Source organism: Saccopteryx bilineata, chromosome 3 (genome assembly GCF_036850765.1).
Source record: "Saccopteryx bilineata isolate mSacBil1 chromosome 3, mSacBil1_pri_phased_curated, whole genome shotgun sequence".
Taxonomy (NCBI): domain Eukaryota; kingdom Metazoa; phylum Chordata; class Mammalia; order Chiroptera; family Emballonuridae; genus Saccopteryx; species Saccopteryx bilineata.
The window spans coordinates 311,805,183-312,079,739 of record NC_089492.1 but is presented as its reverse complement, the minus strand read 5'-3'; the positions used below and the strand labels follow the sequence as shown (position 1 = coordinate 312,079,739).

The window sequence follows — 274,557 nt, the reverse complement described above, 5'->3', positions numbered from 1 at the left end:
CTCCCTCTCTGCCTCTCTCTCTCCCTCTCCCACTTCTCTCCTGCTTCTCCTCCAGCAGCCACTGGCCCTATTTGTTCAAGCGTGGCCCCAGACACTGAAGTCAGCCTCAGGCACTAAAAATAGCTGGGTTGATTCTAGCATGGGCCCCAGACAGAGTTGCGAATGGATCCCAGGAAGGGTGCATGCAGGAGTCTGCCTCATTATCTCCCCTAAAAGAAACAAACAAACAAAAACTTCAATGCAGATCTCTCACACGAGTGGTGTAAGATTTAATAATAATGTGAATGAATTTTTCTTTAGAGAGAGACAGAGAAAGGGACAGACATGAAGGGAGAGAGATAAGAAGTACCAACTCATAGTTGTAGCACCTTAGTTGTTCATTGATTGCTTTCTCATATGTGCCTTGACAGGGGAGAGGCGGTGCCTTCAGCCTAGCCAGTGACCCCTTGCTCAAGCCAGCAACCTTGGGCTCAAGCCAGTGGCCATGGGTTTATGTCTATGATTCCACACTCAAACCAGCAACCCTGCACTCAAGCTGGTGAACCTGTGCTCAAGCCGGTAACCTCGGGGGGGATTTTGTTGTTATTGTTGTTTTTGTATTTTTCCAAAGTTAGAAGTGGGGAGGCAGTCAGACAGACTCCCGCATGTGCCCGACCATCATCCACCTGGCATGCCCACCAGGGGGCGATGCTTTGCCCCTCTGGGGCATTGCTCCGCAGCAAGCAGTGCCATTCTAGCCACTGAGGTGGAGGCCATTGAGCCATCCTCAGTGCCCGGGCCAACTTTGTTCCAATGGAGCCTTGGCTGAGGGAGGGGAAGACAGGGATAGAGAGAAAGGAGAAGGGGAAGGGTGGAAAAGCAGATGGGCACTTCTGTGTGACCTGGCCAGGAATCAAACCAGGAACTTCCACAGGCCTGGCCGGCACTCTACTGCTGAGCCAACCTGCCAGGGTTACCTCGGGGTTTTGAACCTGAGTCCTCTGCGTCCCAGGCTGACACTCTTATGCACTGTGCCATTGCCTGGTCAGGCCCCATTAATCCTTGAAAAGTCACTCTCCAGGTTTTACTAACTTGGGTACAGAGAGAGGTAATGAGGTTCACTGTGACCCAAACCCCCATCTGTGCAGGGGATTGGAACTCAGGTGTCTCTGACCTCAGCCTGTGCCCACAACCTCTAGGACACCACAGCTACCCCTCCACCTGGCTTCCCCCAAGCAGAGACATTTCCTTTAAGGAACTATCATTTATTCTGAGCACATCGTTGGGCCATGTGATGGTTGGTAGCAGGGATCCAGAGATGATCAAGATAGTCCCAACCCTATCCTCGGAGGAATCACAGTCCAGAGAGGGAGACAGACCTATTCCCAAACAATGATGATGCAGAGTATGGGGCAGGGCATCCCAGAAGGGGTGCTTGACCCAGCTTGGGGGTCAGGAAGGGCTTCCAGGAGGGGGAGGCACCACAGCTGGGATAGGAAGTGGTTGGACCAAGCCCAGGGAAAGAGAATTCCAGGCCTGATGAGGCAGTGGCACAGTGGATAAAGCATCAGACTGGGGCACAAAGGATCCAGGTTTGAAACCCTGAGGTCACTAGCTTGAGTGTGGGGTCGCTGGCTTGAGCATGGGATTGTAGACATGACCCCATGGTCTCTGGCTTGAGCCCAAAAGTCACTGGCTTGAAGCCCAAAGGTCACTGGCTCGAGCAAGGGGTTACTTGGTCTGCTGAAGGCCCACGGTCAAGGCACATATGAGAAAGCAGTCAATGAACAACTAAGGTATTGTAATGCTCAACAAAAAACTAATGATTGATGCTTCTCATCTCTCCGTTCCTGTCTGTCTGTCCTTGTCTATCCCTCTCTCTGACTCTCTCTCTGTCTCTGTAAAAAAAAATAAAAATAAAATAAAATAAATATTAAGAAGGAAAACACAGGTACAGGAGATGATGTATAGGACAGAGCATTGTCATCGGCGCAGGGAGTTGGGGGACAACAAATATATTCCAGCCTCTGTTTCAACTGCAATGACAATCTACAGAGAACAAACTGATGATCACCAAAGGGGATGAGAGTGAGGGGATATGTAGAAAAGAGGAAGAATAGCCTGACCAGGCGGTGGCGCAGTGGATAGAGCGTCGAACTGGGATGTGTAGGACCTAGGTTCGAGACCCCAAGGTCGCCAGCTTGAGCGTGGGCTCATCTGGCTTGAGCAAAAAGCTCACCACCTTGAACCCAAGGTCGCTGGCTCGAGCAAGGGGTTACTTGGTCTGCTGAAGGCCCGTAGTCAAGGCACATATGAGAAAGCAAGGAGTTACTCGATCTGCTGAAAGCCCACGGTCAAGGTACATATGAGAAAGCAATCAATGAACAACTAAGGTGTCACAACAAAAAACTGATGATTGATGCTTCTCATCTTTCTCCATTCCTGCCTGTCTGTCCATATCTATCCCTCTCTCTGTACCTGTTTAAAAAAAAAAAGTGGAAGAATATTAAGAAATACAAACTTTCAGTGACAGATAAGTCACAAGGATATAAAGCACAGTACAGGGAATAGAGTCAATATCATAACTATGTACAGTGACAGATGGTTACTAGACTTATGGTGGTGATCACTTCGTAAGGTATATAAACATTGAATCACTATGTTGTATACCTGAAACTAACATCATCTGGTAGGTCAACTATAATTAAAAATACACTCTAAAAAATTAATTGATGCCCAGTCTGGGCAGCTCAGTTGGTTAGAGCATAACTCCAATATGCCAAGGTTGCAGGTTTGATCCCTGGTCAGGGCACACACAAAGACTCAACCTATGAACACATAACTAAATAGAACAACAAGTCAATGTTTCTCTGTCTCTCTCTCTCCCCCTTCCTTTTTCTCTAAAATTGATAAATATGTAATTTTTAAAATAAAAAAGACATTGACTATCTGCAAGAATTTGTAGAAAATGCTAAAAGTGATCACTTTTGGGAAAGAAGGCCATGGCTTTGTGGTCCAGCATGAGCACTGCATCTCCCTGCTTAGCAGCTGAATGACCTCAAGCAAGTTACATAATCCTCTCACCTCAGTGTGCTTGGCTATGAAATGGGGATAATGGTAGCATCTGCCTTAGAGATCGTGGAAGGGTGACCAAGTTCATATATATAAAGTGTTTTGGTTGGTGTCTGGCAAACCACAGCCTCATGGTATTTTAAGCCATAGCTTTTTGAGATCAACATTGCATCAAAAGCACAAGTGAAAAAGACCCCTTCCATGCTTTCTTTTAGACACAGACTCACAGGCTGGTGCTTACCCTCAGGAGTGTTCAGGGCCCATGGGCCACTGGGCAAAGGGAGCCTAGGAAACTCCCAGGTTGGGAACCAGCAGCTGGGTTTCAGGTGCTATAGCAGCAGGTGGCCAGGCTGGCGGCAGGGAGCTTTTTGGCAGCCCTCCTGGAAATCAGGGGCCCCGTAGTATGGAGAAATGAATCAGGCAGTTGGGCAACATGGCGGCAGGCCAGGCTAGTTACTGCCCACCCACTCCAACCAAGCACAAAGGTGCCAGACAGGAGGCAAGATGGAAGGAGCCCAGAATCCCAGACCCTGAGAGAAGTGTGGGGTGGGTCTGGGCCAGGAGGGGAGGTTAGAGGGTTTAGTCCATGATTGGCTAGGAGCGTCCCACCCCCTGCCCTCTCTGGCTGGGAGAGGAGAGCATACCAACTGGTCTCAACCAGCTTTCTTCCCACTCAGTGAACCTCCTGCCCATATGCCCATATTCAGGTTTCATTACTGGGGGGGGGGGGGGCAGGCCTGGGACTCCAAGAAGGAAATGAAAGGGGTCAGGAGGAGGCTGGGCTGAACTGCTGGAAATCTGCTTCTCACAGAGCAGGGAGGCCCTTCCTGGCCTCAGTTGGCCACCTGTAGAGGTGGATTAAGGTCAGTTGAGGCCCCGGGCACAGAAGAAAATATTGGGCACCTAAGGGCCCAGTGAAGGACCCCCCTAAATTAGAAAAATGTGTAAAGTTGAGGTTTTGCAGGGCATTTCAGAAGTTGGGGCCCAGGGCACACACTCACAGTTAAATCCGCCTCTGGCCACCTGTGAAGTAAGTGTTGTTCCAAATGGTGTCCACCCTGAGAGGGACCACAGGTCTGACAGCAGGTGGGCTTCAGCCACCTCCCAGAAGACACAGCCACTCCTCCTCCCTCAGATAAGCATTCAGCAAATGTTTTCTGAGCACCTACTATGTGTCCAGCCCTGTGACTGAGGCAGGCCTAGCTCCTGTCCTTCTGGGCTCAGACGTTAGTGGGGGAGACAGTGAGCAGGGCTAGGATGGAGGAGCCCCGGGGGAAGCCCCAGTCTGGGAAGTGGAGTCAGGGAAGCTTCCTGGAGGAGGGGGGCATCTGAGCTGAATTTTGAAAGATAGCAGAGCTGGCCAGTGAAGGGAGGAGGGAAGGGGTACAGGCAGAGGTCACAGCAAGGACAAAGACCTGGAGGTGAAAATTTTAGGAAATTTAAGAAGCCAAGAAGAGTTCTATTTGGTGGCAGTGGAAACTGCTGAGAAATGAGGCTGGAGCAGTGGGCAGGAACCAGATCAGTTAATAAAAATAAAAAGGCTGAAACTAAAACCATTCATTTTATTCATTGTACATTATGGAGTTTATCACCTATGTCACTGTTTCTTAAACTTCTCAAATTTCATAGTTCCCTTTGGGTATTAAAATGCAGATTCCTAGACTCCAAAGGCTAATTTCAACAGGGAGGGAAGTGCCTGATCTGTGGTGGCACAGTGGATAAGGTGTCAACCTGGAATGGTGAGGTCGCCGGACCCCGGGTTTGCCCAGTCAAGGCATATACGAGAAACAACTGTTAGTGCTTCCCGTTCCTCCCTCCGTTCTGCCTTTCTCTCTCTACTCCCTCCTCTCTCTAAAATCAATAAATAAAATCTTTTTAAAAGATGGGGGAGGGAAGTAAAATCTTACCACATGCCTAGAAGATGAGGAGCATGAACAGATTGATGAACACCACTAGACTATCACACTTGCTGTTAATTCTATTCTTTGATTGGCATCCAGGGGTTCTTAGCATGGTCTATATATTTTAAATCTCAGGTGTCAGCCTATTCATAGGACATGAAATAAATCAGCAAATCTCAAGCATAAGTTTCAAAATTAAATATAGAGCAAATTATAAAAGTAATTATTGTTTTGTGAAATTTTAATTTCATATACTGAACACCTGTACAAACACACATGTGTTGCAAGTAAAATATACATTCGCTTGAGTATCAAGTGTGTCAAATTCAAAATTGTTTGAAAAATACTATGTGGTCTGCCGCATCCTAAAATCAGGCCTGACATCCCTCTCTTTCGCTCACACACTTTTCTCTTTACTCCACTGGTTTCAGATTTCAACTCAGGATCCCCTGAGTCCTCCAGACCCCCAGGCTGGGTCAGGTGTTCCTCCAGTTTCCTCCAGCCCCCTGAACTCTGCCCACTATGGGTGGACACTGTCTGAGGGAAGATAGGTCTGTCCCCTCCATTGAGCTAGGGGTAGGGGCAGTCACGACCACTGCCATGTCCCCAGCATCACCCTGCTCAGGCCAGGCACACAGTGGGGATGCTGGGAATGCAGGGTGACTCTTTTAGAAACAGGAAGGGAAAGAGGAGGCTGATCCCTGGCTTCACTGGGTGAAGAGGAAGCAGAGCATCCTGCGCTCTGGCGTGGCTGCAAAGAGGCAGCCTGGGGACTAGAGACTGGTCCGCCCTCCCGCCCAACCTTTCTAATGATTTATTTAAAAGCTGGCTTGTCTGGGCTGCTCCACCCCACCTCTCTCAGCTGTGGGCAGTCAGAGCCTGTGGCTTGCAGCCTAACAGTAACTCGGGTTTCTGGGCCTAGAGGCCCAGAGCAAGGAAGGTGTCAGGCGCTGCCCGCGCCAAGGGAGCTATTTCAGAGCAGCTGCTTCCAGGCCCTGCCCTAGGACCCCACAGGTGTCCTGGGGCTCAGGTGACCTGAATAGAAAGAAAGACACTTGATGCTTCCAGGGATAGGATAATGGTCAAGGGTGGGCTGGTGGGGGGCAGGCTTGGGCCACCTCTGAGCCTCATATCTTCACCTCTGAAACAATGAGAAAGGAGTATCCACTACAGAGATGGTAGGAGGATTAAACAAACAAACGGCAAAAATCCTTAGCATAGGTCTGAGCGATATCATAAGATCAGATTTTTTTTTTTTTTAAGTGAGAGGAGGAGAGATAGTGAGACAGACTCCTGCATGTGCCTGGACCGGGATCCACCCAGCAATCTCCATCTGTGGCTGATGGGAATCAACTGAGCTATCTTTAGTGCCCAGGGTTGACACTCAGACCCTGCGAGAGGGGAAGAGAGAGAAAAAGGGGAGAGGGAGAAAAAGAAAAGCAGATGGTCACTTCTCATGTGTGCCCTGACTGGAGATTGAACCCAGGATGTCTGCACACCTGGCTGACACTCTAGCCACAGAGCAAATCAGCCAGGGCTCATAAGAACAGAATATTGGACCTGCCCTGCGGTGGCGCAGGGCATAAAGTGTTGATCTAACACTGAACTTGCTGGTTCAAAACCCCAGGTTTACTCTAGTCTAGGCACATGTGAAAAGCAACTGTGAGTTGATATTTCCAGCTCTTACCCCCTGCCTCTCTCTCTTTCTCCCCCCTTTCTAAAATCTATAAATAAAAAGTTATGCCTGACCTGTGGTGGCGCAGTGGATAAAGCATCGACCTGGAAATGCTGAGGTCGCCAGTTCGAAACCCTGGGCTTGCCTGGTCAAGGCACATACGGGAGTTGATGCTTCCAGCTCCTCCCCCCTTCTCTCTCTCTGTCTCTCCCTCTCCTCTCTAAAATGAATAAATAAAAAAATTTTTAAAAAAAGTTATTTTTAAATCAGAATATTTGGGGAGGGCTTTGATTACTGTAATTAGTAGCTTTTCTCTCTAAAGAGGTGAACCAGCACTGGGGCATCACAGAACTGTCAGGAGCCAATTCTAAAGGTCAAAAACTGCACAGCCTGTTCATGTGACTGTGTGGGCATCATCTCTGAGGCGGCAGGCCTGGAGGACCGGAACATTGTGAGTCTGGGACATTACCACCTCACCTGCCCGGGGCTACAGGAGTCCTGAAGTACGGAGTCATTTCCCACACACTGGGTGCAGTCGGCGGGATCCCAGGCAGAAGGTCGAAGAGCCCCTGCCTGCTTTCAGGGAGGAGTGGGGTCAGGCAGTCAGGTTTGGAATGGCATTAGAATTTGCACTTCAGCCCAAGATGAGGAGCTGGCCGAGTGCTCATTAACAGGCTCTGGAAGAAGTCCTGCCAGAGCTGAGGGAGAGGGTCAGCGTTGGGAGGTGAAAGGTAGAGTGAAGGACGTTTCCCCTTTGAACTCAAGTAAACGGGTTCATGAAATAGAAGGGCACAGCAGAAACTAATGGGTCCAGTCCTCTCTGCTGGTAGAGACAAGGAAACTGAGTCCCAAAGTCCCATAGCAAATTATGGAAAGAGCCAGGGGAAAAACTGTGAGTGGTGCCAGCTCAGATGGTGGGTAGGGGTTAGGCGTCAGGCCCAGAGAGGCAAAGGCACGGAGCACCCAGAACACAAAGCCATGAGGCTCCTCAGCCTGACGGACATCAAGATGTATCCCACCTCATTTTTTGTTTCAAAGTACTGACTAAATCAATTTTGAAATGAAATTCACATAATACAACAGCCAACCGTTTCAGCATGACCAGGCGGTGGTGCAGTGGACAGAGCATTGGACTGGGACACAGAGGACTCAGGTTCGAAACTCCAAGGTTGCTGGCTTGAGTGGAGGCTCACCGGCTTGAGCACGGGGTTGCTGGCTTGAGCCCAAAGGTGGCTGGCTTGAAGCCCAAGGTCAATGGCTTGAGCAAGGGGTCACTCGCTCTGCTGGAGCAAACCCACACACAAGGCACATATGAGAAAGCAAAGCAATCCAATCACTGAACAGCTAAGAAGCTGCGACGAAGAATTGATGTTCTCATCACTCTCCCTTCCTGTCTCTCTGTCCCTATCTGTCCCTCTCTCTGTCTCTATCAAAAAACAAAGTCAACCATTTCAAAGCATACAATTCAGTGGCATTTAGTCCATTCACAATGTTGTGCAACCGTCACTTCTGCGTCAGTTCAAATAATTTTCATCATCCCAGAAGAAAACTCTGACCCGTTAAGCAGTGACCCTCCCCACTAGCTTCTCCCAGCCCCTGGCAACCACTCACCTGCTTTCTGTCTCTGTGGATTTGCCTGTTCTGGACATTTCATATAAATGATGGTCTGAATGTGTCCCCTCAAAATTCATACGCTGAAACCTATACTCCAAGGGGAAGATATTAGGCCATGCAGTCTTTGGGGGGTGATTAGATCACAAGGGTGGAGCCCTCACAAGTGGGATCTGTGCTGTTAGAAAAGAAGCTTCTGGCCCTGGCAGGTTGGCTCAGCGGTAGAGTGTCAGCTGGGCATGTGGAAGTCCCAGGTTCAGTTCCTGGCCCAGGGCACACAGTAGAAATGCCCATCTGCTTTTCCACCCTTCCCCTTCTCCTTTCTCTCTATCTCTCTCTTCCCCTCCCGCAGCCAAGGCTCCACTGGAGCAAAGTTGGACTGGGGACTGAGGATGGCTCCGTGGCCTCTACATCAGGCGCTAGAATGGCTCTGGTTGCAACGGAGCAATACCGCTGATGGGCAGAGCATCGCCCCCTGGTGGGCATGCTGGGTGGATCCCAGTCGGGTACATGTAGGAGTCTGTCTCTTTGCCTCCCTGCTTCTCACTTCAGAAAAATACAAAAAAAAAAAAAAAGAAAGAAAAGAAGCTCCTAAAAAACTTCCCTCACCCCTTTCACCATGTATAGTCTGCAATATAGAGGAAGACCCTTACCTGACCATGCTGGTACCCTGATCTCCAACTTCCAGACTCCAGAAATGTGGGCAATAAATTTCTGTTGGGTCTGTGAGGTTATTTTAATGTTTATTTTATTAATTTTAGAGAGAGGAAAAGAGAGAATGAGAAAGACAAGAACATCAATCTGTTCCTCTATGTACCCTGGGCAGGGATCGAACCAGCAACCTCTGTGCTTCCAGATGATGCTTTAACCAACTGAGCTATCTGGCCAGGGCCAGTCTATGATATTTTGTTAAAGCAGCCCAAATGGATTAAGACAAATAACTTTTTGCATGTGAATTCTTTCACTTAGCAATCCAGCCAATATTTTGATTTAATAGTAGTAACTAACAATTACTGGGCACTCAACTATATCCCAGGTGCTTCTCTGAGCACTGTACAGGTATTAACAGACTCGAGTCTCTCAATAACAGGGAGGGAGTCCTATGGGCACCCTCATTTCACATTCCTGTAAACAGAAGGACAGAGGCTGGCCTGACCCGTGCAAGGTTACACCGTGGAAAGTGGTAGAGCCAAGATGTTTTTCTTTCTCCTTCTTATTTTCATTTCATTTTATTACTATTTTTAGCATTTTCAGCCTTCTTATATTTTGCTATAGTAAAATATGCATGACATGACATTGACCATTTTGACCATATCAATATGTATAATTCAGTGGCATTGAGCACATGACTCTCTAGTTCCAAATCTTTTTCATCTCCCCAAAGAGCAGAGCCTGGATCTGAATCCTGATTTTTTTGTTTGTGTTTTCCCACCAGAGTTCAAGCAGCTGTTCCCACATTGTCTCTCAGTTAAAGAATGAAGCAGGTAGGCAAGCGCTTTCCTCTGAAGACCCCTCTCCTTGGACAGAGGCCTGCAGGATGCCGCGTATCTACAGAGTTGTTCCCTAAGCCCAGCCGGGACCTGGGTTCTAGCACCCATTCTGAAACACAGTGGGCTGTTCTGTGCCTGGAACCTCCGCTCCACCTCCAGCTCTTTTCCTCCGGTGACCATGAAGGGGACTTCTAACGGCAGGGGCTGGTGTTGAAGAGAGCAGACCGACAGACAGCCAGGCCTGGCTCCCCGCATCACGGCCAGCTGAGCTTGAAGCCAGCCACCTCGGTGACTTCTCACTCGGATGAGCCAATTGATTCCTGCTTTTTCCGAAGGCATTTACCGTGGGGATTTCAGCTGCTCGAGACAGAAAGGGGCTGAGGAGACGGAGCTGGAGTTCGCCTGGTGAAGGCACCAGAAAGTAAGCTCCCTCCTGGAGAGGAGAAAGGCAGGAGCCAACGGGCGTGAGTGGGAACACGGCCCATTTCAGGGGACAGACAGCAGACTATCAAGGTGGCTGTAACGTGGGACTTCCTGCTGGGGCCATAGTGCGGCCTTCTGGTTGCAAGACAAAGGGATGAGGCCCAATTCCAGAGGGCCCAAGGCTTGGACTGATCCAAAGGCTGCATCCCTCTGGGGCAGCAGGAGCCATGAAAGGGGCAGCAGGGTGACACAATAACGTCTGTGCCTTAAGAGGTGCCTCGGCACTCTGCCCTGTTTGCTGGGGGATGTGGAAATGGGCAAGGCCCCCATGGAAAAGCTTGAGGCATGAGGCAATAGGCGTGATGTTAGCACTCCTCCGCCCTTTGACATGGTATTTCTTGTTTGTGGGGTTTATTCACGAGGAGAAAATCACCAAAGCACTGTTTTTGTTAGAAAATACTGGAAACTAGCTAAGCGCCCATCAGGGAGAGACTGGTGTTAAAGAATAAAATTCAACACAGTGCATTTGAAGATCTGATTGGTTTTATTAAGTGACTCACAAATCAGGCAGCGTCCCATCTAGCAACAATCTAGAAGGGTGAAAGATCTTTTTTCTTTTTCTTTTTCTTTTTTTTTTTGTGACACAGACAGATAGAGAGAAAGACAGAGAGAGGGACAGATAGGGACAGACAGGAAGGGAGAAAGATGAGAAGCATCAATTCTTCGTTGCAGCTCCTTTTTTGTTCATTGATCACTTTTTCATATGTGCCTTGATGGGGGTGGGGATGGGGTGGGGTTACAGCAGAGCGAGTGACCTCTTGATCAAGCCAACGACCTTCAGGATCAAGCCAGTGACCATGTGGTCATGTCTATGATCCCATGCTCAAGCAAGCGACCTCACACTCAAGCTGGATCAGCCCACAGTCAAGCCAGTGACCTCGGGGTTTCGAACCTGAGTCCTCTGCATCCCAGTCCAAAGCTCTACCCACTTGCACCACCACCTGGTCAGGTAGGGTGGAAGGTCTTTACAGGAAGCAGGGTAGGGTAAGAGAACTATTAACTAAAGGGAAAAAGGGCTTCCTCTTTTTCCGGCTGGAACCATGGAGGGTGCAGAAGAGAAGAAGAATGCTAATGTCAGAGAAGAAGAATGCTAATGCCAGTGAGAAGAAGAAAAAGGTTCCTTCTGTGCCAGAAACCCTGAAGAAAAAAGCAAAGGAATTTCACAGAGCTGAAGATCAAGCGCCTGAGAAAGAAATTTGCCTGAAAGATGCTGCGAAAGGCCAGGAGGAAGCTCATCTATGAAAAAGCTAAGCACTATCACAAGGAGTGCAGGCAGATGTACAAAACTGAGGTTCAAATGGCTAGGATGGCGAGAAAGGCTGGCAACTTCTATGTACCTGCAGAACCCAAATTGGCATTTGTCATCAGGATCAGAGGTATCAACGGTGTGAGCCCAAAGGTCCGCAAGGTTCTGCAGCTGCTGCGCCTGCGCCAGATCTTCAACGGCACCTTCGTGAAGCTCAACAAGGCTTCCGTTAACATGCTGAGGATCGTGGAACCATATATTGCATGGGAGTACTCAAACTTGAAGTCAGTAAATGAACTGATCTACAAACGTGGTTATGGCAAAATCAACAAAAAACTAATTGCTCTGATGGATAACACATTGATTGCTCGATCTCTTGGTAAATATGATATCATCTGCATGGAGAATCTGATTCATGAGATCTATACTGTTGGAAAACGCTTCAAAGAAGCAAACAACTTCTTGTGGCCCTTCAAATTATCTTCTCCACATGGTGGAATGAAGAAAAAGTCCACCCACTTTGTAGAAGGTGGGGATGCTGGTAACAGGGAAGACCAGATCAACAGGTTTATCAGAAGGATGAACTAAGGTATCTACCATGGTTATTTTTGTAATCTGGTCATTTAATAAATGGCAAAGTAACAGCTTCGAAGTTGAAAAAAAAAAAAGAAAAGAAAAAGAATAAAAGGAATTATTTTTAGACCAGCATACCTTGGGAGGGCAGGGAATATTGAGTGTTTTTATTGTGCAAATTGCTTCTTTTTTCTGAGGGAGGGGGAATAGAGAGAGGGCCCACATTGACCAGAAAATTCCAGATTTGTTGATTAAGATCATGTGTCTGGCCTGACCTTTGGTGACACAGTGTATAAAGTGTTGACCTGGAATGGTGAGGTTGCCAGTTCAAAACTCCAGTCTTGCCTGAGTTAAGGCATGTATAAACAACTATGAGTTGATGCTTCCCACTTCTCCCCCCTTTTCTCTCTCTCTCGCTCTATCTCTCTCTCTCTCTTTCTCCTTTCTCTGAAAATTGATAAATAAAATCTAAAGGAAAAATAAGATTACATTTCTGAGAGAGGTTGAAACACAATTAGGTCAGGCATTAAATCTAGGTTTGATATCATGGGTTTTACCACAATTGACACCAGGCACTGTTTTGGGAATGTGGTCTTCTCTTTAACACCGGCAAATATTTTATGGTCCATCCCTGTAATGAAATACTGCACAACTTTACAAAAGAATAAGCTAAATCTCTGTGTATCACAGTGGTGTGCTGATAAAATATTTAACCAAGGGGAGGAAATGGCACTGATTGGTAGCATTTACCAATGTCTATGGCTGATTTTTTTTTTTTTTTTTTTTGTATTTTTCCAAAGCTAAAAACGGGGAGAGACAGTCAGACTCCCGCATGCGCCCGACCAGGATCCACCCGGCACGCCCACCAGGGGCAAAGCTCTGCCCACCAGGGGACGACGCTCTGCCCCTTCCGGGGGGGGGGGGGTCGCTCTGCCACGACCAGAGCCACTCTAGCGCCTGGGGCAGAGGCCACGGAGCCATCCCCAGCGCCTGGCCATCTTTGTTCCAGTGGAGCCTCGGCTGCGGGAGGGGAAGAGAGAGACAGAGAGGAAGGAGAGGGAGAGGGGTGGAGAAGCAGATGGGCGCTTCTCCTGTGTGCCCTGGCCAGGAATTGAACCCGGGACTTCCGCACGCCAGGCCGATGCTCTACCACTGAGCCAACCGGCCAGGGCCAATAAGTCTTTTCACTCTTACCCTGCAGATAATCACAATTTCTCTCTTCCTTGCCTCTTTCAGACCTTTGCTCCAATATCACCTTTTTGGGGCCTTCTCTGACCAATCTGGAAAAATATAGAAACCTATCTCCCCAACATTCCAGCTTTTTGCCTGCTTTATATTTGATCAGATGGCATTCCAGGTTGGCATTCCTGTGCAATCTGACCTACTATGTAATGTGGAAATATGCCTGTCATTTTATTTATCTTCTGTCTCCCCCACTAGAAGGTCAGCTTTGGGAGGCAGGGAGTTTAGTCTGTTTTGTTCTCTGCTGTAACCCCAGTGCCTAGAACAGTGCCTGGCACAGAGCAGGTGCTCAATAAGCATGTCCTGACTAAACTAAATACAAATACAGGCGAACCTCCTCTTATTGAGCTTCACCTTATCGCACTTCACAAATGTGTTTTGTTTTGGTTTTTGTTTTAAGATTTTCTTTATTAAAAAAAAAATATTTTAGGCCCTGGCCGGTTGGCTCAGCGGTAGAGCATCGGCCTAGCGTGCGGAGGACCCGGGTTCGATTCCTGGCCAGGGCACACAGGAGAAGCGCTCATTTGCTTCTCCACCCCTCCGCCGCGCTTTCCTCTCTGTCTCTCTCTTCCCCTCCCGCAGCCAAGGCTCCATTGGAGCAAAGATGGCCCGGGCGCTGGGGATGGCTCTGTGGCCTCTGCCTCAGGCGCTAGAGTGGCTCTGGTCGCAACATGGCGACCCCCAGGATGGGCAGAGCATCGCCCCCTGGTGGGCAGAGCGTCGCCCCTGGTGGGCATGCCGGGTGGATCCCGGTCCGGCGCATGCGGGAGTCTGTCTGACTGTCTCTCCCTGTTTCCAGCTTCAGAAAAATGAAAAAGAAAAAAAAAAAAAAAAAGATTTTAGGCTCTGGCCGCTTGGCTCAGTGGTAGAGCGTCAACCTGGCGTGCAGAAGTCCCGGGTTCAATTCCCAGCCAGGGCACACAGGAGAAGCGCCCATCTGCTTCTCCACCCCTCCCCCTCTCCTTCCTCTCTGTCTCTCTTTTCCCCTCCCGCAGCCGAGGCTCCATTGGAGCAAAGATGGCCCGGGCGCTGGGGATGGCTCTGTGGCCTCTGCCTCAGGCGCTAGAATGGCTCTGGATGCAACAGAGCGATGCCCGAGATGGGCAGAGCATCGCCCCCTGGTGGGCATGCGCCCCCCCCCCCCCCCCCCCCCCCCCCCCCCCGTCGGGCGCATGTGGGAATCTGTCTGACTGCCTCACCATTTCCAGCTTTGGAAAAATGCAAAAAAGAAAAAAAAAAGATTTTATTTATTGCTAATTTATTTTTAGAGAGAGGAGGAAAAGGAAGAAATGGCAAGCATCAACTCTAGTAGTTGCTTCTGTTTCTTTTTTTCTTTTCTTTTTAACAGAGACAGAGAGTCAGCGAGAGGGACGGATAGAGACAGACCAAAAGGGAGAGAGATGAGAAGCATCAATTCTTTGTTGCAGCTCCTTAGTTGTTCATTGATTGCATTCTCATATGTTCCTTGACTGGGGGAGGGGGAGCTACAGGAGAGTGAGTGACCCCTTTCTCAAGCCAGTGACCTTGGGCTCAAGCCAGCAACCATGGGGTCATGTCTATGATCCCATGTTCAAGTCAGCGACCCCACACTCAAGCTGGTGAACGCGTGCTCAAGATGGTGACCTTGGGGTTTCGAACTTAGGTTCTCCATGTCCCTGTCTGAAGCTCTATCCACTGTGCCACTGCCTAGTCAGGGTGCTTCTTGCATGTGCCATGATGGTACAAGCCCAGGGTTTTGAGCTGGCAACCTCAGCATTCCAAGTTGACACTTTATCCACTTCGCCCCCACAGGTCAGGCACAGCTGTTGTGTTTTTTACAAACTGAAGGCATAACCCCCTACCAACAAAAAGATTATGACTTGTTTCATTGAGGTGGTCTGAATCCAAACCTGCTACATCTCTGAGATATACCTGTATGCACTTAAGTTTAAAAATCAAGTGCAGAGCCTGACCTGTGGTGGCATAGTGGATAGAGCATCAACCCAGAATGCCAAGCTCGCACGTTTATAAACCCTGGGCTCACCTAGTCAAGGTACAATACATACAACAAACAATCAATCAATGAACAACAAAAGTGAAGCAACTATGAGTTGATACTTTTCACTCCTGTCCCTCTCTTTCCTCTCTCTGTAAAATCAATTAATAAAATCTTTAAAAAATCAAAAGAGAGAAAGAAAGAACAAAAGAAAGAAAGAAGAGAGAGAGAGAGAGAAAGGAAGAAAGGAAGGAAGGGAGGGAGGGAGGGAGGGAGAAAGAAAGAAAGAGTGCGGCATCTCCCTGGCTGGTAGTGGACAGAGCCTTGTCCAGGAACATTGAGGTTGCAGGTTGGATCCCAAAGGTTACCAGCTTGATCCCAAGGGCTCTGACTCAACCCCAAGGTCACTGGTTGGATCCCCGGTCAGGGCACATATGAGCAGCAATCAATGGGTGCACAAATATGTGGAATGGCGAGTTGATGTTTCTCTCTCTCTCTCTCTCTCTCTCTCTCTCGTCCTCTTTTCAAATCAATAGGGGGAAAATAAAGTGCAGAAACATGTTAACTTGAATAGTATTTCACCATCTGTGCTTATATAGGACAGACCATCTCAGAGAAAACTCAATAAACTGGTGGCTCCAGTGCCTCCCCGGAGGGGAGAAGGGAGGTGGTCACTGTACCCTTCCCTGTACCTCTGGAAATCTGTGCTGTGTGCCCTTAATTACCTATTAACATTTTTGAAGTGTTCTATAAAAAGTATCACCTCCAGCTGCTGTGGGGAGCCAGGACACAGGAGGGTGAGCCCAGGCTGTAAGGACGCCTGGGCAGTGACCCGGGAGCGGACCGGACAGGGCTGCCAAACTGTCACAGCCTGTTCCAGAAGGTCCTGCCGTGGAATGTTCTGCATGAAACCCTTAAATGGCTCTGGGAGGCGAGGCCAGTCCCACAGGCCCTGCCTCTGTAAGCCAGCCAGATGCATCTCCCAGAAAGGCACACTGGCCACCTCTGCCCTACATAAAAGGATTCCAATAAAACCATGCCACCTCCAACTGTCCGGTAGATCAAAGCTCTCAGTCCTTTGTCCCATATCTTGTAAAAGTCCAGCAAACTCACATGCTGCCCCCACCCCCCTTCCTCCTTCTCCCTCCTCCTCCTCTCTCCCCCCTTCTTCTTTTCCCTCCTCCTTCTCTTCCCCCTCCGGCTAGTCCTTCCAGTCATGCACTCACTCCCCACCTCCCACACACACACACATGTATGCACACATGCCACACACACACACACACACACAGGGTCTCTGAAACATTGGCCTCTCTCTCTCTTGCTCTCTCTCTCTCTCTCTGCTCCACACCTATGCACATGCTGTTCCCTCTGCCTGGAACTGCTTTCCCCTACCTCTTCAGCAGAATGTGGTTCATCTCAGGGATCTGCGCTTTTTTCATTCGTGTAACAAAAATTTGCCAGGCATCAACTCTGTCAGGCAGCCTGCTGGGAATGAGGAAGCCGGGCTAAGGGGAGGCCACATCCTAGATGGGAAGGCAGGAAATAAAAAAGTCAACAAAAACTAGAAACAAGGAATTTTATTTTTTTAAAGGACTTTATTTATTCATTTTAGAGAAGAGAGAGAGAAGAAGGTAGAGGAGCCAAAAGCATCAACTCCCATATGTGCCTTGACCAGGCAAGCCCAGAGTTTTGAACCAGTGACCTCAGTGTTCCAGGTTGACGCTTTTTCTACTGTGCCACCACAGGCCAGGTGAAACAAGGGAATTTCAAAAAAGAGTTAAATGTTGCCAGAAGAATTGATCTGCAATCTGAGGAAAAGGAGCACACCTGGTAAGGAACTGAGAAGAGAGAACCAGGTGGAGGGAATAGCGAGTACAATGGCTCAGAGGTTGGAGGATGAGCTCAGGGAATTCAGGAATCAGAAAGAAGGCCAGTGCTGCTGATTTGAGGGATTGAAGAAAAGCCATTAGCCAAAATGGTTGGTTTCCATGGGTGGCACAGACTTTGTGAGGAACTTGACCTCTCTTCCTCCAGGAAGCCCTCCTTAACTTCATTGGGGTTCCATCCAAACACTGTTCAATTTAGGTTGTCACTGACCTGCCTCTGCCACTGCCATGTGAGGGTCTGTCACCACTGTGTCCCAAGGACTGTCCAGCACATATCTGGGCACCGAGTGGGTACTCAGTAAATCCTCTGGCCATCTCAGGAAGGTTTATTTTTTCTATCGCCTTGTCTCCCAGCCTACACCTTTTCCTGGCCCAACCCCAGCATTCATGAGCTCCCAACCGGCCACTCACACTGGCTTTGTCCAGGTGCTTTTATCTCGCCTTCAAAGGCCAATCTGGGGAGGAGCCTCCGCTCCAGGTGCCTCTGATGGGCTGCAGGCCCAAGGTGAAGTCTCTGAAGTGGTCAGATCAAACACCTCTGGGACTCATCTTGGGCTGAGCCAGCATGGCGGAGGCTCCAAGGAGACACAGGTTCCTGCCATGAGTGCTCAGGGGTAGAGAATGGAGAGGAGATGGGCAGGGTATGAACCCAGCAAAGGTGCCCATACATTTGCCCATCATCAAAACAACACAACTTCTAATTTCTGACTTTATTTTTTTAATGTTTATTTTATTAATTTTAGAGAGAGAAAAGAAGAGAGCAGGAGAGAGACAGGAACATCTATTCCTGTACGTGCCCTGACCGGAGACTGAACGGGCAACCTCTGTGCTTGGGGACAACACTTTAACCAATCAAGCTACCAGCCAGGGCCATCTGCTGACTTATTTTGTGCCAGAGGCTGGGTTAATTGTTGACAATAATTTCATTTATTAATTTGAATTGGGGTGCAATATGGTTGGGGTACAAAATGCAGAAGATGCCAAAAGCTTCTGAGAAAAAAATAAGTATCCCTACTTCACAATTTCTTTTTCTTAGGTGAGAAGAGGGGAGATAGGCAGATTTTCACATGCGCCCCAACTGGGATTCACCCAGGATCCACCCAGCAACCCTGTCTTGGGCTGATGCTCAAGTACTGAGCTATTTTTAGCACCTGAGGCTAATGCACTGGGACCAACCAAGCTATCCTCAGCACCCGGGGCCACACTCAAACAAATCAAGCCACTGGCTGCATGAGGTGAAGATAGAGAGAAGGGGAAGAGGGAGGAAGAGAGAAGCAGATGGCTGCTTCTCCTATGTGCCCTGACCGGGAATCAACCCCGGGTGTCCATATGCCAGGCTGATGCTCTATCCACTGAGTCACCTGCCCAGGGCCCTATTTCACAATTTTAAGAGGTTGGGAAAAAGCACCCCTCTCATTGGGTGGGAGATTTTTTTTTTTTTACAGGGACAGAGAGAGAGTCAGAGACAGGAATAGACAGACAGGAATGGAGAGAGAAGAGAAGCATCAATTGTCATTTTTCTTTGCAACACCTTAATTATTCATTGATTGCTTTCTCATATGTGCCCTGACTGAGGGTCTTCAGCAGACGGAGTAACCCCTTGCTCTAGCCAAAGACCTTGGTTCCAAGCTGGTGAGCTTTTTGCTCAAGCCAGATGAGCCCGCGCTCAAGCTGGTGACCTTGGGGTCTTGAACCTGGGTCCTCCGCATCCCAGTTCGACATTCTATCCACTGCGCCACCACCGGTCAGGTGAGTGGGGGAATTTTTAAATAAGTTACATCTGCTGCTCACCCAGTTCCTCTTCTTGGAGGCAAATACAATTACCAGTTTCACGGAAATGTTTGTTCAAAAAATATATATAAAATATATAAATAGACTGACTAGGCGGTGGCGCAGTGGACAGAGAGTTAGACTAGGATGCGGAGGACCCAGGTTTGAGACCCTGAGATCACCAGCTTGAGTGCGGGCTCATCTGGTTTGAGCAAGGCTCACCAGCTTGAGCCCAAGATCGCTGGCTCGAGCAAGGAGTCACTCAGTCTACTGTAGCCCTCCTCCCCCACCCTCCCTCCGTCAAGGCACATATGAGAAAGCAATCAATGAACAACTAAGGTGCTGCAAAAAAGAATTAATGCTTCTTGTCTCTCTCCCTTTCTGTCTGTCCCTCTCTCGGTCTCTGTCACAAAATGAATTTAAAAAATTAAAATGCTTTTAAAGAATTAAAAAATAGGCCCTGGCCAGTTGGCTCAGTGGTGGAGTGGCTTGCGGAGGTCCCTGGTTCGATTCCCGGCCAGGGCACACAGGAGAGGCGCCTGTCTGCTTCTCCACCCCTCCCCCTCTCCTTCCTCTCTGTCTCTCTCTTTCCCTCCCGCAGCCGAGGCTCCATTGGAGTGAAAGATGGCCCAGGTGCTGGGGATGGTTCTGGTCTCTACGGAGCAACGCCCCAGATGGGTGGAGCGTCGCCTCCTGGTGGGCGTGCGGGGTAGATCCCGGTCGGGCACATGCAGCAGTCTGTCTGACTGTCTCCCCGTTTCCAGCTTCAGAGAAATACAAAAAAAAAAAAAAAAAAAAAAAAAAAAAGAATTAAAATATATATAAATATATAATTTATATATAAATATATATTAAATACATATATATATATAATTTTTTTTTGAGAGAGAAACAGGAACATTGAGCTGTTCCTGTATGTGCCCTGAACAAGGAATCAAACCAGCAACCTCTGTGCTCCTGAACGACGCTCCATCCAACCAAGCAACCCAACCAGGGTTTAATTTCGTTTTTATTTTCAGAGAGACAGAGAGGGAAAGGAGAGAGAAGGGAGAGGGAAGAGAAGCATTTATTTGTTGTTCTACTCAGTCATGCACTTATTGGCTGCTTCCCATGTGTGCCTGGACCTGGGTTCAAAGCTGCAACCTTGTTGTTTCAGGATGATGCTCTTTTTTTTTTTCTTTTTCTGAAGCTGGAAACAGGGAGAGACAGTCAGACAGACTCCCGCATGCGCCCCACCGGGATCCACCCGGCACGCCCACCATGGGGCGAAGCTCTGCCCACCAGGGGGCGATGCTCTGCCCATCCTGGGCATCGCCATGTTGCGACCAGAGCCACTCTAGCGCCTGAGGCAGAGGCCACAGAGCCATCCCCAGCGCCCGGGCCATCTTTGCTCCAATGGAGCCTTGGCTGCGGGAGGGGAAGAGAGAGAGAGAGGAAGGCGCGGTGGAGGGGTGGAGAAGCAAATGGGTGCTTCTCCTATGTGCCCTGGCCGGGAATCGAACCCAGGTCCTCCACACGCTAGGCCGACGCTCTACCGCTGAGCCAACCGGCCAGGGCCAGGATGATGCTCTTAACTGACTGAGCTAACCAGCCAGGGCCTGTTCAAAAAAATATTTATTGAGCACCTACTATGTACCAGGCACTGTTCTATAGACTGAGGATATAATGGTGAGCAACAGAGGCTGAAGTTCCAGCGAGCATTGAATTAATATTCCTTTTTTTTTTAAGATTTTTTTTTTTAGCAAGATAAAGAAAGACAGGGACAGAAAGACAGAAAGGGAGAGAGATGAGAAGCATCAACTCATACTTGCAGCACTTTAGTTGTTCATTGATTGATTTCTCATATGTGCCTTGACCAGGAGGCTCCAGCTGACCCAGTGACCCCTTGCTCTAGCCAATGACTTGGGTTTCAAGTCAGTGACTTTTCAGCTCAAGCCAGTGACCATGGAGTCATGTTTATGATCCCATGCTCAAGCCAGTGATTCCATGCTCAAGCCAGCAACCTCCGGGTTTCAAACCTGAGTCCTCAGCATCCCAAGTTAACACTACCAGTGGTAGTCAACCTGGTCCTTACTGCCCACTATTGGGCGTTCCAGCTTTCATGGTGGGCGGTAGCAGAGCAACCAAAGTATAAATAAAAAGATAGATTTAACTAGAGTAAGTTGTTTTATAAAGATTTATTCTGCCAAACTTAGCGAAAATCCGACATAAAGTACTTGGTAAGTAATTATTATTATATATTTTAACTTGCTGTAACTCTGATTTATAAATTTTATAAAATAAAGTTACTTCCTTACTTTATAAATCACCATTACTGTGGAACTGGTGGGCGGTTAGAAAATTTTACTACTAACAGAGATACAAAAGTGGGCGGTAGCCTGACCAGGCGGTGGCACAGTGGAGCGTAGGACTGGAATGGGGAAGACCCAGGTTTGAGACCCTGAGGTGGCCAGCTTGAGAGCTGGCTCATCTGCTTTGAGCAAGGCTCACCAGCTTGAGCCCAAGGTCACTGGCTCAAGCAGGGGGTCACTTGGTCTGCTTTAGCCCTCCCCCTCCATCAAGGCACATATGAGAAATCAATGAACAAATAAGGAGCCACAACGAAGAATTGATGTTTCTCATCTCTCTCCCTTCCTGTCTGTCTGTCCCTATCTGTCCTTCTCTGCCAAAAAAAGAAAAAGAAAATTCAAAAGTGGGCGGTAGATATAAAAAGGTTGACTAGCCTGACCTGTGGTGGCGCAGTGGATAAAGCGTTGACCTGGAAATGCTGAGGTCGCCGGTTCAAAACCCTGGACTTGCCTGGTCAAGGCACATATGGGAGTTGATGCTTCCAGCTCTTCTCCCCTTCTCTCTCTCTGTCTCTCCTCTCTCTCTCTTTCTCTCTGTCTCTCCTCTCTCTCTCTCTCTCTCTCTCCTCTCTAAAATGAATAATAAAAAAAAAGCACCTCTTACCTAAGTGCCGGGGTCCAGCCCCGGGGGGGAGTCCAGGGGTCCCACAGGAGGAGACGGCGTCGGCGAAATCGAGTGAGAGAGCCGAATTCTTTTCTTTCTCTTTATTCTCTGGTTAGCATTTACTGTCAGGCATCTCTGCTAAATGCTAGTATAGCTCCCTTTTTATACACACACACTGAGTTACAATTACATGGTGTTAATCATTGCTTCTGTTTCACTATGTTTACATGTTTCCGGATAACAGTTAATTTATATCTATAAATTACAAACCAGGTAGCAAATCATTCAAAGTACAAAATAACTTGAATAGTGATAACAACATCGGTAAAAGCTTTTAAAGTATTAGTACTAATAGTTAACTAACTTTACTGCTGTTGTGAGTTAAGGGGCAGAGAGAGATTAGCAGACGAAATCATTAAGGACTAACAATGGACCACCACTTGCTCAGGTAAATGGCTTTGAGTTTATGCAGTGTCCTACTTTTTCTCACAAGATTCTAAAAGGCTTGCCTATAAAGAAATTGACATAATATTAAGAGTAGCTTTCACCCAAAGATATACAGAGTGTACTTGCAAGATAGCCTAGTAGCAACAGAAGACATTAACTGTTATTACTTCTATGGATTCCCCTACATTTTTCTCATTATCAAAGAATTTTGGAAAGCATATAAATCTCATGAGAACATCTCATTGAGAAAGCCTAGCAATTGCCTTTAGTCAAAAGACAATTCTCTTAGTAAAACATTCTTTTCTTGCCGACTGCGCTCTCATCCTAGGCCACACAATGGGCCATTCTACTATACCTTACCTAAGATACTATTGTCTAGTCAAATATTACTTATTTATTATATTTAAACACTAGTTAAGTTCTGACTCTATTCTTCTCAGAGTGTACCACTATCTGCAGATCAAATAAGCAAGAAGAAAGGAATGTTTCTCTACTCTATCACATGAAAAGGCTAGGGAGGAAAAATGTTGAATTAAGTGAAGGCCGAAAGGTACTCTGTGCACAGCCACTGCCTCCTACCCATTCACAAGTCACAATCTATTCTTTCTAACATGATTAAGAAGAAATTCTCCTACAAACTTAACCCTTTAGGAGGGATATCATAGCCAGCCTCTTATGTCTATGAGCCCAGTTCAAGGGGCTTACAGGCTTTTCTGTGGAACTCACATCCTCTGTCTCATTTCTAAAGAAATTACTACGAATCTACAGGGAAAGCACAGTACTATTATCCCTGTGCCATAAATAATAGCACACCCCCAGAAAAGGGGGGATATAAGGCCAGATTAATTTAAAAAGTCAAAGGGGGAAGTATCGTTGTGTCTCTCCTTTGGGTGACTTTGTCAACCCGCAGCCATTGGTCTTCTCTGCTGTGACTTTGTCAATCAGCAGTTTTTGATCTTCTTCTGCTGTGACCTTGTCAGCCAGCAGTTGTGGGTCTTCTCCTGCTGTGACCTTGTCAGCCAGCAGTTGTGGGTCTTCTCCTGCTGTGACCTTGTCAGCCAGCAGTTGTGGATCGGCTCCTGACACCTAAGAGTGTGCCTTATAAAAAAATAAGGTTGACTATCCCTGCTCTATACATTCTGCCACCACCTGGTCAGGCCCATCCACAAACTCTGAAAGTGTGACCGTGACATTCCTCCCACTGAGTGTGTTTTGTGTGAGGCTTTGTTTCCTCCCCTTTAACCAGGGCAGAGCTTTGTGATTGTCTTGACCGGTAAAGTCAGGCCCTTTCCACTTGCCTTGAGGGCATTTGCTCTTGGAAACCAGCTGCCACACTGTGAGGAAGCTCAACTAATGCATACAGAGAGAGGTCCCATGAAGGTGCTCTAGTTGTCAGCTCTGCTGAGGTGCTAGTCAGCAACTGTCAGCACCAACTGCCAGACATGAGGAAAGATTGCTCCAGCTGACTCTATCTGCCAGGCCATCGAGTCACCCCTCACCTACAAGTCTTGCCAGCTGAGGCTCCAGACATCAGGGAGCAGAGATAAGCTGACCTGGCTGTGCCTTGTTCAAATTTTTGACCTACAGAATTTGTTAATATAATACAAGTGTTATTTAACACCACTAAGTTTTGGGGTTCTTACACAGCAACAGATAACTTGCACACCAAGTAATAGAGGAAAGTCAGGTAGATAGGTGGTAGAAGTTTGAGGAAGTTTCCTTTTGATGGGCTTTCTTTTTTCAAAGAGTAGGAAGCAATGTTCCCACTAGAGTGAAAAAAAGGGAGGAGGGGCCCTCGTCAGGTAGCTCAGTTGATTAGAGTATCATCCCGATATGCGGAGGTTGCAGGTTTGACCCCAGGTCAGGACACATATAGGAACAGATTGATGTCTGTCTCTCTCTCTCTTTTCCTTTTTCTCTAAAATCAATAAATAAGAGGCCCTGGCCGGTTGGCTTAGTGGTAGAGCATCGGCCTGGCGTACAGAAGTCCCGGGTTTGATTCCCGGCCAGGGCACACAGGAGATGCGCCCCTCTGCTTCTCCACCCCTCCCCCTCTCCTTCCTCTCTGTCTCTCTCTTCCCCTCCCACAGCCGAGGCTCCATTGGAGCGAAAATGGCCCGGGCGCTGGGGATGGCTCTGAGGCCTCTGCCCCAGGTGCTGGAGTGGCTCTGGTAGCGACCGAGCGACGCCCCAAGGGGCAGAGCATTGCCCCCTGGTGGGCAGAGCGTCGCCCCCTGGTGGGCGTGCCGGGTGGATCCCGGTCGGGCTCATGCGAGAGTCTGTCTGACTGTCTCTCCCTGTTTCCAGCTTAAAAGAAAAAAAAAGAAAAAAAAATCAATAAATAAGATTTTAAAAAGTTAAGAGGAAACAAAACAAAAACAAACAGAAGGGAAAGTCCTAGTATTCTTTTTCTAAGAATGGAATACATACACACAAATGAAATGCCTTAATGGAAAAAAGTGAAATGAAATTCTAACACATGCTACAACAGGAAGGAACCTTGAAAATGTTATGCTCACCTGATCTGTGGTGGTTCAGTGGATAAAGCACTGATCTGGAGTGCTGAAGTCGCCGGTTTGAAACTCTGGGCTTGCCTAGTCAAGGCACATGCAGGAAGCAACTACAATGAATTGATGCTTCCTGCTTCTCCTCCCACTCTCTCTCTCCAAATCAATAAATAAAATCTAAAAAGAAAATGTTATGCTCAGTGAAGTCAGCAAGACGTGAAAGGACAATTACCGTATGTTTTCACTTATGTAAGGTACCAAGAATAAGCAAATTCACAGAGATGGAAAGTGAAAAAGAGGTTCCCAGGGGTTGGGAGGAGTTCGGGTTTGATGGGATCAGAGTTTCTTTTTTTTTTTTTTTAATTGGTCTGGAGAGGAATTCAAGTGTTAATGTTTTTGTTTGTTTGTTTATTTACAGGGACAGAGAGAGGGACAGATAGGAACAGACAGACAGGAACGGAGAGAGATGAGAAGCATCATCAGTTTTTCGTTGTGACACTTTAGTTGTTCATTGATTGCTTTTTCATATGTGCCTTGACTGCAGGCCTTCAGCAGACTGAGGAACCCCTTGCTGGAGCCAGTGACCTTGGGTCCAAGCTGGCGAGCTTTGCTCAAGCCAGATGAGCTTGCGCTCAAGCTGGCGCGACCTCAGGGTCTCGAACCTGGGTCCTTACGCATCCTAGTCCGACGCTCCATCCACTGCGCCACCGCCTGGTCAGGCCAAGGGATCGGAGTTTCTTTTGCAGATAAAAAAAAGTCCTGGGATGATTGTGGCGATGGCTGCAAAACATTGTTAAGGTGCTTAATGCTACTAAGTTGTATGTTAAAAATGGTCCTGGCCAGTTGGCTCAGTGGTAGAGCTTGGGTCCCGTGTGAATGTTCTCAGTCAGGACACAAAGGAGAGGTGACCATCTGTTTCTCCACACCTCCTCCTCACTCTTCTCACTCTCTCTTTCTTCCCCTCCCAGAAACATGGCTAGATTGGTTTGAGTGCATCAGCCCTGGATGCTGAGGATGGCTCCGTGGAGCCTCTGGTGCTAAAAATAGCTTGGTTGTGAGCATGATCCCAGATAGGCAGAGCATCAGCACCAGACAGGGGATCCTGGTCAGGGCACATGTGAGAATCTGTCTCTCTATCTCCTCTCCTCTCACTAGAAAAAGAAGAAAAATGATGGTTAAAAATGATAATTTTATGTTATACATCATTTAGCACAATTTAAAGTAAAATAGGGGCCTGACCTGTGGTGGCACAGTGGATAAAGTGTCGACCTAGAACACTGAGGTCAGTGGTTCAAAACCCTGGGTTTGCTTGGTCAAGGCACATATGGGAGTTGATGCTTCCTGCTCCTCCCCACTTCTCCCTCTCTTTCTCACCCTTCTCTCTAAAATGAATAAAGTCTTTTTTAAAAATTTAAAATAAAATAGGGGTGCTGAAAGAGTGAAAAGGCTAGGGCTCTAGGCCCTGGCCAGTTGGCTCTGTGGTAGAGAGTTGGCCCAGTGTGTGGATGTCCCAAGTTCAATTCCTGGTCAGGGCATACAGGAGAAGTGCCCATCTGCTTCTCTACCCCCCCCCCCAATTTTCTCTCTATGTATCTCTCTCTTCTCCTCCCCTCCTGCAGCCAAGGCTCTATCAGAGTGAGTTGGACCTGGGCGCTGAGGATGGCTCCATGGCCTGTGCCTCAGGCACAAAAAATGGCTCCTGTTGCAACAAAGCAATGGCCCAGTTGGGCAGAGCATCACCCCTAGTGGGCTTGCTGGGTAGATCCTGGTTGGGGTGCATATGGGAGTCTGTCTCTCTGCCTCCCCTCCTCTCACTAAAATTAAAAAAAAAACAAAAAAAAGGCTAGGGCGCTAAAAGCAAATCACCAGAAAACATTAGCGCTCCTTTGTGGTTCATGGTCCTAAAGTTAAAGTGAGACCCGACAATGTGGTTTTGCTCCTGCCACTCAGCGGAGCAGCCCACCCTAGGCAGGTAGTTGAGGGTCTGTCCTTGGAGACAGATGAGTGAAAGGGATCAGGAAGTTTGGGGTGGGGGCAAGGAAAGGATTGCAGTGGTCTGCAAGAGTTCTAAACTGCGTGAAGGTGGAGGGGGCATAAGAGGGTGGGGCCAAGGGAAAGCAGTTGGATTATGGAATGGAGGGATTCCCCGATGAGGTTGAAGAAGTTTTGGAATGGAGGCACCAGACAGAGTAAGCTGGAAAGGTTCAAATGGTAGTGCTGGCGTGAGATGCTCAGAGTTGAGATTATGGAGGGAACTAGTGTGGTTGCTGGCTGTGACAAGGTGTCTTCTCTGAGGACGAAAAGGGCTGAGGGAAAATGGGGGGCACGGTCTTTGCAGGAGAAGAAGTTAAGGCACTGAGGAGCCAGGGCAGTGAAAAAGTTGTCTCTATGCCTTTTGAAATGTCCAATAATCAGGGCAGGGAGAGTAACGAAAGCTGAGTGCGGGAGAACTGGAGGTCCTCCAGTATAGTGGGTGGTGCAGTGAGACTGATGAGTTTCAAAATTAAAAGGTTTAGATCATCCCCGAGCTGCTATTTTTATCCGGTATCACTCTAATTCCACCCAAAGGGCATCTGGCTGCTACAGATGTCCCCATCCTGAGGATGTAAGGTCGTCATGGCAACCACATCTCCATCACTTTGCGCAGGGGGTGGAACCTAGCATTCATTTCCATGGAAACAGGCCAGCCCACATCCTGGAGGAGGAGTGTCATCTTTAGAAAGACATTTACTGGGCTCTGGCCGGTTGGTTCAGTGGTAGAGCGTTGGCCTGGCATGCAGGAGTACCGGGTTCGATTCCCAGCCAGGGCACACAGGAGAAGCGCCCATCTGCTTCTCCACCCCTCCCCCTCTCCTTCCTCTCTGTCTCTCTCTTCCCCTCCCACAGCCAAGGCTCCGCTCGAGCAAAGTTTGCCCAGGCGCTGAGGATGGCTCTGATTGCGGCAGAGCTACGCCCCAAGATGGGCAGAGCATCGCCCCCTGGTGGGCATGCCAGGTGGATCCCAGTTGGGAGCGTGCGGGAGTCTGTCTGATTGCCTCCCCGTTTCCAACTTCAGAAAAGAAATAAAAAATAATAATAAAGACATTTACTGGCCTAGGATTCTTCTCTCATCAGCCTTACACCCTCCTCTAGGAAGCCTTCCAAGATTGTCCCAAATCTCTTTTCCCCGCCAACCCAATCTAGCTTCTACTCTGGATCCCTGATCTTAGGAGAGGAGAAGGAAGCCATAGGGGTAGTGTAAGAGTAGGGGGTGTTAGAGTGTTCATGGGAGAGATATAATATTATTTATTCACTCAATAAATATTTATTGAGGGCCCACTGAGTGTCAGGAGCTGAACTGGAGCCAGGGATTCAGTGGTAAGTAAATACAATCCCAGTCTTCTCAAAATGTACGTCCTATCAGTAGGAGAAAGACAGAAAAAAATAGACTAGCAAACACATATAGCTGTCCAATAGAGATAGAATGGCAGCAACATAGGACATTTAAAATTTTCTGATAGCCATATTAAAAAAAACAAATAGCACTGGCTTGTTAGCTCAGTCAACTAAGAGCATCATCGTAAAATGAAAAGTTTGTGGGTTTGATGGCAGTCAGGGCACACATGGGAAGCAACCAATGAATGCACGACTGAGTGGAACAACAAATGCTTCCCTTCCCCTCCTCTCTCTCTCCTTTCTTCTCTCTCTATTAAATACCTGATTTTTGATTACTTCTTTACACAATACAGGCCTGACTTTCAGAGACCACTTGTACCACTGCCTCCTGAAGCGAGACACAAACCTTCTATTTATTTATTTTATTTTTATTTTTTTCTTTCTTTTTTTTTTTTTTTTTTTCATTTTTCTGAAGCTGGAAACAGGGAGAGACAGTCAGACAGACTCCCGCATGCGCCCGACCGGGATCCACCCGGCACGCCCACCAGGGGGCGACGCTCTGCCCACCAGGGGGCAATGCTCTGCCCATCCTGGGCATCGTCATGTTACGACCAGAGCCACTCTAGCGCCTGAGGCAGAGGCCTCAGAGCCATCCCCAGCGCCCGGGGCCATCTTTGCTCCAATGGAGCCTTGGCTGCAGGAGGGGAAGAGAGAGACAGAGAGGAAAGCGCGGCGGAGGGGTGGAGAAGCAAATGGGCGCTTCTCCTGTGTGCCCTGGCCAGGAATCGAACCCGGGTCCTCCGCACGCTAGGCTGACGCTCTACCGCTGAGCCAACCGGCCAGGGCTTATTTTATTTTTATTTTTTTCTTAAGAGAGAAAGGGACAGATAAACAGGAACATAGAGAGATAAAAAGCATCAAATCTTTGTTGCAAAGAAAAAGAAGAATTAAAAATAAAGCCCTGGTCAGATAGCTTGGTTGGTTGGAGTATCATCCCAGAACACCGAAGTTGCCAGTTTGATTCCCCAGTCAGGGCACATACAGCAGCAGCTCGATGTTTGTATCTCTCTCTCACTTCTAAATAAATAAAAAATAGTAAAAACAAACAGGTAAAGTTGATTTTTTTTTTTTTTGTATTTTTCTGAAGCTGGAAACGGGGAGGCAGTCAGACTCCTGCATGTGCGCCCAACCGGGATCCACCCGGCATGCCCACCAGGGGGCGATACTCTGCCCATCTTGGGGCGTTGCTCTGCCGCAATCAGAGCCATTCTAGCGCCTGAGGCAGAGGCCACAGAGCCATCCTCAGCGCCTGGGCAAACTTTGCTCCAGCGGAGCCTTGGCTGCAGGAGGGGAAGTGAGAAACAGAGAGGAAGGAGAGGGGGAGGGGTGGAGAAGCAGATGGGCGCTTCTCCTGTGTGCCCTGGCTGGGAATCAAACCCAGGACTCCTGCACACCAGGCCAACGCTCTACCACTGAGCCAACCGGCCAGGGCTCAAAGTTGATTTTAATAACACATTTTCCCTAACTCAATTATGGTAGGCAGAATAATGGCCCCTGAAGATGTCCATGTCCTAATGCCCTGAATCTGTGAATGTATTTCCTACATGGCAAGAGGCACTGCCGACATGACTAAGAAGCATGAGATGGGGAGATTAGCCTGGATCATCTGGGGGCCACATTGTAATCAGCATCCTTATAAGGAAAGAAGAAGGCAAGAGAGTCAGAGAGGGGAAGATGTGATGTTGGGGGCGGAGGTTGGGGTGAAGCAATTAACACACTGGTGGGTGTTATAGTCTATAAACTGGACTGCATCCTAAATTCTTCTAGTTTCCTCAAATAGTTGGTTGCAACTCTCCAAACTAACGTTTCCAATTGTTTCCCAACTTGTCTGAGCGAAATCCGGACTTTTCTTGAAATGAAAAATTTCGAGCATCTTGAGTTAGCTAACACTGAGTGGCTCCTGAAGTTCTACTATCTTGTGGACATGACTGAACATCTGAACCAGCTCAAAGTGAAAATGCAAGGCGTTGGAAATACAGTCTTATCCCTTCAACAAGCAGTATTTGCATTTGAAAACAAGCTGGAACTCTTCATCGTGGACATTGGAACAGGTCATTTACTACACTTTGAAAAACTGGGAGAGTTTAAAGATGCATGTACAGCAAGTGACCCTGCTCAACATTTTGATCTCCAGCAGCTAGCAGGCTTCACATCTAATCTCCTGCAGTCATTCAAAGCATGCTTTGGAGAATTTCATGAGCGCATTCGTCTTTTTAAGTTCATCATCCATCCACACGAATGTGCAGTGGATAGCGCCGACCTGAGTTACATCCTTGATGTCTCTGTCAGAGATTTTGAGCTATAAGCTGCTGACCTGAAGGCCTCAGACATGTGAGTGAATAAGTTCAAGCCACTGAATGAAGATTTGGAAAGACTTGCACAACAGCAAGCAGAGTTGGCGAGCAAACACAAGTGGGGAGAAATGAAAAAACTTCAACCTGTGGACCACCTGATTGTCAAAACTTGGAACGTGCTTCCCATCACATACCACATACTGCAGCATGTGAGTATTGCTGTACTGACAATGTTTGGCTCTATGTATGCATGTGAGCAGTCTTTCTCACATCTAAAGAACGTTAAGACAACCTACGATCATGTTTAACGGATGGAAGTCTCAACGCCTGCATGAAGCTTAACCTCACCACATATCAACCAGACTACAAAGCCATCAGCAAAACTATGCAACACAAGAAGTCACATTAATGGTAAGAAGTACTTTATTCATCATTGGTTAGCAACAGCATAACAACGTTATTAAAAGGAATTCAGAGACTTATTGTATTTTAAAAGTTTTAGTCTTACATAAAATGCACACATTTACTTGTATTTAGTGTTAAATATATTGTATGGCTCTCACAGAATTACATTTTAAAATATGTGGTGTTCATGGCTCTCTCAGCCAAAAAGGTTCCTGACCCCTAAATTAGGGAGTGGGGGTGGAGAGGGCAGACTCACCTTGGTTCCTCTTCAGTGACATTCTTTTTTTTTTTTTTTTTTTGCATTTTTCTGAAGCTGGAAACAGGGAGAGACAGTCAGACAGACTCCCGCATGCGCCCCAGGATCCACCCGGCACGCCCACCATGGGGCGACGCTCTGCCCACCAGGGGGCGATGCTCTGCCCACCCTGGGCATCGCCATGTTGCGACCAGAGCCACTCTAGCACCTGGGGCAGAGGCCACAGAGCCATCCCCAGCGCCCGGGCCATCTTTGCTCCAATGGAGCCTTGGCTGCAGGAGGGGAAGAGAGAGACAGAGAGGAAGGTGCAGGGGAGGGGTGGAGAAGCAAATGGGCGCTTCTCCTGTGTGCCCTGGCCGGAATCGAACCCGGGTCCTCCGCACGCTAGGCCGACGCTCTACCGCTGAGCCAACCAGCCAGGGCTTCAGTGACATTCTTTAAAGATGAAACTGACTAGAGAATGACCCTGAACCCTCTATAGCATGGGTCGGGAAACTTTTTGGCTGAGAGAGCCATGAACGCCACATATTTTAAAATGTAATTCCATGAGAGCCATACAACAACCACTGTACGTTACACATTATCCAATAAAAATTTGGTGTTGTCCCAGAGGACAGCTGTGATTGGCTCCAGCCACCCGCAACCATGAACATGAGCAGTAGGAAATGAATGGATTGTAATACATGAGAATGTTTTATATTTTTAACGTTATTTTTTTAATTAAAGATTTGTCTGTGAGCCAGATGCAGCCATCAAAAGAGCCACATCTGGCTTGCGAGCCATAGGTTCCCAACCCCTGCTCTATAGGCTCATTTTGATGAATCAGCTTATTAAAAGACACACCTGGAAAGATGACGAATATTCTATTGAGATCCTCCCCTGATACTTTCTCCAAAAGTTCTGCCTTTTAAAAACAGAAAAAACACCTTAAGACACAGACCACTTTCCCTGGAGCACGCCTGCGCCTTTCCATCCCTTCTTGCCTTTGGCATGCATCTACTCTCCTGCTGCTGTAAGGGCCCCCACAAGACTTGCAACCAAGGAAGCAGTGGGTGGCAGCAGTATGTCCCACACTAACCCCCTGAACCTGTGTACAAGAGCCCTTTTTTTTCCTCTGTGACTGTTTCCTGAGTCCACGCAGCCCAGCTGGCTCACTTTTCTGCCTCTGTGACTTTCTTTCCAAAGCATCAAGGTGGAAAGCCAGTAGCCGCCATCGTGGCCATTCATATGCAGGTTCACATTAGATTCGGACAGACGGTCATGAACAATGGAGCCAAGAACTGGTGGGCCATCATCTTTAATCCTAGCTTGCGCCTGACCTGTGGTGGCGCAGTGGATAAAGCGTCGACCTGAAAATGCTGAGGTCACCGGTTCGAAACCCTAGGCTTGCCTGGTCAAGGCACATATGGGAGTTGATGCTTCCTGCTCCTCCCCCCTTCTCTCTCTCTTCTCTCTCTCTATCCTTTCTAAAATGAATAAATAAAATAAAATAAAAATTAATCCTAGCTTGCACCCAGTTTGCAAGTAAAAACACACACGAGGCTTCAAAACCCACTCATTCAGTGCTCACAAAGCTACTGACTTATCTGAGTTTCCTAGAATCAAAGGTTTCTAGCTCACCAGACTTATTCACCTCTGTTCCCCATCTCCTTCTCTCTGCACAGACTCTGCACAGACTGGCTTCTCCCTCAACACTCCACCATCTTGGCTGCTTCTCCTGGCCTCCTCCATGTGGCCTTTCTCTGCTCTCCTCTCTAATGCTAATCTCAGGAACCAAGAGAGAGCAAGCTCCCAGTCTGCCCCACTTTATAGTGTAGAAATCAAAACCTTTTTTTTTTTTTTTTTAAATTTTTTTTTTTTACTTTATTTATTCATTTTTAGAGAGGAGAGAGAGACAGAGAGGGAGAGAGAGACAGAGAGAGAGAAGGGGGGAGGAGCTGGAAGCATCAACTCCCATATGTGCCTTGACCAGGCAAGCCCAGGGTTTCGAACCGGCGACCTCAGCATTTCCAAGTCGACGCTTTATCCACTGCGCCACCACAGGCCAGGCAAACTATTTTTAATCCTTTTCTCCATTTTTTTTTTATTTTTTATTCATTTTAGAGAGGAGAGGGAGAGACAGAGAGAGAGAAGGGGGGGAAGAGCTGGAAGCATCAACTCCCATATGTGTCTTGACCAGGCAAGCCCAGGGTTTCGAACCGGCGACCTCAGCAAAACCTTTAATCCAATATACAAACAAGGAAGTCTCTGATACAAAGTCATTTATCTGAGGCATAATGGGATTCCTAATGAGAGTGCACCACCCCACATCAAAAAGGATGGGAAAGGCTTAGTCCTAAAACCAAGCCCTAGGCTACAAGGATCCTGCCTGCCAATAGCCCGCCCTCAACACACATTAATATAATCACACCCATCCCAAGCAAGAAGGGCAACCAATACCATCACCTGGGCAATGGGCTTCCACGCGGGCAGCGCCATCTTTAACAAAGTAAGCATAATATATTTTATCTGCCCAACACAAGGCATCCTCACCTAGGCTCCTCTCTCTCGGGTTTCCCAAGGGCCAAGGCAGCTCTGTCCAGGCTCACTCCTCTTGCTGTGATCTGCCCTCTTCTACCTTTAAGCCCTTCCTTTGTTTCACTGTCCCCAGGACTCACGTTATGAAATCTTTCTTGCATGAAATCAAGAACCCACACATTCCAGAATGTGTAAGGACAGACCTGCTTTGGTCTTGGTCCCTGACATAACTGTCAAGTGGGGCTCTTTAATTAAGATGAAAAAAAATAGCCAGAAAAAAAATTTAAAGTACACATATTTGGCTGCATTAAGACTAAAAACATCCCCTGCCTGACCTGTGGTGGTATACTGAATAAAGTGCCAACCTGGGCTTGCCAGTCAAGGCACATGCTACAAGCAACCAATGAACAGCTAGAGTGAAGCAACTACTTCTCATCCTCCCCACCCCATAAAATCAATAAATAAAATCTTAAGAAAGAAAGAAAGAAGCCCCAGGCTTGCCCGGTCAAGGCACATATGAAAAGCAACTATGATTTGATGCTTCCTGCTCCTTCTCTCCTGCCTTTCTCTCTCTCTCTCACCTCTCTCTAAAAATAAATAAATAATAGCCCTGGCCAGTTAGCTCAGTCTGTTAAGAGTGTCATCTCAAAACCCACAAGGTTGTGGGTTTAATCCCCAGTCAGGGCACATACAGGAAGTAACCAAAAAATGCACGACTGAATGGAAGAACAAATGCTTCCCTTCCCCCTCTCCTCACTCTCCCTTCCTCTTTCTGTCTCTCTAAAAATCAATAAAAGTTAAGGCCTGACAGCAGAGCTCTGGAGCACTGCTCGGGAGTATGGAAGTTACCAGTTTGATTCCCCAGTCAAGGTACATATAGGAGCAGCTCGATGTTTCTGTCTGTCTGTCTCTCTCCAAAAATAAATAAATAAATAAATAAATAAATAAATAAATAAATAAATAAAAACATTCCCAATAAATTTAATTACAAACAAAAACTAAAAACATTTGTGTGGCAAAAAATAAAGATAAAAAAGAAAAGAAATTTAAAAAATAAACAACTTCTAGGCAAATGACAAATGAGAAGAAAATACTTGTGATGCCAATGATCCATAAAGGTTTAGCATATATAATAAGCTTTGGCAAGTCAATAAGACAAACATCCTAACAGAAACATAAAAAGGGCATTTAAAGAGATATTTTTCAGAGCAATAAAAAGAGACTCACAGTAGATGATGCTTCCCACTCCTTCCCCACCCCTTCTCTCTCTCTTTCTCTCCCCTCTCTCTGGAATCAATCAATAAAACCTTCAAAAAGAAAAAAAGAAAAGAAGAAAGATACTCAGCCTCCACAGGAGGCAGGGCTAAGCATATTCAAATAACCCGGAGGTTCCCTTTATACCCACAGAATGGCACAAATTACCGAGGGGCCCTCCCCTGCTGCTGGGTGGGCTCTGTGGATAAAGGCCACATCCATTACAAAGGCAATGAGAATGGTTACAGGCTTTTTGGAAGGGAATCTGGCAGCACCTACTACAATCAAAAATGGATTTTACCTTTGACTCAGCAACCCACTGCCGGAAATGCAGCCTATAGAAATTAAATGTCCAGAACGAGGTAAAGGCATAATGGAAGAAGCTTGCTACAAAACGAGAGGACCAAAAAGCTGGGAATCAAAGGTGGAAACTGGTAAAGCCAGTAGCCAGGGCCACCATCATAGCTGCCCGGCCCATGCAGGTTCACATTGGATTCAGACACTAGGTAAAGAAACAACGGAGCCCAAAACTGGTGAGCCATCATCTTTAATCCTAGCTTGCACCCGGCTTGCAAGTAAAAACACACACTGGGCTCCAAAACCCACTCATTCAGTGCTCACAAAGCTACTGACTTATCCGAGTTTCCTAGAATCAAAGGTTTCTAGCTCACCAGCCTTATTCACCTCTGTTCCCCATCTCCTTCTCTCTGCACAAACTCTGTACTAACTGGCTTCTCCTTCAGCATTCCACCATCTTGGCTGCTTCTTCTCTCCTCCACGTGGCCTTTTTCTGCTCTCTTCTCTAATGCTAATCTCAGGAACTGAGAGAGAGCAAGCTCCCGGTCTGCCCCACTCTATAGTGTAGAAATCAAAACCTTTAATCCAATATACAAATAGGGAAGTCTCTGATACAAAGTCACTTATCTGAGGCATAATGGGATTCCTAATGAGAATGCACCACCCCACATCATGCAACAGTCAAGGGTGTGGGGAAAAGCTTAGTCTTTTTTTTTTTTTTTTTCAGAGAGAGAGAGAGAGAGAGAGAGAGGGATAGACCAGGAATGGAGAGAGATGAGAAGCATCAATCATCAGTTCTTCATTGTGCGTTGCAACACCTTAGTTGTTCATTGATTGCTTTCTCATATGTGCCTTGACCACGGGCCTTCAGCAGACCGAGTAATCCCTTGCTGGAGCCAGCAACCTTGGGTTCAAGCTGGTGGGCTTTTGGCTCAAACCAGATGAGCCCCCGCTCAATCTGGTGACCTTGGGGTTTCGAACCTGGGTCCTCTGCATCCCAGTCCAATGCTTTATCCACTGCGCCACCGCCTGGTCAGGCAAAAAGCTTAGTCTTAAAACTAAGCTTTACGCTATAATGACCTGGCCTGCTTACAGCCTGTCCCCCACACACAATGCAAACTCTAAGCAAGCAAACATATATATCAATTTACAAACTTATTTGACCAACAAAAACCTATCTTTGGGTTGAATAATTTAAGTAATATTCATGTATGTTATGTGTACAGCCCTTTTTCAACCAAGAATGAACATTTTACATGGTTCAAACTCTGATTATATGAACTGGAGGAAGACCCTGCCCTCGGGTTTTTGTTGTTAAGGAGAGAGAGAAAACAGGAGAAGAGAGAGATAAAATGAAGGGGGAAGGCCTGCAAACTCTCCCAGCACAGGGAAGGGCAAGCCCAGACCTGCCCAGACCTCCCCAGACCACCAAGGGTCCCCAGCTCCTTAGAGAGAGTGAACTGGAGGCTGGTGCCAGGACTCACTCTCTCACCTTTGCCTCCAGGTACAAAACAACTGTGTTCAGTAAATTGAAGAGTCTCATTTAAACGTCCTTTAGCCCTGTCCAGATAGCTCAGTTGGTTAGAGCATTGTCCCGATATGCAAAGGTTTGGGGTTTGATCCCTGGTGAAGGCATATTCAGGAACAGATTGATGTTTCTGTCTCTCTCCCTTCCACTCTTTCTAAAATCAACAAATATATTTTAAAAAATACACTTTCTTTACATGAAAAAAGAAAGTGTTTTTAAGTGAGAGAGAGAGAAAGCCAGAGAGGGACAGATAGGACAGACAGGAAGGGAGAGAGATGAGAAGCATCAACTTTGGTTGTGGCACCTTAGTTGTTCATTGATTGCTTTCTCATATGTGCCTGACCTGGAGGCTCCAGGCAAGCCAGTGGCCCCTTGCTAAAGCCAGCGACCTTTAGGCTCAATCCAAGGACCATGGGGTCATGTCTATAATACCACACTCAAGCTGGCAACCTCAGGGTTTCAAACCTAGGTCCTCAGCATCCCAGACTGAAGCTGTATCTACTCTGCCACCACCTGTTCAAGAAATTTTTAAAATTTCCCTTCTAGGTCCCCTTGTTTTGATCCCCAGTTCATTCTTTCATTCTCTCATTCATTCATTCAACCACTATTTCCCCAGCACCTACTGTGGGCTAGACCCCTTCCAGGCACTGGGGAGGCAGCAGTGAGCAACCAAACTCCTGCCTTAGAGAGCAGTAGATGGTGACCGGCAGTGATGAAATAAACCAGTAAAATAAATATAGAGTAAGTTACATGGGCCTAAGTGCTGGGCGGCAGGAAGGGGAGGAGATAAAGGAGGGGGCAGTAAGGGGGGTGAGGGAGGTACAGTGTTAAAGGACAGAGCAGGGGCCAGACTGATGGTGGTGCAGTGGATAGAGTGTCGATCTGGGACGCAGAGAACCCAGGTTTGAAACCCTGAGGTTGCAGGCTTGAGTGTGGGTTTGATAACTTCAGCACAGGGTCACCGGCTTGAGTATCAGTACGACCCCATGCTTGCTGGCTTGAGTCCAAGGTTGCTGGCTTAAGCAAGGGGTCACAGGCTTCGCTGGATCCCCCCCCCCCTCAAGGCACATATGAGAAAGCAATCAATGAACAATTAAGAAGCTGCAACGAAGAATTGATGCTTCTCATCTCTCTCCCTTCCTTCCTCTCTCTCTCTCTCTCTCTCTCTCTCTCTCTCTCTCTGTCTGTCTCAAGAATACAAACAAACAAATAAAGGCAGGACAGGGGGAAAAGTGTGCCCTTGAAAGACAACCTGAAGGAAGAGGTGCGAGGAAAAGATATGATGCAATCTAGAAGAAGAGAGAGAGAGGTCCCAGCCATGGGACAGCATGTACGAAGGTCTGAGGTAACAGCATGTCTGCTGTTGAAGAACAGCAAGGCAGCTATTATTCTTTCCTTTCTCTCTACACATGAGATCTGAGCCCATGTTCATCCCTGCTCAGATCTGTTCTGAGGTCTTTGACCCTAGGCCTGTCACCCTTGGATAGGAAGACCTTCCCCCCCACCCCCTTCACTTTCTTACCCCATTGTAGGGTGTCCCACAAATTCAGCTCAATTCTTTTAAGTCTTTATTTTTTATTTATTTATTTATTTCAGAGACAGAAAGTGAGTCAGAGCGAGGGATAGACAGGGACAGACAGACAGGAACGGAGAGAGATGAGAAGCATCAATCATTAGTTTTTCATTGCGTTTGCAACACCTTAGTTGTTCATTAATTGCTTTCTCATATGTGCCTTGACCGCGGGTCTTCAGCAGACCGAGTAACCCCTTGTTGGACCCAGCGACCTTGGGTTCAAGCTGGTAGACTTTTGCTCAAACCAGATGAGCCCACGCTCAAGCTGGCGACCTTGAGGTCTCGAACCTGGGTCCTCTGCATCCCAGTCCGACGCTCTATCCACTGCGCCACCGCCTGGTCAGGCAATTCAGCTCAATTCTGACATAATCTATGTGGAGATAGCCTCAGATTACATGGGTTAACAGTCCCCATAAGACTGTTCTCACTTCAAATACCTGTCACAAGTCCCAGGTTGTCACCTATGCTTCTGATAGACCAGCTATAAATTAGAGCTTCCCACACCTCTTCTTCAGTTTTTAGTATCCCAAAATAACATTATATTTTATTTTTAAAATTTTTCTGAAGTGAAAAGCAGGGAGGCAGAGAGACAGACTCTCGCATGCAGTTGACTGGGATCTACCCCGCATGCCCACTAGGGGGCGATGCTCTGCCCATCTGGGGCCCTTGCTCTGTTGCAACTGGAGCCATTTTTTGCACCTGAGATGAAGGCCATAGAGCCATCCTTAGCGCCTGGGTGAACTTTGCTTCAATGGAGCCTTGGCTGCGGGAGGGGAAGAAAGAGACAGAGAAAAAGGAGAGGGGGAGGGGTGGAGAAGCAGATAGGCCCCTCTCCTGTGTGCCCTGACCGGAAATCAAACCTGGGACATCCACATGCTAGGCCGACACTCTACCGCTGAAACAACCAGCCAGGGCCACATGCTATTTTTAATTACAAAAATACTGACTGGTATTTTTGTACAGCAATATTTTTTGATAATGTAACATTTGAATTATTTATTCATTCATTCATTTATTTATTTATTTGAAGTGACAGGACTGGAGATAGAGAAACAGACTCCCTCATGCGCCCCGACCAGGACCTACCCAGCAACCCCCATCTGGGGCCGATGCTCTAATCCACTGAGCTATCCTCAATGGCCAGGGCCAAGCTGGAACTAATTAAGCCACTAGCTGTAGGAGGGGAAGAGGAGGTGTAGGGGAGAGTGAGGGAGAGAGAAGCAGATGGTCACTTCTCCTGTGTGACCTGATTGGAAATTGAACCCAAGACATCCATTCGCTGAGCCAACACTCTACCACTCAGACATCTGACCAGGGGACATTTGAATCATTTATGTCTTGAGTTGCACCCAATTGCAGGCTGTGTCATACTTTCATATGAATTTCATATGAAACCAAGCTTACTCATTAAGAAAACTTTCCGACCACATCTCTCACAGTGGAAAATTTTACAAGTATCTTTCTGGTGAACAGTTCTTTCTCACCCAGTGCCTGAACAGTGCTTCTTGTCTTTTTCTTTAATTAAACTTTATTTTGAGATAGTCGTAGATCCACATGCAGTTCTTTAAAATTTATTTATTGATTTTAGAGATGGAGCAGAGACAAGAGAGATCTGCTATTTCATGTATCCGCGCACTCATGGATTGATTCTTGTGTGTGTCCTGACCTGGGATCCAACCAACAAATTTGGCACTTCAGGACAACGCTCTAACTAACTGAGCTACTGGGCTATGGCTTACATGCAGTTTTAAGAAATAATACAGGCCCTGGCCTGTTGCTTCAGTGGTAAAGTATTGCCAGTATGAGGATGTCCCAGTCAGGGCACACAGGAGAAGTGACCATTTGCTTCTCCAACCTTCCCCCTTCTCTCTCTCTCTTTTTTTCTCTCTCTCTCTCCTTCCCTCCTGCAGCCATGACTTGATTTGTTTGAGAACACTGGCCCCTGGCACTGAGGATGGCTCCCTGGAGCCTCTGCCTCAGGCGCTAAAAATAGCTTGGTTGCAAGCATGATCCCAGAGGGGCAGATCATGGGCCCCAGATGGAGGTTGCTGGGTGGATCCCAGTTGGGGCACATGCGGGAGTCTGTCTCTCTAGTTCCCCTCCTCTCACTTAAAAAAGAAGAAAAAAGAAAAAAAAAAGAAATCATACAAAGAGATCTTGTTTGCCCTTGGCTCAGATTGCCCCAATGGGAACCTATTATAAAACAATAATACAGTCCATTCTCCTTATTCATAGCAGCTCTGTTCTCTAAAGTCCCCACAGCCCCTCAGTTCACAAATACTGAACTGCTGTTCCTGGGGAAAGTACAGGGTTAGGTTCCTGCAAGCTTCATCACATTTTCAGGAAACCACCCATATACAACTTTGTTTCATTTGTGTTTTTGCTTAAAGACACCTTGTATAAAAACATTGTTGACTGCTCCAGCTGAACACAGGCCAACAGCACTAGAACTCCTGCCTGAACAAAGCTCATCTAACTCATAAAAAAAACCTATGTATTTTCTCCATAAAGCACATCACTGTGTTCTTGTGCTTAGACTCACTGGACAGCATGTCAGCACTACGCCTGTGGGCCATTTTAAACAGCAGTCACCCAAAAAAACCCCACACGTACACACAAAAAATGTGAAAAATGTGGCACTAAATAGACCATGAAAAGGACACTTGTTGAAAGCATGAAAGCGGAATGGAGAAGGCAGAGCTCCACCTTGTTCGACCCCAGCTGGGAATGTGTGTGTTGGAAAACTCAGATTTTTTTTTTTGTGGCCAGTTTGTACATGGCTGGGAATGACCACTAAACTGCCCACAACTGACGAAAGTACTGTATTTATTTTGGGATTTTTATATATTTGCCTCACAAATACGGAGTCGCCAAATAATGAGGATCAACTGTCTAATGTCAAAACCAGCATATTGACATTGATACGGTCAAGACCATTTCCACCACCAGGGTCCTGCCTGTTGCCCTTTTATTACCGCCCATGCTCTCCCCACCCCCATCCCTTCTCTAACCCCTGGCGACCACGAATCTGTTCTCCATTTCTACGACTTTGTCATGTCGAGAATGTTATATATATAATGTTAATACTTTTTTTTATTTATTCATTTTAGAAAGGAGAGAGAGAGGAAGAGAGAGAAATGAAGGGAGGAGCAGGAAGCATCAACTCCCATATGTGCTTTGACCAGGCAAACCCAGGGTTTCGAACTGGTGACCTCAGCGTTTCCAGGTCGACGCTTTATCCACTGCACCACCACAGGTCAGGCATATAATGTTATATAAACAGAATCACATAGCATATAACTTTTTGGAATCCATTTAAAGTATACACCTCAATGGTTTTTGATATATTCAGAGTTGGGTTCCATCACCGTAATCAATATTAGAAGATTTTTATCACCCCAAAAAGAAACCCTGCACCCACAGACATCACTCTCTAATCTCTCCATCCCTCCCAGCCCCTAGGAAACACTAATCTGCTTTCTGTCTTTATAGATCTGTCTATTCTGGACATTTCATAAAAATGGAATCATACAACATGTGGTCTTTTGTGTCTGGCTTCTTTCACTCAGTGTGATGTTTCCTAGGTTCAGCCATGTTGTTGCATCAATCAGAACTTCCTTCCTTTTCAGGGTTGAGTAATGTTCCATTATACAGATGCTACATTTTGTTTATCCATTCTTCTGTCAATGGATTGAGCTTGACTCTTAAGTTCTGAAACAAAGCAGAGAAGATGAGGAAGATCAAATGCCACCTTCCTTTTTTTCATACTGAAACATTTGTTTATTACCTGACCAGTGGTGGATCAGTGGGTAGAGTGTCAACCTGGCATGCTGAGGTCCTGAGTTCGAAACCTGAGGTCATGGCTTGAGTGCGGACTCACCAGCTTGAGTGTGGGGTCTCTGGCTTGAGCGTGGGGTCATTGACATGAACCTATGGTCGCTGGCTTAAAGCCCAAAGTCGCTGACGCTGGCTTAAGCCCAAGGTCACTGGCTTAAGCAAAGGGTCACTGGCTCAGCTTGCCCCCTCCCCCAGTCAAGGCACATATGAGAAAGCAATCAATGAACAAGTAAATGGCTGAAACTACGAGCTGATGCTTCTCATCTCTCTCCCCTCCTTGCTCTGTCTCTGTCACCCTCTCTGTCCCCACTCTAAAAATATATTTGTATTAACAATGGCATTTTGGTATTTTTTTAAAAAATATGTACTGAAACACTGGTTTAGTCAACTTTGTTCGTAGTGCCACTGCCACGTGTTCCTGGTGTTTGTATTGGGTGAGCACTGGGAGTTTTATAGCTCAAAGAGGCAAGGATTTGAAATCTCAAGGACAAGCATTTATGAATTCTCATTAAGTGCAGGTGCTGTTTTAAATATGTGACTCCTTTGACCCTCCCAGTAGCCCTGTGAAGAGAAACTGCTCTTATTGCCCCCATTTGACAGATGAGAAAACTGAGACTCTCTCTGATGTTGTGTAGCCAGTAAGTGGAAAAACTGGACTTGAACCCAGGTTGTCTAGCTTCAGCAGCCTCCCTGTTGGTCACAACTCCAATGAATTTCACAAAATGAGTCAACCTCAAGGAGGTCACATATCACCTCAGAGGTCAATGAGTCTGTAATTTCATGATGCTAAGGCTTCCTAGATACCAAGGGACATATGGATGGATGATATAATATCTGAGATTTACTTCAAAATAAATGCAGGTGTGGACATTGGAGGGGGTATGAGGGCACAGGGTTATCCAATAACAAAAAACAATACAAACAACATGGTTAGTGCATCATCCTGATGTGCCAAGGTTGCGGGTTTGATTCCTGGCTGGGGCACAGACAAGAGTCAGATGGTGGGTTCATGGATGGGTGGAACAACAAAATTTATTTCTTTCTCACTCTCTATAAAAAAATCAATCAATAAATTAAAAATTAAAAAACAACAACAACCTGACCAAGCAGTGGTGAAGTGGATGGAACATTGGCCTGGGAAGCTGAGGTTCAAAACCCCAAAGTCACTAGCTTGAGCGCAGGCTCACCAGCTTGAGCGTGAGGTCACTGGTTTGAGTGTGGGATCGTAGACATGACCCCATGGTTGCTGGCTTGAGCCCAAAGGTCGCTGGCTTGAGCCCAAGGTTGCTGGCTTGAAGCCCAAGGTCACTGACTTGAGCAAGGGGTCATTTGCTCTGCGGGAACCCCCCAGTCAAGGCACATATGAGAAAGCAATTAATGAACAACTAAGTTGCCACAACAAAGAATTGATGCTTCTCAATTCTATCCCTTCCTGTCTGTCTGTCCCCCACTCTTTCTCACTAAAAACAAAAACAAACAAACAAACAAAACAAAGGAATTGAGGATACCCATTCTTCCAGCTCAGGCTTTCAACTAAAGGGAGAGGGTGCCCTGGCTACAGACAGACCTGTTTTCATCCTGGACCTGCCACTTCCCGGCTGTGTGGGCCCAGTTAAGTGATTTCACCTCTTTGGGCCGCAGATCCTTCAGCAGACAACCCTGACCTCCTCTCAGAGCCCACACATCCAGGGCTGAGTACAGAACTTGACCTGCAGCAAGAACTCAATGAATGAGAGCTGGATAGCCTTGGGCGGGTGACTTCATCTCTCTGTGCCTTGGTCTCATCTATAAAATGGGATAGTCATAATACCTACCTTTTAGGGGTATTGAAAGGACCCTTGCATAAGCCCTAAGGCAGTACTGTGTCTGGTAATGCCACCAGAAAAGGACTAGACCCTGAGCAGGTCCACCTCAGGCTGGCCAGTGGTGTGTGGGTTCTTTTTTTCTTTTTACAGGGACAGAGAGAGAGTCAGAGAGAGGGATAGATAGGAACAGACAGACAGGAACAGAGAGAGATGAGAAGCATCAATCATTAGTTTTTCATTGCAACACCTTAGTTGTTCATTGATTGCTTTCTCATATGTGCCTTGACTGTGGGCCTTCAGCAGACCAGGGAGTCCCTTGCTCAATCCAGTGATCTTGGGTCCGAGCTGGTGAGCTTTGAGCAAACCAGATGAGCCCACATTCAAGCTGGCAATCTCGGGGTCTCGAACCTGGGTCCTCCGCATCCCAGTCCGACGCTCTATCCCAGGGTTCGGGAACCTTTTTGGCTGAGAGAGCCATGAACGCCACATATTTCAAAATGTAATTCCGTGAGAACCATACAATATGTTTAACACTAAATACAAGTAAATGTGTGCATTTTATGTAAGACTAACACTTTTAAAATACAATAAGTCTCTGAATTCTTTTTAATAATGTTGTTATGCTGTTGCTAACCAATGATGAAAAAAGTACTTCTTACCATTAATGCGACTTCTGGTGCTGCATGGTTTTGCTGATGGCTTTGTAGTCTGGTTGATATGTGGTAAGGTTAAGCTTCATGCAGGCATTGAGACTTCCATCCATTAAACGTGATCGTAGGTTGGTCTTAACATTCTTTAAATGTGAGAAAGACTGCTCACATGCATACATAGAGCCAAAAATTGTCAGTACAGCAATACTCACAAGCTGCAGTGTGTGGTATGTGACGGGAAGCACGTTCCAAGTTTTGACAATCAGGTGGTCCACAGGTTGAAGTTTTTTCATTTCTCCCCACTTGTATTTGCTCGCCAACTCTGCTTGCTGTTGTGCAAGTCTTTCCAAATCTTCATTCAGTGGCTTGAACTTATTCACTCACATGTCTGAGGCCTTCAGGTCAGCAGCTTGTAGCTCAAAATCTCTGACAAAAACATTGGGGATGTAACTCAGGTCGATGCTGTCCACTGCACACTGTGTGGATGGGTAATGAACTTAAAAAGATGAGTGCGCTTACAAAATTCTCCAAAACACGCTTAGAATGACTGCAGGAGATTAGATGTGAAACCCGCTAGCTGCTGGAGATCAAGATGTTGAGCAGGGTTACTTACTGTGCATGCATCTTTAAACTCTCCCAGTTTTTCAAAGTGTAGTAAATGACCTGTTTCAATGTCTGCCATGAAGAGTTCCAGCTTGTTTTCAAATGCAAACACTGCTTGTTGAAGGGATAAGACTGTATTTCCAAAGCCTTTCATTTTCACTTTGAGCTGGTTCAGATGTTCAGTCATGTCCACGAGATAGTAGAACTTCAGGAGCCACTCAGTGTTAGCTAACTCAAGATGCTCGACATTTTTCATTTCAAGAAAAGTCCGGGCCCTAGCTGGTTGGCTCAGCGGTACAGCGTCGGCCTGGCGTGCAGAAGTCCCGGGTTTGATTCCCGGCCAGGGCACACAGGAGAAGCGCCCATCTGCTTCTCCACCCTCCCCCTCTCCTTCCTCTCTGTCTCTCTCTTCCCCTCCCGCAGCTGAGGCTCCATTGGAGCAAAAATGGCCCCGGGCGCTGGGGATGGCTCCTTGGCCTCTGCCCCAGGCGCTAGAGTGGCTCTGGTCGCAACAGAGCAACGCCCCGGAGGGGCAGAGCATCACCCCCTGGTGGGCAGAGCGTAGCCCCTGGTGGGCTTGCTGGGTGGATCCCGGTCGGGCGCATGCGGGTGTCTGTCTGACTGTCTCTCCCTGTTTCCAGCTTCAGAAAAATACAAAAAAAAAAAAAGAAAAAGAAAAGTCTGGATTTTGCTCAGACAAGCTGCGAAATAGCTGAGCACCTTCCCTCTTGACAACCAATGCACATTGTTGTGCAGAAGCAGACCAGGATAATTATTCCCAACTTCATCCAGCAGTGTTTTAAACTGGTGATCATTTAAAGCTCGGGCAACCCCTGGCCGGTTGGCTCAGCGGTAGAGCGTCGGCCTGGCGTGCGGGGGACCCGGGTTCCATTCCCGGCCAGGGCACACAGGAGAAGCGCCCATTTGCTTCTCCACCCCACCCCCTTCCTCTCTGTCTCTCTCTTCCCCTCCCGCAGCCAAGGCTCCATTGGAGCAAAGATGGCCCGGGCGCTGGGGATGGCTCCTTGGCCTCTGCCCCAGGCGCTAGAGTGGCTCTGATCACGGCAGAGTGACTCCCCGGAGGGGCAGAGCATCGCCCCCTGGTGGGCAGAGCTTCGCCCCTGGTGGGCGTGTCGGGTGGATCCCGGTCGGGTGCATGCGGGAGTCTGTCTGACTGTCTCTCCCCGTTTCCAGCTATAGAAAAATACAAAAAAAAAAAAAAAAAAAGTTTAAAGCTCGGGCAACAATGAAGTTGATCACCCGAATAACCAGCGACATCACCTCACCAAGCTGCTTGCCACACATCTGAGCACAAAGCGCCTCCTGATGTAGGATGCAGTGAAAACTTAGGATGGGTCTCTTTTCATGTTCACAAAGAAGCACTACGAATCCTCTGTTTTCCCACCGTGCACGGAGCACCATCAGTACACACCAAAATAAGTTTATCCATCGGTAGATTTTTTTCTTTAGTGAACTCAGTGAAAGACATAAATAAATCCTCCCCTCTTGTTGTCTCTTTCATAGGCAAAACAGCAAGACTTTCCTCACGTAGTGTGTCACCGACAGCATACTTACAATCACACTGAACTGGGATAAATGGCTTACGTATGTTGACTCATCCAAAGCGAAAGAAAAGAATGGTGCTGCATTTATGTCCTTCACTTGTGTTGCCTCAATTTGATTTGCCATCATGATGGTACGATCGTGAACAGTTCCTGCCGACAGAGGCATGTCTTTTTTGTTTTTTCAGAGTTCAGCTTTTTATTGAATGTTACAAAAGAAGTTTAGTCAAAAAGACCAAAGCCCATGTCATCATCAGATTCCTCAGATTCTTCTGTCTTTGCTTCCACTTTCTTTTCCTCAGCTGGGGCAGCAGTGGTGGAAGGGGCGGAACCTCCTGCTGGAGCAGCACTAGCTGCTGGGGCAGGTCCACCAGCTCCTACATTGCAGATGAGGCTCCCAATGTTGACATTGGCCAGAGCCTTTGCAAACAAGCCTGGCCAGAAAGGTTCAACATTTACACCAGCTGCTTTATTGAGGGCATTGATCTTGTCCTCCGTCACCGTCACCTCATCGTCGTGCAGGATGAGGGCCAAGTAGATGCAGGCTAACTCCGAGACAGAGGCCATGGTGTGGGCGAGTGCTGGGCCAGCACTGCCGGATCGGTGCTAGTCGCCAGAAGAAGTGAGGACCTCACCCCAACGCGGCCTTAGCTTCCTCGGAAGAACTGAGCACCTTAACGGCAGCTGGGGAAAGAGAGAAGCATGTCTTTTAGTCGTTTGATTATCTTGTCTTTATCTGAAAAGTCGTCAAAAAGTTCATTGGCAACATCAAGCATGGATGTTTTGGCATACTCCCCATCTGTGAATGGCTTTTTGTTTCTCACAATTGCTAAAGCACCAGCAAAGCTAGCCGAATTCCAGTCACCTTGTTGGGTCCAAACACGGAGTTGCTGCTGACTAGCTTGCACTCTGCACAGTAGCTCTTGACATGCTTTCTTCCTGCTGTCCTCCGCTGGATATTTCAATGCAAATGTAGTACGGCATGTGTCAAAGTGCTGCTTTATATTTGACCGTTTCATCAATGCAATTTTATCATTGCATATTAGACACACTGAAGAGCCTGCCTTCTCCACAAAGGTGAATTCCTCTGTCCATTCCTGCTGAAAAGTACGATACTCCTCATCTTTTTTTCTTTTAGCCATCTTCTTCGTCAAAATGGTTTCCACAATTAGCTAACTGACTACTTGATTAAAAGGAGGGAAGTTTACTTTCTGATCTCACAATGACCCGTGTATGTTACGCATTATCCAATAAAAATTTGGTGTTGTCCCGGAGGACAGCTGTGATTGGCTCCAGCCACCCACAACCATGAACATGAGCTGTAGGAAATGAAAGGATTGTAATACATGAGAATGTTTTATATTTTTAACGTTATTATTTTTTTATTAAAATTTGTCTGTGGGCCAGATATAGCCATCAAAAGAGCCACATCTGCCTTGTGAGCCATAGTTTCCTGACCCCTGCTCTATCCACTGTGCCACCACCTGGTCAGGGTGTGTGTGGGTTCTTGACTTGATACAGGAAAGATTTCACAACATGGGTCCAGGTGATTTTGAGAGGATGTTTATTAAAGCTGGGTACAGTAAAACAAGGAAGGGCTTAGGGTAGAAGAAGCAGTAGGAGAGAGCCTAGGCAGGTCTGCTTTGGCTCAGTGGAAGCATTATAGAAAAGAAGTGAGCCATGCTAGGCTGCGTGAACTCACTGGGAAGTAAAAGTCACAGTGACAGAAATGAGCTAAGATGGGGCTACTGTTAGTTCACTGGAAAGTTAGAGAAAAGGGAGCTTTGGGGCCTGACCAGGCGGTGGTGCAGTGGATAGAGCGTTGGACTGGGATGCGGAGGATCCAGGTTCGAGACCCCGAGGTCACCAGCTTAAGCGCAGGCTCATCTGGTTTGGGCAAAGCTCACTAGCTTGGACCCAAGGTCGCTGGTTCGAGCAAAGGGTTACTTGGTCTGCTGAAGGCCCACGGTCAAGGCACATATGAGAAAGCAATCAATGAACAACTAAGGTGTCACAACAAAAAACGATGACTGATGCTTCTCATCTCTCCCCATTCTTGTCTGTCTGTCCCTATCTATCCCTCTCTCTGTATCTCTAAAAAAAAAAAAAAAAGGGAGCTTTGGGGACAGGTTCAGAGGGGAAGCTTGGGATGAGCTGCCACTGCCTGTTGCTCCCCTGGGCCTTAGAGTTTAAGAAAAAAAAAGTAAAGATGCACCTGAGAGGGAAGAAAGGGCCTGTTGGGTCTTTGTCTTGAGGGTTCTCATCTGTTTCCTAAAGGTGGGAATTTTAGGGGATGTCTTAAGGGAGGATCTCAATAGTGTATTCAGCTTTTATGCTGATATACCTAAATGAGATTTATTCCCCTGTATTCATCCATCTATGCATGTGATTGGCACACATGGCACTAATTGGATTCCTGTTATCTATCTTCCTGAGTAGGGTGGTTTAAGCTATTTACCCTTTGATTGGGGAAGAGAAGTGTAAATCGTTTTACTCTTAAGTGAACTTGGTTAGGGAAGATGGAATTTTGTGATTGACTAGATGACTGTAAACTGCTGGGCAACTATCTGTTTCAGTTTCCTTATTCTAGCCCTGGACTGGTAGCTCAGCCAGTTAGAGCATCATCCTAATATACCAAGGTTACAGGTTCGATCCCCAGTCAGAGCACATACAAGAATCAACCAATGAATGCATAAATAAATGGAACAATAAATTGATGTTTCTCTCTCTCTCCTGTTCTCTCTTTTTCAAATAAAAAAAGAAAAACCCTCCAGTTTTCTTATTCCACTTGTCCTGGTTCACTAGCCTGTCTCAGGAAGGCCAAAGCAAAAAGGCCAGTGTGCATGGAACAGAGTGAGTGAGTCAGACAGGTGAGAGATGAGGGTAGAGAGGGGATAGGGCTGAGGAAGAAACTGAGGGGGGAAGTGACCATACTCACTACTGTAAAAAAAAACTCTGCTGCCAGGTTGGGAGCTTCGGTTGGAGCTTCTGTTGGGGGCAAGGGCAGAAGCAGGAGGAGGTAACTGAACTAGCTAGTTCAGGTGGAAGATGATGGTGTCTGGCCCAGGGTGGAAGCTCGGAGGTTGGGATTGCAATGCATTTTGAAGGCTAAACAAAGAGGATTTCCTGCTTCCTGGGATGGGAGTGTGAGAAGCAAAGAAGAGAAATGAGTTCCTTTTACAGTTTCAGCCTGAGTGCCTAGAAGGACAGTGGTTTTTATGCCACTCAAGGAAATAGGCTACTCAAAGCGCTTGGCACGTGGCCGCCCACAGGCAGTGCCTGCTGGGCCCTGTCAACTAAAGAGGGTGGTGTCAGCCAAGTGCAGGATTGCATCACTGGGAAGGAAAAGCAGGGCTGACCTGTCTGATCATGACAAGACTCTGGCTCGGAGCCAGCCTTGTCTTTCGCCTCACATTTTCCCTCTAGGCTAGACTGGCCTTCTAGGCTAGGCCGGCCTCTTCTTTCCCCAGGCCAGAAAGAAACAATCTCTCTCATCTCCACCTTGAATTCATTCTCAACCAGATTGATGAGGTTCCCACACCCTCCTGCCAGGCCTGTCTTCACTTGGGTTGCTGACTACTAACGGACTACATCTCCACTGTTTTGTATATGATGTGAGGTACAGGACCATGTTCCCATTCCATGTGCATAACTTGCCCCCATTCTCCATCTTCCAGCACTTCTGAAGCTGTTTCCCCCTCACTCTTTGGACCATTTTCTTATTCAGTTGTTTGTCTTTTTCTCACTGAATTGTAGGAGTTCTTTATATATTATGGCTAAGAATCACTGTTAATTACACGTGTTGCAAATATCTTCTCACAACCTGTGGCTCCTCTTCTCATTTTGTTTATGGTCTCTTTCGATGTTTTACTTACTATACAGTCTTTCCATTTTTTTGAAATTTATTTTGAGAATATATATATTTATTAAAGCTAGAGACAGCCTGACCAGGTGGTGGCACAGTGGATAGAGTATCAGACTGGGACGCAGAGAACCCAGGTTTGAAACTTCAAGGTCACCAGCTTGAGTGCGGGCTCACCCAGCATGAGTGTGGGCTCACCAGCTTTAGTGCTGGGTCACTGGCTTGAGCGTGGGACCATAACTGGCTTGAGTCCAAAGAGAGCAGCTGGCTTGAAGCCCAAGGTTGCTGGCTTAAGCCTAAGGTCACAGGCTTGAGCAAGGGGTCACTCGCTCTGCTGTAGCCCCCGGTCAAAGCACATATGAGAAAGCAATCAATGAACAACTAAGGTGTTGCAACAAAGAATTGATGCTCCTCATCTCCCTTCCTGTGACACACACACACACACACACACACACACACACACACACACACACACACAGCTGGGGACAGTGAAACAAGAAAGGTCCTAGGACAGAAGCAGCAACAGGAGAGAGCCCAGATGGGGCTTCTTTGGCTCACTGAGAAATAAAAATCACAGTAACCGAAGTGAGACAAGGTAGGATTGATCTTACTAACTGAAAATTGAGAGAAAAGGGGCCTTAAAGACAAATTCAGAGGGTTATCCTGGGAGGAGCTGTCACTCACTACTGGTCCCTGGTTGCAAGTCTCATGGGGACCCTTAGAGTTTGTTTTTTTTTTAATTTATTTTTTACAGAGACAGAGAGTGAGTCAGAGAGAGGGATAGACAGGGACAGACAGACAGGAACGGAGAGAGATGAGAAGCATCAATCATCAGTTTTTCATTACGCTTTGTGACACCTAGTTGTTCATTGATTGCTTTCTCATATGTGCCTTGACCACAGGCCTTCAGCAGACCGAGTAACCCCTTGCTGGAGCCAGCGACCTTGGGTTCAAGCTGGTGGGCTTTTGCTCAAACCAGATGAGCCCGCACTCAAGCTGGCAACCTCGGGATCTCGAACCTGGGTCCTCTGCATCCCAGTCCGACGCTCTATCCATTGAGCTACCGCCTGGTCAGGCGACCCTTAGAGTTTAGGAGAGAAAAGTGATGCATGCCTGAGAGGGAGGAAAGGTGTGGGTATGCTCCTGGAAGGGAGAGCACCTGCGTCTTTTCTTTCATGGATAGTACTTTTGTATCCTAAGAAATCTTTCTCTACAGTACCACCATAAAAAAGGATAAGTTTTAGCCTGACCAGGCGGTGGCGCAGTGGATAGAGCGTTGGACTGGGATGTGGAGGACCCAGGTTCGAGACCCTGAGGTCGCCAGCTTGAGCGCAGGCTCATCTGGTTTGAGCAAAGCTCACCAGCTTGAGCCCAAGGTCGCTGGCTCAAGCAAGGGGTTACGCAGTCTGCTGTAGCCCCATGGTCAAGGCATATATGAGAAATCAATCAATGAACAACTAAAGAACCACAACAAAGAATTGATGTTTTTCATCTCTCTCCCTTCCTGTCTGTCTGTCCCTCTCTCTGACTCTCCCTGTCTCTGCCACACACAAAAAAAAACAAATAAAAAAATTAGTGGAGAAAAGGAAAACATTAAAAAAAAAAAAGAATAGCCTGACCAGGTGGTGGCGCAGTGGATAGAGCATCGGACTGGGATGCGGAAGGACCCAGGTTCGAGACCCCAAGGTCGCCAGCTTGAGCGCGGGCTCATCTGGCTTGAGCAAAGAGCTCACCAGCTTGGACCCAAGGTCGCTGGCTCCAGCAGGGGGTTACTTGGTCTGCTGAAGGCCCACGGTCAAGGCACATGTGAGAAAGCAATCAATGAACAACTAAGAAGTCGCAACGCGCACAACGAGAAACTGATGATTGATGCTTCTCATCTCTCTCCGTTCCTGTCTGTCTGTCCCTGTCTATCTCTGCCTCTGTAAAAAAAAAAAAAAAAAAAAAAAAAAAGTTTAAAAAAAAAAAGAATAAGTTTTAGGCCCTGGCTGGCTGGCTCAGTGGTAGAGCATCAGCCCATAGTGTGGAAGTCCCAGGTTCAATTTCCAGTCAGGGCACACAGGAGAAGCATCCATGTGCTTCTCTACACTCCCCCCTACTTTTCTCTCACTCACCCTCTCTCTTCTCCTCCCCTCCTGCAGCCATGGCTCGATTAGAGCAAGTTGACCCTGGGCGCTGAGGATGGCTTCATGGCCTCTGCCTCAAGCACTAAAAAAAATGGCTCCAGTTGCAACGGAGCAAGGGCCCTAGATGGGCAGAGCATCACACCCTAGTGAGCATGACCAGTGGATCCCGGTCTGGGCGCATATGGGAGTCTGTCTCTGCCTCCCCTCCTCTCACTAAATAAATTAATAATAATAATAATAATTTTTTATTTTGTTGGGTTTTTTTTTTCATTTTTCTTTCTTTCTTTCTTTCTTTTTTTTTTTTTGCAAGAGAGAGACAGGAACAGACAGGAAGGGAGAGAGATGAGAAGCATCAATTTTTCCTTGCAGCATCTTAGTTGTTTATTGATTACTTTCTCATATGTGCCTTGACTGGGGGGCTACAGCAGAGTGAATGACCCCTTGCTCAAGCCAGCGACCTTGGGCTCAAGCCAGTGACCATGGGGTCATATCTATGATACCACGCTCAAGCCAGCAACCCTGCGCTCAAACCAGATGAGCCCACGCTCAAGCCAGCAACCTCGGGGTTTTGAACCTGGGTCCTCAGCATCCCAGGCCAATGCTCTATCCACTATGCCACCACCTGCCTGGTCAGGTGATTTTTACTTTTTCTATTGATTGAAAGAGAGAGAGAGGAAGAATGAGAGATGGGAGAAAGGTAGAGAGAGAGAAGCATCAACTCTTTATTAAACTTAGTTGTTTCAGTTAGTCGTGCACTCATTGATTGCTTCTTCTACAAGCACTGACTGGGGATCAAATCCACAACCTTGGCATATTGGGATGATGCTCTAACCAACTGAGCTTTGCAGCCAGGGCTGAGATAATTTTTTTTTTTTTTTTTTTTTTTACAGAGACAGAGAGAGAGAGAGTCAGAAAGAGGGATAGACAGGGACAGACAGACAGGAACGGAGAGATGAGAAGCATCAATCATTAGTTTTTCGTTGCGCATTGCAACACCTTAGTTGTTCATTGATTGCTTTCTCATATGTGCCTTGACTGCGGGCCTTCAGCAGACCGAGTAACCCCTTGCTGGAGTCAGCGACCTTGGGTCCAAGCTGGTGAGCTTTTTCCTCAAACCAGATGAGCCCAAGCTCAAACTGGTGACCTCGGGGTCTCAAACCTGGGTCTTCAGCATCCCAGGCTGATGCTCTATCCACTGCGCCACCATCTGGTCAGGCCAGGGTTTTGAATCAGTGACTACATCGTTCCAAGAACTTGTAAGAATTAAGATAAGAAATGTCAATGCTTAAAAAAATGCCTGGGAGATACTCAGTGCTATTAAGTGTTAGCCATGAATATTACTATTTTAGTAGCATGTGCTCGATGTCTAACTCTGTCACCCCTTCCAGTCTTGGGGGCCCTCTGTGAGCAGGAGCAGGTGTGAAGGTGCCTCAATCAGCACGAGGAGTGTTTGTTGACTGACTGACGAACTGATGTCAGAGAGTCCTGAGTGCCCACGGCTCCCAAGGAAGGCAGACACGAGGCCAGGTGGGGACCACAGGTTTATTGGGGGCTCCAAACACACACACTCACGGCATCATACGACAACAGCACGGTTACTCAAAACACGCAAGGTGGCCTCCCCCCGCAGCTGGGGCCCAGAGGCAGTGGGGTGCAGCCTCTTCCCTTGTGGCCCAGACCCAGCTGGGTGCCTTCCTCCTGGGCAGCTAAGGGGAGGGGGCTGCTGGTTGGGCTCCAGGCCTGGGACGGGGAAGCGAGCAGGCAAGGCCGGGGAGGCCAGGGAGGCTGGGGCGAGGGGCTGCCGCCCTCACTCCAGGGACTGCAGCATCAACAGCTGTTTCAGCACCTTCGTCTGGCTGGTCTCACGGATCTCGCCGGCCAGGAACATCTCGTCCACAACTGTATAGACCTGAGTAAGGGGAGGTAAAGCGGAGACCTGGTGTGAGGGGAGGGATCCGGGAAGCTGGTCCGAACCTGGGAGCTGGGGGTTCCGAGGTCCAAGAGCCAGGAAATGGGCAGCAGCAGAGGCACAGAGCGGGCACAGGGGTGATGCCCCCCCCCCCCCCGCCTGTGGCTCCCGCTGCCTCATCTGCACCCGGAGCCCACCTTGTAGAAGTTGAACACCAGGTCCAGTTCACAGACATTGTGGAAATATTCATTTAAGACCTGGGTGAGGAAGAGAGAGAGAGTGAGAGGCGGGCAGGGAGAGAGACAGAAACAGAGGTCATCAGACAGAGGTGGCTAAAAAAACAGAGAAAAGAGAAAGGAGAGGGCGGAGACAGAGACAGTGGGAGACAGAGAGAACAAGAACAAAGATCAGATGACAGAAAAAGATGGCAAAAAAAGATGGAGAGAGAGATGAAAAGAGAAATGCGTAGGCAGAGAAGGGCTGAGGTGAATGTAGATGGTAGCATCAGGACAGTCGTGGGCTGGAGCAGAAACAAAGAGAAGAAAAACAGTGAGGTGGGTAGAGAAAGACAGAGTTGGCCCGCTGTGGACGGGAGGTCAGGAGGGGTCTGCATGTACCCTGGAGACTAGAGAGGCTCCCAGTACTGGAGGCCACCCAGGGCTCAGTCCGCCCACCTGTCCACACACACCTCCACGAAGTTGTGGATGGCCTCCAGGTAGGCCAGGTTGTTGTCATTGACGTCCACGCAGATGCAGAAGTAGAGACCAGCATAGCGTCGGTAAATGATCTTAAAGTTCCGGAACTGCAGGGCAAAGAGGCTGTCAGTGACAGGAAGTGCCCAAGGCCCAATGCACTGGGCAGGGTGGAGCCAAAATTTTCATTTATTTATTTATTGTAAATGTTTATTTATTGATTTCAGAGAGAGGAAAGGAAGGAGAGAAAGAGACATCGATTTGTTGTTCTAGTTATTTATGCATTGATTGGTTGATTCTTTTTTTTTTTAAGACTTTATTCATTTTTAGAGAGGAGAGAAGGAGGAGAGGGAGAAAGAGAGAGAGAGAGAGAAGAGGGGAGGAGCAGGAAGCATCAACTCTCATATGTGCCTTGACCAGGTAATCCCAGGGTTTTGAACCGGCGACCTAAGCATTCTAGGTCGACGCTTTATTCACTGCGCCACCACAGGTCAGGCTGATTGGTTGATTCTGGTTTTTTTTTTTTTAATTTTTTTTAAAATTCATTTTAGAGAGGAGAGAGAAAGGGAGAGAGAGAGACAGAGAGGGAGAGAGAGAGAAGGTGAGGAGGAGCTGGGAGCATCAACTCCCATATGTGCCTTGACCAGGCAAGCCCAGGGTTTCGAACCGGCGACCTCAGCATTTCCAGGTCGACACTATCCACTGTGCCACCACAGGTCAAGCTGATTGGTTGATTCTTACATGAGGGATCAAACCTACAATCTTAGTATACAGGGATTATGCTCTAACCAATTGAGCTACCTGACCACGGCTGAGGCCAAACCATTTAATTCTTCATCCTTGTCATGGTCCCTGAGGCCCTGCTCTGCGTTGCCCTGTGCAGGAGGCACAGTGAGGACCGAAATGGGCTGGCCCTCCCTTCCTGGAGCTCACAGTCCAGTGGTGAGAGATCCTTAGACACCTCCAGAAAGGGTAGGGCTGAGTTGCAGGAGCCTAGAGTGGATAGCTAACTCAGCTTGGGGGTCCAGAGGGCTTCCTGGAGGAAGGGGCACTTGACCTAAGATCAGGAGGATAAGCAGGAATGGGCAGGAGTATTCAAGGCAGAGAGAACAGCCTATACAAAAGCCCAGAGTCAAGAGGAAACCTGGCATGTTACACAGCATCCATCCATCCCATCTTTCCGTGGCTCCCTATTTCCTCTGGGTAAAGTCCAATTTCTTAGCCTGGAACCCATTCATTCATTCCACAAACACGGCCTGAATTCTGACTGTGGGGCTGGCTCTGTGCTGGACAGCAGAGCCGTCACTTGTAACCAAGACAATCCCCGCCTTGTCCCCCTTTTTAAAAAATGTATTTATTTATTTGGAGAAAGAGAGAAAGAAACATCAATTTGTTGTCTACTTATTTATGCATTTATTTGGCTGATTCCTCTATGTGCCCTGACAGGGGATCGAACCCACAACCTTGGCATATTGGGTTGATGCTATAACCCAGTGGTCCCCAACCCCTGGGCCGTGGACCAGTACTGGTCCGTGGGCCATTTGGTACCGGTCCGCAGAGAAAGAAAAAATAACTTACATTATTTCTATTTTATTTATATTTAAATCTGAACAATGTTTTATTTTTTAAAAAATAACCAGATTCACCTGACCTGTGGTGGCGCAGTGGATAGAGCTTTGACCTGGAAGCGCTGAGGTTGCCGGTTCAAGGCCCTGGGCTTGCCTGGTCAGGGCACATATGGGAGTTGATGCTTTCTGCTCCTCCCCCCTTCTCTCTATCCCCCCTCTCTATAATGAATAAATAAAATCTTTAAAAGGCAAACACTTTAAAAAATAAATAAATAAATAACCAGATTCCCTCTGTTACATCCGTCTAAGACTCATTCTTGACACTTGTCTCGTAAGTTCGACAATTATATTTAAAAATACCACAGTTTTTATGCCGGTTGCATAATTTTATTTTGTGCATTTATCCATCCCACCCTAAAGGCCGGTCCGTGAAAATATTTTCTGACATTAAACTGGTCCATGGCCCAAAAAAGGTTGGGGACCACTGCTCTAACCAACTGAGCTATCCAGCCAGGGCCCCGCCTTGCCCTTTACTGAACTAAAATATAAATGTAAATACTGTGCTCACTTCATCAGTATATACTGTATACTGAAATCGGAACAATACAGAGAATATTAATACGGTCCCTGTGCCATGATGACCCGCAAATTCATGAAGCAGTTCATTTTTTTTAAAGGAAAAAAACAAAACAAAACAAAAAAGAATAAACATAAATATTACTACAGTAACAGACACATAACACAGGTGTAAATATGCATGGGCCAGCGCAGACTAATTTGATGTGAATGTAAGACAGAGAGACGGGCAAGTACAGACACAGACATGCACATGGGATTGCAAAGCACCGAGCCGCCGGCCAACACGGGAACGCCTGCTCCAGGTCTGAGGGTGTGGCGCCACCTGGCAGCAACTGCGAAGGCCAACATTAGTCCTTAATCGTTATTCCTTTTCCCCAGCTCATCCTCCCGTTCATTTCTAACATCATTACAGTGATGCCTGCACATAATCCATAATTAATAAAGCTGTAACAGAGCGCATACTCCACTTTTTTTTAACTGATACGCATGCGATCAAACGGTTGAGGACCGCTCCTCTGGGGAGTGGGTTCCCAGGTGGGAACACTTCATCTGCAGACATTACCTGGCGTGGCTTCAGAAGACTACGACACTGAGCAGCACTGTCCTTTTATTGAGATCCTCCATTCCTACTAACACCCTCTGCACTCCCTCCTAGGGTCTACTCTCTGAACTCCTTCAGCCATTGGGGCCCTGTCCCAGCCCTGACCACTCCAGGTGTCGCTGTCTAGGGACAGGCCTATCTCCCAGTGGGTAGTGAGCCCCAAAAGGGAAGGTTGGGGCTGTCATCACTGCATCCCCTGCACTACCCAGTACCACCCCGGACACTGAACAGGCACGTCAGTAGACAAAATAATGTCCCCATCCCCCCACCCTGAGGGATGTCTACATCCTAATCCCTTGAATCTGTGACCATGTGACTTCACATGGAAAAAAGGAGCTTTGCAGATGGGATGAAGTTGAGGATCTTGACTTGTAGAGATGACCCTGACTGTCTGAATGGGCCCAGTGTAATCACAAGGGTCCTACAAGCGAAAGGAAGGCAGGAGAGTGAGTCAAAGAGAGATTTCAAGATGCCACACTGCTGGCTTGGAAGGAAGAGAACGAAGCGCAAGCCGAGGAATGCAGGCACCTCTAGAAGCCGGACAAGGCACGGAAAAGCATCTTCCCTGAGCCTCCTTGGGCATGGCCCTGCTGACCCATTTCGGCACTTAACCTTAAGAACTGTCAGACAAATTTGCATCACTTGACGCCATTAAGTTTGTGGTATGGCAAGAATAGGGAACTAACACAGGTAAAGAGGAATGTACATTGAGAATAAACAAGCCTGACAGGCAGTGGTGCAGTGGATAGAGCGTCGGACTGGGATGCGGAGGACCCAGGTTCGAGACCCCAAGGTCACCAGCTTGAGCACGGGCTCATCTGGTTTGAGCAAAGCTCACCAGCTTGGACCCAAGATCACTGGCTCGAGCAAGGGGTTACTCGGTCTGCTGAAGGCCCACAGTGAAGGCACATATGAGAAAGCAATCAATGAACAACTAAGATGTCACAATGAAAAATTGATAATTGATGCTTCTCATCTCTCTCTGTTCCTGTCTGTCTGTCCCTGTCTATCCTTCTCTCTGACTCTCTGTCTCTGTAAAAAAAAAAAAAAAAAAAAAAGAATAGGCTTGACCTGTGGTGGTGCAGTGGATAAAGCGTTGACCTGGAAATGCTGAGGTTGCCGGTTCGAAACCCTGGGCTTGACATAGGGGAGTTGATGCTTCCAGCTCTTCCTCCCTTCTCTCTCTCTCTGTTTCTCTCTCCTCTCTCTCCCTCTCTGTATCTCTCTCTCCCTCTCTCTCTTTCCTCTCTAAAAATGAATAAATAAAAGAAATAAATAAATAAAAAAGAATAAACAAGAAGAAAGTTTGGATGGCTGGGTCTCTGGCTGGCTACTCATCCCTTTGTTCCCCCCCACAAGTATCCTCCTCCAGGAAGCCTGCGGGGACCTCCGTCTCCCCCTCCTGATACTCCCGTTTGTTTGGGGAGGAACCATTCTCTCCCATTCCCCACTGCATCCCTACCTCCAGGAAGCCCTCTTTGACCCCAGGCTGGGTCAGATGCCTTCCTCCTGCCAGGCTCCTCCATCCCAGCCCTGACCACTCTGGGCTGTCACTACCTGGGTACAGGTCTGTGTTCTTCCCTGAGCTATCTCAGTCCCCACTGTGAGCTGAGCACAGTGCTGGCCACAGAGAAGGCATATAAGGAATGGTTGGGAACTAAAAGCAGGAATGAACAAATGAATGAGTGGGTCTCCATTGGGAGGAGCCTGAGATCTGAGGGTCAGGCCCCTTGTGACATGCTGACCAGCCAGCCTCAATGGCTGTTCCTGCTTATTTGGGCCTCCCGGAGTGTGCCTCCTGTCTCTCAGATGTTCATTCTCAGCACGTGCGGTGGGACCCAGGATCCCACTGGCATCAGGACGCCCAAGAATGGGTACCCTGGACACCCCTTCTCCTTTCCCCTCATCCTCTCCTGGACATGCTCAGCTCCTACCCCAGGCTGCTCTTGGCAAGGCCAGCAGTGACCTCCCCTTGCTGCCTCCAGGGGCCAGTCCCTGTCTTCCTCTGGACACGCTTTCCCCACAGCTGCTGGGACACCCAGCTGTCCTGGCTTTCCTTGTCCTCTCCCACCTCCCCCCTTCTTTGCTCTCCTGTCTGTTCTCACTGCCCTGGTGAGTCCCACTGCTGTGATTACCCTCTGTGTGCAGAACCTTCCGCGACAGCCTATCCTGCCCAGCCCTCTCCCTGAACTCCGACTTGTCGCTCCCTCCTGGATGGCTCTGCTGAAATGAGACAGACACCTCACTCCTGATTCACTTCAACCTGCTCTTTCCGAAGCCTGTCCTGTCTAAAAAAATGACAGTGCCATCCTACAGGTGGCCCCGCTCTCTCTCACACTCCATAACTAATCCCCGGTCTTCCTGCTGGCTCCACCTCCAAGTATCTGCCCAGCCCCGGCTGCTTCCACAGCTCCAGTCAGCATCTGCCACCTGGACCGTGCCTGTCGCCTCCTGCAGTCTCCCTGTTTCTGCTCTTGGCCCCTAAGTCAGCCCATGTCCCTCTTTTGCTCAAAACCTCCCATGCTGCCTCTCATTCAGAGGAAGATCAGTCACCACAGCCAAGGAGGCCCAGTGCCATCTGCCCGTGTTATCTCTTTGTCCTCATCTCCTCCTCCCTCTTACTCCATCCTGACGGGCTGGCCTTCTGGCTATTGCAGGTTCCTGCCTAGGGCCTTTGCACGTGTCAGTTCCCTGGGGTTGGAATGTTGCTCTCTCAGATATCAAGTCTTTTCATTCCACAACTCCTTCAGGTCTTGGCTCAAATGCCACCTCTTCAGTGAGGATTTTCTGGTCAAGCATTTACAGCCAGATTCCCCAGTGCACACACCTAGCACTTCCACACAGCACTGCTTTCTGCCCTGGGGCACCCATCAGCACTGATATGCTATCCTTGCCATCAGCTCTCTGAGGGCAGGGACTCCGTCATGTCTGCTATGCTCGCTGCAGTATCCCCAGCACCTAGAACAGCACTTGGCACACGGCAGGATCTCAATAAATATTTGCTGAACTCTACAGGACAACCAGCCTGGTCTCCTGAACAGGCTAACACCATGGAAATTAAAGGTGGAGACTTCTTGATGAAGAGAGACCAATGGTGCCTGACCAGTGGTGGTGCAGTGGACAGAGCCTTGACCTGGGACACTGAGGTCCCAGGTTTGAAACTCCGAGATCACCGGCTTGAGCCCAAAGGTCGCTGAACAAGGGGTCACTGGCTCAGCTTGAGCCCACCCCCCCATCAAGGCACATATGAAAAGCAATCAATGAACAACTAAGGATCTGCAACTATGAGTTGATGCTTTCATCTCTCTCCCTCCCTGTCTCTTTTTGTGTCTCTTTCTCACAAAAAAAAGAAAAAGAAAAAAAAAAAAGAAGAGATCAAAGAGACACAGCAACCCAAGCAATGCAAGACCCCTGACTGACTGAAAAATCATCATGGACAGTTGGAAGGAAATTACATATTCATTGGGTAGTAGAGTAATAGTAAGGAGGTGTGATGAATTTCATCAGGTCTGATAACGATGCTGTCGCAAGTAATAAAAGCCCTTTATTTTCCAAGACACATCAGAAATATCATGATGACTGTAACTTAATTTCAAATGCTACTGCAAGGGCTGGTTTGTTATATTACTATTCTCTCTACTTCTGTGTCTTGAATCTTTTTTTATTTTTGTTTTATTTTATTTATTTATTTTTTACAGGGACAGAGAGAGAGTCAGAGAGAGGGATAGACAGGGACAGACAGACAGGAACAGAGAGATGAGAAGCATCAGTCATTAGTTTTTCGTTGTGCACTTTGACACCTTAGTTGTTCATTGATTGCTTTCTCATATGTGCCTTGACCACAGGCTTCAGCAGACCGAGTAACCCCTTGCTCGAGCCAGCGACCTTGGGCCCAAGCTGGTGAGCCCACACTCAAACCAGATGAGCCCATACTCAAGCTGGCGACCTCGGGGTCTCGAACCTGGGTCCTCCGCATCCCAGTCCAACGCTCTATCCACTGCGCCACCGCCTGGTCAGGTGAACCTTTTTTTTAAAACTGAATTTACTGGGATGACACTGGTTAATAAAATCACATAGGTTTCAGGTGTGCCATTCTATAATATGTCATCTGTCCACGGCACCGTGTTCAGTGCCCCAGGTTGTGTCCTTCCACCACCATTTGTCCCCCTTTACCCTTTTGTACCTCCCCTCCTCCCCCTTTGTTTGAACATTTTATAGTAAGTTTTTTAAAAGCACCAAAAAAATTCTATAGCCCGAAAAATTAAGGTGGAGCAAAAAGGTAAAATATGAATATACTGGGTAGTGGGCGCAAGAATCTCCAATCAATTTCTCCCTCATTGTACTAATCTATATATTTGAAATTTTTCACAGTGCACAGAACCCAAAAGAGGAAGGCAGCAAGCTAAAAGCGTGTGGTGTTAACGAATGACTGTGGGAAGGAAGGAGGGCCTGAAAGGAAGCTAGGCAGCGTGGGAGGCGTGCGGGTGGGGTCCATCACCTCCACAAAGTTGGTGTGTTTGGCATCTCGGACAGTGACCACGGCGTGCACCTCCTCGATCAACTTCTGTTTCTCATCATCATCAAACTGCATGTACCACTTGGCCAGGCGCGTCTTGCCCGCCCTGTTCTGGATGAGGATGAAGCGGATCTGGGGGCAGAAGGAGGAGGAAGTGAGAGAGGCTGGGAGGGAGGGCCCACGCTGCAGACACCCAACAGCCCCACTTGTCCCCACTAGGGAGGCAGGGGCCACACCTCCCTGCTGCCTGCCTTCCCAAGGCCCAGCCAGGTGGCCCTGGCCACATGCTGCCGTCCCAGGTCCCTCCAACACCCCTGTAGGTGGTTCCTCTTCCACAGAGCGGCCAACTCTGAACTCAGCCCCAGGGCCCTGAGCCCAAGGTTCCAGCACCTCTTGTCTGCCCGACCTTGGACAAAAGACCCACCTCCCCAAGCATCCATATCCCCATCAGCAAAACAAGTTTCTTTAGAAGATCCATCCTATCAGCCAGGTTAGATAAGTTTCTAAAAATAGTTCACATATACAGTTGTATAGTATATAGTTCAGTGGCTGGCACATAGCAGGTACTCAATAAATGTTTGAATTTCAGACTGGCCGGAATCCTGGAAATGCCAACTTCTTTTTTTCTTTATACTTACAAATTTTCTTTTTTTTAAGTGAGAGCAAGGGAGACAGAGACAGACTCCTACATGCACCCCCACAGGGCTCCACCAGCAAGCCCAGTACAGGGCATTGCTCTGCCCATCTGGGCCTGTTGCTCAGCAACTATTTTTAGCACCTGAGGCTGAGGCTCCACTGAGCCATCCTCAGCCCAGGGGCCAACTCGCTGGAACCAACAGAGCTATGGCTGCAAAAGGAAGAGAGAGGGAGAGAAAGAGAAGGGGGAGGAGGGGCAGTGGAAAAGCAGATGGTCGCTTCTCCTGTGTGCTCTGACCTGGAATCAAACCCGGGACATTCACGCACCAGGCTGATGCTTTACCACTGAGCCAACCAGCTAGGCCCTTACTTACTAATTTTTAAAAACTGAAATATATAGTTCACCCCAAATATATACAGTTCAACAACTTTTTTTTTTTTTCTGAAGCTGGAAACAGGGAGAGACAGTCAGACAGACTCCCACATGCGCCCGACCGGGATCCACCCAGCACGCCCACCAGGGGTGAGGCTCTGCCCACCAGGGGGCGATGCTCTGCCCCTCCGGGGCGTCGCTCTGTCGCGACCAGAGCCACTCTAGCGCCTGGGGCAGAGGCCAAGGAGCCATCCCCAGCGCCCGGGCCATCTTTGCTCCAATGGAGCCTTGGCTGCGGGAGGGGAAGAGACAGAGAGGAAGAAGGGGGTGGGTGGAGAAGCAAATGGGCACTTCTCCTATGTGCCCTGGCCAGGAATCTAACCCGGGTCCCCCGCACGCCAGGCCGACGCTCTACCGCTGAGCCAACCGGCCAGGGCCAAGTTCAACAACTTTTAGTATATTCATATAATTGTGCAGAAATCATCACTATCTAATTACAGAACATTTTCAACAGGCCAAAAGATGTCCCCCACCCATTGGCAGTCATACTCCCTCCCCCAACCCCTAGCAACCATTAATCTTTGTGTCTCCATTCATTTGCCTGTTTTGGACATTTCATATAAGTGGAATCACACAATGTGTGACTTGTATCTGGCTTCTTTCCCTCTGCATGATATTTTCAAAGTTCATCCATGTTGTAGCATAGATTAGCATTTCATTTCTTTTTATGGCTGAATAACATTCCACTCTATGGACAGACCTCATTTTGTTTATCCATTCAGCAGTGGATGAACATGTGGGGTTGTTTACATTGTTTTCGTGATTAATAATGCTGCTATGAACATTCACTCACAAGTTTTTCTATGGACCTGTTTTCATTTACTTTGAGTAGATACCTGGGAGTGGAATTGCTGGGTCACATGGTAACTCTGTATTTAACTTTTTCAGGAACTGCTAAGCCATTTTCCAAAGCATCTGCCACTTCTTAAGTGGCTTAACTGCTTGATGCCTCAGCTTATCCACCCTGAGAACAGGGCCACCATAAGGGTGTCAAGAGGAATAAACAATATATGAAAAGTACCCAGAACAGCACCTGGCTCAGCTGATGCACTCTGGGTCAGCTACGAATATCCTCAGTGGTGGCTAGAAAATTTGTTTTTATTGTGGGATCACTTAACCCTGTTAAGGTGGTGGTTCTCAGTCCTGGTTCCACGCCAGACTCACCTGGCAGACGTTAAAAAAATAGACAGGTCTAGACCCCTGAGAGTGTGATTTAATTCTATCCCAAGAACTGGAGTCACAGAACTCCATGTCAGCCATAGCTCTGCACCAGCCATGCGACACTGGCAGAGTCAGGTTGTGGGAGCACTTTTAAATTCGTTGCTAAGAGCTTCGGTTTTGAGGATGGACATTCAGGGAAGATTGGTCACAATGATCGGCATGCCTCCAAGTTTTGTTTCCTGCTCAGTGCCAAAATGTTCAATAACTAAAACAATTCCCAGATTCCCATGTAGAGGATGGAGAAGGATCATGTCAGAACTGATGAACAACTCACTTTCCCCCAGCACAGGCTTCTTCTTTCACTAACTTTATTATTTACTTATTTTTTAAGAGAGAAGCAGGGAGAGAGAGATAGAGAGACAGGAACATTGATCTGTTCCTGCATGTGCCCTGACCAGGGATCAAACCACCAACCTCTGAGCTTCAGGACGACGCTCCAACCAACCGAGCTATCTGGCCACGGCTATTTTCATTAACTTTAATGGCACTATTCAAAAAAGGGTAACAACAGAGATATCAAACTGCATCTGAAACTTTCAGAATGCTTACTCAGGACAGGTTTCTAAATGAGGGGCAGACAGAACACTGGACTGAAGTCTAGATTCTAGATTTGTCATTTTAGAAATATCGCCCTGGCCGGTTGGCTCAGCGGTAGAGTGTCGGCCTGGCGTGCGGGGGACCCGGGTTCAATTCCCGGCCAGGGCACATAGGAGAAGCGCCCATTTGCTTCTCCACCCCCACCCCCTCCTTCCTCTCTGTCTCTCTCTTCCCCTCCCGCAGCCAAGGCTCCATTGGAGCAAAGATGGCCCGGGCGCTGGGGATGGCTCCTTGGCCTCTGCCCCAGGCGCTAGATTGGCTCTGGTCGCGGCAGAGCGACGCCCGGAGGGGCAGAGCATCGCCCCCTGGTGGGCAGAGCATCGCCCCTGGTGGGCGTGCCGGGTGGATCCCGGTCGGGCGCATGCGGGAGTCTGTCTGACTGTCTCTCCCCACTTCCAGCTTCATAAAAATACAAAATAAATAAATAAATAAATAAGAAATTAATATCTTCATATCATTTTCAAAAAGCTGTGAGCACAGGTTTTGACTACTTAGTAAATTGTGTGTTGCATCCTAGGCCTAGGAGCCTGACACATTCAAACACCTGAGTTGTAAGACGATCATCTATTAAGATGATCATATGTAGTTTTTTCTTTCTCACTTAATAGTGCAAAGTATTACATTAATGATTTCGTTTTCCAAGATGGCAGTCACTTTATTGGTTGAATTCATTATACAATAATGCATGCTTGTAAAAAAAATGATAGTATGAAAGAACAGAGAAGAAAAAGAATGTCATCTGTTCCCCTTTCCCGTCCACTACAGAAATAATATAAGGTTAACATTTTGGTGTTTAGCCCTCCAAACTTTGGGCTCTATATAATTGTGTGTGCCTGTGTGCATGTGTGTATATTTAATAATGTGGGATTAAACAGTTTTCCTACTTAAAAAATTTTTGTTTTTATGATTCTGAAATGCTAGGTCAACTGTCATATGGCTAGTACAAAAACTAAATGAGTTACCTGGCCGGATAACTTGGTTAGTTAGAGCAGTGGTCCCCAACCTTTTTTGGGCCACGGACTGATTTAATGTCAGAAAATATTTTCACGGACCAGCCTTTAGGGTGGAATGGATAAATGTATCACGTGACCGAGACAAGTGTCAAGAGTGAGTCTTAGATGGATTTAACAGAGGGAATCTGGTCATTTTTTAAAAATAAAACATCGTTCAGGCTTAAATATAAATAAAATGGGAATAATGTAAGTTATTTATTCTTTCTCTACGGACTGGTACCAAATGGCCCACGAACCTATACCGGTCTGCGGCCCGGGGACCAATGGGTTAGAGCAGGGGTCCCCAAACTTTTTACACAGGGGGCCAGTTCACTGTCCCTCAGACCATTGGAGGGCCAGACTATAAAAAAAAACTATGAACAAATCCCTATACACACTGCACAGATCTTATTTTAAAGTAAAAAAAACCAAAATGGGAACAAATACAATATTTAAAATAAAGAACAAGTAAATTTAAATCAACCAACTGACCAGTATTCCAATGGGAACTATGCTCCTCTCACTGACCACCAATGAAAGAGGTGCCCCTTCCAAAAGTGCGGCGGGAGCCAGATAAATGGCCTCAGGGGGCCACATGTGGCCCGCGGGGACGTAGTTTGGGGACCCCTGGGTTAGAGCATCCTCCCGATATGCAAAGGTTGCCGGTCACAGCACATACAGAAACAGATCGATGTTTCTGTCTGTCTGTCTCTCTCCCTTCCTCTCTCTCTAAAATCAATAAGTAAAAAAATATTTTTAAGAAAACTACAGCCCTGGCCGAATAGCCCAGTTGGTTAGAGCATTGTCCTGATGCACAGAGGTTGCCAGTTCGATCCCTGGTCAGGACACATACAGAAACAGATTGATGTTTCTGTCTGTCTGTCTGTCTCTCTCCCTTCTTTCCTCTCTAAAATCAATCAATAAATAAAAAAAAAAAAACTTAACATGCCAAGAAAGCTTAGCAGAGTGTCTATTACATATTGAGCACTCAATAAATTCAGCTATCATTATAATTGAGAGGCATCTAGCCAAGTGGCTAAGAATACAATCTTTAGAGATGAATGAATCCTGGTACTGCTCATGGTGTGTCCACGGGCAAGTCACTTAACCTCTCTGGGCCTTAGTTTCCCTTTCTGTATAATGGACATAATAAAGAGTCCCTCATAAGACTGTTGCACAGATTAATAAACATAAGGGATATAGCAGTTACTGGCACATACTAAATGATATATAAGTATTAGTTCTTAGTAGTATTATAATTCATCATCATTTGACTGAGAAAACCATGGCCCAAGTTCACCCAGCTAGGAAGCCTGCCTTTGGGCCCAGTTCTATTTGAGGCCCGCAAGTTTTATAGATGAAGAAAAGTGACGCTTAGAGAAAGAAGCCTCAGCCGCAAGCAGAGCTGGGAGTCCGGTGACTTCGCCCTGAACCCCCTCACCCTGCCTTTGAGAGCCTCTACCCCTTTCAAGAGAGTCTACTCTCTTTCCTAAGCCTCACTCTCCACATATTCTACTCCCCTCCCCCAACCAATCAAGCTGGCTGAAAACAGGATATTACACCCTCCTTCCAAGAACTCCTTCTGCTGAGCCAGGGAAACCGACTTCCTAGCAGGGCAGGGGTCGTAGGCAGGAAGGAAGAGGGCATGGGTGGGGGTAGGGTGGACCCACACCAGGCAGGCTGTGGCTTGACACATAGAGCAGAGATATATGGGGTACTCAGGAAGGAGAGCTAGAAGCGAACCTACAGGGTTCAGGGAGAGCTGTTCTGACACCCACCCCCATTCATCCCTTTTCCCAGCTCCTTGGCCAAAGGATCCTTTCTTATGATCCAAAGCCCTATCCCGGGGACTGGGTGGCAAATCCAAAGCCCAGTTTTTGTTCCAAAAGACCCTTCTCTTAAGTCCTTACCTATTACGAGCTCTCCGCCCCCGCTCCAACTCACCTCCCACCTTGGAAAGACCTGTTACACTGCACACCATTCATTTCTAGCACCCATTCCCTACCTCCAAGCCTCTTCCCCGTTGCAACCCATTTTCTCCAACTCTAAAGGCCCGTTTCCTACAGTGGTCTACTTCCCGTCTCCACTTCCCAGTCTCCCATCAGCAGTCTCCTTCCGATTTCAACACCTCTCTCCCGCCAGCAATGCCAGCTTCCAGCCTCTAGAGACCCTTTCCCTTCTATCCCAGTGTCTCATTCTTCTCCCTCACTCCTGTCACACTCCGAGAGAGCCCTCCTCTTGGGATGTTCCATCTCCACCTCCAATTCCTTCTTCCTACCTCCTAGACCTGCCTCACCAATTGCCTCGTTTCAAAACCCCCAATCATCTCCAATGTATCTCACTCGCACAGCACCTTCCCCTTGGCACCTGATCTCCAACGCCCCTAGCCTCCAGACTCCCGATGCACCCCCGCGCCCTAAATCATCCCTCAGCTCCCCGCTTCCCGGCCTTTGATCGGCCCCAATCCCGAGTGCCCGCGTCCGGCCCAGACCATCACACCTCGGCTAGGGCGGGGGGGAGGAGGACTTGTCAGTACCCGACCGAGCCTCCGGTATCTGCACGTGGACCCACCCTCCTCCCGCCCCAACGTGAGAGCGCCCCCGTTACCATAGCGACCCCGTCCGGACCCCAGCTGCCCGGGTCCCACGGCTACTGGGCGGCTACGGCTCTGGAAGCAGTTGGGGGATCCAAGGCTAGAGCGGACTTCCGGCAGGAGAAACCGCTGGCCCCCTCGCGCACAGCTCGCTGGGAATTGTAGTCCCGAGAATTATTTTGCGCGTCTGGGTGACAAGCCAGGGAAAAAAGACGGTTCTTCTTCCCAGCAGGTTGCGCACCTATCCGTTTCCCACTGCATAGTTCAGTCTTCAAATGCGTGCTGGGAGTTGTGAGCGCGTGTCTCCTCGAAGTACTACAATTTCCGAAATGCTTGACAGCCGGCAAGGTGAGAGTTGCGTTTTGGGAAATGTAGTTCTAGTTGCCCATCCCCGTCTCCAAGAGGAAAGTGCATGCTGGGAATGGTAGTTTTCAATAAGAATCCTCGTTGAGGGAGATAGACATTAAACTGTCTTTTCGGGCTCACTCAGTGCTTTGTATAAAATACGGTGAGCGTTGCCCTGGCCCAGTGGCTCAGTGGATGGCCAGGGGTTCAGTGGATGAAGCGTCGTCTTGATGCGTGGAGATCGCACGTTTGATCCCTGGTCAGGGTACATACAGAAGCAACCAATGAATGCACAAGTAAGTGGAACAAGTTGATGCCTCTCTCTCTCTCTCTCTTTCTCTCTCTCTCTCAAATCAATAAATTTTTAAAAAATACTTTAAAAAAACCCATAAATCTGGGAGCTAGAACTCTGTGCAAATCCTGCTGTTGCATTTCCTAGCGGTGTGACTTTGGGCCGGTAACTTCACCTCTTAACTTTGATTGTAAAATAGGAGAGATCCAGGGGTCACCTCCATAGGATTGTTTTAAAGCTTTGATAAGTTTCCAAAGTACTTAGCACATCGCATGACACTTAGTAAGTGCTCAATAACAATTAGTTAACATCATGAATGTTCATCATTAACATACATTAGGTAATAGGGATTGTCTTACTTCCAATCCAGAGGTACACTATCTTCTTTAAACTACTCAAATAGGGCAAGGGCTTTAGCAACTCCTGCCTTTCCTTTGGCTTGCCATTTTCTGGAAGGCCTTTCCCCTTCATTCTAAGGCTAACTTCTTTTCCTTCTTTAAACTACCTCCACAGATCTGTTTAGACTCTAAAGAGGACCCTACATACAAAGTTCTCTCCAACCTCCAAAATTCTATAGGTAAACAATTAGTTTGGTTTTTTATAGCCTTCATTACAACTTTTAATGATTTTATTTGGTGTATGTTGTCTAGAAGATCTCCCATTAGAGGGTAAACTTTTTTTTAATGTTTACTTTATTGATTTTAGGGGAGGGGAGAGAGAGAGAGACAGGAACATCAATCTGCTCCAGTATTTGTCTGACTAGGGATCAAACAGGCAACTTCTGCACTTCCCGCAATGCTTTAACCAACTGAGCCATCTGGCCGGAACTAGATGGTAAGCTATTGAGAGTAGGGACGCTGTCTATTAACTTTATCCACATTACCTAGAATATGATGGCACATAGACAAAAAGGTATTACTATTGATACGGAGGGGAGATTTGTCCTAATAAAAACAAAGTATATCCTAGAACAATGTAAATTTAAAGTGTAATGTTGGCAGAAGGACCAATGCAAGGCTATTGAATAATCACAAGGGCAAGCAAAGGTCAGTGATCATTTCTACACTGCGCACTACTCAGTTCCCAACAGGGTTAGGGCCAGGATAAGATAAGCAAGATGCCCAGGGTGGAAAATTTTAAAAGACCCTCACACTTAGGTACTGATTCAGCCCTTGCATGAGCCTGAGAGTGAGCACTTTCTTGAAGTTCGTTCTCTGGGCACTTTGTTTGCTTCACCTTGGTGCCCTGATCTCCAGTGCTTAGCTCAGTGCCTGGCAAAGTCAGGTGTTCAAGAAATGTTGAATGAATGAATGAATGAATGAATGAACAAGAAAGAGGAAAATAGACGCTGTCATCACCCAGAGCATTCAAGGGAAATAGACTTAAATGATATTTATTGTGCAAATTAAAAAAATGACTTCAGCAAACAACAATTGACATTTTAAAAAAGATTTTACTTTAAAATCTTTACAAGGTGAGAGGAGTGAGAAGCATCAGTTCATAATTGCTTCATTTTAGCTGTTCATTGGTGGCTTCTTGTATGTGCCTTGATTGAACAAGCCGGGATTTCAAACTGCCGATCTCAGCATTCCAGGTTGATACATATTCACTGTGCCACCACAGACCAGGAACTATTGACATTTTTTATCTCATACAGTTTCTTTGGGTCAGGAATTAAGGAGCAGCTTTGCTGGGTGGTTCTAGCTTGGAGTCTTTCATGAAGTTGCTTGCTCAGCTGATTAATGCTGGCTATTTGTATTTTTTTAAATTTATTTTCAAAATTGTATTTATTTATTTATTTATTTATTTATTTATTTATTTATTTATTTATTATTTTTATTCAGTGAGGCAGAGAGACACTCCCGAATGCGCTCCAACCAAGATCTACCAGGTAAGCCCACTAGGGGGTGATGGTCTGCCCATCTGGGACCCTTGCTCCATTGCTCAGCAACAGAGCTCTTCTTAGTGCCTGAGGCACAGGCCATGGAGCCATCCTCAGTGCCCAGGGCCAACTTGCTCCAATCAAGCCATGGCTGCAGGAGGGGGAGAGAGAGAGAGAGAAGCAAGAGACGGAAGGGGTGGAGAAGCAGATGGGTGCTTCTCCTGTGTGCCCTGACTGGGAATCAACCCCAAGAATTGAATCCAGGACATCCACATGCTGGGCCAACACTCTACCACTGAGCCAACCATCCAGGGCTAAACTTTTATTTATTGATTTACAGAAAAAAGAGAGAGAGAGAGAGGGAAGAGGAATGGGAAGTATCAACTCATAGTTGCTTCACTTTAGCTATTCATTGATTGCTTGTTGTATGTGTCTTAACTAGGCAAGCCCAGGATTTCTAACTGGTGACCTCAGCATTCCAGGTCAATACTTTATCCATTGTGCCACCACAGGCCAGGTAATTTTTTTATTGATTGATTCGAGAGAGAAAGAGAAAGGGAGAGAAACTTCACCTTGTTATTCCACTTAATATGCATTCATTGGTTGATTCTTGTATGTTCTCTGACCCAGGATCAAACCTACAACCTTTGCCTATCAGGACAATGCTCTAACTGAGCTACCTGGCATGGGTTAATGCTGGCCATTTGAAAGCCTCAGTTTCTCACCAGGGACACTGCTCCATAAGGACATGTGAGTGTTCTCACATGGCAACTGTTTTCCCTCAGAGTGAATGATCCAAGAAAGAGCAAGGCAGAAGCTGCAATGTCTTTTATGACTTTGCCTCAGAAGTCACACCCTATCATTCCCGCAATATCTTATTGGCACACAGATCAGCTCCATCTAATGTAGGAGGGGACATGAACACCAGATATGAATCACTGTGGTTCACCTTGAAGGCTGGCTTCCAAAACTGTTTATAGCAAGGCCCTTGGCCTAGCTGAAGACTTGAGGATAGCCTCCCAGTGTGAGTGGCATTTAGCTGAAATCAGAGGAGCCTGACCAGACAGTGGCGCAGTGGATGGAGCGTCGGACTGGGATGCAGAGGACCCAGATTCGAGACCCCGAGGTCACCAGCTTGAGCACGGGCTCATCTGGTTTGAGCAAAAGCCTACCAGCTTGAACCCAAGGTTGCTGGGTCCTACAAGGGGTTACTCGGTCTGCTGAAGGCCCATGGTCAAGGCACATATGAGAAAGCAATCAATTAACAACTAAGGTGTTGCAATGCACAATGAAAAACTAATGATTGATGCTTCTCATCTCTCTCCGTTCCTGTCTGTCTGTCCCTGTCTATCCCTCTCTCTGACTCACTCTCTGTCTCTGTAAAAAATACATACATAAATAAATTTTAAAAAAATCAGAGGAAGAGTGGAAATTTACTAAGCAATGATGAGTGTGTGTTGGGGGACAGAGAGCCCACGTAGGGAAACAGACTTTATCTCTGTTTCAGCAGTCTCAAAGCCTGGGTGGTTTGGAGTCTAAGGCGACATTCCACAGACATAGACAGAAAGGATTGGTCCTAGTACTTTAGCATGGAACCTGGAAAGAGTTGCTCCTTTACAATGTCATTATAGCATGCCTGTCATTGGGAAAAATTAGAAAAGACAAGATATGCATCGATAGGGGAAAGTTCAGTTAGTCCACATGCAGTCACATAACAAAATATATGCAGTAGTTAAGAGCAAAGAAATTTCTGTGCATTGACCGAAACAATCCCTAAGACAGGTTGTTAGAGAAACAAAGGAGGTGCAGAGTGATAGCTACACATTGTATCATTTGATTTTTTCTTTTTGATTTATCACACCACTTTTTTATATAGAAAATGTTTATATCTACAAGTTGTAATATTAGCACAATGAACTTCAATATATTATTCCTCTTAGATTCCCTAATTATAGACATCCTATCATATTTTCTCTCCCTCTCTCATATAAATATATATATATATTTGAACCATTTAAAAAATATTTTACTTATTGATTTTAGAGAGAGGAGAGAGAGAGAGAGAAGGTGGGGAGGAGCAGGAAGCATCAACTCATAGTAGTTACTTCTCGTATGTGCCTTGACTAGGCAAACCCGAGGTTTCAAACCAGCAACCTCAGCAATCCAGGTTGACATTTTATCCACTGTGCCACCACAGACCAGGCTCCTTAAACTATTTTTTTTTCCTTAAACTATTTTTTTTTAAGATTTTTATTTATTTTTTATTCATTATAGAGAGGGGAGAGAGAGAGAGAGAGAGAGAGAGAGAGAGAGAAGGGGGGGAGGAGCTGGAAGCATCAACTTCCATATGTACCTTGACCAGGCAAGCCCAGGGTTTTGAACCGGCAACCTCAGCGTTTCCAGGTTGACGCTTTATCCACTGCGCCACCACAGGTCAGGCCTTCCTTAAACTATTTTTAAGTGAGCTGTAGATATTGTGTCACTTCATCCCAAAAGGCTTCATGTTTCAACATATTCCTCTTAAGGACAAGGACCTCCATAAACACAATACAATGATCACATTCAGGAAATGTAATACTTATACTGCACTATTATTGAACATAGGTCTATATTAAAATTTTCCTGATCATATAAGTTATATTCCTTACAGATTTTTTTTCTGTTCCAGAATCCAATCCAGGATCACAGGTTGCATTTAATTGTCATGTTCCTGTAGCCTCTTTAAATCTAGAACAGTCAGTCCCCTTACCTTGTCAGGATTTCATCTCTCTCCGTTCCTGTCTGTCTGTCCCTGTCTATCCCTCTCTCTGACTCACTCTCTGTCTCTGTAAAAAATACATACATAAATAAATTTTAAAAAATCAGAGGAAGAGTGGAAATTTACTAAGCAATGATGAGTGTGTGTTGGGGGACAGAGAGCCCACGTAGGGAAACAGACTTTATCTGATGTTGGCATTTTCTAAGAGCCCACATCAGTTATTTTGCAGACTATCCTTTGATTTGGGCTTGTCTGAAGTTTCCTCATGATTAGAGATGGGTTTGACATTTTTTGGCAGGAACATCACAGAAGTATCCCATCAGGGCATGTGATGTTGGTTTGTCTCATCCATGGTGATGTTAAATTTAATCATTTGCCTAACACCTACTACATTTTTATTTTATTTTATTTTAAATGAGAGAAGATAGACAGACTCCTGCATGTGCCCCAACTGGGATCTACCTGGTAACCCCTGTCTGGGGCCAATGCTCGAATTAACCGAGCTATCCTCAGTGCCTGAGGCTGATGCTCAGACCAACCGAGCTATTCTCAGTGCCCAGGGTCGACGTTTGAACCAATTGAGCTACTGGCTTCAAAAGGGTAATAGAGAGAGAGAAGAGGAAGAGGGAGGGGAAGAGAAGCAGATGGTCACTTCTCATGTGTGTCTTGACTGGGGATCAAACCCAGGACATCCACACGCCAGGCTGATGTTCTATTTACTAAGCCAACCGGCTAAGGATAGGCTGCCATATTTTTCTTTTCAAAAGTCATATGATTTATATTATACCAATAGTATAAGTAACAAAAGGAAAGAATAAACTTTATGGAAACTTAAAACTTTTATGCATTAAAGGACACCCAAGAAAGTGAAAAGACAATTAATTCATAGAATGGTGTACAATATTTGAAAAGGACATATCTGATAAGGGATTCATATCCAGAGTATATAAAGAACTACAACTCAACAACAACAACAAGCAACACAATTGAAAATGGGCAAAGAACTTGAATAGACCGTTCTCCAGAGAAGACCTACAAATGGCCATTAAGCACCTGAAAAGATGCTCAATATCACTAGTCTGTGGGGAATTGCTAATCAAAACCACAGTGAGACACCACTTTACAACCATTAGGATGGTGTCCCTGGCTAATGGCTCAGCCCAGTGCATAGACATCCTGGGTTCAATTCCCAGTCAGGGCACATAGGAGAAGCAAACATCTGCTTCTCCCCCTCCCTTCTCCCTCTTACCTCCCTCTTTCTCTCCCACAGCCAGTGGATTGATTGGTTTGAGCATGACCCAGATGCTGAGATAGCTCTGTTGGAGAGCATCAGCCCCAGGCACTAAAAATAGCTTGGTACTAGAGCATCAACCGCAGACAAGGGTCACCACGTGAATCTTGGTTGGGGTGCATGCAGGAGTCTGCCTCGCTATTTCCCCTCCTCTTACCTAAAACAAAACCAAACCAAACAAACAAAACCCCATTAAGATGGCTATTATCACACACACCAGAAAATAACAGGGGTTGGCAAGAATGTGGAAAAATTAGGACCCTCATACATTGCTGGTGGGAATGTAAAATATATAAAAATTTTAAATTTTATAAACTTTTTGTAAAATATAGAAATATGTAAAATGTTATAGAAACAGAAAGTACAATACAGGTTATCAGGGGTTGGAGCATGGGAGGGAGCCAGAAAGGGAGCTACCATTTAATGGATAGAGTTTCAGTTTGGTATAATTAAAAACTTCTGAAAATGGAAATGGATGGTGATAATGGTTGAACAACATTGTGAATGTACTCAATGTCATTGTACCCTAAAGTAGTTAAAATAGTAAATTTTATGTTATTTATATTTCAACACAGTAAAAAATGTTACACAATTTATGTTAAAAATTAACTTCACAACTCAGTAGTAGCTATCACCAGTACTGTGCTTACTATGTTCCAGACATCTTTTTTTTATTTTATTCAGTCCCAGGTAGAGGCTAGAACCTATTGAGCCTCTGGCTGAGGGAGGGGAAGAGAGAGAGACAAGGGGGAGTGGGAGGGGAAGAGAAGCAGATGGTCACTTCTCCTGTGTGAGCTGATCAGGAATTGAACATGGGATGTTGCTACACTGGGCCAATGCTCTACCCACTGAGCAAACCGGACAGGGCCCTGACACCTTTTTCTTTCTTTCTTCCTTTCTTTCTTTCTTTTCAATTTTTCTATTGATTTGAGAGAGAGAAGAAGGAGGAGAGAAAGTGAGAGAGAGGGGAAGGGAGAGAGAGAGAGAAAAACATCAAGTTGTTCCTCTTAGTTGTTCCATTTAGTTGTGCATTCATTGGTTGTTCTAGTACGTGCCCCGATCAGGAATCAAACCTACAACCTCAGTGTGCTGGGACGATGCTTTATCAACTGAGCAACGTGGCCAGGGACCAGACTTTTTTTTGTTGTTGTTGTTGTTTTTGTTGTTTCTTTTTTGTTTGGTTTTTTTTTTTGTATTTTTCTGAAGTTGGAAACGGGGAGAGACAGTCAGACAGACTCCCGCATGCGCCCGACCGGGATCCACCCAGCACTCCCACCAGGGGCGACGCTCTGCCCACCAGGGGGCGATGCTCTGCCCCTCTGGGGCGTCGCTCTGCCGCGACCAGAGCCACTCTAGCGCCTGGGGCAGAGGCCAAGGAGCCATCCCCAGCGCCCGGGCCATCTTTGCTCCAATGGAGCATTGGCTGTGGGAGGGGAAGAGAGAGACAGAGAGGAAGGAGGGGGGGTGGAGAAGCAAATGGGCGCTTCTCCTATGTGCCCTGGCCGGGAATCGAACCCGGGTCCCCCGCACGCCAGGCCGACGCTCTACTGCTGAGCCAACTGGCCAGGGCCCAGACGTTTTTTGAAGCAATTCATTTACTGAAACCTCAAAACAACTCTGTAAGGGAGTACTAATATTATCAACCCCACTTTAAAGATAAAGGAATTGAGGCACAGAGAAGTTGAGAAACTTGCCCAAGGTCACACCACTTGTAAATAAATGGTGGAGCTGAGATTCTAATCCAGGCATTCTGCCTCCAGATGCAATGTCTCTAGCTCAGGGGTTGGGAACCTATGGCTCGCGAGCCAGATGTGGCTCTTTTGATGGCTGCATCTGGCTCGCAGACAAATCTTTAGTAAAAATAATAATAACGTTAAAAATATAAAACATTCTCATGTATTACAATCCATTCATTTCCTTCTGCTCATGTTCATGGTTGCAGGTGGCTGGAGCCAATCACAGCTGTCCTCCGGGACAACACCAAATTTTTATTGGATAATGCATAAGGTACACGGGTCGTTGTATGGCTCTCACGGAATTACATTTTAAAATATGTGGCGTTCATGGCTCTCTCAGCCAAAAAGGTTCCCGATCCCTGCTCTAGCTACTATACTATGTTGCATTCATGTAAGTGTATAGAGAGATCTGAAAGAAAAATAACCCTGGAGAGTGGGATGGGTTTGAGTTGTCCAAGGAAGCTATCTTATGTGGAGTATTTTAAATTTTTGCAAGAAAAATACATTTATGTATTATTGTGTAATTTAAAAGTAATGAATATATAATGCAATAGAAAAATGGGCAATAGATTTTAATAGCACCACAAAAAAAATGCTGTTCAGATGGCTCAAATAATCATCTATATATGGAAAGATGCTCAACCTCATTAATCACTGGGGAAAGACAAATTAAGACCATAATGGGATATCACTGTGTAGCCATTAAAATGGCCTAAATTAAAAAGAGAGACAATATCAAGCATTTAGGAAAACATGGAGCAACTGAAATTCTCTGGGGAATGGAGCTTAACTATGGGGATGTACATTGGTATATTCCCTTTGGGAAAATGGTTAAAGAAAGTAAACATATCCCCACTCTGTGACCGGCAATTTTACTCTAGATACGTACTTATCAGAAATGAGTCCATGTATTTACCAAAAGACTTGTTCTATGTTGCTCATAGCAGCACTAACCATAATATCTAAAATGTAGAAACTACACAGATGATCACCAACAGTGAAATGAATAAATACATCTGGTTCATTGTCACAGTGGAATACTACACGGCACTGAGAATGAATGACCTACATCTACACAAAGAAATTTGGATGAATCTAACAAACAATGTTGATCAAAAGAGGCCACTTAATGTATATTTGCATTTATATAAAGTATAAAAACAGGTGGAACTAATGTACAGTCATAGAAATCAGGACAGTGGTTGTCCTTGTTTGGGGGAGAGGACTGGAAGGGGACACCGGGACGGGGGGGGGGCTTCTGAGACATTGGTCGTAGTGTTTCTTAATCTGGATACTCTAGGCACGTGTTCTCTTTGTGAATACTTATGTGAATACTCTATGTGAATACTTATGATGCTATATACTTGTGATTTGTGCACTTCTCGGTATGCATGTTTATTTCAATTTTTATTAAAGTTTATAGAAATTGAGGCTTGCCCTGTGGTGGCACAGTGGATAAAGCCGCGACCTGGAATGCTGAGGTCGCCGGTTCAAAACCCTGGGCTTGCCTGGTCAAGGCACATATGGGAGTTGATGCTTCCTGCTCCTCCATTCTCTCTCTCTCTCTCTCTCTAAAATGAATAAATAAAGTCTTTAAAAAAAGTTTATAGAAATTGAGATGTTCATCATCTATTCTTCCATTAGATATTTAGTGCTGCCCACTAGTGTCAAGCACTGGTCTTCAGGCGTTGGAATAATGCAGTGAGTCCAAGCATCCCCGCCTCCCGTTCCTTCGTCGTTATTGGCTGACCTTCTGGCCACTGGCAGAAGAGTTCACAGCTCTCTGACTTCTCCCGCTGCATCAGCGAGCTGCTGCTTCCTCTGTTCGGTTTGTAGGCGGCACTGTGAGCATGCCCACGCCTTGGTCAAGCACAGACTTGGTCCCCACCCTCTCTGATTCTTTCCTGATTATGAGAAATACGGAGAGAATACGCACCAGGACCTCTACCCTAAACTCTTTTTTGGATTTTTCTGCCTATACATTTCTCCCATGCTGGTCTGGACTCCTAGGCCCTGCCTCATACTTACTCTGGCTCTTGTGTTGGTGCAACACCCCTAATGCCAGTCTTGGGGGCCTCTAGGGCAGTGCTTAGGAAGTCCTGACAGCTGCCCAGGTAGGCAGTCACCACTTCTTTCTCCCAGTTAGTTGTTTACTCGGTTGTTTATTTATCCTGGAGTAGAGGATAGCGTTCTGCGGGAGAGGGTGGGGGGGAGGTTGCACCCAGGGAAGCCTGCTTCCTGTGGTTGGCTTGCTCAGCTGGCATCCGCCCTCTTCCCCCCGCCCCCTTTTTTTTTTTACAGAAACACAGAGAGAGTCAGAGAGAGGGATAGATAGGGACAGACAGATAGGAACGGAGAGAGATGAGAAGCATCAATCATTAGTTTTTCATTGCGACACCTTAGTTCATTGATTGCTTTCTCATATGTGCCTTGACCGGGGGGCTACAGCAGAGCAAGTGACCCCTTGCGCAGAGCAAGTGACCCCTTGCTCAAGCCAGCGACCTTGGGTCCAAGCTGGTGAGCTTTTGCTCAAACCAGATGAGCCCTCGCTCAAGCTGGCGACCTCGGGATCTCGAACCTGGGTCGTCCGCATCCCAGTCCGACGCTCAATCCACTGCGCCACTGCCTGGTCAGGAGCATCCGCCCTCTTGAGCAATGGAGAGAGTTGCAGAGCTAGAAGGCTTTTTGGTTCCGTTTGTTCATCCAGGGAAACCCTGCTTGAGCCCCTGCCTTGTCCCTGGACCTGTGCTGGAGGCATCAATGGTGACTGAGAGTCCAGCCCTGTCCCCACAGGGATCACAGTCTGGTGGGAGAGAAAGACCCATCACTAGACAGGGACAGCACAGGGTGGTCAGGGTTTGGATGGAGGACCCAGAGGGACTGTGTGTGGGAACCTAGATGGGGAGCTTGATCCAGCCTGGCAGATCTGGGAGGGCCTCTTGGAAGAGGGAACATCTAAACTAAAATCTCAGAGGGGTGTAGTTAATCATTGGACAAGGACTGTGCCTTTTTGGTTACCATACAGGCCTCCAGTACTTGCCATCATCCCCTTTGTTTAGCATTGGATTCTTTCATTTATTCATTAACAAATATATATTGTGGGCTATTTGCCAGACTAAGGAACTAGCCAGAGTCCCAGACTTCAAAGGGTTCATACATAAAATGGTGATACCAATACAGAACTTCAAATTCTGATGGAAAGCTATGAAGAATGAATATAGTCATCTGTCCAATTGTATGTTTGAATCTCAAATCTGCCACTTACTGTGTAACCTCTCTGTGCCATGGTTTTAGTAGAATAACTACAACTTACCCAAGAGGTGTTGTGGAGGATCAAATGAGTTAATAAATATTTTAAATGCTTTAGAATGTTGCCTAGCATAAACTCCCCATTTTTTTTTTTTGGTTCCTATCTATTTTACTGTGTTTTTTTCCTGAATTTTCTGTAATGAATCTGACTTTTTTTTTTTTCTTTTTACAGGGATAGAGAGTCAGAGAGAGGGATAAATAGGGACAGACAGACAGGAATGGAAAGAGATGAGAAGCATCAATGATCAGTTTTTTATTGCGACACTTTAGTTGTTCATTGATTGCTTTCTCATTTGTGCCTTGACTGTGTGCCTTCAGCAGACCAAGTAACACCTTGCTTGAGCCAGCGAGCTTGGGTCCAAGCTGGTGAGCTTTTGCTCAAGCCAGATGAGCCCGCGCTAAAGCCTGAGCACCTCGGGGTCTCGAACCTGGGTCCTCCGCATCCCAGTCCGATGCTCTATCCACTGCACTACTGCCCGGTCAGGCTGACTTTTCTTTTTTGAATGTTTATTTTTTAAATTGACTTTAGAAATTGACTTTAGAGAAAGGGAGACAGTGAGAGAGAGACTGGAACATCGATCTTTTTTTTTTTCTTTTTTCTGAAGTGAGAAGTGGGGAGGGAGAGAGACAGACTCAGACTCCCGCATGCACCCAACCGAGATTCACCTGGCATGCTCACTAGGGGGTGATGCTCTGCCCATCTGGGGTGTTGCTCTCTTGCAACCAGAGCCATTCTAGCACTTGAGGCGGAGCCCATGGAGCCATCCTCAGCACCTGGCCAACTTTGCTCTAATGGAGCCTTGGCTGTGGGAGGGGAAAAAAGAGAGAGGAAGGAGAGGGGGAAGGGTGGAAAAGCAGATAGGCATTTCTCCTGTGTGCCCTGGCCGGGAATCAAACCAGGGACTTCCACATACCCGTCTGATGCTCTACCGCTGAGCCAACCGGCCAGGGCCTTGATCTGTTCTTGTATGTGCCCTGACTGGGGATCAAATCTGTAATCTCTAACCAACTGAGCTATCTGGCCAGGGCAAAGTGTCCATTTTTTTTTTTTTTTTTTTTTTTAAGACACAAATACCTCTTTTTTTTTTAATCTTTTTTTTTTAAATTTTATTTATTCATTTTTAGAGAGGAGAGAGAAATGGAGAGAGAGAGACAGAGAGGGGGAGAGAGAGGAGAGAGAGACAGAGAGAGAGAAGGTGGGGAGGAGCTGGAAGCATCAACTCCCATATGTGCCTTGACCAGGCAAGCCCAGGGTTTCGAACCGGCAACCTCAGCATTTCCAGGTCAACACTTTATCCACTGCGCCACCACAGGTCAGGCAAAGTGTCCATTTTTATCAAAGAGTGACTGGCCAGGACAAACCTGAGAGGCCACCCTGAGGAAGTGACTTCAAGCTGAGACTTGAAGGATAAGGTAGAGTTGATGGGCTTCAAAGAGGAGAGGGTGGCTTCTAGGTCTAGTGAGTGAGCCCAGTCTTCTCTATTCTCTAGGTGCTGTCAGGTCATAAATTTCCCAAAGTTGGAAGGACCTGGAATACTGCAGTTATAAAGACATTAGTTAGAAGTAGGTAAATCCAGTGTTCCCTCCCTCTAGTCTTTCTGGTGTTCCCTCAAGTAGTATCAAAATTACTTACAAGTCAGGGTTTGCAGTGGCAGCATATAGAAAATCTAGCCCGCGCACTTGTTTGGCCCACAGTACTTAAAACAAACATTTTTTTAAATCACTAATATCTAAAAGTCAGATTTAATGCTAAAAAGTCATGGAAACAACCCTGATCAGTAATCAGAAAAGTTTTATTTAAAGGGATGTTTTAAAACTTGAGTGCATATAATTTTATCATTATAGAGAAGGGCATGATTTTCAGCACTCTACAAATATAACTCATTTCATTTTTTCTTTTTTTGTTGTTTTAGAGAGAAGAGAGAGAGAGAGAAGGGGGGATGAGCAGGAAGCATCATTTCCCATATGTGCCTTGACCAGGCAAGCCCAAGGTTTAGAACTGGCGACCTCAGCATTCCAGGTCGAAGCTTTATCCACTGTGCCACCACAGGTCAGGCACTCATTTCATTTTCCAAGCAATTCTGTGAGGAAGGCAAGATTCTTATTATTATTCCATTTTATAAATGAAGAGATGGAGGAAAGAAACGCAAAAAGCAGTAAGAAGCATAGCCTTGTCCTGACTAGGATAGTTCAATTGGTTAGAACATAGCCCCCATATGCCATGGTTGATCCCTGTCAGGGCACATACAAGAGTCAACCAATGAATGCATAAATAAGTGGATCAAATTGATGTTTTTTTTTTCTCTCTCTAAAATCAATCAATAATTTTATTTTTAAAGCACAGTCTTTATTCATGCACTCCATAAATACTGACTCCGCGCCCGGAACATTCATCTTTTACAACCCATACTTCCGGAGGGGTCCCAGAGGTACACCTCCTTAATACAGTTTCAGCAGGTAATTCCCCTTCACTATTTTCCCCCGAGTCACCCAAAATGACATCTGATTTGCAGTCATTTGTACAATGCTGACTTGGAGGGCAGTGCGCAGTCAGGACCGGGCCCTGGCTCCTCTCCCGGGTTTCTGGCGATCACTGAAACCTGAACAAGTAGTGGTTAACACTAGCGTTGTCTGCAGATTTCCTTCACCGCCAAGGGAAAGAGCACGCGCTCCCCAGCCCCGCCTCTTCTTCGGCAACGATGAATTGAGAGGCTCGGATTGGGCACAGGCAGGCCACGCCTCCACGTGTTCCCCAGTCAACTTCCTTGCTAGGTACGCTCCCTCCTCCTTAGTACCTCCCACAGCCCCACCTTACGTCTTTCCATATCCCCTCCTCGGTTATCCCGGGGGCTGCAGCTCGCACGGCAAACCCACCTCCCCTTGCCTCCCATTGGCTAGTCAGGTCCCGCGCGAGCGGAATCGTGCCCTTCCTCTCCGCCCCCGCAGAACGGGCCATGCCTCTCTGCTCCAGCTTTCTCCAAGATCCACCTCGAGGAGGGTGATCGACTGCTTCAGACGCGCGCACCTCCCGCCGGCCACGCCCTCAGCACGCCAGTAGCTGCGGCGGCTGGCAGCCCCGGCCGCGCACGCGCACTTGTCCACCCTCTGTGCCCAGTCGCGGGTCGCCTCGCGCTCTGTCTCGCGCCGCAGCCACTGCAGTAGCCGCGTTTTCTTGGGGTGCACGCGCACTGCGCTATCCGCGGCGGTTCCCAGCCCGAGGCCGCGACGGTGGCAGCGAGCCCTTCGGGAGCACACGCGCTCTCGCTTCTCACCCTACCCCGCGCTGACTGTCCCTTTGCGGCGCGCGACCGGGGCCGTTATCCTGCAACGGTCCCAGCGCCACGCACGCGCAGTAACGAAGGGCGCGCGCGAGGGAGCGGCGGCCGCAGAAAAGAGCCGCCGCCGTCGCCGCCGCCGCCGCCATTGCGAAGGAGGGAGGGCGCGAGGGAACGAGCGAGCGAGGCTGGTCCGCCCTCCCCTGGTTCCCGTCCCTCCCCCTTCCCCTCCCCGCCCCCCGGCCCCGAGGGACAGCCGCGGCGCGGCGGGAGGAGGAGGTGGAGGAGGCGGAGGAGGGAGCCCGCGAGGGAGGGTCCTCCCGGCCCCCCGCCGCCGCAGCCGCCGCCGCAGCCGCCGCCGCCTCCGCCTCAGCCGCCTCTAGACGAGGAGCAGTAGAACATGGCGCCGGGGCCGCCGTCGCCGCTGTTGGGATACCGGAGGCCGGGGCCGTGCTGAGGGCGCCCAGCTGGTGAGTGGGCCAGTTCGCGGGCTCTGGCGGTGAGGCCGGGCGCCGCCCCGCTGCGGGGTCCTGGGGGAGGCGGGGACCGCGGCACCGGGAGCCCGCGAACAATGGAGGAGCCAGAGGGGGAGGGGAGGGAGCGGCCCCCCAGTTCCCCGGGCCCGGCCGGCCCTGCAGCTTTGTGCTGCGACCCAGATTGCGGGGCCCGTCGGCCCTTCGGGCACACTCCTGACTGCCCCAGCCCTGCTGTCCCCGTGTCTGAGCCCCCACCCTCCGATTGGGGTCTCGGTATCTGCCTCGCCCCCCCACTTCAGCCACTCTGCTCGCAATTCTGCGCCCCCCTTTCGCATTCGCCCCTCCTGGACTCGGATGCTCACGGCACCCACTTTCTCAGTGACCCTTCTGCATCCCTTAATTCTGGCCTCCCACTTTGAGATTCGTGACCCTTCTGCCTCCTCTCCGATTCCGCTCTTGCCAGTCTTCGGATCTGCCCCCTTTTTTGACCTATCTACTCTTACTTCTCCTCTCCATCTATTGCATCCCCAGGAGCTGTCCCTCTATGACCTGCGGTTCCACCTCTTTGGAGATCCTTCTGGGATCCTCTTGCTCTGGCCGTGCAGACCCTAAGTCTTCTCCTTGGACTTAATTTCACCTCCTCCTTGGGCCCTACTGCCCGCGCACAGCACCTGCTGCACCCCAGGAATGCCCCTGGACTTTCAGATCCTTTCATACCTCGTTTCTCTGCCCCTTGCTCCCTCATGCTGTCTTCTTCCTTCTCAGATCTTGCTTCTCTTTGCCATTCAGACCCTTTCTTCTCTTCCAGACCTTTCTCCCTCCCGGTTCAGCCCCTTGCCCTATCTCATCTCTTTCTATGCCCCCTAACCTGCTTACTTTCCAACTCTGCCTTTTTGGAAGCAGCCTCCTCTCCGTCTCTGACCTTGCAGGTCTCATTATGCCATACACTTCTTTGCTGTCTCTCCGCAGCCCCAGTGCTGCCGAGTACGCAGTCTGCTCCAGCGTTCTTGAGGTTTTCTCTTCCCACTTCCTCATTGGCACTCTTGAGCTATTCCATTCATTTGCTCCCCCTTTCTTTGACCTGTCTTTCCTTCAGTTTCTTTGCTTCAGACTTTGCTCTCAGCCTCCTCTCTGCTCCAAGTCCTCTCATCTCCATTTTGGCTTTCCTTTAGTTTGCCCTTTACCTCATTAAACCCATCGATAACTTTTCTCTGACCCATCACCGCCTTCTCTCCCCTTCCGTTCCTGTTCATCTCACAGATCTGCCCCCAAATCCCTTTTGCACCTGCTTTCACTAGATCATTTCTGCCCCATCCTGTCTGTTGAACGTCTTCCTCCCAGCTCGGCCTCTTTTGGAGCTGTCCACTTGCTCACCTATTTTTTTGGACCCATTTCAACTTCTGCTGTTCCTGCTTGGAGTGGTCCTGTTTAATCCTGGTCTTCTTGTGACTGCCTCCCACCTCTGTTGCTTCTCAATTCTGAGATTACCACTTGACCTTTTCTCCCCCACCATTTTGATTCCACTCTCAACTTCCACTCTCTCCTTTCTTGTGTTTGTCCTCCCTGCTTGTCCTGTCTTGTATCTACTTTTTGAGTCCTCCTCCCAATTCTGGCCAGTACTAGAGATGTCTTCTCAACCATTCCTGTCATTCCCTGCCTCCTCACCTCCAAATCTCCCCTCTTGGAGCCTCCTATGTTCTTGGATGAATTCTTTTCTTACTTGTGAAACCCCCTCCCAATTCTGTGCTTCATGTACTCCTTTCCTTCCTTACCTTTCTTTTCCCTTGTTTCCTGCCAGTCTCTTTCTCTTCCCATTTAGTTTCTATCAGACTTGCTTTTCCCAGCTCCCCTCCCTTGACTCGTCCATTCCCCCACTGAGTGTCCCCCCTTCAGGCATGCTTTCCTGTAGTCCCCATCCTCAGCTTTGGAGGGGAAGGGGCTTGGGTTGGGTCTAGGGTTCTCTAGGCTCTGATTTAGTCTGCAGACTCCTTCGGCTCTGTGATCCTGGGGGTTTTATCCAAAGGGATCCTTTAAGATCTGGGTAAACAGGTGGGGGCTGGTTGATTGCTTACTGCTCTCTGGAGTCTAGGAGTGTCCTCCCTTCTCCCCACCCCCTTTTACCAAGGTTAATGGTAGGGGTAGATTTCTTCCCACTGCCCCGTTTTCTTTCCCTCTCTCACTTTGCTCCCTAGCCTTCAGTTCCCTGGGCTTTGCTGCTTTGTGTCCTTCAGAAAAGGAGAGTGCAGCTGCTCACAGGTCTTGCTTCTCTTTCTCCCTTTCCCTTCCCTCTTTGAGCTATTGTAAAGAGACAGTTGTACCCTCTTCCCCTTTACCTACAAGCCAGCACCACTTTGGAGAGCTTAGGAGTGTGCTTTTTTGTTGTTTTTTTCCAGTTAACAAGTCATATTTTTGTTTTACCCTTGGCTAGGTAAATGCCAGTTCTCAAGTTCTCCCCAATCTCACCAGGGGTTGTGGACACATTTGGTGTTTACTGCTCTGGGTCTGTAGAAGAGAAGAGTCTTGCCCTTCCTAATGGCCTTCTGGTTTTCAGTGTAACCTTTGGGAGGCTGGGCGAGAGTGGGCTTTTTTCTTTTTCACCTCTGACCCAGGAAGGCTCCAGCTTCCTGGTCTTCAAACTAGTGGAGGCCTGGGTTTGGAAAGCTCTTATGGTTGTTTGTTGAAGGACATAGTGCCAGGTGTCACTCAGGTTTCTGCCCTCGGTATTGCAGGACCTCCCACCCACAGGAGCTGAATGCCTGTGGGCAGATCCAGGCTGGATTGTGGGGGACAGGGCTCACTGATGTATAAGGGTTATATGGGTGGGCCCTGACATGCTCCAAGCCTTTTAAGTGACCTGATTTGATAAAGTGGTGCCAGGAACTGGCTGATTTGATTGGATTTTTTGTCTTATTACCTGGGAAATTTACCTTGGCTACCTTCCCTTCAGCTGTTTTCTTCAGTGGTATTGTGTTGGGGGTGAGGTAGGAAATTCATTCAGAGGAAGAGGTGGTTGTCACAGAAAAGTCATCCAACTAGTTTACTTTTTTAACTTAGGACAGGGGAACCTTTTGCATGTTCTAGGTTTATTTTATTTCTTAAATAAATCAAAAGGCTGTTTTTTTCCCCCTAGGAATTGGCCTAGGGCAATTATGTATTAAAGCATCCACCCAGCTGTGAAGGAGAATTTACTGGAAGGACTTTATTTCTTAACTGAGCTATGATCAAACTTTATTTACTTAAGCTCTTATTTAAAAATAGTTCTGTGTGAACACATTTGAAATAAAAAACATTCACTGTCATCTACAGAATTGGACTCATCACATGTTAGGGCATTTGTATATAAGGTGGTGAGCAGGGCTGGGTTATAGATCCATTTGGCTCTTTTAGATTCTAACTTCTTAGGACTTGAACTTTCCTGGACAAGCAGAGGCTGGTGATTTTAAATATGTATGGCATGTGTCTTCACCGTTATTGACTTAAAGAGTTTTGGTTCATTTTTACTGGTTTCTGTTCATCTCTGAATTTTGGCCTTGTGAGTCATGATTCATTCTCTGAATTTTAGAATTCATGTTCCTCATGTTGGCATGAATAGCTTAAAAAATTCTTAATGTGGAAGTGGCAGCTAATTAAGAATAAAAACAACTGTATGCAGTACTGCTTAAATTTGCATTCCAGTGTTTTCACATCACTGGCAGGATAGACGGTTTCTCTGCATGCCCCGAGCCCAAGTTTACATAATAGGAAGACAGGCGACAGAAGAACAAAGAGCTGATTTTTCTTCCTAACTGGTAACTGATGTTCCAAAGACTGTCAGATTTCTCTGCTGGTAGCAGAGGCTCTAACCCCAGTATCAACATTTGCTTTTGTGATGGAATTGGATGCTACAGAAATCTGAGGTGGTAGCCTTGGCCTTCTGGAACAGTTAATGTGCCAGTTGGGGGTGGGGCATGGAGCAGGAGATGGTGGTAGACGACTGTTTTCAACTTAGCGACATGTCTTCAAGGGCTCTTCCCCTGCCTGGAAAATCTTTGTAATTCTGCTTTGTTCAAGGTTCTGCTACTGCTGCTGCTGTTGTTTAAACCTTTCTTTCTGGCTATGTCCCCCCTCTCTTACACATCTCCCCTTTTATCTTTGGCAGTATTTTTCTTGTCATGATACATTTAGGACAGCAAGAAATTTAAAAGTCATTATTTTTTTCATGCTGGACACATGGAAAGAGTTGTCCACGTGCAGATCCATGGATGGACCTGCTGGTGTCTTTCAGCAAAGGACAGTTTGGGAGAAGTGAGGGTTGCACAGGTGACTAAACCACAGCTTCATAGATATTTGGTCAGTCTGTATGTGATGGGAAAACATATCAGGTCACTATAGTTAGAGACTGAAAAGGGGAGAGAGTGCCTGACCAGGCGGTGACACAGTGGATGGAGCGTCTGACTGGGATGCGGAAGACCCAGGTTCGAGTCCCTGAGGTCGCCAGCTTGACCACGGGCTCATCTGATGTGAGCAAAAAGCTCACCAGCTTGGACCCAAGGTTGCTGACTTGAGCAAGGGGTTTTGGGTCTACTGTAGCCCCATGGTCAAGGCACATAAGAGAAAGCAATCAATGAACAACTAAGGTGTCACAACGAAAAACTGATGATTAATGCTTCTCATCTCTCCATTCCTGTCTGTCTGTCCCTATCTATCCCTTTCTCTGACTCTTGCTCTGTCTCTGTAAAAAAAAAAAAAAAAAAGAAAGAAAGAATGGATTGGTGTTCCTGTCTCTTTCCCTTCCTCTCTGGTTAAAATCAATAAATAAAAATTAAAAAAGAAAAGGTGAGAGAGCTTTTCCCTCTCTAGTTTGCTCTGCTGGTTCTGAGAGGTGTTAGGCATTTTGCAGGGCCTTCCTGCGATTTGCTTATTGCCATTTGCTGCCTGGTGGTCTAAATAGTCTTAATTTACCTAGTCATTGGGACATTTTATGGATCATCTAGTCCAGTTGTTTAAATTACCTTTTCCACACTGTATAAAATAGATAAACTTGGAGATTCTCTGCTCAAAGGGGGAGGAAATTGACTAGCAGAAATCCTTTGGGGGCCCTGGCCGGTTGGCTCAGCGGTAGAGCGTTGGCCTGGCGTGCGGGGGACCCAGGTTCGATTCCCGGCCAGGGCACATAGGAGAAGCGCCCATTTGCTTCTCCACCCCCCCCCTTCCTCTCTGTCTCTCTCTTCCCCTCCCGCAGCGAGGCTCCATTGGAGCAAAGATGGCCCGGGCGCTGGGGATGGCTCCTTGACCTCTGCCCCAGGCGCTAGAGTGGCTCTGGTCGCTGCAGAACGACCCCCTGGATTGGCAGAGCATCGCCCCCTGGTGGGCAGAGCATCGCCCCTGGTGGGCGTGCCGGGTGGATCCCAGTCGGGTGCATGCGGGAATCTGTCTGACTGTCTCCCCGTTTCCAGCTTCAGAAAAATACAAAAAAAAAAAGAAATCCTTTGGGTTTGGCAACACAATTTTAAAAAGCAGTGCCTGAAAAAAAAATAAATAAATAAAAAGCAGTGCCTGGTCTGGCCTCATTTACAGGTGGGGAAATGGAAGGCTTGCAAAAGGAGCATGGTGTGACAGGCTTCCTGTCATAGATGAAAGAGGGCTGGGCCTGGCCTCTGGTGGCGCAGTGGATAAAGCATCAACCGGGAAGGCTGATGTCGTCGTTTTGAAACCTCGGGCTTACCTGGTCAAGGCACATGTGACAAGCAATCAATGAACAACTAAAGTGAAGCAACTATGAGTAGATATTTCTTGAGCTGTCCCCCCCCCCGTAAAATCAATAAAATAATAAAATCTTTAAATTAAAAAAAAATAAAGTGCTGGACATGCAGGTGGGAGACCTTCTGGTCTAGCCCTTAACCCAATTAGTTGGAACATTGGACAAATCACTTCACCTCTTCAGACTTCACATTTCCTCTTCTGAAATGTAGTATGCTATCCAGGTTGTAGATTCTTGCTGTCCTGGGTCACATACCAAGTTAGAGCTGGGCCTAGATTCCGGGTGCTACTACCTACTTTGCAAATTATATTCTGTAACTGAGAATCAGGTATGCTATGGGCTCTTTCCTGGGGGATGCAGTAAAATGAATTAGATTACCTTTGTTGTATACTCTTTCACATGTAAAATAAACATTGCATCTCTTTCAGCCACTTGCATGAACAGTAGTTTATAATTTAAGGGGCATAGGGTATCCAGATTGTATTAACTACATAACTGAAACCATAGAATATGGGATTTTTCAAGCTGAGTCATTGTTAACCTAGGCTCTCAAATAGTGATGGTCTGAATAGCACTTGAATTGCTTGATGTTAAAAATGCAAACAAATCATTCATGTTCATCTTCCTGAAAGTTTATTTCTATTTAAACTTTGATAAGTGTTTTATCAGTCTTTATCTATGAAGAATTCTTTTTTTCCCCTTATAATTGATTTGAGAGAGAGAGAGAGAGAGAGAGAGAGAGAAGCATTCATTTGTTGTTCCACTTAGTTGTGTGTTTGTTGGTTGCATCCCATATGTGCCCTGACCAGAGATCAAACCCGCAGCCTTGGTGTTCAGGATGACGCTCTAACTGACTGGGCTAACTGGCCAAGGTCTGTAAAGAATTCTTGAAAATAACTTTTGGCATATGTCAGTCTAATTTTCATTTATTTGCTTCTCTGATATTAAATGCTATTTAAGTTGATATATTAGCAGAGAACCAGGTACTTTCAACCATGAAGCATCATCACAAGAAAGTAATACTTATTTTAGTTGAAAACAGACTTGCCTATCTCATTCATCTCCCTTTATTGAAATGAACATTTTCATTTTATGAAATTTCCAACAGCCCTGGCCGGTTGGCTCAGTGGTAGAGCGTCGGCCTGGCGTGCAGAGGTCCCGGGTTTGATTCCCGGCCAGGGCACATAGGAGAAGCGCCCATTTGCTTCTCCACCCCTCCCCCTCTCCTTCCTCTCTGTCTCTCTTCCCCTCCCGCAGCCCAGCCGAGGCTCCATTGGAGCAAAGATGGTCCGGGCGCTGGGGATGGCTCCTTGGCCTTTGCCCCAGGCGCTGGAGTGGCTCTGGTCGCAACAGAGCAACGCCCCGGAGGGGCAGAGCATCGCCCCTGGTGGGTGTGCCGAGTGGATCCCTGTCGGGTGCATGCGGGAGTCTGTCTGACTGTCTCTCCCCGTTTCCAGCTTCAGAAAAAAAAAAGAAAAAAGAAATTTCCAACAGTTGTGACTTGCATTATGCAACTATAGGCATTTCATACCTTTTTTGCTCTCCTAGTGTCTTTGCATTTTTATTTGGAAAATGTCCTTTTGCTGATCACTACAATAATATTGGCACTTGGTAATAGAATGTTTTTTTTTACAGAGACAGAGAGAGAGAGAGTCAGAGGTATAGATAGGGACAGACAGACAGGAATGGAGAGAGATGAGAAGCATCAGTCATCAGTTTTTTGTTGCGACACCTTAGTTGTTCATTGATTGCTTTCTCATATGTGCCTTGACCTTGGGCCTTCAGCAGACCGAATAACCCCTTGCTCGAGCCAGTGACCTTGGGTCCAAGCTGGTGAGCTTTTGTTCAAACCAGATGAGCCTGCGCTCAAGCTGGTGACCTCAAGGTCTTGAACCTGGGTCCTCTGCATCCCAGTCCGATGCTCTATCCACTGCGCCACCGCCTAGTCAGGCGGTAATAGAATTTGAATTATTAAGAGGCAGTTTCCTGTGGTATAAGGAATGTTGAATTGATAGTGAAGAAACCAGTGTCCCAGCCCTGGCACTGCTGCTTACTGGCTGTGTGACTGGCCAAATCATTTTTACTTGTCTGGGCTGCAGTTTCTTCATTAAAAAAGTGAAGGGGCCTGACCAGGTGGTGGCGCAGTGGATAAGAGCGTTGGACTGGGATGCGGAAGACCCAGGTTCAAGACCCTGAGGTCGCCAGCTTGAGCGCGGGCTCATCTGGTTTGAGCAAAAGCTCACCAGCTTGGACCCAAGGTCGCTGGGTCCAGCAAGGGGTCACTCGGTCTGCTGAAGGCCCGCGGTCAAGGCACATATGAGAAAGCAATCAATTAACAACTAAGGTGTTGCAATGCACAACGAAAAAAAAAAAGCAAAAAACAAAACTAAAGATTGATGCTTCTCATCTCTCCGTTCCTGTCTATTCCTCTCTCTGACCCTCTCTCTGACCCTGTATCTGTAAAAAAAAAAAAAAAAAAAAAAAGTGAAGGGATTATACTAGTTGGTTCCCATTCTGCCTTATTTTATAGCTAACGATACTGGAATGTCTTCTCTTTCTAGATAGTAAACTCTTTGAGGAAGGAGACCCTCTCATATATCTTTTATTTCCCATCACAGCTAGCAAAATACCTTATATATAGTAGGCCCCAGTGTGTAACATCGATTGAATCCAAACTGGTGCCAAAGCCTTTTTTTTTTTCTTTTTTTGATTGGGGGAGATGTGTGCACCAACTTTAAAGTCATTTTTAGGCTTTAAGCTCTTAGAAGGCATGCCTTCCTGGTCAGTATTTAATCTTCATACATATATACTCATATACATCATAAGTGTCTTATCGGGGGTTATACAGCTAATAAGTGGTAGAGCTGTGTTATAAATCCATTTCTGTCTGATTTCAAAATTTGTGTTTATTTTATTAGGCTGCCTTGCTTCTCTGGGATATAAGAAGAAGCTATAATTCAAGCCCTCGAGGAATTTATAGTCAGTTATAAACAATTAACTATATAGATATATATGTATATAAAATATAGGGTAGAGTTAAGGAAGAAAATGTCGAATAGACCAATCTGTTTAATTTCTGGTTCCTTGGGAGGCAGTCCGATAGTCATATAGATTTTTATATTGAGACACTAAGCACACAGTAGGGTCTATATTTTGGAAAGAATCTACAGCCACAAGTACCAGCTTGTCTGTCTAGTCAGCATTTTGGAAAAATTGAACATTTTATTTCGGACCTGGATTCAAACCCAGGTATACAAAACTATATAAGGCAAACTTGTCTAATAGAAGATAGAAATGTTTGGTCACAGGATGAATCTTAAATCTGTATTTTCTTTTTTCTGTGTGACAGAGACAGAGAAATAGAGAGAGGCACAGATAGACAAGAAGGGAGAGAAATGAGAAGCATCAATTCTTCGTTATGGCCCCTTAGTTGTTCATTGATTGCTTTCTCATATGCGCCTCGGGGTTTTGAACCTGGGTCCTCCACGTCCCAGTCCGACGCTCATCCACTGCGCCATCACTTGGTTAGGCTGTATTTTCTTTGGCAAATAGAAAAGTATCTTAAGTAGTTCCAAATTGAGAGAGTTTCTTCTTTTGAGTAAACTCCAGGCAACTAGAATGTGTAGATAAAAATACACTTTGCCCTTTGACTTACTTGTGTGGAGCTCATTCTAATATATTTTTTAAAAAAGAAAACTGCAATTCAAGCCTGCTGAAGTGTAATAAAAATTTATAAAGATATTGTTGCATTGTACTCCTCCCTGTCTCCATTTAAAGAAAAGTCAAAACCTGGCTTCATCTATTACAGCCTGCACTACTGAGGACTAAGATAAAGGAAAATGATTACCCTTAATTGCCACAGGCAATTAAAAAGGATTCTTTGTTCAGCAACAAATTGATTATATATAAATGAAAGTCAGCACTGCATTAACACAAGATTATTAGGTTCTTGAAATCTGGGTCTTCAGCCAACGCGGTTTTCACTTCCAGGGAATTATTTCCCTGGGAATGGGGTACCAAAATTAATGGTGATAAAAGTAGCATCAAGGCCCTTAATTTTCAATAATGTGTATTAAGTGTGTAGGTGGGGGGCTGGTGGATGCTGCTTTTGTGATACCATTTTTAGTGGCCTGAAATCATTGAATACTTTTTTAATGTTGCCAGCCTATAGGAAATTTCTTCCTTTGATTGGTCAGTCAGTTGAGGAATGCAGATAAAACCTTTGATAAATGAGGAAAAGGGAAAGGACCCCTGACTACTTTGGGAGTGGGTCTCAGCTTTTGGCATATGCCCAGGATTGGTAAACAGTCACAAAGGCTTGAAAATGGCAGTGTTAGCTAAAGTAGTTGTGATTTTTTTCTTTCATTTACTTTGCTTTTAAATTAAAGGTACAACTTATGTGCAGAAAAGTACATAAATCTTAAGTGTATGTTTCTGAATTTTCTACATGTTGTTCAAATCCCTCTTTCATATGATGGAGCATAATTTTCTTTCCTACACAATTCTTAATAAGTTGGAAGTTATTGGTGAGTCTCTATTTAGAAGGCACAAATGGGAATGTGTAAAATGAAATTTATAACGTGTTCAAGGTAACATCTGATAACGAATGGGATAATAGCGATCAGGTACAAATTACCACAAGTGTTGAAAGCATTCTTTTGATAACAGATCTTCCCTGTGTTGTAATTCCAGATTTTTTTGGTCACTGCTGATTATATCATGATGGGTAAACTTTTTGGAAAGCAGTTTGGCAATATTTCAAGCACGGTACAATCCTTGATATATTTAAAGGAATATGTATGGACCAGGAAATAGAGATGAAGATGATTATTGTATACAAAGATGTTAACTATAGTGATGTGTATAAAAAACATAACCTAACTTTTAGCTTTAGGGGAACAATTTTCAACCTGTGTGCGGTAAGATTTTTAAAACATGTAATACCTATTTAGTCAGGGGCACTGACCTCTGTTCTCTTAGATTGACAAATTTAAAAAATGTCAACAGCCAACACTACAATTGCCATCTAGTGTGAATGAATACCTAGGCCTAGCTGGATAACTTGGTTGGTTAGAGCATTGTTCCGAAGTGCAGAAGTTGCTGGTTCGATCCCTGGTTAGAGCACATAAAGGAACAAATGGATGTTCCTGTTTCTATCTCTCCTTTCCTCTCTTGCTAAAATCAATCAATAAATTTTTTTAAAAAAATTATGCCTATATTTTTTGTCAGCTTGGCAAAAAATATATTTTTTGGTGTGCTGCAGAATTTTAGTAATTAATTTATGTGTGCCATAAGATGAAAAAGGTTGATTATAGCTGCCCTCAGGGGAATGGTTGCTTTATGGAAAACTATAACGTCGTTATTAAAATAGGATGTCTTAGCCTGACCTGTGGTGGCGCAGTGGATATAACATTGACCTGGGATGCTGAGGTCCCAGGTTCGAAACCCCGAGGTTGCCTGCTTGAGCGCAGGCTTACCAAACAACTAAAGTGCCGCAACTGCGAGCTGATTCTTCTCATCTCTCTCCCTTTCTTCCTGTCTTTCTGTCTGTGTGTGTCTCTCTTGCTAAGAAAAAAAGAAAAGAAAAAGGATGTTTTGGAGAATTCTTTTTATTATAAACATTAAAAAAAATTTTTTAAATTCATTTTAGAGGAGAAGGAAGAGAGAGAAAGAGAGAAGGGGGGAGGAGCAGGAAGCATCAGCTCCCATATGTGCCTTGACCAGGCAAGCCGAGGGTTTTGAACCAGCAACCTCAGAGTTCCAGATCGACGCTTTATCCACTGTGCCACCACAGGTCAGGTGAGAATTCTTGACATGGGAAGGGCATACAAAATAAAATTAAGTATGAGGAAAAAGTAGGATATAGAACTATGATCAGTAAGATTTCAGTTATTTAAAATATGGGAAAAAGTTGAAGAAATTTGCCAAAGTGCTGTTAGTATTGATCTCTGCTGTTTAATTTTGAGTGATTAAAATTTTTTTTCTCTAATTTTTCTACAATGATTCAGAGGAAACAAGGATAAAGTATTTTTTGCAGTGTGGTTGTATTATGTTTGGTTTTTCTTATAAATGTATGAAGGTAAATTAAGCTGAAAAGCAAGAAATTAGTGATAGCTCTGTGGGACTATACTTTGCAGTGCTTTAGTTGTTCATTGATTGTTTCTCATCTGTGCCTTGATGTGGGGGCGGGCTCCAGCTGAGCCAGTGATCCCTTGCTCAAGCCAGTGAACGTGGAGTCATGTCTATGTTCCCACGCTCAAGCAGGTGATCCCACGTTCAAGCTGGTGAGCCTGCATTCCTCAGGACCGCGCTCAAGCAGGCAACCTCAGAGTTTCCAACCTGGGACCTCAGCATCCCAGGTCAATGCTCTATCCACTGCGCCACCACTGGTCTGGCGGGACTTGTACCTTTGAAGGTGAGGCAGTTACCCTTTCTTGGAATAACAATTGAATTAATTACTAGTGATATTAACCAGTTAATAACAAAAATATGCTTACTTTGTACCAGGAGACTGCTGAGGCAGGTGGTATTTCATTTTCTTTCAGCGGAAGTGAGGCTTCCAGAGGGGACTTGCGCAAGGCCATGTAGCTAGTATGACCCTGAGGCAGTCTGGTTTAGAGCCTTTGCCCTGAGGTCCTCCTTATCTCTGTCACCTTCTCTGGTGTGCTTTACACTGTACAGAAGTGGGAAGAGCTGAAGTCTATTTCATGGCTGATAGTTTTAAGTTCCCTTTTAGGAGCTTCCCCCCTCTGCTGTATTTGTTTTAAGAGAAAGGAGCTATAAGTACAGTATATTACTTTTTCCTTTTCTTGGTCATAATCAGGAATGGCCATGAAACTAGTTATATCTTCCCTTTCATGAGCCAAAATTCTTTTTTTTTTTTAAGTTAAAGGAGGGGAGATAGTGAAACAGACTCCCACATGCACCCCAACTGGGATCCACCCAGCAATCCCCGCCTAGGGCCCATGCTTGAATCAACCAAGCTATTTTTAGCACCTGAGGCCTACTCTCGGACCAAGGAGCCATCCTCAGCACCTGGGCCTACACTCAAATCAATCAAACCACTGACTGCAGGAGGGGAAGAGGGAGAGAAAGGAGAGGAAGGGAAAGAGAAGCAGATGGTTGCTTCTCCTGTGTGCCCTGAGTGGGAATTGAACCCAAGACTTCCATCTGCCAGGCCAACGGTTGGGCCCCACAGAGCCAGCCAGCTAGGGCCCCAAAAATCTTTAAATAAATGAGATTTAAATACTTCTATTTAATATATTTAATTTTTTTTTTTTGGGTGGCAGAGACAGAGAGAGTCAGAGAGAGGGATAGATAGGGACAGACAGACAGACAGGAAGGGAGAGGGATGAGAAACATCAATTCTTTGTTGCGGTTCCTTAGTTGTTCATTGATTACTTTCTCATATGTGCCTTGACCGGGGGGCTACAGCAGACCAAGTGACCCCTTGCTTGAACCAGCAACCTTGGGTTCAAGCTGATGAGCCTTGCTCAAACCAGATGAGCCTGTGCTCAAGCTGGCGACCTCGGGGTCTCAAACCTGGGTTCTCCACATCCCAGTCTGACGCTCTATCCACTGTGCCACCGCCTGGTCAGGCTAATATATTTAATTTTATTTAAATATCCAAATAATTAAGGTTTATTAAGCAGAAAAGGGAACAAACTAGTTTTTTGTAGCCTCAGAGGATATTTTTTTCCTCCCTATTCAACCACTGTTGGGTGTCTGCACTGTTTAGCCTAGGGGTAGTCAACCTTTTTATACCTACTGCCCACTTTTGTATCTCTGTTAGTAGTAAAATTTTCTAACCGCCCACCAGTTCCACAGTAATGATGATTTATAAAGTAGGGAAGTAACTTTACTTTATAAAATTTATAAAGCAGGGTTACAGCAAGTTAAAGCATATCATAATAATTACTTACCAAGTACTTTAAGTCGGATTTTTGCTGTTTGGCAGAATAAATCTTTATAAAACAACTTACTATAGTTAAATCTATCTTTTTATTTATACTTTGGTTGCTCTACTACCGCCCACCATGAAAGCTGAAATGCCCACTAGTGGGCGGTAGGGACCAGGTTGACTACCACTGGTTTAGAGTAACAGTTTTACAAAACATGCCTCCTCCTCTGTCAGAGTGTTTATTCACCACTTATACAACAAAAGCAATTCTTCCCTTATAGGTAACACAAGGAACACCCTGTTTCTGTACCAGAAAGTAAAAAATTTAGAAGACTAGTGTAGCCTGATCTTTCCCCCCTGATCTTATCTTAAAGAATTAAGTGTGACTAACCATTTCTTTTTTGTGTGTGTATGAGACAGAGACAGAGAGAGGGTCAGATAGGGACAGATAGACAGGAAGGGAGAGAGATGAGAAACATCAATTCTTTGTTGCGGTTCCTTAGTTCATTGATTTCTCATATGTGCTTTGACTGGGGCGAGGGGCGGGGACTACAGCAGACTAAGTGACCCCTTGCTTGAGCCAGCAACCTTGGGCTCAAGTTGGTGAGCCTTACTCAAACCAGATGAACCTGCGGTCAAGCTGGCGATCTCGGGATTTCGAACCTGAGTCCTCCACATCCCAGTCTGACGCTCTATCCACTGTGCCACTGCCTGATCAGGTCCAATTTATGTTTTATTGAATAAGAAATAATTTGGAGATTTAAAATTTTATCTTGTTTTTATTGTTATAAGACACTTGTATACACATATACTTGTTACTGGTAATTTGTTTTTTCTCTTTTTAACAAGAGACAGACACAGGAAAGGAGAGAGATGAGAAGCATCAATTCGTAGTTGTGTCACTTTAGTTGTTCATTGATTGCTTCTAATACATGCAGTGACCAGGCAGCTCCAGCCAAGTCAGTGACCCCTTGCTCAAGCCAGCAACCATGGGATCATGTAGATCAGCTGTTCTCAACCTGTGGGTCGCGACCCCGGAGGGGGTCGAACGACCAAAACGCAGGGGTCACCTAAAGCCATTGGAAAATACATATTATGCAATACATTTTTAAATAAAATATGTATTTCCGATGGCTTTAGGCGACTCCTGTGTTTTGGTCATTTGACCCCCACCGGGGTCGCGACCCACAGGTTGAGAACCGCTAATGTAGATGACCCCATGCTCAAACTAGTGAGTCTGCACTCATGTCAATGACTTCAGGGTTTCATACTTGGGACCTCAGTGTCCCAGGTTGACATTATCCACTGTGTTATCCCCCGATCAGGTAATTTACTGGTAATTTCTTTCATGAGGAAGAGTATTGGTAGAGTTGATATTCAAGTGCAGTGTGAAGGGGTTTACATTCAGACATCAGGAAGAAATTGTGAAATAGCTTTGGAAGTTCCACGGGATATTTTTTGTTTTGTTCTCCTGTTTATTCTGTGAACCTGTCACATTTGTCCTAGAACATGTCGATGGGAGCACAATATTGGTTGAAATAAAGGTGAGTTTTTAGAGAAACAGGGAAAAAATTAAATCTCTGGAATCTTTTCAAGTCTTTAAATTCTTGGAATTCTCAGAACCCTTTCTGTTAGTATTCATTTTGCTTCTCATCATCTTTGTGACCTTGGACAAGTCCTTTATTGTAGTTTGAGTTCTTGTCTGTAAATAAGCCTAAATACCTACTCTGCCTGCCACAGGCTTTTTGTGTTGTAATTCCAGATTTTTTTGGAGAACTAAATGCCAAGAATGAATGTGGAAACTCTAAAGTTGGAAGGACTTTCAGTTTTCTGGGAGAATGAAAGAGAACAATTTGCTTGATTAAACTGTTTAGGTAAGCCAGCATGATAGAGTACCACAAAGGCTGGGGGTGGGGGGGGGGTGCACCGCTCTGAATCTGTAGAGCAGCACGTGCCATTAACCTGTTGTCTTGTAACTTGCCCCCAGGTAGCGGTCACTTTTAGGTCTGATCTGTAAGTGTCTCACACATGTAAATGTTATAGGGCATAGGTTATTGGGATCTGTTTGGTATTCATAGTGGTAGGACTGAGACCTCATTTACTATTTGTGTTATCATGTCACATGGCCACTGTTTGAGTGCTCAGTTGATAGAGATTGTTATTCCCAAATGGGAAGTTAAGTATTCACTGGGTGCCAGTTCAGTGAAATCCACTGTGCTACCTGCCACTGGGAGTTCTAGGAAGGTAGGATATTGTGCTTGATTGCAGAAGTCTCGTACCAGGTGGCCTTCTCCATTTTTTGCTCTCCTGTTTTTTTCTCTCCACAAGTGATTGGAGTCTCTAACTGTTGCCCTCTCCTGGTTGAAAGCCTTTGCTTTTCTGTTGTCTACGAGATTAAGTTCAAGTCTTTACTGTGGCTGTAGTAGAATCTTTTACAGCTTGGTTCATCCTACCTTCCCAGCCTCATACTTAACGAACTCTAGAAAACGCTCTGCTCTTTTTTCTGCCTGTTTTTTTTGTTTTTGTTTTTACCAATACCCTAATTTTTTAGGTGTTTATTTATTTTTTATTTTATTTTATTTTTTACAGAGACAGAGAGTCAGAGAGAGGGATAGACAGGGACAGACAGGAACAGAGAGATGAGAAGCATCAATCATTAGTTTTTCGTTGTACATTGCAACACCTTAATTGTTCATTGATTGCCTTCTCATACGTGCCTTGACCGCGGGCCTTCAGCAGACCGAGTGACCCCTTGCTCGAGCCAGCGACCTTTGCTCAAACCAGATGAGCCCTCGCTCAAGCTGGTGACCTCGGGGGTCTCGAACCTGGGTCTTCCGCATCCCAGTCCGACGCTCTCTCCACTGTGCCACCGCCCGGTCAGGCTCTGCCTCTGTTTTTGATGAAGCTGTGTCCTCTCAAGAGGGCCCTCACTAACCCTTTTCAGATTGGTCAGTTTCCTACTCTTCCTTCAACATCTCCTCAAGTGTCCACTGATGTGAGACCTTTCTTCCTGGATTCTCCTCAGCTCTGTTCCATTAGCACTTTGCTGGGGATGTTATGCTTAATGCTTGCTTTTGTGTAGCTGTATGGTTCTGTACCAGCGTCACAAAATACCATGCTATTCCTTTAACCCTGTGGCTCAGGCGTCCAGTTGCCTGCTTTGGTGTTTTACCAGAGATATTTTTTCTTCCAAAGATATTTTGTGCACATACAAACAAGCAAGTATAAATATGTATGGCCTCCCCACCACTTTACAAGAATAGTAGTGTACTATAATTACTATTCTGTGTCTTCCCTTTTTTTTTTTTTTTTTTTTTTTTTTTCTGAAGCCGGAAACGGGGAGAGACAGTCAGACAGACTCCTGCATACGCCCGACCGGGATCCACCCGGCACGCCCACCAGGGGTCACGCTCTGCCCACCAGAGGGCGATGCTCTGCCCCTCCGGGGGGTCGCTCTGCAGCGACCAGAGCCGAGTTCTAGCGCCTGGGGCAGAGGCCAAGGAGCCATCCCCAGCGCCCGGGCCATCTTTGCTCCAATGGAGCCTTGGCTGCGGGAGGGGAAGAGAGAGACAGAGAGGAAGGAGGGGGGGCGGGGTGGAGAAGCAAATGGGCGCTTCTCCTATGTGCCCTGGCCGGGAATCGAACCCGGGTCCCCCGCACACCAGGCCGACGCTCTACCGCTGAGCCAACCGGCCAGGGCCTGTGTCTTCCTTTTTTTCACGGAACGTTTTAGGAGATCATTCTATGTGAGCATAGCACAAAGGAAGCTTCCTCATTCTTTTTCGCAGCTTCATGGTATTTCATAGTACATACACACCATAATTAGCTAGCCTACTGGTGATGAGCATTTGATTTGTTTTCAGTTCTTTGCTTTTGTAATCAGTGCTGTGAGTATATATCATTTTATATATGTGAGATTATACCTGTAGGAGAAATTATTAGAAGTGGAATAGTTGTTTTTTATTTTTTGAAGCTAGGAATTTGTTGTTTGTTTTCCACTTTACCTAATAAACTGACTGACTTGTCATGGATGCCTTATTAATGCCTAAAAGAAGGATAGAATAATCTAATTGGGCAGACAAGGCAAATTTTGGAAAAAATTGAATACCAATTTCCTAAATCCTAATATCAGGGGTCCATAGCTAGATCTTGAAGTTTGCTGCAGTTCTGGTGGCTGTTGTCCCCCATGACTCTGGGTATTACAATACCCCATAGTACATGATTGGAAGGTTCTGCTAACTCTTTCAGCCTGGGACAATTTGGACTTTTCAAAACCCTTTTCCCAGTATGACAGTCAACACCAGGGGTCCCTAAACTTTTTACACAGGGGGCCAGTTCACTGTCCCTCAGACCGTTGAAGGGCCGCCACATACAGTACTCCTCTCACTGATCACCAATGAAAGAGGTGCCCCTTCCGGAAGTGTGGCGGGGCCGGATAAATGGCCTCAGGGGGCTGCATGCGGCCCGCAGGCCATAGTTTGGGGACGCCTGGTCAACACAATATTGCTGTACCCTGTGAGCTCACCCTGGGAAATCCTTTGACTCTTCATAAGTGAAACTGGGGCCTCAGATACACCACAGTAATTACCCGTGCCTCCCTAGTTTTTGCTATAGCCAGGCACTGTTCTGTGCACTATGCATGGATTACCTTGTACCTATTCTACAGTTGAGGAAACTGAGACAGCACATGTTAGGTAGCAGCATAGTCAGAGAAAAGATAGTAACTCCCTCTCACCCCCTCCTTAGGAAGTAGTACCAAATTGTTACATAGCTCTACCAGGCTGGTTTTGTGTGTATGCTGTCCTCTCCCTCCTCTCTCCCCTCCTCCCCCCTCTTCTCCCTCTCCTTTCCCCTTTTTTCCCCTCCTCTCCCTCCCCTCTCCCCTCTTCTCCTTCTGCTCTCTCTTCTCCTCTCTCCCCTCTCTCTCTCTCTCCCTCTCCCTCCCCAGTCTCCCTCCCCCTCTCCCTCCACTCTTTCCCCTCCTTTATGGGTTAATCACCAGTGATTTCACGAATTGACCTTGATTATTGGGAAATGTTCCTTCCACTAAAAGGTATCTGGATGAGCATAGTGCATTCTTTGGTTTGTCCCCTTGATCCCTAGTTTAGCTTACCTGTTAAAGATTTCTAGAATGATCTAGCAGTTAATTCTAGCTTCATTTTCCTCTCCTCCTTTTTAGTGAGTTACTTATTGATTTTAGAAGAGAGAGAGCGAGAGCGAGAGAGAAAGAGAGAGAGAGAGAGAAGGGGGGAGGAACAGGAAGCTTCAACTACTATATGTGACTTGACCAGGCAAGCCCAGGGTTTTGAACCGGCAACCTCAGCATTCCAGGTTGAGGCTTTGTCCACTGCGCCACCACAGGTCAGGTGAGTTACTTATTGGACTCTGTAGTCTTATTTGCTTATTTTAGGGTATTTTCATTTAAGTTTATCTCATCAAAATGCAGTCAAAAGTCTTTTGCCCAATCCATTTCTATAATGCCTCCTTGAAGTGTTTTGCTTTTGGTTTTGGGGGGCATAGTCCTGGAAGTGATAGAAATACATGATGCTGAAGGGAAGGGCCAGTGACATGTGTTGATTATCACAAGCAAACCTGGAATATTCCTGTTAATACCTATTTCAAATGCATGTCTTCCTGATCTTCACTCTTTATTTCCAAGCTCTAAATTGGCACATGGCTTCTTTTTAGGTCAGCCCAGTCTGCTAGAACTTGTGCACTGTCCTTTACATTAGTCACATGTTTCTACTTGAAATGCAGCTAGTGGGACTGAGACACTGAATTTTAAATTTTATTTAATTTTGATTAAACTTTAAATGACCTATTATAAAATGTTAGTGTAACTCTAGACTTTATGCACCACAAGAGAGTTTTTTTTTTCTTCCCTAGCTCTCCTAACTGTGACACAGGGCTATGCTCTTTTTGTGTTAGTTAAATGTTTCATAAATAGCTCTCAGTGACTAAAGTATATAAGGAAAGTTAAAATATTTCTTAAATTCTACTTTCCAAGGATAACCATTGTTAATAACTGTGTTTTAATGGTAGAAAAATTTCCTGTTTTAATTGACATTGCAGTGATTTCTGTGCAGGATTTATCCTTGATTCTAGAAATTGACCTCAATCAAGGTGATGGTAGGTTTGGCAATTTTAGAAAATAGAGGCTTAGAGTGCATGCAGGTCATAAATGTAACTTAAGTATGACTAATATTGGTCAGTTGCCTTTATAAAGATTGTTGTGACATAATAGAATTTCGTCTTAATGATTAGAGTCTTAGTGAAAATCTGGGAAAGAGGATGAATCATTCTTCTTCCCTCTTTCATATTCTAGATAGATTTGCCAGGTTTTTTTTTTCTTTTTTTTGAGGATGAGTTTTTTTTTTTAAATTTTTTTTTTATTCATTTTTAGAGAGGAGAGAGAGACAGAGAGGGAGAGAGAGGAGAGAGAGACAGAAAGAGAGAAGGGAGGGGAGCTAGAAGCATCAACTCCCATATGTGCCTTGACCAGGCAAGCCCAGGGTTTCGAACCGGCGACCTCAGCATTTCCAGGTCGACGCTTTATCCACTGCGCCACCACAGGTCAGGCCGAGGATGAGTTGAGTGTTTAGGATTTATTCCTTCTTGGGTTGGTTAGGGTATGTGAAGAAAGAATAAAGGGGATTTATTTCTTGCTGGCAAGACTGAAAAGAAGAAATGGGTCTGCTTAAATGTCTTTTTCTTGGTAGAAGCAGTACCATATAGGCCAAGTTCTTTCTGTAAATGGCATGTATGTACATGCACGTGTGTGGACACATGTCTTTGTTGTTTAAAGATGTTACTGAATTAATCTTTTGCTAAATTTCCTTGAATTGCTAATAGTTCTTCCTACACCAGATGATCTGTTTTGGTAACTTTCACTCTTTTCTGAAATGACATGTTTACCATTGAGTGGGCTGGTGCTGTTGTGAGATGGAGCGGCATCAATGAAGAAAGTGATGATAAATGATAAAACTATGGTACTCAGAAGTAAAGGAAGGAATTTTTAAAAGTTTTTGAATTAAGTGGAATGTCGGATCTTGGATTGGATCCTGGAATAGAAAAGAGAATGAACAGAAAAACCAACGAAATCCAAATAAAGTCTGTAGTTTAGTTTTTTGTACCAAAGATAATTTCTTTCTTTTGACAGTTGTACCATACTTACTTTAGCATTAGGAGAAACTTGGTGAAAGGACATATGGGGACTCTTGTAAGATCTGCAACTTTCCTGTCCATCTAAAGTTATTCCAAAATAAGTTAAAAAAAATAAGCCAAGAACAGCAAGAGCATTCAAGGGCTGTGACTTCACCAACTAGGGAGTGGTATACATCGATTTGGATTATATAAGGGCCCTACAGGAGCTCTGCCTGTTTCTGTCCTACTTCCCTCCTTAAACTCAGTGTTCCAGCTGTGTTGGATGACTAGAGCTCTCCCAGAGTTCCTTGCTTCTGGCCTTCACATATAGTTTCCTTTTTTATGGTATATTTTTCTGCCACCCCCTACGCCAAACCAAACAAAAGAACCCTTAAAAAGCCACCCTCCCCCCCCAAAAAAAGAAAACTTAGCTGCTCGGGCTGAATAGTTCAGTTGGTTAGAGCATTGTCCCAATAGGCAATGGTTATGGGTTCAGTCCTCTGTCAAGGCACATACAAGACTCAACCAATGAATGCATGTATGACTAGAATAACGGGTCATTGTTTCTCTTTTCCCCCATCTCGCCTTCTCCCCCTCTCATTCTCTCTCGCTTTTTTTAGGTGAGAGGGGATAGAGACTCCCCATGTGCCTCTATCAGGATCCACCCAGCAACCCCATCTAGGCTGATGCTCAAGTATCAAGCTATTTTTAGCACCTGAGGCTGTTGCGCTCTGATGGAGCTATCCTCAGCACCCGGGCCATGCTCAAACCAATTGAGCCACTGGTTATGGGAATAGGGAGAGAAGGAGTAAGAGGGAAAAAGTGAGCAGCAGGTGGTTGCTTCTCCTGTTTACCCTGACTGAAAATTGAACCCAGGATGTCCATACACTGGGCCATCACTCTGTCCACTGAGCTACTGGCCAGGACCTCTCTGTTTATTTAAAAAAAAAAATCAATGAGTGCTCGCTTCGGCAGCACATATACTAAAAAAAAAAGTCGATATACTAAAAAAGAAAAAATGGTTTTAAAACCATAACCTAATTCCTGCCTGACCTGTGGTGATGCAATGGATAGAGAGCAGTGGCAGTCAGCCTGGTCCCTACCGCTCACTAGTGGACATTCTAGCTTTCATGGTGGATGGTAGCAGAGCAACCAAAGTATAAATAAAAAGATAGATTTAACTATAATAAGTTGTTTTATAAAGATTTATTCTGCCAAACTTAGTGAAAATCCGACATAAAGTACTTGGTAAGTAATTATTATGATATGCTTTAACTTGCTGTAAGTCTGCTTTATAAATTTTATAAAGTAAAGTTACTTCTCTACTTTATAAATCACCATTACTGTGGAACCAACTGGTGGGCGGTTAGAAAATTTTACTACTAACAGAGATACAAAAGTGGGTGGTACGTATAAAAAGGTTGACTACCCCTGGGATAGAGCATCGACCTGGGACGCTGAGGTCCCAGATTTGAAACCCCAAAGTCTCCTCTCATCTGCCCTTGAGCCCAAGCTTGCCAGCTTGAGCACGGGGGTGCTGGCTTGAGCATGGAATCATAGACATGATCCCATGGTTGCTGGCTTGAACAAGGTGTCACTGGCTCGGCTGAAGCCCCTTTCCCCCATCAAAGCACATATGAGAAGCAATCACTGAACAACTAAGGTGCCTCAACTACAAGTTGATGCTTCTCATATCTCTCCCTTCCTGTCTCTCTCTCTAGCTAAAAAAACAAACCCAAACCCAAAAAACCTTAATTAATTTTTTAAATTCTTTAGGTCTGGCTTAGATTTTTTTTTTTCTCTTTGAAAGCCTTTTCTGACCCCCAGTGGTCAGACCCTTGCCTGAGTTTGCCCCAAATGTGGTAGTTATTACTCTGTGTTTAAATTTTTTTTTTTAATTTATTCATTGATTTTTAAAGAGAGAGGAGGAAAGAGAGAGACAGAAACATCAGTCTGTTCCTGTATGTGCCCTGTCTGGGGTTAGAACCCACAACCTTTGCGAATTGGGATGATGAATTGCTTGTATTCTGTTCTTTTTCTCCAACTACATCTTAAGCTTCTTGAAGGCAGGGTCTGTGCTTTCATCATTTTATCACTAAGTGTGTAACTCAGGAGTCTGGGCATCATTGATGTTCAGGAAATGTTTTTTAAATAGTTTCTCCAGAAGAAGCAAGACTCCTGCTTGTCCCCTCTCAGGCTCCACTGGCAGTCTGTCATGCCGTTAGGGATCGGTGGCTATAGTTTGCTATATACTAGTGAATGCGTTATAAATGGCAAAATCCCTGCTGTTGAGAAAGAAATCAGGACTACAGAGATGGGAAAACACATTTTTTTATAGGCTTATTCTTGTATTTCAAGCTCCCAGAAGTCCAATTTAGGGAAATACTTTAAAGTTTGCTAGTCATGTAGCATTATCTTTTTCTGTGCATGTGAGTTTATATCTCATTTTATCAGAAGAGATAAAGTGTAGGTTGTTTTCAGTCTGATCTTTAGTAAACCAGTCAACAATGATTAATTACCTAGAATGTGTACAACTCTAGGTAGAATACATAATACTATCAGTTATAGCCCTTGCTTTTGAATTTCTTACATTCTAGTTGGTGGAGATAGAACATTCTTATCCTACAGTTTGTTACTGTGGTTTAAAACATGAATCAGGTAGCAAGAGGATAGGTGTCTTTGTGGTGGGTAGTGAGACATTGCAAACACTAACATCACCTCCTGTATATTCAATTTCTGTTAAAGTTGGTATGATTTCTAAAAAACAAAATGGTTGGCAAATTTGGGTTTTCTCTAGTTAGTTGTGGATGGAAATGCAGTTTCTAAGTAAAGGTTATGAACTTGAGTGACCGTGGACTCTTTAAGTGCTTGGGATGGGGGAGTGTCCATGACTCTGTCAAGAGTATGAGCCGAATTGTGGTTCTGTTTATTTTTTGTGAAGAGAGGATCTGTAGCTTTCATTTAATTCTCAAAGGAATCCATGACCCAAAAAAGATTAGAACCACTGGTTTAGAGTAACACTGAGATCCGTAGCCTCGTTTCATCTCCCTTTAACTTCATTTTAGATTGGGGACTGTGCTTTGTTTTTCCCTGATACTTGTTAGGAGGAGTCAAGGTGAAGAGAAACCTACTGTTGAACATCTAAGGGAGGAGTGTGTGTTTTTGGGAGCTTGGTATTATGACTCCCAAGTCTTCGCCTAATGGCTCATTGTGTAGCAAAAAAAAAAAAAAAAAGTTTTTTGGTTTGATGTACATAATGTGAAATAATTTCCACAACAGGTTCAGCTAAAACCTATCTACTCATATAAATACCATAAAAAGAAAAGATAAAAGGAAAATAATGCTTCTCCTTGTGATGATAGCAAAATGTCTTTATATATGAAATCATGATTACTGCTTTCCGAGGTCCAAGTAGCTGAGCAGTAGTCATATAAAGATGAACATGACTAGGCCCTGGCCCTAACTAGGCTTTCAGTGATACACATGTAAGTGCTCTGAAGGGTTACGAGTAGTCTTACGGGAACAACTGTCATGTAGTGTCATGACTTCAGTCTTGGAGATGTATATGGGAGAAGAGGAACACAGGGGAAGATATCTAGACTTTGTTTTATTGAAATTTCATTGTTGATTTTTCTCATTACCTCACTGATACGTTGTAAACCTTTGCATGCAAGGGTGTAACATTCTAGGTGCTTAGGGCCATTTCCAAGCTGGAGAGGTCCAGCATGAAACATGACAGACAATGACTAAGGCCCAGTCCTTAATCATGGAACTTTTTAAAAGACTGTTGACACCATTTCCTCCCCTCTGGACAAGAGCACAGCCATGCATTGCTTAATAATAGGGATACATTCTGAAAAATGCATCATTAGGTGATTTCATCGTTGTGTGAACATTGTAGAGTGCACTTACACAAGCCCCTAGCCTACTACACATTTAGGCTGTAGATATGGTATGGCCAATTGCTTCTTGGCTATAAATCTGTAAGGCATGTTAACTGTACTAAATACTGTAGGCAGTTGTAACACAATGGTCAGTATTAGTGTATTTAAATGTAGAAAAGATATAGTAAAAATACAGTATGAAAGAGAAAAAATGATGCAGCTGTATAGGGCACTCACCATGAATGGAGCTTGCAAGGCTGGAATCTGCTCTGGGTGAGTCTGAGAGTGAGTGGCCTAGGACGTTGCTGCATGCTGCTGTAGACTTCATAAACACTGTACACTTGTGCTACTCTAAATCTATAAATGTATTTTTCTTCAATAATAAATTAAACTTAGCTTACTGTCACTTTTTTACTTTATAAACACTTGAACTTTTTAAAACAAACAAACACATACTTTTAACCAATGCCTGCATGGTGTCAGGATCCTCAACATCACTGTTTTCTTCCTCCACATCTTGTCCCTCTGGGAGGTCTTTATGGTCAATAAGATGTATGGAGCGGTCACCTCCTAGCCCAGTGGTCGGCAAACTCATTAGTGAACAGAGCCAAATATCAACAGTACAACAATTGAAATTTCTTTTGAGAGCCATATTTTTTAAATTAAACTATATAGGTAGGTACATTCCTTGTTGAGGTGGTGCCTGCATGTGGTATTTTGTGGAAGAGCCACACTCAAGGGGCCAAAGAGCCACATGTGACTCGCTAGCTGCAGTTTGCCGACCAGAGTCTAGGCTAACAATGCCTCTTTTTTTTTTTTTTTTAAGATTTTATTTGGCCCTGGTCAGTTGGCTTTTGGTTGTCCTGGGTTCGATTCCTGGTCAGGGCAAACAGGAGAAGTGCCCATCTGCTTCTCCACCTTTCCCCTTCTCCTTTCTCTTTCCTCCCTCCCTTCCTTTAACCATGGCTTGATTGGAGCGAGTTGGCCTTGGATGACAAGGCCTCTGCTTCAGGTGCTAAGAAATGGCTCCAGTTGCAACAGAGCAAGGACTTCAGATGGGCAGAGCATTGCCCCCTCGTGGGCTTGCCGGGTGGATCCTCGTCGGGGTGCATGTGGAATCTGTCTCTGCATCCCCTCCTCTCACTGAATTAGAAAAAAGAAAGATGTTATTAAAAAGAATTTTATTTATTGATATTTAGAGGTAGGAGGGAGAGAGAAGGTGGGAAGGAGTGGGAAGCATCAACTCATAGTAGTTGATTCTTATTATGCCTTGACCTGGCAAGCCTGGGGTTTCGAACTGATGACCTCAGTGTTCCAGGTTGATGCTTTATCCCCTGTGCTGCCACAGGCCAGGCAACAATGCTTTCTTCTGGAACACCTCCTGAAGGATCTTCCTGAGGCTCTTCTTGAAGTGTTACTCTTTTGAGAAATATGTCCACGGTGACCTGTTGTTTTGTTTTTTTCACCTTGTGTTTGCTTGGAAGCAAATACTCCACCAAGAACAATCCTCTCTATTAATGAAAATCTTTTGGGTTTGGGGTCCAGGTTTTCAAACTTTTTAGGGAGCTTCTGCTTAACCCTTCACTGTGAATTTTCTTCTGCAGTTTTCCTCTTGCCTCTTTAGCTGTGTGGTCCCATTTCAGCTTCAACAACTCATTAGGCAGTTCCTCAGCAAGCACCTCTAGGAGCTCCTCACTGTCATCCTCTTCCACACCCAGGTGAAAGTTGTTTGCCATCTTAACTGCAGCCTTGTTAATTTTTGCATCCTCTTCCTTGGCAAATCCTTTGAAGTCTTCAGTTACAATATCCCTGGTGGTAGGAATTTTTCAGCTTTGCTTTAATGTTACTGGACCACCATCATATATGTGGTTGCTCATGAAGCAAAATGTCATTAGGCAGTGCATGACTTTGTAGGGTTATTTTTGCCATTAGTCCCTAGGCAGTTACTTGTTGGATATACCCAAAGGGTTTGTAATTCTGGACTGAACCCTTGGACTAGACTATTGCCTTCCTAAGAAACAGCAATATCTTCTTGATTTCTCCTAGTAAGCAATGTGGACACAAGATCCCCTCTTCTGGAAGGCAGTATCAATGGACTTTGGAAGTCAAAAGTGCCAGAGTTCAAAACCCAGCTCTGCCATCTTCCAGCTGGGTAACTGTGAGTCAAGTCAGTTGACCCCTTTGAGTTTCAGTTTTCTCGTGTAAAATGGGGATGTAACTGGATATTACCTACTACACAGGCCTTTTGCATTATATTCTGCATATCAACTACTTTGCTGAGGGCCTTTTACATAGTATGGCCAATAAATAGAAGCTGTATTGTTACTTATGGCTGAGAATTATAAATCTCAGAGAAATTCTCTCATTTTATTTATTCAGTAAAGATAATTACTACTTATGTGAGTGGAGGAAGTGGGGACTCCTGGTTAGTATTAGAAACAGTTTTTAAGCTTTCGGAGGGTATTCTTCCATAACACTGGGGAACAAAATTTTTGTTGCATCCACAAAAACACTTGTTCTTACCTAAAATGTGCTGATCTCAAATCTGACATTAGTTTTTCTCTGTAAGCTACAGTTTCTTTTGCAATTCAAGATTTTAGGTTTTCATCTTATTGTAAAATTTTCAACATTTAGTTTAACATAATGAGGTAGAATGTCTTCTTGGGCATCATCTTTGTGAAAATATAATAATTTATATAATGCAGTAAATACACTAATACAGTAAAAGATATGATTGCATCAGAGTTTGTCTACAATTTCAAAGTAGAACATATTAAAACACTTATTTTAATCATAAAATTTGCGCAAAACTTATTTAAGATCTATTCAGACAAAAATTTGCGTTTGTAGCTCTTGTATTTGTGTACTTGTTGAGGACAATCTCATTTGATGCTCCAGCAGTAGTCTGCTCATCACTAACAGCTCCAAGATTTTCGGGAAACTTATCAAGGTGACTGTTTTGGAAGTGAATCTTAACGCTCATATTATATCCAATGTCGTGGAAAGCCAACAGCATCCTTTGAACCGGAGTTCATAGTTTTCTGCTTTTTTGTTGCCAAGGAAGTTCTTTGTAATTGCCACAAAAGACTGCCATGCTGCTTTCTCTTCCTTATTCATCTTCCTGGTAGATTCTTTGTCACATGGGAGGGTTTGAATTTGAGGTCCATCAAATACACCTGCTTTTATCTTCTCAAAAGACAAGGCAGGAAAAGCAGAAATAATATGTTGAAAGCATTCACTTTCTCTATTCAAAGCCTGAACAAACTGCTTCATTAAGCCAAGTTTGATGTGAAGTGGGGGAAAAATGTTCCTGTCTCGATTAACTACAGGTTCATTCACAATATTTTGCATCCCTACTTCCAGAGCTTCATGTTTTGGCCACTCCTTCTGTGTCCAGTGTTTCTCCCGAGCTCAGCTGTCCCACAGACGCAGAAAGCAAGGATACTTCATGAAACCTCTCTGTTGTCCTAGCAGGAAATTTACCATTTTAAGATCCACACAAATGATCCAGTTATGCTCCTCATATTTCAGAAAGTCTAGTACTTTTTTTTTTTTTTTTTTTTTTTACAGAGAGAGACAGAGAGAGAGGGATAGACAGGGATAGACAAACAGGAACGGAGAGAGATGAGAAGCATCAATCATTAGTTTTTCGTTGCGACACCTTAGTTGTTCATTGATTGCTCTCTCATATGTGCCTTGACCGCAGGCCTTCAGCAGACCGAGTAACCCCTTGCTGGAGCCAGCGACCTTGGGTTCAAGCTGGTGGGCTTTTGCTCAGACCAGATGAGCCTGCGCTCAAGCTGTCGACCTTGGGGTCTCGAACCTGGGTCCTCTGCATCCCAGTCCGACGCTCTATCCACTGCGCCACCACCTGGTCAGGCACATCTTTTTTTTTTTTTTTTTTTTTAACAGAGACAGAGAGGGAGTCAGAGAGAGGGACAGACAGACAGGAATGGAGAGAGATGAGAAGCATCAATCATTAGTTTTTTGTTGCGACACCTTAGTTGTTTATTGATTGCTTTCTCATATGTGCCTTGACTGGAGGCCTTCAGCAGACAGAGTAACTAACCCCTTGCTGGAGCCAGCGACCTTGGGTCTAAGCTGGTGAGCTTTTGCTCAAACCAGTAGAGCCCACACTCAAGCGGCGACCTTGGGGTCTCGAACCTGGGTCCTTCCGCATCCCAGTCCGACACTATCCACTGCGCCACCGCCTGGTCAGTCTTCTCATGCATCTTATCAGAATACACTTGATCACCATGTTCACTTTCTTCATCCTTAGAAGAAATAAAACCATTGAAAACTGGAACTGGGAGTGTCTCAGAGTGTGGGATAGGTCATATTGCTGAAGGAATATTAGGATATGCGATCATATGCCGTTTTTTTTTGCCGATGTCCTTTGTATGGATCAGACAGAAATAACAGTCACTGCTATAGTCCTTAGGTTCACGCCAAACCATGGGAATACCAAAAGGCATTCCTTTGCATTTTCCTTTTGTCCAGTCACGAAGCATTTCCTTACAATGATGACACACTATATGAGGAGCCCAATTCTTGTCTTGATCGCCAAGAAGAACTTGAAAATAGGCAATATATGCACGTGTCACAAATGATGAAATATTGCGCCTTTGACGTTGAAGTGTGTAACAGCCACATATATAACAGAAGGTGTCAGGACTATTCTTACATTTACGCCTACTCGAAGAAGCCATGATTCAATCTCAAAACAAAATAAGAGGGTGTTTTTATCAGATAATAATTTTTTACATTTAAAAACAACTACAATTATGTAAAAGTGATGTTTGTTAAACATTATGGTTATGCCTTGTGGTTATGTTTAATCCAAGAGTTGTTGCCTTTTAACTCCAATTTAAAAACCAATGCATTCCATTAACTGTAACACAAAGAAATTCAAATTGCATAAAAACTAGAGCATTCACCAAAAAACGGATTTTGGATTTGGAATCAGCGATGCAGAAATATATAGAGACAGTTCTAAAACCTTTTGCAACAGAAAATGAAAAAAAAAAATTGTTCCCCAGTGTCATTATTGCTAGGGCAAAAGTTTTTTGTTTGTTTGGTTTTTGTTGTTTTTTTACAGGGACAGAGAGAGAGTCAGAGAGAGGGATAGATAGGACAGACAGACAGGAACGGAGAGAGATGAGAAGCATCAATCATTAGTTTTTCGTTGTGACACCCTAGTTGTTCATTGATTGCTTTCTCATATGTGCCTTGACTGTGGACCTTCAGCAGACTGAGTAACTCTTTGCTCAATCCAGCGACCTTGGGTCCAAGCTGGTGAGCTTTTTGCTCAAGCCAGATGAGCCCGCACTCAAGCTGGCGACCTTGGGGTCTTGAACCTGGGTCCTTCGCATCCCAGTTCGATGCTCTATCCACTGCGCCACTGCCTGGTCAGTCTCACTTTTGCCTTCCTTAATTGTCATTGTTTTGTAAGTCCCTTGAGAGTACTGACTCCCATTCATCTTTATCCATCACAGGCACTGTCTCTTGTATGGAGTTAGGCACCATACAGGGGTGTGGAACTAAAGTGAAGAATGATGCACGAGCAGGAACTAAATGCCTACTTAGAGGAGGAAGAGGATATAGGTCAAAATTGAAAATATAAAAAATGATCAGATGTCAGTGTGAGTTCTGAGTTTTGGGAGAGAGTTTAGAAACCCTTTTTATAGCCTTAGTGACAGCCTGGGTTAGGGAAAGAGCCTGCCCTAAATTAGCAAGCTAGAATGTGGGGAACATGTAGCCAGCATTGTGGCCTTGGCCAGGTCCGGTCACTTCTGGACTGGGGTTATCTTCTCTGGAGAGTGGGTTGGACTTTTTAAACATGTACCAGGTACCATTCTTGGTCCTTAGAATACAGTAGGGAGCAACTACTTAAGACCCCTTGCTTCTGTTCCAGTGGAATGTGTTAGGTGGGATGTCAGTCTCTTCACTAGTCTCAAAATTCTGTGACCTGGAGAATAGGCACCAAGCTCTGCTTGGAATTGGAAGATGAAACGAGAAAGTACTTTAGAGATTATAAAGTGCTCTTATTTATTATGAGTACTGCCATCCCTGTTACCTTTGACCAATAACTTAAACAGATTTAAAATGTTTAGAATGTGTACCAAGGTCACTGCCAGCATTTTTACATTAGCTGGTCCCCAGTGAGGTTTTCACACTACATTGTAAGCTCATTAGCGTAGGAAGATTGGGTACAGCTTTTTATACTAGTAAGAGTGTGAAGTAATGATCCCAAGGATTTAATTCTTTTCATTGTAAGTGACTCCCTTAACAAGATTTGAGGTATAGTTTTGCACTATCTTTACTAACTAAAAATATATTTGAGGAGAGGACATTTACTTACAAGTATTTTTGAAGTGTTTCTACATTGGGGTTGTTTCTGCCTTTCTATTGAGTTCTTCCCTTTTTTTTCTTTAAGATTTTTAAAATTGATTTTACAGAGAGAGGAAAGGGGGCTGAGAGGAAGGAAGGAGAAGTAGTATCAAGTCATAGTTGCTTCAGTTGTTCATTGATACTTTGCCATATGTGCCTTGACCAGGCAAGCCCAGGGTCTCTAACCGAAGACCTCAGCATTCCAGGTCAACACTCTTATCTACTGAGCCACCACAAGCCAGGCACATTTTTCTTTTTTTGTTTTGTTTCTTTTTAATTCTTTTTTTTTTAAGCATTTTAATTTTTTTTATTTTGTGACAGAGAGAGGGCAGACAGGAAGGGAGAGAGATGAGAAGCCTCAACTCTTTGTTGCGGCACCTTAGTTGTTTGTTGATTGCTTTCTCATATGTGCCTTGACCCAGGGGTGGGGGGCTACAGCAGACTGAGTAACCCCTTGCTCGAGCCAGTGAAGCTGGTGAGCCTTGCTCAAACCAGATGAGCCTGCGCTCAAGCTGGTGACCGCAGGGTCTCGAACCTGGGTCCTCTGCATCCCAGTCTGACGCTCTGTCCACTGTGCCACAATCTAGTCAGGCACATTTTCTTTTTTTAATTTCATATTGACCCACTCTTAGATTCTTTTTTTTTTTAAAGACTTTATTCAATTTTCAGAGAGGAGAGAGAGGGAAAGAGGGAGAGAGAGAGAGAGAGAAGGGGGAGGAGCAGGAAGCATCCACTCCCATATGTGCCTTGACCAGGCAAGCCTGGGGTTTCGAACCGGCGACCTCAGTGTTCCAAATCTATGCTTTATCCCACTGTGCCACCACAGGCTAGGCCACTCTTAGATTCTTAAATACAATTTCATGTTGGTGAAGGCTGCATGTGTAGAAAAACTAAATTCTCTACTGACCATAAATTTAGGATGCAGTTATTCTCTTAAGTACTTCTATTTCGTGATTAGTCCCAGTATTTATTTATTTATTTATTTATTTATTTATTTATTTATTTTTTACAGAGAGAGAGTCAGAGAGAGGGATAGACAGGGACAGACAGACAGGAATGGAGAGATGAGAAGCATCAATCATTAGTTTTTTGTTGCACATTGCAACACCTTAATTGTTCATTGATTGCTTTCTCATATGTGCCTTGACCGCGGGCCTTCAGCAGACCAAGTAACCCCTTGCTTGAGCCAGCGAGCTTGGGCTCAAGCTGGTGAGCTTTTTGCTCAAACCAGATGAGCCCGTGCTCAAGCTGGCGACCTCGGGGTCTCGAACCTGGGTTTTCCGCATCCCAGTCTGATGCTCTATCCCCTGCGCCATCGCCCAGTCAGGCTAGTCCCAGTTTTTTAAGCACAACTTTTTTGCTTTTACAGTTGTCCTCAGTACCTTTAAAACAAAGAGCAAATGATGCAGTTAGGATGCAATCTAGTGCCTGTGGATTTTAAGGGAAATTATTATTTTTTTAGTTTTTATTTATTAATTTTAGAGAGAGGATAGAGAGTAAGGGAAGCATCAATTTATAGTTGCTTCTCTTCATGTTCTTTAACTGGGCAAGCCCCCACTGTCAAACCAGTGATCTCAGCATTCCAGGTTGATGCTTTGTTACTGCACCACCATAAGTCAGACGTAAGGAAAATTATTCTCCATACAACTCAGACGCTCACAAAGTTACGCTTCCTTTGAGATCTAGCAATGTTATAAAAAATGACCTGATAGGCCCTGGCCAGTTGGCTCAGTGGTAGAGCGTCGGCCTGGCATGCAGAGGTCCCGGGTTCGATTCCCGGCCAGGGCACACAGGAGAGGCGCCTGTGTGCTTCTCCACCCCTCCCCCTCTCCTTACTCTCTGTCTCTCTCTTCCCCTCCCGCAGCGAGGCTCCATTGGAGCAAAGATGGCCCGGGCACTGGGGATGGCTCCTTGGCCTCTGCCCCAGGCGCTAGAGTGGCTCTGGTCGCGGCAGAGCAACGCCCCGGGGGGGCAGAGCATCGCCCCCTGGTGGGCGTGCCAGGTGGATCCCAGTCGGGCACATGCGGGAGTCTGTCTGACTGTCTCTCCCCATTTCTGGCTTCAGAAAAATAAATTAAAAAAAAAAAAGACCTGATAAAGTGAGATTCTTACCTTGAGGTCAGAGTTTGAGTGTGAAGCAACGATGTGAAATTTCTAAGATAGCTTTAAGTTATGAATAAAATGTCACTTTGCCTGACCAGGTGGTGGCGCAGTGGACTGGGACATGGAGGACCCAGGTTCGAGACCTCAAGGTCGCCAGCTTGAGTGTGGGCTCACCTGGTTTGAACAAGGCTCATCCACTTGAGCGCAAGGTCGCTAGCTCAAGCAGGAGGTCACTCGGCCTGCTGTAGTCACCTGGTAAAGGCACATATGAGAAAACAATCAATGAACAACTAAGATGCCGCAGTGAAGAATTGATGCTTTTCATCTCTCTCCCTTTCTGTTTCTATCTGTCCCTCTCTCTGTCACCAAAAAAAAAAAAAAAAAAAAAAGTCACTTTAAGTGGAATGGGCATTGTTTACACTGTATCCTGGTGTTTTTCACTTTTAATGAAAGAAAGGACATGAGTCCTTACCCACTGTCTCCTGTGTCACATCTGACTGCTGTTCTGTAAGTTTGAGATTGAGATAAAAGAAAGGGATATTTACCTACCCACTGATCTTTAGTATAGGTGCTTTAATTCCTTTAAATTCAAGACTGATTTTCTTCCAATAGTATTTAATTTTATGATTGTTCTTATGAAGGCCCAGCCCCCTTGGGATTCATATGAACAGTGCTGTCTGATCAGTAAGAAAGAGATAATTTATCTGGAGCCCTGAAACAATATTTCCAGAATAGTAAAGTCACATAAGTATACTGCTCACAAAAATTAGGGGATCTTTCAAAAATGAATATGAAGTGATAAAATATCCCCTAATTTTTGTGAGCAGTGTATTTTTGTTGTTGATTTTTTTGAGATATACTTTTTGTGCAGTAGAAATTAATTTTTGCAATGTAATGAGAAAAACGGGTTAAATTTAAGGGCAGGCCCTGGCCAAGTAGCTCAGTTGGTGAGAGCATCAGCCTGATACAACTAGGTTGTGGGTTTGATCCCCAGTCAGGGCACATACAAGAATCAACCAATGAATGCATAAATAAGTGGAACAACAAATTGATGCCTCCCTCCTCTTTCCTTCTCTCTAAAATTAATCTTTTTAAAGTATTGTATTTAAAGGCAAAACTTACAGAATCTTTTCTCTTCCATGGTTTGAGAAATAAAGAAAGCTGCAAAATAGTTTTTTTGTCAGACAACTGAAGTTATATTCATTCTTAATTGCAAATTACTAAAGTTTAAAGACAACCATTTTTCATCAAGTCTCATTTTGAAAATGGTTGCTGGTTAAAACTATGACAGACACAGTTTCCTCTGTTTCTTGGGTTACATCAGTGTTCCCATTGAGGAGATAGCCTATTGAATCCTCTGACCCTGGGTGAGTTATCTGATCTCCATGTTTCAGTGTTCTTAACAGAGGAATGAGGAGAATACCTACCCTTTCCAGGTGGATTTAAGAAACTGTAAAGCAAGGTATGTAATAGTTTTTTGAGCAACATAAGGCATGCACACACACACACACATTATTGTGGGGTATATATTATCAGAGTTTTGCTTTTTGATAAGTAAGAGCCTGTCCTCCTCCACAGTGGCTTCTGTCTGCTCTAGAAGGCTCAGGCTGCACAGCTGTTTGTGTCATTCTGTGTTTGTAGCAGTGTAGTGTTGTGGTTAAGCCAGGTGCATAGGCTTCAGTGGCAGGCAGCGAAGGCACATGAAGCTGGGTGATCTAGAATGTGTCACTTGACTTCTCTGAGCCTTTCTCCTCTGTAAATGAGGATTATAATATTGCTTGTCTTCTTCAGTTATTTTGAAAAATGAAGTTAAATCACTGTGCCTGGCTTGTGAATATTTGTTATTCTATAAAAGATGACTAAAAAGGAAAGCAATTGGGGTGTGTGTGTGTGTGTGTGTGTGTGTGTGTGTGTGTGAAGCCAGTTCTAGGACATCCTCTATTCACTTTATTCCACTTACAATGAGAGGAATTCACATGGGTTTGAGACTCCTGCTTTGATTGATTGTCCTTATATTTTCCTGGCCCCAAGAAGGCTCTCAGTAAGTGTTAAATAAGTGATGAACCTGAAGCCCTTCATTGTGAAGCACTGGCTTAATTATCAGAGAAAGATGAGATTGTCTGTGTAATTGCTAGATTTTTGTGTATTCATTTGTTGAGAGTTGATTATCTATGAAATAATAAATCCCATTTTACCAGATGTTTTCATTTGCCAACTTTTGGAAGAAATTTACTATTGTGCCTAATACTAGGGTATGGTTTTGTATGGTAAGATTATTAGAAGTAATATTGGACCAGTTAAAAACATTCAGGTATTTATTTACCTATTAGGCATGTTGGCAAATGAAATATGAAAATGACCACAGCTGATGGCCTGCTTTCCTCAGTCAGCTTGGAAATCAGTGAGAGTCAAGCTTCTTTGTGCTCTCACTGGGGTTTCCATCTTCTCTAAGGTTTCCATTTCATGAAACAGTTTTTGTTAATGGAAACGAAAACTGGGTCAGCAGATGATGTGACAAAGGGGCCATAGGTGTAGTTTTAACAGTAGTTAACCTCTGGAGTTAGGAGTTTTTATTTAGCCTTTTAAAATGTATACCCTCCAACACTTCTTACCTTTATCGTGGTTTAATATAATACCAGATAATGAATGTAAGGGAAAATTTAAAGATGCCTAAGTGATCTCTGAGTAGGTTAGAATCAGTCTCACCTCCCCTTTTCAGTGGCTACTGAAAAGGACTGAAGGAGCTTTGGAATCCTTTGGTGAGTGATTTGGATGAGATTTGTTGTAAAGTTGCTTTTTTAGAACAAGAGTGACTATTTGCGTGGCTTTCACAACCAATTTCTCTGAATTCCAAAGTTTTGTAACAGTCGTAAGCCAGACACCAGGTACCTAAGCAGTACTTGCTTACTATGTAGGAGGTTCTGGGGACAGACACACTGAGAAAAGGCATATAGATTGATGGAGTCTCCCTACACCAAAGAAACTCAGAGATGTGAAACTTACTTAAAAAAAATGTACAGCCCTGGCCGGTTGGCTCAGCGGTAGAGCGTCGGCCTAGCGTGCGGAGGACCTGGGTTCGATTCCTGGCCAGGGCACACAGGAGAAGCGCCCGTTTGCTTCTCCACCCCTCCGCCGCGCTTTCCTCTCTGTCTCTCTCTTCCCCTCCCGCAGCCAAGGCTCCATTGGAGCAAAGATGGCCCGGGCGCTGGGGATGGCTCCTTGGCCTCTGCCCCAGGTGCTAGAGTGGCTCTGGTCGCAATATGGCGACGCCCAGGATGGGCAGAGCATCGCCCCCTGGTGGGCGTGCCGGGTGGATCCCGGTCGGGCGCATGCAGGAGTCTGTCTGACTGTCTCTCCCTGTTTCCAGCTTCAGAAAAATGAAAAAAAAAAAAAAAAGTACAGCTGGCCCTGGCCGGTTGGCTCAGTGGTAGAGTGTCGGCCTGGCGTGCAGAAGTCCCGGGTTCGATTCCCGGCCAGGGCACACAGGAGAAGCGCCCATCTGCTTCTCCACCCCTCCCCCTCTCCTTCCTCTCTGTCTCTCTCTTCCCCTCCCGCAGCCGAGGCTCCATTGGAGCAAAGATGGCCCGGGCGCTGGGGATGGCTCCTTGGCCTCTGCCCCAGGCACTAGAGTGGCTCTAGAGTGGCTCTGGTCGCGGCAGAGTGACGCCCCAGAGGGGCAGAGCATCGCCCCCTGGTGGGCAGAGCATCGCCCCCTGGTGGGCGTGCCAGGTGGATCCCAGTCGGGCGCATGCGGGAGTCTGTCTGACTGTCTCTCCCTGTTTCTAGCTTCAGAAAAATACAAAAAAATATATATATATATACAGCTAAACATATACCATAAATATATAGCTAAACTGTATAGCCAATCTAGAGCCATAGTTTTTAGAACTCAAAAATTATTTGGGCCTGGTCTGTGGTGTTGTAGTGGATAAAGCATCGACCTGGAACACTGAGGTCACCGGTTCAAAGCCCTGGGATTGCCCGGTCAAGGCACATACAACAAGCAGTCAATGAACAACTAAAGTGAAGCAGCTATGAGTTGATACTTCTTTTTTTCTTTTTTAATATTTTATTTTATTTTATTATTATTTTTTTCCTTTTCTTTTTTCTTTTTTCTGAAGCTGGAAACAGTGAGAGACAGTCAGACAGACTCCCGCATGCGCCCGACCGGGATCCACCCGGCACGCCCACCATGGGGCGACGCTCTGCCCACCAGGGGGCGATGCTCTGCCCATCCTGGGCATCGCCATGTTGCGACCAGAGCCACTCTAGCGCCTGAGGCAGAGGCCACAGAGCCATCCCCAGCGCCCAGGCCATCTTTGCTCCAATGGAGCTTTGGCTGCGGGAGGGGAAGAGAGAGACAGAGAGGAAAGCGCGGCGGAGGGGTGGAGAAGCAAATGGGCGCTTCTCCTGTGTGCCCTGGCCAGGAATCGAACCCGGGTCCTCCGCATGCTAGGCCGATGCTCTACCGCTGAGCCAACCGGCCAGGGCTTTATTCATTTTTAGAGAGGAGAGAGAGAAGGAGAGAGAGAGGAGAGAAGGGGGGAGGAGCTGGAAGCATCAACTCCCATATGTGCCTTGACCAGGCAAGCCCAGGGTTTCGAACCAGCGACCTCAGCATTTCCAGGTCGATGCTTTATCCACTGCGCCACCACAGGTCAGGCCAAGTTGATACTTCTTACTCCCTCTTCCCTCTTCTCTCTCTGTAAAATCAATAAATAAAATCTTTTAAAAAATTACTTGAGGCCCTGGCTGGTTGGCTCGGTGGTAGAGTGTCGGCCCTGCATGTGGGTGCCCTGGGTTCGATTTCCGGTCAGGGCACACAGGAGAAGAGACCATCAGCTTCTTTACCCCTCCCCCTTCTCTCTCTCTCCCTCCCTCTCTTTCTCCTCTCTCAGCCATGGCTTGAATGGCTTGATTGGCTCGAGCAAGTTGGCCTTGGGCGCTGAGGATGGCTCCATGACCTCTGCCTCAGGTGCTAAAAAATGGCTCCTGGCTCTGCTTGCATGGAGCAATGCCCCAGATGGGCAGAGCATCACCCCCTGGTAGGCATGCGTGAATCCAGGTCAGGCGCGTATGGGAGTCTGTCTCGCTGCCTCCCCTCCTCTCACTTAAAAAAAGTTACTTGGCCTGACCAGGCGGTGGCGCAGTGGATAGAGCATCGGACTGGGATGCAGAGGACCCAGGTTTAAGACCCCGAGATCACCAGCTTGAGCACGGGCTCATATGATTTGAGCAAAGCTCACCAGCTTTGACCCAAGGTCGCTGGCTTGAGCAATGGGTTACTTGGTCTGCTGAAGGCCCGCGGTCAAGGCACATATGAGAGAGCAATCAATGAACAACTAAGGTGTCACAACGAAAAACTGATAATTAATGTTTCTCATCTCTCTCCGTTCCTGTCTGTCTGTCCCTATCTGTCCCTCTCTCTGTCTCTGTAAAAAAAAAAAGAAAAGAAAAAAATTATTTGGGACTATGCCTAGGGAAACATTCTGTTTTAAGGAATATTTTTTTAAAATTGGTGATCTTAAGGAAAAAAATAGTTGATGGTTTTTTTTTTGTTTTTTGTTTTTTTACAGAGAGAGAGTCAGCGAGAGGGATAGATAGGGACAGACAGGAACGGAGAGAGATGAGAAGCATCAATCATTAGTTTTTCGTTGCGACACCTTTGTTGTTCATTGATTGCTTTCTCATATGTGCCTTGACCATGGGCTTTTAGTAGACTGAGTAACCCCTTGCTCGAGCCAGCGACCTTGGGTCCAAGCTGGTGAGCTTTGCTCAAACCAGATGAGTCCACACTCAAGCTGGGGACCTCGAGGTCTCGAACCTGGGTCCTCCGCATCCCAGTCCGATGCTCTATCCACTGAGCCACCGCCTGGTCAGGCTATTCTTCATTGTATTTCCGCATTGTTCATATTGTGTCAGTTAATGACTAATCAGGAAAGTAGAGGCCCTGGCTTGGTGGCTCAGTGGATAAAGTGTTGTCCTGGTGCACTGAGGTTACTGGTTTGAACCCTGGTCAGGACACATACGAGAAGGAATCAATGAGTATACAACTAAGTGGAACAATGAGTTGATGCTTTTCTCTCTCTCCCTCTCTCCCTCCCTTCCTCTTCTCTCTTTTTTTCTCTCCCTTTCTCCCTCCCTCCTTTTCTCTCTTTTATCTCTCTCCTTCCCCTCTTCCCCTTTTTCTTTCTCCCTTCCCTCTCTTTCTCTTTCTCAATTGAAAAATTAGGAAAGTAGAAACCACTCTAGATACTTCAAGCAGAAAGGTGCAAGACATTTGTTACAGAGGTGTTGGAAGGGCTGGAGGAGCAAAAGGAGGAATGTAGGGGGGGTGTGGAGGAGCAAGAGGGAAAAGGGAGTTGTTACTCAAGGGTCAGGAAGCTGCCTTTGGGCTAGAGCCCAAGAATCTGCACTCACAGACAGCTGTGGACTGGCTGCTGCTGGAGCATGCTGCCACTGGTCAGCAGGAACCCAGAAGCCAGCAATCCACTGCTGCTGCTGACAGACCAGAAGCAAGAAGAAAGTGTTGTTTCTCTTCCTGCCATCTAGTCTCCAGCCTTGGGCAAAACCTACCTGGAGGCCAGCTAGCAAAGGCAGGCTTTCAGTTCTGGTGATCCAGAGAAAATAGGAAGTACAAGTGTGGCCAGAGGCATGGCTCAGGGATGCTGAATTTGTCATAGTGGGGACAGACAAGGCATTATTTTAAACTGATGACATTCAGCTAGGTGGAAAAGATGTAGAATGGTGTTCTAGATAAGGGGTAGAGGCTGTGTGGATGTGGGGAGCAGTAATGCACAAGGCATGTGTAGGGGATGTTTACCTGGAGCATGGAGTTCTTGTTGAAGGAGAGTTGGAAATAAGGTTTGGAAGGTAGGTTGGAATCAAATTGGGGTGGAAGTTTTATAACAAAATCTTTTAAAATTAACACAGAGCACAGTACACAGTGATTTGGCCTGAGGGAGACCTGTGAGGGAACCCGTGATATTCCAGGCTTTAGAATGAAAAGGACACACTAAGGCTGTGGTAGTGGAGTTGGAGAGGAATACTCATCCAAGGCCAGCTTTTAGCTGATACAGTTGTCAGTGACTTGGCAAGCTACTGGAATAATTACATTGTGCTACATCAATTGAATGTATTGATTACTTTATGATCTTTGAAGGTTCTCTACTTTTGATGCTTTTGCCTCTGTGGACTGATGCCTTAGTGACTAAGACTCATCATGACATTGTCAGGATCTCTCTTGAAGGGGCACTACATTCACTTTTTTTTTGAGAGAGAGAGATAGGCAGGGAGAAAGAGAAAGACGAACATTGAGCTACTCCTGTATGTGCCCTGACCAGGAATCGAACCGGCAACCTCCGTGCTCTGAAATGACGCTCCAACCGAATGAGCTCTCTGGCCAGTGCGTAATTTTTATTGATTTTTAGAAAGACGGAGAGAGAAAGGGAGGGGGGGGGGAGGGGGAAGGGAAGCATTTGTTGTTCCACTCAGTCATGCATTTTTTGGTTGCTTCCTGTGTGTGCCCTGACTGGGGAGCAAACCCAGAACCTTGTTGTTTTGGGACATTTTTAACCGGCCAGGACCACTAAATTCACTTTGATCATAAACTGTATTAGTAAATCTGAAACCTGTGTAACCTCTGCAGGAGCCTTGATAACTCGAGGCAACATTTTTATCAGGGATGCCTTTTTAGCTTTTTCTTCAGACACAAATTCACTTATCCCATTTAGCAGGTAATTATTGAGCCAGGTACTGTGTTTGTTGTTGAGGTTGGATTAAATTAACAATTAAACAAGGAACACATTAAAGGACAAATATTACTTGGTTTAGAGCCTTTGTAGTTGTTCTTTACTCTGCCTAGAAGGCTCTCCTCCAAGATTCCCAGATTATTAACTCCTTCATCTCTTTTTTGTTTTTACACCTTGCCAAAATGTGAGCTCTCTAAAGGCAGGATCTTTGTATATTTTTTTCATGGCTGTACCCACAGTGCCTGGCACAATAGTAGGTAATTTACAAAAACTCAGTAATTTTTTATGGGATGAGAATAAATGAATGGAGGCATCCAGAGAACTGAAGGAAGGCCACAATGGCTAGAGTTTAGTGAGAAAAAGAATGATGGAGACGAGATTACCGAGGGAAGCGTAAGAATTTTGGCTTCTGGTAGAAGGGTAGAGGGAATCTCTCAGGGGTTGTAAACAGGAGGGGATTGACAAGATCAGATCTGGACTTGGAAACTCTAATTTGCTGCTCTATAAAGTATAGATTGCAGAGCAGTAGACTTGGAAAGGAACGCAGAGGCTGTTGGGGTCCAGGTGATCTAGCTTCCCTGGTGGCAGGTGTGCCCACTTTCTCAGCCATTAAATTTGAGTGTCCATTCCAAGGGCAGGGATTGATTGTTATCAGTCTAGTTATAATTGTGCTTAGGTTATCATTGGCCCCAAGAGACCTACCTGTCTCCTTGAAGAATATCATTGTTTAGTGCCCTGCTGACGGATGAAAGCTGTCAAGATAGCTTGGCTGTAAGATGCCATTTAACTAGTTTGTATCTGTGTGTGCCTCCCTGCCTCCTGCAAGATTTAATGATCTAGTTAGGGAGAAAATCCAGGCCTCATGGCTGCTGTCCAGATGTTCTACCACTAAAATGTTAATATTACCTTTCTCAGACTTCTTTTGAATCATTTGTTGGCACTGTAAGTGGCTTTTTAAAGTTTGATTTTGCCACTTTTGAGACTGTTTGTACTAGTACTTTTTGCTGTTGGAATTTGAGTTACTTGAAGGATTCTTCACTGGCCTTTGTTTTTTTAAATGGAATTGAGGTTGAGGAGCCTGTGATAGGGAAGAATGGTTCCGCCTCCTGACATGTTAGTTAGCAGAGTAGTTGAGGCAGCCTTAATAAAGGTCACTTTGAAAGAACATTAGTTGGGTACTTAGCATTCTTGGCATTCTTATGGAATGATACAGGTTTATGGCCTTTTTATTAAGTTCTTAAAATCGAATGGTCTTTAATTAGAAGCAAGCACACATAAAATTTTGTGACTCCAGACAACACTGGCCTTACTGTATTAGATTATAGAGTGAGGTTTGCGCCTGTAGGAATACAGGTTTTGAAGGGGGAATGGAGAAGGGTGTGAGAAGGCTGTGTCAGACACCTCTAGCTCTGTCCCTGCCGTCTGCTCCCTGCAGTCTTAGCAGTGTGGAATGTGGACATACAGCTTTTAAGCTCAGTTGCCTTTTGATTGCTCCTGACTAGGCTTTTAGCTCTCATTCAACTGGTTGAGCTGAGCTTTCTGTTAAATAGTCATTCTGGAAAATGGAGCTCAATAGCCCAAGTTTTTGAACTCATGTAATTATAAATTATAAGACTTGACAAGTGATGGTAGGTAAATTTTAATCACCATCTTTGAAATGGCCCACTCTTATGTTTTAAGTGAAACGATTGGAGGAATTTATAAATTGAAGGGCTGAAAAATTATTACAAACCTCTGCCCCCCAAAGACCAATAAATAAAATACAACAACAGCGAGAGAAACTCCACCTTTTTCTATTGTATATGGTTCTTCACTGGGCCAAAGAGGCTCAGGACAGTTTGTAATTATCTCTTCATCCTAGTGTAACCCAGAATGTCCTTACTGAAGAAGCCTGAAGGGATCATGTGTTAGATACCATTTTGATATGACCAAGTTACATGTATATGAGTTTATGTGCTGACACCTGTGCTCTTGAGAGTAGTCAGAGGGATTGTCCTGCTGGGGACAGCAAAATGAAGCCCTATAGGCTCCCTTACACATTGGGTTTTCTTAGCAGAAAGTCTAAATAATGGATAGATGCAGGAGCAGCTGAGTGGTCTAAGGTGCTGGGGAGGTATGTGCAGAAAAGTGATGGAGTGGAGTTGAATAACCTCTATTCATCACCAAATTTTTTCCCCTGTAGACCAGGGGTCCCCAAACTTTTTACACAGGGGGCCAGTTCACTGTCCCTCAGACCATTGGAGGGCCGGACTATAAAAAAAACTATGGCCCCTGGCCGGTTTGCTCAGTGGTAGAGCATTGGCCTGGTGTGCGGGGGACCCGGGTTCGATTCCTGGCCAGAGCACATAGGAGAGGCGCCCATTTGCTTCTCCACACCCCCCTCCTTCCTCTCTGTCTCCCCCCCCCCCCCCCCCCCCGCAGCCAAGGCTCCATTGGAGCAAAGATGGCCCGGGCGCTGGGAATGGCTCCTTGGCCTCTGCCCCAGGCGCTAGAGTGGCTCTGGTCGGGACAGAGCGACGCCCCAGAGGGGCAGAGCATCGCCCCCTGGTGGGCAGAGCGTCGCCCCTGGTGGGCGTGCTGGGTGAATCCCCGTCTGGTGCATGTGGGAGTCTGACTGTCTCTCCCCGTTTCCAGCTTCAAGAAAGATAAAAAAAAAAAAAAAAAGAACAAATCCCTATGCACACTGCACATATCTTATTTTAAAGTAAAAAAACAAAACAGGAACAAATACAATATTTAAAATAAAGAACAAGTAAATTTAAATCAACAACCTGACCAATATTTCAATGGGAACTATGCTCCTCTCACTGACCACCAGTGAAAGAGGTGCCCCTTCTGGAAGTGCGATGGGGGCCGGATAAATGGCCTCGGGGCCGCATGCAGCCCGCAGGCTGTAGTTTGGGGACCCCTGCTGTAGACTGTAGTAGTCACATTAGTCAAGTTAGAAAATTTTTCTTTTAAGATTGATTTATTCTTGCCTGACCAGGCGGTGGCACAGTGGATAGAGCGTCGGACTGGGATGCAGAGGACCCAGGTTCGAGACCCCAAGGTTGCCAACTTGAGCGTGGGCTCATCTGGTTTGAGCAAAAAAGTTCACCAGGTTGAGCCCAAGGTCGCTGCCTCGAGCAAGGGGTTACTTGGTCTGCTGTAGCCCTACGGTCAAGGCACATATGAGAAAGCAGTCAATGAACAACTAAGGTGTCGCAATGAAAAACTGATGATTGATGCTTCTCATCTCTCTCCATTCCTGTCTGTCTGTCCCTATCTATCCCTCTCTCTGACTCATTCTCTCTGTAAAAAAATAAAATAAATATATGTATTTATTTATATTTTTTTTAGTGAGAGAGACATGCAGACAAACAAGAAGAGACAGAGATGAGAAACAATCAACTTGTAGTTGCTGCACCTTAGTTGTTCATTGATTGCTTCTCATATGTGCCTTGACCAGTGAGGGCTCTAACTGAGCCAGTAACTCCTTGCTCAAGCCAACAACCCTGGGCTCAAGACAGAGACCTTGGGCTTCAAGCCAGTGACCTTTGGGCTCAAGCCAGTGACCATGGGGATGACCCACGCTCAAGCTGGCAACCCCACACAAGCTGGTGAGCCTGTGCTCAAGCCAGTTGAACCCTTGCTTAAGTTGGCAACCTGGGGGTTTTAAACCCGGATCTTCTGCATTCCAGGTTTATGCTCTACCACTGTGCCACCACCAGTCGGGCTCATTTAAGATGTCGATGCTGTAGGTATATCATTCTGCTGATAAGGTTTGATAATGTTGGTTTATTTTTCTATTTCATTCTTTCTAGTGTGAGTTAGAAATCAGTAGCTATTTCTTGTGGATTGATTTTAAGATTTTTTGAAAGAAAGTAGCTGTGATAAGTTCCCAGGGCCATGTGTGACCAGGCACTTAGTGCAGTGTGGGCATTCTGTGAATATGTAACAGAGAAAGGTATGTGCTATCCTAATGCGTATATATTTTTGATAATCTGAACTCAGGGACATGGATTTTTGCATGGCAGCCAAATTCAGGCAGCCAAGGTGATTTCCTCCAGTAGACAGGACAGCTATCATGAAAGAGTAAGCTTAGACCTGTTTTCCTTGGAAGTCTGAAGGCTGAAGTAGTGATAAGACATTGACTCTGATCTTCATGAAAATTACTGTCTAAGAACTCTCAAGGAATAGTGGTTGATAAGGAAGGAGGAACTGGTTTCTATTCTGGTCTGTTATCTAAGGGAAAATCATGAAGCTAGCATTTTATAGAAAATGCCATTTGTTCTAAATTCCTTGTATAATCACAAGTGTTTTCTTAGTTATTTTTTTTACTCCCCAGCAGCACATGTTACTTGTATAGATTGAAATTTATCTTGACGTCATGGGTGGTAGATAGGTATTATAGAGAACATATAGCAGAAGCTTGTGAAAGTGTACAGATTGTGGCTGTAATAAATGGTCCTGGTTGAATGCCACTCCTTTTTGTCCCCTTCCCAGTCATTTTGATTCTAGGATCTTGATAATCTTATCATCTCTTCCTGGATGGGGGAGGGGTGGGAGAGAGGCCTAGTTAAAGCACAGGTTTGACAGCAGCCTCTAACTTGGTTCCCTTCTCTTCAGCTTTACACGTGTTACCTGAAGGAGCTGGCAGCCAGCCCTCCCCAGCTCTGCCTCAAAGGGGCAGCAGATCAGTTCATTCTTTCTGTTGTTAATTCCAAGAAGAATCTTAGGAATTTTTTTCTAATTGGCTCATTTTCTTCAGATTTTGCTCCTTATTTATCTGCCCTTTCCCCTTGGCAGACTCCCTTGACAGTGAGACACAGGGTCATCGGTTTAAGTATGGGAAGGAAATTACAGCCTTGAGCATAGTCAGCAGGAATCTGGCTCTCAGGCGTTTCCTGTGAGCCACCGCTAAATTATAAAGATGGGGCTCTGACAAGGCTTTTCAAAGGGGCATCTTCCACCACCATGTCAGCGTTCCATCGTAAGCAGTTGTTTTTCATGGTGCTTATTATGATGAGATTTGAAGTGGCCTTTACATGGGAAACATTTGCCTAGTGGGGTGAGGATAAAAGAGCAGAGATGGGGTGGTGGTGTGCATGCGCGAATTACTTTCACAAGTCCCCTTTTCAGCCCAGACCTGACCACTGCCATTCTGCTTAGAATCCCGGGGAGTTCTCAGAGGATAAAGTCCAGACTCTCCTCACTGTGACAGGGCCCCCTCCCCCAGCCTCTCTTGCTGTGCGTGCCTTCTGCTCCCTGTTTCAGTTTCCTGACCAGGACAGCATGGGAGAGAGGGAGGACAGGACCAGGCAGACAAAGGGCTGGGGTGGTGTCAGGAGATTTGGGTTCTGGACTGGGCTCTGTCTTTCACTAGCTGAGAAATTTCCTTAATGAGAAGGAAAGAGTCTGGGGACAAACTAGAGACTTTTTTTTTTTTAATTTTTTTTAAATTCTATTTATTTATTTATTTATTTATTTATTTATTTATTTTCTGAAGCTGGGAAGGGGGAGAGACAGACAGACTCCCGCATGCGCCTGACTGGGATCCACCCGGCACGCCCACCAGGGGTGATGCTCTGCCCACCAGGGGGCGATGCTCTGCCCCTCCGGGGCGTCACTCCGCCGCGACCAGAGCCACTCTAGCGCCTGGGGCAGAGGCCAAGGAGCCATCCCCAGCGCCCGGGCCATCTTTGCTCCAATGGAGCCTTGGCTGCAGGAGGGGAAGAGAGAGACAGAGAGGAAGGGGGGGGGTGGAGAAGCAAATGGGCGCTTCTCCTATGTGCCCTGGCCGGGAATCGAACCCGGCCCCCCGCACGCCAGGCCGACGCTCTACCGCTGAGCCAACCGGCCAGGGCCAATAAATGCCTTATTCTTAAATCTTTTTGAGCCATGAAGTTTGAGCTTTTTAAAATTACAGATCTTTTTTTTTTTTTCTGAAGCTGGAAATGGGGAGAGACAGTCAGACAGACTCCCGCATGTGCCCGACCGGGATCCACCCGGCCCGCCCACCAGGGCCAAAGCTCTGCCCACCAGGGGGCGATGCTCTGCCCCTCCGGGGGGGTCGCTCTGCCGCGACCAGAGCCACTCTAGCGCCTGGGGCAGAGGCCAAGGAGCCATCCCCAGCGTCCGGGCCATCTTTGCTCCAATGGAGCCTCGGCTGCGGGAGGGGAAGAGAGAGACAGAGAGGAAGGAGGGGGTGGGGGTGGAGAAGCAAATGGGCGCTTCTTCTATGTGCCCTGGCCGGGAATCGAACCCGGGTCCCCCACACGCCAGGCCGACGCTCTACCGCTGAGCCAACCGGCCAGGGCCAAAACTACAGATCTTTAAAAAAAAAAAATAATAAATAAATTTTTTTTTATGTGGGATCCCAGCATGTAAAACTAATCAAATTGAATGGCTCTGCTTTTTGTTGTTTTTTGTTTTGTTTTTGTGTTTTTCTGAAGCTGGAAACGGGGAGGTAGTCAGACAGACTCCCGCATGCGCCCCACCGGGATCCACCTGGCACGCCCACCAGGGGGCAATGCTCTACCCATCTGGGCCGTCACTCTGCCTCAATCAGAGCCATTCTAGCACCTGAGGCAGAGGCCACAGAGCCATCCTCAGCGCCCGGGCAAACTTTGCTCCATTGGAGCCTTGGCTGCTGGATGGGAAGAGAGAGACAGAAAAGAAGGAGAGGGCAAGGGGTGGAGAAACAGATGGACGCTTCTCCTGTGTGCCCTGGCCGGGAATCGAACGCGGGACTCCTGCACGCCAGACCGACGTTCTATCACTGAGCCAACCAGCCAGGGCCTGAGTGGCTCTGTTTTAAGGCTGGAATATCTGATGCCTGAGTCCCAAAGAACTGTCAGTTACATCAGAGGTCCCCAAAGCACTGCTTTTCAGTGTTCCCCTCCCTTGTCCAGTGAGGAGTAGAGTCACCTGTCTGATAAGGCCCCAGGCAGGGACTAGAGTGGAAGGGGGAAGAGTGGATCACTTTGGTGATCAGTAGTGGTTGAGAGAGGGCCCTGTTCAGACTTCATCTCTGCCTGCTAGCTTTGTGAACTTGTGTGTCTGCATTTCTCTGAATTGTATCCTTTTTTTAAAAACTAGAGAAAAGTGTATAAAATATGTACATTATGAAAACTTATGAAGTGCATACCATACCCATATAACCAACCCAAGTCAAGAAATAGAAGAGATGGCCCTGGCTGGTTAGCTCAGTCAGTTAGGAATGTCGTCCTAAAACAAGGTTGTCGGTCTGATCCCTGGTCACAGCAAACATGGGAGGCAGCCAGAAAATGCATGACTGAAGGGAACAACCTATAACTCCTTTCCCCCTCTCCTCTCTCTCCCTCTCTCTCCTCTCTCTCCTTCTGTCTCTCTTTAAAAAAACAAAAAAAAAGTTAAACTGTAGCCAGATAGCTCTGGGGCATTGTGCCGGAGGGGGTGGTTGTTAGGGCACATATAGAAGCAGCTCAATGTTCCTCACTCTTTCTCTCCCTGCAGCTCTTTAAAAAAATTAAATAAAAAGTAAAATTTACAAAAATGAAGGGAAGCTCCACTTTTGTCCTTTTTCTATCATACTTCCTTTCCTAGCCTCACAGTAGGAACCTGAAATATGCTTTTAAAATATTGAGGTTATAAATATTTAATTAGGAAATTTTATTTTTCATAATAACTTTGTTAATAGTGCCTACATGTATCATCTTTTCATTCAGAAAATGTAGTTTGTGCCTGACTAGGCAGTGGTGCAGTGGATAGAGTGTCGGACTGGAAAGCGGAGAACCCAGGTTTGAAACCCCGAGGTTGCCAGCTTGAGTGCGGGTTCATCTGGTTTGAGCAAGGGGTCACTCGCTATGCTGTAGACCCCCCCCCCCCAGCAAGGCACAGTTGAGAAAGCAATCAATGAACAACAACTAAGGTGCTGCAACGAAGAACTGATGCTTCTCATCTCTCTCCCTTCCTGTCTGTCTGTTCCTCTCTGCCCCTCTCTCTGTCTCTGTCACACACAAAAAAATGTAGTTTGCTTTAAACATATTAACTCATATCTCCTCTAGAAGAAGGTGGCCATAAACAAACACTTCAATCTAGCAGATTTTCACATGTGATTAATTGAGCCTCGGGCCCAATTAAGTGCTGATTCTGGGCCCCTTTCATGTTCTGTCTTATAACTTCATTTTTTCAACTTACTCAGACCTCTGTTTTTTAAATTCATTCAAAACAAGACAAGTGTATAAGTAAATGTAGAGGCCAGGAAATGGAAAGGAGAACTTTGAATATTGATTTGGCTGCTGTGAGCCCTTAATTAGTTCTTTAATCTGTGGGTCCAAATTGTTCCCTACTAAAATTTGCTGGATTTAAAAGTTGGCTTTGGGCCCTGGCCGGTTGGCTCAGCAGTAGAGCGTCGGCCTGGTGTGTGGGGGACCCGGGTTCGATTCCTGGCCAGGGTACATAGGAGAAGTGCCCATTTGCTTCTCCACCCCCCCCCCTTCCTCTCTGTCTCTCTCTTCCCCTCCCGCAGCCAAGGTTCCATTGGAGCAAAGATGGCCCGGGCGCTGGGGATGGCTCCTTGGGCTCTGCCCCAGGCGCTAGAGTGGCTCTGATCGCGACAAAGCGATGTCCCGGAGGGGCAGAGCATTGCCCCTGGTGGGCGTTCCGGGTGGATCCCGGTCGGGTGTATATGGGAGTCTGTCTGACTGTCTCTCCCGGTTTCCAGCTTCAGAAAAATACAAAAAAAATAAAAATAAAAATTGGCTTTGCTCTGTTTCTGTATGACCATTTTTCTTAGAGTGTCAGTACATGTCCAGTCAGTAGAAGAAAACTATTTATTTAAATTTTATGCATGTGGCATAACTTTCATTACTTGTAGCTGCCTGTTTTAGAATTGGCAATCTAGAATAATGCAAATGAATAGTGAGGAATAATGAGAAATAATGGGCTGAGTCCTCATGTCATCTTAGAATGCCATCGGGGAATAGAATAGTAAGGCTTACTGTTGGACTTGAAAATAAGCTGACCTGTTTTTCCCAATTGACAGAAATGCCTGTTTCTTCAGCACTGCCCTCTGTTTGCAAAGCACTTTGGCTGGATGGTGCTTCCACTCTTGCATATTCAGAGAAATTTTTATGGAGAACATTTTTCAAAAAGAACTTTTTTCTACTGAGAAGCTTTAAAAAACTGAGTAGATCATAAGTGCTTAGAACTAAGAGCTTAAATAATTTTATTAACTTTCTTTACCATTTCAAAAATCAATATACTTTGGTTTGAATACCAGGAAACTGAACGGTAAGACCGACCTGGCTGTGTTTTTGTATCTTGGTGTGGTAAGACTCAGCTCACTGGATTAATGGTAGGCAGCCTATGATACCAAGGCTATTGGAGTGCCTTCAATTTTAAATTGGCCTTGGTTTTACATCCTACACCTATCCTTGGTGTAGGATATTTTTATAGCTTATCAGAAATCCTGTTTTCCGTACTATAGGTAACTCAGGGAAATTGTGCAGCGTCAGTGAGAAAGATTTCTCAGCCTTTGGTTTTGTCTTTGTTTCTAGTCGCTTTGATCAGATGCCTTGATTAGAACTCCAGGGCTACTTGGGAGAAAGCTGCTGAGGATAAAGTTCAAGGAAATGCTTTTGCTGAAAGCAGCCCCCTTCATTCATCAGGAGAATTTGATTTCATCCTGTGAATAACTTGGCTTAGAAATTTAGTTTTTTTGGAACTGGCTTATAGAGTTCTGCACACCTCAGAGCATGAGAACTGTGTCAGGGTGAAAAGTGGCCTGTTTGCTTTACTCTGTGTGGGCTGGCGAGGGGGGGTGACATTGTGGCAGAGTTCTGGTTTCCTACTCTGGAATTCAAAGGTGAATTCTGGGGGGAATGAATCCCAGGACATTTGCAAAATTTACAAATGGCATGCCTGAGACCCTTTCCTAGCTGCTCTTTTAAAAAAACTAACCATAGGCCAGGTTATTTTCAAACCAGACATCTGGGTGATCAGTCCTTGAAAATTGTTTTTTAGCCCTTGGTTTGCCTCCTTGAGCTCTTTGGAGAGTGCTGTCCACAGAGTTAGCAGAAAGTATAATGAGAGCCGAGTGCACACACAATACCCAGTGTCCAAGAATAGCCTATCTGTTGCATGACATTCCATGTTTTGGAACCAGATGGTTAAACACTTAAATCAGTCTTTCCAAAGATCCAGATGACCCATTTCAGAGATTTCCTGTACCCCGAGCCCTAGGGATAGAGTGAGATTCGGTGGCTCTGAGGAAATCCTCACTCCTACACTAACAAGGAGTAGGCGTGGTAGCTTAGACTGGTGGGAGCAACCACCAGGACTATTCTGGGCAAATATAATTTGCTCTTCACTTCCTTTATAAATCCATGGTTTTCTGCCCCCTTCCCTGTGTTATAAATTTGCATTAGACTGAAAGGTAGAAATGTAATTGCCATATTCAAATGGAACTTTCTTTCATATAAAATGACCCACGTCTTAGACTGTTGATTTGTTGGGTGAAGAGTTGAGATAGCAGTGTTACCACAGTAAATAATGTTGGTGGGATAAAAGATTATTTTCACATTAGATTTTCACAGGGGAAAGGACAGTCTGTTCATAGTCTGAGCTCCATCTGCCCTTCTCATTTTCTACCTCCCACGTATGAAAACTGTTTCAGTCAGTCTGTCCCAAAACATGTCAGGTGCTTTTCCATCTTGGTCACCGTTATTCTTGCCCTTTCATGTTTTTAGGCGTGGGCCATCTCTCCAAGCCCTGCCAGTCTTTTATGTACCAATTCAAATTTTACTTCGGCTCTGACACCTTTCCCAGCCACCCAGTCCTGAACCTCCTCCTTGCTCTGCATCCAGGAAATGGTCTATGCCATTTATTGTCTTGCAGTTTAGCTGTTTTGTTTTTTAAGTAAAAGTATTACATCTCAAGTAAATTATAAGATTCTCATCAGCAAGAACAGTGCACCGTTTTTTGTTTCATTACATCATCTTAACTATAAATCTCTATTTGATTTTAATGGACAGCTCGGTTCTCAATTCTAAAGATTAGAAGTAAGAGTAATGCAAAAATGCATACCCCTTTGAAATATCATGAAGGAAGGAGAGAGTATAGCTGCTTTGTTACTGGGCCATCAGTTCTGTTCAGTAGTAGAGGCTGTGTTGTGCTTGTTGAGTTTGATGTCATTTCATAAGATGCTTCTCATGTGGTGAAGAATAAAGGGTATTGCTTCGCATTCCAACATAAGTCACATAGAGGAAATGCAGACTGTGTCAGTCAGGTTCATCAAGATTATAGTTCCTCTTTACAGCTGAGTAGTATCCTAGTGTCATTTGTGCACATCGCTGACAGGTTTTATAAATTCATCTGGAGTTCACAGATGAATGAATTGGATGAATAAGGACCTTGGACTCCACTTCCAACTTTTCTTTAGTGTGTCTAACATTTTTAAAAGAAAAGCAGATGAAAACTGTAAGAAAATTGAGTGTTTATTGATGTGAAAAGGGAAACATTGAGACTTTATTTTTTTTACAGAGATAGAGAGTCAGAGAGAGGGATAGAAAGGGACAGACAGACAGGAATGGAGAGATGAGAAGCATCAATCATTAGTTTTTCGTTGTGCATTGCAACACCTTAGTTGTTCATTGATTGCTTTCTCATATGTTCCTTGACCGCGGGCCTTCAGCAGACCAAGTAACTCTTTGCTGGAGCCAGCGACCTTGGGTCCAAGCTGGTGAGCTTTTGTTCAAACCAGATAAGCCCGCTCTCAAGCTGGCGACTTCGGGGTCTCGAACCTGGGTCCTCGGCATCCCAGTCTGACGCTCTATCCACTGCGCCACCGCCTGGTCAGGCAAACATTGAGACTTTAGAGAATATTTTGTTTAAACTCAGCAGTTCAGTAGACCAGAATAGTATTCTCCTTTTACTTGCGCTGTTATAATCCATCCTTCCTGGCTCATTTGGAAAGGAGATTCCTCTAGAAGGTTCTCCTTTAGGAGTCTCTCTTACAGGGAAAATGTTTCTAGTTAGAGCCCTTCCTTTTGTTTTTCCTCTCTCTCCTGTAGCTCTGAATCTTATGTAGCTACTTAATGCAAAAATTTTAACCAGCTGCTGATGGCAATTCATAGCTTTGAAAACCCATTCAGAAATTTAAGGCTTTGAGAAGTATGAGGTATTGGGAGGTTTAGAAAGTGCTTTTCTTTCTGCTACAGTGCCTAGTTCCATTCCTTTCCCTTATTGGGAAAGCAAGTATTTTCTTCCTTTGATAGAGGCTTCCTATGAAATTAATTTCCTTATTATGTTATTAATGTTATATAATTATTATATTATTATATATTGTATAATTATAGTATCATTAGTTTGGTGGTGTTCTATATATGGTTATTTGGAAATAAATACATTATCAGAAGAATTTGTTGACTGCTCTTGTAGGGAGAGGTGGTAGTTTTGGTTATGGATACAGGTGGACCTGTGTCTTTATCACGGAGCTCTCCAGATCACAGAGCCCAGAAACATTTCCTCTTTTTTTTTTTGTATTTTTTTTTTTTTTTCTGAAGCTGGAAACAGGGATAGACAGTCAGACAGACTCCCGCATGGGCCCGACCGGGATCCACCTGGCACGCCCACCAGGGGGCGATGCTCTGCCCCTCCTGGGCGTCGCTCTGTTGTGACCAGAGCCACTTTAGCGCCTGGGGCAGAGGCCAAGGAGCCATCCCCAGTGCCTGGGCCATCTTTGCTCCAATGGAGCCTCGGCTGCGGGAGGGGAAGAGAGAGACAGAGAGGAAGGAGAGGGGGAGGGGTGGAGAAGCAGATGGGCGTTTCTCCTGTGTGCCCTGGCCGGGAATCGAACCCGGGACTTCTGCACGCCAGGCTGACACTCTACCACTGAGCCAACCGGCCAGGGCCGAAACATTTCCTCTTGTGGGGGAGCATGAGGTTGCAGGGTGGGTGGGTGAAATATACTGAGAGATGTTGACACTATGCACTGTAGCAGCCATAGTAATGCTGGGTCACAGTGGCATTTCTGTGTCCTGTGAAATGTGCACTATCTTGGGAATGTTACTGCTTCTTGCCCTGGGTATAGAGATGTTAAAGAGGAGAACACTCTCCCCCTGCCTTCCCAGTGAGGCGACATGTGAGGAGCTGGTGGCAGGTTCTAAAAATGCTCTCATATGTTTGCATTGTCTTTTTGTGACATATATTTGTGACAGAATTGAAAACACTCCTGAATTCTTTCCCTTTCTGCAGTAGTTGACTTATGGCATAAAACTAAGTGTTAGGTTCTGTGTTTCTGTTTTTCTTAATACAAGTAGCTCTGTAGAGCTCAAAGATGGAGTTACTGTTTTAAAAGATACTTCCCCCACCCCGCTGTAACCCTTCAGTTTTAAAAGGATTTGTATTGGCATATTATTAGAATAGACATTCAGCTTTTGCTGTTTGAGATGCTTATTAAGAACACAGGTTCCCATCAGATTTAAATTAAAGATGTTGCAAAGTCTCGGAAGTGCTTTTTGTTTTTTACTTTCTGTTTCTTTGTGGCCTTCAGATCATTAAATTTAGTGACTCAGCTAATTTTTTTTTTGCTCACCTCTTAGAAAAGTTGAATGTTTATGATCAAGCACTTAAGGTTATTTCCTTTAAACCAAGTGTTAGATGTTTTAAGGTTTAAAATAGTCTTTGTTTACAGTGTAATTCAGTCCAGTTGAGGAACTAGTAAAACTGCATTATCCTGACATCAAAGACAAACATATAAGAAAAGCATATTTATACCAGGAAACCTATTAGATTTCTAACGAGTGGAAAGTTATCAGGTGTCCAAAAATTAATCATTCCCCTGCCAGGGGAATGATTTTTGTGTTTTTTGTGTGTTTGTGTGTGTGTGTGAGAGAGAGAGAGAGAGAGAGAGAGAGAGGCAGGAAGGCAGAGAGATGAGCAGCGTCAATTCTTCCTTGGGACTCCTTAGTTATTCATTGATTGCTTTCTCATATGTGCCTTGACGGGGGGGGGGGGTGTGTGCCTCCAGCAGACCAAGTAACCCCTTGCTCGAGCCAGCGACCTTGGGTCCAAGCTGGTGAGCCCGTGCTCACACCCGATGAGCCTGTGCTCAAGCTGGCAACCTCGGGGTCTCGAACCCGGTTCCTCCGCGTCCCTGTCTGACGCTCTATCCACTGTGCCACCTCCTGGTCAGGCTGTTTTTAGCCTTTTTTTTTTTTTTTTTTCTACAGAGACAGAGAGTGAGTCAGAGAGAGGAATAGACAGGGACAGACAGACAGGAATGGAGAGAGATGAAAAGCATCAATCATTAGTTTTTCATTGCGCGTTTCAACACCTTAGTTGTTCATCGATTGCTTTCTCATATGTGCCTTGACCGCGGGCCTTCAGCAGACCGAGTAACCCCTTGCTGGAGCCAGCGACCTTGGGTCCAAGTTGGTGAGCTTTTGCTCAAACCAGATGAGCCCGCGCTTAAGCTGGCGACCTCTGGGTCTTGAACCTGGGTCCTCCGCATCCCAGTCTGACGCTTTATTCACTGCGCCACCGCCTGGTCAGGCTGTTTTTAGCTTTTTAAAGTCAGCATTCTGGGTATAAAATATGAGTGACTATACAATTTTGAGTGGAGAATGTTGCCTTTTCTTTAACTTCTTTCAAATAACTGAGACTTTGGCTTGAATGGACTAAATAGAGTACATGCCATTTTAAAAAAATGTAACTAAGCAGGAGTTGAATGGATAATAAATAAATATATTTTGGTTTATAGTCCAGTTAAAAATTGAGCTAATATTTTTATTTCTTGATGTTTAAATGCAGGTTGGGTTGTGTTTTCCTGAGATTTCTGTAAAGGGAGATTACTCAGCCCACTTTACAGAGAGTAAATGGACTGATGTGCCAGGTGTGGGCAGCAGTCACCCATGTCAAGTTGCGTTCCAAGATTGGTCAAGTGGGTGGCCTTGAGTCCTGCCAGACCCTGGTGCTGTCACTGCAGCACCCTTGACTTCCTGAAACTTCGCCCCCATTTCCGTCTGAGATTCTGTTGAACCTCAGTCTCCTTCTGGGTCGAAACAAAATAATGTATGTATAGTCCAGAGCAATGTGCAGAAGCACACTTAGATTTTGTTCAGAGCTTTACTTTTCAGGTATTTCAGAGGATGTGTGTAAACATGCTTCATTTAGATAATTCTTATTACAGTTTTACTTAGGTAAGCAATATGCTAGGTGGGTGGGGTGGGGAAGGTTTGTTTTGTCTCTCCCATGGATGTCTGCTTGCTCCTGTTGAAGTCAGGAACTTGGCTTGTTTAGGACCATTGTCACTAGATAGGTTATCCAGACGTGGTTGCTCACGGTCACTGAGATTTCTCTTTTGAAAATGGTCACACAATTTTTACATACCACATCTAGCCACATTTCATTTCCATAGAAGGTTTGCCTTTCTGGGTTATGAAAAGAAGATACAGTTAGGTTATTTAGGAAAGGTCTGTGAAGTTATCATAGGGGACAATTGTACTCCCCTATTCATTGCCCCCTTGTCTCAGTCAGAATAACATGTGGTGGTCTGGCTTCCTGTGATATTTCTTTCTTTCTTTTTTTTTTTTTTTTTCATTTTTCTGAAGCTGGAAACAGGGAGAGACAGACAGACTCCCACATGCGCCGACCGGGATTCACCCAGCATGCCCACCAGGGGCGACGCTCTGCCCATCCTGGGCGTCGCCATATTGCGACCAGAGCCACTCTAGCGCCTGAGGCAGAGGCCACAGAGCCATCCCCAGCGCCCGGGCCATCTCTGCTCCAATGGAGCCTTGGCTGCGGGAGGGGAAGAGAGAGACAGAGAGGAAAGCGCGGCGGAGAGGTGGAGAAGCAAATGGGCACTTCTCCTGTGTGCCCTGGCCGGGAATCGAACCCGGGTCCTCCGCACGCTAGGCCGACGCTCTACCGCTGAGCCAACTGGCCAGGGCTCCTGTGATATTTCTTATGAGGTAGGCCATAAAAACATATTAAGGTTGCGGAGATACTGGGTTCCTACTAGACATAAATGAGATTCAAAAGAAAATTTGCTCTGTTTGTTTATTTTAAATTCTCCTCTTTGGAAGATCTCAGGAGACTCTTCATTTAGTTGCAGGTTCAGCAGTTGCAAAGTATTTTGCACGTATTTGTGTGTCTGAAGTGGACAACAGTGCAGAGTAAATAGTGTAGCCGGAATACCTGTAAAGGCATCAAAAACTACATGTTTGACTTATTTTAGTTGGAAAACTGCTAAAGACTAAAAGACGTCATAACATTGCACTGCTTCATCTACCCAAATTTTAGGTCCTACAACAAGCCATTTTTTAGCCACAGTCTGTGCTTTCATAACCTTTGGAGAAAAATCCAAACTCTTGGCCCTGGCTGATTGGCTTAGTGGTAGAATGTTGGCCTGGTGTGGATGTCCCAGGTTCAATTCCTGGCTAGGGCACACAGTGCCCATCTGCTTACCCACCCCTCCCCCTCTCACTTCTCTCTCTTTCCCCTCTTCCTCTCCTGCAGCCATTGCTCGATTGGAGCGAGTTGGCCCTGGGTGCTGAAGATGGCTCCGTGGCCTCCACCTCAGGCGCTAAAAAATGGTTCCAGTTGCAATGGAGCAACACCCTAGATGGGCATAGTATCACCCCCTAGCGGGTTTGCTGGGTGGATCCGGTCAGGGTGCATGCAAGGAGTCTGTCTCTGCCTCCCCTCCTCTCACTAAAAAAAAAGAAAAAGAAAAAAAAAATCCAAACTCTTTAGAAGTGGCTTAAGCACTTGCAAATGCATCTCAACTCTGTCCTTCCCCCACACACTTTGTTTCAGCTGGCTCCTCCATTTTTTTTGTGGAGGGGGTGTCCTTCTACTTCAGGTCACCTGAGATGGAACTTCCTTCAGAAAGGCTTTCCTGAATCTAAAAGGCTGGGTGTAGGGACTCTTTAATATGCTCTAAGAGTCTTTCACTTATTCACTTTTTCAGAAAGTATTTGTCAAGCACAGGGTCATAGGCTGAGGATGCAGAAGTGAACAAGACGGGTGGGTCTTGTCCTCACAGAGCTTACGTTCTTGTCAGGGTAACCACCCCATATTCACACCCTTAAAAAAACCTTTTATTTAGAAAGAATTACAGACTTGTAGAAAGTTGCAAAAATTAAAATAGCACAAAGAAATATCATATATACTTTGCCCAAATTCACATATTGTGACTATTTTACCTCATCTGGGTTCTCACTCTCTCTATATGTACCTATTTTTTTTTTCTGGACCAGTCACATGCGTTATGGCCTTTCTCCCCTAAATATTTCGTGTATTTCCTAAGAGTGGGGCCATTCTCTCTCATGAACTTTATAAATTTACATTGATAAACTGCTTTTATCTAATATTCCATTATAGTCTAGTGTTGTTAATTGATCCAGTAATGTACTGTGTAGCATCCCCCGCCCCCACCTATGGTGGAGAATTTAGTCTAGGGTCAGGTAATTGCACTTAGTTATGATGTCTCTTTAGTCTCCCTTAATCTATCATGCTTATATAACTATTCTTTGTCAGTTATGACATTGATATATATTTTAAAATATAGAGTGCCCCCCCATTTTAAACAGAATCTTGTTCATTTTGTGTTTGTCTGATGATGTTTCCTTGTGATTAGGGTGAAGTAATGGATTCTAGGCCGTCATACTGCATAGTGATGTGTCCTCGTGGGGAAGCGCATGATGTCCTTCTAGTCCTCTTTAGTGATAATTTGCATTACCAAGTCAAAGTGCTGCCCAATTTCTCCACTATATAGTTAGTGGGGGTTTTTTATTCTGTCCCTTGCAAGTAATAAGTAGTATTTCAGAGGATACGTCCACATATTCTGCTCCTCGTCAGAATCTCCCCCTAGATTTAGCATCAAGTGATGATTCTTGTCTGATCTATTATTATGATCTAAAAGTTTCTATTTTTTGCAATGGGTTATAATTTGTTACTATACTTAACTATTTTTGTGCTCAGATAGTCCCAGATTTAACATGCTCCTGTATTCTTTTTATTATTATTTATTTATTAAGTGAGAGATGGGAGGCAGAGACAGACTCCCGCATGCACCTTGACCAGAATACACTCGCAAGCCCCCTAGAGGGCACTGCTCTGCCCATCTGGGGCTGCTTCTCTGTTGTTTGGCAAGTGAGCTATTTTAGCACCTGATGTGAAGCCATGGAACCATCCTCAGCGCCCAGGGCCAAATTGCTCAACCATTCAAGCCATGGCTGCGGGAGGGGAGGAGAGAGATAAAAAGGAGGGGTGGGGAAGCAGGTGGCCACTTCTTCTCTGTGCCATGACCAGGAATCAAACCTGGGACTTCCACATGGCATACTGACACTCTACCACTGAGTCAACTGGCCAGGGCCAGGCTCCTGTATTCTTGTGAGGTGATCTGTCATTTTTTTTGAGCTCTTCCTTTCTTGCACAGCAAGTTGTTCCAGGCTCATCTTGTACCACCCCTGCCCTATCCCAGAAATCAGCCGTTTTTCCAGGAAGCCCTCAAACCATTTTTTTATCACTTAGCAAACTGCTTGCTTATGTATATTGCTCTGTTAGATGACATTTTTCCTCTCTGAGGGTACGTTGATGTCAGTCTTATTCATTCGTACATCTTCACCCAGCATTAGGCCTGGCACATTCACTGTTTACTGTAAATACTTGTTGAATAAGAAAATCAATTTTTGCTATAGTTCAGTGCTTATAATTGAGTTCCAAAATGATGATGCTAATGGGTTTTCTTTCCCCCCTCCCTGCATTTAGGAAGAAATGTTGCTTATTTGGCGATGAGAAGTGGCAAAAACTGACTTCGTACTGGTATACAAACACTATGGGACCTGACACGTTTGCTGCATGGGCAGCCGGCCCCCACTGATAATGTTAGGAAACCACGGTCTACTGGAAGGCACTAATCTGATCTCGGAAGTGGCTGATTGTGGCAGGATGTTTCGACGATGATGATGGCAAGAAAGCAAGATGTCCGCATTCCCACCTACAACATCAGTGTGGTGGGATTGTCTGGGACCGAGAAGGAGAAGGGCCAGTGTGGCATTGGGAAGTCTTGTCTGTGTAATCGCTTTGTGCGCCCAAGTGCTGATGAATTTCACTTGGACCATACCTCTGTCCTCAGCACCAGTGACTTTGGTGGGCGAGTGGTCAATAATGATCACTTTCTATACTGGGGAGAAGTTAGCCGATCCCTGGAGGATTGCGTGGAATGTAAGATGCATATTGTGGAGCAGACTGAATTTATTGATGATCAGACTTTTCAGCCTCATAGAAGCACTGCCCTGCAGCCCTATATCAAGAGAGCTGCTGCAACCAAGCTTGCATCAGCTGAAAAACTCATGTACTTTTGCACTGACCAGCTGGGGCTGGAGCAGGACTTTGAGCAGAAGCAAATGCCAGATGGAAAGCTGCTAATTGATGGTTTTCTTCTTGGTATTGATGTTAGCAGAGGCATGAATAGGAACTTTGATGACCAGCTCAAGTTTGTCTCCAATCTCTACAATCAGCTTGCAAAAACAAAAAAGCCCATAGTGGTGGTCTTGACTAAGTGTGATGAGGGCGTTGAGCGGTACATTAGAGATGCACATACTTTTGCCTTAAGCAAAAAGAACCTCCAGGTTGTGGAGACCTCAGCAAGATCCAACGTAAATGTGGACTTGGCTTTCAGCACCTTAGTGCAACTCATTGATAAAAGTCGGGGAAAGACAAAAATCATTCCTTACTTTGAAGCTCTCAAGCAGCAGAGTCAGCAGATAGCTACAGCAAAAGACAAATACGAGTGGCTGGTAAGTCGCATTGTGAAAAACCACAATGAGAATTGGCTAAGTGTCAGCCGAAAAATGCAGGCCTCTCCTGAGTACCAGGACTATGTCTACCTGGAAGGGACTCAGAAAGCCAGAAAGCTGTTTCTTCAGCACATCCACCGCCTCAAGCATGAGCATATTGAACGCAGAAGGAAGCTGTACCTGGCAGCCCTGCCATTAGCTTTTGAAGCTCTTATACCCAATCTAGATGAAATAGACCACCTAAGCTGCATAAAAGCCAAAAAGCTCTTGGAGACCAAGCCAGAATTCTTGAAGTGGTTTGTTGTGCTTGAGGAGACCCCGTGGGATGCCACCAGCCACATTGACAACATGGAGAATGAGCGGATTCCCTTTGATTTAATGGATACGGTCCCTGCAGAACAGCTGTATGAGGCCCACTTAGAGAAACTACGAAATGAGAGGAAAAGAGCTGAGATGAGAAGGGCATTTAAAGAAAACTTGGAGACCTCGCCTTTTATAACTCCTGGAAAGCCTTGGGAAGAGGCCCGTAGTTTCATCATGAATGAAGATTTCTACCAGTGGCTGGAAGAATCTGTGTACATGGATATCTATGGCAAACACCAAAAGCAAATTATAGACCGAGCAAAGGAAGAGTTTCAAGAGCTGCTTGTGGAATATTCCGAATTGTTCTATGAACTGGAGCTGGATGCAAAGCCCAGCAAGGAGAAGATGGGGGTCATTCAGGATGTTCTAGGGGAGGAACAGCGGTTTAAAGCATTACAGAAGCTCCAAGCAGAGCGCGATGCCCTTATTCTGAAACACATTCATTTTGTGTACCACCCAACAAAGGAAACGTGTCCTAGCTGCCCAGCTTGTGTGGATGCTAAGATTGAGCACTTGATTAGTTCTCGGTTTATCCGGCCATCTGACCGGAATCAGAAAAATTCACTCTCTGACCCTAACATTGATAGAATCAACTTGGTTATCTTGGGCAAAGATGGTCTTGCCCGAGAGTTGGCCAATGAGATTCGAGCTCTTTGTACAAATGATGACAAATATGTGATAGATGGTAAAATGTATGAGCTTTCCCTGAGACCAATAGAAGGGAATGTCAGGCTTCCTGTGAACTCCTTCCAAACGCCAACATTTCAGCCCCATGGATGTCTCTGCCTTTACAATTCTAAGGAATCTCTGTCTTACGTGGTGGAGAGTATAGAGAAGAGTCGAGAGTCCACACTTGGCAGGCGAGATAATCATTTAGTCCATCTCCCCCTGACCTTAATTTTGGTTAACAAGAGAGGAGACACCAGTGGAGAGACCCTGCATAGCTTAATACAACAGGGTCAACAGATAGCTAGCAAACTTCAGTGTGTCTTTCTGGACCCTGCTTCTGCTGGCATTGGTTATGGACGCAACATTAACGAAAAGCAAATCAGTCAAGTTTTGAAAGGACTCCTGGACTCGAAGCGTAACTTAAACCTGGTCAGTTCTACTGCTAGCATCAAAGATCTGGCTGATGTGGACCTGCGAATTGTCATGTGTCTGATGTGTGGAGATCCTTTTAGTGCAGATGACATACTTTTTCCTGTCCTTCAGTCCCAATCCTGTAAATCTTCCCATTGTGGAAGCAACAACTCTGTTTTACTTGAATTACCAATCGGACTACACAAGAAGCGCATTGAACTGTCTATTCTTTCATACCATTCCTCCTTTAGCATTAGAAAAAGCCGGTTGGTTCATGGGTACATTGTTTTTTATTCAGCCAAACGTAAGGCCTCCTTGGCTATGTTACGTGCCTTTCTTTGTGAAGTGCAGGATATTATCCCCATTCAGCTGGTAGCACTCACTGATGGCGCTATAGATGTCCTGGACAATGACTTAAGTCGGGAACAGCTGACCGAGGGGGAGGAGATTGCTCAAGAAATTGATGGCAGGTTCACAAGCATTCCCTGTAGCCAACCCCAGCATAAACTTGAGTTGTTCCATCCGTTTTTTAAAGATGTGGTAGAGAAGAAGAACATAATCGAGGCTACTCATATGTATGATAACGTTGCCGAGGCCTGTAGCACCACAGAAGAGGTCTTTAACTCCCCCCGGGCGGGCTCTCCACTTTGCAACTCTAACCTGCAGGATTCAGAAGAGGACATTGAGCCCCCTTCTTACAGCCTATTTCGAGAAGACATGCCGTCCCTGTCCAAAGACCATTCTAAGCTCTCTATGGAACTGGAAGGAAACGACGGGCTATCTTTCATCATGAGCAACTTTGAGAGTAAACTGAACAACAAAGTACCTCCACCAGTCAAACCAAAGCCTCCTATCCATTTTGAAATTACAAAGGGGGATCTGTCTTACTTAGACCAAGGCCATAGGGATGGACAGAGGAAGTCTGTGTCTTCTAGCACCTGGCTGCCTCCAGATGGGTTCGATCCTTCTGATTACGCCGAACCCATGGATGCTGTGGTCAAGCCAAGGAATGAAGAAGAAAACATATACTCAGTGCCCCACGACAGTACTCAAGGCAAGATCATCACCATTCGGAATATCAACAAAGCCCAGTCTAATGGCAGTGGGAATGGTTCCGACAGTGAAATGGACACCAGCTCTCTAGAGCGAGGCCGCAAAGTATCTATGGTAAGCAAGCCAGTGCTCTACAGGACAAGATGCAGCCGGCTGGGGAGGTTTGCTAGTTACCGAACCAGCTTCAGCGTGGGGAGCGATGATGAGCTGGGGCCCATCCGGAAGAAAGAGGAGGACCAGGCATCCCAAGGTTATAAAGGGGACAATGCTGTTATTCCATATGAAACAGATGAAGACCCAAGAAGGAGGAATATTCTTCGCAGTCTAAGAAGAAACACTAAGGTAAGATGCCAGTTTAGAAATGAGTCATAGAGTCTCAGTGTAAGTTGATTGATGATGATGATGATTTTCAAGGACAACTTACTCTGGCAAAAATCTAGTATGTATGTTTTTACTCTTTGTTTGACTTAGCATAAAAAAGTAAGCAGTGTTTCTGATAGTTACTACTGGCGGCTCTCAGTAGTAAGGACCTTGGACAGACAACTGCAGTTGTCTTTGTTCAAAATGATAGCTTAAAACAAACAAAAAAAGATAGCTAATTAATTACAAAAATAAGCAGATAATTTTGAACTTCTCAGTGTCCATACAGGTAGCCAAGCCAGTGACGATATGCTTGCTCTTCCTTCACTTAAACATCAGAATCCAAAATTGTGTGCCTATCTCACTGCTAAGCAGACAGTTCTTTTGTACATCTCTTACTTGCTCCTCTTTCCCATAAGGCTGCTGGACTTTAGGTTAGGAACAATTGATTTTTATTGGCACATACAAATCAGTAAGGGATCTTCAAGTATATAAATGAAAAATAAGGACCCTACCACTGCGAGTTCTAAACCAATCCCATATTTGCAGCGTCAGAAGGGCAGGGTGGTGTCATTGTGTGTTCTGTTCTTTTCCCACTCTGAGCTGAATCTTAGTATCAGGCATTCTTTTCCTGTTTGATTTTCCCTCGGGTTGTTTTTCCACTTGGATTCCTTTATCTGTCTTCAGTATTTTGGTTTCCAAAGGTTAGTCTGGAGTGGACAGACCCCTTGAAAGCGCGAAGCCAGAAAGTATCCTGACCTGCTTTCCAGTATTTTTTTCTTAAAGCTCTCCTGTTGAGTGATACTGGGATCCAAACGTTTTGAACATTTTGTTTCCCCTTCCTCCTCCATTCCCAGTGTTGCCAGAACATCTTATCTAAATGCGGACAGTTTTCTAATTTGTGGGGGTGTTAGCACACCTGGGAGTTAGGAAGGTGGCATGATAGCATACTGTGAATTATAACTATTTTTCTGACTTCTATATTTTTAATACCTGTTGAAAATAATGTTTTTGAACATATTCACAAACAAACGATGCTTTAAAGAGCACACACTGGCTAGGTTCAGCAGAAAACAGCTGGCTCCAGTGAGCCTCTGAGACAGCTGTGTCCAGGCTGGTAATGAGCTCTTTTTACCTTAGAGCTTTCTTACTCTGGCTTGCTGGGTCAGCACACAAGAAGCGATCGACTTCCTGTCTATATTAGTTATGTGGACCACACCTCTTCAAGTCAAATAAAAATGATACCTCTGGCCCAAGAGCAATAGCGTGCCAGAAGTCAGTTTAGGAGTATCCTTCGGAAAGAGTAAAAGGTGACATTGTCTTTTCCTGTCTTGGAAAATGGTGCTTTGCAATGAGCGTACTGTTTTGTCATCTTAATGCAGAGATAAGCAAAGCCTTGATTCCCTTCCTGGATGAAGCAAACCTCCAATTAAAATTACTGCTATTGACACAGACTGACACTTGATTTACTGGAAAAGCAAGATACTATGGGCCAGGGGATGTCATGCCAACCCCTACACGGGAGGTCGGGGGGGGGGGGGATTGGCCTTTGATTTTTATTGGCATGACAAAGCAACAAGTATTTGAAGTGAAGGGGAGTGCATGTTGGTGATGGAAAACATAATTAGTGCCTCCTGCCACTGGGGAAACTGCACAGATCCTTCTTGCCCAGACCTACGTGCCCAGTTGAGGCAGCAAGATCTATGAAGACTGTGAAAATAGGTGGTCTCTCTGGGGGACTGTGGCAGACAGAACAGAAATCCCATATTGAAGGTGGTTAAGGTAGTGTAGTGTACCATTAGAAGCTCAGGCTCTGGAAGGGGGGTGGTAAATCCCAACTCTCACACTTCCTCGCTGGGACTTTGGGCACATGACTCACCTCTCCACATCCGTTCTGCAAAAGGGGAGAATGTAGTAGCACCTTATAGGGTTGTGGGGAATGGTATGAGATTATGCACAGAAAACACTGAGCATACTGCATGCTGGATAAGCATTAGTTTTGATATTTAACTAGACATTGAAGAATGAGTCACGTAAGGACTAAAAGGTGGGGGAAAACATGTTTTATTTAAAGAAAGGAGAAAACTGGTCTGGTCTAGCTGTGTGCTTGGGGGACCAACATTGTCCCTCCCTTTTGTGTAAGTTTTAACCCTCTGTGTTACTTTTAGCTGCTTTCTTAGCACTTACCCTAGCAACAACTCCAACAACAAAAAAAGCTATACTCTGGGTACCAAAGTGATGTGGAGAAAGAGAAATTGCTCAGCTTCTTGGCTCATTTGCTAGATTAGCTATTTACAGTAAAATTGTACTTGGAGTGAGGGACTCACTTTCATTTCTGCTAATGAAAGTGCAGGCTGTAGAGCTGACTGTCATTCTGGGTTCTTTTCCCAGCTGAACCATTTAGCAACCCACCCTCATAGTGGGAGCCTTCCGTACTCAACTGAATGAAATTGAAAATCTACGATTGCACTTCAGTGGGATTTATGAATAGATGCTTTGTCTGTAAAGAGTAGTTGTTGCACATGGTCTCTGTCTCCTAATGCCATGCGTTTGCAAAGAGGAGATCAGGACTGGCAGGGTCTTATTTAAAAGCCAAAAAATGGGCTGGTATGCCTTGCTCCACAAAATGTGCCTTTTGGGCAAGTTCAAGTTGCTGAATTTAGTGTGTTTGACTATGGATTAAAGAGAACTCATTATTGGTTATTTACTCTTCTATCTTATGTGCTCTTATTTTTGTGTGAAAAAAAAAGACAAAACAGAATGATAAAGAAAATCTTTCACTCACTGGAGCTACCACATGACAAGACAACCTATTGAAAAGCAAACCAATTCAATCATGCATTGTTTTTGGTCTATAAGGCACCAAGTAGCCAGTTTGACAGTGTGTGTCCCCCCAGTGAATTGGCTTGTTTCATTGGATTCAGTGAATTGGCTGGTTGTTGTGGCTTTGTGTGGACACAGCTCTCATTTTGTGAGGCTTAGAGCTGAGTTAAAGTTTCTAGTGTGAATAAAAACCAGCTGGGGAATTGAGCTGCTCCCTCCCCAGGGAGGGATGTTGCATTTTGACAGACAAGCTTAATGGTATGAAATATGATCTCTTTGTAACCTACTCAGGAAAGACTCAGTGTGTGCTTCCAAAAGGCCAGTCCTACTCAATAAGCTGTGAGGCCAAGTAAATACTGTGGTCCTTAAAATCGATGGGGGAACTGACTTGCTCTTGGATTTTCTGATTCCCGAATGAATTTTAACTTTTAAAAGCAATACTTTTGCTCCAAAGTTCATGCTCATTGATTCTTTTAGGAAGGAAGCAATTCAGTGCATAGGCGTTTAGTGAGTTCTTGTGTTCATCTAGTTTAAGTCACTGAGAGGATGGATGTTAAACATGTACTTAAGTGCATTTTGAATGTTGGCAGAAGGGAGATACGGGGCACTGTGGAATTGTGTAGCAAGGAGTTTTTTTTGTTGTTCTTATTTTGTTTTTTACAGAGACAGAGGGAGAGTCAGAGAGGGATAGATAGGGACAGACAGGCATGGAGAGAGATGAGAAGCATCAATCATCAAGTTTTTCGTTGCGACACCTTAGTTGTTCATTGATTGCTTTCCCATATGTGCCTTGACCGTGGGCCTTCAGTAGACCGAGTAACCCCTTGCTGGAGCCTGCGACCTTGGATCCAAGCTGGTGAGCTCTGCTCAAACCAGATGAGCCCGCGCTCAAGCTGGCGACCTCAGGTTCTTGAACCTGGGTCCTCCGCATCCCAGTTCGATGCTCTATCCACTGTGCCACTGCCTGGTCAGGTGTGTAGCAAGGAGTTTTAACCTCAACTAGGGTATCTGGGAAAGCTCCTCAGAGAAATGATATATAAAGCTGAGATCTGCAGTGTGAGGCTGGCAAATGCAGTGGAGGTGGAGGTTTCATGGGGAGAGCGAGGGAGATCCAGGCCAAATAGCGGGGCTATGTATATCATGTGAATGGTTTTGTCCTTTGTTATATTTATTGAATATCTCCCTACTGTGTGCCAGGTACAGTACCAGGCTTTTATTTTATTTATTTTTTTAACAGAGACAGAGAGAGAGTCAGAGAGAAGGATAAATAGGGACAGACAGACAGGAATGGAAAGAGATGAGAAGCATCAATCATCAGTTTTTCGTTGCGACACCTTAGTTATTCATTGATTGCTCTTCCATATGTGCCTTGACGGTGGGCCTTCAGCAGACCGAGAAACCCTTTGCTGGAGCCAGTGACCTTGGGTTCAAGCTGGTGGGCTTTTGCTCAAACCAGATGAGCCTGCACTCAAGCTGGGACCTCAGGGTCTCGAACCTGGGTCCTCCGCATCCCAGTCCGACGCTCTATCCACTGCGCCACCGCTTGGTCAGGCAGTACCAGGCATTTTCACATCATTTATGAAAATGATTTCTCTCATCAGTCTGAATGGAGTGATTTTTTTAAAGTCTGGCTTTTAAAGATGAGAAAACAGGCTCAGCGAGGTTAAACACTATGCCCAAGTTACTGTAGTCGTTAAGTGGTGGAGCTGAGATTTTTGAAGCCTGGTCTACTTCCGGTGATTTTAGAATCTAGTCTACAAGTAAGAGGCTTATATTCAGTAGCCAGGCACACATTTGGACCACTCATTCAGTCCAGTCAATTTTTTCCTTTCAGACAGAGGACTTTGATTATTTTCTGAAAAATTATTTATTCCTCCACACTAGCTTTGGAGTCTAGTTGAGTAAAGGACAAAAAGGCATGGAGACACTGAAATAGCAACTGGAACTTGGAGGAATTGTTTTGAACTGGTGTCATTCATTTCTCAGTTTATTTTAAGCCCAAAGCATTGCTGTAGTGTGTTTTGGTTACAAAAATAGGCTGTCTTTAACTATCTGCCTTAGTTTATTACAGTGCACCTGCTCTTAAAAATATATATTACAATAAACAACCCAAATCTATTTTCCTTCTTTCTTTTTTTTAATATTTTTATTTATTGATTTTTTAGAGAGAGAGGAGTGAGAGAGAGAGAGACAGAGAGAGAGAGAAGGGGAAGGAGCAGGAAGCATCAACTCCCATATGTGCCTTGACCCGGCAAGCCCAAGGTTTCGAACCGGCGACCTCAGTGTTCCAGGTCGACGCTTTATCCCACTGCGCCACCACAGGTCAGGCCCTGTTTTCAAAAAACAGGGAATTTCTCTAATCTTCACGGAGCCAACCTTGTTCTCCCAACATGTAGTGAAACTGAAATATCCTTGTAAGAACCCAGATTATCTCAGCTTAATTCAGGAATCACCTGCACTTCCATTGAGAAAGGCCTTCTAAACACATTTTTTCCAGCGCCAGAGGGGAGGCAAACAGATAAAGACTGACCTATAGCCCTGAGAAGTCCACATTCAGTGAGTATTGAGTCAGGAAAGATGTTTGTAAAACTTTCTTATAACTAGCGGCCCCCCTCCCCCGCTTAGCCCTTTCTTGCATTGGCCATTTAGATTGAAACAGCAACAGCGATTGACCCAGATTTGCTAGGCATTATGCCTTTATGGAGCAAAAGCTATGTATGGTCTTAGTTTATTTGGGGCCCCTGAGGGAATGACCTGCCTCCTTTCTTTCCCACTGTGCACGAGGATTAGGGATGCTAGGAAAGCTGAGACTTCATGCTACTTACTGTTCCCTTCCTAAGTAAAGATGCCCTGAGATGGTGAGCGGCTCGATCATCATACCAACAGCCAGATCGAAGGAGACAGGTCTAAGCATTTGTACTTTCATAATAGGCTTTGCCAGTAAGAACAAATCCACCCTCAGGTTTTCTCTTAAAACTTGGGCTTCGATTGTTTTTTTTTCAGAACCAGAAGGAGGTGCACTAGTTAACCAAAAATACATTCAGGGCTTGAGCAGGTAGCTTAATTGAAAAGGTCTTTTTGAAGCTCTATTGGACATGTGAGTGAATGAGTCACTGCCAATCAGAATTGAATATGGAATGCAGGAAAGTGCTTTGAGGAAGCTTTGTAGTTCCATATAGTTGGGGTTTTTTTTAGTGTTTTTTGTTTTGTTTTGTTTTTTGTGGCAGAGACAGAGAGAGGGACAGATAGGGACAGACAGACAGGAAAGGAGAGAGATGAGAAACATCAATTCTTCGTTGCGGCTCCTTAGTTGTTCCTTGATTGATTTCTCATATGTGCCTTGACCGGGGGGCTACAGCAGACCGAGTGACCCCTTGCTCAAGCCAGCGACCTTGGGCTCAAGCTGGTGAGCCTTGCTCAAACCACATGAGCCCACACTCAAGCTGGCGACCTCGGGGTCTTGAACCTGGGTCCTCCACATCCCAGTCCGACACTCTATCCACTGTGCCACCGCCTGGTCAGGCTGTAGTTCCATATAGTTGATAGAATCTGTCAGTTTTTCTATCATACCAGCTACAGTTAGATGAGGTTGTGCCACCACACAACTTGGCAAACCATGCGACCATACCTGTGACCTTCTAGGGCTTTGCTTATATCAGCTTCACTCCGGAGAGGAAGAGTTGTTCCCATTCAAAGGATACTTTCCCTGTTCCAGATTATATTCTTCAGCGTGGGCTTACCAGCTTGAGCATGGGGTTGCTGGCTTGAGTGTGGGATCAAAGACATGACCCCATGGTCACTGGCTTGAGCCCAAAGGTTGCTTGCTTGAAGCCCAAGGTTGCTGGCTTGAGCAAGGGGTCACAGACTTGGCTGGAGCCCCCAGTCAAGGCACATAAGAGAAAGCAATCAGTGAACAACTAACGTGTCACAACTGTGAGTTGATGTTTCTCACCTCTCCCTTCCTGTCTGTTCCGGTTCATCTGTCTCACTAAAAAGAGAAAGAATCTAACAGCCTGAATTGTTTTTTATTTCCTTTATTAGATATATTACCAACCATATAAAAGGCTTTGCTAGGTGGTGCAACTCTAGTGACTATATTTTGTGACCCTAAAGTCTGTATAAGTAATTTGACATGTGTGAGGGTATTCAGGGAGACCAAGAGATATTATGTGAAGTTGACAGTTTAGCATCATTACCTTAGTTGCGCCTGGTGTTCCCACAGAAGATAGGATATTCTTTATCCAGGAAGGGTGGCTGACCTCTCCATTAGCACCATAGGGGAGAGACTTCTTTGTGGCTCAGTTACTACTTACTCATCTGATATCTAGATCAGCTTTGTTTACCGTATATATATATGTGTTCTCTTACCAATTAGATTGTAAGTTCATTGAGGGTCAGAGATGACTTTGGTCCTAGTGTTAGCTCTACTGTTAGTTTGCTCTGTTACCCTGGCTATAATTAACTTAAAAAGAAAAATACCACCCTGACCTCTAGGAACTTAGTCTAGTAGGAAAATGGCCATGTGTGTACATAAGTGACTATTTCTGCTTAGTCTTTACAGAGTCATATGGGGAAGTGATTATCTGTGAAACAGTTCTATCCATATGAACAAGACTTTCTGAGCCTCAACTCTTCACATCCTAGTGAGAGCAGCATAGTGTTAGGAGAAGGAAAACACTTCTATATATACAGAGATGGTCTTCATCTAAACGAGAAAAAAAAATACCAAGAAATACTGGCCCTGTGCATTATTGGAATCTGGTTTTGTTTAGGAAATTTATTAAGTGCCTATACCATGTCAGCTGTAGAACCCAATCATTGTGTAGTTTGATAGAAGGGGTCCTTCTCCAGCCTGTTTACTTCTTTTTTTTTTTTTAATTTTTTTAAATTTATTTATTCATTTTAGAGAGGAGAGGGAGAGACAGAGAGAGGAGAGACAGAGAGAGAGAAGGGGGGGGGGGAGCTGGAAGCATCAACTCCCATATGTGCCTTGACCAGGCAAGCCCAGGGTTTCGAACCGGCGACCTCAGCATTTCCAGGTCGATGCTTTATCCACTGTGCCACCACAAGTCAGGCCTGTTTGTTACTTCTTGACAGGCGTTCTATTCTTTTCCTTGCCCCCGTGGACATGGAGCAGGTATGGAGTGGGTTTACCATCCTGCCGGCGGCCGGCAGAAGTCTTCCCATTCTGGCAAAGTGGGGACTTTCCCCTTAATGCTCTTTTCTCATTTCGGAAAAGCCAAGAGGCCTGAGGCCAATTCCAGTCCCTGTTTCCCTTTAGTACGCTGCCAGAGTAAACTAGTGCTTTATTAACTAGGGCTTCATTTATTTCCTTTGTCTCCTGGTTAGTATCGAGACTAAGAATCAGGCCCATATTCTTAATGAAACTGAGGTAAAGAACAATGGACTGTTACTCATTCAAAAAATATTTATCCAAAAATACAAGGTGAGGATGATTCAAGCTGACCCAGTCCTTTGTTGATATCGATGGCATTTTGTCACGGAGATGGTTCATGTAAGGGAAAGAACCGTGGGGCTTTGGCATCATTGACCCCTGGCTTCTGCATCCTGGCTCTGTCTGTGCTGGGTGTGAGTCTCTCTGGACCTCAGTTTTCTCATCTGTAGAATGAGGGTAATAACCCTTACCTTGAAGGCTGGTTGTGAGGTTTCAGTTTATTGTGCAGAGCACCTCGCACAGTGCCCTGCATATGACCACTCCTAATTAACCACTACTGTATTATTTTCTGGTTTTGTCAGTCAGACTCGAACTTGGAGACACAGATATATAGATTGTTCTCAGGGCTTGGTTCCTGCTGGCTAGATGTTTTTCCAACTTGGCCTTTTAAATGAGTGCCTCCAAAAGAAGATGGATGTTAGTTTAGCATGGTATTCCTGTCTCCTCTCCAAGGATCTGCTGCTGAGAGGACTCCAGTGACTCCTAATGAGTGACACATGTCTGACCGGGGACGGAGACATCTGGCAGGCCACTCAGAAGAATGGCATTTCCACCTGACATTTGCCCAGTAACTCCTCAGATGCCTGATGTTGTGCTTGTTATGTCAGCAGTCTGGCCCAACTCCTGGCATGCGCCACAAAGTCTGGTTTTCTTACTAGGAAGGTTTAGAATTAGTTGCGCAAGAATTCCTTATCTTATTTTGTGACCCTACAGAGCCTTCAGTTATTTCAAGGGGGTGTTTGACATTCTGTAAACCACAGTTTGTTTAAGTGAGAGTGAGAGGTGGAGAGGTGGGGGGAGACAAAAATCTATGTCACTCAGCAAGGGCGGTTGACACTATTGCTAAAAACTTGCTCTTCGTTTTTGTATTGTATTGTAAGTCAAAGTGCTGAGCCAGATCACCAACACTTCACAGTGAGAGAGCTAGAGCACTTACTTGTCTAATTTAAAAGTCTTCCATCTAATGGCAGGGTCTCCTTGGCAATGAGTATGGCAGGTAGGTTGCAGCCCTGGCTTTGAATTATCAATATTTGCAAAGCAGTCCCTTCCTTTTGAAACAGCTAAGGGGTTTTTTGTTTGTTTATTTCTTAAAATTCACTTTATACTGGCCAAAACTGCCTTATCTTGTCTTCCTCTTATCTCTCCCAACATGACCCTTTGAAATCATACAAAATAATCTGTTTTCTTTCCTTGAGATAGCCCTATAGCTGTTTGAAATAGCTGTCAGAGTGTCCCAGTCTTCCCTTCCTCCAAAACCCATGCTCAGAAACATTACTGACATATTTGCTCCAAACTTATTCAGTCCCTTTATTTTAAAGCACACATGAGGAAACTGTGCTCTGAACAAATGGGAAATTTCCCAGAACTACAAAAATACAACTGAAACTTTGGCCTTTGTTAAAATATAATAAAGAAGGGGGGTTAACCAAGTAGGATCAAGGTCAGTGGACCCAGGTGTTTCTCTAGGAATTCAATTCATTTTCAAGTTAACAAGGCCATTTTAGAAGAGCGTATTTACTTACAAATGTGCACAGCCTATAAACTTAAAAGTATTTAGGGGTCTCTGCATAAAATTCACAAGTTAGTTTCTAGGTCAGGGTCAATGATTCCTTTTCCTTATCCTGCCCATTCTCATTCCTTTTCTTACCCTTTATATGAGAACAGATCACTTCCTGTTTAGTCTGAGATTCTTTGAGGATTTCCTGTGCAAACAAGTGGCAAAAAAAAAAGAACAGCAGAGAATGAAATATCTACGAAAGAAGGAACAAACCTATTTTTGGGCCACTGCTTGACATTATCTGAAGTGACAATTTAAAGTTAAAGACAGTCTAGCCCTGTGATGGCGAACTTCTGACACGCGTGTCAGCACTGACACCTGTAGCCATTTTCTTTCTTTATTTATTTTTTATTTCTTTATTTATTTTTTTTACAGAGACAGAGGAAGAGTCAGAGAGAGGGATAGATAGGGACAGACAGACAGGAACGAAGAGAGATGAGAATTATCAATCATTAGTTTTTCGTTGCGACACCTTAGTTGTTCATTGATTGCTTTCTCATATGTGCCTTGACTGTGGGGCTACAGCAGACCAAGTAATCCCTTGCTCAAGCCAGCGACCTTGGGTCCAAGCTGGTGAGCTCGGGGTCTCGAACCTGTGTCCTCCGCATCCCAGTCCAACGCTCTATCCACCGCGCCACCACCTGGTAGCCGTTTTCAATGACACACGGCCGCATACCAGAGAAGTGTGGGGCTGCATGCTGAGAAGGACGTTTTATCCTCGGCTCCTGCCAGGTGCAGTAGCCGAGGATAAAACATTTGCTGTAGTGTAGACACTCTGTGCGGGAGGTCTGTAGGCCAAAACAACAGAACTCCGGCACAGAGCGTCTAGTTCTGGGACTTCCGGTTAGGCCGTTAGGGGATCTTTGACCTCACTTCTGGCCGTGGGAGCAGGGAGCAACGGAATGCCACGGGGGACGCATCTCTGGGGGCCCTGTGATGGCCATTACCAGCAACCACATAACCACAGCAACCATCATCCAATCTACTGTTCTGGGGTGTGGTGGATTTCTAATTGACCATCATTACTGAGATAAGTGAGGGGGAGGCTGGGAGAGGTAGGGGCCTGTACTATGGGTGCCATTTCCCGCCATTCGAAATAGTGGCAGCCATCTTAATTTACATAAGATGCAACTTGCAGAATTTCAAGACAGCTTCTGGGCTCAGATGTTTGTCAATTTGAGGTCAAAGCTTGAGAATCTGGAAAGGTGCCGCTTGGAGAATCAAGAGGAGTGCCACTACGAACAGGAAATTTGGAGTGCCTGGAACCGATTACCAGACACTTTTAGCACCCTGAAAAATATAGCAATGACTTTACTCACAATTTTTCCCTCTACATACTTTTGTGAGAACTTATTTTCAGCATTAAATAATATCAAAACCAACAAAAGAAACAGATTAACAGATGAAGTTAGTAGCGCTTGCTTGGGCTTGAAGTGTACAAAATACCAACCTTCAATTGAAGATTTAGCCAATGAAATTCAGCAACAAAAAAAGTCACTAATAGGCAGGTTAGTTAAAGAATTCCCCCTCCCCCTCACTTATCTTAGTTCACGGCACCCCACATAAGTTAAATAATATCAAGACCAACAAAAGAAACCAACTGACAGATGAACAAAGAAGTCACTAAGCAGGTAAGTTAAATAATTAGTTTTTGGCTTATTAAATACAGTTATATATTACAATTATACATTTTTGTTATTTAAACTATAAATATCACAAAATTATGTTTTTTTTCTCAAAATGACACACCACCCTAGTAATGCTTGGTTTTTTGGCAAATTTTGACACACCAAGCTCAAAAGATTGCCCATCACTGGTCTAGCCTGACCAGGCGGTGGCACAGTGGATAGAGCGTTGAACTGGGATACTGAGGACCCAGGTTCAAAACCCCGAGGTCGCCAGCTTGAGCACGGGCTCATCCAGCTTGAGCTTGGGATCATAGACCGTCTAATTTCATAGAGCCAGCTGACTGCTGTTTCTGTATGGAGGACTATAATGCAATGTGAATGGATCCTGGAGTCCCAAAGAGGAGCCACACACTCCACTAAGTGCCCTGGCCCACTGCAGCATGCTCATTCCTTGTGAGACCAGTGACACAGCCTCTCAGGTTGCAGGGAGCTACTGCTGTCTCCCCTCATATACTACTGCCCAAGGCAGACAGGCTCTGACTTTAGACTTTTTATAAAGTAAGGAAAAACAAATTAATGATTTATGATGAGCTAACCAATCCAGACTGTCTCCCTAACATCTTCTACTTATATGAAGTACAAAATAAAGAATTTAAGTTTTCCCTGGTTGGGTAGCTCAGTTGGTTAGAGTCACCCCCATATGCCAAGGTTGCAGGTTTGATCTCTTGTCAAGGCACATATAAGAATCAACCAGTGGCCTGACCTGTGGTAGCGCAGTGGATAAAGCATCAACCTGGAAATGCTGAGGTCGCTGGTTCGAAACCCTGGGCTTGCCTGGTCAAGGCACATATGGGAGTTGATGCTTCCAGCTCCTCCCTCCTGTCTCTGTCTCTCTCTGTCTCTCTCTGTCCCTCTCTGTCTCCTCTCTAAAATGAATAAATAAAATAAAATTAAAAAAAAAAAAAAAGAACCAGTGAATGCATGAATAAGTGGAGAAACAGATTGATGTTTCTCTCTCACTCTCTGTAAAAATCAATCAATGAAATAAGAATTTAAGGTTTGGGATCTAATAGACCTGGGTTTGAACCCTGACGGACAAATTCTGTAACTTGGGTCAAGTAACTTACCGGTACCATCTCAGGACAGCATCCTTCCCATAAGATGGTTGTGAGGGTAAAGTGATATGTTGGATGGGAAATGGCTTAGCACCACATATACAGTAGTCGCCCAATAATGTGAGCTCTTACTAAAGGAACGACAGTGGCTGAGTGCTTTATTTGAAGGTAGCAGCTGGATAACGACGAAGCATGCAATGCTCTCCATACTTAACCTATTAGCTCTAGAATCTGAATATACAAAGAAGACCATCTGGATTTCATTGACATTTATTTTACCAATCCCAACTTGGCATAATTTGCCTGTCCGAACTAACAGCAGCACTATTCTTCAATAAAACTGAGGCTTCCAAATCAACTGGTGTTAAGGAATAAAAAAGTGGAACTTTTAAGAGAAGCTGCAAGGAAGCTATTTCTAATCACCATAAAGCCTTCTAACCATAGTTCTAGTGAATGGACTTCCTCGTCCTTAATACTAAAACAAGACAAGGAAATGTGTTCTAACAATCTAAGTTTGCTAGAAAATTTAGCCTCCATCAATGTAATATTTACTATGTAGCAGACACTTGCTTAAGTTCTTTATTTTAAGAGAGACAGGAAGGGAGAGAGATAAGCATCAACTCGTAGTTGCGGCGCATTAGTTCTTTGATTGCTTCTGATATGTGCCTTGATATGGGGGGGGGCTCCAGCTGAGCCAGAGACCCCTTGCTCAAGCCACATGAACCCACACTCAAGCCAGTGACCTCGGGACCTCAGCATCCCAGGGCAACACTCTATCCACTGCACCACTGCTGATCAGATGCATAAGTGCTTTATATGCATTATTTCATTTCAGATTCACAGCATATTTGTAGGTGTGGGTGTTAAGAACCCCATTCTACAGATGATGAAGCTGAGTCCTAGAAAAATTCATTTACCTGCCCAAGTCAGTTCTGTCTTGAGTGGAAAACCTGTGCTCTCGAGCACAGTGGTTCATTGCCTTCTTCAGAAAGTTCTTGGGATAAAATAGACAACAATAACTGGATGATTGTATAAATGATTAAGTGTACACTACAATCTGAATAACTCCTAACAGTAATGAAGACCCACTGACAAAATAACAGGGTCTTTGGAGACAGACCTTCCTGCATTTGAATCCCAGCACTGTCATTTACTAGTTATGTCATTTAGGCAGGTGACATTTTTCCTTGGTAAAATGGAATGTCATGAGTTTTAAAAGAAATAATTTGGAACTTGCTTGGTACATAGTAAGCTCTCAAGTAGTTGCTGCAGCTGCTGTTTCTACTGCACAAGGGATGTGACTGTTAGGGAAGAAAAGACAGTTACCTTTAAAAAAAAAAAAGTTATTGATTGATTTTGCAGAGATGGGACGGGGGTGGAGTGAGAAGTATCAACTCATAGTTGCTTCACTTTGGTTGTTCATTGCTTGCTAGTCGTATGTGCCTTGACCAGACAAGCTCAGGGTTTCAAACCAATGATCTCAGCATTCCAGGTCAACACTCTATCAACTGCACCACCACAGTTGATAATAAGGTCAAGGAGTTACCTTATTTGTCACATTTGACAAGTTAGTATTACCATTTTTTAATGCGGAAGCCATTAACACCAGGCTGATGTATCAAAGGGAAATCTCACTGGGCACTTTCAGCCATAGCAGAATACATGCTTATTTCTATTGTGGAAAGAGGAAATTATTATTTTTCAATTCCATCTTTTATCTTTTTTTTTTTTTTTCTGAAGTTGGAAACAGGGAGGCAGTCAGACAGACTCCCGCATGCACCCAACCGGGATCCACCCGGCATGCCCACCAGGAGGCTATGCTCTGCCCATCTGGGGCGTCACTCTGCTGCAACCAGAGCCATTCTAGCACCTGAGACAGAGGCCATAGAGCCATCCTCAGCGCCCAGGCCAACCTCACTCCAGTGGAGCCCTGGCTGCGGGAGGGGAAGAGAGAGACAGAGAGGAAGGAGAGGGGGAGGGGTGGAGAAGCAGATGGGCGCTTCTCCTTTGTGCCCTGGCCGGGAATCTAACCCGAGACTCCTGCACGCCAGGCCGACGCTCTACCGCTGAGCCAACCGGCCAGGGCTCTTTTATCTTTTTAAGAGTTTAGCCATCTTTGAGTGCTTAACATCTATTATCCGTTCGGGATGTTTGGAAAACTTCCTGATTACTCCAGGGCACCCCTGATAAAGGATGTGGATAGTTATCTCATTGTTATTAAATAAACATGGCCCACTTCTTATAAACACCTTTGTTCTGATAATGCAGTCTCATGCTCAAGGTGTGATTATGTGGCAGTTTGCTGGCATCTTGTGTGATATATGGAGGCTAAAACTACAAAACTAGTGAGATGAACAAGTGGGTCACTTTATTCTGCTTGGAACCTCTTCAGCAGTTTCCATAGCATTGTGAGTTCCCCTCTGGAAGCCTTCCTCATGTGTAGGTGCGTGATGAGACTCACTTTGTTTTTCTCCCTTTCTTTTCTCTTTCCTGGACAGAAACCAAAGCCCAAACCCCGGCCATCCATCACGAAGGCAACCTGGGAGAGTAACTATTTTGGGGTCCCCTTAACAACTGTCGTGACTCCAGAGAAGCCAATTCCTGTTTTTATTGAGAGATGCATTGAGTACATTGAAGCCACAGGTAAGCGGATTACCTCAGTGCCAGTTACAGCTTTCACCATCTGTAGGATGCTTTCCAGAGGACTACTCCATCTGGAGACTCTGGAATCAGCCCTGATTTAGTGTGAGATGCTTTCTGAGAAAGAGCTGAGTGGTCCACATAGCTGTGGGGATCCTCCTTCCATCTCCATAGTTGTAAGGCTGTCGTGCAGGGTCTGGTCGAGCTTTTAGAACATGGGAGCAGTCCTGTTCTCAGGGCTGCAGTTTGGCTGATCTAGGTTCCTTCTCTAAGTGCCCCCAGTTTCCTGTCATGGCATGCAGCCTGTCTGTCACCTTCTTGCGGGCAGGGAAAGGGTTTTATTTCTCATTATGTCCACAGCACTAGACTGGACACAAATGGTAATACATTTTGATTTAATAAAATGAATGACTAGTATGACTGTTACAGCCTTTGGCCATTGATCAGGTGCCTGAGATTCATGTATCGATAGATTTTTTTTTTTCTTAAGTGAGACAAACTCCTGCATGCACCACGAACGAGATCCACCTAGCAACCCCATCTGGGGCTGATGCTCGAATCAGCCAAGCTATTTTTAGCTCCTGAGGCTGATATGCTCAGACCAACTGGGCCATTTTCAGCGCCTACGCTCAAACTAATTGAGCCACTGGCTGTGGCAGAGGAATAGGGAAAGAAGGGGGAGAGGGTGGGGGGGGGGAAGCAGATGGTAGCTTCTCTTCTGTGCCCTTACCAGGGATCAAACCTGGGACCTCCATATGCCAGGCTGACATCCTATCCACTGAGCCAACCGGCCAGGGCCAGATTTTTTTTTAACCGAGGTACAATACCAGCTAGATGCTTGTGTATCTTCTGGTCAAGTAGCTGCATTCCAACTTCTCAGACAACTTGGTGTCATTGAAAGACTATCTTAAAATTTTTCAGCATTGGTCTTGAGGTGACATAATTTTACTCATGTTAAAACATATATTTTGTTCATTTAGAGCTCCCGTAATGTGTCTTTTGAAACCCGGGGAGCTGCTTCATGCTATTTTTTCCCTTTTTCTTTTCCTGGATTCTCTCAAAGCTGATAAGCTTTGAGGAGAAGGAGGTGCAGTGGTCACAGCATTGTGTGAATTCTTGAGCATTAATAGTTGAGCTCAAGAATATAGGCTTAAATTAATTTGAAACCAGGGTGGGGATTATGGTCTCCCTATGTGTTCTTCCTGATTCTGGTGTTATCTGTAGCAATAGTAAGTATTGTAGTGTGGACGGCCTGCCAGGCTCTGCTGATAATTTTAGCAGCATCATATGAAGTTGAGTGCCTGATGTTAATTTTTCCTCAGAATGTGTGGAATCAGGGAAACTAGGTTTCAAGTTGAAGCTTACTAAAGAGTTTGTCGTTATTTCCAGGGGTTTCTCTATAGCACACCAGGGTTGAATCACATCAAGCACTTTACATAATCACAGCAGATCTGCAGCTTTTTTTAGTCCAGGCTCTACCCAAAGTTTTTTCTGAGTGTCTGTCTTTTGGACACTAGTTTTGTATTAGTTTCTTCCTGGCACCTCTTTTTTGGGCAAGGAGGAAGTTACACAAAGCAGTTCAGGGATTGAAGCCTCTCTTGTTGACCCAGCATTTCAGAGTTTGTGGCATTGCAACGGAGAGTGGGGGAGGCACTTTTTCTCTTAAATGTTTTTGAACTTATATCAAATTTACAAGAAATTTATAAAAATTATTTCATAACAAATTGAAAGTTAACAAAATATTCCAAGGTTCCCTAAAAGTGAACATTTTACTGTGTTTTTTTGTATCATTCTTTTCGCTGTATATTTGTATCTTTTTTCTTAAATGTTTGAAATTTACAGATATGATACTCATTTACTCCTAAATACTTCAGTGGGTATTTCCTAAAACTATTCTTTTACATCACCATGCAATTTTAAAAATGAGGACATTAACACTGATCTCATATCAACCTGTCTAATTTGTAGACATTTTCATTTCATTAGTTCTGTTATTGTCCTTTATAGCAAAAGATTTTTATTTTTTGCCTGACCTGTGGTGGCACAGTGGATAAAGCATCGACCTGGAAACGCTGAGGTCGCCGGTTCGAAACCCTGGGCTTGCCTGGTCAAGGCACATATGGGAGTTGATGCTTCCAGCTCCTCCCCACATTCTCTCTCTGTCTCTCCTCTCTCTCTCTCCCTCTCTGTCTCTCTCTCTCTCCCTTCCTCTCTCCTCTCTAAAATGAATAAATAAAATTAAAAAAAAAAAGATTTTTTTTGTGTGTGTGTGTGGCAGAGACAGAGTCAGAGAGAGGGACAGATAGGGACAGACAGGAAGGGAGAGAAATGAGAAACATCAGTTTTTTGCTGCGGCTCCTTAGTTGTTCATTGATTGATTTCTTATATGTGCCTTGACGGGGGGCTACAGCAGACCGAGTGAGCCCTTGCTCAAGCCAGCGACCTCGGGTCTCAAACCTGGGTCCTCCACATCTCAGTCCAACGCTCTATCCACTGTGCCACCGCCTGGTCAGGCAAGATAAATTTTTTTTTACATTTAATTGTCAAATCTCTTTAGTCTCCTTTAAGCTAAAACCATTCAGTCTATCATTTTTTTCTTTTACATTTTATGTATTTAATTTTTACTTATTGCTTTATTTATTTATTTATTTTTGAGAGAGAGAGAGAGAGAGAGAGAGAGAGAGAGAAGCATCAATTAGTTGTTCCACTCATTTGTACATTCATTGGTTGATTCTTGTATGTGCCCTGAATGGGGATTAAATTGGCATGACACACTAACAAACTGCTTAGGCCAAAGACTATCTATTTTTCGTGGCCTTTATAGTTTTAAAGAATACAGATGAGTTATTTGATGGGATGTTCGACTTGGTTTTTTGTTTCCTCATGATTAGATTCAGGTTTGTGCTTTTTTGTAAAAACAGCAGGGAAGCAATACTATGTCCTTCTCAGGGCGTTACACCAGTTGGTGTGTGATGTCAGTTTGTCCCACCACTGGAGATGTCCAATTTAATCCCTTGATTAAGGTGGTGGTGTCTGCCAAGCTTCTCCGCTGTGAAGCTACTCTTTGCCCCTTTGTAATGACTAATCTTTTGTAGGAAGGTACCTTGAGACTGTAAATATCTGATTTCTCCTAACACTTTCACCCACTAGTTTTTGTATCCGTTGATGATTCTTGCCTGAAACAGTGATCACCATAGTTCTTCTAAACTCTAGAATTCCTTCTGTATTTATTAGTTGGGTTTTTTCTGTGTGGAAGAGCTTCTCCTTCTCAAGAGAATACTTTTTTTTGAGAGAGACAGAAAGAGAGAAAGTGAGAAGCATCAATTTACAGTTGCTTTCACTTTAGTTGGACATTGAGCTTTTTGTACCTGCCTTGACTGGGGTTCTGCCAATGTTCCCTTGCTCAAGCCAGCGACCTTGGGCTTTTCATGCCAGTGACCTTTTGGTCTCAAGCTTTTGAGACCATGTGGACAGTCCCCTACTCAAGCCAGCGACCCCATGCTGATGAGCCCATGCTCAGAGCCAGCAACCTTGAGGTTTCAAGCATTCTGGGTCGACACTTTATCTACTGCGCCACCACTGGTCAGGCAGGAGGAGCCCTTTGTGAGTGACCTCCTTGAGCGGCTTGCCTGTGGTAGCACCAGGTGCCTGAATGTTGTCCACGTGCCCTCTAGCTGAGCACATTAGTGGTCTTTTTTTTTTTTTAAAAGCTGGAAACAGGGAGAGACAGTCAGACAGACTCCCGCATACGCCCGACCGGGATCCACCCGGCACGCCCACCAGGGGCGACGCTCTGCCCACCAGGGGGCGATGCTCTGCCCATCCTGGGCGTCGCCATGTTGCGACCAGAGCCACTCTAGCGCCTGAGGCAGAGGCCACAGAGCCATCCCCAGCGCCCGGGCCATCTTTGCTCCAATGGAGCCTTGGCTGCGGGAGGGGAAGAGAGAGACAGAGAGGAAAGCGCGGCGGAGGGGTGGAGAAGCAAATGGGCGCTTCTCCTGTGTGCCCTGGCCGGGAATCGAACCCGGGTCCTCCGCACGCTAGGCCGACGCTCTACCGCTGAGCCAACCGGCCAGGGCCCACATTAGTGGTCTTGATTTGCCCTACCCACCTTTCTTCTCTCAATCTTGGACAATGATTAGCTTTTTTTTACACCCATTGTGACAAAATTATACCTCCCCTTGCTTTTTGTCCTTGGTTTGTTGATGTTGTACCATCCTGTGCTTCTGAAATGAATTCCACTTGATCGTGATGTATTATTTTTTTAATGTATTGTTGTATTCAATTTGCCAGTATTTTGTTTAGGATTGCATCTGTAGTCATTAAAGCCATTATTGGTCTGCAGTTTTCTTTTTTTGTGTTGCCTTTGCCAAGTTTTGGTATCAGGGTTATGTTGGCCTCATGAAATGTGTTAGGGAATATTGCTGCTTCTTCTGTTTTTTGGAACCCTTGCTCTTCTATCTGCAAATCCTTTCAGGAATGAAATCCTCCTCAACCCCACCCACTGTCCACCACTAAGCTGTGCTTCTCTTAAAGCTATTAGACTGCACCACTGTCCTCCCTGTCACCAAAAAGCTTGGAACCTCTGGGACATCTCTAATTCATCATTTCCCAAGTTCGTCACTTCTACTTTGTCCCCTCCATTTCACTTCCTCTGCCCCACCATCACCCTCCTTCTCAGTCCATCCTGATTATGTGACTGTTCTATTGAAAACCACTTCTTGCCTCCTCACTGCCTAACAGATGCCTGCCACACTCTGCCTCCCTCTCGTGTGTGCTGCTATCAGGCTGTGATGTCTGCCTACCTTCCTCTCCTCTTCTCCTCTGTCCCTTCGTTCTTCCTTTTCTCTTTTCTACCTGCCCTCTTTCTGTTTATACTATGGCAAGTATTAATTTTAAAATTATTTTACAAGAATACAAATAGTATATTTGAAGAACATGGAGCAAGCAGAATTTCTTTGTGTTTTTCTGTTTTGCGTATGACCTTTGTATGTTTGAAGTGTGTCCCACATTCCTCCTGCCTCTGGAACTTGTCCTCATTCTTCAAGACTTCCCAAGCTCAACAGCGCTTTGATACTGCCTCCCTAGTTGTTCTGCTCCGCACATTTCCACTTCCTGAGGACAGATCCTCAGGAAAATTTTACAGAATTTTCAGATGAAAGTTCAACCTGGTATCTGGAGCTTAGTTTGTGTGTTGAAGGATGGCCTTTGTGCACTCCATTTCCTAAAAGAACTTTTTTCCTATTTATATAATTAAAGTACATAGGTTCATTTGTAGAAATTCAACAAAAGAATATGAAAATGAATTTAAAGATTCATTGATCACTTAGTGAAAAACCACTGTTAATGGTTTGATGTATTTCCTTATAGTCTTATTTTTCTGCATATGTGTGTTGGTTTTTATCTTTACATAATTCAAAATGTGGTGTGATAGTTCCAAAAATATTTTGAGCATGATTTACATCAGGCAAAAGAGCACTGAATTCACCAACCAGCTTATATACTCCTGTTTTCTTGCAGAAAAAGAATTTAGTAACCAAGAGTTGGGTTGAAGGACCATTTTTTGAGAACCACTGCTTTTTAAATCAGATACCATTTTGTGAGCATGCTCCTGTCATCAAATACTCTTTAAAAACAAAGCTTCAGAACTTTGTTCTGCCATTTGCTCACCTGTAAACTGAGGGTGACGACAGGACGGACCTTCCTTCCGTGGCTGCTGTGAGGTGTGGGGAGACTGTCTGTGAGGCACCGAGTGTGGCGCCTGGCACACAGAAGGGCTCAGAGCATGCTGGTCAGCACAGTGAGCTTTGCTCTCCATGCATTTGGTCTTTCCTGTTGCCGGTCAGACTTTACCATTAACTGTAAATATCCATGGTTTTTAAACATCCATGGCTTTTTTTTTCTTTCCTCCCCAGCTTTTAAATTTAAAAATTGTAGAACACATTGAAAAGTTGTAAGAGTAATGCACCAGTCACCCAGTATTCACCAAGTTGTTGACATTTTGCCACATTTCCCCTTTATCCCTTAATTTTTATGGTTGTTGAACCATTTGAAAGTAAACTGCGGGCTCTGTTTCCCTCCACTCCTGAAGTCTCAGCTAGGTCTCTGCTTAAGGGCTTCTCTTCTGTACCTGCAATAATAGCATCACTGATTCAGTAATATTTTATATCACATAAATAGTCTGTGTTATATTATATAAATAGTCTGTGTTTCATTTTACTTCATTGACTTAAACTTGTCTCCTATAGCTGAACTTTGTGTTTTAGAAGCCAGTCAGTATTCACAGCGTGTGTGGCTATTGCCTCTTTGTCTCTTTTAGTCCAGGACAATTCTTTCTGCTCTCTCTCTTTTTTTTTAATGATGACCTTTCTTAAAGAGTCTAGACGGTTGTCTTGTAGACTGTCCCTTTGTGCGCTGTGCTGTCTGTGCCTCTCCATCATCCTCCGCCCCTGACACCACTCGTAGCCACCTCATCGTGGGGCTCCTGTCTGAGCAGAGGGCTGGGAAGGAAGACATAGTGTCCCTCCCTGGACAGAGCACACCTGCAAATTGGGTATGGTGGCACTAGAGGATTTCATTGAATGATTGAATTAATTAAAGATTAGGTGTTTTTCCCTGCCCCAACTGACTTGTACTTCTCTCTCTCTCTTTCTCTTTTTCTTTTTGACTTGCCCTTTTCTTAGGAAAAGCCTGTGCTGCCACCTGACTCCCCATCCCATCTCTCTTCTTGTTCTTGGTAGAAATTGCTGCTGACCCTCTATGGCAGGTCAGGCTGTCACCTTAGCCAGTTGGAAATGATATTCCAAATGAAGCTTGTTTGCCAGGCCTGCCCTGAGCAGTTCAGAGTCGAAAGTCATGTCCTTGTTTTTATGTCCTCATACCTTGGCACTTGGTTTATCCTGGCAAATGACATACTGCATCGTCACTTTCAAGTGCTTGGGAGTTCACTCCTGCAGGCGGTGGTGGGGGAAAAAGCCAGCACCCCTCGCCTTCTGTGCTTCAGAGCCTGCGTTGCCAGCCACTGCCTCTTCCCAGCCAGCAGCACAGCTGGTGGCATAGGAAACAAACCAAACCAAAACCTTGTAGTAGGAACAGAGTGGCATGACCATTAGGATTTGGGATAACTTGAACCATTCCACCACCTTACAAATATTTTTTCTAATTACAAAAGCAATATAATTGTTCACTATAAAAAAATTGGATCATTATAAATATCCATAGTTGTTGTATATGTATTGATATATAACAGAAAGCAAAAGCCCTTTATTTGTTTGTTTGTTTGTTTTTGTGTGTGTGTGTGAAAGTCCTTTATAACCCCAATCTCCAGAAGGAATCTACTGTAACAGTTGGAGTATCTTTTCTGCTAATACTGCCCCCAAGATGTTTAAAAACATGAACGAGATTGTTTGTATACTGTTCTGCAGCTTGTTTCCTGTTTGCTTTAATTTATCACTGTATACCTTGGGTATCATCTTTTTATTTCATCTTCCAGCCAACTGTATTCTAATCTTGAGAAGAGGGTGACAAGATTCGGTGTCAGAGGGAATCTGTGGAAGTGTAAGGAGAGAAGCTTTGTTTGCAGGCACCTCCACAGTCCAGGGGTGGCCCAGGGCAGGGTCCTGTGGCTGCCATGCCCCCTCCATACTTGTGAATCAGTTGCCGACTCCTCCTAAATACAGATCACAAGGAAAGGACCTCTGCCTTGTTGCCTAAAGTTTACAGCTCCTGCATGCTATTGCCAGGACTCTCCAATAGCTTCTCCCCCACATTCGGAGGTTAGCCTAGAACCTTGTGGGTAGAAATTGGCTCTGGTTTGTACCTTTTTTCCTGAGCTTTTGGACCAGTTTATTTACCCTTGTTTCCTATTTCCTAAAATTGGCCAGTGTTCAAGAAATGGCCAGTGGGTAGAAGAGCTTCCAGATTGATTTGCAGATGCTTTTAGCCCTGGCCCTGGGACAACCTCGGTGCTTGCTGTGCTAATTGGATATTAGATTTTCACTCTTGCAGCTCTGGTTACACGGGAGGGCTGGAAGAGGGCATGTCACCACCACAGCTGCTCTGGGGCACCACTGGGAGGGGGTGATGCTGGGGGCAGACAGACTTTATCTTTCTGGCTAGAATGGTTTTTCTTCTAGTTTTCACCCACATGGAAAATTAGTTGAGGCCATGCTCCCTTCTATAGCAGTGTGACTCCTGAGAGAGAACATCGGCCCTGCTAGCCTACGTTCTCTATACAGCAAGTAGGAGCATTGAGTTTGGTCCAGAGTTTATCTCACTGGAGTCGAAGTGAGTCCTTACTTTCAGAGCCTACTCTCAGTCCTACTGAGAATAATTTCTCATGATAAATACACTACCTTTCTACCACATTGTGTTTGCAAAACTAAGGATTTAAATCCCGAATCTCTAAACCAATTTTGAGTCAAGGCTTTTCCCCCCACAGTTGAGGGAAATATACTTGTCCTCCCGTAAACTGACCCCATGAGGGAGCTTTCAGGTGCTACCCCCTACCCTTCCCAGAAGGTCTAGTACCCCAGAGGTTAAGTGCCTAGTGCCTGCTCATCTGGGTTCTGCCACATGTATTCCCCAAGCCCAGGCTTATCAGTCATTTAACTAAATAAAAACAACGTTCTCTAGGAGTGATTTCTTTGAATAATGTGTGAGACAAAGCCTTCTCTCCCACTTTCTGTGATTCTTTTTTTCCCTTTCTCTGTTGGCAGTGGGAGCGGGCAGGGCGACAAGGCAGTCCCTTTCCTAATCACTTTGCTTACTGAGAGGGGACCAATCCCGGAACCTCTAACGAGTGCTGCTGAGGGCTGAGAATGCTGTTGTTCCGTGGGAGAAGCAGCTTCATTTGGGCAGAAGGCTAATCCATCTTGACTTATAATGTATTCAGACTGTATCATATAAATAACTGTAGGCTACAGTTTTGTTAGTGCATCTTAATCTCAGTTAGTCCCTGTGGAACGGACAGCTCCCTGTGTAGTCAGGGAAGCCTGGCCTCAGATTAAAATAATAATGCCAGAGACGGCCTCCATCATGTTGACTCTCCCATCTTCCATTCCTGACACTTACTGTGTACTTGCTGTGGTCCAGAACTTGTGTGGGGCACTTGGCATGTGTGCTCTTGTTTCACAGATCTGGTTGCTCTAAGGTAACAGATGTGGGAAGCTGGCCCTTGGGAGGGGGTCAGGGGATGTCGCTGTAGGGAGAATCTTGAAGTCATAAAGTACAGGGTTAGTGTGGCTAGAGCAAAGGGCAACATTTCTATTCTTTTCCCCACTCTTTTGAAAAGAATACCTCACAAAATCTGGTGACAGAACTGAGGCTCAGTGTTCAGGCAGCACAGCACCTACCTGCCTGGGTACAGTATTGCAGTTGAGATTTACTATTTTTAAAGCCCTTAAGATTGAGACACAGCCCAGCTTTGAAGTTTCAGTGCCTGCCACTCAGCCAGCGGTGTAACGCAGGATGGGCCTTTTTATATTTGCATTCCAGAGCACTGTTTTTTGAGAGACAACAGAATCAAGACAAGTTTGACCTCTCATTTCTGATTGAGTGGAAAATGCAAGATATGGCACCAACTCTTTGTAGAAGGACAGAAAGTTTCTGATAAGTCACTATTAGGTATAAAAACATTTAGCTTGGCCCTGGCTGGTTGGCTCAGTGGTAGAGCATCGGCCTGGCGTGCCGGAGTCCCGGGTTCGATTCCCGGCCAGGGCACACAGGAGAAGCACCCATCTGCTTCTCTACCCCTCCCCCTCTCCTTCCTCTCTGTCTCTCTCTTCCCCTCCCACAGCCAAGGCTCCATTGGAGCAAAGTTTGGCTGGGTGCTGAGGATGGCTCTGTGGCCTCTGCCTCAGGCGCTAGAATGGCTTTGATTGCAGCAGAGCGACGCCCCAAGATGGGCAGAGCGTCGCCCCCTGGTGGTCATGCCAGGTGGATCCCAGTCGGGCGCATGTGGGAGTCTGTCTGACTGCCTCCCCGTTTCCAACTTTGGAAAAATAAAAAATAAAACATTTAGCTTACCATCTTTTTCTTGGAGAGGTGGCAGATTTTATTCATTCAACAGATGTTTATTGAATATTTATATTAATTAAGCATCTATTATGTAACATAGTTAGGCAGTGTGTTGAACTCAAGTTTTCCCCCATAAAGGCCAAGGGGGTGGTAGAGATAGACATAATCACAAAAACGCATAACAAATTCAGGCCAGGAACATTACTGGATTTTTTCATTTGTTTGGTTTTTTAAGAGAGAGAAGAAGGGAGAGACAGAAACCTTGATTTGTTGTTCCACTTATTTATGCCATCATTGGTTGATTCTTATATATGCACTGACCCGGGATCTACCTGCAACCTAAGCATGTAGGGACAATGCTCTAACCAACTGAGCTACCCAGCCAGAACTGGAATTTTTTTTTTATTTTTTTAAGAGGGAGAGGAAGAAAGAAACATCAATTTGTTGTTCCACTTATTTTTGCATTCATTGGTTGATTCTTTTTTTTTTTTTTTTTTTGTATTTTTCTGAAGCTGGAAACGGGGAGAAACAGTCAGACAGACTCCCGCATGCACCCGACCAGGATCCACCCGGCACGCCCACCAGGGGGCAATGCTCTGCCCACCAGGGGGCGATGCTCTGCCCCTCCGGGGCATCGCTCATTGCGACCAGAGCCACTCTAGCACCTGGGGCAGAGGCCGAGGAGCCATCCCCAGCGCCCGGGCCATCTTTGCTTCAATGGAGCCTCGGCTGCAGGAGGGGAAGAGACAGAGAGGAAGGAAAGGGGGAGGGGTGGAGAAGCAGATGGGCGCTTCTCCTGTGTGCCCTGGCCGGGAATCGAACCCGGGACTTCTGCATGCCAGGCCGACGCTCTACCACTGAGCCAACCGGCCAGGGTCTCATTGGTTGATTCTTATATGTGCTCTGACTAGGGATTGAACCTGCAGCCCGGGCATATCAGGACAAAGCTCTAACGAACTGAGCTATCCTGCCAGGGCCTGTTACTAAATTTTAAGATCTCTGGGGAATAAAACAAAGGACAGGAGGACCAAGTAAGGATCTGAGACAATTAGAATACTTGCACACTGCTGTTAAGACTATAAAAGAGTATATCAACTCACTTTGGGCTCTGACCAGGTGTTTAGTTGGTTGGAGCGTCTTCCTGACGCCCCAAAGTTGCAGGTTTGATCCCTGATCAGGGCACATAGAGTCAACCAATGAATGCATAGATAGATGGAACAACAGATCAATGTTTTTCTCTCTCTCTTTTTCTCTGTCTGACTCTCTCTCTTCCTCTTTCTCTAAAGTCAATAAATAAAAAAGTAAACTCACTCTGGAAAATTCATTGGTAGTTTATTAGGGTTAAACATAAACATCATTCCACTATAGGTATTTGCCCAAGAGAAATGAAGACATGTTCACACAAAGACTTTCACTCAGTTGTTTTTAGCAGCTTTGTTCATGAAACTGGAAAAAAGCCTACCCACAGGTTAATAAACAAGCTGGTCCATCCATCTACTGGAATACTTACTACTCAGGGGCCAAAAGGAATGAATACCTGCTACACAAAGCAACATAGTTGAATCTCCAATCATTAAAAGCTGAGAGTGAGGCCCTGGCCGGTTGGCTCAGTGGTAGAGCGTCGGCCTGGCATGTGGAAGTCCCGGGTTTGATTCCCGGCCAGGGCACACAGGAGAAGCGCCCATCTGCTTCTCCACCCCTCCCCCTCTCCTTCCTCTCTGTCTCTCCCTTCTCCTCCCGCAGCCGAGGCTCCATTGGAGCAAAGATGGCCCGGGCGCTGGGGATGGCTCCGTGGCCTCTGCCTCAGGCGCTAGACTGACTGGCTCTGGTTGCAACAGAGCGACACCCCGGATGGGCAGAGCATCGCCCCCTGGTGGGCATGCCGGGTGGATCCTGGTTGGGTGCATACCGGAGTCTGTCTGACTGCCTCTCCGTTTCCAGCTTCAGAAAAATGCAAAAAAAAAAAAAAAAAGCTGAGAGTGATAGGAGCCAGACACAAAAGACTATAAGTTCTGATTCCAGTTCTACCCAGCTTAGGGAAATGCAAGCTGATCTGTAGTGACAGCAGTCATCTCAAGGGTTGCCAGGGTGCTAAGGGGATGGGGGGGAGGGAGGTTTGATTGCAAGGGGCCTGGGAAACTTTGGAGGGTGATGGGTTGTGGTGATGATTTCACTCCTGTATACATATTTCAAAATTATCAAATTGTATACTTTTAATGGATACAACTTATTGTATATAAATTACACCTCACTGGTTGATTTTTAAACACAAATCACTGTGGAAGGGCTTTTAGGGAATTTGATATTTACATGATTTCAGAATATAAACTAACACATTAATGTCCAATTACAAAAGGGAAACGTACCTTTATAATGGAGAGATCCGGAGGTTAGTCCCTTAACAAAGTGAATAGCCCTCGCACCCCCACTAGCAGTTTGGGCTAATATTTTGTGCCTCCTTGACAAAAATATTTAGTATGATCCTTATCATGAGGAAACAATCAGGTAAATCCAGCATATGATACATTTTACAGGGCAGCTGGCCTAGACTCAATAAAAAGGTCAGGGTCATGAAAAAAAAGTTTGAGGACCAAATACAACTTCTACATTTATAACATGAACCCATTTCCCATTAGATAACCATGTATTAAGTCCATGAGCTTTGGAGTCACCCTGGCATCCTGACTTTCCCGTGCAGTAGCTGGCCTTCAACTTAAAGTGTCTAAGCCTCATTTTCCTGTTCCGTCAAATTGGGAATAAAAACAATAGCTCCTTCAAAAGAAATTTTCTTAGAATTAAACAAATGCCTGTTCTTAGCTTGATGCTTGGTCCACAGTAATCAGCCAGTTGGTGTTTGCCATCATTTTTGTAGCTCCTGTCACTGACTTGCTGTGGTTGTGGAAATCCAAACAGGACATTGTCCCCAACAGTAATGAATGAGATTGGACAGTATCTGTAGGCAGAAAAATCTGAAGGTTTTTTAAAACCTTCTCATTGGCCTGACCAGGCAGTGGTGCAGTGGATAGAGCATCGGACTGGGATGCCGAGGACCCAGGTTTGAGACCCCGAGGTCGCCAACTTGGGCTCAGGCTCATCTGGTTTGAGCAGAGCTCACTGGCTTGGACCCAAGATCGCTGGCTCGAGCAAGGTGTTACTCCCGTGGTCAGGGCACATATGAGAAAGCAATTAATGAACAACTAATGTATTGCAATGTGCGGCGAAAAACTGATGATTGATGCTCCTCATCTCTTCATTCCTGTCTGCCTGTCCCTGTCTATCCCTCTCTCTGACTCTCTCTCTGTCTCTGTAAAAAAAAATAGTAATAAAATAAAACCTTCTCATTGAAGTGTAGCATCCATTAAGAAAAGTGTACTCGTCATGAGTACAGCTCAATGATAGCCACAAGTGGAACACGCCCGTGTAACCAGTACCCAGATCAAGAAAGAAGATGACCAGCCCTCCAAGCGCTGCCCCCCTAGCCCAGAATCCTCTTACCAGATTTCTAACAGTTAGAGAAGAGTTTTGTCTGCTTTTGTTCTTTAAAAATGGACTCAGACCAAATGCACTTTTGGGCTGGCTTCTTTTACTCAGCATTTTGTCTGAGCTCATCTAAGGTTGGATCTATAAATTTATTCGTGGTTGTGTGTGGTTCTAGATCGTTCATTCTCATTGCTGTATGCTCTTCCATCGTGTGAATAACACACAGTTTATATATTCATTCTAACTCTTCATGGACATTTGGGCGCTTTCCAGTTTGGGGCCATTATGAATAGTGTTGCTAATGAACATTCTTATACATGAATTTTGGTACATTTGTCTGTACTCATGTGCTTCAAATATATAGCCAGGAGTAATACAGTTTACAATAATTAATTTTAGCATGTTGAACATGATGGTTTAAGATGTCTTGAAGCGCACATATCAGTCCCTGACATATCACTCTGTGAGGCTGAAAGCTAAACCAGTAAAGGGATCTCTGCTGCCTATTTGTGGCTTTGTATTTTCTGTCTTTTAAAGGGTCAGGGGGGTCCTGGCAAGGGGATGTGTAGGCACACAAAGCTGTCTGTCTCACGCATTCTTTGATCAAGCAGTTGAATTTTTCCTGTTCATAAAGTGTGCAGGAATAATCTTGAATCCTTTTAGAACCTTGTGGTGTAGCTCTTTTTTTTGCTGGGGTTTTCCCTGTGGTTTTCAGTGGAGACTGTGGTTAGCACAGATCTTGATAATTCCTTGGTTTTTACTTGCCTGACCATCACAGGGCATTGCTCTCTGATTAACTTTTGGCCATTGGTAGCACAGATAAGTTGGTGTTCTTATCGACACCTACCAGTGAGATTCCCACATGAAAGGCTTGGGCCTGTGGACAGTTTGGGAGGGTTAGAAAGATGAGCTAGAGGCCAGAAGCAGGCTCTTCCCCTGTAGCTCTGAGGGTGATCGCAAAGCCCTACAGCTGTGACTTCAGGACTGTATCTGTAGATCAGCTGGTCTGCGTGGTTTGCAGGTCAGAGGTGGCCTGTGGCTCCTCTGCGCAAATGGAAGCCCTCTCTATAAAAATGGTCTTTGACAGAATACTTAGAGCAGTGACCTTCCTTCTGGTTTAGCTCATTTGCCTGGGTAAATGAACAGAGTGCTTTCTGCATGGCAGATTTAAATTTCACCACTAATTGAGGGTAGCATCTTTAGGGGAAAATGCTTGCCATTAGATCGGAGGCCTTTGGGAGACAGCCAGGCAACAAACACATCAGGGCAGATTAAAGCAGGAGGTGGAGACAGGGAGAGTACAGAGTACAAGTGTTATTGGTAACATGGGGTGGGCCACAGAGAAGCCAAGTGAGGACGTTTACCCTGTGCCTATGGGGACCGCGCCCCTGTGAACGTATATGTTATGTATGTTTTGGTGGCCTTTCCCCCCTTTTCTTCTTACCACTGAATAATCTGTTCAGGATGAACCTGGAGCCAAACTGCCTGGATTCAGATCTTTGCTCTGCCGCTTATGAGCAAATGTTTAACCTCATGATGACTCGGTTTCTTTGACTGTAAAATGAAGATAAAGATAGTACTCTGAGTCATTGAGATGATTCAGTATGTTAAAGACCATCGAATAGTACCTGGCAGGTTATAAAGTGATCAGTTAGCATTTACTGCTGTTACCATTACTGGCACTGAGATGCATCTTCCACTGTGGTTGGGCCTTTCATATCACTCGGGCCCCCATTTTCCAAGCCCTCCTGGCCTTTAGGCTTTGTTCCCCTCCCCCTGTTCCGGGGCTAGAGCCTCTCCAGGTTTCAGCCTGAGCTTCTCCCTTCAGAAGAGTGACTCATTCTCCTTCCTGAGCTCCTAAAGGCCGATAGCAGGGTGGATCAGGCATGGACCTCTGGAACCAGTGGCACTCCATTTAAAACCCCAGCCCTAAAAAACAAAACAAACAAACAAAAACAACCCAGCCCTGGCCCTGGCCGGTTGGCTCAGTGGTAGAGTGTCGGCCTGGCGTGCAGAAGTCCCAGGTTCAATTCCCAGCCAGGGCACACAGGAGAAGCGCCCATCTGCTTCTCCACCCCTCCCCCTCTCCTTCCTCTCTGTCTCTCTCTTCCCCTCCCGCAGCCAAGGCTCCGTTGGAGCAAAGATGGCCCGGACGCTGGGGATGGCTCCTTGGCCTCTGCCCCAGGCGCTAGAGTGGCTCTGGTCGCCCGGAGGGGCAGAGCATCACCCCCTGGTGGGCAGAGCCTCGTCCCCTGGTGGGCATGCCGGGTGGATCCCGGTCGGGCGCATGCGGGAGTCTGTCTGACTGTCTCTCCCCGTTTCTAGCTTCGGGGGGGGGGGGGGACACAAAAAAACAACCCAGCCCTGCTACTTCTCTCAGCTAAACTGCTTATGTCTCTGAGGTCATTTTTCTCTGTAAAACACAGATGATGATGTCAGCCAGCTTATTAGGACTATGAGGATTGAGTGAGATTGTGTGGGTGATTGTGCCAGGCACATAGGAAGCACTCAGAAAAGAGGAGAGAGCTTATTATTTTGAGGTGAAATTTTCAGTGTTATTGCCTTACTTGTCCTCTCATTATCTCATGGGTTGGTTTTGAATCCCTATTTAGATGTTCATTCCTTACTGTTGGAGATCTTTGTTTTTTGTTGTTTTACTTTATTTTATTTTAAAGATTATATTTATTGATTTTTAGAGGGGGTGGGAGAGACAGAGGGAGCAAGATCATAGTTGTTTCACTTTAGTTGTTCATTGATTGTTCCTCATATGTGCCTTGACCCGGCAAAGCCCGGCGTTTTAAACTGATGACCTCAGGGCTCCAGGTGGTCGCTCTTTCCACTGCACCATCACAGGTCGGGCATGTTTCCTGTTGTTTTAGATCTTCTCCATACTTACTCAGCCTGTGATAAAGACTTGAGAAACTTCTTTTCCACAGAGCTAGCTAGCTTCACTTCCATTTTACTTCACTCTCTATAAGTAATCCTTTGTGCATTTATTTCTCTGCCTGTCCAGAGGGCCAGAACTGTGAGGACACTGTCATGTATTCAGCGCACAGATATTGAGCACTCTATATACCATTATATTAAATGCCACGCACTGTTCAAGATACAGACGATACAGTATTGAAGAGAACAGATTTAAAAAACAGCCTTGCCTGCATGCAGCATATATTACAGTCTACTGGGAGACATATAATAGTAAGTCAAATATAAAGACTCAGTGATCAGTGCCCAGGCAGATAAAATGAAGCAGGATACCAGTGAAACATCTGGGTGAGTATTAAAACTTTAGATAGGAGGGCAGGGGGCTGAAGGAAACGAGCAAGGGAGCCATGCCATCTCCTGGGGAAGAACCTTCCAGACAGAAAGGACAGTGAGGTAAGAAGCCAGTAGAGGGTTATGAGTGGAGGGACAATGTTGGCCTTTGTTTAGTAAAATAACTCTGGCCATTGTGTCTTAACCTTTGAAGACTTGAGTGCCCTTAATCTAGCTGTCTTTTTTCAGATCTTCTTCCATTCTGCCCTGTTTTTCTGGATATACACCCAGACCCCCATATTGTTGGCATGGGTTCACCTAGATCCCTGGGTTAGAATAAAAAATGGGAGAATGCCAAAATACGGTAAGCAGAGGAGTTAGCTTCCGGTCCGGGCTGGCCTTTCAAATTTCATACTTTCTTCATAGTTTTCAGCTTTATGCCTCCATGTCTTTGCTCATCGCTGTTCTTACTGCCTCTCATCTAGTTCCCCCTCCCATCTGACAAATCCCCATTCTTGCTAAAGTCTTACCACTCTCAACATGCCTCTGTTATAGCATGTTTTCTCTTCTGTTAGCGTTAGGTGAAGTCATAAGGGTGGGGCCATGATCCAATGGGATTAGTGTCCTTTTTTATTATTTTTATTTTTATTTATTTATTTATTTGTATTTTTCTGAAGCTGGAAACGGGGTGACAGTCAGACAGACTCCCTCATGCGCCCGACTGGGATCCACCTGGCATGCCCACCAGGGGGTGATGCTCTGCCCATCTGGGGCATCGCTCTGTTGCAACCAGAGCCATTCTAGTGCCTAAGGCAGAAGCCATGGAGCCATCCTCAGCGCCTGGGCCAACTTTGCTCCAGTGGAGCCTTGGCTGCGGGAGTGGAAGAGAGAGACAGAGAGGAAGGAGAGTGGGAGGGGTGGAGAATCAGATGGGCGCTTCTCCTGTGTGCCCTGGCCAGGAATCGAACCCAGGACTCCTGCACGCCAGGCCGATGCTCTACCACTGAGCCAACCAGCCAGGGCCTGAGATTAGTGTCCTTATAAGAAGAGCAGAGCTAAAAAAAAAAGAAGAGCACAACTCCTACTGATAACCAAATCGGCCATCACCTTAATCTTGGAGTTCCCAGCCTCTAAAACTTTGAGAAAATTTCTGTTGTAAGCCACCAAATCTATGGTATTTTGTCTTGGTAATCTGAGCAGACAAATACAGATGACAATATGACCGCTGTGGGCATCAGAACTCCTGAGATCCTTAAGGTAGGGGCTGAGCCTTTCTTTATCTTTTGGCTCTCCAGAGACCTCAGTCAGGGATCTTTGTGTTCACATGACCAGAACAGAGCAATTGGGTCAGTAGGAATGGGAATTGAAGAAACAGAAAGTCAAAAAGACTGAGACTGGTAGAAGACGACGTGGAAGAATACCACTTGAGAATCCTGGTCTAAAAAGATAAGCTCACTCTTTTGTGTAGTACCTGGCTCTCAGGTGGTTTATTTGTTTGAAATGTAAGATGACTTGGTATCAGACAATTCAGTCCCACTTTTTCAAACAGAGATGGTGCAAGGCCTTGTGATTTCACCCCAGTTTACGTTCTTTCACTCTTGGCTAGAATCCTTTGGCTATTTAAATTTGGTGGCCTCCCAACAGTTTAAAAAAGAAAACACACACAAAAACAAGCACACGATTTATCTTTTCACGTAAGCTGCAATTTGGTTGAAACAAGACCTTTGTAGTATATAGTCCAGAGTTCCTGATAACGAACTACAATCAGTGTTTCTGTTTTGTGATCTATTTTTTGTGTTCCAAAAGCCGCAACACAAAACTCTTTCTTCTTTGTAGTTGTCAGGAGCCAACATTTGGGACATGGCAACAAGGGAGTGTTTTTGTAGAAATTTAATCTATAAGGAGGTATTTCACTTCCTGGGCTGGGCTTTTTACAGAGAGCACGTATTCCTCTAGGAAAGGAGTGAAGGACCTCAAATTTTAATTCAAAATTTTCCTGACACTTGAAATTGGGTTACATACTTGTTGTTAATGTTCTAATATCCTTAGGACTAGAGGAGGGAGAAATAAAGTGGAGATGCCTAGCCTGAATTGAACTAAATACAAAAATTCTTGATTCTAAGGTGCCCCTTCAGTTCTTAGCGGCCCCCATCTTTGTGAATACAGCTACTGGGGGAAGGGCTGTGGGCAGTGCAGTAAGTGTAGGTATTAATGATCAGTTAGCTAGCCTAGTTTGGAAAAATGGGCTGAGACGTACATCATTGGCTGGAAGGAATGTGGTAGTAGCTGTTTTAACAACAATCATAATGAGGATAATTAACATTTAGGAAACCTCATCATAAGCTCTTTGTAAGCATGATTTCATTTTTCCTCACCATGAGGGGCAGAGTGCCGCAGAATCACCCATGCCCACACACAGCTAGCCTTCAGCTGCGTTCTTGGCAGCAGTGAGGGAAGGCCAACAGTCTCTTCCTAATCTGAACATCACTATTTCATACTTCCTGTACTTTGGGTAAGGAAGCTTTGTCTTCAGAGAAATCTTTGAAGGGAAGGAATTATGCAGCATTTAAGTAATATAAGCAAGATTACGGAGAGCCCCTTAAACCTTCAAGAAAAAAAAAATGCTTACAAAATGGAAATTGTATTATTTTCATACTTTTCTTCTTAAAACATACAAAGAAGAAAGTAGAGCCTTACTGCTGCCGGCCAGTTGTAAGCATCATTTACCAAATGAGAGAACTCAGCAGAGCAGTGAAGAGCAATCCACGGGGCTCAGTCTACTTGGATGCCAGCCCTGTTTCTGCCTCGGTGGTTAGGGCAAGTTACTGGCCCGATACAAGCCTCAGTTTCCTCATCTGTTAAGTGGGGATGATGATAAAAACAATATATTGAGCCTGACCTGTGGTGGCGCAGTGGGTAAAGCGTCGACCTGGAAATGCTGAGGTTGCCGGTTCGAAACCCTGGGCTTGCCTGGTCAAGGCACATATGGGAGTTGATGCTTCCAGCTCCTCCCCCCTTCTCTCTCTCTGTCTCTCCTCTCTCTCTGTCTCTCCCTCTCCTGTCTAAAATGAATAAATTAAAAAATAAAAAATAAAAAAAAATAAAAAAAATAAAAAATAAAAAAATAAAAACAATATATTGACATATCCACATATCCTCCTTGATTTTTTTATTATTGATTGATTTGAGAGAGAGAAACATTGATTTGTTGTACCAATTAGTGATTCATTCATTGGTTGTTTCTTGTATGTGCCCTGACTGGGGATTGAACCTACAACCTTGGCATATCGGGACAATGCTCTAACCAACTGAACTACCTGGCCAGGGCTAACCAACTACTTCTGAGCATTTGAGAAATACTTGCTTATAGCTCTCAGCCTACTAATTACAAGTGATTTTTAGCTTTCCTAAAGCAAACCTCCTAGCACTGCTAGTCAGACAGTATTGTCCTTCTTTCTCTTTTTAAAAGTATTTTGAACTGTTGAATGTGTGGCTAAACTATTAGATGATTTATGCATCCAAATAGGCTTTCTCAGTTATTTCACATTTGGGGAGTTGGGCATGGTAACCATTTTGCTATAGTGGCAAGGTGGTTAATGCAGGCATCTGAATATCTGATTCAGGCGATTAGGATGTTTAATGAGCATCTTCAGTAGTCCAGAAGACAAGGAATAAGACGTGGTCCTTGCCCTTCAAAGTTAGGAAATAAAAGTGGGGAACGGGAATAGGAAGAAGGATTTGCCTGTATTCAGAAAAGACTGAGGACCCATGCCTGACCAGGTGGTGGCGCAGTGGGCAGTGGCTAGAGCGTCAGACTGGGATGCAGAGGACCCAGGTTCCAACCCCAAGGTTGCTGGCTTGAGGGGGGCTCACCAGCTTGAGCACGGGGTCACTGGCTTGAGCCCAAGGTCTCTGGCTTGAGCAAGGGGTCCCTCACTCTGCTCTAGCCCCCCGGTCAAGGCACATATGAGAAAGCAATCAATTAACAGCTAAAGAGCCACAGTGAAGAATTGATGCTTCTCATGTCTCTCTCCCTTCCTGTCTGTTCCTCCCTCTGTCGCAAAAATAATTAATTAATTAATTAAAAAAAAAAAAAAGACTGACGACACAGAGGAGGGAGCTTGAGTCGTTTTATCTCTCATATCCTTAACTTCTCTTCTATGAAGATGCCTTACCTATGCTACAGAATGGGTAATATTGAAGATCAAAAGACACGAAAATGTTTGTAAATTATAAAACTTCTTTGTAATTATACCTATCTTGAGGTATATTGGTCTCATAATTTGAAAAGTAGAAATAAAGCCTTTGGCCCTGTCCAGTTGGATAAGTGGTAGACCATTGGCCCAGCATGTGGATGTCTGGGTTCGATTCCTGATCATGGTTACATAGAAGTGCCCATCTGCTTCTTTCTCTCTCTCTCTCTCTTTCTCTCTCTCTTCCCCTCTCCTGCAGCCATGGCTCAGTTGGAGTAAGTTGGCCCCAGGTGCTGAGAATGGCTCCATGGTTTCCGCCTCAGGCACTAAGAAGAGCTTGGTTGCTGAGCAACAGAGCAGCGCACCCAAATAAGCAGATCACTGCCCTCTAGTGGGCTTACCAGGTGGATCCCAGTCAGGGCGTGTGCAGGAGTATGTCTCTGCCTCCCTTCCTCTCACTGAATAAAAATAAAAATAAATAAGCCTTCAGCTACTCTTGAATATTCAAGTATGTTCTACTTGAGCCCAAGGTGCTATATACCTCATCTAATCTTGACAACAACCCTGTGACTGACTTGTATTTCTAGTAATGCCACAAAGATTAGAAGTGATTGGCAGCCATGCTTTTCCAGGTTGGGAACTAAGTATTAGTACAACTTTGGTCTTATTTCTTGCCTATTAAAAGGTGGTCAATTTTCATCTTCACCTGCACTGCAGGAGCTCTCAGACTTTGATTAGTGGACCACTACAGTTACCCTTAGCATTCTGGGGGTGACAGAGGAGTGTCAGCTTTTGTTCTGCCAAGCAAGGACATTAATTTCTTTTTAAATTCTTTTTTTTAACTTATTTCACAAAAAAAGAATCCTTTGTCTATTCCTACTCCAAGATTATTTATGAAAGTCTATTATAGCCTGACCAGTAGAGGCACAGTGGATAGAGTATTGACCTGAGACACTGAGGTCCCAGGTTTAAAACCCCTAGGTCACCAGCTTGAGCGCAGACTCACCAACTTAAGCATGATCCCGGCTTGAGTGCAGTATCATCTACATAATCCCAGGATCGCTGGAGTGAGCAAGGGGTCACTGGCTCTGCTTGAGCCCCCGCCTTCAGTCAAGGCTCATATGAGAAGCAATCAATGAACAACTAAAGTAACAAAACTAAAAATTGATACTTCTCATTTCTCTCCCTTCCTGTCTCTCTCTCTCTACAAAACACACACAGACTACCATGGCTTTTTCCTAGAATTTTATGGCTTTATTTTATTTTATATTTTTTGGTCTTTTTTTATTGTTGTTTTTTGATTTATTGTGTTAGCACGGATTCAAGCGTCCCACACAATATATGGCTTTATTTTTTTATCTAAAATTTATTTTGTGGATGATGCAACAGTATTTCAGTTGTTAACAATAGTGTCTATTGCATGATCTGTCTTCCTGCCACTGATCTGAAAGCTACTTATAATATATACCAACTTCCTGTATGTATTGGGTATCTTTTGAACCTTTTCATTTTATTTATCTAGCTAGCAAACCACCTGTTTGTCCATATACCGTAACTACACTGTTTAAATTTCTGCACCTTTATAGGTAGCCATCTTGGAAGTTTCTTGGCTTTTGTTGCTTGTTTATTTTTCCATATGAACTTTAGAATCTATCTGTTTAGTTGGGTTTTTTCCAAAAATTTTTTATAATCCTACTGTGGTCATATTAAATCATACATTAACTCGGGAACCTTTTTGGCTGAGAGAGCCATGAACGCCATATATTTTATTTATTTATTTATTTATTTTAAATAAATTTAATTATTTATTTATTTACAGAGACAGAGAGTTAGCGAGAGGGATAGACAGGGACAGACAGACAGGAACGGAGAGATGAGAAGCATCAATCATTAGTTTTTTGTTGCGCATTGCGACACTTTAGTTGTTCATTGAATGCTTTCTCATATGTGCCTTGACCGTGGGGCTACAGCAGACTGAGTAACCCCTTGCTTGAGCCAGCGACCTTGGGTCCAAGGTGGTGAGGTGTTTTTTTTTGCTCTAACCAGATGAGCCTGCGCTCAAGTTGGCAACCTCGGGTCTCAAACCCGGGTCCTCCGCATCCCAGTCCGACGCTCTATCCACTGCGCCACCGCCTGGTCAGGCAACGCCATATATTTTAAAATGTAATTCCATGAGAGCCATACAACCACCCGTGTACGTTAGGCATTATTTAATAAAAATTTGGTGTTGTCCTGAGGACAGCTGTGATTGGCTTCAGTCACCTGCAATCATGAACATGAGCGGTAGGAAATGAATGGATTGTAATACATGAGAATGTTTTATATTTTTAACGTTATTATTTTTTTTATTAAAGATTTGTCTGCGAATCATCAAAAGAGCCACATCTGGCTCGCGAGCCATAGGTTCCCGACCCCTGCTTTAACTGTTGATGTCTTGATGTTGTATGGCTTTTGTGTCCTTCAGTAGCATATTAAAGTTTTCTTCATATAAGTCTGGCATTTTTCTCTTTCGGATCACTTTTTAAAAAATTTTTTTTTATTCAGTGAGAGGAGGGAAGACAGAGACAAGACTTCCACATGTGCCCCAAACAGAATCCACCCAGCAAGCCCACTAGGGGGCAGTGCTCTGCACATCTGGGGCATTACTCCATTGCTCAGCAACCAAGCTCTTAGCGCCTGAGGTGGAGGCCATGGAGCCATCCTCAGTGCCTGGGCTAACTCGCTCCAGTTGAGCCATGGCAGCAGGAAGGGAAGAGAGAGAGAGAGAAGCAAGAGGGGGAGGGGGAGAGAAGCAGATGGGTGCTCCTCCTGTGTGCCCTGACCAGGAATCAAACCCAGGACATCCACACACCAGGCTAATGCTCTACCACTGAGCCAACCAGCCAGGGCCTTGAATCACATTTTAAAGAAATTAATATGGTATTTGTATAGATGAAGGTTTTTTTTATTTCTGTATATTAACTTTGTACCCAGACTTTGTACGGATTTTTTTATTGCATGTAATAATTTTTCAAATGATTTAGTTGACCTTTTTAAAATATAATTTACATAAAGTATCGCCAATTTTAAGTGTGCACTCAGTGACTTTTGACAAATGAATATAGTTGTGTAGCCATCACCACAGTCAAGATATAGAGCTTCCTGGGTTTTTAATTTAGATAAATAATTTATAACATCTGTAAATAATTATTGTTTACCTCCTTTTTCCCATATTTATTTCTGTGGGTTTTTTTTTTCTTCTGGACTCTTTATATTGGTTAAATGTACCTCCAGGGAAATAAATAATGCTAGTAATATTGGGTTTTCTTATCTTGTTTTTTGTTAACTTTTGGGAGGAGATAAATATAGTGTTTTCATTTTAAGGATTTATTGTTTCTTTTTTTATTTTTTTATTTTTTTACAGGGACAGAGAGAGAGTCAGAGAGAGGGATAGATAGGGACAGACAGACAGGAACGGAGAGAGATGAGAAGCATCAATCATCAGTTTTTCATTGTGACACCTTAGTAGTTCATTGGTTACTTCCTCATATGTGCCTTGACTGTGGGCCTACAGCAGACCGAGTAACCCCTTGCTCAAGCCAGCGACCTTGGGTCCAAGCTGGTGAGCTTTTTGCTCAAGCCAGATGAGCCCAAGCTGGCAACCTCGGGGTCTTGAACCTGGGTTCTTCTGCATCCCAGTCTGACGTTCTATCCACTGTGCCACCATCTGGTCAGGCTCTTTTTTTATTTTTAATTGATTTTCAGGAGAGAGAGAAGGAGGAGAGAGATGAGAGGCATCAACTCGTAGTTGCTTCACTTTAGTTGTCCATTGATTGCTTCTCATATGTGTCTTGACCAGGGGCTTCAGCTGTGCCAGTGACCTTGGGATCATGTTGATGACCCTTGCTCAAGCTGGCACACCTGTGCTCAGGGCGATGACCTCAGGATATTAAACCTGGGACCTCATCATCTTAGGTCAATGCTCTATCCACTGCGCCACCAACAGGCTCTTTGCTAATAGTTTTTGCACACTATTCATAACCACGGTTACTCTGTAGAGATTTTTCCTCTTGAATTTCAGAAATATTTGTTTATAGTCAAATGGCATTTTAGCTAGATATTAAATTATTGGATTAGCCTTTCTTTCCTTGAGATTTGATAGGCACAATTGTGCTGTCTTTTAGCATGGACTGTGTATTTTATTTCTTTTTTTTTCTTTTTAGTGAAAGGAAGGGAGATACAGACTCCCACATGCCCCCCAACTGGGATTCACCTGGCAACCCCCATGTGGGGCTGATACTCAAATCAACTGATATTCCTCAGGGCCTAGGGCCAACACTTGAACCATTTGAGCCACTGGCTGCAAGAGGGGAGAGGGAACAGGAGAGAAGCAGATGGTTGCTTTTCATGTATGTCCTCACTGGGGATCAAACCTGGGACATCCACACACATGGCCAACACACTATCTACTGAGCCAACTGGCCAGATTCTGACTGTGCATTCTAGAAATCTGAGGCTATTGTTTTGCCTGAATGCTCCAAAGATTTTTTTTTTTTAACAGAGACAGTGAGTCAGAGAGAGGGATAGACAGGGTCAGACAGACAGGAATGGAGAGAGAAACATCATGGATAGACAGGGTCAGAGACAGGAATGGAGCATCAATCATTAGTTTTTCATTGCGAGTTGCAACCCCTTAGTTGTTCATTGATTGCTTTCTCATATGTGCCTTGACCACGGGCCTTCAGCAGACCGAGTAACCCTTTGCTGGAGCCAGTGACCTTGGGTTCAAGCTGGTGGACTTTTGCTCAAACCAGATGAGCCCGCACTCAAGCTGGCGAGCTCGGGGTCTCGAACCTGGGTCCTCTGCATCCCAGTCCGACACTCTATCCACTGCGCCACCGCCTGGTCAGGCCAAAGATTTTTTTTTAAGTTCAGTAAGTCTACCAAGGTATATCTTACGAATCGAACCAAGTCTCTTTTTTTTTTTTTCGGAACATGGTAAAAGCCCTTTAATCTATAGATTTGAGTCATTCTAATTTTGTTCTGCATGTCCCTTATGGGTTGCTCAGCAATGTCTCTTCTATATGGAGATTTTTTTCTATAATGGAAAAAAAATCACTTTTTTATTTCTCTGAGCTCTGTACCTAAATGTTTTATCTACTTTTGTCATCTTATATCCTAAGTGTTTGTGTCTCTGCTTTTGTACACTTTGTTTCATAGAGAGTATTGCACTACTTGTCTTTTTAATTCACAGGAATATATTTTTATTTACTGCGTAACAAGAAGTTTTTCTTCTGTTTGGGTTTTTTGTTTGTTTTGTTTTGTTTTTGAGAGAGAGAGAGAGAGAGGCAGGGAGAGAGAAACAGGAACATGGAGCTGCTCCTGTATGTGCCCCAACCAGAGAATCAACCCAGCAACCTCTGTGCATTGACAACACTCCAGCCAACTGAGCTATCCGGCCAGGGTTTGTTTGTTTGTTTGTTTGTTTGTTTTGTGGTGACAGAGACAGAGAGAGTCAGAGAGAGGGACAGATCGGGACAGATAGACAGGAAGGGAGAGAGATGAGAAACATCAATTCTTTATTGCTGCTCCTTAGTTATTCATTGATTGCTTTCTCATATGTGCCTTGACCAGGGAGCTATAGCAGACCAAGTGACCCCTTGCTCAAGCCAGCAACCTTGGGCTCAAGCTGGTGAGCCTCGCTCAAAGCATATGAACCCGCGCTCAAGCTGGCGACCTCGGGGTCTCGAACCTGGGTCCTCCGTATCCCAGTCCAATGCTCTATCCACTGCGCCACCGCCTGGTCAGGCCAGCCAGGGTTTTATTAATTGATTTTTTTTTTTTTAAGAGAGAGAGAGAGGAAGGGAGAGGAGAGGGAGAAGGGAGGCATTCATTTCATTTGTTGTTCCACACAGTCATGCACTCATTGGTTGCTTCCCGTGTGTGCCCTGACCAGGGATTGAACCTGCAACCTTGTCCTTTCAGGACAATGCTCTATTTTTTTTTTTAATTCAGTGAGAGGAGGGGAGGCAGAGACAGACTCCCACATGTGCCCAGACCAGGCTCCAACTGGCAGGTCCACCAGGGGGTGATGCTCTGCAAATCTCGGGCATTGCTCCATTGCTCAACAACTGAGCTCTTCTTAGGACCTGAGGCAGAGGCTATGGAGCCATCCCCAGCACTCGTGGCCAACTCACTTCAATCGAGCTGTGGCTGCAGGAGGAGGAGATAGAGAGAGAAGCACGAGGGGGAGGGGTGAAGAAGCAGATGGGCGCTTCTCCTGTGTGCACTACCAGGAATTGAACCTGGGACATCCACACGCCAGGCCGACACTCTACCACTGAGCCAACTGGCCAGGGCCTTATTTTTTTTAATATTATTCATTTTAGAGAGAAAAAGAGAAAGCTTGTGCTGGGGCGGAGGTGAGCAGGAAGCATCAAATCCCATATGTGCCTTGACCAGGCAAGCCCAGGGTTTCAAACCAGCAACCTCAGCATTCCAACTCAATACTTTATCCACTGTGTCACCACAGGTCAGGCTCGGGACAACACTCTTAACCAACTAAGCCAACCAACCAGGGCATGGCAACATTTTTGATGACTATTCTTTGCAGTTGGTTTTTTCTTATACCTTCTCTCTTTGTTGGTAGTCTTCCTGGATATCTTTAACATTAAGTTTAGATGTACCACAGAATTAAAATACATAGTTCAGTATGTGCTGGATCCTTTTTAAACTCATTCATCTTTGAAGGAGGTGATTCCTTCCTAGTCTGAAAATTTGTAGAAAATTCTTTTTGGGAGAGGCTAGCTTAGCAGGAGTTTTCCTTAAATATTCTATGTGTGAATGGTCCTACTAGCATTTCTTGTCCTCAGACATCTGGAGTTGGCCATTGTAATGCCCCCGGCCATCTTTCTCTGTTGCCCCACCTCCTTGATAGACTGCTTCCTGTAGGTTTGCTGTGTGTGTGTGATTCTTCATGCCAGACTGTGTCAGAGGAAGCCTCAGTCACCAGTCCCTGAGCCAGTTCCCACTGTTTGGAACAATGGCTTGCTGGTCTTGCCCCCTTACAAAGAAGCACACACTTTGTCCGACATCTGTACCAACAGCCATTGTCTTTCATCACTTTCCTACACCCTTATTTGACCTTTATAGGATTTAGTAATTCTTACTTACATATTGGAGTTTGAGGCACAGTTGTCTGTTTTTGTCAAAGATGTGAGGTTGGCCCTGGCTGTGTGGGTCAGTGGATAAAAGCATCGGTCCAGTGCTCCAGGGTTGCGGGTTCAATCCCTGGTCAGGGCAAGTAAGAGAAGCAATGAAAACACAACTAAATGGAACAACTAAGTGGAACAAGTTGATGCTTCTTTGTCTCTCTCCCCCCCCCTTCCCCCTCTCCCTTTCCCTTCATCTCTCTCTCAAATCAATAGAAAAATATATTTTTTTATGTGATGTTTCTGTTTGTCATTCTGTTGGTTACTTTTGTAGGATTTTCTCAAGAAGGGTTAAACTCATTTTTATTCCGCCACTTTAAAACTAAATACAGTCTTCTAACTGAAATAATTTAACATTTTGAAAACCTCTTTGCCTACAGTTGAAAACTCTCTTACTAGCACTGATGGGCAAATTGCTGCTTTTGTTCAAAGATAACCTGATCTTATCTCAGGAGTGGCTTGAGGGTTTAGTGAGAGGGATGTGCTTAGATGCTTGCCTGCCTTCTCTGCATTAGCCTGGTTATTTCTGTCTTCCTCTTATTTTATTAGCATTTCAGTTAGATCCTGTCCTCTGGTACCCATTTCTTGTGTGTGGATATCACTCTGCTGAGAAACTTGAGGAAGACAAGTCTCCTCTCCCACCAGGCAGAGTGTGCTGCAGGAGTAAATGCAGCCCAGTCTGATCACCAGGAAGCTGGTGGTGAGCTGGTAGGTGACAGAGCCTCAGACCCCTGTGGCTTCCTTAGGTCATGTCCTGTGGAGAACTTCATAGGTTTTCATTTTCTGAGTCTACAGAAAAACAACAAAGTTCCTGTAAAAAATAATTTTTTTCACCATAGCCTTAATTATTACTATCGTTTCTTTCACTAAATTTTTCTTCTCCCATTAGCCACAGTAGTACATCAGTCAGGTTAGGCCAGGTTAAAATTTCAGTGGCTTAAAAGGGCAAAGATTTCTTTCTCACTCATGATATTTGTCCTGGCAACTTTGCTCTGCATTGTCCTCACCCAGGGACCCAGTTGACCGAGCATCATCCCCTTTGAATGATGCTAGGTGCAGAGGATGAGTGACCCCTCTGGAGGGTCTCATCCTGGCACTTAAATGCGTCAGCCTCATATCACTTCTCTTCACAACTCTGTGGTCAGAACTGGTCACATGGCTTCACCCAACCACAGGGGGAGAAGGGAGTTTGTTTTTCCTTGTTTCCAGGAAAGGAGAGTGGGACACTGGGACGACTATGGCCACCTGTCAGTTGTCTCAACAGAATTGACAAGTGTTCCGTTTAGAATTTCTAGTGTTTGCATTTGTACTCTTTTTTTTTTTAATACACACAGACACACTCACTCACACACACACCAGTGGTTTGGAATGTCTGTGCCCAACTCTGCATAGACTTCCTGGGTGATCTTACAGAGAGAAATGCTCTCTAATCTTTCTCCTCTTTTCTTCCTCAATCCTCATGTAGTCCTGTGAAGTAGAGACTACTGTTTTCCAGTTTTAATGATGAGCTGGTATTGAGGAAAAGTAAATCATTTAATCAGAAGTGGCTTAACTAATAAATAGCAGATTCAGCTCAAATGTCCATCTATCCAATTCCAAAGCTCAAGCTCAACCTTGTTTACCTTACACCTTAATGCCTGGGTGTCCCCAGCTTGAAAATGAGAGGTTTATTAAACTAGCTTGTCTACAAGGGCCTTGCTGACTTAAAAATATGCCCCACTTCTGTAACTACCTGCCCTGGTTGTGTGTGTGTGTGCTCTGAATGGAAGCCTTTATAGGATTTGGCCTTTCCTAGAAGCTGGGAACCAGGGCCTACAACCGAATAATTTAAAATGGAAATCTTCATGTGGTAGAGAAACATGAGTCATGGCAGCACAAGCTTTACTTCTCTTACCTGATACTAACACAGACCTTGACAACCATCGACCACGGTGGGTTGATTGTTTCTGATCAAAATGTCTGGAGCCAGCATTCTTTGTGGTAGGGGCATGTGCATAGCAATAAGTCAAGTCTTTCTTTGGCCTTTTAAGTAAGTCTGGCCATTGGAACTAGTTTTTAAAATAGTCCCCAGCTATTAAAATTCAAGCTGGCTATTTTGCTGGGTCTTTAGGTTTCAAACTCCTTTTGATTTTATTTACTTATTTTTGAGAGAGACACAGGAAGGGAAAGAGATGAGAAACATTCACTCATATTTATATCATTTTAGTTGTTCGTTGATTGCTTCTCATACATGCCTTTATGGGGGGAGGGGCAAGCTGAACAGCAACCTCAGGCTCAAGCCAGCTACCTTTGGGTTCAAGCCAGTGACCATGGGATCGTGTCAATGACCCCATGCCCAAGCAGGTGACCCGGTGCTCAAGCCGGTGACCTCGGGGTTTCAAATCTGGGTCCTCTGCTTCCCAGTCCGACGCTCTATTCACTGTGCCACTGCCTGATCAGGCTGATTTTTTAAAAAAATTTATTTATTTTATTTATTCATTTTAGAGAGGAGAGGGAGGGGGGAGAGGGAGAGGGAGAGGAGAAAGAGGAGAGAGAGACAGGGGGGAGGAGCTGGAAGCATCAACTCCCATATGTGCCTTGACCAGGCAAGCCCAGGGTTTTGAACCGGCGACCTCAGCATTTCCAGGTCGACGCTTTATCCACTGCGTCACCACAGGTCAGGCCTGATCAGGCTGATTTTTAAAGTAGCTTCCAAGCCTGACCAGGCGGTGGCTTAGTGCAGTTGTCCCCAAACCCCAGGCCATGGACCGGTACCGGTCCGTGGGCCATTTGGTACCGGTCTGCAGAGAAAGAATAAATAACTTACATTATTTCCATTTTATTTATATTTAAGTCTAAATGATGTTTTATTTTTAAAAAGTGACCAGATTCCTTCTGTTACATCTGTCTAAGACTCACTCTTGACACTTGTCTTGTAAGTTTGACAATTATATTTTAAAATACCACAGTTCTTACGCTGGTCGCATAATTTTATTTTGTGCATTTATCCATCCTACCCTAAAGGCTGGTCCGTGAAAATATTTTCTGACATTAAACCGGTCCGTGGCCCAAAAAAGGTTGGGGACCACTGGCTTAGTGGAAAGAGCATCTGACTGGGAAGCGGAGGACCCAGGTTTGAAACCCTGAGGTTGCCGGCTTGAGTGTGGGCTCATCTGGTTTGAGCGAGGCTCACCAGCTTGAGCCCAAGGTCGCTGGCTTGAGCAAGGGGTCACTCGCTCTGCTGTAGCCCCCCGGTCAAGGCACATATGTGTGAAAAAGCAGTCAGTGAGGCCCTGGCCGGTTGGCTTAGTGCTAGAGCGTCAGCCTGGCGTGCAGGAGTCCCGGGTTCGATTCCCGGCCAGGGCACACAGGAGAAGCGCCCATCTGCTTCTCCACCCCTCCACCTCTCCTTCCTCTCTGTCTCTCTCTTCCCCTCCCGCAGCCAAGGCTCCATGGAGCAAAGTTGGCCCGGGCGCTGAGGATGGCTCTATGGCCTCTGCCTCAGGCGCTAGAATGGCTCTGGTTGCAACAGAGCGACGCCCCAGATGGGCAGAGCATCGCCCCCTGGTAGGCTTGCCGGGTGAATCCCGGTCGGGCGCATGCAAGAGTCTGTCTGACTGCTTCCCGGTTTCCAACTTCAGAAAAATACAAAAAAAAAAAAGGCAGTCAGTGAACCACTAAGGTACTACAACAAAGAATTGATGCTTCTCATCTGTCTTCCTTCCTTTCTGTTCCTATCTGTCCCTCTCTCTGTCTCTGTCACACACACACATACAAAAAAAAGTATTTAGTTCGCCTGGCCTGGATAAAGCATCAGCCTGGAACACTGAAGTCGCTGGTTTGAAACCCTGGACTTGCCTGATCAAGGCACATATGGGAGTCGATTCTTGCTCCTGCCCCCTTTCTCTCTCTCTCTCCCCTCTCTCAAAAGTGAATAAAATCTAAAAAATTTAAAAATCATTTAGTTCAACTTTCCACTCTAAGGGGGAATCTCACAAATATTGAACAAAAGAAGCAAGAAAATAAAGAATACATAAAATCAAGACAGTGGTTACCTGCGCAGGGAATAGAAAGCCCAAAAGGGTCTGGCCCATTCCCTATCTTGATCTGGGTGCTGTTTATATGGATGTGTTCAAAATATACTGCTCACAAAACTTAGGGATATTTTATAGCTTCATATTCATTTTGAAGTATCCTCTATTTTTTGTGAGCAGTATACATCACTCTGCACCTCCCTATAAACTTACTGTGTGTTATATATGTCAATAAAAGGTTGGTGTTTTTTAGCATGTAGTCCCACTCTTTCATTTTACAGATAAGACCCGGAGAATTGAAGGGTGCCCTGCCTCTCCCCATATGCTGCTGAGGTTTCCTAAGCACCATATGCTGGAAGCCTTAGCCCTGGCCTGTCTTGCCCAGATTGGACAAGTAGTGCTGTTTGGCACTCAGAAAGGCTGTGAATGTGTGGCAGTGTCTCTCACCTTGAGGCCCGGGAAGAATAATGGCGTGTCTGACAGCCAGTTGATAGTTCTGGTTTTATAGCTCATGCTACCGTGTTTGGGAAGCTCCCAGTGCCAGTCCTCACAGCCAGTCCGTAGACAAGCTCAGGAAGCTGTACTGCTCAGGAAGGGTCTGTTTCTGTTATTCTAGCCTCCTCATTCATAATTTCTTTCTCTCAAGCTTTCTTCGTACTGCATCCTATTCTGTACACTCTACTGCTTCCTAGTCATTTTCAGGCCAGTCCTTGTTTCAGATCATTGCTCTTTTACAGTAAAATTGTTTGCCCAGAATAAAAGGAAACATTACTGTTTTATCTTTCCTGGCCCTTGAGGGTGGGTTCCAAGGAATTGTTTGCATGGTGGTGTGATTCCACAGTGGGAAATTTTCAGCAGCCAAGATTCCTATATTTTGCTGTGGAGGTCCCATCTGGAAACTTGGTGTGAGTCAAAGCGCAGTTAGATGTTTGAACATTTTTTCTGGTCAAAGATTGTCTCCCTTAATTATGGTGTTCTGTGATGTGTTCTGATCACTTACTGGTGTGCACACATAATCGACCTTGCTAGTGCTAATAGCATATCTGTGTGGAATGCATTGTTTTATCATGAATTAGAAATAACAGCTCAGTTACAAGAGTAAGACAGCCTCACTAGCATGGTCTGTTCCATGTCTTGACAATACCAAGAGTTTTGTGTAAATTTCAGGTAAGTATGTTAGAGGCCTCCTCTTAAATCTTATATATCCTCAACACACAGGAAATGTTAAAGAAGGCTACTGATCTGTTCTAAGGGGGCACTGTTAAATACATTGTGGGGGGGATATTTCAAGATGGGAACTGATAAGTTGAGGCCTTCTAAGGTGGGCACTCTCTAACTAAAAATTCCCCTAGTCCATTCCACTATTTTCTTCCCTCTGTGTCACTTTACCCCATGACATCCCTCTTCCACTCTCGTTCAGCAAAAACAGCTGTCACCATAGACCAGGGGTCGGGAACCTATGGCTCGCGAGCCAGATGTGGCTCTTTTGATGGCTGCATCTGGCTCGCAGACAAATCTTTAATAAAAAAATAATAACATTAAAAATATAAAACATTCTCATGTATTACAATTCATTCATTTCCTACTGCTCATGTTCTTGGTTGCGGGTGGCTGGAGCCAATCACAGCTGTCCTCCGGGACAACATCAAATTTTTATTGGATAATGCCTAACGTACACGGTTGGTTGTATGGCTCTCATGAAATTACATTTTAAAATATGTGGCCAGAAAGGTTCCCGACCCCTGCTGTAGACGCAGCTGGAAGCATGCTATCTCCCTACTGACCATCCTTACTTGAATTGACTCTGCCCTTCCTCCTCTGGACCTCTGCGCCAGATACTGTCTGTGCACTCTGCTTAGCAGTCACTGTGTTCTACTTTGTGTCTTATCTTTTATTATGTATAAGTATGATTTTACTTTTCACATCTTTACCTCATATCTCCCTAAGTTATCACCTCCTGAAAGGACGTGACAGTGCCATTAATTTTTGTATCTGCTATACATGGGATTTAGTATAATGTCATCCAGGTAGTATGCTTTCAATAATGATTTACCGCTGTGACACTCTGCCTCAGTGCCACCATATGTCCTGCCGTATCATCAGAGTGAGATTATTATGAGTTGAGTTGAAATTTTAATTCTAATTTGTTTGGTGATCTTGAGCAGTGGCATCTTTCTATAAGTTTTATATCAGTGCTTTCAGCCTTGTTCATCTCATGGCACAGAAACTGATTACTATTCTGCAGCACATCAAAAAATAAATTTTTTGCCAGTCTGGGGAATAAAAGGTATAATTTTGATTCATTCACATCGGATGGCTATTGTGTTGGCAGCTCAACTTTTTTATTTGACCATCTAAGGGAAAAGGGGTCATTTCCCCTAACTAAATAGTCAGGGATTGCATATTTTTAAATTTCTGTGTCACTCCCTTTGAAAACCACTGTTTTACACCATAAGTCAACCTCCACTGAAACACTGTGCAGGCCCTGGCCAGGTAGCTTAGTGAATAGTGTCGTCCAGCACACTGAGGTCACAGGTTTGATCCCAGGTCGGGGCACATACAAGGAGCAGTCAGTGAGTGCACAACTAAATGGAACAACAAGTTGATACCTCTCTCTCTCTCTCTCTTTCTCTCTCTCAAATCAATGGAAAAATTTCTAAAGAGAAAAACTGACAATAACTTTCAAGTTCCAACTCACTCAGCTGACACTCTAAATTTGAAATAGTACTTGAATGACAGGGCAGTTTCAGTTCAGCAGAGGGGTTGATGTGGTGTCTTGGAGCTTAGTGGAAGATTTGACCTGGGTTTAAGGTCAGTGTGTGAATTCTTTAAGAAAGAATAGGCATAAACCAACATGGGCCCAGGCTGAGACTTGAAGTCTCAGAAACTTAAGAAATGAACAGCCCTGGTAAATTTGGTAACCTGTCCAGTATATAGCATGGCTCTACAGTGATTTGTTTCCTCCTCTTGTTCTTAGTTATAATACTACCTTCGGATCTTTCCCCTATATTTTGTGACAATTATTTTATCTGCTACTAAATTCTAAAAATTGACTCTTTTATCCCAGAGCACAGAGGTTGTCGGGTTCAATTCTAAACAATCAACCAATGATGTCATGAAAGTAAGGGAACAGCAAACCAATGTTTCTCTCTTTTTTCCTCCCAACCTTCCTCTCTCCCTTCCTCTCTAAAAATCAATTTAAAAGGGAAAAGAAACCCTCTACTTTCCATCCTATCCTCCAATTGCTGTTTACCGGAATATTCTGTGGCCTCATAATGTTTACTATTTACTATCCTAAAAGACTCATTGAATGTGCTAGTTCCCTTTGGTGCTAGAGGGACATAGATGAATAGGACAGTTATATTGGCCTAGAAGGGCAGTCTAGTGAGGATTATAGTCAAGGCCAAGCCATTAAAGGGAGTAGGTGCTTGGTACCTTTCCTCTCTCCACAGCCCCAGGACCCAGCTTCATTTAAATACTCGGCAGCTCTTCCAGCCTCTCCCTTTTCTATTGGATCTTTTAAACATAGTTTTAATATTTATTCTTTTTTTCCAAAATATCTATGTGATTTTTTAAAAAGTTTTTTATTGGTTGATTTTAGAAAGAGAGGAAGCAGGGGAAAGAGAAAGCATTCATTGTTTGATTCTTGTGTGTGCCCCAACTGGGGATCAAACTTGTAACCTTGGCTTATCGGGAAGATGCTCTAACCACCTGAGTTTACTGACCAGGGCTGAAGGTTTTCATCCAAGAGGATTTGTTGAACTATATTATATTGATATATTATATTAGTATGAAGCTCCCTGAGGCCTTGTACCTTCTCTTGTCAGTCAACCTAAGCCTTGTTGGTTTTACTGCCACTGCATTTAGTGTCTCTGTCTCTCTCTTTACATGCATAGTCTCTTGGTAATTGGTCCTTCTACTTTTGGTTTTATGTTCTTTCCCTCCCTTATTCGCGCTGCTGTAAATCTTCCAGAAATAAATGAGATGGCATCACCTTCCCTTGTTTAAGATTCTTCAGCTGTTCTCCATACCTCCGGGAAGAGGTATGGAGAACAGCCCATCATCTAACCTTGCCTCTTGCCATTTTTCTCACCCAGTATGATAAACTTCAGCCATAGATTAGAACAGGGGTCCCCAAACTACGGCCCGCGGGCCGCATGCGGCCTCCTGAGGCCATTTATCCGGCCCCCCGCCGCACACCTGGAAGGGGCACCTCTTTCATTGGTGGTCAGTGAGAGGAGCATAGTTCCATTGAAATACTGGTCAGTTTGTTGATTTAAATTTACTTGTTCTCTATTTTAAATATTGTATTTGTTCCCATTTTGTTTTTTTACTTTAAAATAAGATATGTGTAGTGTGCATAGGGATTTGTTCATAGTTTTTTTATAGTCCGGCCCTCCAACGGTCTGAGGGACAGTGAACTGGCCCCCTGTGTAAAAAGTTTGGGGACCCCTGGATTAGAACTAGGTACAGTTGCCTGAGATTTCATGAGATTTCTTACCTGCAGTGCCTTTACTTGCTATTCCATTTCAGGAGTCCTTCTCTGACCTACACTCTGAGCAAGCACCCACCACCACCCTGTGCTCTGTAGTGCTCTGTGCAGTCCTCTGTGAACACATGTCACACTGAACTCTGATTGTCTTCCTTCCTCAATAGAGCCTAAGTTCCTTAAGGGAAGGGACTGGGTCTTCATCATTATATCCTCTGAACCAAGGACACAGGGCTCTGATAAATGACTATGAATGACTGAATGGTGAAAAGACATTCAAAAGACTTTCCCTCAAAAGTTCCATTCAGTGGAAACAAAAGCAGAAGTAAAAAGATGCATATAACCCTAAATTCTGGAGCAAGGTTGCAGTATCAGAGTAGGAACAAATTTCCCTGTGTTCTTAGTGTGAGGGGTAGAGGGTGTTTTTACTAACAGTTCAGAAAATGTGTATGAAATACTTGAGGTAGGGTATTTAAACAGAGGACTTGGAAGGGAAGGAGCTGAGAGTCAGCAGAGCAGGGGAAGAACATGAGTAAACCAGGCTGCCAGGGCTAAGGGGAGACTTGGTGTCCCAAGGATGAGGATGGCCATGAAGTTTCAAATGCATCTTTCCCGTGCTTGGGGAAGTGTTTGTCAATCACTTTAGAATTTATAGTTCAAAATAATATGGAGAGGCTGCATTATTCATAATAGGCAAAGAGTGGTAACAACCCAAATGTCCAACTTATGACAGTCTATTCATACCATGCAGTCTCTCCATAAAATGCAGTATTAGTCATTCTTAAAAAGGAACGAAATACCACCTGGTCTGTGGTGGCACAGTGGATAAAGCATTGACGTGGAATGCTAAGGTTGCCAGGTTGAAACCCTGGGCTTGCCTGGTCAAGGCACATATGACAAGCAATCAACAAACAACTAAAGTGAAGCAACTATGAGTTGATACCTCTCTCCTCTCTCTGTAAAATAAATAAATAAAATCTTTAATTTAAAAGAGGGGGCTGCCTGACCTGTGGTGGCACAGTGGATAAAGCGTTGACCTGGAAATGCTGAGGTCGCCAGTTCGAAACCCTGGGCTTGCCTGGTCAAGGCACATATGGGAGTTGATGCTTCCAGCTCCTCCCCCCTTCTCTCTCTCTCTCTCTCTCTCTCTCTCTCTCTTTCTCTGTCTCTCCCTCTCCTCTCTAAAATGAATAAATTAAAAAAATTAAATAAAATAAAAGAGGGGGCTGGCCGGTTTGCTCAATGGATAGAGCATCGGCCTGGCTTATAGACATCCCAGGTTTGATCCCTGGTCAGGGCATACATGAGAAGCAACCATCTGCTTCTCTTCTCCTCCCTCTCCTGCTTCTCTCTTCCTTCCTCTCTTGCAGCCATTGTCTCTATTTGTTTGAGCATCAGCCTCAGGTACTTGAAAATAGCTCAGTTAATTCAAGCATCGGCCCCAGACAGGGTTTGCCAGGTGGGTCCCTGTCAGGGCACATTCAGGAGTCTATTTCCTTTCCTCTCATTTAAAGAAAAAAAAGGCTGTGGCACAGTGTCAGACTTGGGATGATTAGGACCCAGGTTCAAAACCCTGAGGTCGCCAGCTTGAATGTGGGATCATGGATGTGACCCCATGGTCACTGGCTTGAGCCCAAGGGTTGCTGGCTTAAAGCCCAAGGTTGCTGGCTTGAGTCCAAGGTCACTGACTTAAGCAAGGGGTCACCAGCTCTGCTGACTCCCCCCAGTCAAGGCACATATGAGAAAGCAATCAATGAACAAATAAGATGCTACAATGTAGAGTTGATGCTTCTCATCTCTCTCCCCTCCAGCCTGCCTGTCCCTGTCCATCCCTCCCTCTCTCTCAAAAAAAAAAAAAAAGAAGAAGAAAGTACCTATAGAGTCAGTCAGCCATCCATGTCCATGGGTTCTACATCCTCTGATCCAGCCAACTGTGGAACAAAAATATGTTACATTGTTGCTGACATGTAGTATATAATTAGGCCTATCACATGTGTGCATCTTTACTGAACATGTACAGGCATTTTTCCTTAAATAGTATAGTATAACAACTATTTACATAGAATTTACATTGTATTAGGTATTATATGTAATCTAGAGATGATTAAAGTGTACAAGAGAATGTGTGTTGGTTATATGAAAATACTACACCATTTCATATGAGACATGAGCATCCATAGAGTTTGGTATCCTAGGGGGGTCTTGGAACCAATGCCCTTTGGATACCAAGGGACAACTGTACATGCTACAACATGGATGAAAGATGACAATCAAAAAAGATTACATTTTGTAGGATTCCATTTAAACAAAATGTCCAAAATAGCCAAATCCATAAAGGCAGAAAGTAGCACTGGCCAGATAGCTCAGTTTGTTAGATCATCGTCCCAATATGCAGAGGTTGCCAGTTCAATCCCCAGTCAGGGCACATATAGGAACAGATAGATGTTTCTGTCTCTCTCTCTCTCTTCCCCTTTTTATCTTTCTAAAATCAATAAATAAAATTTAAAAAAATAAATAGAAAGTAGATTAGTGGTTGCCAGAGGCTCTGAGGAGGGAGGATTTGGAGTGGCTGTTCATAGGTATGGACTTTCTTTTTTACATAACTTTGTCAATTTACTTTAGAAACCATTGAATTGTATGCTTTCAGTGGGTGAATTGTATAATATATCAATAAAACTATTTAATTAGAAGATAGAGGAATAGATGTTTTACTCCAGGTTTGGTCATTAAAATTTTTCAGTCCACAGCAATCTGTGTTAATTTTCCTTAGGGAAAAGACCTACTCTGACAAAGATTCCTCATTGCCTGGTGATTTCACTTTCCTCACTTGCAGCCAGGGACTGCTCTCGGCATTGAAACCATTGGGAGCATGTAGGGGCTGGGTGGAGACAGCATCAGTGACTTTTTTTTTAATTATTTTTTATTTATTCATTTAGAGAGAGGGGACAGAGAGAGAGAGAGAAGGGGGGAGGATCAGAAAGCATCAACTCCCATATGTGCCTTGACCAGGGAAGCCCAGGGTTTTGAACCAGCAACCTCAGCGTCCCAGGTCGATGCTTTAACCACTGTGCCACCGCAGGTCAGGCCGTCAGTGACTCTTACGTGAAATGAATATTTATATCCAAGCTAATCTGAGCAGGAATGGGCAGACCATTAGAGAATGCTCTCTTCCTTCAAGGATCTAAAGGCAGAAGTGCTTGACCATCCTGTCCTAAGTAACTGCTGAATGAGTTGTTGCCTGTGGGGTGTCACTGGCCTCAAGGAAGAAGTAAATTTTCTCTCCTGGTGCCCTGAACTAGATGCATTCGGGCCATCGTTAGACCTCTCCACCGCAGTGTTCCCGGGCTGGGTTCGGCTTCTCCGTTTATCTCCAGCTTCATTTTTCTGTCTAGAATCCTTCCCTGAGTACCCTCCCTCCCGTCTCCCCAAGACAATGTCAGATGTTACTATTGGAAGAAGCATAGGTTCTCCACTGCGCACAGCCCTGTCGTGGTGTCACCACTCTGCGTTTTTTTCTCTTTGCCACTTTGCTTCTCTGTTTTCTGCAACACTACTACGCTGTTAGGAACTCGAGGGCAGGGACTGGCTCTTTTTTGCCATCACCTGGCATGGCACCTGACCATAGTAGGCACTCAAGTGTTTATGGAAGGTGTAAGTGATTAGTCCTCCTCTGTATGACGTTAGGCAGATGAGGAAATAAAGTAATAAAGTCCGTATATACAAGATGATCACTTCGATATCTCTTCTTAGCTAGAGTCTGCCTCCACTTTGGCTTTTCTTTTTCCTTGCCCAGGCTCTTATATTGCATACAAGTTCTATTTCACCTTTGAAAGCTGTAGTGTTCCCTGCCACAGGGCTGTTTTTGGAGTTGGTGCTTAAGGGACCCAGTGCATTTAGAGCAGTATTTTGGAGGAAAGCAGATGCTCAGACCTGGGAGTCTAGCCTGAAGGACTACAAGCAGGCGGATTTACATAGGGCTGCTTACCCTAGGCTCTGAGGATGGGCTTCGAGGGTCTGTGAGCCCTGGAAAATTGGTGCAGAGATTTTGTGTGTACGTGTGTGCATGCATTCTCTGTGGGTAGAGCAGAATCTTCAGCCTTTGTTAGGTTGTCAAAGTGAGGGGAGTCTTCTCTCAAGTTCAAGACTATTATATGGGTGCAGCCCAGTGGAATACTACCGGTGATTCAGAGCAAGGATGACAGCACGCCCTTGTCCTCAAGGAGTTTATGATCCGGTAAAGGTAAAAAGATTTGACTCTAAACCACTTAGAGCTTGCAAAAGGCAGATTGGTGAGGGCTGAGAAGTTGTTGGGACTGAAAGGATGAATAAGATTGAAGTGGCTGAGCCTAGATCAAATGATTTGCTCTTTGCAGCAATATAGACAGGAGACCTCACGGCTTCAGGGTGACTCCATGCACCCAGTCACCTAATGTGTTTATAGTCCACCTGCAGCTTTACTGTGTGCCCATCCCCTCCCCTTGGATCCTTCCCAAGATGCAGAATCACTGATCACGTATGACAAACAGCAGTAATAGCAGCTAATAAACCTGTTTTAATGTGGTAATGTTAGCTCCTGGCTTGATTTCTGGTATTTCACCTCCGTATTATAGATTGAAAAGACACCCATCAGGGGTGGTGCCAGAGTTCAGTGACTCCCTCGGTTTTCCACTCCCCACAGAGAGATGGCCTCATGCATGGCTGTTTCCCTTGTGTTTTCACAATGATCACAAGAAGCAGACACCCTGATTAGGGAGCATTTTGATGGGTGGTACGCGGTTCTTCAGAAAACATCAATCCAGTCTTCCTGGAACTGCCCTTCAAAAACCCTACCAAACCAGTAAATGGAAAATGGCTGCTAGGTATTTGGAGTTAGTAATACACATATATTTTTCAGCTTCATAACTGAGAGCAAATTATAATGTTGGCCTGATTGGAGACAGCAGGACAAAAGGCCAAACTATTACTCAAGCTGATTTCCTACAGCTGTCAGTGAACTCCCAGATTGCTTAATCTCATTGGCAAAGGCTCTTTATTTAGCCCTAGCGTGCAGTACAGAGCCCTTCCCAGAGGGGCCAGAGCAGCATCTGTGGGCAGCATGGCAGGTGTGACCCTGGGTAGGTTCCTGCATTTCTCTGAGCCTCGGTTTCATTCACTGTAGAGTGAAGATGAAAATAGCTCCTTTGCAAGGTAGTTGTGTGTATTAAAGGAGATAATGTGTACTGAGTGCCAGTTGGGAGCTCACGTTGCCGGGCTCGGTACTCAGTGTTTCCATGAGCCTCATTTCATCCTCATAGCAATGCTCTGACATAGGAGTAATTTCTGATTTCTGATGAGGAAAGTGGGGTTCAGAAAGATGGAGAGAGGCGCCGGCATTCTAACCCAGGGCCATTACTGTCTTGACCATATTGCCTCCCTTCACTGAGGTAATTTGAAACTCAAGACAGATCAAGTGGGCCACTGGCAACTCATGGAGCATTGGGGTCAGGCCAGCTACTATTGGACTCCGCTTCGCACCAAATACGCTTCCTTCTCTCCTGACTGCATGAGAGGGTTTGGGTTTTCCTTCTGACACCAAATAGGTAGATCTGTTCTGACATACTACTCCTGCTCAGACTCCAGCTAGTGTCCTGTTAACTTAATTCTGACACCACTAGAGTTAGCACCAAGCTCTACAAGGCTCAGTCCCACAGACTGCCCTCACTTGAGACACCAGTTGCAAGTATTGGGTCCCCAGGTTTCCCACACCTTCCCTCAGGTTCAATAATTTGCTAGAATTACTCATAGAACTCAGGAAACTGCTCTACTTGCTATTGCAGTTTATTATATGGTATACAACTCCGGAGCACCCAGGTGGAAGAGATTGGCAGGACAGTGTAAGGGGTACAGAGCTTCATGCCCTCCGGGCACGCCGCCCTCCCAGCACCTTGGTGTGTTCACCAGCCTGGAAGCTGTTCAAACTATGTTGTTTAGGGTTGGTTTTGTTTTTTGTTTGTTTTTTTTTGTTTGTTTTGTTTTGTTTTAAATTTTATTTATTCATTTTCAGAGAGGAGAGAGAGAGGGAGAGAGAGAAACAGAGAGAGAGAAGGGGGGAGGAGCTGGAAGCATCAACTCCCATATGTGCTTGACCAGGCAAGCCCAGGGTTTCGAACCGGGGACCTCAGCATTTCCAGGTTGACGCTTTATCCACTGCGCCACCACAGGTCAGGCCACTGTTTTGTTTTGTTTTTGACAGAAAGAGGGATAGTTAGGGACAGACAGGAAAGAAGAGAGAGGAGAAGCATAAATTCTTCTATGCGGCACCTTAGTTATTCATTGACTGCTTTCTCATATATGCCTTGATTGGCAGGGGAGGGGAGCTCCAGCAGAGTGAGTGATCCCTTGCTCAAGCCAGTGACCTTTGGGCTCAAGCCAGTGACCATGGGGTCATGTCTGTGATCCCGTGCTCAAGCTGGATGAGCCAGCGCTCTAGCCGGCAACCTCAGAGGTTTTTTTTTGTTTTGGTTTTTTTTTTTTTTTCATTTTAGAAAGGAGAGAGAGAGAGAGAGAAGGGGGGAGGAGCAGGAAGCATCAACTCCCATATGTGCCTTGACCAGGCAAGCCCAGGGTTTCGAACCGGCGACCTCAGCATTTCCAGGTCGACGCTTTATCCACTGCGCCACCACAGGTCAGGCCAACCTCAGAGTTTTGAACCTAGGTCCTATGTGTCCCAGTCCAATGCTCTATCCACTGTGCCACCACCTGGTCAGGCTGTTTAGGGGTTTTATAGAGGTTCCACAATGCAGATACAGTTGATTAAATCACTCACCATTGGTGATTGAACTCGATTTCCAAGCCCCACTTCCCTCCCTGGAGGTTGTGTGGTGCTGAAAGTTCTAACCCTTTAATCAAGGCTTGATCTTTCTGATGACCGGCCCCTATTTTGAAGCTATCTAGGAGCCCCCCATAGTCAACTCATTATCATAAACTCAGATATAGTTGGGCGGGACTTTTATGAATGACAGAAGATACTCCTATCACTTAGGAAATTCCAAGAGTTTTAGGAGTTTTGTGCCAGTACTGGATTAAAGACCAAATATATATACATTCTATTATACCACACTGCCCTGCCCCTCCCCTGCAGGGTTCCTAAGCATAAGACCTTCCTGTGCCCCTCAGAGGACACCCAGGGCTGCAGAGGCTGAGTCCTCTGTGGCTGGGAAGGGGCAGCACGAAGAGCCCAGCCCTGGGCCAGCACCTGGGGAGAGCCCTGTGCTTCCCAGAGCACCTTACACACTTTATTGGCTAATCTCCCGTGATTTGGAGGGCAGTGTTAATTTCAGAGTAGCACCAAACACCTTTTTAAGAAAGAAACAAATCCTGTAGTCCCTTGGGTAGAAGCCACTCACAGCCTGTCAGTATGGAGAGGACCACATTCCAGCCCTTTCTTCAGTGAAGCTGAGAGCTTTAAAGCATCAGACTAAACTGGATTCAGAAGTTCACCAAGGGCACTTTTCCCTCTTAGGAGCACGCCCATGCCTTTCTTCCCTCTCAAGCATCTTTACTTTTCTCTCCTAAACTCTGGGGATTCTACGAGACTTGCAACCAGGGGAGCAGCTCATCCCATGTTTACCCCTTGAAGCTCTCTGTCACAAGTCCCCTTTTCTCTGACTTCTCAGTCGGCCAGTGGCAGCCCACCTGGGCTCTCTCCTGTTGCTTCTTCTGTCCAAGGCCTTCCTTGTTTCACTGTCCCCAGCTTTAATACATATACTCTAAAAATTACCTGGACTCTTGGACATTGCCTGGGTAGCTCAGTTGGTTGGAGCATCGTCCCAGCATGCCAAGGTTGAAGGTTCAACCAATTACAGCATGAATAAGTGGAACAGCAAGTCAGTCTCTCTCTTTCTCTGTCCTCTCCCCCTGCCCCTCCCTCTTTCCTTTCTCTCCCCCTCTCCCCACTTTCTACTCTCTAAAAATCTATTTTAAAAAGTCACCTGGGCCTGACCAGGCAGTGGTGCAGTGGATAGAGTGTCGGACTGGGATGCAGAGGACCCAGGTTCAAGACCCCATGGTCACTGGCTCGAGCAGGGGTTATTCGGTCTGCTGTAGCCCCCGGTCAAGTCACATATGAGAAAACAATCAACAACTAAGGTGTCACAATGAAAAACTAATGATTGATGCTTCTCATCTCTCTTCGTTCCTGTCTGTCTGTCCCTGTCTATCCCTCTCTCTGACTCTCTCTCTGTCCCTGTAGGGAAAAAAAAAAAGTCACTTGGCCTGACCAGGTGGTGGCGCAGTGGATAGAGTGTCAGACGGGGACACAGAGGACTCAGGTTCAAAACCCCGTGGTTGCCGATTTGAGCGCAGGCTCATCCAGCTTGGGCACAGGGTCACTGGCTTGAGCAAGGGGCCACTCACTCTGCTGGAGCCCCAGGTCAAGGCACATATGAGAAAACAATCAATGAACAACTAAGGTGCCGCAACAAAGAATTGATGCTTCTCGTCTCTCTCTTCCTTCTTGCCTGTCTGTCCCTATCTGTCCCTCTCTCTGTCTCTGTCACACAAAAAAGAAAAGTCACCTGGAAGTCATCTGTTGTAAAATCTTTCCTGCACAAGGTTAAGAACCCACACACTGGGAGAAAAAGTTTACCAAGTTCTTTCCAGTTGGAGAGCACCTACCCTAAAAAAGCCTCTGTGTTTTCATTTGCATTCATCGTGGGCGCTTTCTAGAGCTGCCGTGGGGATGTGGTGGGACTGGAACTGTTCAATTCAGTTGGTCACATCCCTGCACTCGGCCACGGTCTCTGTAATCCTGTCTTTCAGAGAAGGCAGCTAATTTCAGGATAGATACTCCCATCTATCACTGTAACAGTTTAATAGGTGCAGTTACAGCTTGAATATACCAACAGGCTTTTATGTGAGTAATTGCCGTATTTATACTGCTTGAATTGATGACAAAGTGCTAAAATATGAGGTGTGTGGTTTCATAAACTATGATTTTTATGGGGGTTCTATGTTACTTAATCTCTCCCTCCCTATAATTCCAGGTTTGTTAGTAAGTTGCTTTCCCATTATCCAAATAGTTTTAAAACAGAGCTTACTTTGCTGTTTTTGACTACATCCCATGTACCCACTTCTTACCACCCTCCTGTTCTCTGCTTGCTTGTATGGTAAACACAAGTCACTTGCCTTCCAGAAATGCCCCCATGCCAGCAGAGTGGCGAGCAGTTCCGCTGTGCCCCTTGCAGATAAGCAGAGTTCACGGAGCCTGTGGCTCGGCACTGCTAGCGGGTTTCCTCAGGACCCAGTGCCCTGATCGGAACAGCATGGCCTGGCAGGCTGCCTGGAGAGCCCAGCAGCAGCCAAGGAGGAGGAAAGCTTGTTCCACACAGCAATCCTGCCCTTCCAGCCAAGACAGAAATAGTCTGGGTGGCAGCCCAGATCCCCGAGACAGTTCCAACAGGCCCTTCTGCCCGGCCGGAAGTTCCCCTTGCAGTCTCCCTCTCCACAGCGGTGAGCTCAGTGAACAGGCGCTCGCCCGGCCAGCTGACAGGGAAGGAGACTGTGCCTGCCCCATGGCAGGACAGCGGGCTGTCCAGGAAGAGTGACAATAGTAGCCAGTAGCCAGCACAGGCTGCTAGTTCTCCTCTGGGCCTTCATGGATTTGACCTTGCCATTAAACTGTTACCTGGAGGTGCGCCTTTGGTCTGTTCTCCCTCTGCCTCGTGCGTGTGTGCGTGCATGCATGCGTGCGTGCGTGCGTGTGTATAGCTTCTGGGAAAGTGTACAGCCCTCTTGTGGGAGATCTCCACCAAAGGCAGACCATACCTCTACCCTACAGAAGTGGACACCCTGATCGGGAAAGCACTCACAGGAGAGCAGCTGGCTGACAGGGTGAGACAGTGAACTACAAAGCCCCTGTAACCTCACTGGGGTGGGGAAAGCATACCCTTAAGTCCCTAAAGGGAGGTTGGTACCTTGATGAAACCTTCCCTGTGCTGAAGGCTGGAGGCTTTCTCTTTCCCACAGGAGTAGGAGGAGGCCTGCTCGCATGCCTTGAGGCTGGGCTGGTTGAAGACAAACTCCTTCAGTCTGCTCCCTCCAGAGAAGCTGTGCTGGTGGTTTCAGACATCCATCCCTCCTTCCTGTGGATAGGTACTGAACGGCTTCTCTGTGTGAGTTAGTATGTCACGTCCAGATACACAGGAAAGGAATCGGAAAACACGGCCTGCTCTCAGGATGCTGGGGGCCAGCATTCAGCAGATAATCACACAGCTGTATGGTGACTTGCAGATTTTGCCCAGCGCTATATGCAACAAGTATGGAGGTGGTGGAGTGTGGTAATTAAACAGATACCAGCCCTGCCATTGGCTTGCCCATGTGGCCCAGTTTCTTCAGTTGTAAAATGGAACTAATATAATGGTGGTGTACAACTGATCGGGTTGTATGAGGGTTTGCTGAGATGACGCAAGTATTGTATAAGTGCTGTATAAATCTACACAGTTACAGCTATAACAAAATTAATTTAGATCAGGGAGTCAGGGAATACTTCCCTGAGGGAACAGTGTTTAGCCAGCCAGAAAAAGGAGGTAAATGTAGAAGGAACAACCTGTAGGAAGGCCCCGAGGCAGGAAAAGGTCAGGGTTCTGAGTTCTTGCACGGCCCTGACTGGAGTGAAATGAGGGGCAAGGGCACAGGCTGGGCAGTGATACAGGCCGCCCAGGCCACATGGTGAGAAGTGTGTATTCTATCCTAGAGGCAGAGTGGAAGAATTATAGGCCAGTGAGGATCACAGTCAGCTTTTCTGCCAGATGATTATAGGCTTCTAACCTGTAAAAGTGCTCTCTCAATGAAGGAAAGAGGCCAGGAAAGGAAGAAAGGACATGGGCTGTCCTTAGTGACATTATTGTTCCTTTTATGGTTCTGGTATCAGAAACCTGAAAGAAGTTAACCTCTGCCCTCATTGATGCTTGGGGGAACCTGCCTTTGACCTCCAGCAGTTCGCGTCCTTGGGGCCTGCTGTGGAAGGGAAGTTGGCATTGTGTTCGTGGAGATGGTGGTGATGGTGGTGACATATGATGCCTGTGTGCTAGCTGGGACTATTTCTTTGTTTAGGCAGCTAGACCCCCTCAATGTAGCGGCACCAGCTCAACCTCAGAATCACATTGCCATCCCTGGGCTCAGGCTGGTGAAGTCACACTCAAAACCCAAAGGATGCTGGCGCTCTTGGCAGGAGGGTACCCCAGCTGCTCATGGTTTTGAGCATTTGTAGCTACTTTGCAGAGTGCAGTCTGCTCCTCTCGATTTGGGTCACACTCTTCTCTGTCCTCCATTCTCGGCTGCCCAGAATGGGCAGCATCGTCAACCCTAGGCTGGTGTGAAGGTCACTTTGTCATTGTGCTTTCTTAAACATGTCTATTGAGGTATGCATTTTCTTGAAAGTCAGGAAAAAAACAGAGCCCCCCTGTTTGGCTCAGCAGGATCCAGAAGCCCTCTTTCACAGTTAATGACAGTAAATACATGGGGAGCTTATAAAGGATCAGCCAGATGCTAGATCCATATGATGCCCCAGACCTGGTGTGATATTTTCATCTCTTTCCCTCCAGTTCTCTCTCTCCCCCTCCTTCTCAGCGTGGAGATTTATGACACGGCTGTGTGTACGTACAATGGCGTTGGAAATTTATAAAGCCACAGTGCCTAGTTGTGGGGCTAATACCCGGTCAAGCAGTCATAATAGACTGTTAGTGGCATTCTGTCATGGGGAGAAAGGAAGCCTGGCGTTGCCAGAAACAGATCTTGATTGACGAGGGAATTGCCGAGGGAAGACAGCTAACAAAGGGGCACTGGAGGGGCCAGAGTGACCCCAGTGTTCAAGTGATAGAGGAGCCAGAAAATCATTCTGAGCACATCCAAAACAGGAAGGCAGCACAGAGATCTGGTGGGGACTCTGCAACGTTATCAATAGTAGAACTTTATTGTAGGAATAAAGCCAGGACACTTTCCATTGGCTGCTTTCTGTATAGAGAGGAGGCCACATCTTTTCTCCTGCTCTTCCTACTCAGTCCTCCAATTGACATGTGAGAACGTGGAGCAGTGTGTGAATGAAGACATGAATGCATCTGACTACACAAGGGAGGGGTGGAAAATCCTTATAGCCACAGTGAATCTAGCATTTATGGGATGTGCACTACATACAGTATTTAAGGGAGAAGGAAACAGAGAGATGACATTGGAGGTAATAGCTTAGTGTTTGAATACACAGCTATTGAGACAGAGACTTGAGTGAGCCAGTTCAGATTCTGTTCATACCACTGAGCCAGCTCTGTGGCCTTGGGCAAATAGCGTAGCCTCTCAGAGCCTCCATTTGCTGTCTGTAAAAAGGGAATAAAAGAATATTTATCTCAAGGAATTATTTGGTGGATTCACTATGATAATTCTAGTGAAGAGCTTAGAAAAGTGCCTGGCTTTTTTCATTATCATTCCTATTATTATTTCAGTGCACCAGCCATTTATATATATTACTCCCTTTCCTATGTGTAATCTCAACATTCACATCTGGACAAAGTCATTAATAAGCAACATTTATAATCCCCAGTGTTTGATGAGGGATTCCAAGGCTCTGAGATGTAGAGTGATTTGTCCCCAGTCACCTACCCAGCTATAAGATTGAACCAAGATCAGCATTGGGTCACTTTGGTGTCGAAGCCCATGTATGTTTTTAAATATTTTTCTGCAAACTGACTTGTTTTGGCCGAGCCCTCAGCACAAGTCAAGCTGACAGCAGGCACTGCTGTTGAGGCTTGTTACGAGTGTGGAGAAAAGGAGAGGAAAGGTCAGGCATTGTTCTGTGGGCTCTGCCTGAGGTATCATTTACTTCTTGCAGCAGTCTAAGAAGTAGGTATTAATCCATTGTCTAGTAAGGCAATGGAAGTTAGGGTCAGTATTCGAACTCATGTCTCCCTGACAACAAAACTTCACTTGGCAACTTGCTTTCCACCTAGGTCATTAGGATAATAACTACTCTTGCAGCCCTGTGCTGAGATCTCCTAAATGCACACCAGCAGGGTGTGAGGTGGAGACTGTTCTCTCTGTGTGCAGAGAAGGAAATGGAGGCACAGTTGCCCAAGTCATAGAGCCAGCAAGTAGCTTCTACTTTTTTTTTTCTTTTTAACAGAGACAGAGAGAGAATCAGAGAGAGGGATAGATAGGGACAGACAGACAGGAACGGAGAGAGATGAGAAGCATCAATCATTAGTTTTTCGTTGCGACACCTTAATTGTTCATTGATTCCTTTCTCATATGTGCGTTGACCATGGGCCTTCAGCAGACTGAGTAACCCCTTGCTCGAGCCAGCGACCTTGGGTCCAAGCTGGAGAACTTTGCTTAAACCAGATGAGCCTGCGCTCAAGCTGGCGACCTCGGGGTCTCGAACCTGGGTCCTCCACATCCCAGTCCGACGTTCCATCCACTGCGCCACCGCCTGGTCAGGCAGCTTCTGCTTTTGACCTAAATGCTCTCCTGCCCCTCATCCTTATCACTGAGGCAGGGGTGCTGCGGTATGATCCTCAGAAGGCAATAGGGTGGAGATTCAGTCAGAATTTGACCCAGCCTGACCAGGCGGTGGCGCAGTGGATAGAGCGTCGGACTGGGATGCGGAAGTACCCAGGTTCGAGACCCCAGAGGTCGCGCACAGGCTCATCTGGCTTGAGCAAAGAGCTCGCCAGCTTGGACCCAAGGTCGCTGGCTCCAGCAGGGGGTTACTCGGTCTGCTGAAGGCCCGCGGTCAGGGCACGTGTGAGAAAGCAATCAATGAACAACTAAGAAGTCGCAACGCGCAACGAGAAACTGATGATTGATGCTTCTCATCTCTCTCTGTTCCTGTCTGTCTGTCCCTGTCTATCTCTGCCTCTGTAAAAAAAAAAAAAAAATTTTGACCCAAAAGGAGGACTTCTTACTCTGGGGTTCCCAGAGGTCAGTTCTCACCAAGACAGTTTGGAATTTTTATACTCGAGGGAGTTTCCTTCTTTTCCTGAGTTCTCAGCACCCTCTGGCCTTGAGACGTGGCCTGCTTGAGACTGACCTCTTAGAGGCACAAAATACAAGGAGCATGGGCTATCAGATTTGTTTCTTTTGACAAAAGTTGTTTAGTAGTTAAGACCTATCTGGTGTGGGGCACCTTAGAGTACTGCCAGCACCAGTTACGTTTCTTTAAAGGACTAAAGTGCTGAGTTTTTATATCTAAATATAGAAAGTTAAAAAAAGTAAATAAACAAGTCAGAGTTTGTCTTGGAGGAAGTATTGATTTGTACTAGAAAGGAAATTTAGGAGGAACTGAGTCCTCGAGTGGCTGAGCAGAGGCTGGCTGGGAGAGACTTCTGGCCTAGAGCACTGGTGCTGAGACTGGGGCTGGGGTCCAGGAAGAAACTCCTGTCTGGGCATTTCAGAAAGCCAGGCACATGCCAGGAAAGGTGGTGGTTCTCCCCCTTGATTTCCAAGCTCCTGCAGGTCACTTGTCCATTTTCCTAGTGCCCTAGTCTGCCAAGTAAGTGCTACAGGCACCCCTCAGGAACCAGGAGCAGTGGCATTCTCTCTGACAGGAATGTCAGGGTAAAGTATGCCCGCTTTTAGCCATGGGGACACGTCATGGCTGGCATCGGTGGCCCATCTAGCCTTCTTATGTCACTAAAATAGTTTTGAGGGAGACTGTGCATGAGAGGCTCTGGGAAGGGACTTACCTTCCATGTGAGTGCTCAGTAGATACTGGAAGAAAGAATAAGGTTTTTTGCTTTTCCCTTTACTATTTGTGTGTGTGTGTGTGTGTGTGTGTTTGGGGGGGGGGGTTTGGTGGTAGCGGTGGGATCCTTTACTGTTTGTTAACATTTTTATGAAAGTCATACCTGGTCAAGGTTAAAAGTTTCAGTAATGTACAAGGGTGAACTGACAGATGAAAAGCAGCAATTTTAATATGTTTTGGAAATGCTTTGTTAGGAAGATAGTGATCTTGGCCATTCTGAACTGCCTCCTCTTCTGTATTCTCAAAGATTAACTTAAACATAAAACATAGCAGCTATTTTAAACCAGTGGGGCTTTTTTTGTTTTGTTTGTTTGTTGTTTGTTTTTTAAAGGAAAAAAAAAAGCCTATCACCATTACTCTGCTTGGTAGTAGGTCTTTGGCGATTTCTGGCCTGTGGAGATGCCTCCAAGTTTAAGGTTGAAGCTTTCCAGGTGGGCTTGTGGGCATGGAATAGACATTATGGTTGGGAGTTACTGTTGGTAAGGACTCTTTTTGTGGCCAGTGTGACCAGCCAGCCCTGGACTTGTGGGTCCTAGGACACTCAGCCCTTGGAACCTGGCCTCTGCCCACAGGCCCACAGTCTCTTCCTGCTCTGGTTCGGGCTCCTTGGCAAGTTGCCCAGGCTGTCTGGTACCCTGATTCTCACCTGTGTCCTCACCCGTCACCAGGTCTCTCTTTCACTAACAGCCTTCCTGGCATTTGCAATCTGCTCTTCAGTTTTTGTTTTTATTTAATTGATGTCTAATTAGTAGTTGTGAAAAGTTGTACTGGCCAAGCAAATAATACGTTTCCTAAATTATGCTGTGTAGGACAGCAGTGGAGTTGCTATTTTAAAATAGGATTTTGTAAACTAAACCTGCGTCCTCATCACAGGAAGTACTGAGTCAATGATTGATCGATGCTGTGGAGCTGGCCCTGTGCTCAGTGCTTCCCTGTTCCCTCTGTGACCGCCCTTGAGGCTCCAGCTGGCCCACACCTCTATTCGGCTCTGGATAGCTGCTTTACGTTTGTTTCTGCCCTGTGATGCTGGGCAGTGGCCATCAGGAGAGAGTACAGAGGACTCCTCTGTCCTACCGAAGGTCAAGGTTGCCTGACATGATGGAATGGCCTGAGGCTGTTGGGATCTGGTTGAGAGAGAGTCTCCCCACACTGGGGCTCAGCCATGGGCAGTGCTGCGTTGTCAGGGACAGCAGAAGCTCCTGCTACTCATGCTGATGTTTTCTTTCTTAACCTATCAGAGGGCTGATAGGTTAAGGGAAGAGAACCTAGAAAATAGTTATTTTTTCAGACCAGGTGTGAAGACTTGAGCCTGCTGACATGTACCTACCCAGGGCTTGCTTACATGTGGACGAGTTCATGTGTAAACATGTGATGTGTCACCTGAGATGTGAAATAGGTAGGGAGAGTAAATGCATCAAGAACAGCTTAGAAAAGAGATCATTGTACAACCACTAACTAGGGATGGTGCTTGAGGTCCATCTCTTGACCTCTGACCTTTGGGTTGACAGTAGTAGGGAATATAACATCTCAAAAGCTACCCAGAACCTGACCGGGCGGTGGCGCAGTGGATAGAGCATCGGACTGGGATGCGGAGGACTCAGGTTTGAGACCATGAGGTCGCCAGCTTGAGCGCAGGCTCATCTGGTTTGAGCAAGGCTCACCATCTTGAGCCCAAGGTCACTGGTTCACTCAGTCTGCTGTGCCCCCCCCAGCCCCCATCAAAGCACATATGAGAAAGTAATCAATGAACAACTAAGGTGCCGCAACAAAGAATTGATGCTTCTCATCTCTCTCCTTCCTGTCTGTCCCTCTCTCTGACTCTCTCTGTCTCTGTCACAAAAGAAATAAATTTTTTTTTAAAAAAAAGCTACCCAGAATGCTGAGGGCCAGGGGACTGCACTCAAGCATGGTATTTCTGGACCTCTGCCTGGTGGATAAATATCAAGCAACTTCCGGAACAGTGTGGAGGTGGAGGGTGGAAACGGCCCTGGACTTAGACCTCTCTACCTCTTCCTCGCTGTGCAATTTGGACCAAAGACTTTCTGAACCTCACCTTTCTCATTTGTTTTATTTTGTTTGTTTTGTTTTTGATTTGTGAAAGAGGGAAAGGAGGGGGGATAGGTTTATGATTTTACTCATTCATGCATTTACTGATTGTTCCTTGTATGTACCCTGATCAGGTATCAAACCCACAACCTTGGCATGCTTCAACCAACTAAACCACTCAGCCAGGGCCTCACTTTTCTCTTTTGTAGTCTCTTTATTCAGTAGCTCCTACCATGGGAGGAACTGAGGATTCGATGGCAGCATCATTCTTTAATAAATGAATGAGGGGTGGATGGATTCAGGAAAGCACCTTGCTCAGTGTGCCATGTAGTACCACTCAGGAAATGTTAACTCCAAAAGGGAGGCAGTGGGAAAGGTCACGACTGATGTGGGCACATCTGAGGCCTCAAGTTTGGAAAGTGTCTGCACTTCTCTCACTGAGCGCAGTGATGGCAGCTCCTTTGTAAGCTAGACATTGCACGATAGGGTGTCCTTGGGACCGGTCCATTAACCCCCTTGTCTCAGGGGTGAAAGGCCTGTGTGCAATTAGCAGCTTTTAAGCCAGGGGATTGATGACTTTTGCTTCAGTGTTCTTCAGAGTTCACCTGCCACTAATCTGGGGCCCCAGAAACAGGCAGGCTGACAGCTTTTTATCTCACTCCAGAGGCGGCAATTACAGTGATAACTGACGTTGAGAACTTGGCTCTCAGGAGCCTACTAATTGACTGCAGGGCCTGGTCCTCTCCCTTGCCCACACTGCCTTCTGGTGTTCAGTGGTAGCTCCGGGCCACTTCCTCAGTGCTCCATCAGCCAGGCAGAGCATCTCGAAACCCATCTTCAGAAGGCACCAGGGTTGGTTTGACCATAAGATACCATCTTGGCTTTCACAGTGACTTTAATTGTCCTTTAGACCAGTGTTTTTCAACCACTTGGTCTACAGACTGGTCCGCTGGAAATTCCATGCTACTCTGCGAAAGAGTTAACCACCCTGATACTGTATGAAGATGATAGAACCAGTGATCTTAGATTGCTTATGATTTCTGCCTTAGTGCTCCCCAAAATAATTATGTATCCTATTTTCACTGGTCCCCAAGTGTAAGAAAATTGAAAACCATTGCTTTAGACTGTAACTAAGAGGTCCAACAGTGGACTTTCTTACCCTGAAAGGAAGGTGGAGTCAGTGGACAGTACTTAGAATCTTCTCTGCCAAAGGGTGGAGAGTGAAGGCCAGAGGACATGCCACTTATAGTCTATACTAATTAACTGAATTTTAGTGCTGGTTTTTTTTCTTTATCTAACATAGTACAGCCAGCAAGTTTCAGAAGGATCACAGTTTAAATGTTCTTTTTTTTTTTAAGTAAAATAACAGGGAAGAAATAGAAACTATCTGACCTAAGAAGAGGAAAATTCATTCTAGTCATAAAAACAAAGGAAGACATTATAAAGAAAATAGTCTTGAAAACCCAAATTTTTGAATTATATACTTCAAAAAATTTAATACACAAAAGTAGATGACAGAAAACAAGAGAAAATGTGTTTATAACATTAACACATACAATTGCTTAATATTCTAAGACCTCTTCCCAGTTAAAAATAAGAAAAACCACTCACGTGAAAATGAACAAGAACATGAATAGGAAATTCACAAAGTAAGAAATACTGCCAAGAATCTGTTAAATTTACTAGTTATCAAAATAAACATTAATAACAGTGAAAACTTTGGAAAACCTAAATGATTAACTATAGGATTTTTTAATTTATTGATTGCTTTTAGAGAGACACAGAGAGAGTTAGGGGAAAAAGAGAGTGAGAGAAGCATTCATTTGTTGTTCCTCTTATTTATGCACTCATTGGTTGCTTCCCGTATGTGCCCTGACTGGTGATCAAACCTACAATCTTGTTGTCTCGGGACAATGCTCTAATCAACTTAGCTAACTGGCCAGGGCAACAGTGAGACTATTTTTGAAATTATTATATCCTACCCTGGCTGGATAGCTCGGTTGGTTAAAGCATTGTCCTGAGGCACAGAGGTTGCCTGTCCAATCCCTGGTTGGGGCACATACAGGAACTGCTTGATGTTCCTGTCTCTCTCTTTCTTCCTCTCTCTAAAGTCAACAAAATAAACATTAAAAAAAATTTTTTGGCCCTGGCCAGCTGGCTTAGTGGATAGAGTAACAGCCTGGCGTATGGATGTCCCGAGTTCAATCCCCAGTCAGGGCACACAAGAGAAGCGACCATCTGCTTTTCTTCCCCTCCACCTCCGCCTTCTCTCTCTCTTCCCCTCTCGCAGCCAGTGGCTCAGTTGGTTTGAGTATCGGTCCTAGGCAATGAGATTAGCTCAGTTGGTCCCAGCATCAGCCTTAGGTGCTAAAAATAGCTCTATTGATTTGAGCATCAGTCCAAGACAGGAAGGGGGATGTTGCCAAGTGGCTCCCAGTCGAGGTGCATGCAAGCATCTGTCTCACTATCTCCCTTCCTCTCAGTTAAAATTTTAAGTTATTATATCCTTTGATATCTTTAAAATCATGTTGTAAAGCCTGACCAGGTGGTAGAGCAGTGGATAGAGTGTCAGACTGGGACGCGGAAGACCCAGGTTTGAAACCCCGAGGTCGCCAGTTTGAGCATGTGCTCACCAGCTTGAGTGCAGGGTCGCTGGCTTGAGCGTGGGATCATAGATGGGACCCCATGGTTGCTGGCTTGAGCCCAAGGTCACTGGCTTGAGCAAGGTTGTCACTCACTTTGCTGTAGCCCCAATCAAGGAACATATGAGAAAGCAATCACTGAACAACTAAGGTGTCCAACGAAAAACTGATGATTGATGCTTCTCATCTCTCTCCGTTCCTGTCTGTCTGTCCCTATCTATCTCTCTCTCTGACACTCTCTCTGTTCCTGTAAAGAAAACAAGAAAAAAATAAACTTAAAAAAAAAGAGAGGCCCTGGCTGGTTTGCTCAGTGGTAGAGTGTCAGCCTGGCGTGTAGGAGTTCCGGGTTCGATTACTGGCCAGGGCACACAGGAGAAGCGCCCATTGCTTCTTCACCCCTCCTCTTCTCCTTTCTCTCTGTCTCTCTCTTCCCCTCCCGCAGCCAAGGCTCCATTGGAGCAAAGTTGGCCCGGGCGCTGAGGATGGCTCTGTGGCCTCTGCCTCAGGTGCTAAATGGCTCTGGTTGCAACAGAGCGACGCCCCAGATGGACAGAGCATTGTCCCCTGGTGGGCGTGCCGGGTGGATCCCGGTCAGGCGCATGCAGGAGTCTGTCTGACTGCCTCCCCGTTTCCAACTTCAGAAAAAATGCAAAAATAAAAAAAAGAATCAACCAATGAGTGTGGATGCGTGGATCGATAGAACAAGTTGCTGTTTCTCCCCCCCCTTCTTTCTCTAAAAATCAGTGTGTGTGTGTGTGTGTGTGTGTGTGTGTGTGTGTGTGTTGTTTTGTTTTTTACAGAGACAGAGAGAGAGTCAGAGAGAGGGATAGATAGGGACAGACAGGAATGCAGAGAGATGAGAAACATCAAATCATCAGTTTTTCATTGCGACGCCTTAGTTATTCATTGATTGCTTTCTCATATGTGCCTTGACCGCGGGCCTTCAGCAGACCGAGTAACCCCTTGCTGGAGCCAGCGACCTTGGGTCCAAGCTGGTGAGCTTTGCTCAAACCAGATGAGCTCATGCTCAAGCTGGCAACCTCAGGGTCTCGAACCTGGGTCCTCCACATCCCAGTCCGACGCTCTATCCACTGCGCCACTGCCTGGTCAGGCTATATTTTTTAAATAAAAATAAAATTTAAGCGTATACATCAAATGCGGACAGTTTTTTTTTTTTTTTGCATTTTTCTGAAGCTGGAAACAGGGAGAGACAGTCAGACAGACTCCCGCATGCACCCGACCAGGATCCACCCGGCACGCCCACCAGGGGCGAAGCTCTGCCCACCAGGGGGCGATGCTCTGCCCATCCTGGGCGTCGCCATGTTGCGACCAGAGCCACTCTAGCGCCTGAGGCAGAGGCCACAGAGCCATCCCCAGCGCCCGGGCCATCTTTGCTCCAATGGAGCCTTGGCTGCGGGAGGGGAAGAGAGAGACAGAGAGGAAGGCACGGCAGAGGGGTGGAGAAGCAAATGGGCGCTTCTCCTGTGTGCCCTGGCCAGGAATCGAACCCGGGTCCTCCGCACGCTAGGCCTACGCTCTACCGCTGAGCCAACCGGCCAGGGCCCGGACAGTTATTTTTGGTTGGTGTATTTCCGTATCATTTTAATTTTTACAAATCAAGTATTTTGCCCTGGCCAGATACCTTTGTTAAAAGCACCATACTGATACACAAAGTTTGCCAGTTCGATCCCTGGTCAGAGCACATACAGGAACAGATTGATGTTTCTGTCTGTCTCTCCCTCTCCCTTCTCCTCTCTGTAAAATCAATAAAGAAATTAAAAAAAAAAAAAGGCCGTGACCAGTTAGGTCAGTCAGTTAAGAACGTCATCCTGAAACAACAGGTTGCAGTTTTGCTCCCCAGTCAGGGCACACGCTGGAAACAACCAAAAATGCACGACTGAGTGGAACAACAAATGCTTTTCTTCCCCCCTCCCCTCTCTCTCCCTTTCTCTTTCTGTCTCTAAAAAACCAATAAAAGTTAAGCCCTGACCAGATAGCTCAGTTGGTTAGAACGTCATTTCAGAGCATGGAGGTTGCTGGTTCAGTTCCCTGGTCAGGGTACATACAAGAGCAGCTCAATGTTTCTGCCTCTCTCGCTCTCTCCCTGCATCTCTCTCAAAAAAAAAAAAAAAAAAAAAAGATATTTTAAAATTTTCAGTGAAAAAGAATATGGGGGAAGTAGGTTGAAACATCTAGAAAAGTGCTTAGCACATTTCTCTCTCCTGGAGGGTGCCCTCCTGGCTCTCCCCTTCTCGTTCTCTGCTCTCCACTGCTGCTCCTAAGACATGTTTCTCTGCAGGACTGAGCACTGAAGGCATCTACCGGGTCAGCGGAAACAAGTCAGAGATGGAAAGTCTGCAGAGACAGTTTGATCAAGGTAAGGCCACAGCCCACTGAGCATGGGAGACTATAGCTATTTGGGGCAACCGTGAGGACCAAAGTGCTGCTGGAGCCCCTTGAAGAGGCTGCAGTTCGGCTCTGGGGGTGCTCCTGCTACACACAGCCTAGAGCAAGAGGTGTTGGCTCGGGGACTGAGAAGGAGAAAGCATTTGGCCCAGTTAGCGTTGCCTCCACAGTCACACTGCCACAGAGGAGAGAGGAACAGGCCCCATCAGCAAACGGAAACATCACCCTGCCAAGATTGTGTCAGCCCATCACCACCCGCAGACACTGTTCCGGGTCACCCTGGCACATGCCTCATTTACCACGGAAGGACCTTGCTTCCTTGGGACTGGGCCATGCAAGGACAATTACATGCACATGCTGTAAAAGTTGGGTTGAGAAGACAATCCTATTTTGCCAGGGCCCAAGAGTACCCTCTCACAAAGTCCCTGCACAAGAGAGCAAGCAAGGGAACGCTTTGTGACTAGCTGGCCCTTGGGATCCAGGCCTCCAAAGCTGAACTCCTGTGAGTTAGACTTGCTCCTGGCACAGACTGTGTCTCCTAAGCTAGGTCAGCTCTGAGATGCCAAATCTATTTCACCCCAACCAGTGGCCAAACTCTGCCTCTTAGAACTAAGCACACTGTGGACGAGAAGCCTCACCACCTGTGCCAGTAGCTTATGAGCCAAAGCAATCAAAGTTCTCAGCTTTCACTGGCCAGAGAGAAAGGTAAGCTAAGGTTCAAAGTAGGGTTCGACTCAGCACATGGCTGGGCCTGAAGAGACCAAGCCAGGCTCTGAAGCCAGGCAGCCCATGTGGGCCTGCATGGCAGAGCAGCGAGCCAGTTCACAGCCGGGGGAAGGCAGCATGCCCAAGCACCAGGCGCCATAGCACTTTGAACACCACAGTGAGCCTGCTAGTGAGCAGTGGGAGGAGGGGACACAGGAGGAAGGGAAGCACCTGTTAACCTTACAGGATGAGGTGGAACCACGCCCTTGGGAATGCACCTATACTGTACATACAAGAATCTGTAACCCAGCTTACCCCCCAAAATGGGGACAGCTAATGACTGTCAGTGAATGATTTCTTACAAATCAGGAATGCAATGAAGTCTGAAAAAAAAAATTAGGGGTCGGTGGTGTCATAAGCTGGGAGGGACCAGAGGGGGAAAAACAAGACTGTTCTACCATCATAAGAGATGAGGGTAAGGGCAGCAGTCAAGATTGTGGGTACTGTGGGCCCCGGCCGGTTGGCTCAGCGGTAGAGCGTCGGCCTGGCGTGTGGGGGACCCGGGTTCGATTCCCGGCCAGGGCACATAGGAGAAGCGCCCATTTGCTTATCCACCCCCCCCCTTCCTCTCTGTCTCTCTCTTCCCCTCCCACAGCCAAGGCTCCATTGGAGCAAAGATGGCCCGGGCGCTGGGGATGGCTTCTTGGCCTCTGCCCCAGGCGCTAGAGTGGCTCTGGTCATGGCAGAGCGACGCCCCTGGTGGGCGTGCCGGGTGGATCCCAGTCGGGCGCATGCTGGAGTCTGTCTGACTGTCTCTCCCCATTTCCAGCTTTGGAAAAAAACAAACAAAAAAAAAAAGATTGTGGGTACTGTGTTTGTAACCCACCATGAAAAGGGGGTTGGGGCCCTGGCTGGTTGGCTCAGCGGTAGAGCGTCGGCCTAGCATGCGGAGGACCCGGGTTTGATTCCCGGCCAGGGCACACAGGAGAAGCGCCCATTTGCTTCTCCACCCCTCCGCCGCGCCTTCCTCTCTGTCTCTCTCTTCCCCTCCCGCAGCCAAGGCTCCATTGGAGCATAGATGGCCCGGGCGCTGGGGATGGCTCTGTGGCCTCTGCCTCAAGCGCTAGAGTGGCTCTGGTCGCAACATGGCGACGCCCAGGATGGGCAGAGCATCGCCCCTGGTGGGCATGCTGGGTGAATCCCGGTCCGGCGCATGCGGGAGTCTGACTATCTCTCCCTGTTTCCAGCTTCAGAAAAATGAAAAAAAAAGAAAAGAAAAGGGGGTTGGCCTTTCAGGAAAGCCCCCCTCCCTCCTTCTGTAGGAGGGATGGGTGTAAGGAAGAGGGAGCTACGCATCCAAGCAGACACGGGGAGCTAACCCAACAGCACAGAAGGAGGGGCTGCAGCTCCTCGCCTCACAGGTGACCTTGGAAGGAGGCTTGGCTTTTGCCTCTGTCTGCAAGTTTGAGAACCTTTTTTACATGGCATGCAGGGATGCTCCTGTCCAGGGTGCAATAGTCCCGAGTCCCTGCCCAGCCTCCAGGCTAGCCCTGGCAGCATCCCGGGGTCCTCAAGGTCTCTCTGACTTCCCCCAAACACTGAGTTTTCCTTTTGTTTCTGCCCAACTTAGATCGGCCTGGCCTCACTTTCCCAACTTTCTTTCAGACCACAACCTGGACTTGGCAGAGAAAGACTTTACAGTGAACACTGTGGCTGGCGCCATGAAGAGCTTTTTCTCAGAACTGCCTGACCCCCTGGTCCCGTACAGCATGCAGATGGATCTGGTGGAGGCGCACAGTGAGTACCAGCAGCCTGGCCCAGCTCGTGGGCCCGTTAGCACCACAGAACGGGTCCTGCCCTTGAGGAGCGGGCACTCTGGCTCTTGAAACTGAGATTTAAAGGACATAAGGAAAGGAAACTAACAAGATGACACCAGAAGAACTTGCAAATGAGACCCCTGCCTTTGCAGACCAGAGGTGCTTGTCTGATGGTGCCCCCGCACTCCATGAGTTAAGAACCTGGTTTGGGTGTCAGACTCAGGTTGAATCCCTGCTCATTTGCTTGTGCAAAGCATGCTGTTCTCTGACCCTTCATCTCTGTCACTGTCCCTACTCCTGTTTATGAAGTAAGATTAGGGAAGGCCTAGAGGTAGGACAACAGCAGACCTGTTGGTAGGTAGTTGTTACTTTTTTTCTGCTCCTCTCTTCCCATCTCTCATACAAGGAAGTTAGCCTGTGGTCTGGGGCAGGCAACCAGCTTCTGGAGGGAAAGGGACAGACAGCCCCAGTGGCTGCAGCAAGTTAGCACCTCTGATTTTAAGAGCCACCTTTGCATGCTGTCGTGCCTGCCCCACCAGCGGTTTCCACCCTGGCCTGCCTCTCTCAGGAGGCATTTGTCCATCCAGTTGGTAGCCTTCCTACTGGGCAGCCTTTCCTGCACTTTGCCTAATGCTGCATAGGGTGCCTGCCCTCTCGAGCTCCCCACATGTGGCTTGTTCTATCTTTTTTAACCAAAGGCAGCCTTTCTGATTTGCTCACAGGAGCCGAGCTGCTCTGCAGCAGGAGGGAGTGTCTACCCATGACCAAGGGGCTTGGGAAGAGGAACAAGAGCCATGCACCCAGACCCAGGGACATTAATCTCATTTTGTTACTGCCCAACTCAGAAGAGGGAGGGTTTTTTTTATTGTTTTTTTTTTTTTAACAGGGACAGAGAGAGAGTCAGAGAAAGGGATAGATAGGGACAGACAGGAACGGAGAGAGATGAGAAGCATCAATCATCAGTTTTTCATTGCGACACCTTAGTTGTTCATTGATTGCTTTCTCATATGTGCCTTGACCGTGGGCCTTCAGCAGACCCCCCTTGCTCAAGCCAGCGACCTTGGGTCCAAGCTGGTGAGCTTTTTGCTCAAACCAGATGAGCCTGCGCTCAAGCTGGTGACCTCGGGGTCTCAAACCTGGGTCTTCCGCATCCCAGTCCAATGCTCTATTCACTGCACCACTGCCTGGTCAGGCAGAAGAGGGAGTTTTAAGCAAGCACAATTTATTGGCAAGCCTGATAGTGTGGGCAGAAATTAGGAGGAAGTCACAGATCAGAGCTGTAAGTCCTGAGTCGTGGACTCTTAGAGGTGCCCCTGCGGGCTGTAGTGGCCAGCGGCTGCCTTCCCTGGTCTGCATTTCGCAGGATGTTTGTTTCTGCAACCTGGCTGCCGCCTTCACCATATTTTACCAACATGCTGTTGGCAGGGTAAAATTGTTCACAGCTCTCCAAGCCCACCAGGGATGGGGTAGAAGCACATAGTTCTGGAACTGTCATAGGCCCACCTAGCCTCCTTTCCCAACTATGTTCTCAGGACAGGACTTAGGGTTTCTCCAGGTTAAGGGGTGGGGACATGCGCTAGCTTCTGTGAGCCTGCTGTCCTGATAGAGGTCCTTGCAGCAGTCTCTTCTCCAGCGGACCCCAGGCTGGCCCAGATGGGAGAGAGAGGAAGTCTGCACCAACCAGCTTGCTTTCTACCTGGACTTGGCCCTGGGCTTCAGAAGTTAGGAAGGAGGTGGGGGCTGGTGCCCAGCTTGCGGGCAGTTGGGGGATCCCTGTTGGCATTTGTCTTGACTTGGCGCCATCTAGAGGCTTGTAGAGTCCTGGCAACCAACAGAATCCCATTGTTTCTGCAGGAATTGCTGACATGGCATCTTTTTGTTTTTGGAGAGGGTGTGGGGGCAGGAGAGGGAGGTGTTATGGATAGGGAATCGGCTGCCCTTCCTACAGCAGCTTCCGCAACTCCCAGCGCTAAGGAAGGGAGCTCATTGCTGCTAGGGCAGCCTGGAAAAGGGCGGAGATTTTCCACTTCCTCTTCCTATTGTGTGTTTTCTGTGCCCCCAGCTAGTAGGCTGGAGCTCCGTCTTGAACTTGGTGTGGGGGGAGTGTGCCCCCTGACCTGGCACCTCTAACAGCCAAAGCAGGCTGAGTGAGGAGAGGGGCTGTGCATGTCGGGGGGCGGGTAACTGAGCCGGAGACACCGACCAGTGCCGAAGTTAGTGTTCAGGGACATGGAACAGTGATTCTCAATCCCAAAAGCAGCTGTTCCCAGCCTTGCTAGATTTCCATGGTAACATTAACTTGACTAGCTCTTTCCACTTAATACCTAAGAGCTGTTGTGTTTGCATGTGCTCGGGGTGTGGAAATGGCTTCAGATCCCATCACAGCAAATACCAAGGTCACTATCAAATTGTTCTGTTCTATAATTTCACAATATTGAGCACGCTGAAAGTGTGCCACAAAATAAGAGAGATTTGTGATCGTTCATCATTTACCTTTCTATAGCATTCAGGTTGCTGTGTGGGACTCAGAAATGAATAACAGCATACAAGCTGGGGCCTGACCTTCGCTGCAGAGACGTTGTCCCTGCCCTCCCTGGGTGCACATATAAGCTATCTGCCAGGCAGAAGAAAGCAGGCTTAGCTAGAAATGCAGAAAATGCATTGAGGAGGAAATAAGGTAGAGAGCTTCGTGAGAGAGGTGACATGAGACAGAGAAGAGAGCCTTGAATTTTCTGTTCCATCTTGTCCTCATACCTCTCAGCTCTTCTTGCCCCACACCTTCTTCTCCTGCAATAGCCGTGCCCCCCACTACCACCTACCTGGGATCCTGTGTATTCACTGCCCCACAGGCCCTGCCCTAAGTCTTTTTTGCTAGAAGGGGCCCTAGAGCTGGCTCTGACTCAGTGCAGAGATCCTGAGACTAAGGACTTTTGCCTCCAGGACCTCATTAGCCCCTGTACCTGCCTGTTAGGTCCATGTGTGTATTTTAGTCTATAGAGACCAGTAGCTTTCATCAGATTGTCAAATCTGATGTGTAATGTATAACCCGTATTTGTTCAGAATGCCAATTTACCATCCAGATGAGACCACTTAGGGCCACAGATACTAAATGACAGACTGGCACAGTCACCAGGCAGGCAGCTCACTGAGCTCTTGTTCATGTGTTGCCTTGTGATGTTGCTCATCCTGGATCCCACTTCCTCTTGCCTGTCCAGATGACTACTCTTAGGGCATGAGGTGTTCCTTCCCTCCTAGCACGTGCCAGTCCTTGCCTCAGTCTGGTGGGCTAGGAGATACTGAACACGTCACTGCAAGGCCGTGCCTCCAGGAGAAGGGCGCCCGGGATCTCCCAGAGCAAGGACTCAGCTCTGCAGTCACTTTCCTCCCGAAGGAGAGGTGGGGCTTGCACACGGGCAGGTATGCCTGCATGCCTCACTGAAAGGCGTGGCCCTGAGCCGGGTGTTGTCCTTTTCCGGTGGTGTAAGTGTGCCAGGTGGTCAGAGGCCACCAGGGATTTTCCCGTAGGCACTGCGTTGGGCAGCAGCCGATCCAAGCCTAGAGCCTGGATGGTGGCCTGGGCGCCAGAAATGGCAGCAGAGTAGCAAACCAGGGCAAGAATGGTATTTGAGGTCAGGGTCCCTGGTGTCAATTTGTGTGACCTTGGCCCAGTGTTTTTGCTTCTTTGAGCCTTGATTTATCTGTGTGCCATGAGAGATGGAGTGAGCTGGTCTCTGAGGTCCCCAGGGACCTCTGGCTATCTCCTCCTCTTCCTCCTGGGTTCTTGTGGTCTCAGTTGTTCTAACTTGCCTGGTCTGTTTCCAGACTTTGTTTTGGTTCACCCGGCCTGAGAACGCCTCTCCTGCATGTCTCACTGCCTCAGTTGACTGACATCTAATCTGAAAAGTGTAATGTGTTAACTGGGAAGGCTCGAGCCCTGTTACTACCACCCAACCCCGAAAAAAGATAATTGAAGTTGGAGAGGACGCTGCAGCATGGTGAAGGGCAGGTCACCTAGAGTCCTGACCCAGGACTCGGGACCTGGGGTCCATGCTGCCGCACCCTCACCAGCCTTGTACCCTTGGCGTTGCCTCTTGAGTAGGTGTTCTTACCAAGCCTATGGGGAAGCCCAGCCCCCGCCTTCACTTGGGTGATGGTGAAGGCTACACAAGGAGTAACTGTGAGCCCTGGCCAGATAGCTTGGTTGGTTAGAGCATCATCAAGTGACTGTGAAATCTTCCCACCAATATTCCAGCCTATTCAGAAGTAAGTCGCTGGGGCTGCAGTTTGAGCCTGGAGTAGGTCCCTCAGCCCTGGTGGCTTGATTGAGAAAAGTGAACAAGGTTGAGTCAGAAGGACATCAGCAAGATGGGCCTTGCTTTTCGTGTGACAGATGCAGGGCCAGGCTTTGCGCTGGGAGATTTCCTGTTGCTCTCTTTGATGGCCTCCCTCCTCCCCGTGCCATAAGCTTGATGTTCCTTAGCACCTGCACCATACAGGCACCTGCACCATACAGCTAGTGGGAGAGATAGGGAGGAGGCCATCGAGGTCCTTGTTTGGCACCTCACTGTGTTAGGAAGGAGACTGGCATTGCTGGGGATGGTTTGTGAATCACTGTCAGAGCAGCCAGGAAGAGGAGGAAGCAGCCCCCCTTGTTGCTCAGCAGATAGGAAGGAGAGGGCATCCTGGGCAGACAGGGCCTTGCCAGCCCCATTTTCCACCTTCAGCCAGGAGGGCAGGTGAGGCTGGCTCTTGAGTGAAGGTGCTGTTTAAGTGCCTGATGAAAGCGAACACAGCTGTTGTGTTTGTGTCACCGGCACCCAGGGGGCCCCTGTGCTGCGCACTCAGGAGGGGGCATGGCGATTTTGTTAAATGAGACTGAGCCATGCGCGTGCTTCTCATGTTCTTCCTCCTAGAGCAGCTTGCTTTTTTTAAGTAAACTTTTTCTTAAAACTTAACAGGAAAGGGGTTTTGAAACTCAAAGCCAGTGAGAAAGTATGCCCTTAAGGTGGACCCCTTGAAATAAACCTTGGGTTCAGAGGAATGAAGTTGATAACAGCCCCACATGAATAGTTCCTGTGGCTTTTGGTCATTTTCTAACAGACAGATGTTACCAAAACACATGTTTTTCTCAAGCCACTCTGAGGTCAAAACCTTTGCCCTGCTTCCTGCTCATTGGCCTGCCAACGGAAGCTCTCTAGGCTCTGCCTGTGGCTTCATAGCCACCTATCACTGGGCTCCTGAAAATCAGACTAGCTTCCAGGTGGCCACTGTCTGAGCTCCTTACTTTGTGGAGTGCCTTCACCGAGAGAGGAGAACCTGCCATCAGCCCCTTTTACAGACGAGAAGACTGACACTCAGACATGTCACTTCCCCGAGGTCACACAGCTGCTTGTGTCAGAGACAGGATTCATACCCAAGACCATGTGGGTCCAGTTTGGGCTCTGGACTCCCTGCCAAGCCCTCTCTGACCTCTCCTCTGGCTGTTTCTATTCCATCTGTCCTTCCAAGTCTAGTTCTAGCCAGGCTTCTCAAGTACTTACCCAGACTGCAACCCTCTGGGCCCGGCACTGACTGCAGCAGTTCTTCACATGGAGGCCACAGGCTTCCTAAAGAATCCATGGTTTGCCTGACCAGTGGTGGTGCAGTGGGGAGAGCGTCAATCTGGAACACTGAAGTCCCAGGTTCGAAACCCCAAGGTCACCAGCTGAGCGTGTGGTCGCTGGTTTGGCTTGAGCCCCGCCCCCGGCCAGGGCACGTACAAGAAGTGATCAGTGAACAACTAAAATGAAGCAACTACAAACTGATACTTCTCACTTTTTTTCCTCTATCTCTCTAAAAATCAATTAAAGAAAAATAGAATATATTGGTTTGGGGAGTCTACAAACCTCCAGATTCAGGCAGACTTGTACACAGCTTATTCGTGGGGAGAAGTCCAGTGTTTTTCTCCATCGCAAAGAAGCCTGTGCCCCTAAATCAACTAGGAATCATGATATTTATTTCTCTTTTTTCTTTTCTTTCCTTTTTTCTTTTTGAGAGAGAGAGAAGCTTCAACTTGTTGTTTCACTTAGTTGTGCGTGCATTGGATTTCTTCTCAGACATGCCCTGACCCGGCCTCGAACTGGCAACCCCGAGCTCAGACCAGCAACCTCAGTTCTCCAGGACAGCAGTGTCCACTACACCACTGGGCAGGGCAAACCATCGTATTTCTTTTTTTTTTTTTTTTTTTTTTGTATTTTTCTGAAGCTGGAAACATGAGAGGCAGTCAGACAGACTCCCACATGTGCCCGACCGGGATCCACCCGGCATGCCCACCAGGGGGCGATGCTCTGCCCATCTTGGGGCGTCGCTCTGTCGCAACCAGAGCCATTCTAGTGCTTGGGGCAGAGGTCAAGGAGCCGTCCCCAGCGCCCGGGCCATCTTTTGCTCCAATGGAGCCTTGGCTGCGGGAGGGGAAGAGAGAGACAGAAAGGAAGGAGAGAGGGAGGGGTGGAGAAGCAGATGGGTGCTTCTCCTGTGTGCCCTGGCCGGGAATCGAACCTGGGACTTCCGCACGCCAGGCCGACGCTCTACCACTGAGCCAACTGGCCAGGGCCAACCATCGTATTTCTTATTGGACCACCCATCTATCTACCCTCACAAACTTCAGTTTTTAGAATAGCTGCCCTTCTTCATGGGCCGACCCTGCTGTGGGATTTCTAAGCTCTGGAGTCCTAGAGATAGCCTCCAGTTCCAGGAAGCATCTATCAGGGTGTCTTCCCATACTCAAAGGAAGCCGTCCTGGCCACCCGACTCCAGGTGCGCTCTGAACCCTTTTTGCCTCACAGGCCCCAGCCAGTTCACCCCGCCAAGCTGACCCAGACTCACCCCAGGGACCATAGGTCCCCAGTCAGGTTCTCTAGCCTCTCTGGGCCTGATTCCTCATCCTTGAAATGGAGTGAGAGCATCCCATGCTTCACAGGCTCTGAGGGCTGGCTGGCGCAGGCCTGGCGTGGATTGAGCGCTCCGTTTGGGTGAGCTTGTTTACAGTCTCCTAGTATACTAGAGTTCCACAATGGGCAAAGTGGAGGGAAGGGGTGCACAGACCCTTTGATGGACCGCATGAGAATCCCCTACTGTTTGCATCAGCAGCATCTCCAGTATGGAGGGTCCCTGTAACTCTAGGAAAAGGACAGAGCCCTGGTTTTGTGACAGACTCCCTCCCTAGACAGTCTCTTGGCGTGGGTGGGTGGCAGCATTTACCCGTCTGGTCAGGAAGCTAGCGGACTTTCTGCATTGAGATGCCTGTCTCCAGGGGCAACCGAATGAGCAAAGAATGGTGTTCTTTATGGTGGAGTATCTTTGGATCATTCAGTTTCAGGTGGTGGGGGCCAGGAAGCTCCAGGCGCACAGTGCTCCCTGCAGCTGGGGCTTAGGACCCAGAGGTGGGCCTGTCCCTGGGCCTGTGCCACTGCCAGGTGTGTTGCCCTGGGCACAGGCTCTGGGGGAGGAATGGGGTTGGCCTTGTCTAAAAGCCCTGGGCTGCCCCAGGGAAGCTCTAACACAGCACACCTGAAAGCGCCGCCAGCTCATTGGTTGCAAGAATTTCTCAGGACCAGTGTCTGCTTTGAGCCCCGGAACACCCGCAGCTGTGTCCATGGAAGTCTCTGGTTTTCTCTTCCCTCAGAAATCAATGACCGGGAGCAGAAGTTGCATGCCCTCAAGGAGGTACTCAAGAAATTTCCAAAGGAGAACCACGAGGTCTTCAAATACGTCATCTCACACCTGAACAAGTATGTCGCGGGGCTTGCTGTTCAGTCTTCCCTCCCCCAGAGCTCTCCCATCAGGGCCGGTGAGCAGCACATGAGACTGAGGGGCCTGGGGACAGGCCACTGGCCTTCAGGGGACGCTGGTCTGCCTCCTCCACGGGGCACAACCGCCTCGGGTGCCACCCTGGTTCTGTCTGAAACCCTATGACCCCAGGCCTGCGCTCTCCAGTATTTTTGTTTTCTTGTGTGACAAAACACAGCGCCAGGATAGTGCGCCGTGAGAAAGAGCACACCTCAGTCAGGTGAGCGCAGGAGCTGCAGTCAGGAGACCACTAACGGCATGGGTCCCGCATTTATTCACTAGGAACATGTCTGTTTTCCAGGCAAATCTATTTTTCATCTTGTCAAAGTGGTATTTTATGGAGCTCTGGCTTGGGACACCCTCCCACCCACTCTGGTGGTGTGAGTGCGAGTCCCTGAAGCAGTCCCTCGCCCTCAGGGCTTATGTTGGGCCTGTCATGAGCCAGGGCCTTAGAGCCACTGCCGGGCTTGCCATGTGGGGACACTGGAGCAGAGGACGGGGTGCGCAGAGCTGTGCCTGGGCCTCTTTTGTTCTCAGGCTCTAGGTGGGCGGGCAGGACATAGAGCTTTGGCTGGGCCCACTGTCCTATGGAACGCTGACCATGGGTTTGGTGTCACCTACAGAGTCAGCCACAACAACAAGGTGAATCTCATGACCAGTGAGAACCTCTCCATCTGCTTCTGGCCCACGTTGATGAGGCCTGACTTCAGCACCATGGACGCACTCACAGCCACGCGGACCTATCAGACAATCATCGAGCTCTTCATCCAGCAGTGCCCTTTCTTCTTCTACAATCGGCCCATCAGCGAGCCCACTGGCGCCACACCCAGCTCCCCCTCTGCTGTGGTTTCCACTGTGCCCTTCCTCACCTCCACACCCATCTCCAGTCAGCCGTCACCCCCGCAGTCTCCTCCACCCACCCCCCAGTCCCCAGTGCAGCCACTGCTCCCCTCCCAGCTTCAAGCTGAGCACACGCTCTGAGTCGCCAAGGCCTGGGGCAGAAGGAGGCTGTCTTCTCTCTTCGATAGGTGGCATTTGGCCTTGAACACAACCAAGTCCATTGGGGCAGAGGTGAGGAGGGCGTTCCATCTCCCCTGCCACCTTCTCAAAACCTCAATGGTAGCACCAACCAACAGTCCACCACAGACTGGGCCATGAGGTGCCCTGAGCCCAGCACTCAAACCTGGGGCTGGCTACAGGCAGTGGCCAGGGGGCCCTGCCCTTGGACATGGATCCCTTTGAGGACTGAACCGGTCAGGCAGAAGCCGCAGTGGCCTGCACAAGCTCACTGCTCCCGGACCGCCTGCCCACGCACACTGGCCTCGGGCCACTGTCCACTGCTTGGACAGAGCCCTGACCTTTACCGGCGGAAGGAGGAGGTTCTGAGATGCAGGCAGCCCCTGGGGAGAGCACTTCCTGTCTGTCCCTTCCCACCTTCCATATCAGCACCCCTGCCCCCAGTTGGGAGTCCAGCCTGTTAACCACCTCCTTGGGAACAGTAGCCCAGGGCTCTGCTACCCCAGGGTACAGCGTTGAGGGCATTGCCCGGCCAGTCAGGACAGAGGGAGGTTGCTTTGTGCCTGGACCAAGAGAGAGTGCAACTTTCCCCTCCAGCCCTCCACACCCTCCCCTTCCCAGGCTTTGAGGCTCATCCCCTTGCAGCAGAGGAACACTGGAAGAAAATGGGAAAACCCATCCAATAATTTTTAAAAAGGAAGAAACTACCAGAAGAAAACTGCAGACCTCAAGATTCAGCTCTCCTCCCACCTCAGAGAAGCAAACAGGTGAAAGGTGGTCCTTCTCTTGTGACAGCAAGACAAGGAGGCGCAGGGCTGGTTGCCTGAGGGCCTGTTGGGGTCCCGCTTACATTCTGCCACCAGATCCCCCTTTCCCCAAGAAGGTGGTTTGAGCCCTTGGTGGGCTCACCTGGGGAGACCAGCCTGGAACTCGGTCTTCCTTTGAACACACTACATTACTATGGAAACACTATTTTGTGTGTGGATGTGTGAGTGGGGGGATGTCCACCTGTTGGGTTTGGTTTAGTGTGTTCAGTGTTGAAGTGGAATTATTTTCATCCTGGGCCAGAGAAGGCCGCTAGCAGTGCTATTGATGGGAAGTGGGTAGGATGTGGTGACCTACTGCCCACACAGGGACATCCTTCATACTTCTGAGGCCACAGGCCTGAGGAGCCACAGGCACAAAAGCCATCAGTCCCAAGGAGAGCACTGTGCCTGCCTGTCACACCGTCACTACCACCACCCTGGCCCCTGGGAGAACCCTCTTCCCCCCCCCCCTGCCCCATGCACACAGCATCCCCACTGAGGCTGCTACAGATAGGGTGCCCTCCACTCCCGTGGCTGGGCCACGCCTCTGCAGAGGAGAGGCCCAACACTAAGGTACCCGGGGTGTGGGCAAGAGGGCCCCGCATGCCACCCAGTCCTCCGGGTCTCTTTGCACTTTAAGCAGCACCTGTGGTATATTTGAGAATGCCCTGGGTCACCTCAGCTGGCTGGCCTGACAAAGTTAGGTGCCTGGGAACAAGTTCCCAGGCCACCCTGCTCGAACACTTCCTGTTGGCTTGGAGGGCGGGGCAGGCCCTTTGCTCACTGACTTCTTTCTCTGGATACGCTGGATACTTACTGTTCTTAGTTCTTGTACGGCAAAATAAGGTGCTTGGGGAAACTAAATTATCCCTGCAAGTTTTACCCCTCTTTAAGAACACAAATCAAAAAGCAAACCCATGGTACATGAATATTTTACATAAATGTCAGATGACATGTTCCCGCTTCTGGTAGAGGATGCTGTGCAGATGCTTTAGGTTGGGCCAGCTGGAAGGTGAAGTTTGTGTTCAGTTCTGACCCAGGTCGCAGACCCCCAGGCAAGTGCTGGAAGTGCTCCATGGAGTTAATTTCTCCCTTTTTCTAGGTCATACTCACCTACTCGCAGTCAGCCCTTCAAGGTACTGGGTGCGGTTAAAGGGAATTCATGAGGGCGGCCTCTGTCCCTTGTGTGAACCAATGAAGGTAGCTTGGTTCCCTCCCATTGCCCAGTCGACACTGCCACCTCCCTTGTGCTGGCACATGCCCCCATCCACATTCTGCCACCTGCAACCTCGGCTCTGCAGCAAGAACTCAAGTCCAAATGCTCCTGCCGTCCCTCCCTGAGGCTGCACGATGGCGAGGGGGAGCAGCTGTGCTCTGTGCCCTTGCTCCTGCAGAGGTCGCCTCTGGCCCTGCAGCACCCCCTGGCAGCCAGCTGGAGCAGCTGCAGGGCCTCTTCACATTGCCTCTAGTCAGGGTTTTGAAGGTGTGCAGGTGGTGAGGACTGGTGACTTGTGACCCATTAGAGCCACAATGAATAGGAAGCGCCAGCGTTTTCCCTTGTTCCCATTTGCTCTGGTAACCCTTTAGCTTCCCTTTTCTTCTCCAGGCTGATGGGCTAGAGGGCACTTCTTGGTGGCTCTCAGTCAGCACTGCCACTGGTAGCAGCACTGGGCCCTGGGCTTCAGTTTCCAGTCAAAGGTCTACATTCAAACCAAATGTGCACTCAGATGGGATCCACAGGGGACGGCCAAGGTGGGTGTTGGGACATGGCTTTGAATGGATTGCAACCTACAGCACAGAACTGAAGGGGGTCAGCTAAGGCATGGGACTTGCTTTGTGTCACCCAAGCCACTGTTCCTAAGTTCACAGGAGTGTAGACACCATTTGGGATGGAAAGCCGTTGGTTGTGAGTGGAAAGCTAGTTCTGTGTCTGGCAGTGATGCTGCCGGAGGGAGGGTGGTGGTCCAGGTTAGGAGTGTGGCTTGCAGGTTCTTGGCTATATTGCACATCAGATGCCAGCATTCTGTCAAGTTAGCCTTCCTGTCACGTAATGAGGGAGGCCGGGCTGGTGCTCAGTGCTGTTTGTGCTCTGCACCCTGCTGCCACCCTGGTCCTTCCTGCTTGAGACAGGAAGCCTGCTTCTTGGAGAGATTATTCTAGCAGAATGTGTGTCTGCTGAGGTGCATAGCTGGTGACGGGAGCTGCGCACTGGCCAGGGGCCCAGGAGAATGCACCTTTCCCTGCCCCTGTGCCTGTCCTCAGCTCTGGGGGGCTGGAGGGAAACCTCCCAGGCCACAGTTGTTACAGCCTCAGCCCTGAAACTTGAAAGCGAGCTGCTGCTTTTGTAATCTAAAGTCATCTCTATCCACGCCCCACCTACCCTCTCCCATAAGAACACACTGCTTTGGGGCAGGGGTCTCCTAGAGAAAGCAGTGGACAGTGACCAAGGAAACATCGGTGCCACAGTCCTCGTGTACAGTGGGCATGGTGTGCCATGGGGCACAAGAACAGGCTTGACTTGTGTCCTGAGGCTCAGCTTTCTGGGGACAGTCATGGCCCTCCACACATCTTGCCCTCCTATTGCTTGGCAGGTTCAAGCCACTTCTTTTCTCTTAGGCGAAAGGACAGAGTGAGTCATGCATACCAGAAACCTAAGTTACATGTGGGACTGCTGGGGATAGCACCAGGGAGGGGCTGGTGTGAGGGGGAGGGCTCCCTCATCTCCCGGGACCCTGGGCGTCCCCTGGGTTGGGCCTGTGCACTGTCATAGACGGGGACAGAATCTTCTGTCCTTTGGGAGCCACCTTCCAGCCGGCTGCCCGCTGTGACTCCTCGAAGTCAGAGGTGACCGCCCCTCTGCTCCTGCCCCAGCACCCCGTGGGCCCCTCCAACAGCAGTGACAGTGATGTCAATGTAGTCAAGAGGGCATAAGTTATTTGTTTGCATAAAAAAGTACCATGTTCCCTGTGTACATTTTTAAAAAAATGTCTCTGAATTGTATGGGAATAAAACGTTTGAAAATTTGGAATAGTGCTGCTGCCAGCTTATTTTTCTGGTACTTGTATTTTCACATGTTAAATGATCTTTATATATGTTGAATTAACAAATATTTTGAGTTTTCTGAGAAAAACAAAAACATTAATGGTATTGAAATGTGTTAGTAGTCTGGCCATGTGCCCAAAATTCTGTTTTGCAGCAAAGTGGAGACCTGTATGTAAAGAAAGTATAACGGCTATTTCTTTGTATTTTAGGGGCTTTAACCAAGACATCCTCTAGTTGGTGTTAGGAATGTTGGCTTAATTTCCAGACCTTTTTTTTTTTTTTGAACACGTGGGTATTTGAGGTTCCAACCTGACTAGTGCATGGTCAGCCGTCAACTAGGCTGAGGCACCTCTGACTGAGGTGTTTTTGTTTGGTTTTGTTTTTTAAAATCATGTATTTGCTACAAAGTATTGTACTTGTCTCAATGGGAATGGTGTAAAAATCTAAAAAGGCCTTATGTGATATGTATCATAGTTAATAAATCAGTCTTGTAAAAAACCAACCCTGAGAGAAATGAAGGTGGCCCTCCCGTCAGGGCCTTGAGCACATGCCAGCAGGCTGGGCGCCTGCCCCGCAGGCCCCCTGGGGATACTGGCTCGGCCTCAGCAGCTGTGTTCAAGGACCATCATGCAGGAGGATCCAGTTCCCTGTCCACGGGAGAGAAGGCATTCTCCAGCAGAGTGGCCTAGGGGGACCACATTCCCAGGACCCCTGCTTGTGCGGCCTGCTCCTCTCCCCTGGCACCTGCCGCCTCTCCTCTCTAGCAGAGTGGCCTGCTTCCCCAAACATACCTGTTATTCTTATAGTTTACGTCAGGTGATTATCCAGAGCCCTCCCCAAAGGCCCCTGTGGCCGCAGGGACCCAGCAGGCTGAGGAGACAGGAAAGAGTTGGACTCTGTCTCAACCTCATCCATGAGCACGCTTCCAAGGGTGGAGGTTGGCTGCATCCCAGAGAAGCCCCAGTAAGCCGGACTCAATCCTCTCTGACCCCATCCTATCTCTCCCCTTCCAGGCTCCTTAGGGCCACCTATAGCCACCACCCTGTTCCCACCGCCTCCTTCCCAGCACAGGCCCTAATTCCAGCTCACCTGGACTCCAGTGGGCACCCCCACAACTGAACTGGCCTTCCTGCCCTCACTCTTGTCCCTTCCAGTCCATCTTCATACCCCAAAGTTATTCCAGAAGGAAGACCTGGCTTTGCATTACTGATGGCAGGAGCGGGAACTGCACTTCCAGGCCTATCTCTCCCATCTGGGCCTGTAGTAGACACAGCTTGTTGATTGTGACACTCGCCCACAGAGCTTGGACCCTCCATGTCTTCAGGCAGTGGCTGCTGGTCAGTTACTCCAACACTGGGCACTGGGCACTGGGCACGTCTATCCTGGGACCCCTCACTCTGCATGCAGCCTGTCAAATCGTTCTTTTTCTCCATGTACTTGGTTGCTTCCCCCATCCAGATCTCGTGTGCTGTTCCTGCCTGGAATTCCTTCTATCCACACTCCCCCCAGCCTCAGCTCTTCCCATCTGCCCCTTGCCTGTCCTGCAAAGCTTGTCCTCTAGGAATTCTTCCCTGACCCTTTGTCCCATCGATTCAATTTGTTCTAAAAAAAAATTGCTACAGTATACAGTAGTTTATACATACATTATGTGTGCTAACATAAGCCTGTCTTTTTCTCTAGTTCTTTATGGTCACATCATGTGGATTTGTGTACTTGTACCTCTCAGCCACCCAAGCTGAGAATGAGGGAGGGGGGATCAGGGCCTGTGGCTCCCTCCCTATATGATCTCCCAGAATGCCCAACAAAATGTCTTGAGCCTGGTAGGTCCTCAGTTTGTAGATCACAGTGGTCTCAAATTTAACCTTGACTTGAGTGTCCATCTATAAAAGCTGACCTCTCACAAATGACTGCAGCCCAGACCTCCATTCCAAGCACCACCCTTATATCCACCTGCTGGTGACATGCTACCTGGTGCCTCCAGTGTGACACATGCTGCCTAACTCCTGACCCCTTTCTCCAGACTTGTTGATCCCCACAAGCCAGAGGCCCTGGAGACCTCCACCACCTTCCCCCTTGTTCCCTGCCACCATTCTGGTTCAATCTCACCTGAACTTCGTCCCAGCCACCTGGTCCTTCTCCCTGGCCTCCCAGCGTCTAGTCTCACCCCTCCCTATTATCTCCTTATGGCAGCCAGAGGGAACTTTTCCAAACAGATCTGGCCCTTACACCCCTCCCTTATCACCTTCCAGGTTCCCCAGAGTCCCTAGAGGAAAGCCCAAACTCCTTAGCAGGCCCTGCAAGGACCCCTCGCTGAACTCCCAGGAAGCGTTTACCTGGCACCCTGCCTTCCCACCTCTGGCTCCCTGGGGCCCACGCACCTAGGCACATGCACTTGCTGTCCCTGTCCACTCTCCTTGCTGACTCACTCCTTAGCCCATAGATTTCAGCTCCACGGACTCTTCTTTGGGAAGCCTTGCCTGACCCCAGACCAAGATGGACTCCTTTGCTTTTAAAGAAAAATATGTTTTCTTCAAGAGCATTTTCTCAGTTTGTTATTCATTCAGACTGTATTAGTCCACTTAACATATTTCCTGAGCATTCATCTGGGCCAGGATACCTCTCAGGAGGGAACATTGAAGCAGAGAAAATATTCCAATGCAATGTTTTTTTGTTTTGTGAGAAAGAGGGAGACAGACAGGAAGGGAGAGAGATGAGAAGCATCAACTCATTGTTGTGGCACCTCAGTTGTTTATTGATTGCTTTCTCATATGTGCCTTGTCTGGGCAGCTCCAGCTAAGTCATTGACCCCTTGCTCAAGCCAGAGACCCTGCACTCAAGTCCGATGAGACTACACTCAAGCCAGCGACCTTGGGGTTTCAAACCTAGGTTCTCAGTGTCTCAGGTCAAAGCTCCATCCACTGCGCCACCACCTGATCAGACTAAATGCAATGTTTTTTAAAAGGTTAAAAGATATCAAAATTTGTCCTGGCTGGTTGGTTCTGTGGTAGAGTGTCAGCCTGATGTGTGGAAGTCCTGGGTTCGATTCCCAGCCAAGGCACACTGAAGAAGCACCAATCTGCTTCTCCACCTTTCCCCCTATCCTTTCTCTCTGTCTCTCTCTTCCCCTCCCACAGCCAAGGCTCCATTGGAGCAAAGTTGGCCCGGGCGCTGAGGATGGCTCTATGGCCTCTGCCTCAGGCACTAAAATGGCTCTGGTTGCAACAGAGCATCGCCCCCTGGTGGGCATGCCGGGTGGATCCTGGTCTGGCGCATGGAGAGTCTGTCTCTGCCTCCCCGCTTCTCAAGAAAAAAAAAATTTTTTAAGCAAAATTTTAAATAAAAACAGAATCAGCAACAGAATCAGCTGAGCCGTATTGAAGCCTGAGGCAAAAAGAGAAATCGGTAAGGCTAAGCCTGCAATCGGGAGGGAAGTGATGAAGGATGGGACCAGAGCTACGACCGTGCAAGTGGAGGGAGGAGGGAGGACTTTGGATATCATGAAGGTCAAAGAGACAGAATTTGCTCAAGATTGCACGAGGCTGTGAGAGAAAGGTGGGATGACTCCAGGGTTTACACAATAGTGTATCTGCTTACCATCTGTCTTCCCCACTTCCTGTAAAACCCACGGGGACTGGAGCTGTGTTCCCCAAGCCAGAGCCAGCAACAGGTGCTTAGGAGCTCCAGGCCGACTGCCTGAAAGCCGAGAATGCGGTGTTACTCCACACGGCCACCAGAGGTCAGCAGAGCGCTGCCCTGCCCAGCCCCGGGGAGCCTGGGAAGTGCTGGAAGCCGGGTTGGTGGGATTTTAAGGGAGGGAAACAGGAAAGCAAGATTAGAATAAGCAGTAGGGACTAAGAAGGAGGCAGGTTCTAAGGAGTGAGTTTGGAAGAGTCCCAGGGGCAGGCTGAGAAGCAAGGGGATGAGATGCTCTTCCTGTCATTTCATCCACCCATCCATCCATCCACCCATCTATCCATCTATCCACCCACCCATCCATTCACCCATCTATCCACCCACCCATCCATTCACCCATCCATCCATCCACCCATCCATCCACCCATCTATCCATCTATCCACCCACCCATCCATTCACCCATCCATCCACCCATCCATCCACCCATCTATCCATCTATCCACCCACCCATCCATCCACCCATCTATCCACCCACCCATCCATTCACCCATCCATCCATCCATCCACCCATCCATCCACCCATCTATCCATCTATCCACCCACCCATCCATTCACCCATCCACCCATCCATCCATCCATCCACCCATCTATCCATCTATCCACCCACCCATCCATTCACCCATCCACCCATCCATTCACCCATCCATCCATCCATCCACCCATCCATCCACCCATCTATCCATCTATCCACCCACCCATCCATTCACCCATCCATCCATCCATCCACTCATCCATCCACCCATCTATCCATCTATCCACCCACCCATCCATTCACTCATCCACCCATCCATCCACCCATCCATCCACCCATCCATCCATCCATCCACCCATCCATCCACCCATCTATCCATCTATCCACCCACCCATCCATTCACCCATCCATCCATCCATCCACTCATCCATCCGCCCATCTATCCATCTATCCACCCACCCATCCATTCACCCATCCATCCATCCATCCACCCATCCATCCACCCATCTATCCATCTATCCACCCACCCATCCATTCACCCATCCACCCATCCATCCACCCATCCATCCATCCATCCATTTATTCAGTCATTCAGCCACAGAAGTCAGGTGCCAGGCCACACAGGATTTATAAGGCAAGGTAATAAACTCAAAGTTTGTCCTTAGGGCACTTGGGGGCACTGGCATGGTTTGAGAGGGGCAAGACTGGGTCAGGAGCTGAGGAGGAAGAAGAAAGTAGGGGTTCAAGAGATCCAGGCCAACAGGAATTCTGTTTCCACATGGGGAGTGAAGAGCAGTTGACATAAATGTAGGCAAATACTATTAATAAATGCTAACAGTTTGGGAGCACTTACAAGGTATCAGGCCACAATTTAATCATTTTTTATGTATCAATTCAGTTTTTCACATAATGGGATTTGGTATTATCATTAGCCTCATTTTCCAGATGAGGAAACCAAGGCACAAAAGGGCCATGTGATTTATTCAACATCACAAACTAGTAAGTGAGAGCCAGGACTTGAACCTCCAGCCATCTGACCGCAAAGCCCAAGGCTCTCCCTGTGGCTGTTGTAACAAATGACCACGCACTGCTGGCTTACAACACCACAAACATGTTCTCTTCCAGGTCTGAAGGCCAGACACTCAAAATCAAGGGGTCAGCAGGGCGGAGGAGCTTCCTTTGAAGGCTCTAGAGGAGAACATTCCCCCCCCCCCTTCCAGCTTCTGGCGGCTCCAGGCGTTCCTGGGCTTTTGGCTGCATCGCTCCACTGTCTGCCTGCCTCCATCTTCACATGCCTTCTCTGTGTTCTGGTATATTTCTCCTCTGTGTGTCCTCTTTTCTGTCTCTTGTAAGACCACGTCGCTGGAGTTAGGATCCACCCCACTAATCCAGGACAATATCATCTCAAGACCCTTAATTTAATACATCTGCAAAGACCCTTTTTCCAAAGGTCACATTTCCAAGTTCCAGGGTTAGGACGTGGACATAGCTTTTGGGGGGCCACTACTCAACCCCCCACAACTCCATGATACTATTATTATTATTATTGCTATATTGGTATTATTCTTACTACCTTGAAGGGCAGCTCTGGGCTGGAGTGAAGTGGGACCCCCCAGTGGGAAAGTCTGCGCACTGAGGTGGAAGGCAGGCCCAGGAAGGGTACCTCCCCCACTTCCCAGCCGGTCCTCAGCCCTCACCCTTCTCCAGGGGACTCTGCAGGGGCGTGGAGAGAGTCCCTTTCTCTCTGGAAGAACAGCCCTTGGGCTGGGAGAGACCATCAGCCAACTGCCCTGAGCATCCACACATCCCTCCTGGGTGTGCTGAACCCACTATCCCTGACCCTTAGCCATCTTCATAGGTAGTTCCCTGGGCAGGGGTCAAGGTGACAACAGAGTGACCGGCATGCACTGCTCACCCCCCAGGGCAGTGCACTGGCTTGTCTGCTGCTTGCTACCAAAACTAGTGCTATAGTGTCCTCCTGGGCCCATGTCCCTGCCCAGTGTCACTGGGGCAGAGGACCAGCTCAACGATGTGATGCTATGCCATGGACAGAGCTGTAAAAACATCTCACTCTGTCCCCTTGAGTCCTGGTGTCTTTGGCAACTGTGGGCAGGTGACAGGTCAGCCCTTGTCCTCTCTGAGGTTAGCGTTCTTCCTGACACCCTGGGTAGCCTAAAGGGGAGATGAGAGGCCAAGTGAACAGAAGAGGAATAGGGGACAGAAAAGCAGGTCCCCAGGATGACACCCAGGTGTCAAGTCAAATGACACTTAGATGTGGGACCTATTGAGTTGCCGGGGTGTGTTTTTCTCTTGTGTCCCCAAACCCTTTATTCTTCCCGTTTCCCAGTAACTGCCAGTCCTTGACCAGCCTCCTGACAATTGCACCTGCGTGTGCACATGCACACACACCTGCTTTATTTTTTTCTCTAGCACTTGGCTCCATCTGACACATAGTTTTTCTTGTTTGGCCTATGGTCTGACACCCTTACCAGCACGTGTGCTCAGATGACGGACATCTCTGCCTGTTTCATCCCTCCTGGGTCTCTAGAGCACCTGGCACACAGTCGGTGCCCAATGTCTCTGGATGGACAGATAAAAAACAGGACAACTCTGAAGCCTAACTCGGCAGCCAGGTCTCCAGTGACCCCTCATCATCCATTTAGTCCTCTTTTTAATGCTTTAGATAGTTTGTTTGTTTGTTTGTTTGTTTGTCTGGGGTTTTGTTAGTTTTTTTGTTTGTTTGTTTTTGAGAGAGAGAGGACAGCCGGAGAGAGAGGGAGAAGCATCAACTCATTGTTCCACTTAGTTGTGCACCCATCGATTGTGCCTCATACGTGCTCTGATTAGGGTTCGAACAGGCAACCCAGGACTCAAACTGGTGACCTCAGCATCCAGGATGACACTCTATCCACTGTGCCACTAGCCAGGGAATCCATTTCGTGGTTTAAAATAAAACATCTTCACTTTCAGAACTGAACCTGAGCTTGAACTCTCAAGGAATGCATTCCTCCCTGACCAGGTAGCTCAGCTGGCTAGAGAGTCATCTTGACACACCAAGGTTGTGGGTTCAATCCTGTCAGAGCACATACAAGAATCAACCAGCCATGCATAAATAAGTAGAATCACAAATCAGTGTTTCTCTCTCTCCCTCTCCCTGCCTCTCTTTCTAAAATCAATTAGCTTTATTATTTATTTATTTATTTATTTTTAAGTGAGAGGAGGGGAGATAGTGAGACAGACTCCTGCATATACCCCAACCGGGATCTACTCGGCAACTGCTGTCTGGGGTCGATACTTGAGTCAACCAAGCTATCCTCAGCACCCAGGACTGACGCTCAAACCAATCGAGCCACTGGCTACAAGATAGGAAGAGAGAGAGAAGAGGGAGAGGGAGAGGAAGGGGGAGAGAAGCAGATGGTTGTTTCTCATGTGTGCCCTGGCCAGGGATCGAACCCAGGACATTCGTAACTGGGCTGACACTCTATCCGCTGAGCCAACCAGCCAGGGCCTCAAATGTATTTTTAAAAGGAATGCATTCCTGGGGTGCTGAACCCCCAGGCCAAGGGAGACATCTTGACAGCTGGCTCTCTGGACCTTGGCCTTAAACCATACCTGCCTCTGGGGAGCCTCACTTCACTAGCAGCAGGAGTGAAAGCAGAAGGGATTCAGATCAGACATGCTGTTGGACTTCCTGGGAAGTGAGTCATGGGTCTGTCCTGGGAGGTCTCAAGGAGAATGAGACTCAGTGCTGAAGGGTTTTGTCTGCTACTGGGACACATACCCTCTCAGGAGTACAGACCCAACACCTCTCCCTCAGCCGCATTCAGGGCATTGCACAGATGAGGATAGTGAGGCACAGAGAGATGAAGAAAGCTGCTCAAGCCTGGCCTGTGGTGGCACAGCGGACAAAGCGTCGACCTGGAATACTGAGATCTCTGGTTCAGATCCCCAGGCTTGCCAGTTCATACAAGAAGCAACTACTACAGGGAGTTGATGCTTCTAGCTCTTCCCCTCCGCCCTTTCTCTTTCTCTCCTCTCTCTAAAAAATCAATAAATAAAATCTGAAAGAGGCCCTGGCCGGTTGGCTCAGCGGTAGAGCGTCGGCCTAGCGTGCGGAGGACCCGGGTTCGATTCCCGGCCAGGGCACACAGGAGAAGCGCACATTTGCTTCTCCACCCCTCCGCCGCGCCTTCCTCTCTGTCTCTCTCTTCCCCTCCCGCAGCCAAGGCTCCATTGGAGCAAGGATGGCCCGGGCGCTGGGGATGGCTCTGTGGCCTCTGCCCCAGGTGCTGGAGTGGCTCTGGTCGCAACATGGCGACGCCCAGGATGGGCAGAGCATCGCCCCCTGGTGGGCAGAGCGTCGCCCCTGGTGGGCGTGCCGGGTGAATCCCGGTTGGGCGCATGCGGGAGTCTGTCTGACTGTCTCTCCTCCCTGTTTCCAGCTTCAGAAAAAATGCAAAAAAAAAAAAAAATCTGAAAGAAAGGAAGAAAGAAAGAGAGAGAGAGAAAGAAAGAAAGAAAGAAAGAAAGAAAGAAAGAAAGAAAGAGAGAAAGAAAACTGCTCAAGCTTACACAAGTGGAGCCAGAATTAGAATTTGAACCCATTGAGTCACCTCCTTAAAACTATGCTCTCTTGCCTGACCGGTGGTGGTGCAGTGGATAGAGCATCAACCAGAACACTGAAATCCAGGTTTAAAACCTGAGATTGCTGGCTTGAACACGGGATCATTGACATGACCCCATGGTTGCTGGCTTGAGCCCAAGGTCGCCAGCTTGAGCATGCGTTTATCAGCTTGAGAGCGAGATCATCATCAAGATCTCAAGGGCGCTGGCTTGAGCCCAAGGTTGCTGGCTTGAGCAAGGTGTCTCTGGCTCAGCTTGAGCCCTCCCCCCCTCAGTCAAGGCACATATGAGAAGCAAACAATGAACAATAAAAGTGAAGCAACTACAAGTTGATGCTTCTCATCTCTTTCCTCCCTCTCATTCTCTCTCTCTCTCTCTCTCTCTCTCTCAAAATCAATTTAAAAAACAAAACAAAACACTATGCTCTCCACCTCCCAATAGGGAAGAATGCGAATGTTTAAGTAGAAGTCATTGGAACCTGCCAAACACACATACACCCCCCCCCAACACACACACACACACACACACACACACACACACACACACACACACACCATGCTTTCAGCGCTCACCACCTACCAAGGGCACATACTGTTGTTTCCAACCCTCCCACCCAGACTGCTTTGGGAGTAGTGAGGTCTCAGAGCTGTGATGGGAAATATCTCCAAAGCAGAGGAAGGTCAAGAGGAGCCGAATGTATCTGAGAGGTTGGGAAGCCAGGCTAGGGCAGGAGGCCGCGAAGGTCTCAGCTACCAGTCTCGAGATCCCCTAACAGCTCCCTCCTCTACCCCTTCAGGCCCTGGGCAATACCTGCTCACTGCTTTGCCTGCCCTGGTGCTGCACCAGGCCTCCCGGACTCCCCAAACTTTCGTCGAGTTCGTACGAAACACTTCCCAACCTGACCTGTGGAGGCGCAGTGGATAAAGCGTTGATCTGGAACGCTGAGGTCACCAGTTCGAAACCCCAGGCTCCCCTGGTCAGGGCATATATGGAAGTTGATGCTTCTTGCTCCTGCTCCCTTTCTTTCTCTCCCTACCCCCCTCTTCTCTAAAATATGAATAAACAAATAAACAAAATCTTTAAAAAAAAAAAGAAAGAAGAGAAACACTTCCCAGTTGGAGGGCCCCAGCTCACCCTCTGAGCCCAGTCTGCTGCACACTCTGGCCCCGAAGCCATTCTATTTCTTCCCACCATATCATTAGTGCTGCAGGAGGGTGCAGACCTCACAGAGTGCCCCCCATTTCAGAGGTGGGAAACTGAGACCCCAGACGGTGTGTGTGTAAACTTATCAGTAACTCTGAAGAGTGTTCAGGTAAGAGACTTCACACCTGGGTGCTTGAGGGCACTCAGGTCTTTGGATGTACAGAATTTTTATCTAGCTTATTTAATTCCTGGCTCTAGTCTCAGCTTTTAGTGGCTTAACAGTGGTCCTCAGAGTTGTTGTTGCTATTGTTTTAAGGTGTTATAGATTTTAGAAAGAGGAGAGAAAGAAAGTGTGGGTGGGGGGAACAGGAAGCATCAGCTCATAGTAGTTGCTTCTTGTATGTGCCTTGACCCAGCAAGCTTGGGGTTTTGAACCAGCGACCTCAGTGTTCAGGTCAGGGAAAGTTTATATATATATATATATATATATATATATATATATATATATATATATATAATTTTATTTATTTATTTATTTATTTAGTGACAGAGAGAGTCAGAAAGAGGGATAGACAGGAAGGGAGAGAGATGAAAAGCATCAATTCTTCGTTGCGGCACCTTAGTTGTTCGTTGATTGCTTCTCATATGTGCCTTGACTGGGGGGGAGTTGGCTACAGCAGACTGAGTGACCCCTTGCTCGAGCCAGCGACTTTGGGCTCAAGCTGGTGAGCTTTGCTCAAACCAGATGAGCCTGGGCTCAAGCTGGCGACCTTGGGGTCTCGAACCTGGGTCCTCGTATCCCAGTCCGACGCTCTATCCACTGCACCACCACCCGGTCAGGCTATCAGGGAAAATTTTTTAAATTTTTTTTTTTTTAAGTTTATTTATTTTTTACAGAGACAGAGAGTGAGTCAGAGAGAGGGATAGACAGGGGCAGACAGACAGGAACGGAGAGAGATGAGACTCATCAATCACTAGTTTTTCATTGTGCGTTGCAACACCTTAGTTGTTCATTGATTGCCCTCTCATATGTGCCTTGACCGCGGGCCTTCAGCAGACCGCGTAACCCATTGCTGGAGCCAGCAACCTTGGGTTCAAGCTGGTGGGCTTTTGCTCAAACCAGATGAGCCCGCGCTCAAGCTGGCGACATCGGGGTTTCAAACCTGGGTCTTCCGTATCTCAGTCCGACGCTCTATCCACTGCGCCACCGCCTGGTCAGGCAGGGAAAATTTTTTAATCTCAGGACTTCTTTTTATTTTTAGAGAAGACCATAGACCTTTTACTTTTGTTATATAAGCCATATCAGAAAATAAAACTGAAAAATTTTCAAGATAACATTTATTTAAAACAATAAAACTATCACTACAGGTTAACATGAGTAACATTTTATGAAAAATACATTTTCCAATACAAAAACAAAATGTAGCAAGAGAGTGCCATTACTTTACACTTTTGCAAATCTCTTTCAAGTCCAGCATAATAGAAGACAGCTGGATCTCCACCCGGCTTCCGCATTCCAGCTGCCGGCTGCCCGGCCAGGAAGTGGTGTCAGGAGACAAGAGGCAGGATCTGAGCTTGAATCCCTCCCTACTCTGACCCTAACATGTCTCTCTAGGGGAAAATAGGGAAATATTATTGGCTGAGAGACCATCACCAACAGGCTAAATAGTCTCTCTATGACTCAGTTTCCCTAGCTGCAAGATGGAATTTTTTAAAAACTCTGTTATTTATTGATTTTAGGGAGAGGAGGAGGGTGAACAGGAAGCATCAACTTATAGTTGCTTCTCGTATCTGCTTTGATCGGGCAGGGCCTCCAACCCGTGACCTGAGCTTCCAGGAGGACGCCCCATCCACTGCACTACCACAGGTCAGGCCAAGGTGGGCTTAGTAATGGAGCCCAGCTCAGAACTTTGCAGTGGAGAAAGGACTAGCAGAATACAAGCACTCTCACATCGTTAACTCTGGTTATCACGAGCGAGTTTACCCGGTGTGCCTCCGTTTCTCCAACTGCCCAGCCAGGGGCAGCCCTTGCTATGGGCTAGCCCCTGCCTTTCCTAAGACTCCTGCCCCATTTTCATCCATTGCACTGCGGTCTCCTAAGAGCGTTTAAGTACCTGGAGACACCCATGCCAGCCTGCTGTAGGGGCTTGGGAGGGAGAGATTTGGAATGTCCTACCAGAGTGGGGAAGGCCCGCTCGGATGCCAGAGTCCCCACTCTCTGTGGGAGAGACTACAAACCCTGAGTTCCCACTTATGATCTAAAGGGGATCTCGTCCCTGTGGTGGGGTTAGGGGGTGGGGTAGAGATAAACCCCAGGATCCTGACCTCTGAAGTTCCTTGGAAACCCGTGTCCCAGCCCCTAACAGGTCCTGTGCCAAATCTTGGCCTAAACCCCGAGGGGCTCCGGGTTGAGGGAGGGAGCTCTTCTTGCAAGGAGATGTGCTGACACCCCTTAAGTTCTCTCCTGGAAAAGGAGAGTTTCAATGACCTTAATTTGCCTCCCTGGAGGGGGCAGTGACGTCTGGGTCTCCACGCTTACAGAGGGACCGGGTGTAGTGGCCCCCTTGTCAAAAGAGGTTGCTGGGGCCCCGAATTCTCTGGGGGGAGCTAGTTCCTTCCGGTGGGGTCTAGAGATCGGGCAAGGGCTCTGGTGTTACCCTCTCTGACTCCGAGGTTCTCGCCTTGGTGGGAGGTGGAGGAAGCCCCCATTGCTGGGAACTCCCTAGGACTGGAAAGGCTAGAGGGCTGGCGCTGGGTAGGACCGGTGGGCGGAGATTCTGTGGGCGAGGCTATGGCAGACCACGCCCCGGCCCTCCAGCGCTGTCCTCGCGTCTCCGAAGTCAGCGGGGAGCGGTGGGCGCGGAGAGCCGAGCGCCACAGCCCGCGCCCCACCAAGCCCGGCCCGCCCCGGGGTCTATGGGTCCAACCCTCTGCGCCGCCGGGCCGGCCGCACACCGCGCCTGGAGCCCGGCCGGCAGCCAGGTAACGAGGCTGGGGGTCCTGCCGGTAGGGAACGCCTGCTGGCTGGCATGAGGGGATGGGGAACTACTGGGTCCTGGAGGAATAGGAGGTCGGAACTCTAGTGTCCCGGGGGCTAGGTTATCCAAACGCATGTATCTCAAGGCTGGGAAAAGGGGTACACGGATGTTTGGGTCCTGGAGAAATAGGGGGCTGGGGGATATGGACACCTGGTTTGGGGGCGGCGTGCGTACTGAGGTGGGTAGGGAGAATCCTGAACGTCTAGTCCTGGAAGAATTAATACCTAATTGAATACCTTCCTGGTTCCAGAGGATCTGGATACCAGGACACCTGGGCCCCGAGCGGTTAGGTCCATCCTGAGTGCGTCCTCGGCTGAAGCTCTGGACACTGCGTCGGGGGCTGGGGCTCGCACGCCCGGGTCTTCAGGGAGGAAGTTGTGGTTGCGGAAATTTGGTGGCCCAGACACATGGCGCCACCCCAAGGGCTGGGAGGAGATCCCTGGGCAGAGCATGGGGTGGGGTCCCTGCCCTCTGCTCCCCTACTTTTTTAGCCCAGCCGGGGGAATAGGCGCACCGTGACGCAGGGAAGGGGACTCCCAGGATGGGCTTGGGAGGATCCCCGGGCCAGAGGGCTCCAGGGGCTGGATCCCCGCGCGCCTGGGCCCTGGCGAGGCGCCCGCCCGCCGCCGGGCTTACCATGCTTGGCACGCAGCGCGCGGGCCGGTCGGATCCGTATGCGCGCCGCGTGCGCCTATTGGTATGCGGGAGCCGGCCCGGCGCGGGCGTGAGGCGGGCGCGCTGGCGGACGGCGTGGGGGAGGCGGCGGCGGGGCACGTCCTCGCCCTGAGCTTCGCCTGGGGCCCTGTAGGGTGAGAGCTGTGGGCTTCGTGGCAGGAACTCCAGGGAGGGGAAACTGAGGCACCATCCAGCTCCTTGCTGGGATCCCGAGCCCCGTGCAGACCTGTTTCCTTGGCAGTTCTCCCGGGCCCCCCCTCGGTCACTGAGCGCTGTCTCCGGTTTCTGTCTGCTGCAGGAGGCGCGGGTCTGGAGTCCCTCAGGCTGTTCTGAGCCCGCCTGAGCGAGTCCCCGTGGAGATGACGGCCCCCTATCCCATCAGTGGTGGCGGAGGAGAGGTCAAATGCGGGGCAGGTCGTGGTGGCAGCGTCCCGTGGGACTTTCTGCCTGGGCTCATGGTCAAGGCCTCCCCCGGACCCTGGTGAGCAAAGCCCCACCCCTCGGGCCTGGACCCGCCCCTCAGCCGGCGTCCTGGGAGAATTCACACTCACTTCTGTCCCATCCTCTGGTGCTGGAATTCCTTACCCAGAGTTGCTCAACCTTGGTTCCTTAACCCAGCTCCGCCGCGTGGTGTTCCCAACCCCTTCCTCAGACTTCATGCCCAACATTCCTCATCTCTCCCCTCTTCCTCTCCTTCCCACCAATATCTACACTCCATTCACACTCAGGTTCTGCCCCCACCTCCGGTGTGTTGAATACACTTCCAACGTTCCATCCCGTTCCTGAGGCCCCAAAAGGCGCGCTCCCCTCCCCTAGGCCTCGCACCCTTGAGCTTCCCGGCCCGGCTGACGCTTCCTCTGCGCCTCCCGCCCAGCCTACAGGCGCAACGCAAGGAGAAGTCCCGGAACGCCGCGCGCTCACGGCGTGGAAAGGAGAACCTGGAGTTCTTCGAGCTGGCCAAGCTGCTCCCGCTGCCCGGGGCCATCTCGAGCCAGCTGGACAAGGCGTCCATCGTGAGGCTCTGCGTCACCTATCTCCGCCTGCGCCGCTTCGCCGCGCTCGGGGCGCCGCCCTGGGGGCTGAGAGCCTCTGGGCCCCAAGCAGGCCTGGGCCTCGGTGAGTACGCATGCGCGGGCGTTGGTGGTCCCAGAGCCTTCCCAGGGGAGTGGAGAACCCGGCATCCCAGGTGCCTGCCCGCCCTTGCCCACCTCCTTGACGCAGAAGGAGAATAGGGTTTAGAATCAGACAGACCTTTTGTGTGTCCCTATCAGGTCGCTCTTCTCTCCAGGCCTCAGTTTATTCATCTGTAAAATGGGCACACCAGGTAGGAAGATTTCAGGAATTCTGGTCTCATCAAGCGCCTGGCGAAACCAGGGTTCAGACAAGTAAATGCTACTATTTTTATGAGAGAAGATGAATCATTGTTATCGCAAAGGAGACCTGCAGCTCCATTAGTGGGTCAAAGTAGATCCAGCCTGGGCCTCCCATCCACTAATGGGCAAGTGATACCCCCTCCCGGCACCCAGACCAGAGGAGCCCCAAGGAGAACACAAGGACTCTGATCAGAATTCCCAGTTTGAGCCTGACCAGGCGGTGGCGCAGTGGATAGAGCGTCGGACTGGGACGCAGAGAACCCAAGTTTGAGACCCTGAGGTCTCCAGCTTGAGTGCGGGCTCATCTGGTTTGAGCAAAGCTCACCAGCTTGAGCCCAAGGTCGCTGGCTCCAGCAAGAGGTCACCCAGTCTGCTGTAGCCCCACTCCCCCACCCCCATCAAGGCACATGAGAAATCAATCAATGAACAACTAAGGAACCCCAACGAAGAATTGATGTCTTTCATCTCTCTCTCTTCCTGTCTGTCTGTCCCTATCTGACTCTCTCTGTCTCTGCCACAAAAAAAAAAAAAAAAAAAAAAAGAAAGAAAGAAAGAAAGAAAGAAAGAAAAAAAATTTTCCAGTTTGGGAAAGCAGAGGGAAACAAAATAATATGACAGAGAAGATGGTGAGCGTCAGAAAGACTCCCCTGGGTCCCTGTCCTCACTGGACCAGCATTGTGACCCCAGGCAGGTCACCTCACCTCTCTGCTGCATTTGTGAAATGAGAATCATGAGAATCATGATGAAACCTCCCCCTGAGGGGTAAGGAGAGGATCAACCTGAGTCCAGACTCAGGACTATGTTGGCATAGAGTAAGCAATCAACATGTGGCCACTACTGTTATCCTTGGTGACCCTGCAGGGCTGTTGGGGCCTGTGGTTTAGTGAGCATCTACTGTCTGCTACTGCTCTGAGCTCTGGAGACCCAGCAGGAAACAGACTAGATAAAAGTCCCTGCTCTGGACAGGCTGACATCCTAGTGGCCAAGACACAACCACATAGTCAAAGAAACAGAATCTATAATATATAAATATAGAATATGTAAAACACAGATATATATAGATACCTACTTTTATTATTATTCAGGCTTTATTATTGATAGATAATGTTATGTTATTACTTCTTTTTATACATTACTGCTTTACTCTTATTACTAGAAGACAGTGAACCCTATTAATCTGAGGTTACAGGTGATAGGGACAGGGTACCCCAGGTTACTCCCCCACCCCAAAAGAAGTGCTGTCCTTATGGTGGGATTGGGGGAGCTCCAATTCCCCTTCTGCCCTGCCCCAGGGGGGCGGGGGGGAGAGAAAATAGCATTGATTAAGCTCGCAATAAATCACCATTTAAATTTAAATAATCCAGCTTCCCAGGCGGTAATTAGGCGAATTGACTGGCACAGAGAGAATGCGGCATTAGAGCCTCTGATTACTGTCATTACCACGAACAACATGTGCGCCAGAGGGGGATAAACATCTTGTCTATTGTCCCTGAACTCAGGGAGAGAAGTGGGAGGGGGGGGTGCGCACTAGAGAGTCCTGATGCATACAGCTGCCCCCCCACATTGCCTGGGCAGGTGGGCAGGTCAGGGAGACAGGGGCTTGCTGAGGTCACAGCACTGAGGTAGCAGACCTATGACTTAATCAACTCTCCCTCCCCGGCCCCCGCCTGTACGCCAGGAACTGGTGGGGGGGGGACCTGTGTGGACTCCCTCCCATACTGCCAAAATTAGGAAATCGGGGGGCATCTCTTGCTGTACAGGGTCTCCTAACAACAGGCCCAGTGCCTGCTTCTGTAGTTCAGATGGGTAAACTGAGGACAGCATATTAGCAGAAGTCAGAGAGCAAAGCATTGAGCCTCCCACCCTCCGAAGAGGAGGAGGCTCACATGTCCTCCTCAATAATAGTAATAGTAATAGTATACAGCACACTTGCTGAGCAATGTATACAAATTAACTAGCTTAATCCTCTCAAAAATCTGAGGAGGGAGGCCATGCTGTGATTTCCATTTTCTAGAAGTGGAACACAGACCAGAGAGGTGAAGCTGTTTACCCAAAGTTACACAGCCAGGAAGAGGCCCCACTCTAGAATTCAGCTTTTCAACAACCATACTTGGCATGTTTGTAGGTCTCCAGGGATGGGTTCTTCCTTGCAGGTCTCAGCCTCTCTCTGGGTCTCAGTCTACCATCTATAAAATGAGACAACAGAAATTAAAGTCTAGCACTAGGCCACAGAGTCCAGGGAGAAGACAGCCTTGATCTCAAATCAGCATTGGTCATTCATTTTACGGACACGCATTGAACACCTTCCCTGTGCCATACACTGTTCTAGGTGCTGGGGACACAGTAGGAATCAGGACAAAGTTCCTGCCCTCAAGAGTGGGCCTATAAACCCTGCATGGTGGCCTGACCTGTGGTGGCGCAGTGGATAAAGCGTCAACCTGAAAATGCTGAGGTCGCCGGTTCGAAACCCTGGGCTTGCCTGGTCAAGGCACATATGGGAGTTGATGCTTCCAGCTCCTCCTCTCTCTCTCTCTCTCTCTCTCTCTCCTCTCTAAAATGAATAAATAAAATTTTAAAAAATTAAAAAAAACAAAACCCTGCATGGTGGGCCCCCTGTGCCTCACCTCCTGATCTCAGCTTCCTTTCTCACCTCATCAAAGGGCCCCCCACACACACACTCACACTAGCTACCCTGCTGTTCTTCAGAAGCAGGGTCTCACCTCAGGCCCTTTGCACTTGCTGTGCCCTCCCCTAGGAACTCCCTTCCCGATGAATGTCAGCTCTTCAGTAAGACCTTCCCTGACCACTCTACTAAAAATGGCAACCGCCCAGCATTTCCTGTATTCCTTTCCCTCCTTATTCCTTTTCATAGCATGGTTACCTGGCACTGTATTTTTCTTTTTTTCTTTTTCTTTTTTTTTTTTTTGTGGGAGAGACAGAGAGAGTCAGAGAGAGGGACAGATAGGGACAGACAGACAGAAAGGGAGAGAGATGAGAAACATCAATTCTTCGTTGCAGTTCCTTAATTGTTCATTGATTGATTTCTCATATGTGCCTTGACTATGGGGCTACAGCAGACTGAGTGACCCCTTGCTCCAGCCAGCGACCTTGGGCTCAAGCTGGTGAGCTTTTGCTCAAACCAGATGAGCTCGCACTCAAGCTGGCGACCTCGGGGTCTCGAACCTGTGTCCTCCGCATCCCAATCCAATGCTCTATCCACTGCACCACCTCCTGGTCAGGCTGGCACTATATATTTCTTATTTCTCTTGTTTATTCTTCCACGGCACCTGTTCCCTGAGTCTGAGACACAGAACTCATTTCTACAGCTGATGGAATGGAATGAGTGGAGAAAGGGTGACAGTTTAATTCACAAGTCAGACATGACCTCTCTGAGGAAGTGACCTTTGAGCTGAGATTGGAAGGTGAGTTAGCAAACTATGAGAAAAACTAGAAGAGCTGTCTGTCCAGGCAGAGGGAACAGCAAGTGCAAAGGCCCTGAGGCAGGCTGGAATCTGCTTGCTAGTTTGAGAGAGTCTGGAGAGGAGTGAGGTAGGGAGTGATCAGCAGGGGCCAGGTCCTCAGGCCCTCATGGGCTGTGGCAGGACTTTGTTTCCCTGAGTGAAATGGGAGCTGTGGTGGTGATGGATGTGCGTGGGAGCATGGAGCCCCATGAGGAAGAAGTGCAGTGGTCCAGGCAGAAGGTGGGGCAGGTAGACCAAGGTAGAGGCTATGGGATCACAGGTGGCCAGATTCAGATGATGCCATGAGGGCATAGCCCATAGAGGACTTGCAGAAAATGGATATAGGTGTGAGAGACAAAGGGGTCAAGGTGCAAGGCAAGAAACTACCCAGAATGGTAGAGGTGTCCCAGGTTATTCATAGTAATACCAATAAGAATAGCCTGACCGGCCCTGGCCGGTTGGCTCAGTGGTAGAGCGTCAGCCTGGCATGCGGAAGTCCCAGGTTTGATTCTCGGCCAGGGCACACAGGAGAAGCGCCCATCTGCTTCTCCACCCCTCCCCCTCTCCTTCCTCTCTGTATCTTTCTTCCCCTCCCGCAGCCAAGGCTCCACTGGAGCAAAGTTGGCCCGGGCGCTGAGGATGGCTCTGTGGCCTCTGCCTCAGGTGCTAGAATGGCCCTGGTTGCAACAGAGCAACGCCCAGATAGGCACAGCATCGCCCCTGGTGGGCATGCCGGGTGGATCCCGGTCGGGCGCATGCGGGAGTCTGTCTGACTGCCTCCCCATTTCCAACTTCAGAAGAAAAAAAAAAGAATAGCCTGACCTGTGGTGGCGCAGTGGATAAAGCATCGACCTGGAATGCTGAGGTCGCTGGTTCAAAACCCCAGGCTTGCCAGGTCAAGGCACATATGGGAGTTGATGCTTCCTGCTCTTCCCACCTTGTGTCTCCCTTCTCTCTCTCTCTCTCTCTCTCTCTCTCTCTCTTTCTCCTCTCTCAAATGAATAAATAAAATCTTTAAAAATATGACACCTTAGAAAATAGAATTTAAAAAAAAGAATAGTGGCAGGACTCAGCAATTAGGCAGCACCTACTGAGATGCTGCTTGCATGCTTGAACCTATTCTGCTCTATCACTGGATCCATTTTGTGGATGAAGCTGAGTAAAGTAGAGGCAGAAATGCCCTCCTCCAGCCAATGCACTCTGATTGTGGTGGGTTGGTTCCTTCTCTCAGACCTCTGACGAGTAATGAAGTCCAGCCCTTCTTCCCCGTCCTGCTCCCCACCCCCACCGCACAGCAGATCTCTTAGGACAACTGAGAATGGGAGGTGGAAGGGGAACCCCTGAGGCCTGGAGGGGCCTTCAGTCCCCGCTCTGTGAGGGATGGCAATGACTGGGACAGTTTTTCTTCTCCAGCAGAGTCAGGCTCTGGTAAGAACAGCAAGTGTTTGTTGAATGAATGAATGATGATTGGAGTTTGGATGTACAGATCTGGGAGTAACCAATTTTGGGGTAGAGAGGACTTGAGGCATTTGGGGAGGAATGGAGGAAACACAGGGGCAGGAGTTGGGGAATTAGAAGGTTTAGGGGGTAATAAAACGCACCAGTCAGCGTTGAGGACAGAACCCAGGGCTCACCGTCCCAGGGAACAGGCCCCATGTTTGATGAAACAGTCAGTGTCTGAGCCCTCCTTCTATACCCTCCCTTGTCCTGACGTGCCCATTAACGCTGTAAATTGCAGCCGTTCAGTCTGACCTGGACTGATCCTCTGAGAGGGAAAATGAAGGAATTAGCAAAAATGACAGGGGAAAATTGCAACAATTAGCAAGCAGCATTGTTCCCGCCTGTCACCCGGCTGGTTTCGCGCTGTATCTCGGGGGAGGGGTCCCCATTAATCGCCCTCCCCCAGTTATTGTTCCTGGAGCTCCAGAGGAGGGTGGAAAAAGGATGTAACAGCGGGAGGATGTTGGTAGTTAGCCAGTGAGAAGGAGGCGTGGCCTAGACATTGCGGGGCTGGGGGCTGCGCCCTGGTTGGGGGAGGGGCGAGTTTTCGCCGCCTAGTGCTTTAATAGTCTGGATATAACAATAGTAATCACACTATTAATACTCATTCTGGCTCTGTGTTTCCGAGCACCTGCGGTAGGCCAGGCTGTGCTAGGCCTTTACTAGAAGTTCCTTCAACTGACTGAATGCTCAACCAGCCTGGGAGGGCTGCGCTCTTAACAAACCCACTTAACAGGAGGAAACTGAGGCAGAGAGAGGTGAAGGGACTGATGTCAGTTAACACAGCCAGGGAGGGACAGCCTTGCGACTGGACACTGGATCTGGACCTAGTCCTGCTAGAGGCAGGCTCTTGGGGAAACTTGAGGTCATCGAATCCTTCACATGGCTTTCCAGTCTTGGCATGGGGCCCTGGGTGGGAGCAGTTCCTGGCTGAGAACATGGTCCATGGCCTCTGCCCATGCCCAGCATGGATGTCTGGAGAGCCCCACTCCTGATTGCCCGCTTGGTCAGTGGCTTGTGTCTCTCAGCCTCTCTCTTTGCCATCGGTCTTTCCGCCACTTTCTCAGTCTCTCTGTGCACCCCTTTTTCTTCGTCTCAATTTCTATGTCTGTGCATGTCCCTTGTCCCTATCCCTTTTTTTCTAAAAATATATTGAGGTAAAATTTTTTACATGAAATTCACCATTTTTTTTAATGTTTATTTTATCACTTGACCTATGAAAGCACAGTGGATAGAGCATTGACCTGGAACACTGAGGTCGCGGGTTCGAAACCCTGGGCTTGCCGGGTCAAGGCACATATGAGAAGCAACAAGCAATCAACGAACAACTAAAGTAAAGCAACTATGAGATACTTCTTGCTTCCCTACCCCTCTCCTCTCTCTGTAAAATCAATAAATAAAAATCTTTAAAAATCTGTTTATTTTATTGATTTTAGAGAGAGAGGGAGAGAAAGAAAGAAAGAGGGGAACATTAATCTGTTCCTGTATGTGCCCCAACAGGGAATCAAACCATCAACCTCTGCAGTTCAGGATGGTGGTCACACAAAGCAAGCTATCCAGCTAGGGCGAAATTCACCATTTTAACGCATACAGTGTAGTGGCATTTAGTACATTCACAATGTTGGGCAACCATCACTTATATCTAGTTTCAAAACATTTTCATCATCACCTTAAAACTGTACCCATTACGCCTGACCTCTGGTGGCGCAGTGGATAAAGTGTCGACCTGGGAACACTGAGGTCGCAGGTTCAAAACCCTGCATTTGTCGGGTCAAGGCATATATGGGAGTTGATGCTTCCTGCTCCTCCCCCCTTTCTCTCTTTCTCTCTTTCTCTCTCCCTCCCTCCCTCCCTCCTCTCTAAAATGAATAAATTAAAAAAAAAAAAAAAAAAACACCTCTGTACCCATTAGTACTCACCCCCCACCCTCCTCTTCCTCCCAGCCCTTGACAACCACCACCCTGCTTTCTGTCTTGATCAATTTGTCTATTCGGGACACTTCATATAAATGGAATCCTACTGTATGTGGCCTCTTGGGTCTGGCTTTTCTCACTTAGCATTATGTTTTCAGAGTTCACCCACATTGTAGCGTGGACCATGCTTCATTCCTTCTGATGGCTGAGTAATATTCCATTGTTTGAGTAGAGCACAGTTTGTTTATTCATTCATTGATTAATGGACATTTGGGTTGTTTCCACCTTTTGGCTGTTAGGAATAATGCTGCTGTGAACATTTACGTACAAGTATTTGCTGGAGCATGTTTTCAGTCCTTCTGGGAGTATGCCTCCAAGTGGAACACTGGGTCAGATGGTAATTCTGTTTAGCCTAGTGAGGACCCGCCATGCTGTTCCGGAGCAGCTGCACCATTGCGAGCCCACCAGCACAGAGAGCGCGGGCTGTCCAATTTTCCCACATCCTCGCTGACACTTATTTTCTGTTTTGTTTTTTTGTCTAGCCATCCTGGTGGGTGTGAAGTGGTCTCTCATTGTGGTTTTGATTTGCATTTTGCTAATGGCTAATGACTTTAAGCCTCTTTTTATGTGCTTGTTGGCCATTTGTCTATCTTGTTTGGAGAAATGTCTGTTCAAGATCTTTGCCCATATTTTTAAATACTTTTCTTGCTTTTTTTAATTTTTTTTTTATTTATTCATTTTTAGAGAGGAGAGGGAGAAACAGAGAGAGAGAGAGAGAGAGAGGAGATCTTGCTTTTTTTAAATCAGTTTTTTCTTATTTAGATTTTCATTTATTTATTTATTTATTCATTTTTATTAGAAAGAGAGGAGAGAGAAGGAGAGAGAGGGAGAAGGGTGGAAGAGCAGGAAGCATCAACTCCCATATGTGCCTTGACCAGGCAAGCCCAGGGTTTTGAACCGGCGACTTCAGCGTTCCAGGTCGACACTTTACCCACTGCGCCACCACAGGCCAGGCCCCTTTGCCCATTTTGTTGAGTTGTGATGTCCTTATCTCTTTCTCTATTCCTTTTATATCCCTCTGTATGTCTCTCTGTCCATCTATTTGTCTCTCTGTGTCTTTGTCTCTCAATATCTCTGTCTTTTTCTGTTTCTGTATGTCTCTCTCTTGTTTTCAGTCTCCTTTCTGCCTCCTTCTCATCTTTTAAGTCTGAGCTCAACCTCCGCCCCCCTTTTTCTTTTTTCTTTTTTCTTTTTTCTTTTTTTTGTATTTTTCTGAAGCTGGAAACAGGGAGAGTCAGTCCGACTCCCGCATGCGCCCAACCGGGATCCACCTGGCACGCCCACCAGGAGCGAAGCTTTGCCCACCAGGGGGCGATGCTCTGCCCACCAGGGGGCGATGCTCTGCCCCTCCAGAGCATCGCTCTGTTGCAACCAGAGCCACTCTAGTGCCTGGGGCAGAGGCCAAGGAGCCATCCCCAGCACCTGGGCTATCTTTGCTCCAATGGAGCCTCGGCTGTGGGAGGGGAAGAGAGAGACAGAGAGGAAGGAGAGGGGGAGGGGTGGAGAAGCAAATGGGCGCTTCTCCTGTGTGCCCTGGCTGGGAATCGAACCCGGGACTTCTGCATGCCAGGCCGACGCTCTACCACTGAGCCAACCGGTCAGGGCGTCGCCCCCCTTTTTCCACAGGCCTTACCCTGTTCCTCTCCATTTCACACAACATATTTGATTCTTTTAGCACTGACCACAGATGTTGTTTCTCTATTTGTTAGTTTTTTTCTTGTTTGTGTGTCCCTGGTCTGGGTGCCCCATGAGGGCAGGACTGAGCTGTCTGGGTCACCTCAGTGTTCCCAGCACTGTGCAGCACAGAGCCTGGCCACACTGCTTAGGGAGAGTTTGCTGGATGGATGGATGGATGGATGGATGGATGGATGGATGGATAGGTGGATCCCTTTCTGCATCTCCTGCTGCCTCTCTGTCTGTCCGGTCTATCTCTCCCCCTCTCACTCCTCCCCACATCCCAGGTCTCTCCCCTACAGGGCACAGGGCCCCTCAGTACCCCAAGATGGCTGGCTACAGGACTGGGGAAGAGGGGAAATTTGTAGCCTGGTTCCTTGGAGTCCTTCCCAGAAGGCCAGGGTCGGCCAGACTGCAGGCTCCAGGCTTACCCGTGCCTTCACCTCCAGCCCCAGGCCGCAGGGGTTCCGTGGCACTGGTCTCTGAAGTCTTCGAGCAGCACCTAGGAGGACACATCTTGCAGGTGAGATCCTTTCCCTTCCTGCTGCTCCTTGCTGCCACCCGGTGGCCACGTCCGGAGAACAGCATTCTTTTCTACAACATTTATCCCACACAGCACTGGAACTGGGGGCCCATGCTGGGACACCCCTTCTTGCTTGCTGTTTACCAGGGCCACGAAAGCCCCTTCCTCCCTTCCAAAAATATAATCCATCCGAGGCAAAGATAAGATTTCAGAACTTCTTACAGATGCCAGGCCCTCCTCTCCCCTGTCTTTCCCACTCTAGTCCCTGGATGGCTTTGTGTTTGCCTTGAACCAGGAGGGGAAGTTCCTCTACATCTCAGAGACGGTCTCCATTTATCTGGGTCTCTCACAGGTAAGGACCCTCAACAGGCTGTCTGGGCTGACACAACCGCCATCTCCCTTGGCAACCCACACATGCCTGCCCTCTCCCCTGGCCTCACTATCCCAGCATGAAAAATGGCCTGGGTCTGTGGTTCCCATAGTGAGCTCTTTGAAATCCCATGTGGTATCTAACATGGCTCCTCCTCACAGGCAGAGGAAGGATATCGAAATCACAGATCAATCTGAAGAAAGCAAATTAGCAGAAATATCAGTGGTGGCCAAATGCATATTTACTGAAACTTCTGAACATTTTGTGCGAGAGACAGACAGACAGCAAGGGAGAGGTGAGAGGCATCAACTCATAGTTGTGGCATCTTAACTGGGGGGCTCCAGTCAAGCCAGTGACTCCTTGCTCAAGCCAGCGACCTTGGGCTCAAGCCAGCGAGCATGGGGTTGTGTCTATGATCCTATGTTCAAGAATGGGATCCAGCAACCCCGCGCTCAAGTTAGTGAGCCTGAGCTCAAGCCAGCAACCTCAGATTTTGAACCTGGGTCCTCAGCATCCCAGGTTGTCGCTCTATCTACTGTGCCACCACTTGGTCAGGCTCTTCTGAACAGTTTTAAAGGATTACAGCAATTCATATAGGAAAGGCTCAGGATCTGTGAGCTTTGGAAGGTTTTACATGGCATTTTAAAGCCCCTACTTCTGGAGCCCTAGCTCCTTGTGGCATCTTAGGCCTTGCCAATACATTCAATACAAATTGCTCTCAACTTTTATCATTTTTAGAAAGATTTTAGAAAATTCAGTGCTTGGCTCAGCGGTAGAGCGTCAGCCTGGCGTGCAGGAGTCTCGGGTTCGATTCCCGGCCAGGGCACACAGGAGAAGCGCTCATCTGCTTCTCCACCCCTCCCCCTCTCCTTCCTCTCTGTCTCTCTCTTCCCCTCCCGCAGCCGAGGCTCCATTGGAGCAAAGATGGCCTGGGTGCTGGGGATGGCTCTGTGGCCTCTGCCTCAGGCTCTAGAATGGGTCTGGATGCAACAGAGTGACGCCCCAGAGGGGCAGAACATCGCCCCCTGGTGGGCATGCCGGGTGGATCCCGGTCGGGCGCATGTGGGAGTCTGACTGCCTCCCCGTTTCCAGCTTCGGAAAAATGAAAAAAAAAAAAAAAGAAGAAAATTCAGTGCTGCCTGACCAGGCAGTGGCACAGTGGATAGAGCATCGGACTGGGACACAGAGGACCCAGGTTTGAAACTCCGAGGTCACCAGCTTGAGCAAGGGGTCACTTGCTCTGTTGTAGCCCTCCCACTCACACCCCACCCCCACATATGAGAAAGCAAATCAGTGAACACGAAGGTGCTGCAACGAAGAATTGATGCTTCTCATCTCTCTCCCTTCCTGTCTGTCCCTATCTGTTTCTGTCACACACACACAAAAAGAAAAGAAAATTCAGTGCTTTGGTATTTGGCCTTTGTAAACAGCTTTTCAGTGCCTTGCTGGAGATTTCTGGAGGAAGAAGACCCTGAAGGAAGGGGAATATGGCTAAAAGAAGGGGAGGGAGGAGGATTGGGGGAAAGGCTCGAAGCTGGTGCGGGAAGTGTTTACTAGGGGGAGTAGTTCAGAGGGATGGCCCCAATCCCTGGGGCAGTAGGGGCCATGGGAGGTTTCTGAGAAGAGGTGGGCCATCATCAGATGAATAATTTATGCAGGGGTCCCCGATTTGGCAACTGAAGGCCAGAAGACCAGTGATGATGCTGGGGCAGGGACACGTGGGAGAATATGGGGGCCTGGACCAGGGGAGATGTGGACAGAGGGGAGTTCTGCAAGGCTGGGGGGTAAAATGAATGTAACAGTCTGATTTAAAAGGTTCTAACTTTTTAAAGAGTTTGAAAACCACCCCACTATTTATATCCTGACTTCCATTCCTGCTGGAACATCCTGTGATTCAGGGCACAGCTGTTTGCTATAAGTTAGAGGCCATGACACGTTGCCATCCCAACTCTCTACACAGCTTCTTAATAGAGAAGGCAAGGGTAGAAAATCATTAATTATCACTGGATTTGAATCGGAAGGGCACGAGAAGAGCCTGTTCGTTTCCTCCTTTAAAAAAATTTTTTTTTAATTCTAATGAAAACACAAGACTGGCACTAAGCACTCCTGCATGTGGGCGAGTGAATCTGCTTGTAACCGAAAGGGCAGGAGATTAACTACGGGCGCGCCTCACCCGCCTCTCATTCCCCTCCTTCGCCGGCAGGTGGAGCTGACGGGCAGCAGCGTCTTCGACTACATCCATCCCGGGGACCACTCAGAAGTGCTGGAGCAACTGGGGCTGCGGACCCGGACCTCCGAGCCCCCTACTCCACCATCCGTCCCCTCCTCTTCCTCCTCCTCCTCATCTTCCTCCTCGCTTGCGGATACCCCTGAGATTGGTAATTCCAAGAGACCCCAAAGAATGACGCCTGATGTGGGACACCGCATACATTGTATCCAGCTATGTTTCATTTATACAAAATCCACTCTCCTTAGACTTATGCAAAGCAAGTTTTTGTAAAATGAATTAGTCTAAATCGAGACAGGGAGAATTGGCTCCCTAAGATTACCTGGATCCCCAAGTTTTGAGCTTTAGAAAGACCCCGCTGGCTGCCTGAGAGTGACAGACCAGGCTTTGTTAAATAATAACAGCACATGCTCATCGAGCATTTTCATGTGCCAGGTGTCTAAGTATAAAATGTCATTGAATCCTAACCACAGACCCACAGAGCAGGAGCTATTATCTCCATTTTACAAAGGAGGTAACCTTGCTGAGGCACAGCACAGCAAGGTTCAGTTAATTGTCCTAGGTCACACAGCTGTAAGTTATTGAGCTGGACTACAACCCAGGTTTGTCCGGCTCCAGGATCTGTGCTCTCACCCTTCTCTCTGCAGTGGAAAATTCCACTCCATGTTGTGGAGGAAGGATATTTGAGATTACCATGTAAGCTCTCTTTAGCTCAGATGTTGAGAGGACTATGAGGTTAACTTTCCTGTAAATAAGATTTTTTGAGGGGAGAGAGAGACAGGAAAGGAGAAAGATGAGAAGCATCAGTTCATAGTTGTAGCACCTTAGTTGTTCACTGATTGCTTCTCATATGTGCCTTGACCCAGGGGCTGCAACTGAGCCAGTGACCCCTTGCTCAAGCCAGTGACCTTGGGCCTCAAGCCAGTGACCATGGGATCATTTTGATGATCCCACTCTCAAGCTGGTGAGCCCGCACTCAAGCTAGATAAGCCTGCACTCAAGCCCATGGCCTCGGGGTTTCGAACCTGGGAACTCAGCATCCCAGGTTGACGCTCTATTCACTGCTCCACCACTGGTCAGGCAATAAGATTTTCTCATATGGGGTTTGCTTTCCATCAAAAACATCTGAGCCTGACCTGTGGTGGCGCAGTGGAAAAAGCTTCAACTTAGAATGCTGAGGTTGCCGGTTCAAAGCCCTGGGCTTGCCTGGTCAAGGCACATATTGGAGTTGATGCTTGCTGCTCCTCTCCCCTTCTCTCTCTCTCTCCTCTCTTAAAAAAAAAAAAAAAATCTTTTTAAAAACAAACAAACAAAAAATCTGAGTTGTCAGCAGTGATTGTAAGTTTGGGGACATGTTTGGGACACATGTGAGGCTGTGATTATGTTTGCACCTAAATTTGAGGCACAGGGTTATCTGGATGTGAGCACATTTATGACCATGTCATGGGGTTTACAGAATAACATGTATTTGTGAGTCTTCTCTGTTATTAAACCCTGAGGCCCTGCTCTGTGCCCAGCTCCGTGCTGGGCAGGGCTGGGGACTCAGTAGTGACAACACCCCAACCCTACCCTCCCAGGGCTCACATTCCAGTGAGGGATTCTGGCCCACCCCCAGGTTGGGCAGGGCTGTGGTGGAAGACACCAGAAGGGTGTCTGCCCTAGTCTTCCCAGAGGAGATGTCTGACCTGAGACCTGGAGGTTGTAGCTAGAGATGGTGTCAGAAGCAGGCAGTTCTTGACAAAGTTTTAGGCGACAGTGTGGAGCTGGGCTTTCTCTCTAGGGTGCTATAGAGCCATGGTAACTTCAAGACAGGGGAAGGACAGGGTTAGAGCTGAGCTTTAGAAAGACCCACTGCCTGCTGCTGAGAGGGGAGATTAGTGTATGATGTTAATGAGCTTATAGAGCCATTAGGTGGGTCTCTGAGGGGGCAAGGAGGGGACCCCTATGTGTGTTTCCTCATCAGGACCCCATAACTTGCCTTCACTCTCTTTGTCCCAGTGGCCAGCCCCACCGAGGTGTCCCCCTCCTCCCAGGTCCAGGAACGGTCCTTCTTCATCCGCATGAAATCCACCCTCACCAAGCGGGGTCTGCACATGAAGGCCTCAGGGTACAAGGTGGGTTGAGCTCTTTGGCCCCAGCCTCTGATGCCCCTCCCTCTGACCCAGAGAGCTCCTACAGTCCTGCCGGCTGTATCCCTGCACCGCAGGGCCTGTGGGTGACAGCTGGGGCCAGGTGCACTGGTAGGTTAAGGCTCCCCTGCCCCCCACCCGCCCCACCCCTCCTCCAACCACGTCTACCACCTGCAGGTCATACATGTAACCGGTCGCCTTCGGGCCCGCTCCCTGGGCCTGGTGGCCCTTGGCCACACGTTGCCCCCGGCCCCACTGGCTGAGTTGCCACTACACGGACACATGATTGTCTTCCGTCTCAGCCTGGATCTCACCATCCTTGCTTGTGAGAGCAGGTACCGGGAGTGGGGCTGAGGCGGGAGGATGCTGGCGCACAGGAGAGCCGGGGATGGGGGCCGGGGCGCTGGGGGCCACGGGCTGATGGGGGCTGGGACAACGGCGAGCCCCTGGACATGGAAGAGCAGCAGAGGCTCAAGGACCGATTGGGGCCTTTGGGGTTGGTGATTGTGCCGATGGAGGTGAAAAGCACTCCCTTGGGGGCGCCCTCTGCAGAGCCTCGCCCCTCTGTGATCCCGTCTCTCTCTGGGCCCGTCTGGACCCTATCTCTCATCCACTCTTTCTCTTGCACCACGCAGTGGGGAAATTAAACAGTGAAATAGTACCCACGCCGACTAGTGCCATCTGCTTGAATGCCTAGAGCTGCTCTGGGAGAGACACTATTGCAGGCATTTCAGAGGGAAACTGGGCTCAGAGCTCTCCAATGTGAATGGCAGTGCTAGGCGATTCCAGAGCCAACCGTACCTCTCTTCCCACCCCGTGGTCCTGGCCACCTCCTCCCTGTCGCCCCTGCCCTTAGGGTCAGCGACCACATGGACCTGGGGCCCTCGGAGCTGGTGGGCCGTAGCTGCTACCAGTTTGTCCACGGACAGGATGCAGCCAGAATCCGCCAGAGCCACCTGGACTGTGAGAACCCTCCCTCTGCCTCCTGCCACCCAGACCCCAGTATTCCCAGCGCCCTGCTCCCTGGAAGTCCTGCTTCAGGGATGACCATAGTCCCTGCTGTGACCAACTTCAGGGACTCAACTCAGCACAGAAGGGCAGCAAGGAGCTCTGAGCAACAGCGCAGATGGGGTGGGATAGGGTTGGCTGCGGGATCTCAGATCCACCCAAAAAATCCAGGTGCTGTGTTACCTCGAGGTCTCTCTGACTCTGGCTCTCTATCTCCCTCTATATTGTTGCCTCTTTCACCACCTTCTCACCCTCCGTTTCCCTGGAACCTTGTCTCCCCCCTCTGCACCTGTCTCCCTCTCTCCCTGTCCCCTCTCTGCCCATCCTCCTGTCCACCTCACTTCCTCCACCTCTCCCATCCATCCGTCTCGTCTCCCTCTGCCTGTCTCTTCCTGTCCTGTCTCTCTGTCTCCCCATCCCCACCCCTTCTGGTCCCTCCGGTCCCTGGGCTGGCCCAGTGCTGGACAAGGGCCAGGTGATGACGGGGTATTACCGCTGGCTGCAGCGTGCCGGGGGCTTTGTATGGCTGCAGTCCGTGGCCACCGTGGCTGTGAATGGAAAGAGCCCCGGGGAGCGCCACGTGCTCTGGGTCAGCTACGTGCTCAGGTGAGGGCTGCGCCCCACCCGTCCCACAGAGGGGAGCCCCCTCCAGAAGTCTCTGCTGTTTCTCCCCGTCTTGGGGTGGGGGCTCTTTAGGGAGGGCTTCTAGGAGGGGATGAGCCCAGAGGGGGTTGAAAACAGGAATGGGAACGAGACAGAAAGAGCGAAGGCCTGAAGCGGAATGTCCCCACTGTGGGAGGCAGAGAGGAGGGGGAACCGATGGTCCTTCTAGCAAGGCCTGTCTGAAGCACTGTCAGGCCTGGGCTGAGGGTCTGGCCCTGCACATGGAACTCTGGAGAGCCATGCTCAGGTGGGAGAGGGTGGCAGGCAAATCTGCTTTTTGGAAAGAACCTGTATCTGCTGTGAAGAGGGAGCTGTGAGGGACAGGGTGGAGCTAGGAGACCAGGGCAGAGGCTGGGGCAGGTCCTGGGAGAGGCCAGGCAATGCAGGTGGAGGACAGGTGGCCACCTGCTGTCACCCTGGTCTCTGGCTTTGCTCGGCCTGGATCTGGGCTCCCGAGAAGAGCAGCAGTTCAGAAGGAAGACAGGTCAGTTGAGCAAGAGATGTTTGGGGGACAGCTAGGAAGTGATACCCAGGGCCCAGGGCTGTACAGGCCTGGCCGCAGGTGGGGCCTTGCTGGCTACAAGCCCACCTGAAGTCAAGGGTCCGGTCATGAGGCTGTGCCTCAGGGTGGGGGTGCTACACCACTGGGGTAGGGAGGGGGAGTCTTACCCACATGATGGGTGCAGAGGGAGTCCGCCCTCACCCAGGAACCCTCGCTCCCAACCCCACCTGTCTTGTCCCAGCCAAGCCGAGGGTGGCCAGACACCTCTGGACGCCTTCCAGCTTCCAGCCAGCACAGCCTGTGAGGACGCATCCAGCCCAGAGCCAGAACCCGCAGGTGAGCCCCGCCTCCCACCCTGACCCTTGGGAAGCTCCAAGTGACCCCTGAAACCTGCACTGTCCAGTTCAGAAGCCACTAGCCACATATGGTTGGCTCCTTACATTAAAACTAAAAATTGGCCCTGGCCGGTTAGCTCAGCAGTAGAGCACTGGCCCAGTGTGTGGAAGTCCCGGGTTCGATTTCTGGCCAGGGCACACAGGAGAAGCGCCCATCTGCTTCTCCACCCTTCCCTTTCTCTTTCCTCTCTCTCTATCTTCCCCTCCCACAGCCAAGGCTCCATTGGAGCAAAGTTGGCCCCGACACTGAGGAAGCTCCATGCCCTTCGCCTCAGGTGCTTGAATGGCTCCTGTTGCAACAGAGCATCGCCCCCTAGTGGGCATGCTGGGTGGATCCCAGTCTGGCACATGTGGGAGTCTGTCTCTGCCTCCCTGCTTCTCACTTCAGAAAAATACAAAAAAACAAACAAACAAAAAAATTCAGGTCTTCAGTCACACTTGCCACATTTCAAGCACACTGTAGCTGTATGTGGCCAGTGGTCAGGGCGTTATATGGCACAGACACGGGACATTCCCATCACCAAGGAAAGCCCTGCAGCACCCAGGCAAGACCAGGGTTTCTTAGTCTCGGCTCTGCTGCTGCTACCCCCACGTTAGGGACTGGGCAATTCTCTGTTTGGGGCACTGGCCTGTGCATTGTAGGGTAGTTAGCACCATCCCTAGTCTCTACCTACTAGATGCCAAGAGCACCCTCCTCCCCAATAGTGACAACCAAAAAGTGTCTCCTGACAGTGCCAAATGTCCCGAAGGACAAAACCACCCCAGCAGAAGCCCACCGAGCTCAGCCTCATCCCATAGATGGGCAGAGTGCGGCCGGGGGGTAACACGCACAACGCCCTTTGCAATCTCTTTCCAGAGCCAGCGCCTCTGGTGCAAGGGAAGCAGGCAGCCCCCCTGGACAAGGACGAGAACCCCCATGCCCAGGGCAAGTGCCTCAAAATGGAGCCTGGCCAGGGGGAGAAGAAAGACACGGAGGACAGTGAGGACGAGGAGCCGACCCGCCAGCCAGCACCCCCACAGCGCGAGTTCACTTCCGTCATCCGGGCAGGGGCCCTGAAGCAGGACCTCGCGCGGCCATGGGGCCTGCTGCCTCCTGGGGACGCTCCACCTTCCCTGCTCCATGCCGGCTTCCTACCCCCCGTCATGCGGGGCCTGTGCACACCTAGCACCATCCGCTACGGCCCCACAGAGCTGGGCCTCATGTACCCACACCTGCAGAGGCTGGGCCCAGGCTCCACCTTCTCAGAGGCTTTCTACCCACCCCTGGGCCTGCCCTACCCCAGGCCCACGGGCACCAGGGTGCAGCGGAAGGGGGACTGATGACTGGGAAAAGCCTCCTCGGAGCTGGACCTAGGGGATGGGTGTGGATCCCTAAGGGGGCAGGGACAGGGGCCCAGTTCTCAGCCCCATCAGCATTCTAAGAATTAAAGACTTGCTCCCTCGCAGTGGCTTGGTCTTTGGGGGCTGCGGAGCTCCTCTCTCCTTCTTCCCATGTCTTGCCTCCTCCCCCCACCCAGCTGCAGGCCCAGCGCCCCCATCACAGAAACCACCACTTGCAGCAAGGGAAGGGTCAGGTTTTAATGTCCCAGTCCTTGGACCCAAGCCATCCAGCCGCCGGCCATTCCTCATGCCATGCTGCTCACTCTGGCGGTGGCCTGCCCGCTTCATCGGGGCCTTCTGCGGCAGCCGTTCCATCATCCTCGGGCACCAGTTCCACGTCCAGCTCCAGCTGGCCCATGTAGAGGCCGACGGCACAGGCCCAGAGCAGGCCAGCGGCCAGCACAGCACCCACGCCTGCGGCCGCGCCCCCCAGCGAGAGCTGCATGGGCCCCCGCAGTGCCGCCAGGCTCACCACGTAGGAGGCTCCACCCCACACCACGCACAGGCCGCCCAGCAGGAAGAAGCCTGTGGGAAGGAGTAAAGAACAGGGTCCATGGGGGGAAGGGCCTGGGGTCCTGGGACGGGGGAGGGGGCAAGAGGGTTCAGGGTCAGGGAGGCAGATCCTGGAGAGGGACGGGGGTCAGGGGACTGAGGGGACTTAGAGTGGGGATGGGGCGAGGTTAGCACAGAGCCAGTTCAGGCGTCGGAAGGTATCAGGGGTGTCAAGGACTTGAGGTGGGGTCCAAGGTCAGAAGAGGTGGGGGGGGGCTGGTCTGAGAGCAAAGATTGGGTTGGAGGGGCAGGGCCTGGGACTAGGACCCTCATTTTTGCTGAGAAGTCAGACTGGAGAGGGAGACCCACAGCCATGCCCTGGGCCACTGACTGGTGGGTCCAGTACCCATGAGGTGGGGGTGTGGGGGGTGTGGGAAGTCAACATAAGTGAGGGTGAGATGGTTCCCAGTTGGGGGGGATGGGGCAAGAAGGACTCTATACTCACGGTGGAGGCTCTCCATTCTCGTGTGTGTGTGTGTGTGTGTGTGTGTGTGTGTGAACATCCATCCATATCCCCCAGTGGAGGCAAGAGTGGAAATCTGCACTCACCATAGGCAGCTTCCCGACCCATGTCACTCTGCATGAAGGAGATGACTCCAATGCCGGATGCCAGGAGGCCATTCCGAAACCAGGAGAGGAAGGCTTGGAGGGAGGGGGAAGATGGGGGAGAATCAGTATCAGCCCAAAGCCCCTCAGCCCAGACGATCAAACAGGAACTTCCAGTAACCCCGCCACCACATCCTGCTCCAAATTCCCATGTCCTGGCAGCCCCCTCACCTAACCCACCCCCCCAAACCCAATCTTGTCTCCATCTCTGAACTCCGTTCCCCTAAACTCTGCAACACCAAATATTCAATGCAGTCTGCAGATTCTGGAGAATAATATAGGGCCAAAATTGTGGGACCTAAATCTGAGGACAAGAAGGCCCCAAGCGGTCATCTTGGTCAATCTCTTCCCCTTGTGTGTGATGAATCCCCAAAGACTGTCCTCTCACTTCCCTCTCAGACCTCCTGGAACAAGCTGTTCCCTTACCCCACGCTTGATGTCACTCACATCAATTCAAATTCCTGATGCGGTGCTAAGGGGCTAGTTGGGTTACAATCTCTGCACCCCTACACCACCCTGTATCTAGATGTCCCGTCCCTTTCCGACTCTCCAATCCTGTCATGAGACCCCGCCCCCTGCAGCCTGGATCACCTCACCCTCCAATAAGCCCATAGTTTTTTTTTCTATTGGTTGTTCCCTTTTCCAATCAGGAACTAGCCTCTTTTTCTGTGGGGATCCACACTCCAGCCTAAGGAGAGGTGGTCGTCCCTTCGATCGGAACTGGCCACTAACAACGTGGACCCCCCTTGTAGACAACTTCCTGCCCTTGGTCCTCTTTGGACGCCTCTCTCCTCCTGATAGTGCAGTTCCATCAGGTGGCCTGTCCTAGTCCGACCGGCCTCTCTGACCCCTACTGCACCCCACTAACCCGTCCCACCTGCAAGCCCTTCTCCTATGCGGGCACACTGCGCTCTTGCAGCCAGCACTTCCCTGCGCCTATACGGAAGCCCTTCTTCCTCCCAGCCCGAGCCCTGTCTCCAGCGGAAGCCCCACCCCCATCTCCCACTCGCACGCGGACAACTCGGCTATCCCGAAGCCTGTCTGCCAGACGGCCGACCCCGCTCCAGCCCCAGACCTGTCTCATGCGCCTTCCTGAGGAGCCAGGCGTCCGCGCGGTCCAGCTCGGACACGGGGGGCGGCGAAGCCCCGGCGCGGGAGCCGTGGCCGGGGGCGAAGGAACCCCGGGCGCCCCCACTCCGGGGCCGCGGAGGCGGCAGCAGTGCCCCCCGGAAGCGTAGTCGGGCCAGGCGGGCAGCCTGAGCCCACCACCAGCCGCCTCCCATGGTTCGCACTACGGCCACCGCGCCCCGCCCCGCCTCACAAGCCGCCTGTAGGCTTAAATACAGGTCACTCACACTTAGAGGCTCATCAATTGGCCTTATGCACGCCACTCAGACCCACTACGCACGGGCCATTGGTCAGAATTGCAGTGATTCCCTCCTCTGTCATCTGTGCGGGTGCGAGGTGTCCCACCTTGCTTCTACTGCTGGACTACGATACCCAGATGCCACTGTGCCCGGGGAAGGCCCGTCTTCAGAGGTTGAGGCGCAATACCTGCCGGGACTTGTAGGGTTTGTTTAATAACTTTAATTCCAATGACCAAAAAACAAAAACAAAGCAAATTCAACATAGAACCTTTACAAAATCTCAAAGAGCCCAGAAGAGAAAGTGAAACTCACCATAAATCCCACCAATGAGCTATATTTTGTTGTATTTCCGTCCCTTTGCTTATGCCGATGTGAAATAAGATTACTTTTCGATACATTGTTTCACATAACAATAAATCATAAACATTGACCGATGGTATCATTTTTCCATAGCGTACTTTTAAAAAATATATTTCTTTTGAACTTCAGACCAGATGCAAGAGGTACAAAAGCGTCTAATGAAAAGTAATCCTCACCTCATGCCCTAGCCAGCCAGTTCCCATGCCCTGTCCCATAGAACCAAGTTAAATGTTTCATACCGATGCATTATAAGGATGTAACACAAGTGATCTCAGGCCCTAGGTTGTTTCCAAATTTCCCTGCTAATAACAAGTGTTCCCTTGTAGGTGTAAGCCTATGTCCGAGTCTGGAAGGACCAGATCCCACCAGCAAAGTTCAGTCTCCAACTTCTGACTCTGGCTTCCCACATAGCTTTCTATATCCTCTATTGATCTGAAAAATAAAAGTCATTTTTTTAATTAAAAAAAATGGGTTTATTTCAGAATAGCAAAAAGAATTGCAATTAGGGGCTAACAAGCTATAGAAAAAACATAGGCAAATCCAACAAAGGAGAGAAACATTATTTAAGAGAGAAAAAAGGATTAGAAGATGCAATGTACATCTTTTTCTGTTGGGGCCTATAACTGATGATTCTTTCCTGTTGACATTTTTTCTGTTGTGTGCTGTCTGTAATTCAGGTATCTTCCTGTAATTGACATCAAGTGGTACTATTTGAGGGCTCCCCCTTCTGGCCAACCAAGTTTATTTTAGTTCGGTTTTTCTTCATTATGGTAATTTTCACATTCCTGGTCCTGACAGGTTGGCTCAGCACTAGAGCCTCTGCCCAGGGTGTGGAAGTTCCGGTTCAATTCCTGGTCAGGGCACACAGGAGAAGTGACCATCTGTTTCTCCACACACCCCCTTCCCCTCCCACAGCCATGGCTCAATTGAGCAAGTTGGCCCAGGGTGCTGAGGATGTTTCCATGGCCTTGCCTTAGGCGCTAAAATGGCTCAGTTCCGGAGCAGCAGAGCAGCAAACCCTGATGGGTAGAACATCAGCTCCAGACAGTGTCGGGTGGATCCTGGTGGGGGTGCGTGGGGAGCCTGTCTCTCCATCTCTCACTTGACATCTCCATGTCCCCCAACCCTACAGGTAGGGGACTTTGTAATAATAATAGCAAACATTCACTAATGGCTTTCTCTATGCCAGGAATTATGCTGGGCACATTATATGCATAATGTCATTTAATCCTCATTGTCACCATAGGATTTAAGGATTAGAATATTCATTCTCTCTTTTATAGAGGAAAATGAGGCTCAGAGAAGTGGGGTAATAAAAGTTAATGTTAGCCCTGGCCAGTTGGCTCAGCAGTAGAGCGTCAGCCTGGCACGCGGGAGTCCCGGGTTTGATTCCAGGCCAGGGCACAGAGGAGAGGCGCCTATCTGCTTCTCCACCCCTTCCCCTCTCCTTCCTCTCTGTCTCTCTCTTCCCCTCCCGCAGCCGAGGCTCCATTGGAGCAAAGATGGCCCAGGCTCTGGGGATGGCTCTGTGGCCTCTGCCTCAGGCTCTAGAATGGCTCTGGATGCAACAGAGCGACGCCCCAGAGGGCAGAACATCGCCCCCTGGTGGCCATGCCGGGTGGATCTAGGTCAGGCGCATGCGGGAGTCTGTCTGACTGCCTCCCCGTTTCCAGCTTCGGAAAAATGAAAAGAAAAAAAAAAAAGTTAATGTTTATTGAGCACTACCTAAGTCCTTACATGGATATTCTTTATTAAATCCTCAAAATAACATTAAACTATATGTACTATTCTTATCCCCATTTTATTTTATTTTATTTTATTTTATTTTATTTTTTTTAGAGTGGAGAGGGAGAGACAGAGAG

The 274,557-nt window shown here is 46.9% G+C and overlaps 5 protein-coding genes, 1 non-coding gene and 2 pseudogenes across 9 annotated transcripts; 5 read left to right on the top strand and 3 right to left on the bottom strand.

The window, feature by feature from the left end:
• The first annotated feature begins 11,294 nt into the window (after positions 1-11,294).
• Positions 11,295-12,079, top strand: LOC136329316 (large ribosomal subunit protein uL30-like). The gene has a single exon (XM_066265315.1). The coding sequence runs from the start codon at positions 11,419-11,421 to the stop codon at positions 12,043-12,045; it is 627 nt and encodes a 208-aa protein (XP_066121412.1). The 5' UTR covers positions 11,295-11,418; the 3' UTR covers positions 12,046-12,079.
• A 34,931-nt stretch (positions 12,080-47,010) lies between these two features.
• On the bottom strand, positions 47,011-47,559 carry LOC136329315 (large ribosomal subunit protein P1 pseudogene; annotated as a pseudogene).
• A 6,777-nt stretch (positions 47,560-54,336) lies between these two features.
• Positions 54,337-69,316, bottom strand: AP2S1 (adaptor related protein complex 2 subunit sigma 1). The gene is made up of 5 exons (XM_066265313.1): positions 69,165-69,316; positions 62,661-62,810; positions 55,411-55,524; positions 54,920-54,979; positions 54,337-54,722 (listed from the first exon to the last, which is right to left on the bottom strand). Exons 1-5 carry the CDS (start codon positions 69,165-69,167, stop codon positions 54,621-54,623), a joined length of 429 nt encoding a protein of 142 aa, XP_066121410.1. The 5' UTR covers positions 69,168-69,316; the 3' UTR covers positions 54,337-54,620.
• Positions 57,557-57,654, top strand: LOC136332735 (U6 spliceosomal RNA; annotated as a pseudogene).
• Positions 69,317-84,291: 14,975 nt separating the features above from the next.
• ARHGAP35 (Rho GTPase activating protein 35) lies at positions 84,292-236,973 on the top strand. Its single transcript, XM_066271719.1, has 7 exons — positions 84,292-84,508; positions 144,167-148,035; positions 163,131-163,275; positions 221,667-221,744; positions 224,144-224,275; positions 231,959-232,064; positions 232,746-236,973. The coding sequence occupies exons 2-7, from the start codon at positions 144,358-144,360 to the stop codon at positions 233,101-233,103; spliced, it is 4,497 nt and encodes a 1,498-aa protein (XP_066127816.1). The 5' UTR covers positions 84,292-84,508; positions 144,167-144,357; the 3' UTR covers positions 233,104-236,973.
• TRNAA-GGC (transfer RNA alanine (anticodon GGC)) lies at positions 172,917-172,992 on the top strand. The gene has a single exon. It is a non-coding gene; the product is annotated as a tRNA-Ala (tRNA).
• A 12,786-nt stretch (positions 236,974-249,759) lies between the features above and the next one.
• NPAS1 (neuronal PAS domain protein 1) lies at positions 249,760-269,860 on the top strand. 4 transcript variants are annotated; one of them, XM_066265310.1, is made up of 12 exons: positions 249,760-249,901; positions 250,931-251,113; positions 251,507-251,748; positions 261,063-261,136; positions 261,399-261,488; positions 263,710-263,884; positions 265,732-265,847; positions 266,040-266,187; positions 266,719-266,825; positions 267,376-267,476; positions 268,277-268,371; positions 269,287-269,860. In XM_066265310.1, exons 2-12 carry the CDS (start codon positions 250,992-250,994, stop codon positions 269,748-269,750), a joined length of 1,734 nt encoding a protein of 577 aa, XP_066121407.1. In that variant the 5' UTR covers positions 249,760-249,901; positions 250,931-250,991; the 3' UTR covers positions 269,751-269,860. The 4 variants fall into 4 exon arrangements, with proteins under 4 accessions (XP_066121407.1, XP_066121406.1, XP_066121409.1 ...); XM_066265309.1 differs by having other exon boundaries at positions 266,040-266,197; positions 267,329-267,476; XM_066265312.1 differs by having other exon boundaries at positions 266,040-266,197; positions 269,287-269,400.
• Positions 269,861-269,988: 128 nt separating this feature from the next.
• On the bottom strand, positions 269,989-272,300 carry TMEM160 (transmembrane protein 160). The gene is made up of 3 exons (XM_066265308.1): positions 272,044-272,300; positions 270,912-271,004; positions 269,989-270,335 (listed from the first exon to the last, which is right to left on the bottom strand). Exons 1-3 carry the CDS (start codon positions 272,249-272,251, stop codon positions 270,070-270,072), a joined length of 567 nt encoding a protein of 188 aa, XP_066121405.1. The 5' UTR covers positions 272,252-272,300; the 3' UTR covers positions 269,989-270,069.
• Positions 272,301-274,557: the final 2,257 nt, after the last annotated feature.

Coding starts and splice junctions, on each gene's coding strand:
- LOC136329316 (XM_066265315.1), top strand. CDS start 11,419: ATGCTGCGAAAGGCCAGGAGGAAGCTCATCTATGAAAAAGCTAAGCAC.
- AP2S1 (XM_066265313.1), bottom strand. Junction 55,525..62,660: donor AACACACCAACTTTGTGGAG/GTGATGGACCCC, acceptor TTTGCCCTGCAG/TTCCGGAACTTTAAGATCAT. Junction 54,723..54,919: donor TGGTGTTCAACTTCTACAAG/GTGGGCTCCGGG, acceptor CCCCTTACTCAG/GTCTATACAGTTGTGGACGA.
- ARHGAP35 (XM_066271719.1), top strand. CDS start 144,358: ATGATGATGGCAAGAAAGCAAGATGTCCGCATTCCCACCTACAACATC. Junction 163,276..221,666: donor TGAGTACATTGAAGCCACAG/GTAAGCGGATTA, acceptor GTTTCTCTGCAG/GACTGAGCACTGAAGGCATC. Junction 224,276..231,958: donor GGATCTGGTGGAGGCGCACA/GTGAGTACCAGC, acceptor CTCTTCCCTCAG/AAATCAATGACCGGGAGCAG.
- NPAS1 (XM_066265309.1), top strand. CDS start 250,992: ATGACGGCCCCCTATCCCATCAGTGGTGGCGGAGGAGAGGTCAAATGC. Junction 261,489..263,709: donor TTTATCTGGGTCTCTCACAG/GTAAGGACCCTC, acceptor CTTCGCCGGCAG/GTGGAGCTGACGGGCAGCAG. Junction 266,198..266,718: donor ATCCTTGCTTGTGAGAGCAG/GTACCGGGAGTG, acceptor CCCTGCCCTTAG/GGTCAGCGACCACATGGACC.
- TMEM160 (XM_066265308.1), bottom strand. CDS start 272,251: ATGGGAGGCGGCTGGTGGTGGGCTCAGGCTGCCCGCCTGGCCCGACTA. Junction 271,005..272,043: donor CAGGAAGGCGCATGAGACAG/GTCTGGGGCTGG, acceptor CCTCCCTCCAAG/CCTTCCTCTCCTGGTTTCGG. Junction 270,336..270,911: donor GGGTCGGGAAGCTGCCTATG/GTGAGTGCAGAT, acceptor TCCTTCCCACAG/GCTTCTTCCTGCTGGGCGGC.